The 258,223-nt window shown below is 50.5% G+C and overlaps 12 protein-coding genes across 22 annotated transcripts; 7 read left to right on the top strand and 5 right to left on the bottom strand.

The window, feature by feature from the left end:
* Positions 1-5,096: 5,096 nt before the first annotated feature.
* On the bottom strand, positions 5,097-20,791 carry GMEB2 (glucocorticoid modulatory element binding protein 2). Its single transcript, XM_034067166.1, has 10 exons — positions 20,726-20,791; positions 17,225-17,369; positions 13,699-13,796; positions 12,856-12,983; positions 11,303-11,406; positions 9,875-10,032; positions 8,285-8,356; positions 7,647-7,784; positions 7,003-7,125; positions 5,097-6,895 (listed from the first exon to the last, which is right to left on the bottom strand). Exons 2-10 carry the CDS (start codon positions 17,353-17,355, stop codon positions 6,246-6,248), a joined length of 1,602 nt encoding a protein of 533 aa, XP_033923057.1. The 5' UTR covers positions 17,356-17,369; positions 20,726-20,791; the 3' UTR covers positions 5,097-6,245.
* A 3,400-nt stretch (positions 20,792-24,191) lies between these two features.
* STMN3 (stathmin 3) lies at positions 24,192-40,113 on the bottom strand. The gene is made up of 5 exons (XM_034066972.1): positions 39,866-40,113; positions 31,076-31,171; positions 30,501-30,676; positions 29,687-29,878; positions 24,192-29,228 (listed from the first exon to the last, which is right to left on the bottom strand). The coding sequence occupies exons 1-5, from the start codon at positions 39,882-39,884 to the stop codon at positions 29,169-29,171; spliced, it is 543 nt and encodes a 180-aa protein (XP_033922863.1). The 5' UTR covers positions 39,885-40,113; the 3' UTR covers positions 24,192-29,168.
* Positions 40,114-44,123: 4,010 nt separating this feature from the next.
* On the top strand, positions 44,124-84,269 carry RTEL1 (regulator of telomere elongation helicase 1). Its single transcript, XM_034066921.1, has 36 exons — positions 44,124-44,163; positions 44,354-44,471; positions 45,301-45,490; positions 45,884-45,977; positions 47,125-47,206; positions 47,420-47,480; positions 47,700-47,775; positions 48,442-48,526; positions 49,197-49,262; positions 49,748-49,901; positions 50,445-50,483; positions 51,119-51,197; positions 51,828-51,925; positions 52,605-52,660; positions 54,928-55,002; positions 55,751-55,829; positions 58,919-59,051; positions 59,127-59,240; positions 60,976-61,016; positions 61,771-61,856; positions 62,126-62,203; positions 62,805-62,882; positions 64,037-64,180; positions 64,991-65,106; positions 65,917-66,040; positions 67,007-67,154; positions 68,723-68,877; positions 71,841-71,936; positions 73,289-73,499; positions 73,755-73,892; positions 74,441-74,557; positions 76,246-76,488; positions 78,058-78,225; positions 79,159-79,308; positions 79,795-79,898; positions 83,486-84,269. The coding sequence occupies exons 2-36, from the start codon at positions 44,370-44,372 to the stop codon at positions 83,546-83,548; spliced, it is 3,843 nt and encodes a 1,280-aa protein (XP_033922812.1). The 5' UTR covers positions 44,124-44,163; positions 44,354-44,369; the 3' UTR covers positions 83,549-84,269.
* Positions 84,270-91,217: 6,948 nt separating this feature from the next.
* Positions 91,218-98,056, top strand: TNFRSF6B (TNF receptor superfamily member 6b). Of its 2 annotated transcripts, none has more exons than XM_034067262.1 (5): positions 91,218-91,361; positions 91,453-91,606; positions 92,126-92,504; positions 94,359-94,556; positions 97,223-98,056. In XM_034067262.1, the coding sequence occupies exons 2-5, from the start codon at positions 91,562-91,564 to the stop codon at positions 97,498-97,500; spliced, it is 900 nt and encodes a 299-aa protein (XP_033923153.1). In that variant the 5' UTR covers positions 91,218-91,361; positions 91,453-91,561; the 3' UTR covers positions 97,501-98,056. The 2 variants fall into 2 exon arrangements, with proteins under 2 accessions (XP_033923153.1, XP_033923152.1); XM_034067261.1 differs by having other exon boundaries at positions 91,450-91,606.
* Positions 98,057-107,736: 9,680 nt separating this feature from the next.
* ARFRP1 (ARF related protein 1) lies at positions 107,737-116,953 on the bottom strand. Its single transcript, XM_034067190.1, has 8 exons — positions 116,882-116,953; positions 115,581-115,680; positions 115,163-115,250; positions 114,648-114,730; positions 114,270-114,351; positions 113,908-113,978; positions 109,904-110,004; positions 107,737-108,627 (listed from the first exon to the last, which is right to left on the bottom strand). The coding sequence occupies exons 2-8, from the start codon at positions 115,671-115,673 to the stop codon at positions 108,540-108,542; spliced, it is 606 nt and encodes a 201-aa protein (XP_033923081.1). The 5' UTR covers positions 115,674-115,680; positions 116,882-116,953; the 3' UTR covers positions 107,737-108,539.
* Positions 116,954-117,088: 135 nt separating this feature from the next.
* ZGPAT (zinc finger CCCH-type and G-patch domain containing) lies at positions 117,089-123,831 on the top strand. The gene is made up of 6 exons (XM_005140842.3): positions 117,089-117,971; positions 118,933-119,066; positions 119,793-119,942; positions 120,953-121,084; positions 121,845-122,238; positions 122,650-123,831. Exons 1-6 carry the CDS (start codon positions 117,316-117,318, stop codon positions 122,786-122,788), a joined length of 1,605 nt encoding a protein of 534 aa, XP_005140899.2. The 5' UTR covers positions 117,089-117,315; the 3' UTR covers positions 122,789-123,831.
* A 393-nt stretch (positions 123,832-124,224) lies between these two features.
* On the top strand, positions 124,225-131,193 carry LIME1 (Lck interacting transmembrane adaptor 1). The gene is made up of 6 exons (XM_034066861.1): positions 124,225-124,996; positions 128,335-128,478; positions 128,930-128,981; positions 129,067-129,154; positions 129,251-129,624; positions 130,270-131,193. The coding sequence occupies exons 2-6, from the start codon at positions 128,363-128,365 to the stop codon at positions 130,615-130,617; spliced, it is 978 nt and encodes a 325-aa protein (XP_033922752.1). The 5' UTR covers positions 124,225-124,996; positions 128,335-128,362; the 3' UTR covers positions 130,618-131,193.
* Positions 131,194-138,496: 7,303 nt separating this feature from the next.
* On the top strand, positions 138,497-142,386 carry SLC2A4RG (SLC2A4 regulator). Its single transcript, XM_034066578.1, has 8 exons — positions 138,497-138,595; positions 139,528-139,646; positions 140,419-140,528; positions 140,614-140,858; positions 141,483-141,583; positions 141,663-141,969; positions 142,051-142,136; positions 142,214-142,386. Exons 1-8 carry the CDS (start codon positions 138,497-138,499, stop codon positions 142,323-142,325), a joined length of 1,179 nt encoding a protein of 392 aa, XP_033922469.1. The 3' UTR covers positions 142,326-142,386.
* A 3,719-nt stretch (positions 142,387-146,105) lies between these two features.
* ZBTB46 (zinc finger and BTB domain containing 46) lies at positions 146,106-189,742 on the bottom strand. Of its 4 annotated transcripts, none has more exons than XM_034066770.1 (11): positions 189,658-189,742; positions 189,019-189,211; positions 183,189-183,316; positions 181,429-181,568; positions 174,160-175,129; positions 162,091-162,366; positions 156,288-156,460; positions 155,108-155,159; positions 154,707-155,018; positions 152,065-152,240; positions 146,106-148,567 (listed from the first exon to the last, which is right to left on the bottom strand). In XM_034066770.1, exons 4-11 carry the CDS (start codon positions 181,480-181,482, stop codon positions 148,181-148,183), a joined length of 2,400 nt encoding a protein of 799 aa, XP_033922661.1. In that variant the 5' UTR covers positions 181,483-181,568; positions 183,189-183,316; positions 189,019-189,211; positions 189,658-189,742; the 3' UTR covers positions 146,106-148,180. The 4 variants fall into 4 exon arrangements, with proteins under 4 accessions (XP_033922661.1, XP_033922662.1, XP_033922663.1 ...); XM_034066771.1 differs by having other exon boundaries at positions 189,019-189,240; positions 189,658-189,723; XM_034066772.1 differs by lacking the exon at positions 189,019-189,211 and having other exon boundaries at positions 189,658-189,735.
* Positions 189,743-212,150: 22,408 nt separating this feature from the next.
* Positions 212,151-227,510, top strand: TPD52L2 (TPD52 like 2). 5 transcript variants are annotated; one of them, XM_031042419.2, is made up of 8 exons: positions 212,151-212,209; positions 213,034-213,149; positions 214,076-214,224; positions 215,033-215,092; positions 216,492-216,551; positions 220,245-220,346; positions 225,609-225,657; positions 225,852-227,510. In XM_031042419.2, exons 1-8 carry the CDS (start codon positions 212,191-212,193, stop codon positions 225,945-225,947), a joined length of 651 nt encoding a protein of 216 aa, XP_030898279.1. In that variant the 5' UTR covers positions 212,151-212,190; the 3' UTR covers positions 225,948-227,510. The 5 variants fall into 5 exon arrangements, with proteins under 5 accessions (XP_030898279.1, XP_030898278.1, XP_030898280.1 ...); XM_031042418.2 differs by having other exon boundaries at positions 212,154-212,209; positions 213,007-213,149; XM_031042420.2 differs by lacking the exon at positions 215,033-215,092 and having other exon boundaries at positions 212,154-212,209; positions 213,007-213,149.
* Positions 227,511-229,784: 2,274 nt separating this feature from the next.
* Positions 229,785-249,663, top strand: DNAJC5 (DnaJ heat shock protein family (Hsp40) member C5). 3 transcript variants are annotated; one of them, XM_034066865.1, is made up of 6 exons: positions 229,785-229,942; positions 240,918-240,985; positions 244,251-244,387; positions 246,592-246,805; positions 247,720-247,891; positions 248,919-249,663. In XM_034066865.1, the coding sequence occupies exons 3-6, from the start codon at positions 244,281-244,283 to the stop codon at positions 249,020-249,022; spliced, it is 597 nt and encodes a 198-aa protein (XP_033922756.1). In that variant the 5' UTR covers positions 229,785-229,942; positions 240,918-240,985; positions 244,251-244,280; the 3' UTR covers positions 249,023-249,663. The 3 variants fall into 3 exon arrangements, with proteins under 3 accessions (XP_033922756.1, XP_030898281.1, XP_005141705.1); XM_031042421.2 differs by lacking the exon at positions 229,785-229,942 and adding an exon at positions 236,663-236,681; XM_005141648.3 differs by lacking the exon at positions 229,785-229,942 and adding an exon at positions 240,040-240,061.
* Positions 249,664-257,321: 7,658 nt separating this feature from the next.
* LOC117436720 (corticoliberin-like) lies at positions 257,322-257,681 on the bottom strand. Its single transcript, XM_034066587.1, has one exon. The coding sequence runs from the start codon at positions 257,679-257,681 to the stop codon at positions 257,322-257,324; it is 360 nt and encodes a 119-aa protein (XP_033922478.1).
* Between the last annotated feature and the right edge of the window lie 542 nt (positions 257,682-258,223).

Here is a 258,223-nt window from a genome sequence, read left to right as displayed (position 1 = left end):
CTTCCGGGAGGGGCCCCGCCCTGGTTTCCTTTCTGTTCATCAGCATCACTTTCGTTTTCCGTTTGCTTCCCAGCCAAGGTTCTCCCGGTTGACAAAGTCCAACCTCAAGCCAAAAACCATCAACACCAACCCCAGAGGAGCCTGGTGGTGATGAGGGTGCCCCGAGGTGAGCTGGGTCCCTGCTCTGTGCAGGGCTGCAGCACCCGCACCTCCGATGGCAAGACCCACATCCCCATGTGCAGGACACTGCACCAGCAGCATCACCCGAAGCTGGGTACCCTGGATGCAGGGGGCTCCTCATCCCTCCAGCATCACCCATCACAGCCCCCAGAGCCAATCCTGCAGCAGCTCAGCACAGCTCTAGCATGGCACAAGTGGTGGTGGTGTCAATTTGAGGGTGACACACACGGATGGATGGGAAGTGCAGCAGCCCAAGAACCCCCCCCAGAACACGCACATCCAAGCAAAAGGCTCAGGAGGTTCCTCTGACTCCCCTCCAGCCCCAGGACCACATCACAGCACTGGAGTTATGGCAGAGCCTGGGCATGAGGCCTCGGAAATCACAGATCCATAGAGCAGAGGCTGTTCCCAGCAATGCAGCCAGGTCCCAGCCTTCCCTAATAGAGTTATCCTCATTCCAACAGGCAGCTGCACACCCTGGAAAGCAGCGGCACAAAACTAACACCCCTCATACCACAACTGTCTGTAGAAGGTTGCAGGCACCCAAGGTGAAGTTTTCCCACTGGCAGCAATGCTGTTAAATCCCTCATTGAGGGATGAGCACATCAGGCTTGGTGACACCATCCCCGAACCAAAGGCAGTGTCAGCAGGGGTAAAGAAAGGTCCTTGGAGCAGGAAGCACTGAGGAGCCAGGAGTGGAGAGGGAAGGAAGGCAGGGACCGTTTCCTGGCATGTCTGTCAGCACTGAAGGAAGGAGGAAGACAAATGATGCTTTTCCCTTCCAGCTCCATGTGGTTGCACCCATTGGGTGCCTTGGAGGCAGCCCCTACCCTGCTCCCATCCAGCATCACCCCAGGGTGCTCTAACAGAGAGGGGCTTCTCATCAGGGATGCCCAGGCCTGGGGGCACTGGATGGGCACCACCAGAAAGCAGCAAACCCGCCTGGTCTGGGCATCAAAGCTGCTGTCTCTGCTGGAGCTGAGGCTGTGCCAGCTCCCAGCAGCAGGACCATGATCTGCTCCGTGTTTTGTCAGCCAGGAGCAAGCGGGTGGCTCAGCCCCACAGCAGGAGGTGACCCCATGGAGCCCCCACATCAGCTTTCCTGCTCGGGATGGAGCTTCCCAGCTTCCCCTCACTGCTGCCATGGGAGCTGCTCAGTTGGGGCAGTGCAGGAGCCCTGTCCCTGCCCAGGAAAGGAGCGGTCCCTGGGAAGGTGCAGCTCCACAGCCAAGTGAGGCCAAAGGGAAGGCATCAGCTCAGGAAGTGAGCACAGGCACCGGGATACGCATCAGCAACGGAGCCTGGCCCGTTTTAGTGCGGGCAGAAATCTCCCTCTCCACAGCAAACGCCTCAGTTACAGCCCAGGCACCATCGGACAGCAGCAAGAACCAGAAACAAATCACCCCTAACCCACCCCCCGATGTCAGAGCCGGGCACGGGACTTTGCTCGTGTTTTCCAGGTGGGATGGATGGAGCTTTACAGGTGGGATATTGTCCCTGCAGCTGCAGCAGCAAACACCTCCCAGTGCCTCACACACAGCCCCCAGCACCCGTACAAAGGCGATAGGAGCAGGGAAGCAGCCCATGGAGAAGCAGGGCTCCGCTGCCCCGTATCCCGTGCCCGGAGCAGGGAGGAGGCAGCCACTGCGTCACCGCAGCCACCGCGTCAGGGCTGGGAATAGCCCAGACCTGGGATTTGCCCATTTTCGATCCACAGCGAAGGAAAGTCCCGAGTTTCGGTTTCCATTCCCGCAGCGATGCCGTCAACAGCCACGGGGAGGGGGGATCTACCCCATGAAACCCTCGTTGCTGCCCCGGCTCGGCTGCAGCCCCCCCATCCCTGGGTCGGGAGGATGCTGGAGCATCTCCTGCCCTGGTAACCCCTAAAGCAGCCCAGAGGAACCGGTCCTCGGCAGCGGCACAGGCAGGACCACGGCGCGGCTCTGCCGGAGGGATGCAGCCGGAGCCTCCCCGGCTCATTCCCAAATGCTGCCGGATGATCCCGAGGGTGCCTGGAGGAGAAAACACATCCGGTCGTGCTCCCATCGCCACAGAATCCAGGGAAAACAGGGACCTGGCAAGAGGCATCCGCAGCCTTTATGTAATCTGTGGATGTGAGTCCTGCAAACGGAGCAGCCCTGGCTCCCCCCCCCCGGCCCCATGATGGGGAGGGAAAGGGGAGCACGGCTGAGAACCCCTTGGAAGGCAGCTCCCGACAGCACCAGGCTCACAGTGTAGGCACCAAGGGCCCCCGGCTCACACACCAGGTTGACCCACTGCGATTTACCCCAGTGCTCCAGTTGTGGGGTGCACCACATCCCACTGCAGCTCTGGGAGCCCACCCCAGGCCCGTGGCAGTGCAGCCCCATTGCAGATAACAGGGCTTGGGGGTTCCCCAACACACAGCCCCAGATCTCAGTGCCATGGGGTGACCTGCGCTCACCATGCTTCAGTAGTGATGCTTCACTCCTACTGCTGAACCATGGGCTGGAGAACAAGGAGACAGAGCAGCCGTGCACACCATGGGACACATACCCTGGGCAGAGCATCTTGCAGTGGTCCCATCCCTGCTGCATCAGCCCAACACCAGTGACCCACACAGTAACTGATAATCCCCACTGAGAGCCTGCTGCAGGTGACTTCCCCTTGCTCTTCCCTCTCAAGCCTCCACCCTACAAGTTACCAATAACCCTACAAGCACCCAGATGCCTTCCCCAGAGCAGGGAAGCACCACAGCTTGCTCAGGAGTGGCACAGCCACTGCCAGGGCATCCCAACCCTTCTCTCCAGGGATATGGGGCTTCCCCGAAAGCTGCTGCAAAGGGAGGGGAGGATTGCACCAGCCCTAATCTGCCTGCAGAGCTTTTATTGCTTGCAGAACTGTTGACATCCCTATGGAGCCTTGCCTTGAAGGGCAAAGGACATCCACACTGGGAATGCTCCACTGGGGAAGTGACCCATAGGCTCCAGAACAGGGACATGGAGCTAGGGAAGAGCTGCCACAGCCCCAGCACTGCGCACACCAACATGGGGATGCCACAAACCTGAATTCACCCCCCTCCCAGATGCCCCCTATCTGATATCCATAAAGAGGAGCCAGGAGATCCTTCCAGCCGCATTCCCATTCAAACCAGTCCGTCTCCTCCCAACCCACAGCCCCTGGATAACCGGGATGGGTTTGTCCCTGGTGCAGGATGCTCAGCCCACAGCTCCCAAGGGCTGGGCAGATGAACCAATGCATTCTAGTGCCCAGCACTGCTGGGGACAGCAGCCCTGTGACCAGAGGGACCTTCACAGTGCAGGAATAGGGGGTTTTGGGGTAGAAATGCACCCCCAGATCCAGCTCAGCACTGCTGCTCACACTGGAGGCTCACAGTGACCACAACCCTCTATAGTTCCTTGGTCTAAGGCTGTCCCAAGTACAAAGATAAGAGGGAGAAAAGACACTGATACCTTAACAGCAGGAGGCAGGGAGGGAAAAGCCTCTGGTTAGGCAGGGCTGCAAGTCCTGGGTTGAGGCTCAGCCGAAACGAAACAGAATCTAACACCTTAGAGGAACAAACCTCTTCCTGCTGACTGCATCAGAACTGTTCCAAGCACAGCTTGAGGAGGTGTTATCAGCACTGGCTGCAGCCGTGCCATGGAAAACCAGACTTCAGAGCCATGTTTGGGGCTCCCCAGCCCCATGCACACCCTGCCTGTGCTGGGGGCATGCCAGGGACAGCCTGGTCCCCCTGAAACGCTCATCTCAGCTCAATGTCCAAGTTAAAACTGGTACTTTACAACAGGACCTTATGGGCAGCATGGCAGAGGGTGCCTGTGGCCCAGTTTGCTGCTTGGGGTGGGGATGGAGGCACTATAGGGTGCTACAAGCACCCGGTGAGGACCCCACTGCTCCTGCACCGTTTCAGGATGGGGGTGTCGTTGCAGGCACTGCTGCAGGGAGGGTTCTTCCCAGGATGCTGCTGCATCCACCCACATCCACATCCCAGGCAAAGGGTGGAAAAGGAATCCTAAAGCGATCCGAGCATCCCTGAACCAGAGGAGATGGAGAGTCCCTAAAACCTGGTTTTAATAGAGACTCCTGAATGACCTCCAGAAAGACCCCGTGGCTGACAGCATCCACCATGGCCTGGGGATGCATGGGCTGGACCAGCAGTGGGCATGAAGGCAGGATGGACAGAGACACCTCCTGCTTCACCCACCTCACCCCAGCATCCTTTCCAACTCCAGGCACCGCTCCCTTCACAGCATTCCTGTTCCTGATGGCCACGTCCATCTCATCAGGGTTAAACTCATTCCATGCACACTCCTGAAAGCCCTGAGGATGGTGGGACACTGGCACAGGCTGCCCCATCCCTCAGCCATGATGATCTCCATGGGGCTGCTGTTCTGCCTCACTTCCGACCTTCCCAAATTAAAAGCATCATCTGCAAAGGAAACCAAAAGAAAACCCTTATTCCATGAACATGTTTGGGAGGAAACTGCTCCCACTCAGAGATGGCACCAAAATCACCTAAAATCATGTTTGTCAGGGTCTGTATTGGTGCCAAGGGGTTTTTCTTCCACCAGAATGGTCCTCACCCAATGCAAACCCTGCTCTTGTCTCCCTTTAACAAACCCAGGCTTTTCCCCCTAAATTCCCTTCCTCCCAGTGCATCACCAGGCCAGCTTCAGCCCCAAACCCCATCCCTTATGCTTAACAACCCCCATACACAGCAATGCATCCCAACCCCGACACTCCTTAAACACCCCAGGTGCAGCAAGAGCATCACAATGTGCCCTCAAAGGATCCAGGGCATCATCCAAAGGATGCAGAGCATCCTTGCGGACAGTACCATGCGCATCCTCAGGGTGCTGTGCCCCATCCGGTGCCCCCATTGCAGCCCTGGAACACATGAAACCAGCATCAATCTCTTCAGAAAAATATTTATTAGCTCACTGAAGCGACCTCATGGCTGCTGCTGCCAGAGCCAGCGGGCAGAGACCCCAGCACAGCCAGCACCGAGTGCTGCCCACTGGAGACAGCGTGAGCATCACTGCATGTGGGCCCGTGAATGGGGCCATGAGACACGCAGCCAGTTAATAGGGTCGAAGGAGTCCCTGGGATTGACCACCCTGCTCCAGAACAGCTGCTTGAATCCAGCAGGGAGGGAACAGCAGCATCCGGCCCCCATGGGATGAGGCGCCCCAGTAAGATGCTGGACACCAGCCTGGTCCTGCACCCTGAGGTGCAAGGTCCTTGGAGCGCTGTTGAGCTCAGCTCTGCACATCCAACGTTTCCATCTCCCAGCGCATCCTTCACAAAGGGCTTTGCTTAAAAACTGCTGTTTGCAGAAAATAACCCCCAAGAATGGAGTTTTAGAGAACACAGAGACCCCAAATCCTCACAAGTTACAGCTCCTCCGGCTCTCTGGGGTTCTCCTCCTCCCTCCTTCCCCCAGCAGAGCCGGGCAATGCATCGTGACCACCATCACAAGCTCCCACTTGTTCCTGCCACCCCAAGCCAGCGTCACACGCAGAAGCCAAGCTCCCAGGGCTTGTGCCCATGCTGCCATGCACAGCCTCTTCCTGCTCCCGATGGACAACCCGCTCCCCTCCCTGCAGCCCTTAGGGATGGGGAGCAGCATTCCCCTGACTCCCATCAGTCCACAGCAGCCAGATCGGTGCCTGCTCAGTGCTTCGCCTGCTCCTCCTTCCTCCTTCTCCCTGCCCTGCATCCCTGCTCCTCAATGGACACTGCTCCAGGGCCGCCTGCAGATGAGGCAGGGCTGATGAGCCAGAGCAGAATAACTACCGCAAGAGAACAGGGGAGGAAAGCTTTATACAAATGTAAGCTTTTGGTTCTTTTTCTCTCCTCCAAACAGGCACTTCCACCTTCCCCTTCTCCAGGCATCCTTCCTCCCCCTCCTTCCCTCTGACCTGCCCCTGGTTACCGACATTGAGCCGCTCTGAGTCTCCTTAACCCCTGCCCCTCATCACACCACTCCTCGTCCCACAGCGCAGCCAGAGAGGAGGTGAGTTCCACCCAGAGCACGGCCAGCGTCCCTCCAGGCACGTCCCCCTTCACTTCTGCTCCGCCTCATCAGCCACTGCGGTCACCTCGATGGTGGTGGTGGTGGTGTGCTCATCCCCGGCGGCATCACCGGCACCGGAGGGGACAGTCACCACCGTGCTCCCACTGGGAGCCACCTGAGTCACGTTCTGGATGGCTGTGCCGAGTCCTGGCAGCGTGAGCAGCTGGAAGGGGCTCACCACCTTCACCACGGTGCTGCCGTCCTGCACTGCGGCCGTGCTCAGCACCGTCAGGTTGGAAGCGTCCGGATGGATCTCCACTGTCCCCGGGAAGGTGGAGCCGGCAGAGGCCAGCACCGTGTACCCCCCCAGCAGTGGGGAGGCCGGGGAGCTGGTGGCAGGAGGTTGGGATGAGCTCTTCCCCAGCACTGGGGCTTGCAGGGTTGAGACCACTTTGCCGAGAGGGAGGTTGGTGAGCTGGGAGACGGGCACGCCGGGGGTGACGGCGAGCTGTGCCGGCTGTGACAGCACCTGGGAGGTGATGGCAGCGGGGCCGGAGGTGGCCCTGGTCAGCCTGGGACGTTTCAAAGGTGTGGGGACAGAGACGGGTGTGAGGGTCATCAGGACGTTGTTGAGATGCTGTGCTTTGTGCTTCAGCTCCTTCGCTCGCTTGCGGTGCTCGTCACACTGCTGCTCCAGAGCTGCGGAGGGAAGAGGGATGAGCAGCAGGGATATGGCAGTGCCAGTCCCACCACGGCTGGTTTACCATGCACCAGCTTTAACATGACCCCCACTTCCTTGCACTTACCTGCTAAATCCCGTGTGTACTGCTCCCTCGAGCGATCCATCTGACACTTGTGGCTGGCCAGGACCTTCTTGACCAGATCCAGCATCCCAAAGTTCTGGACTACATTGTTGAGTAAAACAGCATCTTAAAAACAAGACAGAGACCTTTGAGTGAAGCAAAGTTCCCTGTGCAAATGAGTTCCAGCTTGGTAAAAAGCCACAGGACAGTGAAGGCATTCAGCAGAGACAGCCAAATGCTGATGGAGGGTAACCCAAGGAGAGGACAGGAGAAGTCATGAGAAAGTGCAAGAGGTCACTAGAGTATAAGCAGTCCTCTCCTGCTTAGCAGGGGTGATAAGGAATCTGCTGGCACAGTAGCTGGTTGCTGCATCGTTATTCTAAAGGCTTAAATTCCACCTCAGTTCCAAGCCAAGGTCTTGTCCAGACCCAGAGCCAGCAGACTGGAATCCCCAGGCACAGGGAACTGGGGAATGGGAGCCACCTGAAGCATCCCCAACCGCAGCCAAGAGTCTGTCTGGGGAGCAGCCAGAAGTGGGATCTGCTTACGATGGAACTATGTCCCTGCAGTGCCAGCAGATATCCCAGAGGAGAAAACCCCACAGGCCCCTAGCCTGAAATGACCCCTGGTCGTGCCCAGGCCCTTACCACCGAGCTGCAGTGGTGGATCCTGTGCTCGCTGCTGCAAGCCCTTCATGGTCTCCACCAGCTCCTGGTGGAACTCCTGGATCACTTCCTCCAGCAGCCCCGTGTCCTTCAGGCCTCGCCAGAAAGCAAAGGTGTCATCTGCAGAAAGAGAAAGCAAGAGAGAACCTCAGAATCCTCAGAGGGGTTTTAACAGTGATCTGCTCTGGGTTCCCATTCTGGCCCCACTAAGGGTCAAGCCCAAGGAGGGGCAGCTGGAAAAGGACCTGCTTTCCCCATCCTCTGGCACACACAAAGAGGACACCAATGCTACAAGAAGAGCCCAGAGAGCAGCAGAGCAGCAAGAAGGATTTAAGGACTCCTCTGATTTGATTTTCTTTTTCCCCTAGAGCCACACCAAGTATTTGACCTTTGCTTTGACATCTTAGTGCTGAGGAACAACTCCATCCCAAGACAAGGCTGCAGTCACACCTCACACAGGCAGGATGTAACACAGCAGTATGTGCCCGTAAGCAGCAATCGGATAATCCCAGTGGATCCTCAAGCAAAAGGAATCCTGTGCCTCATCCCTGCTGCTTCCCTCTTTCCCTACATCTCTTCCATCCTCTGCAGTGCTGAGCCCAGCAGATCCCAAGCAGTACCTCCAATGCTGGTGCTCCAGTCGCTGGCATCCTCACATGTTTCTATGGTAATCGTAGCTGGGGATCCGTTCACTGCAACCAATAGCAAAAGAAGAGAAGAAAAAAACCCAAATCCTGATTTTCCTGTGTGTTTCATGGGCTCTTCCCGAGGGAAGCATTCCCTCCCTCACTCCTGTGACTTCTCCTTTTCACTTCTATTTGACCACAGCTCTCAGAGCTGAATGAGACATGCATGCTTGCTGTGCCAGCACTATTTTTCCACACTGGAGTGCAGCATCCCAGGGGTTACTTCTGCAACCCTTGCACAAGAACACATGCCCACAAGCAGCACTTCCCCCCGTTCCCTGCACACACACAAGAACCACTTAGGGCAAAAGTCAAACAGATTTAGACTCTTCATTCCTTCTGGCTATCCTTTTCTTCCCCACTCAGTTTGTAGGGCTGGGATGCCTGGAGGGTTTCTAAAGCCTGGAAGGGGAGAGCATCCCCCCATGGTGTGCAGGGGGGCTCCCTCCCTCCAGCTCTGCCAAATCTCAGGGATTTTGTTACCATAGAGCCAAGGGAACCGGCGTCATTTGAGCCGTGGCAGAAGTGGGATGAGTGGGAATGTGGCCAGAGACCCACAGTGCTGCAGAGTTTAATGCTCAGCCACTGCCATTAGACCCAATTACTCTGCTCCTTTACCCTGACAGTCTTCAGGGTTGTGGTTATTCCAGCACAGCCCAGCAGCCTGGGCAGCATCTCCCCTTTAGCAAGTAGATGTCCATGGCTTGGACAGGCTGCATCATGCATTGGCACCAGCATCCCCACCACAGCCCCAGGCCATGATCCCAAGGGGCTCAGTCTGTCCTTGCTCTCCTCCCAGACACCATCAGGAGCTCCTTGGGGGCTCAGAAGCAACAGGAGTTAAGAAACATAGAAGCACTTAGAAAGCTTTCCAATAATAAAGCTGCCTGTAATTATAGGTAAAATTAAATATAGGTCTACAGCTGCACAGCCACAACAGCATTTAAATCCAGCTTTATGAACTGCATAGATGAGTGTAGATTGAAATGAGACACTATTGTATCCCCTAGTTCTCTTTAATCTCTCATCAGACAAAGCAGCCAGGGAGCCTTAAATGAAAACCTCTAAACTGTTCCAGAAGGCAAGTTATTGCTGGGAGGAGGAGGGACTCCTGCTCTGGCACCCTGCATGGCAAGAGAAGCCAAGCTGATCCCTGCTTCCAGGGATGATCCCTATGGACACAGTTCCAAGGAAAGAAGGGAACTTCATCGAGCAACCACTATTGTTCTCTTACAGACTAACTGCAGTCTTCTGCTTCAGTTATGCAGTTAGGGGTAAGGCAGGACAGCTCTTCACATCATGCAGTGTTACAGAGCAGCTGGGTGAGTTACTGCATCTCTGCTGAGATGCTCTAACAACGGCTCTGCTATGGGGCATCCTGCAACAGAGCAGGGAAAGGAAGCAGAGGATGAACCAACCCACAGAGCCAGAAGAGGCAACAGTAGGGGCAGTTGGTTAGGCAGCATTTTTGTGCTTTAGTGCTTCCATGTCCCCATTTTGGGGGTGAGGAATGGCTGGACGTACCATCCGCAGAGGCAGGAGTGAGAGGGATGTACTCAGTCGATGTCTGGCTGGTCAAGGACACCCTGGCTCCAGTCAGGTCGATTTTGGTGCTCCGACACGTGTTGGAACAGACCTTTGTGTGCTGGTAGAAATCCAGCTCTCCTGAGTCCATGATCTTCCTGAAAGACAGGGAGCAAGCACAGGGACAGGCACATGAGCAGGAGCAGAGAGCTCCGAGATGCAGCTCCCAGCAGCCTTCACCCCCAAACCTCTCCAAGCTCCAGATGAAAAGCAAAAGCCAGGAGAGCAGGGAGAGGCAACAGAGTGAATTTCCCTTGCTTGGGACTGATGAGCTCCTGGCTTGTTGAGGGATGAAGAACAGAAGGTCCCAGACTGGTCCCACCAGCACCTTCCCCCTGTGCACACCTGCAGCTTCCAGAAGGGGGGCTGAAGTCTCAGCTCAGGGTGAGACAGCACAAAGTCCCCTCCTTCCCTTTTTGACTCTACACCTCTAAAACAGATGGGGCATAACCCTCATTATAAGCTCAAATAAGGCCTCTCAGCTTAAGCAAAGGAGGTTGCGACATCAGTGTATGACATCTTCCCAGTAAGCATGGTGTTTCCAAAGCATCCCCAGCCAACAACAACCTGAGCTTCCCAATATTGGCTCTCATGGGTTTGCCTCCACACATTCCTCATCACGTTTTTCCCCTGAAAGACCTGCCTTGCCAAAGCATGTATAAGCCTATTATGCAAAATCTATGTGGAGCAAAAGCTGCTTAGAAGGAATATGGGAGATGCCTGCATTGAAGCAGAAGAATGAAGGCAAAGGCAATGTCACCCTGTGAGATGAGTGCAAACCCACCAGCAACTCCCAGGGAAAGAGGTGGTGCTTTTGTACCCTGCCTGCAGGCAGAGCCAGGCTTTAATTAAGCCACAGTCTCAGGCTGGTGCTCATGAAGCCCATAGAAGAATTAAATTACTGTAGTTAAGACTAGAGAAGAGAAATGCTTGCAGAAATAAGCTTTAACTAATTCCTTGGTGCAGAGAAAAAGGGAAGCAACATGAAGCAGACATGCTACAATGGGAGTGTTAGTGGATGACCAACGGACTTCCTTTTGATGGATGACATGGAGAACCTGTAGACAGCACAGCCTAACCACCAAGGCCATTAAAATCTTCCATGGTTTTATGCCAGCTGGAACTTGATGTGGTTCAAGTCCTAAAAGGACTGGGGGGATGTTTCTTACCCCAAACTATTCCCTAGGCACAAGGATAAAGCAAAGCCATTGGACAGACCACACTTGGGGCCAGGCTGTTATTAAGATAAACATCCAGTGGTGCATTTGCTCCCTCAGCAGCGAAACAACTGTGCCAAAGGCTCTGTTCTATCCCACCATTATCCCCCCAGGAAGAAGAAGCTTCCACTGCTCCTCTGTGGATACAAACCGGAGCATGATCCCATTCATCCGAATCGCCCGCTTCCAATCCTTCAGGGTAGACTTGCCCGCCAAGTGGACAAACTCCTTGGGACTAATGAGGTGATCGTCAAACTGCAAAGGGCAGAAGTGCAACATCAGTGTCACAAGCCATAAACCAGCCCAAGTGCTGCCCTGCAAGCATGAGTCCACAAGCCCGTGATGCCCCGATGGCATTTCCTGGTACCCAGTGGTGGGTGCAGCCACATCCCAGCCTCCACGTGCTGTTTAATACCACCAAACCAGATGGCTGACGCATACTTCCCCACCTTAGAGAACATTATTAAAGCCAAATATTGCTTTCACGGATGGCTGGTGAGCAGCTGCTCAAAGCCAAGGCTTAGGGAGGGTGTGGAGACAAGGAATTTGCTGTGTGACCAAGCCCAGGCAGGAAAAACACCCCACAGCTTGTGCAAACTGCCATGAACAGCAGTGACCTGCCCGTGCTCCACTCCTGAGCAGGCTCACAATGAAACCCAGGCTGTGGCCGGTGACGTTTCAGTCCAGGAGCACCCTACACCCCTCACGGGTTAAGGAAGGAGGAGCTCGAGTGGTCTTTGGCCTCCTGCTACCGTGCACAACCATCGCTATCAGGGAAACCTCTGGCCTCTCTCTGAGCTCACACCCACTTCCACCGAGAACCAGCTGCAGGGAGCTGGCACACACTGTACCAGCAGCCAGCTCTTCCCCCTGCTTTTACTGCCCTACACACCCAGCTGTGCCTGAACCCATGCAGGCAGCCTGCAGAACCATACAACACCGCGTTGGAAGGGACCTCAAGGATCGCCTGGTCCAAGCTCATTGACAAAGCATGATCTTAATGAGATGGTCCAGCTGCATCTTAAAAGGGTTTGACATTGGGAAGAATCAGGCAGTCCTCTAAAGAGCTGCTTTAAAGCCCAGCTCAAAGGATTTCCCAAGTCCAGGCCTCCTCTTTCCAGTGCTTGCTTTGACCAGCATGGAGCTTACTCATCAGTAGTAAATGAGAACCTGCTTCTCTGAGCACATTGTCCTCTGCCTCAGGGATGGAAAAGACCATCTCTCTTATGAATGGCAAGGACCTCTGGAAAGCCCTTTTGCAACAGAGCCCAGAAGAGATGCTCCCTCAGCAGGGTATTGTTTAGCTCATGTACAAATGCCAGCAATGCCTCACTCATGGTATGGTCCTGAATTCATGCAGATTTTAACCATGAGTTATCCAGGGCACAGCAGAAGCTGTTCACTTGACCCCCTTCCTATAAACTCCTCCACTTTCAAACTGAGCAGACACTGAAGTGCCCAGTTTTCCCAGTCTTTCCAATAATGCAGTTAAATTGAAGCCGCATCTCTCCAACCAGGACTGCTCAACTTGGCTGAAGAGACCAATATCAGGACGCACAGTACCAAAACTTCCTCCTTTCTCACTGTGACATGGCTGTGATGTGAAGCAGCTCACCAAAGCTCATCAAACCCAGGACAAACCAGGTGAGCTGGCAACACAGGCAAGGGAAGGCACCAGTCCAGCACCAGGGGTTTCATTCTCACCTGCACACACTTCACATTGATCCCTGGGCACACAAACTTTCTCCAGATGAGGTTGGCTTTGCTGTCCCCGCAGGTGATGGGGTAGACAATCTCTGCCTCCAAACTGTCCTCATCTTCAGCCATCTTCACTTCTCACAGGGAACAGTGGATGGGACAGATCAAAAGGAAACATGAGTCCCAGCCCCAGATTCACCACCCAACACATGCAGTGATAAAGCAGTTTTAAAGCTCAGCATTAACAACCACACATGTAGTCAGTGCATGGTGGGGGGCGATGGGGTTTGTGGCCACCACTCGCTTGCACTTGGCTACCAAAGCACCCAACCACCCCCATTTCTCAGGCAAAACAGCCCAGGTGGATGTGGCTGCAGCTCAGTGCGTGAAATGTGAGAAATCAGCAGCCAGGGCTGGAAAAAACACCAGTTCCTGAGAAAAGGAAACGGCTGTTTGGGTAATTACAAAGTCACCCTTGTTTTAAACTGTTGCAAGTCAACTCCAGCCCAGTTGGTCCCAATCTTTGCTCACTAAATTCACTGGGAAGCAAAGCCAGTGAGTTTGCTGCAAAGCTGAGATCCCCACCACGAACTAGATGTGCAGGAGCCAGCAACAGCAGGCTCAGGGACTCATCCTGCACCAGGAGAGGGCAGCAGCAGCCCAGCCAGCAGCTGCCAGCTCCTGCACCTCCTGGTCTCCCCTGGGTGCTGGGGAGAGGATCACTGGTACCCCAAGAGAGCATCCCCAGCAGCTGGACCCTACCAGCAGCATCAGCACAGGGTTGTGCCATGTTGGGGTGGTGGAGCTGGCACAGCTCAACCAAGGGGCTACATCAGGGGCTGCACCTACCTAGGACGGCTTCCTTCAGATGCGTGGAGGCTGTGAAGGCAGCAGCAGCTGCTGCAGCTGCATTTTCAGTCTCCAATGTGTCTTCATTCATGTCACCACTGGTAAGAGAGTCAGAGAAGCAGAGTTAAGCCACATGGAAATGTCCCCCCCACATCGGTGCCCCATGGAGACACTGCTCCAAGCCATTGACACTGCATTTTCCCACGAGCTTGAAGTCAGCTCTGGTTTTGAGGCTCAGCTCCAGTTTTCCATATGGAGATGAAGAGCCCCACAGCAGGACCACCACCAGCAGCCTGGCCAGCTCTGCCAGCCCCAGTGAGCTGCCTCCAGTGCACTGGGAGCTGCTGGGCAGGGATGCTGTCAGCACAGCCCCTTGCTCAGAAGTTGTTGCCAGCCCCTGGCTGCTTTGCTTGAGAAGATGTCCCCAGGACAAACACGTGTCAAACATGCTGCTGCTGCCAGGGCAAGGGACTGCCTGAATCCCCTGGTACATGGGATGCTCCCAGAGCTGCAAACACACTACAGAGGAGTCTGACAAACCCTAAAACAGCAGATCCAAGAGCAGAGATAATGTGAGCTGGAGAATCTCATGATCCAGCCTCTGAGCTTCTTTCAACCCAATACACCCAGTATACTCGATGCATTGGTAACTAGGAAGTGCCTATTAGAGCTGGGCTTGCTCAGCCTGGAGAAGGCTCCTTAAGGGGAGACCTTTGAGCTGCTCCAGTGCCTAAAGGGGCTCCAGGAAACCTGGAGAGGGGCTTGGGACAAGGGATGTAGGGACAGGACAAGGGGAATGGCTTGAACCTGCCCAAGAGAGGGGAGACTGAGCTGAGCTCTGAGGCAGAAGCTGTTCCCTGTGAGGGTGCTGAGGCGCTGGCACAGGGTGCCCAGAGAAGCTGTGGCTGCCCCATCCCTGGCAGTGCTCAAGGCCAGGTTGGACAGGGTTTGGTGCAACCTGCTCTAGTGGAAGGTATCCCATGCTGATACCATATGATCCAACCTGTGCATCAGGGCCAGCTCTCAGCAGGGACCATTCCTGATCTGTTCTAAGATTTGGTTTTGCTATGGAAGATGTCCAATTACTGCAGCTAGCTTGTCCTGCAAGGGTGGGGAGGAAACAACAGTTAACTCTTCACATACTTCAGCACATAAACTTCCTAAGGATGACTGTAAGGAGAAAACAAACCTGAAACCTACCCTGGTTTGGTATCACGTGAATTGAAAGACTGGCCCTAGTGACTCATTGGCAACCACACTCCCCACCCGTGGTACCATGGGGACAAGCAAATTCAGGAGCAACTGGTTTTTCCATCCTGACCTCCTAACACACAGCTAGGGTGGAACTGCAGCTTCAAAGCACCCTTCCCTTGCCAGTTGCAGAGCAGGTACCTGGTGAGGAACAGCACCCAGATAAAGGCATTGGTGTGGGCAGAGCCCAGCCTCCCTGGGTAACTCAGGAGATGCTGCCTCAAAGGCCTGGTGGGACATCACACTGCCCCTGCCCAAACACACAGCCCTCGAGGAGGGAAAGGTGATGGGCATTTGCACATGGGTGAGTGTCAGAGGTAGCAATTTGACATGAGGAAAAGGGAAGAATCATAACCTGGGGTTTCTTCATCAGTTTGCTGCATGGTTCTTGCATTTCTCCACAGGCATTTGGAGTGAGTTCCACTTCAGCAGGGTGCCAGCAGCAGCCACAGCTGATGTGCAAAGCCCTGCACTCCCTGACTCTGATCTCCCACCAGAGCAGAAACCTCCATGGACTTATCCAGAAGAGAAACCCCAGCAGAAAGCACCTAAAATGCAGCTTCCTCCAGGACCCCACCACATTCACACCACTCCAAAAAGTAACCAAAAGGCATGACTGGATTGGGATAAATAACCCAGCCCACATGTGCCACCCCATCCTCCAGAGAGGAACAAGCTTCTACAGCCTGTATGAAAAGCAGCCTGTGTCTGCTATGGAGATGTAATTGGGTGGGGAAGAGAAAACCACAAAAGAAGGGTGAGTTTCTCCACCCTGCTTCCCCCATCCCATTCCAGAGGGACAGACTGAGGCAGATGGGAGAGCAGGAGAAGACTCAAACACCTCCCAGGCCCCAGCAGTGCATCCCACCAAGCGGGTCCTGCCTTCACCGGTTGCCATGACGAAGCCAGGGGAGGATGGCTCTCATCTTCCTCCCTGGGAGGATCCATCAGCCAGATGGAAGAGGAGAGTGTGTGCTGATAAAGCAGTGGGCTTGTCCCCTGTCTCCTCCACTCCTGCCTTGCCTGGAACCTTGAGAGAGAAAACAAAGCCTCCACCAGAAACCTGCACTGGGAACACTGGTCAGGAACACAAGCACCTCAGAAGAGCCTCAGGGACAGATCCCTCCCAGTCGCAGATGGGAGAGAAAAGCTTCTTGTTGGTTGTTACTGTTTTCCCACTCCCCTCTGCCTTTTCCAGTCAATCTTAGGAACACATGAACTAATTAAGCTCTTCACCATTGCTTGCATAATCCCTTTTTAAATAGCAAAACCATCCCCAAAGGAGCACTAGAAAGGAGGAGGCAGCCCCCAAGCTGAGCTTGGTTTCTAAGTACCACATAAGACAAGTTGAAAGCCCTCTGCCCATGTGAGCAGTGACTGAGCCAAAGCTGAGGAATCCCAGCCTGTGCTTGCAGCCACTTCCCTTATACCAGCTGGGGCTGCAAAGAGGAAACAGAGGGAGAGGGAAGCAGAGTTGTTGTCTAAGGCTATGGAGAGTCCATTGGTGGCTCCTGCTGCCCCCCACCTGCCCCATAGCCCTGCTTCGTGAGGGGAGTCCCAGCAGCTGGCACAACAGGAGTTGGGCAGGTTTTGCTTCATGAACCCAAGATCCATGTCATTCCCATCAACCTGCTACTGTCCTGGAGCATGGAGGAGCAAGGAGCCTGCCCACCAGCCCTTCTGCAGAGAGGTACATGGAAAAACCCCAGGGAATCTCTTAGAGCCTGCGAAGATATGCTCCACTGTCCTGCTACTACATAAAACTCATCCTCTCTCCACTGTGTGGGGCTGAATGGCTCCCAACCATCCAGGGGACATCCAGGAGAGGATGAGAAAAGGTTTCCAAAGGAAAACAGGAAGGGAAATAAGAGAAAGGAAACAAAACTGTTTGAGCCAGCCTCTGTGTTCCTGGCCAGCACCCCACTGCTGCACACGGGTCTGCAAAGGCTCAGAGCCACATTAAAGCCAGAAACCATTCTGCATCCAAAGCCACATCCCAAGTTTCACATCTGGCTGCCTCTCCACTGAGGGAGCTAAGGAAGTTACCATGGGGCAGGCAGCAAGGAGTGGAGTCTTTCATCCCCACCATCCAAGGAGCATCAATGAGAACCTAACAAGGAACCGGAGACTGCCCAGGCATCACTGAGGTCCCCGCTGTGAGAATTGATGCAGGAGTAAGGAGCAGGGGATTAAACACATCCAGCCCTGCTCAGTACAAGCAGACTGGGAAGGCTCCCAGCCCATCACCTCGGTGAGCACCAGCCCTGTCTCTTACCCATGCTGGGACAGGTTGGTGGTGACCAGCACAGTCTTCACCTCCTCCACGCCGCCTCCATCCACTGCACCGTCCGGTGTCGTCACCACCACCACCTCCTCCATGTGCACACTGACATCCGGAGTTGCCATCACGAGGTCTCTGCCTGTGGAAACAGGAAGGGAAGCCCCATGTCAAGAGGTCTCCCTGCTGAAATCAGTCATGGGTGGCCCATCAGTGTGGTGGGAGCAAGGAGAGAGGAGGCTGCAGGGAATCTGTGCTCTGAAAGAGAAGGGATTAGCAAATCCCCAATTGCTGCATCCCAAGGAGGGATGATGGGAGGCTTGTAATCCAGCACCCACTGCAGGCTGGGTGAGGGTGATGGGCACAGTAAAGGGACCACAGGTGGTGAGGGACAAAGTGTGGGAGCAGATGCGAAGCAGAAAACTGGTCCTGGCCTTCACCAGAAGCTCTCTGAAGATACTCGGTTTGAAGGTGTGCTTCCAAATGTATTCCAAACTGCCTTGGAAGGGTTTCAGGAGCTCATCACTGCCTCCTCCATGGCAGAAATTGGGACTGTCCCCTCCTCCAAAGTCACACATACAAAAAGACTCAAACTCAAACAGCACTTCAAGCCTGCACCAGAACATGACACCTGAAAACTAACCCAAGGTGTGATAACCCAGCGCTGGACTTCAGTGCTTGAAGCCCTGCACATCCTGCACTTCATATGCAAGGAGAACCTGGGGGGAAACCCCAAATACTGGTGAGCTGCAGGCAGGAGGAGCCATGCACCTTCCTGCACCCATGGTTGTGCTGCATCCCCCTTCCTGCACTCATGGTTTGCTGCATCCCCCCTCCTGCACTCATGGTTGTGCTGCATCCCCCTCCTGCACTTATGGTTGTGCTGCATCCCCTCTCCTGCACCCATGGCTGTACTGCATCCCCCCTACTGCACTCATGGCTGTGCTGCATCCCCCCTCCTGCACCCATGGTTGTGCTGCATCCCCCCTGCTGCACCCATGGTTATGCTGCATCCCCCCTACTGCACTCCTGGTTGTGCTGCATCCCCCCTCCTGCACCCATGGTTGTGCTGCATCCCCCTGCTGCACTCCTGGTTGTGCTGCATCCCCCCTCCTGCACCCATGGCTGTGCTGCATCCCCCTTCCTGCACCCATGGTTGTGCTGCATCCCCCCTCCTGCACCCATGGTTGTGCTGCATCCCCCCTCCTGCACTCATGGTTGTGCTGCATCCCCCATCCTGCACCCATGGTTGTGCTGCATCCCCCCTGCTGCACTCATGGCTGTGCTGCATCCCCCCTCCTGCACCCATGGCTGTGCTGCATCCCCCCTCCTGCACCCATGGCTGTGCTGCATCCCCCCTGCTGCAGCCTCTGCACCGGAGCACACTGACACATGGGGAAGCCCTGGTGCTCGGGGATGCCATCACCTGCCTCTGCTGCCAGCTCAGCCCCAGGCCTGCTTCCCCAAGGGATTCCAGGTGACTCTGGAAGGGAAAGCAGGTTTTAAGCCATTTAAGCAATAGGAGAGGGCAGAAAGGGATAACTATCCTTTAGGAATACATGCATGTGTAAGCAGCCTCCAAACACCCCTGCTGTCGTTAACGTCATGAGGATAGCACAATCAAATCAGCATAAAATTCAGTACTTAGAGGCATAAAACTTTGCAGATCAGCTTCTGATGGGATCTTCAGCCCTGTTCCATGAGTGAACTCTGCCTGCATTACCTCCTCACACCGGAGAGCTCAGCATGCTCAGGTATGGAGAGGAAGGTGACCCCAACGCATCTCCCATCGCACCAACACATCACCCACAGCACCAGTGCAGCCCAGAGCCTTCAGCTCACCAAGTGCTCCCCATGGCCAGGTCTGGCCATCAAAACAGAGTCCTCTGGCTCCCACCACCCTCCCCAGCCACCATCAGAGCCATGCAGGGACCTGATGTGCCTGATGTGACTTTGCAATGCAATTCCTGCCTGCCTGACCTCCAAGATGCTCTTTTACTCCATGGATGCCACAGGGTTTATCCCAACCAAGCTGAAGGAGAAGCAGCCAACAAGAGCTTCAGTGTTTGCAGGAGCAAGGAACAAGCTGGACTGAAGGCAAGGGGAGAGAAACGAAAGGGTTTGCTACAAACCAGCAGCTGAAGCACTGCAGGACTGGGCAGGATGTGGGGCACAAGCTGCTCCCAGTTCCCTCACTCCTTGTACTGGGATAAAAGCCTGTGCTGGGTGCTGCAGTTGGTGGGCGATGCAATACATGGCATGGTTCAAGCACTGTGGTTTTCCTTCCTGCTCCATCCCTACACACCTTTCCTTTTGGGATAAACCGCTTCCTGCAGCCATAGCATCACCCGCAATGGCCTCTATCCTAGTGCCTGGCTTTGGGATGCTCCAGGCATCCCACCAGCACCATGGGAAGGCTTCAACTGCCCAAGCACGCACATGCCTCCAGGCAGGAACCAGTGTGGGATGGCCTGAAACCAGGCTGGGAACACCAGCAATGACCAGCAATGGGGTGCAGGGATGGGGAACAGGGCAGGGAGCACCCGGCTCACCCAGGGCTCTGCACCCCTCCTGGTGCACATCTGGGGGTGCTGAGTGAGGCTCAGCGGCTGCAGGAGACTTTGGGGTGTGGTGGGGGGAAGAGAAGCGGGATTTTGGGGTGCGCTGTCAGTGGAGAAGGGCACAGAGCAGGGGGGCCATGGCTGTATGGGGGTCACAAGAAGGGGATAGATGGGGAGAAGGGATGCAGGCTGCCTGCAGAAGGGGGTGCATGGGGAGGGAGCTACATGGTGAGGGGGCTCCATTGGGGTGCACAGGGCGGTAGGGGAGGGGGTATGAGGGTGCATAGAAGACATAAGGGGTCGCAAGAGAGTGCACGGGGGTGCGGAGGGGGATGCACGGGGGGGATGCACAGACCGGGGGGGTCCGGATGCCCAGACCAAGGATACACGGGGGGGAAATGCACGGACACGGTGGGGATGGAGGGGATGCACAGACCGGGGGTGCACGGGGGGCTCCGGATGCACAGACCGGGGGTGCACGGGGGGTAAATGCACACACACGGTGAGAGGGGGGGGGGGGATGCACAGACCGGGGATACACGGGTTGGGGGGGGGATGTTAATCTCGGGGCGCCTGTAAGGGCCGCACACGGTGTGTCCCGTCCCCCCCCCCCGCCCGCAGCGGGTCGGCGCGCGCGCTCCCGGTGGCAGCGCCGGTCACGGGGGGGGGGGGAAAGAACAGGGGTGGGGGGGGTAAGGGGGGGGGTGCGCGTGGGCGCGTTCACGCTGGCAGCGCCGGGAGCGCGGGAGGGAGGAGGAGGAGGAGGAGGAGGAGGAGGAGGAGGGGAGGAGAGCGGAGGGGGGGGGGGGGGGGGGGGGGCGGCCGGGCGCTGCCGCCGTCGCCTCCTGCCGCTGCCGTAACGTCCTGACGCTCCGCAGGGACCGGACGGCGCGTACGGAGGCCCCGCGGCGGGCGGCGCCGAGGCCTCCGCGCTTACCTGGAGGCCGACGGGCCCCGGTGTCGGCTCCGGCGGCGGCCGCTCCGGTGCGGGCGGGGGACGGGAGGGGAGGGCGGCGGGGCCGGGGTGTGAGGGGAACGGGGGGTGGGGGGGGGGGGCAGGGAAACGGGGCTCCGCCGCGCGCGGCTCCCGGCCCCCCTGCGCATGCGCACGGCCCGGCCCGGCTCCCGGGACTTATTTGGCGGAGGCGCCGCGGCCCGCGCTGGATGGGAAATAGCGACCGGGCCGGCGCCGTGCGCATGCGCGCGGACGGGGCTACCGTGTTCGCTGCCGGGGGGGGTGTGCCTGTGGATGGGGCTGTGGGGGCTCGGTGGGGGGTCCTCGGGGGCTCCTCCGTGTCCCGGTCACCCCCCCCAACCCGTGCGCATCCTCTGGTCCGTGCGTGCCTGAGGCTCGGGGGGACCGGTGCCGTTCCTGCCCCGGGTCCCGTGTGTGCCCCTCAGCCCGGGGGGCTGCGGTCGGTGTGGGTGCATCCCCGGAACCAGTGTGGGGTGGGCACTGCACGGACTGGGCTGTGTTGGGGGCACCTTAAAGCCCATCCAGCTCCAACCATGGGCACGGACAGGGGCACGGACACGAACACGGACAGGGGCACGGGTACGGACATGGGCACGGGTACGGACATGGACACGGGCACGAACACGGGCACGGACACCGACACCGACACCTTCCATGGAGCAGCTTGCTCCGAGCCCGGTCCGCCCCCACGGGTGCATGCGTGTGGATGGGGTGTGTGTGTGCGGTTTGGGGGTGCAGAGCTGTGCTCGTGCATGGCTTTGGGACAAGGACCAGCCTTAGGTCCTGTCTTTGCTGATGGGCACGGTGTGGTTTGGGGTGCCCGAGGGGGTTGGGGTCAGTGGTGGGCACACATCATGGAGCAGCCAGGCTGGAGCCTGCCAGGACCCCTTGCAGGCATCGAGGTCACCTCCCATCCCCGAAGGCAGAGCTTCAGGCATCCGGATTCACTGTTTGCAGCCCAGGATTGCAGCTTTCTCTTGATCGAAAAGGTGTAATAAAACCTGAAGGATGCTCTCTGAGGACTCCTTTGCTGTCCTTATCAGCAATAAAGTACAAAAGAGGAGATAAAGAGCGTGTTTTGCACTTGGGGGGACACCTCCCTCCTACCTGAGCTCTCCTTTTGTGTGAACTCTTAGACCGGTGTCACGTTCAAAGGCCTTTAGGGCACTGAGAAGTGCGGCTGTACCTAAAGGATGGGGCCTGCACCTGGTACCCAGGGGCCGTGATGTGTATGGGCCCTGTACAACACCCCAGTGCTGCCATTGGACCCCACATCGGTGACTTTACTGCTCATTGCAGAGCATCCCCAAGTTGCTGCACCCAAGATGTGCTGCATTTCAGCACTAAATACCATGCAGTGACTGCTCCCTGCCTTCCCTTATGGGGTTTGGTGTCATTTCTGCCCTGCGAGCTGTGCCCACGGGGTCCAGGCTTTGAGAGGCTGCAGTGATCTGTCAAGGGGATACACACACACACTCTTGTCACATCTCCCTTCTGCAAGTGGGTGGTTAACACGTTCTGAGACAGGAAGAGCCAGACCAGAGACCCGAAGAGTTGTGAATCCCTCTTTGAAACGCTCACGCTGTGCTTTGGATCCAGCAGCTTTTCACACCTCCTTGACAAGTGGCTTTTTCTGCCTCGCCTTCAGGTGCCTCTGATCTGCTCAGTGCCATTTCCCATAGCAGTTCCTAATGAAGCTGGTTGATTTGTAGTGGTTTATTTAATGCTTAACCCTCTTTATCTCTTCCCATCCACCCCATGCAATCCAACCATCTGCCAGCTCGATTTCCCTCCTGTTCCTTTTCCCTTTCCAGTTTACCCAAGTTAATACAAGTGATACCTCACAAGGAGCTGTGGCTCTTTTCCTCCTCCAAGACAACCAGTGGTAACCAGCAATGTCAATTCACCCACTGGAAATGGTGATGCTCTTTGCCATGGAAGCCAGCACCGTGGTCATCAGCTCCCTATGGACCTACACAGGCAGCTGCATCCTTGTGACCTACATAGGGCCAGATAAAAGGTCCCTGTCCCATGGTAACCAGAGCCTGATGGCAGAGGGGTTATAAAGAGGGTAAGAAGGCAGCAAACCCACAGTGATGCTGCCCTGCTCTGGTTTCCCAGCAGCCTATGGCCTCTTGCAAAGCAAACTCTTGCTTCTGCTGTCAGGTACCAGCAACAGGAACCTCCCCAGCACCCACAGTGGGAGGAATTCACCTCCTGGCTCCTTATCTGCTCGCAGCTCCTTTATCAGCTGATGGGCTCGCTAGCAGCCTTAGTGCCAGGTGGGTTGCTGAGGAAGAGCAGCCTCAGCATAGTTAAACCCATAGTAAATTACCCTGCAAAAACCTCTGTTGGTTTTGGCCTGCCCAGATGTGCTTCTGCATTTACCTTCCCCTCGCTCAGACATGGGACAATGATGCGTTGTAGGGATCTGATGCATTGTAAGGATCTGGTGTGTTATAGGGATCTGAGGCTTTTTAGGTGTCTGATGCGTTGTAGGGATGTGATGCTTTGTAGGGATCTGATGTGTTGCAGGGATCTGATGTGTTGTAGGGATCTGATGCGTTGCAGGGATCTGATGCATTGTAGGGATCTGATGCATTGTAGGGATCTGATGCTTTGTAGGGATCATTCCCAGAGTTCCTGAGATATTTTGCTTCCTTGGCCCGGTTTTGATGCTTGAAGAAGCATTTTGATGGGTGCTATAATCTGCTCCATGCTTCAGCATCGAGTCTAAACCCTCTCGGTGCTGCCTGTGGGAGCTGGGCCCTGCAGGGCTGCACATGTGGGCAGAGGCTGAGGGTGGTGGGAGCATCACTGCAACACCCGTGCTCCTCTTCCCAACAGATCCCATTCCTCTGCCTCCTCCAGCTCACAAGGGGATGAAGGCTCTGACTTGAATGAACTGCTTAGAGGGTGACCATGTTTGGTGTCTCTAATACACCTTGAATTTCATAGCCCCAAGGGTTGTGACTGTTTCCTAAGCCAGATGCAGAGGCTTTGCTTTACCCAATCCAGTTTTAAGAGCCCAGCTCAGTGTCTATAGGAAACCCCAGAGGAAAAGTGAGCGATGCTGTGTTTGCAGTTAGGGTTTATCTCTAACATCAGGAAGGACACGCTGCAAAAATAGAATTCCTGTTTGTGCTGGAAGTTGTTTCTTGGGAAAAGCTCCTGAGGCAAAAGCTTCTTTTAAACCAGGAGCTCACGTTTGCCAGGTCTGGATTTATTGTGTCTGCAATTGCCTCATAGCTTTTCAGTCCTCCTCTGTAAAGGGTTTGCATTCCCTCCCCTTTCCTTAAGGGATGTCAGCACCCTCCTTGAGGCAGCTGGTGATGTTTTTCCTCTGAATGCAGTGATGAACTGTGTGTCTCTGTGCCTTTATGCTGTGTGCAAAGAACTCATTTAGCAGAGAGGTGCTCACAGTCTGTTTTGTGCAACCTTTAGGTCAGTTTTCCATTTAATGCAGTTTATTGGTATTCTCACAATACAAAGAGAAGCCTCAGAACTAAACCAAGCGATGGAGAGAGATGGAGGCAGGTTTCATACCAACTTTATTTCCTGTTTTTCTTTGTTTCATCATCACTTCTTTTGCACAACAACAACCTCAGGCTGACAATGAAATGCACGTGGTTGACCAAAGGGAACCGGACAAGGCTCTGTGAGGGATGCAAAGCCCTTCCATGACCCCGCTCCAGCTTCCACCCCACCACGAGCAAAGGTGTGAATCCTGCCCAGGGTGCTGAGCCCTGGGGTTACAGCTCAGCCTCCCAAACCTCTGCTGTGGCCATGGGCCGGTTGGTTCCTCCTGGGGTGGCCAATTGTGAACCATGACTCCATCCTTTGGGACTTCCCATTCTCAGAGCTGTTTGGATGTGGTGGCTCTCCCGTGGTCCAGCATCAGCATCCCCTTGTCATAGGATGGGGAAACTGAGGCTCGGGGGTGTTGGGATGCCACAGTGGGTCCTGCTGCTTCCCTGGAGACCCCGGAGCACCCAACCACTGCCCAGTGCCCCTCTTCTGCTTTACTTAAAGACAGCTGACTCCAAAGGTGGGGTTTATTGGTCTTGCTTTGTCCTCTCATCCCTAGCATGGATGGTAAGAAATCCCTAGCACCGTAAACAGTCATTCCCTGACCATTTCAAGTGGTGTGAAGGGTGTATGTGCACATCTCGTTTCCATGTCTGTGTGTGCAGCCACAGCAAGGGAGGGAGGGAAGACTGGGAACCCCAGGAGACAGGCTCTGCAGAGCCAAGGCCAGAGTCACACCGGGTGAAGCAAAAGCAAGAAGGCTGAAGGCTACAGTGGAAGGGGAGCAGTGATACCAAGTGACCCCCAGGGTAGGATGCATGCAGTGAAGTGCTTCCATCCCTGGGAGCTCAGCTCAAAGGTCTGGGTTACAGCAAGGGGTTGTAATGACTCAGAAAGGAGACAAGGAATAGGCTCAGTCTAGAAGCAGCATCCTTGAAAGCACCCATTTACAGAGAGAGCTGAGCTCTTTGCTCAACTGGGAGCTCATTCAGCTTCAGCTTCTCTGCCCAAACCAGGGGCCCTTCCCCAGGAGTGCTCTTTGGAAGGTATATGCATGCATGGAATAAACTGTCACCATCTCTTTGCTCCCTCACCTTCGTGGTCCAGGCAGGGATGCTGCCACCCACCTCAAGGATGCTGCCACCCACCTCAAGGATGCTCTCCCTACCGAGCACAAGGTCTTGTGTCCATGTGCTGCTGCAGAAAGGGGGCTGCCAAGTTACAAAGCTTGGTTATAAACACCTATGGGAATCAAGGAAGAACTTCAAGCCTTATCATAAGGAAGGTGGTCCTGGGAATGGTGGGGTTCATGGGAATGGGCTGGGAATGAGGGAGGCTGGGGCAGTAAGGATGTTAATGAGGATACTTGATTAGTCTCAGCTGAGGTGTGAAGTATGCTGCTGCACACAACCATTAACAACCCTGGGATATGGAAAGGACATGGAACAACCTGATCCCTGCCCATGCCACGTGCTGCCAGTCGGGCACAGAGCCACGGGCACTGGTGCAGCCAAAGCAATCACACATTTCCCTGATAGCGTCCAGTGGCACTGGACAAACACCGAGCTCCCTAAATCCCTGTCACATGCATCTGCACCGGGCACACATCCTCTCCTATGGATGAGGTGGTTTCCTTGGCACAACGCATCTCGGCAGCAGGTACCTGACGTTACCGGTGCAAACCTCTCCCTGTGCATCCCTGCAGGAACGCGTTTTCCAGCCGCATCCACTGTCCCTCACAGCACCGACCCAATGGAGGGGAGACAAAGGAGTTTCCCAGTGCTCACACCGTGTGCCAGGCCACTCCTGAGCGTTTCACATGGCATTACTTGTTGCCAGGCAAAGCTATTGCAAGAATCAGTCCCTGCCTGAGATCCAGGCTGGCCTGCAGGAAGCAGGGGAAGCACAAAGGGCTGAGGTGGGAGATCCAGGCAGGAACTGAGCCCAGAGAGTCAATGGAGGCTCATGGGGTGGCTCTAACCAGCACAAGCCACCATCAACCACTTCTCCTCCAGCTCACATCAAACCTCATCAGCTCCTCCTGCTTCCCCCGGGCACAACCGGGACCCCTCACACTGGGAGCTTTGGGTTTACACTAACTTATATGCACTAGAACTGAAGCATCACCTCTGTTCCACCGCTCAGCCCTTCCTGAGGAGCAGCCTGTCCCTGCTCCCACCGCCCTGCCCGCAGGACTCAGCTGCCTCCGGCTCCATGGTCCAGCATCCTGCCCATGCCATCAGCCAGCCCTCATCCGGCTCCATCCGAGCCCCCAGGAGAGAGTGGGAACAGTCGTTCCCTCGTTTTAAACCCCTGCTCATGAGCACAACATTTCTGGGAATAATAATCATCATAATCATCATAATCATAGTACTAAAAACAGTATTTACAACAAGCCTCAGGTCAGAAGTACACACCAAGCAAACACTCAGCACCACAGAGAGTAGGACAGGGTTAATATCTCGCAGATACCTTCTGAGATCCCAGCGGGGACACAGACACTGGACAGCTTCAACCATTTCTGACACACAAACAGGTTTGTTTAAGTTACTTTTAAGTTATTAGCATTTGTGTTTCAACACTTTGAGAGTTCTTGCCACTACGCATGAGGTGATGCTGGAGGTGATGCCGCTCTACAATGATGCTCATCTAAGACAGCTGCTACTAGAAACTGATCTTTAGCTACTGTTAAGAAATTCAACCCTCAGTTTCCTTCCCTTCCCTTTGCCCTCTTTGCTCTAAATCCTGTTGCTTTTAGTCACTGACAGCACTGGGGCTTTCTAACAGTCCTGTCGTGTTCCCCCCCCCCCCCCAAACCCAAGCGGAGGGTGTGGGAATAAGGTAGCCCTTCCTTTTAGGAGCAGAATTCCCTGCCATCACACTCTGGCCATTGAGGGATCCCTCCCAAATCCAGCTGGGAATCCTGGGGAGATTAGCAAAGAGCCCTGGGGTTTGTTCTCTTTGGCTTTCCATGGGGTTTCTGTGCCTGCCTGGTGCTCACCCCAAGCTGAAATCCAACCTTTACCTACTGAAAGCACAGGGGAGACAGAAACTTCAGCTTCTGACCAGAACCAGCAATAATTCCCTTCTCAGAGGGCCAATGGGATCGTTATTCCCTGGGCAAACCCTTCATCTGCTCTAGCTCTTCATTGCTTCCAGCAGAGCACAGCCCCAGGCTGCACCCCTTGCTTGCTTACATCCTTCCCCAAGGATCCTGCATCCCATGCCCGGTAAGGCTCTTTGGAGGCACAGCAGAGGGCATCGGTTATGGACAATTACACATCTCAGTGCCTTGATGCCCCTTTGGTTTATCCCAGGGCAGCCAGGATGGAGGGACCCATAACTGCCCTGTTATTCCCTTTAGCAACTAACAACCCAGTGACCTGGAGCACTGCTCAGAGTGGGAATTCCTTTACCTTATGCCTCAGAGGGAACCAGCTTCCATTGAATCCTGTGCAACAGCTGCTGCAGGGCCGTGCACCAGCAGGGCTGCATCCCAAGCACTGTGTCCTTGTGGAAGGGCCATTCCCTGCTTTCCAGATGCAGCATCTCCATTGAGTTTCTCCAGGCTGGGGGAGGGTGAGCAGGTCTCTGGGTCTCAGCACAGGGTCCCTTGCAGTGCATGGTGGCTGCTGGGGCCTTGGCTACCTCCATAAGCTGTGATAAACTGGAAGATGAGGAAGTCCATGGACAGTCACCTATTTACATCAGACATCACTGCCAATGCTCACATGTTCTCTGCTCATCCCTACCTCCATCAAGAGACGTTTTTGTCTTATAGATAGGTCTGGAAAAGCTAAAGTTAGACAAGGAATGAGTGTGGGGACATCTCTTTACCCTTACTGTGGAACTGCTCCCCCTTAGCTCCATCTCTTCTGAAGCCACAGGTCTGGAGGTACCGAGCAGCTGGTGTGTCCTGCCTCCTAACGGCACTAAAGAGCCCTACATCTTTGGAAAGAGGGAGGCTCTGTTCACTAAAAGGCTATTTCACAACCATGCACCCTCCCTGTTGGATTTGCTTTCCTACTGGACTGATATCACATGCTGTGGGAGTACTGGAGACCAGCAGACCGAGCACCCTCTCCCAGGGCTCCTATGGACTTGGGGATGCAGTCATCATCTGTGGGTCTCCCAGTCCCTGCTCTATGGGGAGAGGGTGGCTCAGTCCACTGGCTCCTTCTGCTGCCAACCAGCTCTGGGCAGAGACCCTCACATCCTTCCTCATGGGCTACCAAAGAACCATGCACAGATGAGGACATTGGGTCACTGCCTGCCTGGGCTGGCTCCAGATGCAGCCACGAGCTGGGGGGTTCTGCATACCACGGCTCCTGCACCATCCATCCCTCTCGGTCCCTCTCTCCTACCACTGGCAAACACGGGGCTCTTCCCTATTCCACCTCACACACAGCAATTCCCACTTAGTTTAAACTGCTGTTTGCCTCAGAGCAAACACCAAGAGGAGTAAAAGCCCCGGGTAAGAAATCCGGATCTGTGACACTGCTGGTTGAATTTATTAATATCTTATGAATTCTTCTTTTTTACATCAGTTTAAGAAATATTGGTTTTTAAAAAAGGACAAAACCCTCCAAAGAAGCTGTTTGATTGACTGATCGATCGATTGGTTCTCTATTTCATGTGAACTAGTTGCTATTCTGCTTAGAGGTCCCTATGATCTGTGAATCCTCACAAGTACTGACATTAAGGATGCAGAGATAGAGAAGCGTGTAGCTGGGGGACGAACACCAGGGGAGTGGGGGGGGGGGGGAAGGATGGAGGATCGAAGGTTGCATCTAGACAAACAAAATCAAATGTGGTGGTCGGTCGATTGGTTGGTTTGTTCATCAGGAATCAGGTGCTAGATGTGTAGAAAAGCCCTTTATCCAGAGATCTCCTCCCGCTGTTCCTTGTTCCTGCGGACCTCAGCTGCGTGCAGCTCCTGCAGAGATGGGAGAGATGACACCAGGATGATGCTGTCTGCTTGGGAGACCTTGGTTCCCTTCTCTCCTGCACACTGGGGTTGCATCAGACAAAAGAGACCCGTTTCCCCTCTGTCACACTGTGAGGGTTATGCCTGCAAGGAGCAAAGCATCACATCCGCAGGAGCCTGAAGGTGATGGGAACCAACACTGAATGTGTTCACATCCCCTCTTCTGCAAGGCACTCCCTCCATGCAGCCCATGGGCATGGGATGGGCCTGATCCTGGACCTCTGAGTTTGTGCTTATCAGCAAGATAGCATTTCCTCCATTGACACTGAAGGTCACACCCCCCTATTTGTGCTCCACCAGCAGCGAAACGCTCATTCCCCTTTGCCCATCACACTGAGACAACCCCACAGGGACCAGCCCCAGATTCCAGCCCTCGGGAATCCCCCTCTCCCAGGCTCTGCACTCGCCTTCTCACGCAGCCGCTCCCTCAAGGCAGCCAGATGTGCCTCACGGATCTCCCTGCTCAGCTCCATCTTGTAGTTGAGCTTCTCCTCGGCCAGGCGGCTGAAGTTGTTGTTCTCCTCCAGTGCCTTGTGCAGCACTTCCCTCTCGTGCTCCCTCTTCTCCGCCAGCTGCTTCAGCACCTGAGCCTCCTGGGTCTGCCAGGGGAAGGCATTGGGAGAACCATCAACAACCCAAGGGGCTCTTCCAGCCTCTGACTCCCCATAGGGGCTCCCTGACCATGTCCTGCACCCAAAACCACTCCATCACCCTGCTCCATCCCATAATGCTCCTGCTTGGAAGATGCTTTGGCACCTTTTTCCTGCCATGGGGCAATGTCTGTAGTGCTCGATGCTCTGGGTGGGCACCAGATGCAAAACTGAGGTGAAATGCAGTGGGCACCTCATTTGTCATTCAGCCTGGAGAAGGCTCCTTAAGGGGAGACCTGAGAGCAGCTCCAGTGCCTAAAGGGGCTGCAGAAAAGCTGGAGAGGGGCTTGGGACAAGGGATGTAGGGACAGGACAAGGGGAATGGCTTGAACCTGCCCAAGAGAGGGGAGACTGAGCTGAGCTCTCAGGCAGAAGCTCTGAGGATGGAGAGGCCCCACAATGTGTGGTTCTAAGAACAGCAGGAGGATGGTGATGGGGTCTGATTCCCTGCCTCACCCAGGCTGCAGAACCTCACTCCATGACTCCATGTCTCACTCTCCCCACCCCTCTTAGATCAGTCCTGCTGAGCCAGGACCCATCACACTGCTGCTGCTGCAGGATGTCTCATTACCTTCCTCCTCTCCTCTGCAGCCTCCAGCCTCCTCTGCAGCTCCTCCAGGGACAGGTCCTTCTTCTTGGGGGGGGAGGAGAGGATGGGGCTCTCAGGAGATAAATCTGAAGGGGACTTCAGGATCACCTCGAAGCTCTGGCCTGATGCCCTCTTATCCAGCTGCTTCACCTCCATATCTGTTGGGGGGGGAAACAGGGACTGTGTGGATCTGTGACACTCAGGACAGCATCGACCTGAGGGCACCGAACTGGGGGGTCCCCATCTCCTGACCTGGGTGATTTTGTTCTATCCCCAAAGTTCCCTATTAGTGATCAGCTTCATCCCCCCATGTCAGTGCAATAATCAAGATTCACAGCATAACTATAGGAAGGCCCTATTGCTGTTAACCCCTTGGATACCACCCCAGTTCGAAGCAGACAGACCCTGAAAGCTGGCAACTGGGAAAACACATGTAAGGTTAATAGAATACACTATGAAAGGAGACTGAACAGCAGGATCCAGGCTGAGACATGGATTGCTCCTCCGGGATGAGCTCTCCCGTTGCCTGCAGGAACATCACACCAGTGTGTACGTACCTCCATACTGGTAGATGGTGTTAGGATGGGGCTGGGTGTGGAAACAGGAGCAGATGAGGGAGAGCAGAGACAGCTCCTTCATTTTCTCCTTGTAGGCTGAAAAACACAAAGCAGCAATGAGAACAGCTCCTTTTCATGGAGAAGTGAAGCAGCAGACACAAGGAAACCCATTTGTAGCTACCAGACTCTATGGGGGATTTTCCAGGCTGCCATAGCTTGCAAGAAGGTGCTCAAGGAGCATCTGTTCTAGAGCGGATAAAACTAGCTGCCAGGGTAGTGAATGCCATGGGAAGACACACAGCAGGGATTTAGATTCTCCTTCCAATGGAGCTGCAGTGCTGCATCCTGTGCACTGACCATGTCAGGACAACCTTCCCTTTATCCCACGTGCAGACACAGAGGTGAAGGGATGCCCATTGGTGCCTGGAAACGTTGCTTAACCCCTGGCAAGTCAGGAATATTCCACAGTCCAGCAGTTCTGCCAGCAGGAAGAAGAGGCAGCAACGTGGACAACAAGTGGGTATTGAGTGCAGGAATGGTTCATGGTGCTGCTGATGGGGATGGGCTGGAACCAGCTTCCAAGGTTCCTCCTTCCCTGCAGGAGCAGAGCAGTGGGTTCTGTCCCCACCTTGGTCCCCGCAGGCAGAGCTCCACACTGGTCTGCAATCACAGGAGATGCCATTCCCCCACCCTTCTGCAAAGGAGGGGGGGATTCAGGATGTCTCCGGGCTGGGAGCCCTCCAGTTTGCATCTCATTTCTGGGGCTCAGTGACCAGCAGCACCCCCAGCTCACAGTGGGTCTGTTTCTGGGGCAAACCTCACCTGTACATTTGGGGTTTAGCACATTAAGACAGCGATAGAACCGACAGCACACACCTGAGATCCTCAGAATAGGACCTGAAAACAGACTGCTCTGTCAAGGCTGTCATGGTCTTTATCACGAGTGTAGCCCTCACAGCATCACTGCTATGTTGCAGTACCTGAGGCTCGGCAGTGGGATCTGCTGCCTCTGCCCTGGTCTGAGTCTTTGGGAACACCCAAGCACATGAGCACAGCCTCCCACTAAACCTGTCCTAAGCATCCTTGTGCTGCCCTTCCTCCTGCTGGCACCACAGGGCACAGCATTCCCTGCTCTGCCTTGGCCCCTGAGTTTCCCACAGGTCCTTGTGCTTCTGGCCTTGGTTTGCCCCTTCCTTACCCAGCTTACCAGCCAGAGGGACCCTGCAGCCTGGCTGCCCAAGCCACTTGCATAGCAAAACCCTCCACAGGCCAGGGAAGGGAAATCCTCAGAACTAAGTGCTAGGAAGAGGCATTAAACAGAATGAAGCATCATCCTCTGTACACTCAGGAACAGCTCTCAGATCATCTCCTCTGCCTTCCTGCAGCTACAAGGCTGGGTGCACATTCCCACTTCATACTTGTTTCTCCTCCTAGGCACTCATCCCAGTTAACACCTTCCCTTTGCTAACGACAGTCCCAGAAGCTCAGATCTTTACTCATCACTTTTTGAGCTTGCTCCACACTGATTTTAACAGCCTGCCCAGTCCTGCTGTTAAACACAACCCAAACAGGAACATTGACATCAGCAGTGCCAGGCACGGAGCAGGACATCTGTGATGCTGTGCTTCATGATAGAAAGTCTTTAGAGAGCCTCAGAGAGTGCTGCATCGTGCTACACATTGCAGTGTGCAGCAGTAAGCTAATGCATCTCACAAGGTGCTGCCAGGAGCCCTGAGGAGGATCCCCTGCACTAAATGAGAGACATTATCATTTAATATAAAGCCGAGGTCCTTGATCCAGCATTATGTCTGGTCCTGGGTGAAACCAAGATGCTAAGAGATGTGTCAAACTCCTGATTCACTCATTTAATCATCTCCTAGCATTGGGTACTGAGCTCAGTGCTGTGTATTTCATTACCTGGATGCCAGTAGGTGAGCCCAATGCCGATGTCATGGTCCTAGGTGCAGATGAGTGGATGCTGCAGTGGTCCCTGCCTTTCAGGAGGGCTGCTGGAGAGATTTCACAGCTGCCTCCAGTCCATTGGGATCTTCCCTGTCCTGCTTTCCCTTCTGCAGAGCAAACTGACCATCCCTCACTGCCAATTAGAATGAACAGGAGCGAGAGGACAACAGGAGACCGCTCCATTGAGCTGCAGCAGTGCTTTAATGCAAGCACTGCTCATCCTTCCAACACTGGAGCCAGCCATCAGATGCAATTAACTGCATGTGGGCATAGGGGTGGGGAGAGGGCTGGGAGCTGCCAGAGCCCGGACATGAGTGGGGGAAGATCCCAAAGAGCCATTGGGTTTGCATGGCAAGGTCCTGGTAGCAGGGGGCCAAAGGGGTGGCTTTGTGAGAAGCTGCTAGAAGCTTCCCTGCATCTGACAGATCTAATGCAGCCAGGTCCAAGAGAGACCCATTGCTGACCAAGGCTGAGCCCATCAGTGGTGATGGTAGCACCTCAGGGATAACAGATTTAAGTAAAGGGCAAAGTTGCTGCACAGGACCAAGTGCAGCCAGAGAGAGCATTGAGAATATGGAAGAGAAACAGCCCTGCAGATCCCAAGGTACGGGATGAAGGAGCAGGAGATGCTCCAGGCACCGGAGCAGAGATTCCCCTACAGCATGTGGTGCAGATCATAGCGAGACAGCCTATGGAGATCCACAGTGGAGCAGATCCCCACCTGCAGCCCATGGAGAACCCCACAGTGGAGCAGATCCCCACCTGCAGCCCATGGAGAACCCCACACTGGAGCAGGGGATGCCCAGAGGAGGCTGTAACCCCAATGAGAAGCCTGGCAGGACCTGTGGCTCGGTGGAGAGAGAAACCCGTGTTGGAGCAAGGGAGGAGTGTGAGGAGCCCTCCCCTGAGGAGGAAGAAGCAGCAGAGACAACGTGCGATGAACGGGAATGGTGGCAGAGGGCAGGGACCTGTTCAGCACCACCCCCGAGCTGGGGTTTGGCATGAGGATAAAGGACCGACCCCAGCAGAAATCACCCCTGATCCATGCCCACAGGAACAGATGGGCCCCTGATCCCCCCCCCAGTCCAGAGGTGACACCCGTAGGACACAGCAGCATCCACAGTGATGCCCTTGTCCTACACGCTTCTGATGTGACTCTCTCCATGACAATGGGTGGTACCTGTGTCCTGCACTCTGTTAGAAGGCTAAAAGAAGGAAAAGCATCATGTAAGGAGAAGCAGATCCTCTGATTCAGGAAGGAAGAGTCAGAAACGTAACCCCCAGCTCGCTATTTAGGAGCCTGTGTCAGTGAAGATCAAACCCAAGATCTCCTGAAGCCAAGACCACAGCTGCATCAGAAGGAGATGCTCAATACTCTCAGGGGTACAAGATCAGCACTGCAAACCTCAGCACTAAAACTGCCTTCAGAAGTGTCTGCACTCAATTGCAATAGATAGAAGGTTTTGAGAACATCTTTATGCCAGTGGACAAAACCCTGGAACCAGGAGAAGAGAGAGCTGACTGGGCAGAACATGATATGGCCAACAAGTCCTTCCAGGAAACACTGTGTGTCTTCCAGTGCTCAAAGGTACATATTTTAGGAACAATCAGACAGGAAATGCTGAACTTCTTCTGTAAGCATCTATTTGCATTCTTACTTTTGCTAATTCAGCAAAAATTCAGCTTACATGGAGCAAATATTGTGTATGTGTATAGATTAGAAAGGCTGACTCAGTTCATGAGGGACCTCATAGCAATGCATCACTTGGGTCTCAGAGGTGCAACGAGAGCTTTGTCTTGCTGATGGGGAGAGTACTGGGCCAGGCTGCTCACCCCAGTATGAATTACTGATACTTCTTGTTTCTGTTCAGGCAAACACTGCAACAGAAGGATCAGCAGGAGGTTCATTCACTCTGGTATGGTCTCCATCACTAAGCCATAACACTTCACTGCTTTTGTATTAGAATTGGGGTGGAACATCACAGATACTGGAACTGCATAAATTAAGAAGTTAATAAACTGTAGGTGTTACAGAAAATTAGGTACCTTCCTATAACAACAGGGGTTGGCAAGAAACCTGGAGAGGGGCTTGGGACAAGGGCCTGCAGGGACAGGCCAAGGGGAATGGCTTGAACCTGCCCAAGAGAGGGGAGACAGAGCTGAGCTCTGAGGCAGAAGCTGTTCCCTGTGCGGGTGCTGAGGCGCTGGCACAGGGTGCCCAGAGAAGCTGTGGCTGCCCCATCCCTGGCAGTGCTCAAGGCCAGGTTGGACACAGGGGCTTGGAGCAGCTGCTCCAGTGGAAGGGGTTGGGATTGGAGCTGGAGGAGCTTTAAGGTCCCTTCAACCCAAACCAGGCTGGGATTCTGGGGTTCTATGATTAAGCTACAATCCTACCTAAATGATGCACTCAGATCCTCAGCATCTCCCAATACTTGTGCCCTGTGACCTGCACACTCATGTCCTGCTCTGCTCATATTCCACTGCACAGCCCAGGCAACAATTCATCTGTAGGAAGGTTTTTCATCAGCCTTTCTCTGTGCTATATCCGTTGTGTGGCCAATACTACCTTCTCCTTGTTGCAAGGGGAGGAAGGCTATTACCGTTCCCCAGGAGGGCAGGGGTTGCTCCCAGCTTCCTTCCCCTCCAGTGACTCCTTCCCTATGCTCCCTCTAGTGCTGCACAGTACACACTGCACATCCCCATCCCTGCTGCTCCGCAGGAGCTCCAGATACAGCCTTTATCCATGTCAAGGGTTTATCTCCACGTTAACCCCCCAAGGACCCTACCCAGCGGCTCCCAGAGCAGCTCCAGTGCAGGAGATGCACCGGGGATGGGCACAGAACCAACAGGAACCATTTCCCACTCGTGATGTGCCTGGAGAATGGGATCAGCACCTATTGATGATGAAGACTCTTGTTCTCTGCTTCCTCACGAGGTAAAATGAAGCCACAGACTGCTTGACATCCAGCAAAACAGAGCGAAGCCACTGAAGCACAACACTGATACTGAGTCATTCCTAATGAACCAGAGGCACAGCAGGACTCATTTAAGGGAATTCAGGCCATTTCAATGGAGGAGGCTGGATGTGCTGTGGCTGATAGCAAGGTCAAAGGAAGGTTGTTACAAGAAGATAATTTGGTTTGCCAAGATAACTTTGGAGAAGGAATAATTGCTTCCATAAAGATTAATATATCCTGAAATAATGAGAATAGTCCAATTATAAATGTCGCTAAAGCACAAACAGAAGGTGGAGAAGCTGCAGAGACAGGGAACCGGGTCCATCAGCACAGACTGCAGTGCCACAACATAACCAAAGGCTTCATAAGCCCTGTGAGAGCAGCAGACTCCAAATGTTCTCCCCTAATCCTAATAGCAACGGCCAGACCTTCACTTCAGTCTAATTCACCTCCATCTTCTTGCTCCAAAACCCACATCAGCAGAGCTCACACCACAGAAAACACTTGTGGGCTCTTTTCAGCACAGCAGCTGTGCCCCCCACTGATGCCATTCACCATCTCAGCATGAGATCCCAGGCCCAGGAGTTACATGGGCTCATGTGGAATCATCCATGGGAGCAGGCAGATGTGTGGCTTTACTCTGCCTTCTGTCAGGCATCTGCTAAACCATCACCCAGGAACAGTTTCCAGCCACTGGTTCCCTCCCCTCTGGGTTTCATTGGCAGCTTGTGAACACATTAACCACGCTAGGCACAGCCAATGGATCAGCACATCACTCAAGGTGGAGCTCGGGAACATGTGGGATGCTCTGTGGAAAATAACCTGGGAATCTCCTCTTCCATGGGCTCAGAGACCCTGGGCTGGGAGGGGATGGGCAAGGAGGAGGGAAGCATGGGCTAGGGTGCTGGAGAAGGCAGATGAAGGAGCCAAATGGAGGCAGATGCCCCAGAGTGGTTGTGCAAACAGGGGTTCAGACAGGATGGTTTGGATGAGACAAAGAGGAGCTGGGGACCGGGTAAGGCCACAGTGCGTGAGACAAAGACAGGAGCCTTGTCCTGATCAGAGTCTATGGTGCCATTAAGGAAGATATGATTTATGTTTTACAAAGAACGAGTATTTCCTAAGGATTAGATCCCTCATTTGGATACAGTGGTAATGTGCTTTATATAATAAAACATATAAAAATGAGATATTTTTATATATATAAAGTGCCTACAATAGATTCTTTTTGGCTTGTAAAACTGAAACCCCAATAAAAGCACCATACATTTCTGAGGCCATATAGACTCCATCAACACCTGAAGAGAAAGAAAACAGTGATTTTCTTGAGACTAGAGTGATGGAGACCTTGACAGAAGGACTGAATCTTCAGCAGTGTCAGGACAGGCCAATGCCATTGGGTGCACACCAGTACCATCCAGAAGAGGGATTGCAGGGATAACCCAGACCTGCACAAAGTCACACAACTGTTGGGTGCAGGAAGGGAAACCCTCAGGCTCTGTCACAGCACATTTACCATGGGCATTTGCAAGGCCAGAAATGACAAACCAGTGTTTCCTCTTGGCTCCACCTTCTCAGACATGCCACTGTCAGAGAATAGCCCTCGAGGCTCTTACCTTACTGCATCATTTCATAACCTCCTGTCTCTGTCCAACCCAGATGCCTACAAACGATGGGGAAGGTTACACAGCCCAACTGGATCCAGTCAGACACTGGTGGGGCACAAAGGATGCTCGGGGAGGAGGTGTGAGGGCTCTGCCCTACAAGGGCTGCCCCGCAGCAGGGCCAGCACCGCAGCTGAGCCTGCACTGAGCATGTGCTGCAGACCCACTCCTCCTGCACCCATAGCAGACACCAACACCCCCATGGTGATGGGGAGACAAGACAGGGGCTGCTCCCCATTTCTTTTCATCCCAGAGATGTGTGTATTTGAACAAGCCCCATAACATCCTCCCCAGGGGATGAGCCCCTGGGCATCAGCTGCAGACACTGCAGCTGCTCTGCCCTCCGCATGGATTTGCTTTTGGTGTGAATAAAGAAGGAAATAAGAAAGCAAACAAGACTCCATCCTCAATGTAAGGATTTGGTCGCCTTTTTCTCCTCTGTTCCATGTCTCTCTCTGAAGTGCTGTAGGTGATGGGGAGCTGCCCCCCCTCAGGCAGCTGGGCGAGGCTCAGCCCTGCTCCCCCCTTGGCAAACACTGCCCTATTCTCCTGCCACACCACTGGTTTCTCATGACTTCCTACCCCTTGGAACTGTTTCCCTACTCGATCTGAGCCATGAGGAGTCTGGTCTCCCTAAAACACACCCTTCTTCCCGATCCTAAGCCTCCTTTGACAGCAAAACTGCATCTTTGGGAAGGTGAAACATGCAGTGGGTTGGGAGGGTGAGAAGGCACCAGCTGGATAATGCCCATTCCACCTCCATGTGTCTCACCCTCATCCATCTCAAGTTCGATGCAACCTTGGGTTAGATGGCTGGTGAGGCTGAGCCGTTCCCTCCCACCCCACCCTGCAAACAAGGTCCAATCCTGCTCCATAGGGAAGGCAGGAGGATGGGTGGGACCATTCACCAAGCCACAGATCCTCACATGAATGTGTTCAATAACCAGTGATTTTCTATCAGAGACACACGTTTTTACAGCGCTGCTTTATCATCTTTCATTGCATGCAAAGCCCACTCGGGGTCGGGATCAGCTGCATCCTCACACATCCCCCACACCCCTCCATCTCTCTGTGCTTCTCTCCCCTGTGTCTATCAGTCTGCTAAAAGGAGAAAGGGGTAGGAAATGCACAGCAGGAATCATGGCAAAGGCGAGGGAAGGAAGCAAGAAGTGTTGCCTGGTCGGGGCACAAAGCACTGCTTGCTGTTCCTTGTTGTCTGCAGCCCTGTTCAAGCCCTCCAGGATTTACCTTTCCCCACCCAAGCTCCTCTTTATACACTGCAGAATTCAGAATTCCAAGAGGAAACTCGGGTATTTTCACCTCTAACCCCACCAAACACACCCACCGCTCATTGTACCACTGCAGGCTTTTCTTCTTCTTCACCCCATTCCCAATTCCAGCCATTTGAATCCCTCTTTTCCAGTTAAAAGGGACAAGACAGGTCTTTAGGGACCGGCTGGACCGAAGCAGCGCAGCATCCCGAGGGCAGACTGCCATCCTGCAGCCCAGCCCCAGGCTGCCATTCCCATCACTGCTGCAGGAGGGAGGAAGGGCTTCCCTTGCAGCATTTCATTTCTCCCAACGCCATCAGAGGACCGCTCCCCTATAGCACCTTCTAAGGCAGCAATGGGAGCTGCGGAAGAAACCCGGGGATGGGAAGCCCTGGGAATGCACAGAAACCCCTTTGGGATGCCCTGGGAATGCACAGAAACCCATCCGGGATTTGGGTTTGGGGGATTTTCCAGGGCATTGATGTCAGTCTCTTGTCCGTGTCTTTCTTTTCCATTTCCCCTTTAGGCAACACAAGCTCTTCACAAAACAAAATGTGATTTCTCATTTCTCTGCATCCAGCTACACAGCACATAAACGGTTCTGAGGCAAAAAACCCGCTGTATCACGATACAGAGATAACCATCAGGCAGCAGCATCCTCATGCAGCACAATGGAACGGCAGCAACGTTTTACAGTGGCAAGTTTAGCACATGTGTATTCATATTAAAATAAAAAGCCCACCTGCTATCTTGCATCAGAGGGGTGTGTGTATGGGGGAGGAAGGGGAACAATGCTGCCATACCCATTGCCTCCTCCTCAGAGAACTCCCTGAAACACACAGGGGAAAAACCCAACCCAAACCCATAGAATAACACTAAAACCCTCTCAAAACCCTGCTGGTTTGAGCAGAGCATCGATGCTGATGCCTGTCCTACCTGAGACGGTGCTGGCCATGCTGGTGCTGCGGAGCGGAGCGGGTGCTGCAGGGAGCTGCGGAGCTGCTGCAATGCTGCGGGGAGGGAGGATCGGCTCAGCTGGAGGGGGCTGCAGCCATCCGCGGCAGGCAGAGCGCACAGAAAGGGAAGGGCTGGGAAGCAGAAGCAGGGTCACTACATGGGAATATTAATGAGTGGATCGAGCCTCCTTTCCTGGGTGGCTCTGACGGCAGATCCCTCCCAGGCAAAGATGCCTGCCAGAAACCAGACCCAGCAAGGGGGGGGCAGAGACACACCCAGCCCAGCGCTGATGGAAGATGCTTCTTCCTCCTCTTCCTCCCTTTCTTCTCTGCTCTCAATGAGGTTTTCCTTTGCTGAAAGCAGAAATAAGGGTTGTTTTGTTGTTGTTGTTTTAAACCATCCACTCCAAGGTGGTGCTCACCTGCAGGGCCAGGGCTTAGGCTTAGGCTTAGGCTGAGGTGAACCCCCCCCCCCCACCAAACCTTGCAGCAGCTTTAGGCAGACAGCAAAGGGAGGGAGGAAGGATCCCACACAAGCACAACATCTTTAGGTATCTATTTTTTTGCACCGGGGCACAAAAAGGGCTTTAGTTTTGGGGTGGAAACTGCCGTAAAAGTAGAGGAAGAAGAGCAGAATGGAGCCTTCTGATGTCAGTGGGGCTGCTCTGGGTTTCTTCTCCCCATCCACATGCATCAGGACCTCTTTTCTTTTCCATCTTTATTCTGTTTTCTATCATTTCTACCATTTCCATTAGTGGCTGTTGCTAGGGGCCAGTGCATCTGTGCCTGCAGAGCATCACACACACCCTTGGCACCAAGGGACCCTTTGCAGTCCCTATACCACGCAGCTGCCCTGAGCCCATCTCAGGGTCTGTAATCCCCCATAGGCCCTGGTGTTATCCCATTGCTGCATGTCCCCTCTGCTCAGGAACATCCTGGAGCTCCCAGCACGCTGCAATGCAGACACTCCCAAACAATCCCAGTGCTGCAGGGAACTAGAGGCTATGTGAGTATCTGCTGGTGCTCTGGTTCAGCCCTGGCACCAACTACTAAGTTCAGTCAAAAAGACAGAGATTTTCTCTTTTTCCTTATGTTTTCCCCAATCTCCATGTGGCCTATTCCTACAATGGTGGACATAAATGAGGAAAATAAGTATTATGGAAAATAGGTCTAATTCGAACTAATATTAACACTATCCACAAGTCTTCAGTGCATGTTTGGAACTGGAGCTTTCTTATTACCCCTGATTGCTCCCCGGTTATGTCCAAGGCTTGTTTTGTAGTTGCAACACCCTCTACTTTCTCCTTGGGTTGGATCTTTCAGGCTTGAAAGATTATCTTAAAGCCAGCAAGATGAAGTACATATGGCTCAAGACCACCCTCCTCATTAGAGCAGCTTTACTATACCTGAAAGGGCTATGAGAAACCTGGAGAGGGGCTTGGGACAAGGGATGTAGGGACAGGCCAAGGGGAATGGCTTGAACCTGCCCAAGGGGAGACTGAGCTGAGCTCTGAGGCAGAAGCTGTTCCCTGTGAGGGTGCTGAGGCGCTGGCACAGGGTGCCCAGAGAAGCTGTGGCTGCCCCATCCCTGGCAGTGCTCAAGGCCAGGTTGGACACAGGGGCTTGGAGCAGCTGCTCCAGTGGAAGGGGTCCCTGCCCGTGGTAGGGGTTGGAGCTGGATGTGGTTGCAGCCCCAAAAGTTGCTTCTTGTGCTCTAATCCTCTGTGCTCTTTCTCCTCCTCCCTCTCCAAACTCTATCCTTAACATAACTCAAGGTTCATCCTAAGGACCCAAATACCACAAAGACAATCCAGGTCTGAGGGCAACATCTTTATCAGGTCTGTATGCTGACCTAAACAGAGGCTGTTATCTCCAGTAAACCTCCCCAGTTCTTTTGCAACCTTAATAAGAGATGGATATTTCCCTTTAAAGCCACAAACTCAGTTTCCCTGTTCTCAGAAGGAACCAGCACATGGTGCTGACCAAGCCTCACCGATGCTGCAGCCCCGGTCACCTAAGGTAAGTGGTGCAGAGAAGAACCCTCCCGGAGGGTAAGGAGCACTCAGCTGGTGCTGAGTCATGTTTGCTGCTGGACACCAGTGCGGTGCTGACTCACACTGGCTCTTTGGGTCTGGTAACCTTCCAGCTGGCCTCTCACTGGGTAACACTGCTTCAATCCTCACTTAAACACATGACAGTCATCTGGTTGGACACACTGGGATGTTAGCCTTCAATGAAGGGGCATCCATAGGAAATAATGACAGTGTTCCATGTGTTTAGGAGCTTTAAACCTTTATCCTCCACTATAAATACATAATCCTACGCTGTCCCTTTACAACCTTTACTAAGCTGTTTCTTTTGCAGCTTCTCTCGCACAACTGGTGTCAAGTTAGAGTCCACAGGTAGAAACAGCAGCAAAATCAGTTGTTATGTTCTGCATGGAGCACCAGGAAGAGCCAGAGGGATAACTCGGTGCTCTCAAGCCCAGCTGCTACAGGTAAAGGCAGTTTGCAATCCAGACAAGTTCAGCTCCAGGAGCTTAAAGGCTGGTGACCCAAGAGCAACATCCATAAGCTCTCCTATCCCAACACATGGAATGTTCCAGAAGTTTGAGGACAGATTCCATATATTCAATAGTTATTTTTCTGTAAATATCAGAACATTCCTACATAGAAACAAGCTGTGCAGCTCACTGGGAATAAATGCATCTTCAAGTTAGCATAAACCAACCCACATCCTGGTCTACATCTATGCAGTCACCATTGAGTGGCGTGAGATGCAGTAATAGAAAGTGCATAGAGATGCATGTAAAGTGTTTTGTCTTAGTGTCTTCCCCATCTAACTGCACAAGATGGGGTATGGGGGATCCAATGGCTACCCATTTATTAACATCCTTGTGTATTTTCCCCAGTCCAGAGCAGCTCAGGGCTCAGCACAACACATCAGGAACCAGCAAGTGCAATAGTGATGTGGCTGCTCATGGGATATCGCATGGGAGCTGGAACTGGAGGAAACACATGGAGGGAAAGCAGGGAACAAAGGGGCAGCACATTCACCCTAACAAGAGACATTGTTCTGAATGCAGATGCTGCAATGACACAGAACCCTTGTGTCTTGCAAGCTGAGCCTCAACAAGGAACACTGCAGTGCTCTGCCCTCTCCTCAGGCAGTGATGCACAGCACAAAGCACAGCAGTGACCTGGAGACAAACCCTGGTCAGGGTCACTCATCCACCTGAGTTGTTATGAACAGGGCAGAGGCTTTAGGAGCCATGGACTGGTTTGTGTTGGAGGTGTTATCAATGAATGACCCAATCTCATTTCATTAATACATGTATTAAAGTGAGCAGGCAATAGCAGACACAAACCCAGCCCTGGATGCCCCAGACAGCCCCTGCTCCGCCCCAGACCCACACCCCGGGTCTGGGGGGGCTGTCCTGTATCCCTGTCGGTTCAAGGCTTCAGCCGATCCCGCCCGGCTGTTGACGTGGTGCTTTCCCATTGCTCCCCTCTGTTGCTGGGGTCTCATCGTCGAGAGATTTCGAGAAGCTCCCAGAAGCTTCTAGAAGTGTCTGTTACCGGACCCTCTATTCCTTATATGGTGCATGTAACAAGGTATCACTTCAAACCACCGAGCTCCCCTCCCTCCAGCAGCAGGGATGCCTCTGGACACCAGGCTGGATCTTGCTGGCTCCAAGCTCAGCACTGGGCTCGGGGCTTTCTCTCCCCCCCCATCCCATGCAACAACACAACTGATTTCCCCTTTATTACCCATAAATAATTACAAACAGAGGAATATGGTTCCACACAGTGACAGTTACAGAGAGTGTCCCAGAGTGTCCCAAGCAGTATTTCCCTTTAAACCTCTTAATGAACAAACCCCACACATTACAACCCCATCACCCCTTGTCCTATCCCTCCAGCCCCTGATGCAGAGCCCCTCTCAGCATCCTCGCAGCCTCTTGCTGCTTTTAGCAACCAAAACACCAACCTCCTGCCTGTGGGGACCCCCTGGTGCCCCCCTGCCTATGGGGACCCCCAGTACCCTCCTGCCTATGGGGACTCCCGATACCCTCCTGCCCTGTGCCGCTCGGGTCCCCCATCAGCATCACCCCCAACATCCCCAGTCCCCCTCCGCCATGCCTGCCCCTCCGCCCCCCCCCGTCCCCATGGCAACGCGCAACTCTCGCGAGATCTGCCGACGGAAGATAAGCTCTCGCCTAATCGGGAGGCAGCGGCGTCATCTCGGCGGGAGGAGCGGAACGGAACGGAGCGGGCGGTGAGCGGTAACGGGTAACGGGCCCCGGGTCCCCGTGAGCCTCCGTCCCGGAGCCCGAGATGGGAACGGGGTCCTTGGGCGCTCCGTCGTGCCCGTGAACCCCCCCCCCCCCCCCCCCCCCCCCCCCCCCCCCCCCCCCTCCGGTTTCTCGCTCGGTGCGGGGTGACCCCCGTGTCCCACTGCCTTGCAGGTGCGGACAGGACAACATGCCCAAGGTACAGCTGAACGGCATCACCGTGGACTTCCCCTTCCAGCCCTATGCCTGCCAGGAAGCCTACATGGCCAAGGTGCTGGAGTGCCTGCAGAAGGTGAGCACACCCGTGGCTCGTAGTGTTCGTTTCTAACTGTAACAAATGGGTTCTCTAAAACGCCGTTATCACCATTTGGTTTAACTATGTCCCTATGCTGCTGCTTCCAAATCCTCTCTTTTACCTCCGTTTTACTCTGGTTACTGAAACCCAGATGCACACAGGTGGCAGCCGGTGGAAGGGGAGCTGGGATGCTTCAGCCTAGCTTAGGAAAGGGAAGAGAAGCAAAGCAAGTAGCCCCTGTGCTCACACAGCTTGTGCTTTGCTGCCTGGGGTTTCATAGCATCACAGAAGAGTCCCGGGTTGGGGTTGACCCTCAGGGGTGATGTGGTCCAAGCTTTCTGACCTAGGCTGGATGTCCCAGCACCGTGTCCGGTTGAATCCTAAGTGTCTAACATTGGGGAATGTGCTGCTTCCCGAGGGAGGTTGTTGTTGTTCCAGTTGTCTCAGTGTGAGAAGGTCCTATAGTATCCAACCAGGATCTCCCCAGGAGTAACCTGTGCCCATGATCCCTCCTCCATTGACTCCTTATAAAAAGGGAGTCTGTGTTTTTGTAGCCACCCTTTAAACACTGGAACACGGAGGAAGGTCTCCCCTGAGCCTTAACTCTAGCCTGAAGAAGCTCTCTCAGCCTTTCCTCACATGGCTTGGATCAGGTCATCTGCATGGTTGCTCTCCATGTGTTCAAAGTGTCCTTTCCCCACTCAGTTTGGTATCATAGCAGACATCAGCAGGGTACCCTCAATCCCAGCATCCACATCACTGTATGTTGTGGTTTAAACCCGCTGTGAGTCTCCAAGTTACTTATTCCCTTTTCCCTTCAACACAGAAGGTAAATGGTGTCCTGGAGAGCCCTACAGGCACCGGGAAGACCCTCTGCCTGCTGTGCTCCAGCCTGGCTTGGCAGGAGCACTATAAAGATGCCATCTCAGCCCGCAAGATTGCCCAACGACTGAATGGGGAGGAGCTCTTCCCAGGGCCATCCTGGGGCAATGTTGCCCCTAATGATGATATCCCAAGTAAGTGCTGTTGTTCCCATCCTCAGCAGGGGCCATGCAGAAATGTTAATGACCCTTTGCTTTTATCTGCCTTCTCTCATAACTGTGATTGTTAAAGTCCTGGAGCTGTTGTGTATCAGCTGAAACACAGCTTCATTGGTTTATAGATTGTAAGTGTTCTTATGTGTTGGGTTTGGGTGTTTTTGATTGTTTCTTAGAACATTAGAAGCTCATTCAGCTCATTTTCTATGTGTGAATAATTAGATGGCCCAATTTCTTGCTGTCTCTACAAGCCAAGCTGTTACCATAGTACCAGCTGGGAAAGGAAGCTACTAATACCTAATAATGTCTCCAGTTCTTCCTCCTGTGTTAATAATGGTTTTCTGCCCTTTTTTTCTCTCCACTTTTTGGCAGCTTATTACACTGATGTCCCTAAAATCATTTATGCCTCCAGAACTCACTCCCAGCTTACCCAGGTCATTAATGAGTTAAAGAACACAGTCTACAGGTAAATATGATTTAGGATAATGTTCCTATTCAAAGACAAGGTGGAGAAACCCATCTGATGTAGTTACTGTTTGTTTATGTGGATGCATGTATGGAAAATGATCCCCAGGGAAATGCAGTTCTCTTCATGTGCATATGTAGAACCTGGATTTCTTTGTTGGGTTTGGGCTTTTCCACAGCTTCTCTTCCTTTAAGCATAGAATTGCCTGAATTCGGTCTGGTTTTTGGTTCTTTACACGTTTAGTTCTAAATTACCTTTTTTTCTTTCCCTGGGGTATTTCTTTAAGGCAGTGGGAGCCTTTGCAAAACCAGATTCCTTAGGCTGATGTCCATCTGTGGAGAACCCCATGGGTTTGCTGTACTGATGCCTCAGTTTCCAGCTGTTGATGTACCAGTGCTTGTCTGAGCCCTTGGAGCAGGCAGGAGGAATTAGTTTACATGTGTCTGCATACAGAAATGTGGTGGTCTCTGAGGGGCCTTTACTTCTTCCAACAATCTTCATCACTCCTGGCAGCCTTTGAAGCACACACAGTAGATGCTCATACCAGTTTAATTGGTTTGTTAGCACCAGAGACATAATAACCCACCTATCCTCCTACTTACCAGTTAGTTTAACTGTAGCCCAGCCTGGACCACTGCCATTCCCAGGTACTCCTTATCCCTGTGTCCTGTTCTTCTAGACTGTTTTCCTTAAGACTACATCAACTGTAATGATTTCTCTTGTACCAGTATGTTCTCTAGCTGTACTCTGTTGTTTTTCCTATGTACCATGCACCTCAGTATTTTTCCACTGTTACAAAGTCATCGAACTTAACATTGCTTAAAACTAATTCTAAAGGTTTATCTATTCCATTTTGTGTTCCCCTTGTTTCAAGTGGGTGATGTAAGCTTGATGCTCCCTGCCTCCTGCTCTACACTGCTGCTTGTTGCCACCCACTGCTACCAGGAGAAACACAGTGCCATGAAGTCAGATAACACCCATAGCTGTTCCAGACTAACTGTTTCTGCTTCTGCCCCTTAGTTTGGGCTCACTTATTTCTCCTGAGCCTCTCACTTGTGATATATCCCACCCAATGTAGACATGTACAGTTCTGGTTTTCTTTCTTGTCTGGCTTTTAACTTCAGTTTTGTGTGTTCTGTTTGAACAGGCCCAAGGTGTGTGTTTTGGGTTCCAGAGACCAGCTTTGCATCCATCCTGAAGTGAGGCGCATGGAGAGCAACTACATGCAGGTGAGGTCAGAGCTGAGCATGAACAGTGAGGATGTGGAGGTACTATTGCAGAAAGCCTTACTCCTAGGGTGGACAGAGGAACACATCATTTTAAAACGGAATAACCATGATTAGCATTTATTCATTAACTGGTGTTACAGAAAACCAACAGCTCTTCACTCCTTAACATGCTTCAGGCTGTGCTAATCTTGGCTAAAATACATTGTTTTACAGATCTACACGTGCAGGAAGAAAGTGATGGCTCGTGCTTGTCATTTCTATAACAATGTGGAAGGTGAGTTTGGTGTGGAAGTGAAGCCCTGCTTTGGAGAGGGAGAGGTTTGCCTGGTGGGTATAGAAGTTTAGGTGTGTTTCCTGTGCATGTGTGTGGTTTTTGCTCTGTGTTGATGCCTTTCAATAGTGAAATGGTGGGAAGTGGATGAGGGTGATGATCAGGGAAACAAATCTCGTGGCCCCTTTACCTAAGCTTGTGGTTGTACTTCATTTATCACAGAGAAGAGTACAGAGAAAGAGCTGATGAGCTCAATCATGGATATCGAAGACCTGGTTAAAAAGGGCAATGAGCTCAGGTAAATGATCCCCTCTGACCTTCCCCCACTTCTGAAAACAGTGGAGACTATTTCTCCACTCATTTTCATTAACACCATGGTATGAACTTGGCAAACACTAAAGCAGGAGAACAGTGATGAGAGCAAAGTGAAGCAGCTGAGTATGGTGCAGAGATGGCTTCCCACAAAGTCATGCGTGCACCAAACTTCTGTTACTGCAGTTCTTGTCATACAGCCATTTATTTCAATCAGTGTAAAGACTGAATCAGGTCAGAGTCAGGCTCACCAGTGTTTTATTCCTCACCTGAGCAGAGGCTCCCAACATCATCTGCCATGATAAATGATCCTGCAGCTCTGTTTCTGATCCGGGAGGCTGAGGGGACTGATTTGCTGGGATGAAGTAGTTTAGTGCAGCATCTGCATGTAGCCTAAAGGGGTGAAATGAATGTGCAGTAATGAAATGCCACTTTCCTCCATTTATTCTTCCTTTGTTTTGTTGAGCTGCACAGATATTCTATAGTTTCCCTTCTGTGAATAGAGATCACCACCTGCCCTAAAATGACACGTGCCAGCTTCAGCTCATTAAGTTGATGGGAAACCCTAGAGCATAAGAAACACTGTGAATGTTGAATGCCCTCTTGGTACTACTGCAAGTCTTAGTTGATAGTTTGTTCTTTCTTTAAACAGAGCTTGTCCTTATTACCTTTCTCGAAGCCTAAAGCAACAAGCAGATATTATTTTCATGCCTTACAACTATTTGCTTGACTCAAAGGTAATGCATGTGTTTGCTTTTAAATGCAGTTGTTCTATTTTACCTTTATGTTGGCTTTTAGTAGGTGAGCTGTGAACTGATGCACAGTGAACACATTATGGGCCATGCTTCAGAACTAGTCAAACCCCAGGTCAAATTCAGAACCATAGAAGATGCCATTTGTGGGCTTCTCTGTGAAGTTCTTTCCCACAGTTAAGAAATACTCCAGTTTTTCCTTGAGGTCGTGCTGGTTTTACAGACTTAGCCTTGCAGAATGGGCGATCCCTTGTTGTCTGGCAGTATTCACATCCTGGTGCAGATCTTCACTCATACCACACAGTATCTCTGCATCCATTCCGAGACATTTGTGTTCCTGCAGCTGCATGATTCCTAGAATAAGGAAACCTTTCAGTAGAGTTTGGATATCTCTCTTGGCAATAATTGCTGGCTATGTGGGGAAAGGCAAGCTACTTCAATTAGGTGTCCATATGTAATGGGTAGGAAATGAAGCCTTTGAAAACTGTTGAGGAAACAAATCTGCTGCCAGCTTCATGCAACTTGGAGTAATGAATGAATTATAGCAAAAGCCACATTCCAGAAAAGGCAGAAAGACCAAACCTTTAATGAGTTAAACAATCAAATCAGGTGAAGTGGCCTTTGCCCATCCCCTCATTCTCTCTTTCATCTTCAGAGCCGCAAAGCTCACAGCTTGGACCTGAGGGGGACTGTGGTGATACTTGATGAAGCTCACAATGTGGTAAGTTGTTTGTGATCTGTTGCCATTTCTCAGGCTTCATCCGGAGAGAAAAAGGGACCTGTGCCTGTAAAATCTGTACTCAGCTCTTATTGTCTGTGTTCTTTATCATGAATGTTTCTTGGTTCTGTGACAGTTAAAGCTTTGTAGCTTCATTAACATTCATTTGGCCCTATCATGACTCTGTACAAGGTGATTGTTTCCCCCTGAAGGTGGATCTCCACCCATAGCACCTCCTGAGGGTGCTGCTTGTCTTGTTGGGAGAGCTCTAGGTGAAAGAAATCCTGAAAGATCCATCCTTGAAGCTCAGCTGCATCAGCTCTTAAGTGCTGTGCATGGTGCTGCACTTCAGGTGTTCATAAGATGCCCTCTGGCCTGGGATGGAGGTCAGGAATGAAACCAAGTTTGGTCTTTGGGTCTTCATCACCTGTGATGAGCACTGAGCACCCTGAGCAGTCCAATGAATGCTTCTGTTCCTTGTATTTCAGGAGAGGTTGTGTGAGGAGTCATCTTCTTTTGACTTGACACCCTATGATTTGGCCTCGGCAATAGATACTGTAGATGTTGTACTGGAAGAACAAGCCAAAGTGGTTCAGCAGAATGAAGTAAATGCTGAGTTCAATATGGAGTTGGCCTCTTCAGGTGTGTTGACAACCCCAAACCCATTGTTGCACTGGGATTATTGGTGCCACTGCCAAGAACTGGAAAAGAACTTTTCCTAATGGCTTTGAGCTGAAAGAGGGAGATTAAATTGGGTATTAGGACAAAAGCCTTCACTATGAGGGTGCTGAGGCACTGGGTGCCCGGAGAAGCTGTGGCTGCCCCATCCCTGGCAGTGCTCAAGGCCAGGTTGGACACAGGGGCTTGGAGCAGCTGCTCCAGTGGAAGGGTCCCTGCCATGGCAGGGGTTGGAAGTGAATGAACTTTAAGGTCCCTTCCAGCCCAAACCATTGATTCTATGGCATTTGTTATTGTTACTTAGTTGTCACTGCCAAACATGAAAATATTTGGCTAAACAAATGTGACATGAAGGTTATGAAAGGGAATGATAAGAGGAACACAGAACATGTTTTTCCATGTACACAGTTCTAGCTTTCCTATCCATACTCTTTGCAAAGGCATAAAGAAACTGGGGATGAAACAGATGTGAAACATCCTCTTTGAAATCTTTCCTTTCTTCAACAGGCCTGAACATGGAACTCGAAGATATAGCAAAGATAAAGAGTAAGATTGTTTCCTGTGTCCTTGAAAGTTGTTGTTGAAACAGTCTCAGAAGGCAAACACCTGTAAATTGGGTTCCTGTAGCCTTTCTGCAGACATTGCTCATAACTCAGTAATCCATGGAAGTTGAAGTTGTCTCTTTTTTCCTGAGCACGCTGTGGAATGTTTGATTATAGTATTTTCCCAAGATGAGTGATGTAGCAGATGAGTGATGTAGCAAATGAATGCATTGCTTCCTTTTTTCCTAGAAGTTCCCTTGGTTTCTAATGTTGTTGGTGTGCTGCAATTGCATTAATTGCATCACTGCTGTAAGACTGTGATGCTATGTAAGTTAATAGCAAGAGCTTGAGCTGTCTCATGCTTACAGAGACCAACTTTCTCCATCTATAGGGAAGAGTTTAACATCTAGCTGATGACTTAAGCTTATCTAAGAATTGAGGTCATGGAAGTTCTTAAATATGAATATTTAGAGGTGAGACCAAGGGAAGTGGTTTTGGTTTGTTTGCAGAATCAAGCAGCAGGGCTGCTGCCTTTGGTAACAGCCTTAGTGATAAAGTACATTTGAAAAAGCAGCTTGGATTTGTCCCAGAAATGAGTTTTGTGAATTCCAACTTTTTTCCCTTTTGGTTCTCTTAAAGAGATTCTTCTTCAGCTTGAAAGTGCCATAGATGAAGTGGAGCTGCCACCGGATGATAGTGGAGTCACTAAAGAGGGAAGGTATATTTCTTCTTGTTAACATATCTATATATACTAGACCCCATGAAACTGAGGCAGCTGTTGGGATAGGCAGCACTATTCCAGTTTCTGGGAATAGTATTTCTTCAAGGATCTGGGTTTCCTGAAATCCCCTTATTGTTATAATCCATATTTCTGGTGGAACTTCTGTTTTGAGAGTGGAGAATCCAATGCTCTGTGTATAGCTGTCATGTATCCTGAGCTGGAAGGAGCTCCTCACTGGCTGCTTTCAGGTTTGCATCATGATTTAGAGAGTGCTGCAGTGATTTGGTTTGAGATACCTCAGAGCTCTGTAAATCTATTTCTAGCCTAAAGCATATTGGATGTTGTAAAACAAATAATGAAATAGCATGGAATCTGTTTTGAAATCCATGTGTGTTGAGGAGAAGTGATGGAAGATGTGCAGGATGTGGTCAGGGTGCTTCTGTCACATCAATAATGTCTGCTATTCACAACCAAATACTTGTTTCCTGTAAATTCTTCTTTCTCATGGAGACAAGAACACGTTTTGCTATTAGATGGTGAAATTGTTGTCATGAAAGAGTAGCAGTAATTGTGCCCACTGTTATTCACAGTGTTTTCCCATTTGTGCTTTCTCTGTGTGCATTGCAGCTACATCTTTGATCTGTTTGCCAAGGCCCAAATAACATTCCAGACCAAATCCTCACTCCTGGAATCACTGGAGCAGATCTTACAGTATCTTTCAGGCCGTAAGTGTGAATTTGATAGTTGTTTCACTCAGACTTTCCTCTGTAATGCAGGGAAGTGGGATTCTGCCTTGTCTGGGGAGAGGAGGAGAAAGGCTCCTTTAAGATTTAAATGATAAAGCTTTTAAAAGCTAAAATCTGACCCTTAGGACCTGTATCTTTTCCTTAAGACTCACTTTAAGGTCATATTCTCATCATCAGTGTATTTTGTGTGTTCTTTTAAGTGCTCTTCTGTAGTCGCTGGTTTACTTGTGCTAGAAGCTTGGAAGGGGTTGTAAAGGGCTTCTTATAGTGATGGCAAAGGTTGGTTTTGGCTCTCTGTATAAGTAATTTCCTATTTCAATGAGACTAATGGTAGTTGTGTGAGCTTTTGGAGAAGTAACTAAGCAGTTTAAGTGTGCTTATCTCTCTTTAGCTGCTTTCCAGTTTTAATGTAGAAGAGTTAAGTTCATGTAACTGTCTTGGTGACAGCTTCCCAATGCATCAGAGGCACGAAGCTGCCTTTGGAATGCCAGTGTTAACATTTCTCATTGAATAATGATGGAAAACTTGAAAGAATTTACTTGTTTCAGATGATATTTTCAAGTCATTGTATTCAGTGTTGTGCTGCTCAGATAAGAGGTGGATATCTACAAATGGATGTAGGTGTGTGTTGTAAATGCAGTTGTGTTATTCTCTCTAGGCCCTGGGATATTTGTCAATACATCTGGATTGCATAAACTCTCAGGTATTATCCAGGTAAATCATTAATGTTGCTTCTATGTGCACCTGAAGGGTGGAAGAATTGGTTTAAAAAGTATGGAAAGACATTGGATCCATTTTATTTCTGACTGTATGTACATTTGTGCAGTGATGGAAGACAGTGGGGTTGTGGGGAGAAAGCTGCTGCTTAATGGGATGTTCTGCTTTGGTTTCACCCAGGTTGTGTTACAGTTCTGATGTCCCTTTGGGAGATGCTGGATTTAAACGTGTCTGGTTATAACCTCCACAAGGTGGAGCTGGGTTATGGAGCTGTTCACTTCCTAGCAGCAATGTTTGGGAATGGGAGAGCTGTGAAATAACAGGACTGGCCAAAGGGAATAAAAACCAAACAAAATAGCATTTAAATGTATGTTATATTTAGTTATTAAATAAGGCATCTGTAAAACAACAATCTTTGGTGCCATAGGAACTAATGTCTGCTTGTGGGTATCCTCATTGTGTCCTTTCCCTGGTATGCATTTGCCAAGCATTGATTATGGAGATACTCGGGCCCCATAAAATCAGAAGGTACAATGGCCCAGTGGCCTGAAATGCCCTCTGAAGCTGACTAAAGCTCTAAGATTCTTGAGTAAGCCTCAGAAAGGCAGTGAGGTTTGGACAGCTTAAAGTTCAAGCAGAAGAGCCTCTTGCCTGTAGTGTCACATACTGGCCCTTGGGATTCAACTCACTATTCCCAGAATCTGCTGATTACAGAGCATCATCTTGGCCTCACTTGGTGGCAGATTGAATTAAACCTTTGCCTAATGTTGAATAAGACCTTCCCAAATACTTGTGGGTGTTTTTTGGATGATAAAGATCTCTTCTCCCCCGCCATCCTTAGGAAGTGGGTGACAATAAGGATGACATTTAATAAGTGTTAATCATTGCTTTTCTGTCTTTGATTATTTCTTTGTTTTAATTAAAAGTTATCATTTAGCAAGAAATTCCATGGCATCAAAGTCTGGGATTTCTATAAAATAAAGCCTAGGCTGGCAATGTTCAGGCTCTTGTAGAGCGCTCTGATTTCATTCTCACTGGTAGCCTGCCGAGTAGATCAGCTGCCAGCCTCTGTTAGAGCTCCTTGATGATGTATTCTGGAATAGGTACTGCTTGCAAATGTAATCTGTGCTTCTAGGAAGCACTGGAATGTCAAAAGGTGGAAAACAATGGGCACACAGGCAGGAGAATGAAATCTATGCGAGAGTTAAAATGAGGAAGAACATAGCAATTCACTTCATCTGAAGAGTGTCCAGCTCTGCATTTGGCAGCAGCAATTGAACTCTTTCTTCCCCTCCTCAATAGTCTTGCTTGTTTCAGTTGTTCAGTGTGGTTCTTTTTCATGTAAGGATTTACTTGCTGTCTTAGCTTGGCTGTGAATCTTTGTCTAGGATTGGAATTGAATCGGAAAGGATAATCTTTCTAATTTAAAACTGGTTAAATGCCAAGACTTAATAATGGAAACAAGCTGGTTATAAATGAATAGTTTTTTCTTCCTTTAGAAGAACCTTTATTAAGATATCCTCATACACTCTCTCTCTGGCTATTTTTCAGACATTAATATTATAATGGGAATATACTTGTGTTCTGACTGGGGGGGAGCATCTTGTTGCTCCCAGCTGATACTCTTCTGAGCTTAGCTAATTCCCTTTGAAAGTCTGAAGAACTCTTGTTTAGAAACATTACCAGCAGTTATAAATACTTGGGAACCCCAGCTGTTGTCATTGACGTGGCTCTGGAAGGCCACGCATGTAGAAGAGCATCACCCTTAATCATAAGGCATCACATACAGGAAAGGGCAAGAAGCAGAACTGTGTTGATAGAAGCTTTTAGTTTGATAGCTGGGCAGCTAGGTGTGGTTATAACTTCATCTGTTTGTTTTCTAAGGAAAGCATTGTTATTAGTGTGTCATGCCTGAAACTTTAAGGATGTTGGGAAAGTTCTTTTACAACCGAGTTGTGACTGAGATCTTCCAAATGTGGAGTTTGTGTTTAACCACAGCCGGGAGGCAGAAAGAGCATGAGTAATGTCATCTGTGTAGTTTGAATGTATTTAGATACTGGCTTGTTTGTTGCAACAATGAGAAAGCCATGTGGTTAGCAGGGATTGTGTGTAAAGATGGATTCATGCTAGATTCTCAGTCTTTACAAGAGGAGCAAGGAGATTTGAGGCTGTTCCAGTAGTAACTTTTATGGAGATGTTTCTATGTTAGTGGTTGTGCTGGAAACAGTTACTAAATCTTTCCATTTGCTTCCATCCATTTCCAGACTGTATTCAGCATGGATCCTCCAGAAAGTGCAACGGATCGCCAGCTACATCAGTCAATATCGAAATACTATAAGGTATGGGATGCTTTGTGTTCTACATCCTTCCTTTCTGGCATTTAATGCCTGTGTTTAGTGCATCCAAGGCTATCCATGCTGTTGGTTGAGATTCCAAGGAAAAAGGGGACCTTCTTTTTAAAGGAACTCTAAAATGAAATTAGCAAACAGCAGCAAATGTGAATCACTAAGAACTGATACTGTGAATTATGCAAGAGTTGGCGTGTTCTTCCAACAACCTCTTCCCTTGACTATAGGCTATTACCAGGCACGTGCAGCAGAGCCACTGAACCTCCCCCAACCAGTCCTTTAAATTAGAGTTTGAGACCTATAGGCTGTGATATAATGAACTTTAGGAAAAGGTCTATTTTAGGTAAATGGCAACTTTCATGGTAAGTCTAAGACACTTTCTGTTGCCAATTGAAGTGAGTCTTTCTAACACAACACAGTGTATCTTTTTTCCTAGTCTGGGTGTTTTATTCTGGTGTACAATACTCAAAGCATTGGATTCTTTGCTTAGGGCAGCCCATGAAAAGCTGCTTCCATAAACTGACTCGGAATGGCTGCTTGTGAATTGCTTTGTGTTAGGTATGTGATGAAAGACTGGAAACAAAATAGGAAAGACAGGTAGGAAATAGCACAGCTTTGGCAACGCTATGAAAATGACACTGATAATGTTATCATTAACATGGGCAAGCTTTTTTGAAGGATGAAGTGCTGGTTCATTTCTGTTGCCACCTCTAGCAATGCTTCTATTCCTTTTGCTCAGGTACATATTCACCTGGATGACAGTAACCAGAAGAAGAAACAAAAGACAGATGTGTGGAGTTCATCATCTACAAAAAAAGGTATGGGACTTGCTCTTGGGGAGGCTGGATTGCAGACTACTCAGCTGCTCCTTTCTGACTCAGATAAGAGAGAACAACTGAAGACATCTGCATCTTCATTACTTCACATCCGTGAACAGGGAGGTCCTCATTGTAGGATTCTGAGTGAGACACCACTTGTGTTATCTTAAATGTTAAAAATGACTGAGAAATAAAGGGCTGAACAGTAACTCAGTGCAGGCATGCTCCAGATCTGTCTATATGTAAGAGAAGTATCTAAACCCCAAATAGCACAGTTGTGTTCCTACTCGTAGAGCTGGAAAGTCTTAACGGCGTGATTAGTATGCCTTGTTGCCATGGTCCAAGTTAGAACCATCTGTAGATGTGGGACTGGGAGAGATTTTGGGTTTTCCTCCACTTTGGTAGCAGAGAACCAGGGGGTGGTTTGGTTGTAGGGTTTTTTTGGGTCATAGTCTGTAAGATGCAGAGACTTGGAGCATTAGTGTCACCCCAGAGCTCTCCTTCTCCAGAGCAGGAGAGGTTTTTAAGGCTTTGGGACTTCACGTTTGAAGAGTTCTAGGGTTGTTTGGGGTGTTCCTCTGCAGTTTTATGTTTCCAAGCACAGTTATTCCAGTGAAAGAGCATCATCTCCATTATGGAATGGTTGCTTGGATTGGAGTAGACAAAATACTCAAGCCAGCCCCAGAATGGTAAATCCCCCTTCAGGATTGATGCTGAGGTTCATGGAATGTTCTGTTATTGTCATACCAGCTAAGTTTGTGCAACTGTGATGTGTTCAGCACAAACTCAGTGTTGCTAAGGCTGCAATTACCTTTTGTCTCCTAAATAGCGGAGGAGTTATATTTGGCTCATTGTGAAGCTCCATAATGAGGACTTGTGATGAGCTAGAGTAATAACACTTCAGACCATGAATTCTTAGCCAAAAAAGTGCCATCCCGGGTAATACCCTGAGGGCACTGTTAACCTCCTCAGAGATACGATCTCTTCTTGTGCAACCCCCTAAGTTCTTCAGAGCGTGTTGTCACGTCTTGATAGTTTCAGTCTCAATTATACTCCTAGTCCTACTTGTTCAACTGAGATGGGGCCCTCATCTCTGTCCTCCCATCTGGTTTGTTCCTTATGCTCTGCAGAACTTAGTATGTGGGACTACCTCAACATCACTGTGTTTCAAGACAGCATGTTTAGAAGAAAAACTTGGCTTCTAAATCTAAGTCTTATCCTAAGGCTCCTGGAAGGTGGCACTGAGCTTGGCTTTGTTTGGCTTCAAGATTCCTTCTTTCTGATACCTTAGGTGGAAAACAAACCACTTTCTGATTGGAGAAGACAGATGCAGATCACTTTCCTTAAGCCTTCTTAGGGGAATACTCTCCAAGGATCTTTGTAATTACCTTGCCTTATAACTCTGTACTTAATGACTCAGTTAAATGCTCTTGAGAATGTAAATATGTGGTCCACAGAAGTCCTTAAGGACAAAAATAACACTTGTTTGGAGAAGGGATTTCCATGAATTCAATGGGTTGGCACCTAATGTCCCCTGAAGTGCTCCCACAAAGACCTGTGCTGCGTGGTCCTCTGCCAGTATTGTTTTCCTGAGATACTGCTCAATTGGAGTTTGAAGTCACAGCAGTCATTCCAAGTAGGTTTTGTTAACCATGTGCAGGAGGAGGCCGATAGAAACACTTCAGGTTTATGGTATGATTTGGAGGATGTAGACACAAACCCAATACAGGATTCTTTGGGGATTTAGTTAGACACAAACCAATATATTCCCTTTTCAAACAAACCCAGTATGTGGAAGTACACGTGCAACAGACATGTTGAGGCTTGCGCTATTCACAAGCCTAACCGAGGCCAGACCAGACTGAGCAAGTCTCTGGTTCCCCATAGAGGTATAGCAGATTGTATGGAAATAATGCAGACCTTTCAGGAATGACTGTTTCCAAAGGGCTGCATGGAATTTATCCCTCAAGCATCATTCCCTACAGATGCTGAAATCTCTTAGGCTCTTGACATAAGTGACTTTGCTCCTGTGTGTAGACATTGGCCTGTTCATCCACAGCTCCAAATGTAACTTGCACCAATTCCCAGTGTGAATTCTCAGGTTCTGCCAGAGTTTTGGAATGTGATCTTTATTCTAGAACCCAGACACCATCTGCATGGATTTGCCCACATGAGATGAAAGATAAAACTGTAGCTAAAGATAAGTGTTCTCTTGTAACTGAAGCAGTGACTCACTGGGCACATGTTAGTGGGGATTTCCTGAAACTGCCAGCTCCTTTTGGAGAGCCAACCTTGTAATGAAAGGTGGGCATGTAAAAGACGTGTACATGATGCATATATATATAACCAAAAGCTATTGTTTGTCTGATGTTGTTGTCAACATAGGTGATGGTTTCACTGTCTCAGTTTTCAGCATGACCAGCAGTGATACGACTATAAGCTGAACAAAGAAAGAAGGGCTGGTGTGATATATCCATTTTGTTTGTCCTCTGTTGATAATTTATAGCATTCCAGACTGTTGCACACCTATATCCATACCACATAAAAGATTTGAGCAGAAATTGAAAGGTTTGGAAGTTTTCTATGGAGAAAACGGAATGCTTAGGTTAAAGGCTTATAGCTGTTGGAAATCCCTAATGGAGAAGGGGTTCTTCTCTTTTCAAGCAAGAGCAGGAGTGGAGAGATATTTTACCAGCTTCAGTCATTTGTCCTTTATCCCAGTATCCTACAGTTCTTCTACCATGCTTCCCCTTCTAGTCATCCTTGACAGCAGATGAAGGACCGAGTCGTTTTATCTGCTCATCCTGCCTATAGCAATGAGATGTGATGCTCTGTCTTAACCACCCTCTGATTAAAAGTATAATCTATTTAAGGTGTGATGCAGCAATGACCTTTAAAACTGTATTTTGAATGGGCATAGCAATAAAACTTGGGATGGACCACAGCAGAACATACCATGTGTCTGGATCTTCTCCTTCAGCTGCTGGCCAGGTTACTTTCAGGACTTCAGATGGAATGTGCTATTTGAGTGTCAGATTCTATTTTTACCACTAACAGACTTGCTTCTTAATGTTTTCTCTTTGATACAGAAAAGACCTTAAGCTATTGGTGCTTCAGCCCTGGATACAGCATGCATGAGCTTGTTCGTCAAGGAGTCAGAACAATCATCCTTACTAGTGGGACACTCTCCCCCCTCTCATCATTTACAATGGAAATGCAGATGTGAGTACCTAGATGTCAAGCAGGAGGGAATCCTATCATGAGTATGTCTGGGATCTTACATTCCTGTTTCTTTAGCCCTTTTCCTGTTCGCTTGGAGAATCCACATGTTATCGATAAACACCAGCTCTGGGTTGGGATCATTTCTAAGGGACCTGATGGAACTGTGCTGACTTCTACCTATGAAAGAAGGTAATGAACTTCCCTGTGGAATTCGGGTTTGAAGTCTTGTGTTCTGACACTTTGGGTTCTGCTTACAGGAGGGGATGCTCTCTGTAGTTCTTTATCTGTATAAACACTGTGCTAACACCACCCTTTAACTATTAGTGTTAAAACCAAGAGCTTGAGGGCTGGAAGAGATCAAATGCCAGAGCACTGACTTGCACTCAAGTCCTTATTGACTAGCCTCTCTTTTACCTCTGCATTGCCTTCTTAAGGAAAATGTATCCATGTGTTTGTTAAGCTTTTCATCATCATTTTTCTTGCTTTTCTCTAGTATTTCATCATTTTTCCTGTGTCTTTCTGGTCTTTGGTACTTCTGGTGCCAGCAGAGAAGGCCAAAACTTGACTTCATTGTGTATTGACTTCCATGTGCGATATGATGATCTCACTGGCATCTCTGCATACCGTTTTAGAAGGCAGTTTTGTGCTTTGATGCACTTGTCAGAAGGCTCTGTGCTTGCCAGTTCTCTGCAGTTACTAAAGAGAGGCATCACACAGATGCTAGAACCATGTTTAGGGGTGCGATCCTTCTGTAGTGTTTTGAAATGAGGATCAGTTCTTTGTGTTGGATACGCACGTTCTCCCATTTAGCTTTCCTCCCATCATTCCTCAATCTGTCTCCATTTCAACATCAGAGAGAAAGCCGTGGCTGAGAATGCCATGACTTAGCCTGCTGCAGATCTGCCTTACTCACTTTTAACCATACAGAAGAATAGATCTCAAAGAGCTTTTACTGGCAAAAAAGCCACCAAATCAGAGTGAAGGAATGAAAGATGTTCCAGAGAACTGGAAAAGGACTCACAGTCGTCATTGATTTTTACAGAGAATAAGCAGTCTGGAAAGCCCTTTTTCACTTACAGAAGCTCCATGTGCTATTTCAGTGTATTTCATTGAAGATGCTATCTATGGAAGGAAGAAGGTTGGGGATCCCCCTTCCTGAGGCCTGGAGCACTTGCTTTCTGCAGGAAGGGAATTCACAGCGGTTGCTGTGTTTTGACAGTGTCTATGTGGTGATACTGATATTTTTAGGGCTTAGGAAAATAAATACCTTTGGTTTTATCCTTGCATATATAAGTTTCCAGGGAAAACAGTACCCAGAACTACAAGACACAGGAAAGAAAGAACCATAAAGGCACAAGAGCCTTTAAGGTGAGTTGTCAGTCAGGGCTGGAAGGCACAGACGTACTCCTCATTGCAGGACAGTACTATTTCAGTCAACCCAAAAGTGATGGGCATCATGCCACAGGTAAGTAATAACCATAGTAACCAGATAGTAACCTGGTGGCTTCACCACACCTGATTCATCAGTAGTTCATTTAAACAGATGTAATGTTAGTCAGGCTTGGCAGCATCTCCAGACTTTGTTGGCAGGCAGAGCCTTTCATTGTGTTAATCATAGAGCTCTGATGCTGCCCATTTCCATTTGTTATGCTTTGATACTCCCCAAATGTAGGTATCTGCATCGCTAATAATGCTAATAATAATCATCTGCAGTGCTAATAAAAAGGATATTTAATAGTTATGTGTAGTCAAGGTTTTACAGATTTGGTGTCCTTATTGGGGGTGCCACAGGAAGGAGAGCAGTTCTAAGCATGGATATGCTGCGTGAGATGAATATCCCAGTGTGAAGCACACAAGATGTGTCAATATGTGTGAAATACCTAAAAAAGAAAGTACATTTATGCTACTTGATTTTTCCTCCTAGGTTTTCAGAGGATTATTTGTCTTCTCTGGGGAAAACACTTGGTAAGTGAAATGTGTGGATCAAATGGGTGTTGCATGGCATGTCCCATGCTAAAGTACACTTGGTAAGGCAGAGAGAGGTAAAGGATTGCATTGTGTTATCCAACTGCTCTCTGGTTCTGTGTGCTGCTGCCATTGTAGATGTGTCTGAGTCCTAGGTTTAATGTTTCCAAATTAGGAGTTGTTTTATTGTCAGGTGTTTCCGTTTGGGTCCAAAATGTGGTCCCTAAACACGGTCAGAAGGTGGCGCAGATGCATGGCGATGATGCAGCCGGGCATCCTTTGCCAGGGCAAGAAGTCAATGCATCACAAGAAGTCAATGCAGTTTCTTGTGGTGCGTTTAAAGGTGCTGTGTCAAGCCTGCCCTATGTGTGTCTGACTAGGAAAGCCTCAAAAGCAGTCTTGTGGTACCTCATCCATTGCTTTGAATGTTCAGACAGTGGAGAAAATGATCTAAAACTAGGCCCTGCTGTCACAAGGGGCACTGTGGCAGATGATGTAGTGTTTGCTGCAGCTCACATCTTTTACCCTGTTAACAGTACACTTCAGAAAGCTAGTTAGGAATCTGTATTAAGGTTTATACCTTCATGACAAAGTAATTGAACTGACTTTATAAATGTAAAGCAACTTCTAATACATGAATATTGGTGTCAAGAAAGTAGGAGAGATTTTGGGAGGAGCTATGCTGTTACTTTGCCTCTGCAGTCTTCCCAGTATGGAAATGCCTTCAGCTACTCATTCATCTATCCCACTGCAGGTAACCTGGTGCGAGTTGTGCCAGATGGACTGTTGGTGTTCTTCTCGTCGTATCCTGTCATGGATAAGAGCCTGGAATATTGGAGAGTATGCTCATTGCTCTGCCTTTATTGGGTGTTCGGTTACATAGGTCTGACTGTTTGTCCTTGTGCTGTCCAAGCATGCTTATTAAAAGTTCTTTGTTAATAAGTTAATTATGAAATCTGGTAATTAAAAGCTCAGGCTTCTTGTATTTTGATCATGCTACATTGAAATGCAGCCTTGAAGCAACCAAACCCAAAAGGATCTTAATACACTGTCCCCTCTGGTGTGTGCTTACATGGCTGTTTCTGATGTGTTCATCATCTGTTCATCAGGAGCATGATTTTACTAGCAGAATAGAAGAGGTGAAGACAATGTTTGTGGAGCCCAGGAACAAAGGAAGCTTTTCAGAGGTGGGTTATTTGTATTACATACCTGTAATGCTTTCAGGAATGTTAAATACCTTCTCCAAGATGCGTTTGGGTTTGAAACCCAGATTTTATCCTGAGTTAAAACTGATTTTAGGACAAATTATTATCCTAGGATAACAATAACTAAAATACTAGGATCCTGGAATCACTTCACCAGTCAGCATCTCTTCATGTCCTGAGGATGTTTCCTCCCATTGAGTGCTAAGGAGCTGGGCAGTGTCTTGTTTATTTATAGCCATTCTGTTTGCTCCTTGGAGTAAGTGATATCCTTGGATTGCTTCCCTGGTTTGCTGGTTTCCTCAAGGATCTGCAGAACCACACAACAGTCCATGTTTCACTTTCCTATCGGAAGTATCTGACAGAGATCTTCTGTGCTTACCCAGATGTGTTCTAGGTTTTTCAGTGATGGTTTTGCTGAGCAAGTGGCTTCTCACACTTGCAGTTAATAAAAGACAATGATACTAAGCCAAATTCATCATGTTTTACATCTCGGTGTACAAGTCAAATTTAGCTAATAACAGCTTTCTACTTACGCAAAGGGTAATAACATTCCTGCTCTTGCTTAAACTTGTTTACCTTTTAGGTAATAGATGCCTACTATAATAGAGTTGTCTGTCCCAAGTCCAGTGGGGCTGCTTTTTTGGCAGTGTGTCGGGGGAAGGTAACGTAACTGAGAACTTGTTTCATTCAAGTTCACATTGCATAGATGATGGGGGGAAAATTGTATGGATTTCAGTACATTTCTATTACTTGACTGCAATTATATGTGGGGAAGGAAAACTAAAAGGAGTAAAATGCCCTAAAGCCTTTTCAAAATGGTATCAAGTTTATATATGCCTCATTGCCATCTTTCTTAAAGAAATATGTCTTTGGGTTCCTTAAATGGGATGAGCATCATCATACTTGCATTTTCTCTTGGTTGCTCACTGAAAACTCAGCCCATTAAATGAGAACAACTGCCTGGGAGGAGAACTAAAGGGAACATGTGTAATTAAACATGTTAGAACAATGCTGCTGAAAACCAGAGATATTGCTTGGCTTTAAAACATTTACATTAACTTCAAGTCCGTTTAGCTTTTCAAATGGAGTGCTGATTATCAGTGGGTATATTTGCATTATATACATTACTCTTAAAGCCTTTTTGCTGCTGCTTACCCAGAGATGATTCAGTTTCCTTTGAACCTTCAGTCCCAGCCTCCAAAGTGGCTGTGAGATCAGTGAAGGACAGACAGAGCTCTTTGTGGTGGGACTCCCAGCTGGATATTGCCATCCTTCCAACAGCAGTGTATTACCCTGAGAGGAAGTGGGTCTATGGAGAGATCATGCTTTGCAAGGACAGACTGTTTAGCTCAAAGAGTTAATTGTATGACTACTAAATTGGAACCATTTGAGAAGATAAACCAAAAGGCCCATGTTGTCAGAAGCTCTAAAACTCACTTCTTAGCCAGATTTCTGGTACCTTTCCACTATTGCTTTGAAATGATTGTTTTTAATGTCAGAAAAGGTTTTATCATGTTCTTATGTCAGCAATTCAGGCTGTGGAAGGTTTAAATAGAGGTATTGACTGATATTTCAGACATCTGAATGCAGCTGTTCATTGAGTGTGTTGGCTGAGGTGATGCTTTGTCAGGGCATCCTAGAGGAAAAGAAGTTTAAAGTCCTGATATTAGAAGGAAAAGCATCTAGTTGAAACCATGCATATCATATTCCTATGCTACATTTGGCTAGGGATTAAATTTAATAGAGGGAAAAGCCTGAATTGCTCTGAAACATCACTTCAAATCCCATTGGTAGCAGCAAGCACTGTCTCCTTAGGCCAGCGAGGGCTTGGACTTCGCAGACAGAAATGGCCGGGGAGTCATCATTACTGGGCTCCCATTTCCTCCCCGTATGGACCCCAGGGTTGTTCTGAAGATGCAGTTCCTGGATGAGATGAGAAGATGTGGGGCAGGTTCACAGGTGATACTGGGCAGTGTTTCACTGCTGGCTGTTTGCAGCTTTGTGTTGTCGGTTCTCCCTCTTGTCTATGGGGGTTTTGGCTTTTGTTATCCTCCCAGCCTTGTGGGACCTTCAATGTCAAGAAGTCAACCTGGGGAGGTTGACCCAAATGCAGTCACTTTTAGTTAGGTAATGTTAAGGGTTCTGAGTTCTTTCTCCAGTGGTATGGGGTCAATCAAAGAGAGACTCAAAACCTGGTATGATTAAGGTTTCAATCAAGCTCTTTGTATTATCCATCCCTCTTTCTATGGGAATTGTTTCCTCCAGAGAGTGGGCAGGAGGAGCTGCCTGTGCTGGCTGCTTTGGCTTTTTACAAGAGTATGTATGTTACAGGACAGGGGGGAATGGCTTTAACCTGCCAGAAGGGAGACTGAGCTGAGCTCTTAGGCAGAAGCTGTTCCCTGGGAGGGTGCTGAGGCGCTGGCACAGGGTGCCCAGAGAAGCTGTGGCTGCCCCATCCCTGGCAGTGCTCAAGGCCAGGTTGGACACAGGGGCTTGGAGCAGCTGCTCCAGTGGAAGGGGTTGGAACTGGATGAGCTTTAAGGTCCCTTCAACACAAACCACTCTGGGATTCTCTATTTGAGTCTTCTGTGCACCCTGAGTCGGGTGATGCTCAAGGCAACCTTGCTTTGGTTTTCCTGGGCTTCCAGAGGTTTGTCAGTACATCTTGTTGGCTGTGACTTATTATTTCTTTAGAAATAGTGACTGTACAGCTCATAGGATACATTTTACCTGGCAATTAATGTTAACTTTTCCTCCCACCTATTGCAGTATCTGTCTGGGAGGGAGTGGTACTACCAGCAAGCTTCCCGTGCTGTTAACCAGGCTATTGGCAGGGTCATCAGGCATCGCCAGGACTACGGTGCTATCTTCCTTTGTGATGAAAGGTGAATCCTGGGCTCTAGGGCATAAACATACATCAACATCTTTATATCCCTGTATTTATCCTTTATCCTGTATGTAAATTGCTGATGTTCCTGTTTGGAGCAGGCTGTGGTTCATAAGTAACTCAGTCACTTTATATAACTGACTATATAAATACTGCACTACTATAGGAAATTAATGGAGATTCTAATCTGCTCCCAAATTATACTGGGTTTAGAGCTGCAGGAAGAGATTAATGGTATTACTGCAGAATAAGCCAGTTTATTGAATTCCTGTTTGTAATGCTACTGGAAATGATGGATAATAACTTATGGTTTTGTGTTTTCTCCATCTCTCACTTGAGAAGGCAGTTGCCAGCACTGCAGTATTGTGAGGAGAAAAGACTCTATTCCTGAAACTATATAATAGATATTATAGTAATATTATATAGCATTTATATCCATTAATATAGTACATATATAATAGGCAACAGGAGTTTATTTGGTTGCCTTCAGTGCCAAACCTCAACTGGGGACAGTGGGCCCATAGTTGGACAGGGCCTTGGGCAATCTGGTCTAGTGGAACGTGTGGCAGGGGGTTGGAACTGGATGATCTTGAGGTCCTTTCCAGCCTTCACCATTCTATGATTCTATGGTCTCAGCACATCCATTTTCTCCTGAGTGAACTCATCACCCCATTGTATTTACTGCACTGTTTCAACCTGTTGTTGTCTTGCTGCTCCTCCTCTGTCCTTTCAGACCCTGATCAAGCATTTGTTGAATTCATTTAAGCCAACGTGGCAAATAATTCTCCTCTTTCCCAATCTCACCCAGGTTCACAGCTGGTAACGTGAGATGCAAGCTGCCTTCGTGGGTCCGTCCCTATGTGAATGTCTATGACAACTTTGGGCATGCAGTCAGAAGTGTCTCCATCTTCTACCGTGCTGCTCAAGAAGCTGTAAGTGTCTTTACAAGAAAACCTCCATAAATCTTCTTGATATCATTGGAAATTGGGAATACTGAGCCAGGTGAGAGATGTGATGGAGTAACTTGTCACTTCCAAACACTGGAACAGTTATGGGAGAGATGCCTCATTTTCCTCCAGGAGTGAGCTGGGACAGGATGTGCTGTCATGCTGGGGAACCCAATAGGCTAGATCACAAACATAACTTCCTTTCCCACTTCCTTCCAAATAGAGCTTTTATGGGATGATGTGCAAATACTGGCACTGATGTTAGCATCAAAAAGCTTTCTGTGTCATACACAGGGAGAGGGTGTATGTGTAGAAGGACCATCAAACCCTTAAATTTAAATCAAAGCTGACTGGCATGGGGTGTGAGATAACCCATCGGTACTCAGTCCATCACTGCGTCATCCTTACCAATATGGCTTTTCTCTTTGCATTAAGAAACTCTTTTTCTCTGCATTAGTAATGTTGTAAAAAGACTTTCTAAGTGACTGGAGAAAGTCATAGCAAGAAGTGGGCTGGAAGATGGAATAGGGAATTCTCTGTCCCTAAACTAGAGACGAAGATGAAACCAAACTCAGTTTCACATGCAGACCTGGATGCCTTCCTGGAAGATGCTTTGGCCAAATACAAGTAGTTTGAAATAACTAAGTTACAGATGGATGGTAGTGGGTGACTTGATCTTTTCTGGTCATAAATGGGAGTTTCATGGTACAATAAGAACCACAACCCAAAAAGCTTTGCCAGGAATCATGTTAGGAAGAATTGGTTTTTAGCAGGATCATGGCCCTTTCTCTGTTACATGGGTCACACCACACTTCATCCCTCAGTCTTGCTGTCCAGGATTACTGGGGACAAAGGAGATGTCTTTGGTTGTTGCTGAGGTTTCTGGCTGCAAAGGAAGGGGTGTGGAAGAGCAGCTTTTGCCTGCTGTAACACTTCATAAACTGTTTGCAGCTACCCCTGCCTCAAGCCCCTTCTACCTCTGCTGGTTCCCCAAGTGGAAGCGATGCGGTACCATCTACTTCATCTGAACAGATCCTCTGCCTGCAGAAAGCCAAATGCTTGGATGACCATGTTCCCAGTTTGCAGTGCAAAAGAAAAGGTAAGTGTAGGTCCTCACAGATGTACTTTCTGTTTTAAACTGAGCCAAAAAAGGAGGAGCAAGAGCCTAGAAACTGGAGTGGGAGACAAAGCAAGGAGGGCTCAAAGAGCGATATAAGAAGTCTGTCAGAGGGGACATAGCTCGGTATGAGTAAAAGGGGGAACCAGTTGCAGCTATAGAGCAAAGAGGCAGATGGGGCCTGAAGAACCATCCTGCAGCACAGGAGGAGATTGGTGGGATGTCATTGTTTAGAAAACAACAACTGAAGTCTGTGTGTGACTAATGCTGACTTTCATCTGTCTCTCTTCCATCCTGTTGGACAGTAATCTGTCCTCTTGCACAGTAATCTGACTTAAGAAAACAGAAAGTTGGCATTTACCTTGGAACAAAGGAGCTTATCAAGATTTGTGGTTAGCTCATGCCAAAGTATGAAGTGTTTCTCATGCCAGTTATTCGTTGGGAATGTTCTGCTCTAGACTGGGTGCTGGTTTGGAACAGAGCAATGAAGTTGTGTTTAAAACTGTAGTTCCAAGGCCATTATGAGTGACCACGAGGGTGATTTGACAGTACATGGAAGCCAGTGTGACTGCAGGCTGTCCAAAGCCATTGCTTTTTCTCCCCATTTCCACCCCTGTGCTTATGCTCCTTCCCTTGACTTGAATCCATCTGTTGTGCAACTGAGAGCAAGCAGGTGAGCTTGCTGAACCGATTCACCTTTCATCCATGTGACTGCTACATCCATCTCAAGAGATGGGCTGCAGCATGTGGCTGGAGATCAAGGGAAGAAGCTGCATTGCCTCTTGACACATGTTTTCCAGTTACATTGCATTTGCTGTAACATCAAATCAGCCATGTAATCAGTTTTGGCTGAAGAGTCTCTTGTACTGATTATAGTGTAATACACTTTCTTCTCCAAATGACTTTTCTCAGTAGCTGACTGGTGAAGTCATTTCACAAAGAGGTGGAAACATATTAGGAGGGGAATGTGTTTTAGAAGCAGCAAATTGATACTAACTTGACCTACAGCTCAAAACTCTTATATTTGAAGCCAAATACACCTGGATCCTGCTTAGTGAGAATGTGTATTCTTGGGACCTGAGGGTGACTGTTCCTTAAAGGGACTGATACTGTGAGAATTGTAGCCTTAACACAACCTTGTTCTGCTTGAAAATCATAAACCATATTTCATGCCAGAACCTCTTAAACTCAGGAACTGAGGTTTTGGGGAATCTGTGAAGCTAAAGTGGTTAAACACAGATTACTGTTGCACTAAGAATTTTTCCATTGATCATAAGCTATTCTGAGGTTCAGTGTGACCACCACTGAAGGAACAGTTTGATGAGGAGTCCACCACATTTTGGTGACAAATGCTTGAGCAATGTGAGTGGTAATGAACCAAAACAGTCGTCTTACCAAGTGATGTAAGTTTTGCAAGATGGGGGAGATGAACTAAACCAAGACATCTGTGTAGATTGCTCCATGAGATTCTGAGCTATTAGTAAGGCAAAGAAAACAAAAGGAATGATGTGGAATGTTAATCTGTCATCTCTCTCATGTGGTGATGCCAGCAACTGAAGATGGAGTATCCAGCCTGTGCATGGAATACGAACCAAAGGCCATCTTGCCTAAAAGACCACGGATTGGGCTCTTGGATGCTTTGGAGCACAGTGAGAAGAGCAGTGAAGATGCAGGGGAGGAGAGTGACTTGTCAGGAGAGGAAGAGGTAATGGCAAAGCAGAACGCTTGCTTCTAAGTGAAAATTGTAGGTTCTAAAATGAAATAGAGTTTGGCATTGGTTGAAGAGTATCAGTTCTACCCTCTTTTAAGAGAAACTCACTGTAGTCAGCACTGGTAATGGCACGTTCTCATAATTAAGCGTAATCAAAGGGTTTCCTGGCCACGTTCAACTGGATGTGACCAGGTTGGATGAAGCCTTGGGTGCCATGGTTTAGCGTGAGGTGTTCCTGCCCATGGCAAGGGGGTTGGAACTGGATGGTCTTAAGGTCCTTTCCAACCCCAACTATTCTATGATTCTATAATACGTACTTGTGCTCTGCTGTGTGGCTGCTGACCACATAGATTCCTGGAGTTAACAGTGCTTTCTGGAGAGCAGAGAGCTCTCAGAGGAGAGATTGGTAGATACCAGCTCCTCCTGGGTGGAATCTGTACTTGGGGAGTGACCGGATACTGGAGCTCAGAAAGGGTGAGGGATTAGAAATGGCACTTTCAGGTTAAACTCAGGATGAATAGTGTGGGCTTACAGAATATGTTATCTGAACCACAAGACCTCTGCTCCATTAGGATCAGCAAAGTTGCTTCTGTGCTGTTTGTTTCCTTTCCTCTTGGATTGGTGTTTTCAGTACGTCGGTGGTTAGGCTGCGGTGTTCTCACTTCCCCAACATCCCTGTCTGCAGCTCTCTGATGTGCTGCCATGAGCAGGGCTGGCTTGCAGGCTCAGTTTGGCTGATGACCAGTGTATGGCCTCCAGGAATGCCTACTGCAACATATACCTAAGAGGTTTGCTATGGGGAAGAAGGTATCTGGGGAGTATCTGAGGAGGTCTAAGGGAGATGGCTGGAGCTGTGGACCAGACAGAGGGGAGGTACAGGCTTGGGGAAGCAAACCAGGATAAAGAGCATTTAACTTGTCTGCAACCGAGTGAGAATTGGCTCCATCACCCGTGGGCCTTCACAATGTAAGCACAATGTAAGGTTGTTCTTTGGAAAGCCTGGCACATCCTCAGGGCTTTGGTAACTCGGCTGCAATATGTGGTTAACTCACAGCTGTTGGCATAGCACAACATTTCCTTAAGTCAGAGAAGCTGATGGGCCAAAGGGCTTGGCAGGGATGCAGCTCATCTCCATTCTGTATTCAGTGTTACTACTCCTCTGTGGCTGCACAGAACTGTGGGGTCACCCCGTGCTGCACTGGAGATGTGGGGAGCATTGAGCTGGGTTTAATCAGCGCTGGGTTTGGACTGATAATGGGGTTGTGGTGCTGTATATCTCCCTTCACCACCCACGGTAGTGTCTTGTGTTACCGTCTGTTATTCCATCAAGGTTATGCTGTGCCCTTGTTCCCCCTTTAATGGAAACTCAGCTGCTGTCATTCTGAAACACTGCTGGGGTGTAAAACAGGAAAAGAAGCATAATCTCAAATCAAACTACAAGAACTAGTTCCTCAATCCCTTTAGAGAATGATGTGACAGTTCCTTTTGATCCCTTTTCCCTCAAGAAACGCCTTGTGGAAACTTGTCTTTTGGAATTCTTTCTTTGGGATCATGCTATTACGTAGGCCAGGATTAAGAAGATGGTTTTGATGGTTTTTCTGACTTATTGATGTGTCATAAATATCTAATTTCTTGCTTCTATTCCAAATCTTCCTTCTGTTACATGATGCTTAAATATATGTGCACTTAAATCATGGCCAGGCTTGTCTGGAATTCCACATCCTTACAGTATTATGAGTGCACTGAAGGTTGTATTTGGGTATCGGCAGCTGGCTGTACAAATGGCAAATCTGAGGGTATTTCCTATGGGGTCTGCTCACTTTTAGTATTGCTGGTTTAGTTGTAGCTAATTCGAAGCTTTGGGATCTGAATAGACAGAAGTCAGAGTGGAACATGAGGCTTCTGTTACATTTCACTGGCTCCTCTCACAAATGAACACCCCCTTCTGTAAATGCACTTATAGTCACATACTTGCTATGAAATCCCTTTCTCAGGCAGGAGCAAAGAGGTAAATCACTTCACATACCTGCTTTCTCAACAGGTGTGTAGAAATCAGCTGTCATTATGAGGTGATACCACAGTTTCTTTTGTTAGTTGAGTTGGTTTTGATGTGGTTGATTCTGGCTTGATTTGGTATTGGAGAGATGGCTCTGAAGCAATTCCACTCCTGGTTTATGACTGCTCACTTATCTCTTAGAGGGATACACCACTATTCCCAGTGCCTGCAGTACAGATGCAATGTGGTGTTACTGGGGATGGGAGGTGCTAAAGGAGCTAGTCAAGCCACGAGTGTTTCTGCTACTGTCTCATCTGCCCTGATACCTTCTGCAAGGCTGCTCAGGTTTCCCTTCTGAGCACCCCAAGAGAAGCTTGAGAGAGGTTTTCTTTAGCAGGTGAGTACTTGCAGGAAGGGGCACGTGAGGCATCAGTCCCACACAGATGTGTGCACACTCCAGGGCTACCCTGAGATGGGTAACTGTACATCCAGCTATGCTGGATCCTACACCTTCAAGACAAACTTTGCCTTTAATGTGCTCAGTTTTGGTTTCTCTTTCTCACTTGTCCAGTAAGTGATCACCTTCCAGGAACACGTGCATCTTGTAGGCTGTGTTGCAATAAGGTGGACTTGTTTCACTTTCTGGAACGGTGTCACAACCTTTCCCACTGGAAATGGCTGAATTCAATGGAGAATTCAAAGGAAGAAATTCTTTCCTGTGAGGGTGCTGAGGCACTGGAATGGGTTGCTTAGGGGTGTTGTGAATGCTCCATCCCTGGCCGTGTTCAAGGCCAGGTTGGATGAAGCCTTGGGTGATACGGTTTAGTGTGAGGTGTCCCTGCCTGTGGCAGGGGGTTGGAACTGGATGATCTTAAGGTCCTTTTCAACCTGAACTATTCTATGATCCTATGATAATAATATAAAGCTTTTCTTTTGACCTTTCTTCTTTCTATCTTCACAGGCTCGGCGTCTGTCAACACTTTCCCTTCAGCATGAGAAGAGGCTGGCAGATGAGCAGAAAGGAGGAAGGAAGAGAATCAAGCTCATCAGCAATGAAGTACGTGTTTCCATGTGTCTGTGTCATCCCTTTTGTTCTGTAGTCTGCTTTAATTTGAATTGGAAATCTCCAGGCGGACAGATGACTGCTGCCACAACAGCTGTGTCTGTCTTCCAAACCATGAATATTCATCAGTGCACAGCTAAAATCTTCCTGTCATGCTCTTTGTCAGATCTAGACATCACAGAGCAATGAAGCACTGGTCCAGGTAGGGCTGGTGGGTGGAAGCAGTTCTCTTCTGGCATTGGCTACCTTGTGAGCAGCATCTCCTCCCATTGACTGGGTGTGATGGGTGAGTTTAGGCTTTTGGGATTAGCATAGAACAGAACAGTTCAGTTGGAAGGGACCCACAGTGCTCATTGAATCCAGCTGCAGGTACACTCATGAGCATCCCTGTAGTGGTTGTGGTGCCAGCAGTTGTCCAAGGTGCTGCCCTGATGCTGGCAGCCTCCCAGACCCCCAAGCAGGGGAAACTGATAGAAGTCATCCCAGCCCCTGGAGCTGATAAACCCCAAGGTGCAAGGAAGGAAGCAGGTTCATTGCAGAAGGTTGTTTGCAGTGTTGCTGTCTGGTGTCATGATGAGTCAGTCTAGCCCTCAAGCTTTGGTTTAAATGCATTTTCTCTTATTAAGCCTTCTCAGTTGTGCAATGAGACTTGGCTGCCTTCTCTAGGAATATTCCTCTGAAGCAGTCAGTTCTGTCAGTAGGGATGGTGAATAGCATCCCTTTTCTGTGAGGGAATGAAGGCTTGCAAATGTTAGAAGGGGTTAGAACCATAATAATCAGCTGGAGAAACAACAATATGCATGTGCTGCAAGGGATTGCCTCATTGATGCTGGGTTTTGTCATAAAGACTGGTGCCAAGGATCTCATGGCTTTTATGTGTGTCTGAGCCCATTGTAATGCACAGGTACTTCCATAAAAGAGAGGTTGTTCTGTTTCAAGTCCCTGCTGCTTATGACTGCAGAAGATGCTTCCCAGTACAAGAGAGTAGTCTGGCTTGCTGATGTGTAGAGTGTCATCAAGAAGTGTCTTAGAGGAACTGTATTCTGGTCTTTGTGTCTCCTGCTTCAGAGATGTATGTTTGTCAGTTAGTTGGGCATTTGCAGGAGGTAGGCCAGTTAGATTGGTGTTTATTCTGTGGCACTGAAACTGATGTGTGGGTTTCATGGGGGGGCAGTAACACATGGATACGTGGGTGACTACCAGAATTGCTGGACACGGTAACGTGGTTGTTGAAGGTATTCACTGTTCTGTGTGCTGGCAGAGTTGTTCGTGTGTTGCTTCCATCTGAATTCCTGTGCAGTAACTCAGGTCATGCTGTTTCCTGAGGTGTTTTCCTGTCTTCACAGCAAGCTGAAAACAAACCCAACCCAACAGAGAATAAGAGGGCCCGAGCGGCATTGTACTTAGCAACAGTGAAGAGCATCCTAAGCAAAGAGAGATACAAGCTCTTCACTATGGCTCTTCAGGACTACAAGCTAAGAGATGACTTCATTGCTGTGTTAAGTCAACTGAGTGCTCTCTTCATAGATGATAAAAATAACCATGTCTTGTTACGAGGTACGATGGCATCCCCGGTGTCCTTATGTGACCTTTGTCTTTATTAAATAGACTTGGGTACTTTGGAGGGGGTTTAGATTTAAAGTACAGATCAAGCAGGATGATAATCATGAGCATCCATTGCTTTATATCCCCATTTATCTCCATGCTACCTGACCTAAAAGTCCTTCAATTGTAAGTTTCTATGACATTTACTACCAGTTGTGAGCTAATTTTTCTCCTCTTTCCCCATCTCTTCCTTCTCTCCAATGGAAGATTTCTACCAGTTTATTCGACCTTATCATAAGAAGCAGTTTCATGAAGCGTGTTCCAGTCTGACTGGAGAGGGCTGTGGCTACAAACCTGAGCACGGCCTCCCATGGGAAGAGCAAGACCTCACAACCCCGAGCATAGGTGAGAAGCCTGTTTCAGCACCAGGCAGCTGCATCATTTGATGGCCTTTACCCAACTGTAAGAGCAAGATGTGCCTAATATGTAGCAATGTGAGGATGGAAGCCAATTTAGTTTCATCAATATTCAGCTCTTTGCTCTGATTCTCTTGCCTGCCTTCCCCTGAGCGTACAGAGAGCCTGAGCATTGGTTACTGTATAGCTATTCTACTGTATGATGCCCATTTCATTTCAAAAAGGAATTAAAGATCTATTTTAATAATGATTCTAGTCTGTGGATGTAAGATCTTTGTGTGCGTCATCTTTGCTACCCACATAGTGCCACCAGAACTGTGAACAGGAGGGTGATGATGGCCTCACAGAGCCTGTGAGGCTTCTTTGAAACCCTGGAACAATAAAGCCCTGGATGAAGGAGGTGTGAGCTCAGCCTCTTGTATCAGAGGAATGCACCTACATCTTCAGGTGTCCTCTGTATAATGTGGCACTCTGAAATGCACTGTTCTGTGTTATTGTTCCAATGTTCACTGCTAATGCACTGGGTTGATTTAACAGAAGAAGAAGAGAGTCAGCAGGAAATGGACTTCTGGGAGGAGTCAAGTGCTGAGCTAGATACTGAGCTCGACCTGAAGCAGGGAGGTTTCTGCTTGCTAACATGGCTGTGTAGTGCAGGTAACTTCATGTTAAATAAAGCTACAGTCGCAAGGTAACATGTTATGTTTGATGTTGTCACTAAGTCCTCCTGGTTGGTATCAATGTCTTTTGTGCTCACCTGGCAGAGAGCTCTATTGTAGGTAGAAGTGATGGTAATTTAGCATTTTCAGCAAGGATTGTACAAAATGAACCACAAAAGCCATTAAATTAAAGCCAGGTCGATAGGAAAGAAAGCAGCTGAAGGCAGAATTTGCACTGAGGACTGAGCTGGCATATGTCAGGGAGGGAAGGGTGAGTTAAGCACAAGCTTCCTGCTTGTCCATGGGTTGTGAGGGAGCCATTTAAGGAATGTAATTTCAGATGAGGTCAGTGTGAGTCCAGGTATGAAAACAGTTTTGGTTTGGTATTGGGCGCGCTGGTTTTCTGTAGAAACAGAGACCAGCAAGTGTATCCTCCCAGTTGCACGTATCCCTCTGACCTCCAGTCCTGTGTTTATGTAGGAAGTCAAAGGCTCGGTTGTGATTTGGTCACACATCTTCCTAAGAACAGCTGGGAATTTCTTGTGTTTCTAAGGCAATGAGTAGTAGGGCAGTTGGGCAGCTCAGACCTCTCTTTAGAAGGCAAAGAACAGGCAAAGGCTGATCCTTTCTTTACAGACAACAACTAAAAAGCTGCTGTTTAGTGGAAGGCTTGAAAGGTTTTCGTGCCTGAAGCCATGCTGCTTAATTTGCTTTGATTTCCTGTTTTCTGTGGTAAGAACATTTGAACAAAGCCACCTTGTTTTGAGATTGGTTTTTGCAGAAGCTGCTTTCCCCTCGAAGTAAATAAGAAGGTACTAGCAATAAATGTGTGTGCAACCCTCTGTTGCTCACAGGAGTGTGCTCCTGTGCTGGTGTCAGCTGTTAGATATGCAGGAGGAGATGCTGATGGTCAAATTCACACCCAGGGTTTTCCCCTTTCAGGAAATGGAACTAAGCCCGTCTTAAAACTGCCTTAACTTCTCTGAAAGTGCCTTTAGTGAAGAATAAAGATCTAAATGCCAAAAGATGAGGCTGGTTCATTTCAATCGGTTTCTTAGCATATAAGTCATCTGTATTTGCATGCCTGTACTATGCAAACCAGAGCTTTTCCCTCTAAAATGTGTCAGAAATCAAAGACTGTTTTGAATAGAAGTCTGCTTGGCGTTCAGCATAAGGCTCACAGCTGCCCCTAACCTCTGTTGTCCTCCTACGTTGCCCTTGTGCTGTCTTGTGTGTGTAATTTCAGGGGTTTTGAGGCTGTTTTCCTGTTGGGAAACAGCACAGACACAGGCAGATGCAGACTTGCCTTGTCTCCTGTTAATAAGAGGTGACAAATCTAGTCTTCAATTGCTCTTAGCAGGTTACTTACCCTGATTTATTGCTGACTTCCATGTGCAGTCTCTTTGTGTCACCTCCTCATTCTCCAGTGACCATCTGACACATTTCTCCATCTAAAGAGCTGAAAAAAGCCCCTCCAGACAATGCTAAAATCCATCCCTGAACTCGATTACTCAGTTCCCAGGCACAGACATTGACTCTGTGCCAGAGGGAGGTGTGTGGCTATGCAGGCAGTGTTGGAGTTACCACTTCATAGTGGTCCAGGAACCCCCTTCTGAATGAGAAGCTGACACAAAGGAGTGGCTCAGGTCCTCCCTAAGCCTTGCTTATGTGTGCTTTCTCTCTCAGAGTACCCTGCTGCTGAAGCTCCAAGGCGAGGCACTGAAGAGCCTTCAACCTCTACAGCACATCAGCAGGAGGTGCTCGAGACCCGCTACCTCAAGGATATGAAGATGGCTCTGGATAAATACAGTTACCGCCGTGTGTATGATGCTCTGCGAGTTTACAAGCAGACAGATGAATACCAGGCTCTGGAATGGGTGTTAACAGTCCTCGCCGTTGAAAAGCCAAGATACATGCGTGTCCTGCAAAGTAAGAGGTGTTTTAAGCATCACTTGTATTCAGTTGGAAATAGGATGGAGGTGCTGCGGCCTCGTGCCAGCAATGACCTTTTGCTGGTCATTAGTTTGCAAGGTCTCTACTCTTAGGTAAAGCTTCCCTTCAGCACAGCAGGTAAATGGAGCAGCAGGAAAGGTCATAGAATGAGCTAGGTTGGAAAAGATCTGATGTTCAAAGAGAAAGAAATGGCAAGGTTATGAAATCTTAATCTCTGTTTGTTCACTTAGAAATTGGCCATTAAAAACCTGAGATAAGACCTCAGTAATTCCCATCCCAACCCTTGCTTAAGCTAACTTCAGTCAGATGATTTCATTACCTTTTGTTCTCCTTAGTTACTACAAGTGGTTGCTGTTTCGACGGTACTGGCTATTGAACTGACTCAGTTGTATTGTCATGACCATTGATTGCTCTACTGGTGCTAAGGTCTTGGATCACTTCCCAGTTTTGGAATAAGCAATCACTCTTTCAATTCACTATTCTTCTAAAGAGCTTTATCTGGGAGTAGTTACGGAACTGTGTCATAATTTAGGACCTTTATTGATCATAGTAATCTTTAAGACTGATACTTACTTTCTCAGAAGTGGTTTGGGTTGGGTTTTTTCCTTTCATGGGTTTAATGATGAAAGCATTTAGGAAGCTGGAAGTGTTCAGAAGTTAATACTGGGCTTTATTGTTGAAGAAGGGTCGTGTGCTGGCCTTGGTGGCCTCTGTGTGCTGGCCTTGGTGGCCTCTGTGTGCTGGCCTTGGTGGCCTCTGTGTGCTGGCCTTGATGGCCATAATGAACATGTCTTGTGCTATGTAACACCCCAGTTCTACCTGCTCCCGTGTCTCTGGTGTGAACTCCTCTGCAGGAGATGCTACAAGCCATATGCTGGGAACTACTGATGCTGTTTCATTCTGTGTCTTCAGGGAATAACCAATAAGTTTTCCACTGCCCTCGAATAGATGTCAGAGTCTCCATGGGTTTAGGAAAGAGGTTTTCTGCTGCATTAACTACTTGGATTAGTCCTGCCACAGCAAAGAGTGGGAGGGGAATGAACTGGGTGGCACCGTGAGTCACAATCTCCCCCTGGAGCATTCCTGCAGGGAATTGATGTCTTTACCAGGCAAATTCCTTGACCTCTGAAGACTGTGGCAGACATTGCCTGTGCTTGGCAGCAAGTCACAGTCGGGGCTTTTTAGAGTTTCTGTATTCTGTGTTGTGAATCTCACTGTTGTCAACAGTAAGAAACCACCTTTCTGAGAAAGGCTTTTCGGGTGTTGTGTGTACACCTGATTTCACGAGGCCAGTTTTCAGGTGAAGGGCTGGGTCAGGTGTTTGTGCTTGGCTGTAGACAACTGCAAAACTTCAGGGGAAGTTGGGATTATTGGTTCTAGTAAGGAAAACCCCATAGTTATAAAAGCCACGAAACCAGGAATGTTGGACCAGCCTGAGGATGCTGAGCAGTATGGCTGATGCTGTTCTGCTGCCAAAGTATTCCTCCCTTCCAAAGCACGGTGTCTTCTATGGCTGATGCATTGACTGTGTTTTCTCCTGGACAGGAGCTCATATGCTTGTACGTCCTCATCACAAAGATGCTTTTACGGAGATATGTATGAGCTTGCCTCATGTGGGCCATGACGAAAAGGAGCGCCAGAAGATACGTTGGACATGGGACAGATGGCAGACCGAGAACTATCTCGCTGCAAGAAGAAACAAGCACATCCAAGGTTGGGAATGAACATTGTCAATTCATAAACAGAATCTAGGTTTTGATGGTGATGGGTAAGGTCCTTGCATGAGGTGTGGAGAGGAAGATCAGGGCAATGGGCTGTGTCTGAATTGCCTTACACTGTACACCTCTTGGGTGTTTAAACACAATGTGAGATGGGAAGGGCAAGGAAAGGAGAAAAATCAGGTCTAGTGACAGCTTCTTTCAAATGGGAAGTGTGTTATGGGTGAAGGCAGAATCTGCACACCGAGGTGGGTTGGGAGCAGGTGTGGATGGAGATCCATGCTCTCTAGGAAGCATTTCCACAGAGCTGTTCATATGTGTTTCCTTCCTGAGAAAGTTGGGGCTGTTCAGCCTGGAGAAGAGAAGGTTGCATGGAGACCTCATAGCAGCCTTCCAGTATCTGATGGGGGCCTATAGGGATGCTGGGGAGGGAGTCTTCGATAGGGACTGTAGTGACAGGACAAGGGGTAACAGGTTCAAACCTAAACAGGGGAAGTTTAGATTGGATATAAGGAAGGAATCCTTTACTGTTAGGGTGCTGAGGCACTGGAATGGGTTGCCCAGGGAGGGTGTGAATGCTCCATCCCTGGCAGTGTTCAAGACCAGGTTGGACAGAGGCTTGGGTGCCCTGGTTTAGTGTGAGGTGTCCCTGCCCATGGTAGGGGGTTGGAATTGGATCATCTTAAGGTCCTTTCCAGCCTGAACTATTCTGTGAGTCTATGAAGGGTCCCTCTCAGTCATAAAGGCTGTGTTAGCATCAGAAACTTCTGTTACCAAGCAGTACAGCATTAAAAACAGTTATTCAAAGGGTGATTTTCTTCTGTGCAGTGAGAACTTCCCTCTAATTGTGCTTTGTGGAGTCTCTGTTTGGTGTCCTGTGCATACATTGCTTTGTATGCTCATTGTCTCGTTTAAAACCCACATCCAGGCACTTCTGGGGGGACTTGGAGGAACACTTCCTCATCCTATAACTGGAAAAGACATCGTAAATCGCACAAAGGAGATGCCTCTGGAACAAGATCACCTGCAAACTATCCAGACCCGTTTTACGATCCTGAATACTGGGAGCTAGATGATGGTAGGTATAGGTGAGATTTGTTTGGATGTAATTCCTTAACAGGCAGAAATAAAGAGATGAGAACCCTGCTAATGCTCTATTCAATGGGGCCTGTATCTGTTCAGGCGCAGTGATAATGGGTTTGCTAAGTAGAAGTTGTGCTTTAGAGCCCTAGCATATGTCCTCTCAGAGCACATCATTGTTCCTATCACAATGGTGTCAGTGTTTCCTGAGAACTTAGGGATCCTTCTCCAACTTCCTTGTAAGGTGAGCATGTCACCTCAGCTTCTAAATGGGGATCTGAAGCACCAAAGGCTGTGTGAGGTTATGTGAAAGGCATAATGTAGCAGGGCAGGTGCTGCACTGGTGAGGTCATTCGTGTCATTGTTTTCTGGGCTACACTGGAAATGGGGATGAATGGGTTTACAGTGAAATGAGAGGAATTAAGTCATTTTCTGCCTTTCTTTCTCTGTCCCCTTCTCCCTGCTCACCCTCTGTGTGTTCTAGAGGGATACTTCTGCAGCAACTGCCTACGTACGAGTAATTCACCTTTGGAATGTCCAACCTGTTCCTTCAACTGCTGCGAAAACTGCTGGGATCGTTTCTTCCAGGTGATCTCCTTTATTGGCTTCATTCAGTCCTGAAACCACAGGTGAAGTTTGTGCTTTCCAGAGCCACATGGACAGCCCTGGGAACGGAATTCCTCCTTATGGGGGTAACATCCGAATCCCAATGGGAGTTTTCCCACTTGTTTCATGATTTTCCATGTGTTCTGCAGTGTGATTGGAGGCAGAGCTCTGCCTTAAGCTCTGGGTTAGGGTTTCATTCTGAGCTGCCTCCACTTGTTTTCCTGCCTAGAGCTATGCAGGCAACAAGCTGTGGAGTCAACCTGGGTGGTTTTCCTGCATCTGAGCCTTGGTTTTAGGGTTTGGGGTTTTTCTTGCTTAGTTTCATGATCTTTCCCACCTAAAAACCTACTGTAAAACACTGCCATGAAATGAGGCAAATCAGGTACAGGCTGCCCAGGGAAGTGGTAGAGTCACCATCCTTAGGGGCATGGTTTAGCAGTGCTGGATTAACCATTGGACTCTATGATCTTAAGAGTGTTTTCCAACCCAAATGATTCTATGAATGTACATTCTAAATTCATGCTCAAGCATCTCCTGTGTTATGCTCTCCTTTGGTTTCCCTGGCTGAGTAAATGGGTGGATTTAGGCAAGAGGATGTAACTGATCCCACTGATAACAAGAGGGTTGGTAGAACACTGGAACAGGCTTTCTGGAGAGGTGGTTGATGCCCATTGGAACATGCTTTAAGGTTTGTTCAGCCTTGAAGTGGTCCGGCGGTTGCAATGGATGATTAATGTGGGTCCCTTCCAACTGTTCTATTCAGATTTGAATCCAAAATGGTATTTGGGGAAATGAGTCATTCCCAGTGGGTCATTAGATGTTAATGACTTCCATACTTGCCGCTTACCCGAATAATCTTGCTAAGTACAACGTGGGATGAAGTTTCACTGTACGAGGTGATGGCAGAGGAAAGTATCTGTGTTTTCCTTAGCAAGGTGAGTCAGAGCTGTGCTTTGTGATAGCACCCCCAGCCCTGCGAGCTGCATTCACCCTTATAAACTGAGAAGACAGATGTATTTTGAGGTGAATAATCACAACATAATATCAGGCTTACTGAGTCAGAGGAAAGGTTGGGCTAGCCCAAGCCTTCTGTCTCTGACAGTGGCCAGAAGAGGATCACTAGGAAGGGATGAGAGAACATTGGCAAGCACAAACCATGGTTCTGGCAGGTGAACTCTCAGCCCTGAAGCTATTCGCAGCACAACAACTCTGATGCATTTTGAATACAAAGGGATGTGTCATCCCTGCCCTACAGGAAGTACTTGTACAGCGTAGTCAAGTGTTATAGAATCGTTGGATAGTTTAGATTGGAAGAGACCTTTAAAGGTCATTTAGTTCAACCCCACTATGAAGAACCACGTCATTTTCTATTGTTACATTGAACCTGCTTCTTGCTAGTTCAGTTAATGCCCCACCTGCTTAAGATGGACAAGCAAAACACTCTTCCAGTTCTTAAATGCCCTGTGGATACCCTGCCCTTTTGTAAGTGCACCTTTGGAGTCTCACCAATGCTGTCACCCATTTGCCTCCTTCATAGACAACAGATCCCAAAGCCCTTATTTCTAAGACTGGGGTTTTATCCTTATGCTTTGAACAGCAACCTGTTGGGCATGGGGGATGTAAGAAGCATCTTCTCACCAGCTGAGACTTCTTGCTCTGCTGTCCAAGGAGTCCTCAAGGCTCAATATGATGTTCTATAGCCTTTGTTATGGAGAACATGAAGCAATGTGGTCTTTGTCACCTACACCTATGACAGACCATTCTAGTGGTGAATGGTTCTTTGCATACACTAATGTTAGTGTACTTGTGATATGGTTTAAGTGTAATGCAGTTAATGGAAGGTCAGATGTCTTCTAGTTTGGGCTATTTCTTGATGACTGCTGCAGAGACATCTCCCAATGATGAGGCACAACTTTCCTCTGCTTGCCATGCAGATGGGAAGGAAGAACAGCCTGGTTGACAGCACAGGATTGCAAACAGGAAGGAGGTTGTTCCCTGTTTCCCTGAAACCATTCCCAGAGGAGCCATCCCCTTCACTTCCATCCCCATCCCTACCTGTGTGTTGGTTGAGTGTACAGCTCCGTGGTGGCCAAGGGCTGTGTTTGTTGACTGGGGTGCCTTTATCAGGAAATGAGCCACCCTGTTCTTTATGTCTGAGCTCGGAACTCATCAGACACCCTCAGGCTTTTGGGCTGGCTTGGAAAACTCATCTCTTGTTTGCTAACATGTTACTCACTGTGTTTCTTCAGCTCCAAAGCCCTTTGGTGCATGTTGGCCTATGAGGAAGTGACTAACAGGCTGTCACTCACACTGCAGCCACTTGGGCCTTGCAGATTGTGGTTCTTTGCCTATTTCTTTTATTGACATACCTTAGTGGTGAATGCATTTGGAGGAGCAGACAGAATTCCCTGCCGCTGGAAGGCCGTTAGAGGGATCAGTGCTGGTGCCTGTTGGCTCAGTGTCTATGGAGAAGCCTTGCAGAGGTTGTACCAGCATATGCTGCTTTTGGCTTGAGTTTTCTGTGCAGGGTCTACTGCTGTTTTCCAGTGCTGAAGGGCATTATTTACTCATGCTCTTTTTTGAGACATGAGTTACTCTCATTTGGACCATCTTAATATGGGTAAATAGTGTGAGATTTCACAATCACATCTTACATTTAGACTATTCAGAGCTCTTGGACAAATCACTGCCTCCTGGGAGGTGAAGTGAGTTTTCCTCTCCATCCATTAGTTTCTAGAGTCAAAATACAAGTGCCTGAGCCCATCTTCTGTTGCATAGATGTAATTCCCTCCCCTTGGGAAGCCTGCACGGTGCCCTGATGTGGGTAACCATTGCTTCAGCCTACAGAGGCAGTTTTCTCACAGAGATTTAAATACACTTTCACCATCTCACTTTTAAAAAGAGCATTTTGGTTTTACCAGTGATGGACAAGGTATAAAAAGAATGGTTGAGTTTTACCTGCAGATCAAATGGCCAAAGAGCAGCCTTTAAACTTGAAGCTGAGTGAAGAAGCAAACTGAAACCTGACTGGAGGAACAGTTGCTTCATGTCCCCAGGTCTTCTGCTGGTAACTGAGGAAAGGTGTGGGGTTGGTGTGAAGAAATCAATGTCCTTGGTTCCCTTACAACACTCCTGGTCATGATCACAAGTTGGGTATACCCAGGAGGCCGTTTCCTTCTCATCTGTGCAAGAGGAAGCAGGAGTTCAAGGAACTCCTCATTCATCTTACGGGATTGTCCTAGCAAGAAGAGCATTTATGCTCCACAGCAGCTCCTGCAGGCTCTGTATTTCCTCATTCCAGTGTTCCAGCCTTCCAGCTATGTCATAGCTCTATTTAATGAAGGCAGCCGCTGTGAAGTGTGTTGCTACTTCACTGGGAGGTGTCCTTCTTCCTTTCATTCCTAGTAATTAAACACCTGCGGGTTGACACTGCACTCAATAATAGCAGGTAGGGTATGTTGGGGACTGCAAAGTGACTGGTGCGGCTCCTGCTTCACATCAGAGCCTTGCAAACGTGATGGAGAAGTGTAACCTATTTACCTGTGTGTTTTGTTCTTCTCTTTATTTAGCTGGCAAGGAGGTGCCCATGGTGCTGCTTTTTTCTGAGGAAGAGGAAATTGGTCCTTCCCTGAAATTGGGCCCTCATTTCCCTGAATGGGCAAGTACTTGGTATCAGCAAGGAGAGATCAGTGCACTCAGGCTGAGCAGAAGCCAGAGGGAGCTTCATTTAAATCTCTTCGATCCTTGCTGTGCACCAACATGTACCATTTCCTCCTGCAAAGGTGATGGAGTCTGAAAGGTCTCTCCACAACCACTGGCAGGAGATGGAAGCCAAAGGTTGTTCCCTGTTGGAACGAAGAAGGTTCAGTTCTTTATTTCAGGTTGTAAGTGTTCCTGTGGCCATGTTAAGTTGAAGTTTTATGCCCCAGAGGTGGCTGTTATTCATGGGCCCTGCAGATAATCCCAGCTCCTGGAAAATCCCTGAGCAGCAGCACTGGGATGGAATAGAGATGGCACATGGGGAGGCCAAACCATCCCATCACCACAGTGGTGTTCCTGGAAGAAGTGAGTCACGTTCACCATTTGGTGTTTGGCAGCAGCTGCTGTCTCCATAGCAGAGTATAGCGAAGGGGTGATTGTTTTACACACAATCCAGTGCTGGATAATGACCAGAACCACCCCCCTTGCCTCTGCTGTGCTCACCAAAGCCCAAACTCCTTCCACCATGCTGGGAGTTCTGAAACGTGCTTCCAAAGAGGCTTTATTTCCTGCTGGGGGCTGGTATTTCCATTGTGTTGTGTGAGCTGATGTTTAATTCCCAAGGAGGGAAAGGAGCAAACCAGTTTAGGACTTTCAAGTTAGATGGGTTGCAAGAAAGGTCCTTAAATAGCTCCTCTCTGAGTTGTTGAGTACAAGGGGTCAACCCAAGCTTTTGTATGACCTCAACGTTCAGTTGCTGCTGTAAATCGAACTCTAAATAAACCATTTTTGTTGGTTTTTGTTCTATTTAAAGAAGAAATAGTCATTTTTTATTAGGTATAAACCCATTGGGGCTGGAGCCAATGGCCCCTCAGGGAGGAAGTGGAAAGGTTTTATACCGGGGGGGTTTGGATTCTCACTTGGGGGTGAGTTCTGTCATGACCAAGGCACTTCACACAGCTTAAATATGTCCTTTCCTAGGTCTAGGGGTGGGTTTGCTCAGCTGTGGGGGGATTCCAGGCCATGGGAAGCTGGGAAAACTCTGTTAATAACTGATCACACAAGCTGCATGTCAACAGGTTCTTCTTTCCCCTGGTTATAGAATTCAAACCTGGAGTCTCTTCACATCTCATAGTTGCTGGATATTAGTCCTCATTAAGATGTTTCTTTTTCCAGTTTGGAATCCATTGAATAATGAAACAATGAGAGACACTGTGCCTCTTAAGCACTGAAGTACTGGATAAACGTGTGTATCCAGGTCTGGCCTTGCTATCTGCAGAACAGGAAAAGTGATGGTTTTATGTGAAATGGGAGTTTTCTGTACTAGATAAGCTAATAATTAGAAATAATGACTATTTATACAGGAATTAGGGTCATTTGGGACTAATGTATATCCTGACATTTAAACCTGCGAGTGACTTTTACCTTCTATCCACATATCCACTACTCATAGTAGTTTAGGGCCTGAAGACAAGATTGAATGATGCAGAGGAAGCACTAGAGAATTGAAATGTAGCTAGGACAAATTACAGTGCAGTCTATGTAGGTATAGATGTGTAGAACTGGAGATGGTTGGGGTCAATGGTCTCAAGCAGGCAATAGTATTAACCTCTTCAAAAGGCCATTGAGTGTTGTAGCGTGCAGGCTGCATTGGGGTTAATGATGGGGATGCCACAGTTTGGAGTGAAGTCATGCCAGGATCACAGAAGGCAACTTTGTTCCCCACAACCAAAGCACCTCCTGAAAGGTGCCTGATTTGATTTGTCAGTAGGGGGGTTCCTGTTGAGGCTGCATTTCTGCAGGTTGTGTCCTGAGTGTTCATCATCATTAGTTCCCATTTTGAACCAGCATCGCAGCTAATAGAGCATTACAGAAGCTCCTATAGACCAAAGGATGCTCGCAGGGGGAGCAGCTTTGGCTGATGCTGATGGTTTGCAGTTGGTGGCTTTGGAGGGATTTGGATTCTCTGTGTGGGATGAAGCCTCACAACTACTTCCAAGCAAATCCTATCTGCTGGATGCTGGGGTTCAGTTCTCAGCCTGGCAGTCAATGGAAGGGCAAGGCTGGGTGTTGGGAGCAGTAAAACGCTGTTAGTGATAAAGACAGTTCGGTGCCTTATCTATTGTGTGAGGATCTCTCCTTGGGGCGAGCTGCAGCTTCTGCTTGTGCCACTGGAGGGAAACCCCAGCACGGGACGTGAGCTCTGAGCACATCCAAAGGCAGCAGAACGATGGCGTTGTTCAGGTTTGCCTATTGGAATCAGCTGCCATGGACTGCAGGGATGCTGTTGGATCCAGCCAGACTAACTGAAACGCTTACAGAGGTACGTGTGATCTGATGGGACAAACGTTATTCCATCCTTCTCAGCTGGAATAGTTTCCTACCTGTGCTTTTCCTTTGCTACTGGAGCTGGTTTAGTTCTGGAGACTGTTCCTACCTGGGACTGTGCCTTCCCTAACTGACCCCAAGCTCTGAAATGCTTCAATATCCCCATCAGTGAATCTCCCATGGAATTCATTTGGCATTGGTCTGGAGTTGGTGCTGTTCCCTGGTGCAGTGGGGACTGCACCACAGCAGCTCCAAAGCCTGCATCCCTGCTGCCAGTGTCTCTCAGGTGGATGCAGATGTGTACAGGTCTGGATGGGAGAGCATCCAGCCTGCAGGGGGTTGTCTTTTGGCTTATGTGCTCATCACTTAGCTCTAGTTTTATAGCAGGGTTTAACAGCTCTGCCATTGCTGACCTGTCCTGGTGAGGTTTGATGGAAGTTGTACCCATCAATTCAAAACAGAAGGCAAGATGCTGCAACCCTGGCCAGTGACGAGCAGCCAGGCTGCTATATGGGATTGTCCTGGCCAGTGATGAGCAGTCAGGCTGCTATATGGGATTGTCCTGGCCAGTGATGAGCAGCCAGGCTGCTATATGGGATTGTCCTGGCAGTGATGAGCAGCCAGGCTGCTATATGGGATTGTCCTGGCCAGTGATGAGCAGCCAGGCTGCTATATGGGATTGTCCTTAGCCAGGCTTTGCTGTAAACCCAAAGGAATTCTGATCCCGAGGGCAGGTCTTAAGTCCTTTCAGATCTGCCCTTGCAGGTCATTTGGTGTCACTAAACAGCAACCCCATTGCCTGTTAGGAGAGTGGTTGTGCTGAGGCATCCTCCCCTGGTTTATGGCCAACCCCCAGCAGCAGCATTGCCCAGCCTGGGGTCACCCTTCCCATTCCTGGCATTCCATCCTCTGCCTGGTATTTGAGCTCTGTGCTCCCAATGGACCACATTTCCTCTCCCCATCTTCCAAGAAAACATTGACATCCTTGTAATGGAAAACATCACCACGTCTTTCCTGACCTCGGGATGCTCCTGAATGTGTTTAGAGTGCTGCTTCCTCCCCTCCTCCCGGCAATAAAGCTGCTTCCATGGAAGCCTTGAAGCAAAGGGGTCCGGGAATGGGTCATCGGGATGTGTTGCAGATGGCAATCCTCTTTCCTCCTGAACCCAGTTGAGTTTACAAGCGGGAGAGGCAGATGATGCAGTAGGAACGCAATGAGGACCAGGGTGGTTTCATTAGAGCCTATGTTGCTCCAAGTGGTCAGAGGAACTGCTCCAAAGAACCCAATACTCGGGAACAGGGAAACCAATCAGGGACACTCCTTGCTGATTTTGGGAAGCAAGTGACGCATGAGTTCCAGGTCATGGAAGGGAGTAGGTCTTAATCTCTCTCTATTGCCTCTGCCTTGCAATGCTATGACTCTACCTGGAACACTGCTTCCAGTTTCAGTGGTGTGTCATTTGAAAAGCTTTCCCCACTGTTTTCCCCCCACGTAGACTTGGGAAAGAGACCAAGAATAACAAAGGGATAGTTTTATTGGGAAGGGGACGATCCCTGTCTTTGATCCCTGAGCAATTCCCTGCTTTTCAGTGTTTTTCCATGGCTATTAGTGAGAAACCCCATTTTGTGGAGTGGTTTGGAAGCTCTTGGGAGGGTGAAGCTCTGCCCCAAGTGGGGCAGTGAAGTCAGAGCCATGGGGATGGGATGCTGAGCTCCTTTCCTCAGCTACCTCTGCAGGTCGGAGTCAGCAATGGGTTGAGTTGTTGCTTTCTGGTTTGAACCCATTGTAAGGAGTTGGTTGGGGAAGTAAAAGGACAGAAGGAGGTGAATCAAAGGTGGTTGTGCCAGATTCTGGGAGGCAGAGGCTGCCTGGGGAAGCCCTTTAGTCCCATTAATGGGATATGTCAGTCTCTAAGTATACAAACCTGACAAATCTTTGTCATTATTAAACTTGGGACAAAATCGATGGTTTTGGTGATGGTTTCATGGCAAGTTGGTGCTTACTTCAAGTTTCCCAGTGTATTGCATCCATTCCAGTGGTTACCCTGACTAGGATACTGCTTTGGATGCTAGGCCAGGTTGAATGGGGCTTGGAGCAGCTGCTCCAGTGGAAGGTGTCCCTGCCCATGGCAGGGGCTGGAACTGGGTGAGCTTTAAGGTCCCTTCCAACCCAAACCAGTCTATTTGATTCTATATGATACAGGAGTGCCTCATCCTACAGAAGGGCCCCATTGCATGGGAAGGTGCCACCCAGGATGTGCCTCCTGCATTTGGTTTGGGGATCTTGTGGGTTCCTCTATAAGGGGAACACAAAGGGAGGTGTCCTTTGGTAGTTTGCCTTTGGCCTAAGCAGGATGCTGAGGGCAACAGAGGAGATATGAAGCCATTCAGATCAGCTCTTTCAGTAACCCTTCTATGAGCATCCCAGTGCAACTGCTCATCACTGCAGCCCACTTACACATTTGCAAAAGGCCTGGATGACCTGATTCCTGTTGCAGCTGCTTGGAAAAGTCCGGATGTGTCAGCAGCCGGGCTGACAAACAGGCAGAAGAACCACACGAAACCCATGCTAACAACACCGAGATGAGCTCTCTGCCTGCCAGGAAAGGGAATATGCTGCTGTGATACCCTGGGGTGCTCTGAACCATTGGTCTCTGCCTAGGGGGGGCTGTGGTGCAGAGCTTTGGGTGTGAATCAGGCTAATGGCAAGTTTCACCCTAAAGAGATGCCCTCAAGAGCACCTGCTCAGTCCCAGGGAGATGAACTGGATCATTTAGTTACTGGGATGATGCATAGGGACGATGCGAAGCCCCAGTGGTCCTTACCTTGGGGATGATGTCAAAGAGTGTTACACATCTGGAGAGCTATGAGTGATGGGGATAAGCCATTAGGAAAGCTAAAACCCACTGGAGAGATGCAAATCAGCCCTTCACCTGAGCACAACTGAGCACAGCCCCTTTGACTCCTGATAGAGGTTTCTCTTTAGCGGTGATGGGTGGAACCTGAGGCTTGGTAGGGGAAGAAGCTTTGGATTCCTTCTGACCATCAGGGTTTATTTCTGCTTGTGGGTAACAGAAAACAGGGTTTGGTTTTCATTCTTTGTAACTTTGGTTTGCCCTTTCACAGGGTTAATAACAAAGGCCAAAGGATTCACTGGCTGCAGATCCAGTGACAGAGCTGGAGGTGAGAGGCTGGTTCTGGTGTTCACATGCCCAGATGTTAACTCATTGTAATGTAACCCTCCTCATCCTCTCACCTCCTCAGAGTTATTCCTTTGCCTTCCCAGAGACCCTGCATTTTGTTTTTGAGTGTGTGATCTGGATTTGAGCATTCCCAAATGCCCATTCAGAGCCCCTCAGACAGGGAGATGCTGCCGCATCCTTGGGGTTGCTGGTGGGAGCTCTCTGTTTCCCCATGCCCATCTCGAGGTACATCACATCTTGCTCTTCAGGATACCTGCAATGGAGCTTCTGGGTATAATCAAGGTGTTTGTGCCTGGGCTGTGTATATGGGGTAGTATTAATGTGAGGGATGTGACTGCAGCTGGAGGGGACAAGTGTGAAAAGAGTATTTGGGACCACTGAATGCTGAGAGATGAGAGAGGAGCTCAGGTCTCGGAAAGGAGACACATCCTGCTCTATGGGATTGCAGTCCAGGCCACAGCTTGGGCACATCTGTAACAGCTCTGACAGATGCAAAGGTGGCCACTTGTGGGGTTGGGCCTCCCAACACACAGCAGGGTCCAGACTTTCACAAACCCAATGTTTCTGTAGTTCTCCAGGTGGGGAATGGGGAGAGGAGACTGAGCTGAGCTCTTAGGCAGAAGCTGTTCCCTGGGAGGGTGCTGAGGCGCTGGCACAGGGTGCCCAGAGAAGCTGTGGCTGCCCCATCCCTGGCAGTGCTCAAGGCCAGGTTGGACACAGGGGCTTGGAGCAGCTGCTCCAGTGGAAGGGGTCCCTGCCCTTTAGAGCTGGAGGAGCTTTAAGGTCCCTTCCATCCCAAGCCATTCAATAACTGTGAGTCTATGATCACATCTCCCTCTCCTGCCCTTTTCACAGGTGAAGGTGGCAAACCATGGCATTAAGGGGGTGCAGCACAAACCCCATCCCATTCCCCAGCTGGGTGCCCTATGTCAGGGTGTGATTTCTCTGTAGGTGCTTTTCCTTCTCTTCTACTGACTGCAAAGGTTAAAACCAAGGAAAAAGCTGAACTATTTTAGCTCTTTGGAGCTGGCTGCAGCTTTCCCCTTCTTTGCACCATTCCTGAGGGGCAGAGATGGTGCCTGGCTGGTTTCAGGCTCAGTGAGGAGCTCTCCTGCTGTTACACTAAAGAGCAGATGAATTCTGTGCTTCTTCCTCCTTGCCCTTGTCCTTGTGGTACAGAGGGATTGGAGCTGCGGAGGCTGGACTCGAGTGCTGCCTTCCCAGCACATGGAGCACTTCCCAGAGGAGCCCTTGGATTATTTCCTTGTCTTCAGAGGGAATCCGATGAGCCAGGGCAGGAGACAAGGTACGTGCAGCAGATGTACTTGAGCAGATGCATAGCTGAATGCCTTCCTGCTGCGATAAGCACGTGCCTGTAAGGCTGAATTCAGCTTCCACCGAAATGTGGGGTCCCGGATTATGTCAAACTATTACCTGTGAGATACTGATACCAGCTCCTGGATGGTGCTGTCCCGCAAGAGGGACCTCGGTTGATGTCCTCGGTGCTCCCGAAGGGAGGAAGTTGAGGCTCCGATGCCTGAAGGAATCCTGCAGCAATCCCGATGCCAACCCCCGTGTGCGGCTCGCAGGGGTTCGTGCTGCTCCCAGAGCCGGCACCTCTGGGCTGCGGTTGAGGGGCCGAAGGTGCCCCCATGGGGCAGGCGCCGTTACTGGGAAGTTGTTGAACGCTTACAGGGAACCGAACGTGCTCGGGGGGATTTCCCCTCCGCTCCCCAGCCAAAGCCGCATCCAAACCTCACCGCGGGGCTGCGGAGCGGATCCGGCCGCTGCTGCCTGCGGGTGGAGGCAGGAAGGGAGCGCAGGCAGCGTGCGGGCAGCTGCAGGGCCGCAGGGAGCGGTGCGGGGGGGTGGGAGCCGCTTGCGCAAGTGGGGTCTTCCCCATGGGCTGCGGCAATAAAGGTGCCGCCGGGCGCAGGGGAGCGGCGCAGCGCGCAGGGTGAGGGATGGGTGCGATGGGATACGGGGGTGTGGGATGGGATGGGATGGGATGGGATGGGATGGGATGGGATGCGGTGGGACGGGCCCATTTCTGCTCCCTCCTTGGCCGCAGTATGAGTCCCGCCTGCTCCGGTGCTGATTCGCCTCCTCCGAGCGCGATGCCTGGGGCAGGAGCTCGGTCGCAGCCTCCCACCGACGAGCCCGTTCACGGCCGGGCTGCAAGCGGCTGCTGCGGTGCCCTGGCTGGGGAGAGCCGGTATCGTCTGCTAAGGGAGGGTCTCTGGGATGTAGACGGGGAAATGCAGCGTTTCCTGACAGCCCTTCTCGCTCTTTGTGTTCCGAAGCAGGAGGGATCGACACTGCTGCCCAGCCGCTGTCCTCGGAGCCAGCACCAGCCGCTGAAGAACCCCCTGTGCCTCCATAGGCAGCTCCCGGTATTCGGAAGCCCTCGGTGCTATGCAGTTACCCTGCTGCGTGCCGGATTTAAGGCATCCATCCAAGGTAAGGCACCGTCTGCTCCAAAGTCTGGGTACATGTGCTCTGAGAAGGGGGCTAAACATGGCTTTGGGTTTGTGTGGTCTTATACTGAGCATCTGGATGTCAAAAGCATTGAGAGTCCCTCTGGAGCATGCAGTGTATCTGCTGTTTGGGAAACTTCTGCTGAGGTTTTGCTTACTCCAAATGGTGGGGAATTGACTGGGATGGAAAGAGGGGAATGTGATGGAGCTGCTGTTAGTACTGAGAGAGGGCAATTGGGTTGTGAAGGCATCACAAAACGGGCTTGGGAAGCATCGTTTGGGAAGGATGCTTTGTCACCTGGAGTGGCAAGAGGAGGGTGATGAGGATGGCAGCATCTGGTCCCTGGTACTGCTGTTGCTTTACCCCTTGGGCTGGGAGAGCTTGGGATGGGACAATAATTCCTTGTACCTACACCAGTGACCACCTCTGTGATGCAGCCTTTGCTGCATCTCCCTCTACGAAAGGATGCACTAAGGGCTCTCTGTGCTGTCTTTGCTGCAGTGGATGTTCGCCCCTCTCCTCCTCCTCCTGGCCAGGCCCAGCTATGGCACCCAACACGTTTACCAATGGAGAGATGCTGTAACCAACAAGCAGCTCACATGCCAGCGGTGCCCACCAGGGACCTTCGTGCTACAACACTGCACTGAGAACAACCAAACGTGGTGTGAGCACTGCCCGGATTTGCACTACACACAGTACTGGAACTACCTGGAGAAGTGCCGCTACTGCAACGTTATCTGTGGGGAGAAGCAGGTGGAGGTGCAGCAGTGTAATGCTACCCACAACCGCGTCTGCCAGTGCCAGGATGGATACTACTCCGAGATGGAATTCTGCAACCGGCATTCCAAGTGTCCGCCGGGCTTTGGTGTGGAGAAGCTGGGTGAGTACCTGTGTGTGTGTGTGCTTCTGGAGCTGAACATCAGAGAGGAATAGAGCAGCTCTTCTTATAGTCCATAGCCTGAGTTATTCTCTTCTTGCTCCCTGGTGCGCTGCTGTCCTTGCTGCTGCATGGAACTGCTCCTGGTTTCTTCCCAAAGGAGGATGCTTTGCTTTTCCCCCCTGTTTTTGCTTTGAAAGCCTATGAAATCCCTCAGCACCACACTCGGATGGGATGTGATGATCCTGGTTACCTGCAGAGCTGGGATCCCCCATCCCACAGCAGCACATCACCCTGCCAGGGCTCAGCAGGGTTGGGAAGGTCTGAGCAGCTCCTGCTCCTCCATCAGCCCCTTGCTCCTGATAATCCAGACTGGAAAAGGTTCTGATGAGGCCAGGGCAGGGCTGGTGGACTTGGGTACCTCTGGGGCTGGGGTTTGTGGGGTTTACTGAGCAGTTTGGAGAGGCCCCATTCAAAACATGAAATGAACACGTTCAGGTTCCAAGGGCATCAAATCAGCCTTGCTTTGATTCAGGGCTTGGGGAGATCCTAAGTCACATCCCCCATGGGAGGATGTAAAGCACAGGGGGGTTTAGGGGGTTATTTCTCCATTGATTCCCCAGCACAATTCACCTGGTCCCTTGGTTGTCCCCATTCAAGCTCTCTAAACCTACAAGCTGCCTGTGAGTGGTTTCTGTCTTACCCAGGACCAGGCTCTGCCTCGAAGCCACAACCTGGTGTACCAATAATACACCAGCCTGGGCAGCAGTGGCACAACCAGCATTGCCTTGCTTCATGCTTTAATGTGGAAGCTTTTGAAGTCCTTCCATGCATGATGAAGCGCTCCAGGCTCACAGGCCAGAGGAGAAATACCTGTGGTCTTCAGCTGAGGCTTGTAATTATGCTGTGGGATGTGACTGTATGAAATGCAGTAGTGCAGGAGAGGTGAAGTAGGTCTGCAAGTGATGCAGGGAAGCCCCTTGAAATGAGCCATCAAATTTGGCTGTAGGACTGAGGAGCAAAATGGGATCTGTGGGGAGAAGATGGATTTTCAGTGGGTTTTATTCATTGTTCACAAATGGCTTTGCCTTGGGAATGATGCCCCAGCCCAGACATCTGAACACCCAGCAAGGACCATGTATACAGCGTGAACAGGCAGAGCTGTGAGTGCCGGTGTCTGCATGGGGATGATGGGGTTCCAGCAGCATGGGTTGGATGTGTGCTTTGATCCACGTGCGGTTCCTTTGGGAACACAGGTTCTATTTTGGCTCTCCTATTTGCCAATGCAGACCTGACTCTGGTAAAGCCAAAGCTGTGGCTTGTGAGGAGGTAGAACCCTCGTTCCTAACTGGGTGTGTGAAGTGATGCCAGGGGTGTGAACCCTGCCGCTGTCAGCGCCATTCCCATCTCCCAAGGAACGTGCCCTGCTGCAATAGGGCTCGCGTGGCCCTGTCCCTGTGACACAGAAGTGGGTCTGGCCCCAAGCCTGAGTGGGAAGCAGCAGCTTTCACCTCCTGCCTTTTACTTTCACTTGGCCGGGAGGCTCCTGACTCTGCTGTGAATCAAAGGCTGCTTTGGCACCCGGCTCAGCTGCGGCTCCCTCGGTGGCACATGAGTTCTCCTCCTATCTCTGGGCACTGGGGCCCATTTACCAGCATGTGCCAAGTGCTTTGGGGTGGGAGATTCAACCGCTGCTGTTTGCACATGTTTCCTAAGGGAGCTGCAGGCAGTGGTGGTTCTGGGGAAGAACTGACTGCTCTGGCATCCCCCTGTGTGCTCAGTGGTGCCTGGCACCCTGCTGGCACCATCCCCTGCTCCTCACCCCACATTGACATCCCCTTCCCTCTCCCTTCACAGGTACCCCCTTTGAGAACACCCAATGCGGTGCCTGCCCCAGGGGCTTCTTCTCCTCCTCCAGCTCCAGCACGGAGCCGTGCCAGCCCCACCAGGACTGCGAGCAGCAGGGCAAGGTGGTCAACGTGGAGGGCAACCGGTACCATGACACCCTCTGCACCTCCTGCGGGCAGGATAGGGCCAATGGCACACGGGGACCAGGTGAGCTGGGGCTTGGGGGGATGTGGGGCCCGTGATGCTGCCGGGGGCAGAGGGAGCTCTCTGGTGGCTTTTAGTCCTGCTTAGATGCAATATGAGGTGAAGCAGCTTGTAAAGGTATGGGGTGTCCCATAATTAATCATTATAATGGGTAAGATCCAGTCTGTCTGCCTTCTTCCACCTCCAGGGTTGGTCCTTTAGGGCAAGGCAGGGTGCAGGGCTCACCCAGAGCCCATGCAGGCTCTTTGTTCAGAGACAACAAAGAACCACAGGGAAATCCCATCAGTTCTTACCAGAAACTGGGATAATCGGGATTCCTGGATGCAAGGACAGTTTTGGCAGCCATTCAGCTCTAATGGGTAGCTCACAGCAGCACACAGTGGTGTGGGTCATGGAAACAGGCTCAGTGCAAAGGACTGAGGTGCCCAGCTCTGCTCTTCTCCTTTGGCATTCCCACTTCTCCCAGGCTTTCAGCCTGTTTTCTGGGAGCATTTGCTATGGCCACAGCATTGTCTTGTGCATGTTGAATGGAGCAGCATCCCAGGGTCATTGGAGCTGAGCATGGGGTGGGTTTTGCTCTGTTAGGTGATAGAGACATGGTGTCCATTGTGTCACTGTGATTACACTGGAGGCTGAAGGCCAATGGGCACAGATCATAGAATCCCAGGTTGGAAGAGACCTCAAGGAGCATCTGGTCCAACCTTCCTTAGCTAAAGCATAGAGCAAAGGAGCAGGGGAAGAGTGATGGGCTGGCTCTGGGGGTGCTTTGTGATGTGGACCCCAATGAGTGAGGGGATGAGGAAGGGGCTGGAAACCATCCCAAGGGTGAGGGATGCAGGCAGCTGCTCCAACCCCCCTGCCCTGGCATCAACCAGGATACATGGGACACAAGCTCCATGTGGCTGACCTGGGTGGCAGTGAACCTGCCCCTTGAACTTCCCAAACAAACCAGTCCTGGGGTGATGGGATGGAACAGGCTGGAAGGGACTTTGGAAGTTCACCGGGTCCAACCTGCCATGGGAATGGGAGCCTGGATGAGGTTATCCAGCACCACATCCAGCCATGTCCCCAAATCCTGCAGGGATCCACTGCATCCTTAGGGAGGTTGTTCCAGGATAAAGAGCTTCCTTCCATCAAGAAGAGCTTCAATGAAAGCTTTCTTTGCCAAGAAAGGTTGGACCAGATGATCCATGAGGTCACTTCCAACCTGGCATTCCATCATTCTATGGAAAGCTATTGATGGTGCATGAAGGCTGATGCTTTCAGAGCATGCAAGAGCATCTCTTCCCTTTCCATCCTGGCACTGCCAACACAGACATTCCTCCTTACGGAGCCTGACTCACACCATGAGCTCCGTGCCAGGATCGTGATCCCACTGGAGACAGGAGCTGGGAAGCTCTGGGAGCAGCAGCACGTGTGATGCTGATCAGGCAGCATCACCCATGGCCAGCCTGCCCTCCAGCTATTTCCAGAGCAGAGCAGCATCAGCCCTGGAGCTGGGGTGTATTTTTAGCCTGGGTTCCACCTGGGAGCAGTGTGGGCACATCCCTGCTCCAACAGGGAGCATTGGAATGCTCCACTTCCACACAGACCTGAGTGCGGAGGGCAGAATCTGGGTGAAGGAGCCCAACCAACCCCTCCTGTGACCCATCAAACCATTCCCAGTTCCCAATGGCATGAAACTGGGCTTGTCTCTACCTGACTGAGGAATGGTTTGGCTGTGCCAAACACCCTTGAACACTGATTACATCCCTCACTGGATGCACTCCAATGGTGTTCCAGCCAACGGGGACCCTGCTTCTCCTCCAAAAGCCCCATATGGGGCTGGGTCCTGCCTCGAGGTGTAAGAACCTGCATGGGAAACGCTGTCAGGACAAACAGGTTTGAACAATGAGCTCTGGTTTGCTGGAGTTCCCCTTTTCCCTGCTCCAGGGGAAAGCTGCACGTGATGGTTTCAGGTTTACAGGCACTTCAGAACAAGCTGTTATCTAAGTGCTGTGTATAGGATGGGCTGCTGCTGGGACAGGCAGGCTGCAGTGAGGGCTGGACCCGGCCTCATGGCAGTGAGCAGCAGAGATCGGCCTTGACCATTTAATGCTGTTGTATTCCATGTTTTCCTTGTTCTTTTCCTTCCAACCCCACCTTTTCCACTTGCACAATGCCCATTCTGACCCACTGGTTCCACCGCAAGCCTGGGTTTTGGTACAGGATGCAGGCGCTGTGAGCCGGATGCTGCTGCATCCTTAGGCATGGGCAGAGTAGGTGGTCCCAGCTTGTGGTCACATCATGTCTGTGGTCCTGGGAGCTAAGATACCCTCTGAATCTGGAAGATGGGTTGGGAGAGATGGGTTGGGAGAGATGGGTTGGGAGAGATGGGTTTCCTGGCTGGCCTCATCATGGGACTCCCAGTCCAGGCTGTGGCTGGAGAGCAATGCCCAGGTGAGGACCTCATCATTGACTGCTTTGGGTTGGAAGGGACCTTGGAAGTCCATCCCATCCCCATTTGAGGACACCCTCAAATAGACCAGGCTGCTCAGAGACGCATCCAACCTGACGTTCAATGCTTCCAGGGATGGGGAATCTCCCACATCCCAGAGGCCAGGACTGGGACCTGCTCCCCTTCTGTCCCACCTCACCTTCCCCCTAACCCCTGCCTGCTTTCCCTGCAGCATCTCCAGGTGATGACGACTGTGAACAAGCCATGATAGACTTCGTGGCATACCAGAACATCCCCATCCGGAAGCTGAAGCGCCTGCAGCAGATCCTGGAGCACACACCACGGATGCAGGCGGAGGGCACCAGGGCAGCCATGCAGGAGAAGTTCCATGCTCTCCTCACCCGTCTCAAAGACGGGTCCCCGGTCACCAAGGAGCTGCTGCGGGCACTGAGGACTGCCAGGCTGTACTCCATTGAGGAGCAGGCTCGTGAGCGCTTCCTGCTGCGCTGATGACACCAACTGGACCTTTCCTGGGTGGTTTTGGCTTTGATTTTTGGGTCTGTGGCTTCCTTAACTTATTGATGGTTCCAAACCCCCAGGGCAGTGCTGGGGATGAGAGATGGGTCCTGCTCTGCAGCACTGCCTCTGGGTTGGGATGGTGGGAGCAGCAGCATCCCTGTGCCAGCTGGGTGCTGCCATGACATCCCCAGCCTGGGTCAGTGCTGTAGCAGAAGGGGAGCTATGCAGTAGTCTGGGGCAGAACGCGGTCAGAAACCTGCCTGGCTTTGGTTTAGGGTCTGGTTTTGTTGGGGTTTCTTTGGTTATTTAACAGGGTTTCCCATGGAGGAGTCACTTGTCATGGGTTTTGAGAAGGGAGTTTGCTGCTGAGGATGCTGTAGGATGCTCCTGAAGTCACTGCCGGCCTTAAAGTTGTTCCTAAATGACCTAGTTTTATACCATGTTTTCAAAAGAAATGGGTGTTTAGAATGTAAAGAAATCAATGCTCAGAAGCTTGCCAAAGAAACAAGCCAAAGAAGTTATTTTATTACACTATTCTCTGTTACCAGAGTCTTTCCTGGTCTCCTTTGGAGGAGAAAGATGCTGCTGCATGTCCCAAACCCATCATCTTCCCCCTCTCTTTGTACATGCTTCACCCCATGACCATGCACCGTCACCATCACATCAGCTCCATCAGCCCCAGTATGACTGTGTATGAAGAGCAGGATGTAACCCAACTGCCTTGGGGTTTGCTTGGCAACCCAAATGCATCACCCTGAGCACCATCCTGTCCCTAGACCCTGCAGCAAGCAAAAGAGCTGCTTGGTCAGCCAAGAGCTGTGCCTTGGGGCACCGATGCTGCCTGCATGCAGGGCTTTTAATGCCTTGTAGATGGTGCTTAGGGATGTCCCCAAGGGTGATGCTCCCATGTGTTTCCCAGCCAGCAGCAGTGATTGAGCCAGTGCTTCCATCCGTACCTGGAATGGGCTTGGCTGGGGTTTTATAGCTCTGGTTTATGTGAGGAGCTGCCAGGAACAGTGTGTGCTCTGAGAGAGGAGTTTCCCTGTTAGGAGCTGTTTCAAGCACTCAAACATGTGCTGTGTGGATGTGCCCCACACTTCCCCCCCCACAACAGGAAGATGGACATAACCCAGCACAGGAGGGGATTTTACCTCCCCTTGCTGCCCATAGACACAGCACCAGCTCTTCCTGCTCCAGTGAGTCCTCCATCCATGGCAGGCTGGATGAATGGGGCTGATCCTGGGGGCAGCATCCTCCCTGCTCCATCTGGAGCCCTGGGTTTGCACTGGTGCTGCAGGCAGGACTGGGGATCCCAGGCTGGCAATGGTCTCACCCCAGCTTTGGGCTCTGGGGATGGAGCGATGCAGGGATCCTGACACTGACCTGGGTTGGTTCACCCAAGGGATAGAGAAGCAAAAGGCCTAAAAGCAGCAGAAGGGACCCCTTGTTCCCACCTCTGCCTTGAGCCAGGACCCATCCTGACCATCCCCCTGTGGCTTTCCCAAGCCTTGACATCCCACAGGAGGGTCCATAGCTCTGCTTTCCAGTGCTCAGCTTCCCTGCCTCTAATCCCTGCCCTTGAGCTGCTTTATCCATGAGCTGCAGCCCTTATCTCACTCCACCAGGGTCACTTTGACCTGGCAATGGGTCAGTGTGAGCTGGATGCTGGTGCTGTACAACCAACAGGCGGTTGGAGCATCCCTGCTGGGGCTTTCCAGGCCGGTGCTGCTCCAGGCACTGGTCCTGTCTGCAGGCTCCTTATCAGCAGTGCCAGACCCTGCTCCAGGTCTTCCTGCTCCCATTATCCCGGTCTCCTCCCAAACCAGCTCCCATCATGTGGAGTCAGTTGGAATCTCTGCACAATGAGGTTTCTCCTTGCCAGGCCTCGCAGACAATGGAACAGCAGGAATCCTCCTTGTAAATGTTGAACTTTATGAGAGCATCCAATGGGCCCAGCAGGAGCATCCTGCTCTGCTTCCAGGAACCGGGCTCTGCTGGAACAGCCTGCAGGGCACCCAGGAGGGCAGCAGTTCCCCACCGGACCACAGCATCAGCCACAGCCCGGCCTGGAAGGGGATCATAAGGGTGGAAAAGGTGAAGAGGATAAAACCCCCTTTGGTTTACAGGGAAGATTCCAAAGGCAGGAGGGAGAAGAGGAACAGTTGGCACCTTCCTCATCACCGCAGTGGCTGAGGGGCAAGTCTCTGACAGTGTTCATATAGGGCACAGAGGGTGATGCTCCCCAGTGCCACCAGCACCAAGCCCATGGTGCTGTCTGAGCCGTGCTTCCCTCTGCTGTTCAATATAGACCCAGGGCAAGAACCAACCCTAACCAAAGCAAAGTGATGTCTGTGCCAGGGGCTGACTCGGTGCCTGCGACTGCAGCCAGGTGTGGGGATGAGTCAGGACTTCCCCATCACACCAAACCACCTGGGGAGCCGCTGGGACACGCTCTGGTGCAGTGAGAAGGTGCCGTGCATGGAGCCAGCGCCGGGGGCTGGAATGATGAACGTGGTGTTCGTCATAGGTACACGATGAACACGGGATTGAGGAACCAGTGTGAGTTTTGCTGGTGAGGTCATAGGGAGCTGGCTCATGCCTTGACCCAGCACAGAGCCGGGATCCTGGAGGAAACCAAAGAGGGAATTTTCCAGGGATGCAGAGGGGATGTGAGTGGTGTGGGATCAATCCTGCTCACCGGCCACCATGGTCCTGGGTTACAGGACAGGTAAACCCTCTCTGCCTGCACTTTTACCTATGGCTTTGCATTGGAGCTGGGGGTCCCTCACCCCCTGCCCTCCCGCATCCCTTGGGGAGTGTAACACACACTGAACGTGGCTGCATCCACCCATCACCACTGCAGCAAGGCACCAATTCTACCTCCTTTAGAGCAGGTATCTCCTTGTCCTCTGGGGTCTGGGACTCATCCTGTGCTTGTTCTGCACAGGCCCAAGGAAGGGGCTGAGCTCCTCCAGTGCTGGTGCTGCAGACAGGGAAGGGAAGCAGAGGGGATGCTGAGGAAGCCCAAATGCCCAAGAGCAGGAGCTGAAGCACCCAGGGCAAACCATGCTGTGCTCAGCTGGATGGGGGTGACAGTGACCTGAGATAGGACCCATGGCTCAGGACAAACCCATTGCCACAACCACCACTTCCTATGGTGGCACTGGTGCTGCTGCTGGGATGGAGCTGGATCTGCTGTGATTTCCCAGCCCTCCTTTGCTGCAGGAGGTCTCAGTTTCTGTCTGAGCCTCCTATGGGTTTTCAGGCTCAAAATGAGCAGAAGCAGAGGTTGAATCCCTGTTGTTACAGAGCACAGGGACCCTGATGCCCTGACCTGCTCCCTGCCACCAGTGAGCCCATGGCTGCAATGGGCTCAGCCATTCTGCTCATGGTGGGTCCCCTCTCAGTGCCCTAAGGCCGAGCTCTGGTGCCACCACCCTTGCTTCTCCTGCCATGGGATCTCCCCTCATCCCTGCCCTTGTTTCCCCCCCCCCCTCAGTTTGTGATCTCTGTTCCCTCTTTCTGCAAGGAGCTTCCTGAGGGCTTTGGGATGTCCCAGTGGATGCAGGGAACTGGGAGCCAAGGACCCAGCAGCAGGATGGTGTCAGCTCCATGCGCCAGGTAAGGGGATGGACTCTTGGGCTCCTAACCATTAACCTGCATCCAGGCAGAGCTGGATGAAGCTCTGCCCCCTCCTCACTCCTGTTTCTTGTCACAAAACAAGACCTTTTTTGCCTCATTTTGGCCAAACCCAGAACTCGACCGATAGATTCGGTGCCTGCAGATGTGCAAACCCCGGTGACCAACGTCCATGGCAAGGGAATGGTTTAGTTTGCCAATAGCATTCAGGGGGCAGTGAGCACATTTCCCTCACTCCCTGTTTGATGTGTCCCTTCTTTCCCCATTGATTGATGGGATGAGCTTGCAAGGTCCCACTTCCCAAGGCAGGGAGAGGAGGGAGGAGGAGCTCCCATCCCACACCTCCCAAAGCAGACCCAGTGACCTCAGGCACTGCTGCAGCCCTTAGAAGGGAGCTAAGGAAACAGGAGCCTGAAGCTGTGCTGTGTAACAGAGCCTGGCACTGGCTCCTGTGGCACTTACTGAGCTCAGCATGGTCATTACCGCTTACTTCCAGCCAAAGCAGAGCTTGGGTTTGCCCTCAGAGGCTTAGGAAGTCCCTTATGGGAACTCACAGAGCAGTAGGGTCATGTCTGAAGCATCCTTCTGTTTGTTCAGCCTTTGTTTGCCTCCCCTGAGTCTGCTCCCGAGGTACTTGGCCTGTAATGCTCCATCTGGGCACTGCCTCCTTTAGCTTGGATCCAAGGAGAGTGCATTCCTAAAGCCTCGGATGCCCTTTATCTTGCATCAGTGTCCTGGGAAACAAGGTCAGGGAGCTTGCAGTGCCTACACCACAACATCCTTACCAGCCCCTGGCCCCTTAGAGCCACAGGTGTGTTAGGTATTGTTATCAGGGCCAATATCTAATAGGTTTCCCAACTGTTTGCTTCCCCTTTAAAAGCAATGGCCTTTTCCATCTTACACACCCTTTAGGGAGAGAGGAGGAACAGCTTGGTGTGCCTAAGGAGGATTGGGAATCAGGGACCTCATAGTGTCACTGGATATGGGGGACAATCTGTTGTGTGCTGTGTCCTTATCCCTGCTCAAGAAGAGCATCCAGCAGCTGACACATTGGGTGTCAGCAGTATCCAGTGCTCAGTGTGGGGCTTTCCCAGCTGCTGGAGCTCCAGCTATGCCATGGTTTAGCTGCAACAGATGGGAATGGAGGAGGGAGACTGGGTCATTTCCCTATGGAAGTGCAGGGAATGATGACTTTCACGGAACAAGATGGTTTTGAGGTCCTTGCCAACCCTGTCTGTTCTATGACTCTATGAGTTACCAGCCAGGGCTGTGAGCTCAGTGAGGATGCACTGGGTGGGCTGGGTGCTGCTGCTGAGTCTCAGACCTGTGGACTTCAGGATGCTTTCACCCATGCAGTGTTATGGGACCAGATAAGGGTTTGGAGAGCTCAGTTTGGCCCCAGGGCCACGCTCCCATGAGCTGGTTCAGCCCCAGTCAGGTTGTACAGACAGCCCCATGCTGGTTTCTGTTTCTGTCTCCATGCTCCTCCTGTGATACTGGAGCTCAGGAAGGGATTTATTGGCCTTGGGTCTTCCCATAAGTTAATGCACGGGGTATTTATTGGGAAACATGGCAGATAAGGAGTGTACATTCCCCCCTTGGTGCCTATGAACCTGACAGAACTCAGCTCTCAAGACCAGACCCAAGTTCTTTCACCCAGTTCCTTGTGCCTGACATGGCCCCACCAGCATCACCCTCGGCTGTGACTCAGCACCTCTTGCTTGCAGACATCCCCTGCCCTCTGACACAGCACTGTACACCCAGTGCAGTTATGGGGTGCTGGGGAAGCCTGTCCCATGATCCTGCCTCTCCTTGGGGCCGGGGCATGAGCTGTCACAGTTTCCACCACGCTGAGGATGTGGGTGCAAACACAAGAGAGCTTAATCCCTGCGGAGGACGGGGCTGTGTGGGATCCCTTGCTCTTGATTCAGTGCTTGTCCTTCCCCCAAAGCAAAGCCCTTTGGTTAGAAGGGTGGTGTTCCTTTCACGTGGGCATCGCACGGAACTGCAACCACCTCCTCTTAGAACCAGCTTTGTATGTGTCAGAGGAGCAGTGTTTCAATAGGGCAGGAATAACCCTTGGTCATAGGAATAACCCTTGGTCATAGGAATAACCCTTGGTCATAGGAATAACCCTTGGTCTCTCACAGGTCATTGTGGTCCCCTGATGGAAAAGCAATTCCAAGTGGGCTTTGGTCACAAAACCTGGCCCAATCTGGGAGTGAAGCCCGGTGGGTGCCTGTGTGCTCATCTGCTGCTGTTTAACAGGGTGGGCAGTGAGGAGGTGCCATTTGTACCACCGGTTTCTGGGAACAGCAGATTCCTTATTCCTCTCTATGACCGCCCTATGGAACCCCCTTTTCTGTGTGTGCCATCTGTAGTACAGATGCTATCAGGTTGTTTGACTTCTGAGAACCAGCATTGCTCCTGGCTGTGAACTGTGCTTTGATCACAGATAGGAACACAACAGAAACAACTCGGTTGGTTTCTGTTTCAGGAGAGCCTTTAAGGATACACTTCTATGGTGAATTTGGTTTCTCCTCAGAGCAGCACTTATGGTGTATTCCGAACGTCTTGGGTCTGCACTGGAACCACAAGTGCAGTGGTTTGAATTCCTTCATCCACATATCCAGCTGAAGGATGCGCTTCAGATGATGCTTTGGTGTGCACAGCAGAGCAGTGAGTACAGCCCCTGTGTGTAGATGCTCACTTGTGCTTCACATCCCACAGGTGGTTCGGTCCATGAGGACCAAGGGTTTAAGCCCTGGAGTCCTCTGACATGAGCCTCCTTCCCTAATGGCCACAGTGGCTGAAACAGCTAAGGGAGGAATGGGTAGGGAAAGCCTATTTGTGGCTGCTAGGAAGAACATACCATCTATGGACTTGCACATAAAGAGGTCATGAGTTACTAATGTTAGTGAAGGTTACATACCCATCCAGTGAGGGTTTTGCTTCAAGGAAAGGATGCTTCATCCTGTGAGTTCTTAAGCAAGCCTATCTCCTGCCTCATCTTCCCAGCTACTCCTGATAGCGTGTGGCAACACGGCTGTGGGGAAGGCTGCAAGGATAGCCTCCAAAGAGGAGGTGGGACCATGGCATTTGATGGAGGAGGATGACATTTGGACACTCGTGTGGCATCAGCCGGTTTAGGAAACACAGTGCAACCGAGATGGAATGAGGAGCTTCCACCTCCATAAAGGGATGTAGTTGGTGCTCAGAAACAAATGGCAGGCAGAGTTCCACAACCACTTCCCTGCAAGTGTTCCTCCTGTTTCCACTTGAGGAGCATCTCATTTATGGAAGGAATTCAGGCCATTCTCCCCCCACTGATGGTGCATGTGCTGCCCGAGCTCTCTGTGGTCCTACATGAGGTTCTGATGGCTTTTAACACAGGTTTGTTTCTTTCTTCCATTACAAGATGTATCACCAGCCCTTCCTTCCGAGGTAATGGGTGCCATGGGTGAAGGCTTGGGCCCGGATTCAAGCTATGGGAGAGCTGGGGCTGTACCCCTGTGGTTTGGGATACCAGAAAGCCAAAGCATGCATAGAGAACCTACTGGAAAGCCCCAGCAGTGGTCATGGCAGCTGCGTTCACCAGAGAGGCAGAAGAACAACTCCTAAAGGGTTTCCAGGAGCACAAAGGGGAATGCTGCAGGAAATGCCTGAGGTCCAGCCAATGGAACACCATGGGATACACAGCAGGAATGTTTCACATGTGATAAAGCACCTGCTTGGCTTTCTAATATCCTTTGTCCTAATGCGAGCTTGGCAGGAGGCAGGGGCTCATCCCACCTCTCCTCTGGCTCCCATCCAGGCCTGGAGATGGATTTGAGCCAGATTTCAATAGAAAACTCTGTCCAAAGGGATTGTGGAGAAAACATTTGGCCTCCAACCTGTCCCGTGGCAGGGTCAAATCCACCTCCTCTTGTCCAAACTGCTTCTGGAAACCCACACACAACCATGGGAGTGATCCCTATGGAACCAAAGACAAACTCAGTCAATGGTGCTTGTCTCTCTGGAGCCTGAGCAGGCCTGCAAGAGGCAGAACCCACTCTCCTTGCTGTGTGGACACTGCTGTGGTGGCTGCCAGTTGTGATCACCCACATTAATGAGGCTGCTGCAATAAGGTGAACACATCACCCAGTGTGGGGATGGATGGGTTTAGGTAGTATCAGCAGTGAGTTACTCTGTGTCTTTCCACAGATCCAAATAAAGGTGAAACCACCACCACGTAAATAGCACTGCGATCAACAGAGTACCCGAAAGCATGAGAAGTGTTAAGGAATGCTCTCGCCTCCCACTGCTAACACCTAATAGATGTTTGCACAGCAGGAACATTCCAGACAGGTGAGAGAAAGTTAATTTTCTGCCAATGCTCAAATACAGTAAGTAGGGTAACTACCAGCACTATCAGACACTTCCCTTTACCTCAGTGTAAAGCATGCTAAAGGAAAAAGTGATTACTACATGCAGGTGATGAATGTGCTTCCCCTTGGGAAAGTGTCTCTTCAGAGAAAGAAAGGGCTGTAACCAGGCGTGGGCAGAATGGCTCTGCATCAAAGGTATCAGATACCTGAAAACCTGATGACATTTGAGCTACTCACAAACATCCTTGCTTTGGTTGGAGGCCTTGCAGGGGGTTCACCTGCAACACAAAAGCATCTTTCATAGACGTCTGTGCTTCTTGTAAGGACTTGAATAAGCACAAGTCTAAAAGATGATAGATTATTGTGTAAATTACTGATCAAAACATAACACAGTTACCAGGTACCAGCATATCACCTTGGACTGTCCCAGTGGGGTTCATTTTCAGTAGAGCTTATGCATTACCATCCCTTTTGAGACAGCTTTCCCATGTCAGCTGCATCCATTGAGGTATCATGAAGAGACAGAGTGAAGCTGCAGTAAACCCAGCTGAGGGAGGAAGCCCTGACCTTGTGTAGCTGTTTATAACCGCACAGAGCAGATGCAACCTAAACCCCTGCTGACTGAGCAGCACTCCACTGTCTTCATGCTCCATGAAGTAAGTGCTCATGGTACCTGCTCAGAGATCAGAGCCCAGGCTGTGCTTGTGCAGCACAATCCTTATCTCACACCTGATACAGCAGTTGATCCAGCTGGATTCCTCCAGAACAGTCACGCTGCAGCACAGAGGACACACCAAAGCAATTCAGCAATGTCCTGTTTGGCTTCTCCAGCACTAGGGAAAGCTTTCGACAGCATCAGGTATCTGTGGTAGTGGAAAATCCTGACTGTGAAGCTGTTTCCTAACGCAGGTGTTGGGAGCCAAGCAGCTGCCTGCGTGTGCCCCATTACGTAACCAGTTACTGCTCTAGGAGCTGCACTGATACCATGCCTTTCACTGCTGGTTTCAGAGAAATCCTCCCTGGTTTTCTGTGCGCATCAGAGCAGGCTCATATTTATGTATCACAGCTGATGAATCGTTCTGAGAGCTTGGAATGCTGCAGACTTCCTGCTGAGATGTGCCATAAAGCAGTCTTTGTGTCTAGATACTCGTGAGAACAGCTAGAGCCTCAGACTCAAAACTGTTTTCTTTCCTCCTTGGTCTCCTAGGGAATAATAGGAGAAAAGTATGTGGAAAGCTTGGAAAAACCCTGCTGTCCCATTAATCAGGCATTTCAAATTACTTGACTAAAGTGTTTTGTCTTTCAGCAAAGCCACTGTTTTCCATCTTCAGTTTAAGCATCAACCCTGCCAACCAAGAGCCAGGACCACAAGGACACTCAGGCTTTCCGAGACGGCCAAGTATGAAGTCACTGGTGTGCACTTCAAGCTCTCAGCCCATCACATGCAGCACCTGGAGAAGGTAAGTGCCACCTCTTACAGCAGGTGAGTGGTCTTCAGGGGATCCTCTGCCTTCAGAGAGTGTGTAAGATTTCTCCACTATGTCTAATGGAGCCCAATAACATCTCTGGGGTCTCGGTTAGATCTACCACACTTTAGCTCTTCTGGGATATGGCCCTGACATTGGCACCATTCATATTTAACCTTGGGTACTGTGTTACACAAGCAATGGAAAGGGATTTGATCACCCACCTGCGTGGCCTTCTCCTCTCCTAGCACTACTGAGGAGTAAGGTTCTGCCTTCCAGTATTCCATTATTCCCACTGATGTGATGTGCTCAATGACAGAGTCCAGCTGCCCTCACTCCTTGACCCAAAATGGAAGGGTCAAAGGGAATAAATTATGTTCCCCCATTAAAACATCCTGCAATGAACTCTATGCAGACCATTCAGCAGAAAGTTCAGCAGAAAAGTTCTCTGACAGAAGCCATGTCCCTAACCAAACACTACTAATCTCAAATAGAGCTTGAATAATGTCCTCTTTGCAATGGGAGTAAACCAGCGCCAGGAATAACTCACCCACTGCCAAACCACTGTAAAAAACACGTCAGAAGAGGTATTTGGTGAGATGTGATACATCAGCACAACGACTGGCTGGGTAGGCTACATAAGAAGTCAGCACTATTGGACTTTGAGAGCTGCCTTTCTGCTCTTTCTTGCCTGTCAAAGAACTAGAGGGTTATGTACCACTATTTCCAAACATCAGCTGTTCCAGCAAGAGAAGTTCAAAGAAGTAGGAAGCTTTATTGCATACTGATTTCTCCCTGCCTAGAGGTTCAGCTTTCAGCCTGGATCACAGAGTGGGCTTCAATTCATTCCAGTTACAGAAGATACCAATTATTCTTTATCATTAAAGAGAATGCACAAGAGATTGGCAGTCAAAGCAAGGCAGTGCTTCCGGAGCTCGTGTCCTGTTCACAATACCCATTTTAAGCAGTGTACCCTTGTGCAGTTGCTGGCTTCCACATCTGGATTTACCACAGGTAAAAGTTACAAATCAACATGTCAACTGAAAATGGAGTTATAATCAACACTGTCCCTCCCCATTATACAAACAGCAGCATAACAGGGCCAGTAACACCCCCTACAGCAACCCTGGGGCTGGAGCAGTGTGGTATCTTCTCAGTCTGAAGGGACAGCCGTTGCCTGGGCTCTCTCTCCCCTCTCAAATTCACCTACACAGTTCCTTCAGGAGTTCCTTCATCTCATGGCCTCCAGCCTGTTAGACTAACAACTCAAGAATCACAGAGTAATACAGTAGAAAATTAAGTCCTTTGCATCTGCAGCAATGTGTAAGTTGCCCCTTGGTCTATGTCCTCTGGCCAACGACTTAATACTTATTGTAAGAGATTCCCACCCCCCACCCAGCTGGAATCCTCTGCTCAAGTGTTTTAGACACAGAAAGAGAATGTCTCCAAATTTAGGAAAGAATCAGGTGTAATAGAAATCCAGTGGACCACCTTCTTTAAAGGGAGCACAAAACTGTGTGGAAAAGGACTGTCCATTCCTTGGCTGGCCTGGCACTTCCTACGTGATGTCCTTCTTCCTTGGGGGCCGGTGAATGTTCCTCACCACACACTTCACCATCCACTCGATTCCTTCGTTCACTCCTTTGCTGAGGAAATAAACAGACAAGATTTCAAACCAAGAACTAAACCATGGCTCATGCAGGCCCTGAGCCCCCACAAGAGCAAGGGAAGGGTTATTTTTGGCGTTACTATGTTAGCTTCTCACCCATGCAAACAGTGGGAGTCTGATTGCTTTTAACCAGTATATAAACTCCATCCCTTTTCTGGTGCCTGTACAAGTTTATATCCCATTTAATCAGTCATTAACTCTATGGAAACCTTGGGATGAGCAGGCATCAAACCACCTGAGAGCACCTTTCTGCTCTGCAGAGCTTCCCAGCCAGCAATTCCACACAGATGTGTTTGTGCAAACCCCACACAACTGAAGAAGTTGCACTGCAGACGATTATTATCTATTACTTCTTTTCTAGTCAGTGCTTACCATTGTTCTTGGGTTGTTATTCATCTGCTTAATGACATTTGAGTCTTAGCAATGCAGACAGCAGAGATTTTTCTCATGGTTTAAGCAGCTTTTCTTATCCCCTGCAATAACTTGTATAATAATACACATAAAGCCCAAAGCAGTCTGGAAGCTCTGGATTCAGTACAGACAACAATCAGACAGCAGTATTTCTGGCCATCTGGAACAGTCCTTTAGACTGATGCCAAATAGCACTTTTCACTCAAAGAATGAAAGTGCAACCAAAATATTACAAGACTCAATAGACAACAGTGATGACAAGGTATCAGGAATCTAGTGGGTTGGTTAAGGTCATGGCAGCAGCTGTGTGTTGTGCAGCTGAGGAAGAATCAGCTTCCCAAATGCTGGTCTGCTCTAGTCACTGTATCTTAAACCACAAGCATCCCCAGTGTAGGAGCACTACTGGAGATTGTAGTATTATCTACATTACAAAGCTCATCTGCACATCCAAGAAATGCAAACGCAAGAGCATAATTACACCACCACCAATGGAACATCACTCATCTCTCAGGCAGTGTCAGAAATGTTGTATTTCCAGCTGATTTCTTACACAAAGCCAGGAGCTGCAGCAAGGCAACAACTGCAAAGATTATTGTGTACAGGGAGGGGATGATAAAGTACGAGAATCAGCAGCTCCACATCCCACTGCTCTCAGCCAGGAGCATATTTCCATTGTGTTTCATATGTGGGATTTATAGATGAAGTTACTGACCCTGTGCAAGTCCAAGAGCCACAAACAGGGATCTGTGCTGGGAAAGAAGTACAGCTCCCCCTCAGCGCCTGCTTGTGTGACTCCCTGCAGATGCTCAGTTAACCAGCACCCCATCTGTTCTCATACTCACCCAGTAAGAGCAGAGCAGGCTTGGGTCAGGCAGTCTCTCTTCCCAATTTTGCTAATGCAGTCACTAAAAGCTGTCTTGATGTCAGGGATGGACAGGCAAGTCTGCAAGGGAAACCAGAAGACCTTGTTTTCAACACTACAAGAGATGATGACCTCCTTCCAAATGAATCCTATCACATCCCCACAGTTGTGCTTCTGTCAGGGGTGGCACAATGCTGTAAGGTCAAACCACCCCAAGGCAACACCTATTTACTCACCTCTTTCACCTTGTCCATCTTTGAGGCCTTTGACAAGTCCACTTTCCCCATAGCCAAGTGGTGCTGTAGCCATTTTCCCCCCAGGATAATCACCCCCTTTTTCACCCTCTGAAACAAGCATGGCTTGCCCTAACTCCCCCAAAGCTGTCCAGCCATTGCTCTCCATAAAGATCTGCATCAGGAAGACCTTTGCCTCTGAGGATGCATCATTCACACAGTTACAGCAGAATGTTGCTGAATCACAATCCTACCCCTGCTTTGGGGGAATGTCCCTTTCCCCTTGGATGAAGCACAGTAACACCACTGAAGCATCAGTTCAGAGAAGCCTTGGTTTTGTGCTTACGGGGAAGCCATGCCCTTGAACCTTGTCTAACAGGAGAGGATGAGGCACATTACCCATCACTTCACCAAAGAGCATCTGAGCTTCTCGTGTTTGGGAGAAAATGTCAGCTGTGGCTTCCAAGTTCCCCTCTTTTCCATCTCCATATCCACATTACAAACCACTTGTTTAGAGACGTGTTTTGCTTCTCAACTGAAACCACACAAACCAAGAGCAAACTAGGGAAGCTGGCTCTGTGATCACATAAACAGTGTACCATTACAACAGTAAAACCCACAGCTGACCTTTCGGGAGTGACGGTATCTACCATGCATTCCAGAGGAAACTTGCACCACTGCACAAGTCTAACTTCCCCAAAGGAATGCACCATAAACCATCTCTTCATGAAGGCTCTTCAAGACAAAGTGCAGCCAGGACTGACCTGCCTGCACGACCAAATTCCTTTTGTGAAGGGTTCACAACCCCAAACTAAGACTCAGGAACAACGTGCCTAAGAAAGGTATCAAGCAGCAAGGTTCCATTTCTGGAGTCACCTGCACAAAAGTGTGAGCCACTGTTTGAGGCAAAAAAGGTTGAACTGTAGAGTCTGAATCCATTTGCTGAATCATAGAATCATAGAACAGTTAGGATTGGAAAAGACCTTAAGATCATCCAGTTCCAACCCCCCTGCCATGGGCAGGGACACCTCACACTAAACCATGGCACCCAAGGCTCTGTCCCACTGCCAGGGATGGAGCATTCACAACCTCCCTGGGCAACCCATTCCAGTGCTTCACCACCCTCACAGTAAAGAACTTCTTCCTTATAGCCAATGTAAACTTCCCCTGTTTCAGTTTGAACCCATCACCCCTTGACCTATCTCTACAGTCCCTAATGAAGAGTCCACTGCAGCAAAGACAATGCTGCTGCTTGGTCTCTCATCAGGATAAAACCTGAAGTTTAGGCTCTTTGGCCATCTCAAGAGTAATCAGCAGAACAGAACTAAGACAGAAACAACAGAGAGGTGGACAGCCTCAGGAAAGCTATTTGATATAGATTTTAACCAGCCTGACCTATGTTCTCTGCTCATTTTAAATGCAAACCTCAGCTTGTTTGAATTAAAGCAAGCTAATCTAAACCAAAACCAACTGACAGGGAAGCTGTGGTACTGAAGCTGGAAATTTGGCAGTCATGAGGAAGGGCTATTTCCTAACAACTGTGCGGAAACTCATCAGTGCTATGAGTCTTCAAACACATGCTGCTACTCACCATGACTCCAAAGACATGAGGAGGCTCTCCAGCATTCTGGAGATTCCAAACTACATTCCTAAGATGTATTTTCAGATTAGGAAGGCAAAACTTCCTCCCATAGACATCACACAACTTCCAGTTATCTTCGTATCCTATTTTTTCCACTCAGCTTTTCCAGTGTTAACAGTTCTCCAAAATGAAGCCATTCTTTCCTCACATTTTAACAGTTCACTGTGCTCAAATATACAGCTTTTCTAAACCATTAAACAGCTGCATTCACATTAAAATGGCAAATATCCATCCTTATTCTGCAGTAGGTAAACCAAACTAGCTGATAGTGTCTGACTTGAAAGGGACTCCACATGAATTATTATATATTAGGCATTTAATTCCCCTACAAAGCTTTCCTTTAAACACCAAACCAAACTCCCTCCCACAACACATGGGACTCAGCCTTTTAATTCATTACAGAATGATCCAGTTTTGAAGCTGCTGCTAAACAGAGCATTCCCTGGTACACACCCTCCCCCCCATACAGCATGGTTATGACACTGGAATTGGTGTTCTATGCACTCTATGACTGTATTTTGCCTGCAAATACAGCTCAAGACCACTCCTCCCTGGCAGTGATGAGCAGATGCGATTTGTGCTGGGGTAGTGGTGCCTGTTAACAGCAGAATTCTTTCCTACAAGCAATATCCAAGATCATACCCTAGGAGCAGACCTCTAAACACACAATTTAAGTATCTGTTAAATACATAGAACAAAACTATACCAACTGATACAGTTTATAACCTATTGTCACAATTCTACAACAGTAAAAATGCACTAAATCCGTGGGCTGGTCCCTAAAAGGGCAAGGATTCAGTTGGAGCTTTTACCTTGAGAACCTGTTCCAAATACCTCTTCCCAGTCATCTACAAAGTCCCCGTTTTCCTTTAGTCTGAACAGGGTGCCAGAAGTGTTGGTCTTTGCAGTACACCCCTACCAAAATATCCATACACAGCCATAGGGAAAGCTGGAGCAGCTTTCCAGGTCACTGCATATAGTGTATTTCCCAACAGCTAAAGGCAAGAGTGCAGACTGCTCCCTGCTGTGAAGCTGTACTGCTGCATGGGAATATGAGAGTATCACATAGAACACACATAGCAGTGACAACAGCCAAGTCAGGAGCATAAATCAGCAGTTCTGTCTCAATCTCACACTCTCTTTTAAGTGGAATCACACTTCTTCTAAGACTAGATAATCTTACAATCATGTAAAACATCTGTTGTGCTGCACACACGAAGCATAACCAAATCCTCATTTAAAGCCAAAGTGGTTTCTATGGAATTCTCCAGTATTCCCACAAGAACACTCACTGAGAGAGGTGTAAATCCAGGGGAAGAATCTGGGATATATTTGCTTACTGAAAGAGACACTGATCCCTGCGGCCAGGGCTGGGACTTCCAACCGTACTGGAAGTCTCTGGCTCCATCTAGAGATTAATCCCTCGAACTGCAGTACTGGAATTCCAGGTACAAAGGAGGAAAACATGGAAAATACCACGGAGACTTTAGGCACCCTCCTCCCTGTTTTCCGTGTTGGATGTGCCACCTAAGCAGCTACACTGTAGTATCCACTAACTTAAACAGAACACAAGAGGTTTGCAGCTCTGGATATGCTACAAAGAATCCAAATTTCACTACAATAAAAAGCATTCCTTGGAACTCACTGCTGGTTTTGATGGAATGCTCTGGGACAAACAGAAGGTTCCATTGAACAGATCTTATCTAGTTATGGGAAAGGGATGATATTGCTTCGCATGCATTTGCTGGGCTGTTCCCAGGTAGCAGCAGAGCAGCATAAACAAAGTGCACTAAACATCTTTTTGCTGAATAAACAGGAAAAAACAGTATCAAGATACCAAGTCCTGATGCAAGAAAGACCAACCATAACTACATAGTCTGTTATCTTCACGTAAGGAGCTCAAAAAGGCTGAGACGGACGTGCCTGTAGTAAGCTCATTTATACCACTGGAAAAGGGTTGGAGGAGCTGAATTCAAAGCAATTCTTTCCAGCAGTGGGAAAGTGCCACAGGATCATCCCAGGAACATGAAACATATTTAACATGAACACAGAGCTCACCTTTCCAAGGCTTATTTGCTCACTTAAGAAGTAAATCTGTAATAATCTTACCTCTACATCTTGCTTGTTGGCCAATACCAGAATGGGAACCCCCTCTAAAGCCTCACTGGTAATCATCTTCTCTGTAAGGCACAGAAACAAAAGCAAAGCTTTAGTCACTTCTGGAAAACAAAGTTGTACAAATGCTTGACATTGACTATGTCAACCTAGGAAGGAAGAAAGAGGCTCCTTCAAGGTCATGATAGGCCACAGAGGTGAGTCCTGTGCTACAGACAAGACAGACTTAGTGCAAAAGCACTGCAGACGTATCATTAACTGGCTTCAAGGACACAGGAATGGATGGGACAGCAATGAGTGAACTGTGCCCCAACACTCTGTGAAATCACAGTGCAGGTAAAACACAATGTACTCACCAAAAGCTCTTTTAGACTCTGAGAGCCTCTCCTCATCCGTGGAGTCAATAACGTAGATCACTCCATGAGATTCAGCATAATACTGGAAGGAGAACATAGACATCAGTGCATTTATCCACTCATTTGTTCCCCTTCCTGGGTTTTTGGAGTGCAATTTTGATACAGCTCTCAGGTATGGGTTGGTAAGTGCTGTCTGTAAACACTAATGCAAATATTAAGCATGATCTTTGTCAATCTTGCACAGATACAGGTGACTCTCTGGAAAAGTGTTGATGCTAAATACCAGGGTTACCAAGAAGGCTGCATCATTACTAAATGATCAGAATGCTTCTAAAAGAGATAAATCATTTCTAAAGGAAAAACAAAAGCATCTCCCACCTTGTCCCAAAGAGATTGCAGCTCCTCCTGTCCCCCCAGATCCCAGAACATGAGCCGAGTTTTGCCAACATCAATAGTACCAACTACAAGGAAAAAAGAGAGAATCCAGTAAGTGTTCTTTAGAGCACAAACACCCACAAATCCCCTTAAGAAGTGTGGGGTAGAACAGACTTCCAGAGGAACAAACACTCAGTGGCTGCTTTCAACAACAGCAAAATACCCTCACAAAGAGCAACACTAATATCAGTCATACCAATGCAAATGATATCAGAATCAAGGCAATTGATCAACTCCAGGGAAGCTTAGCTTGATCTTGGAGTGTTGCACTCAAGGGGAGTACTTGGGGGTTTAAGACTTCAGGGTTTTTAGCTCATAAGCTAAGAGAGCTGATGTTATTCTCTTACAAAAGACACAGGGAGTTGGGGGATTCAGTTTCTACTTCTAACCATCCCAAACAAGAACCAGCTCTTGTCTAACTGCAGCAAAGCTGAAGAATTCCAGAGAGATTTACTTACTGTTTAAGCCCACAGTGGTTGTGATTTTGGACAGACTCATCCCTTTGTAGTTCTTGTTAAATCGAGTTTTGGTTTGCTCAAGGAAGGTCTGAAAAGGAGTAAGAAGCTGTATTTAGTCTCAGACTAGGGTAACCCTAACGCAAACCTGCCTCTGTGTTTCTGAGGAATCCAGCTGCAATAGACACTGCTCTACCTATCCTTGGAAGAAACCACTCTTCTTGCTCCCTATTTTAGCAAGGAAAGAAAGGCTCACGGGTGATTATGGGATTAGCAAACCCCAGCTACAACCTTCAAGGCTTATGCTAAGTTAGAGGGAAAGGTTGCTTCTTTCGTGTGGCAACACAATACAATCCATCCTGTCTGGTGGATGTTTACAATGTGTCCCCCCCGCCAACAACTGGTCATAAACAGCACTTACAGTTTTCCCAGCATTGTCCAAACCAAGGATCAGGACGCAGTACTCATCCCTCTGGAACATGTATTTATAGAGCCCGGACAGCAGAGTATACATCCTGCTCCTGCAACAAGTACCAGGAACCATGAGCAAACAGATCATTCCCAAAAGTCTCTCATTCCACAACATTTCCCAACAGCAGATAAATTATGTTCTTCTTTTATCAGTAACTGTCGTATTTCAGCAATGCCAGGATAAATCACAGATCCAAGGGAGACTGTGGGAGTAACTCAAGACTGAGTCTTTAAATGCAAGGGAGGGATTATCTTCCAAAGAGCTTGATCTCTTTCTGCACATAGTGCCCAGTGTGCAAACACAACCCGCATTTAAAACTACACTGTCTGCTTGTGGGCTTAAACAAGAGCTACATGTAACAGTATCACAGGATCTTTAATGGTTGAACTGAAGGAAGGGAATCTTAGAAGTGCATAAAACCTCCTGCTTGTCTTCATTTAAGCCTTAGCCAGCAACACACTGTGTCACGTTATCCACTCTACAGGTGTTTTGTCATCTTGCACCATGCAGACAAGGCAGGTAACTGCCAAAAGCACAACACTAACAATCAAAGTGACACAAGCACTGGGTGCCCAGAGGAGCTGTGGCTGCCCCATCCCTGGCAGTGCTCAAGGCCAGGTTGGACACAGGGGCTTGGAGCAGCTGCTCCAGTGGAAGGGGTCCCTGTCATGGCAGGGGTTGGAGCTGGATGCGTTGGGTTTCCAGCCCATCTTCTATGATAACACTTGAAAGATGCAGGAAGAAGCACGGGTACCAAGGGCTGCATCTGACTCACACAACATTGCAACAACCCTTCTGCTTAAATACTAACGGAACCTCGAGGCAAAGACGGTGCAAGGCAACTGTCTGCGAGCAGGTGTGCAGATAAATACTCACTCTGGAGTCAAACGCCGGTCCCTAAGGGGGAAATACAGCGGTTCCAGCCCACAGGTGAGGGATTCTGGGGCTGGGCACTGGGGATGAGGCCGGGGCACCTCAGGGATGCCCTTTGGTAGGCACCAAGATCACAGACCGGGGACACCCCCGTCCGCTCCCCTTTGGGGCCGCTCAGTTACCCCCGACGGGCCCATCTACCGCCCAGCTCCAGCCCGATCCGGAGACACCCCCAGGCCCGACGGGGGGAACGGGCCCTCAGCGCCATTGCCCCGTCACGGCCCAGGGCAGCGCCTCAGAGCCCAGCCCCGAGCCCATCCGCGGCCCTGAGGCCCCCGAGGACCGAAGAACGGAGCCCGAACCCCGCAGGTCCTCACCAGAGACCGGAGACTCCGTCCGCCACCCCGCTCCTCAGTGCTCGCCATCAGCACCGGCCGCCGCCGCCATGCCCCGCGGGGAACTCTGGGAAATGTAGTTCTGGTGCCGGCCGGGAGCGTTGGTGGCTATGGGAAGAGGACTACAACTCCCAGAATGCCTCGGGAGGCCCCGGGGCGGAAGCACCGAGGCAGAGAGAAGCCGGAAGAGGAGGTGATCGGGGTGTCATGGCGGCGGTGCGGTAGGGAAGGGGAGCTGAGGGGGGAGGCCCCGGTCTCATCGCCTTTCATTGCCTCTTTGCTTCAGGAGCATCTTCGGATGGTGGCTTCTGCGGACACGGGTTTGGTACCCGGAAAGGAGCTGGGTTTAAGTCACTTCGGGTACGTGCTAAGTTCCCCTAAAGGACACAGTTAAACACGCCTTTGTTTTGCTGATCATGGATGAAGAGAGCCTGGAAGCAGCGATTCAAACCTACAATGCCCAACTGCAGCAGGTGGAGCTGGCGCTGGGCGCAGGCCTGGACCCGGCCCAGCAGTCGGACTTGGTTCAGTTACAGGAGGATTTAAAGCAGCTGATAGAGCTGACCGAGGCCAGCCTGGTGTCTGTCAGAAAGAGCAAGCTCCTGGCTACACTGGATACAAACACTGCCTCCTCCAGCCCAGGAGGGCTCCTGGAGCAGGGCACCAGCCCGGACACGTCTGCACAGGATGAGGAGTATGCTGCCTTTAAAGAAGCCATTGCTGAGATCGGGAGGGATGAGAAGGCTTCGGGTGATAACAGTGAGAGGTCATCAAAGAGGGGGGAGGAAACTGATGACAGAGATGAATCAAAACACAGTGAAGAGGAGAAGGAGTCGGACAGAGAGGAAGAGGAGGACGAGGAGGAGGAGGGATTGAGTGGGATGAAGGTTAAAGCACCCTACTACAGCTCCTGGGGGACGCTGGAGTACCACAACGCCATGATTGTGGGGACAGAGGAGTTGGAGGATGGCAGCGCAGGGGTGCGAGTGCTTTACCTGTACCCAACCCACAAGTCCCTGAAGCCCTGTCCCTTCTTCCTGGATGACAAATGCAGATTCAAAGAGAACTGTCGGTAAAGAAGGGAAAAGGGGGGTGGGAGGGGGTTTCTGTCCTGATGATGATGATGTTCTGAGGGATAAACCTGCTCTGGAAGTGCCACATTTGGCTGTTTTTACCTAAGGAAATGTGGCCTTTTTATGGTTTTAAAGTGTGTTTTGGTGCAGGGGCATCAGCTTGGCTGTTTGCTTCAGCTGAGGTGGGAAATCCCATGGGAAAGCTGTGGAGAATCAACTGCACCCAATCAAGTGGCTACGTTAATAGCTGAGCATTGTAAACTAACCCAGCAAAGCCTGACTGTCAGTAGTTCAAGTGTTCATGGAGGGTCTCCAGATGTGGAGATCTTCAGGTCTTCTTTGGGTAAGGCCTTGGGCAGCTTGATGAGCTGGACTGAAGACCTGTGTATCCATGAGATCCTGCTCATCCCAAAGGACCTGTGAGCTTTTCTGCTGGATGCAGCAGTAGCAAAGAGAGGCTGATGCTCTGGGTGGGATGTTTGCTTCGTTATATGGCATAACTAATATGTTCAAGGTGAAAAATTAATAACTGTCTGACCTTAGAGCAGCTCCCAGTGCCTGAAGGGGCCAACAGGAAACCTGGAGAGGGGTTTTAGACAAGGGGGAATGGCTTTAACCTGACAAAGGAGGGATGTAGATGAGACATTAGGCAGAAGCTGTTCCCTGTGAGGGTGCTGAGGCGCTGGCACAGGGTGCCCAGAGAAGCTGTGGCTGCCCCATCCCTGGCAGTGCTCAAGGCCAGGTTGGACACAGGGGCTTGGAGCAGCTGCTCTAGTGGAAGGGGTCCCTGCCTGTGGCAGGGGTTGGAGCTGGAGGAGCTTTAAGGTCCCTTCCATCCCAAACCATTCCAGGATACCCTAATGGCCACTGAAGATGCATCACCCCTGACACCTTGTTTGCACTTTTGTTTCAAGCCTGCTCCAATGAGGTCCATGATTCCTCTTCTCCCTTCCCTTGCAGGTTTTCCCATGGGCAGGTGGTCTCTGTGGAGGAGCTTCAGCCGTTCCAGGAGCCCAACCTGAGCACACTGCAAGTGGGCTCATCCTGCCTGGCAAAGCACAGTGATGGGATATGGTATGCAGCAAAGATAACTGGTGAGTCTGAGTGGGCTTGCAGGATTCCATGTGGAAGACAGAGGCTGGTGCTTACATGAATGTAGAACTTGGCTGTTTTGGTTAATGGCAGAAAACTGCAGGATTACACTGGAAATCTTGACATAGCTGAGAAAATACTTCAGAGTTTGTTAAATTTGGGAAGGGAATAGGCCAGGAAACAGGAGAATGTTAGACAAAAAGAAGACATAAAGATCAGAATGTGGAAAGGAAATGACTGTGTCCCTGTTAAGTGCCCAGGAAGGGAGCAGGCAGGTGGTGCAGGGCTTTGCATGCATATTGGGTTAGAATTGCAATCATCTCCTGTTGTTTAACCAGAAGTCAGGGACTGGCCCTCCCCATCAGCTGCTGATACAGCTTCTCCTGGCCTGGGAATTCTCCCTTTCCATCTTTCTTTGCCTGTTGTTAGGTCAGAGGGGAGCAAGTCTAACTTCTCTCTCATTCAGTTTCCAACAGCCCATCATAACTATTAGAACTGAACCTTTAAGTCTCAACACTTAAGGCATTGTGGAAGTAGCTTTTCATTGCAGGGGATGCTTCTTCCTCCCAGACAAAAGCACAGAGGAAAACAGATTTTCTTTAAAACACATGTTCTTTGGCCCTCCCTCTCTCCCATATCATTCCCTGGAGCTAACTTGGATTTAAAGCCCTCTGCCAGCTGTGTTGTGGATACTGACTGGATTCTTGTCCCTGCTTTACCTCCTATAGACATCGACAGTGGTTACTACACGGTGAAGTTTGATTCTCTGCTGCTCAAGGAAGCTGTGGTGGAAGGAGACAGTGTCATTCCCCCGCTGCGAAGTGAAGAGGCTGCTGAGTCTGATGAAGACAGTGTTGATGATTCTGGTTATGCTAAAGGTGCGAGCAAAACAGCTTGAGATCTGGGTCTGCCTTTCTCTGGGACCTATGGAATTACTCTCCTAGAGCTGCCCTTACAAGTGTCTCACGTCTTGATGAAAGAGCAAAGCATCTCTTTGTATGTTGCTGAGCAGTAATTAGCTGTCATGTTACAACTGCAAACTAAAACCTTTGGTTTATGCAAACTATTGGACTGTGGGTAATGAAGGTTGGAGGTTTCCATGGGAACTGCCAATACGTGAAAGAAGAGGGTTTTAAGCAGAGTTCCAGGCTCAGAATCTGCTTCTTATGTGCCTGGCTGAGTTGAGCTAATGAGTGAGGAGACTTCCTCATCTCTGGGAGCTTTGTGTAGCTACATGAGAGTAGAGACCCCAATAACTGTGAGTGTTTGGTCCTTCCACTGCCCCCATGAGGTTGCAGGAGCAGCCATGCCCTGGTTCACAACTGAAAGCTGACACAGAGAGAGCCCAAGTGACTTCTTTGAGATTAAACAGGCAGCACCATCCCTGTACCAGTGCCACAGTTGCATCACAGGGACAAAGGTGTGTCCTGGAGCTATTTACATGTCACCTCATAGAGATTATTGCATCCTAATGACACAGAATTAGCGCTGTGGCCTAGAGGAGCCTCATACCAGAGGCATGAGCTGGAGGCACAGAATAAGTGTGATGTGCCACTGTGCCAAAGTTTACTCTGATGGTGTATGTCACTCTATCAGCATCCTGGAAGGAAGGAAAAGAAGCATAAGGGCTCCTGGAGGGTTCTGCCTGGAACTGTGGGGTGGTGCATGCATTAAATCAAGTGAGATCTCATTTAAGTGACTTGCTGTGCTATGTTCATTAAAGTGATAGCTCAGCAGGAACTAAATAGGGCTGGAGGAGCATCCGAATGGCTCTGGGGTAGGAGAAGAGCAGTGTACTGAGGGGTTTTCATGCCATGAGGATGCCCAAATGAAGGTTTTGCATAGCAGCTTCATTTCCATGTTTCACCACTTCTCTCCTGTGCCACAGTGATAGACTCAAGAGTTCCAGAGAATGGGGAATGGTCTCCTGCATGCAGCTCCTCCTTCGGTGGCTGGGAAGCTCATACTCGTGGTATCGGCTCCAAACTGCTTGTTCAGATGGGATATGAGTTTGGGAAAGGTAAGGGAGAAAGAAAGGGGTCCTGGTGCTGCAAGAGCCTGACTGCCTCCATGGGTCCTAAAGCCAGATAAGAAAACCAAGGTTCTGGATGAAGCTAAAACCTTCCTGTGCTTAAGATATGAGATAAGGCTGGAGCTGTGTGCGGAATCACAGCTGTGTTGGGAGGCAAGAAGGGATAATTCAGGTAATGGAAATAGAGGCACATTTGTGCACCAGCCCCTCTATGGTAATAAGAGAAATTGGAGGCATTTGGAACCATGGTCAAGTTGATGATTAAGACCATGAGAACTGTTGTGGGAGATGTTCAAAGGCTTTAGGTGGAAGGGAACTGATCTATGAAGCTTCTGATGTCTGTGTTAAAGCATCTCCTGGCTCTAGACCCAGACTCCAGAGCCTGCTCAACCAGCTTCTCACTGCACAAATTGCATTGAGCCTTGGGGGCTTTGGGAGGGCAGTCTGCTGCTTGCTGCTGTCTCTGCTCCTCCCAGAGGAACCAAACCAGTTTGAAGAAGCTGACTTGAGAGGCTGAGAACATGGGGCTGAATCTGGTTTGACAGAAACCAGCCTGACTGATAGCCTCGGGTGCCTTATCACATCTTCTGCCATCAAAGGCTCCTCTCACAGCATCTGCATCCACTGTGCTGTGGCCTTTGCAGCTCCCCTTGACTTGGGTTGGTTGTGACTGTCAATGTGAGCTTGTGATGGGAGGTGGCTCAAAGGGGGATGTCCTCACTGCCTGTAATCACTGGTGTCTCCTCAGGGTTAGGGAAGAACGCTCAGGGCCGAGTGGAGCCTGTGCAGGCTGTGGTGCTGCCTCGAGGGAAGTCCCTCGACCAATGTGCGGAGGTGCTGCAGAGGAGGAAGCAGGGGAAGCTGGACCCAGGCAAAGCCAGGAAGTGCCAAGCAAAGGGAAGCAGCCGGAAGCCTTCCCACAATGTGTTTGACTTCCTGAATGAGAAGCTGCGAGGGAAGGGCTCTGGGGAGAAGGCTGCAGGGATGGCAGTGCCCAGGAGGACCAGCAAAGAGATCTACCATGCCAGCAAGAGCACCAGGAAGGAGCTGAGTGTCCGTCTCCTCCAGACAGTGGAGAAGATCGAGCAAACACAGAGGGATATCATAGGAATCCAGCAGGCCCTGGAACGCAACATTGGGCGGTAGGAGAACGGCCTCTTTGGGATTGCAGGGGGGACTGGGAGAAGGTATAGGAGGAATAAGTGATGTGTGTGGATGAGACATAAGGGAAAGAGGAGGAGAGACTTCAGCGTGTGCTTCAGACCAGCTTGGACAGTGGTAGATGTGTCTGGGGTCCTTTGGCTGGCATTGAGGCTGTGGTGATGAGAGGAAAGGTGCTGGAGTCTTTCCTTCTCATGCCCACCTCTGCCATGCTGTTGAGCATCCCAGGAGGGTGTTTTCTAGCCCAGGTTGTGCTGAGCATCAGGTTCTTCCTGGCTTCCAGCCGGTCACTTGTGCACATCCCAGAGGAAAGGGCAAACCCTCCTGGGATGATGACAAGCCTTTGATCTTACCATGCAGGATGACTTTGCCATTATGTTTCTTGCTTCTAGGCACAGCGTTGCTACAGCTCAGCTGAAGGAGAAGCTGGCTAATGCCCACAGACAGCTGGGGCAGCTGCAGGCCCAGGAAGCCAGTCTGCAGCAGGAGCAGAAGAAAGCAGACACACACAAGAAGATGACTCAGTTCTAGTCTCTCAGAGAGGTGTTTGACTGCAGGGATTGTCCTTCCAGCCAGCCCTGGTGCTCACAGCCTCAGAGCCTGGGGGAGCCTTCCTGCTCCTCTGGGCCTCTGGCTGCCCAGCCTGGAAAATGGGCTGGAAAGCAGTCATTCCTAAACCCAGATGGCTCTGAGCATTGCTGGGAAGGGGAGGAGCACACATCCTGGAAGCAGTCAATGGGTCTGAGCCTTCCATGAGGGCTGGCCACAAGAAACAGGATTCTCTGCTCTCTTTGCACACTTCTTCCCTTTGCTATCACTGCAGAGCCTGTAGCTCCTCGGATGGTAACGTTGCTGACTGCACACCAGCTGAGAAGGGGCTTTGAAAGCCCCACATCCTGCCATCAACTGTGGCTTGTGTTGGCAGCCAACTGACAAACACAGAGCAGAGGCAGGGTCCCAGAGCAGAGCAAGGTGAAAACAACAAAGGCCAATGGCTTCAGCTGCTCTCTGCCTTGTAGGTTTTGCCATGGGATTGAGCTGAGAGCACAGTTTTAGGGGGAGCAGCTCCTTATAGCTTCAGTGTAATGAACACACAGAAAACTGGCAGCTTGGAGGGGGGCACTCATTGCCTCAAGCTTCAGGTTTCATGTTTGGGTGTAAGAGTATCCCAGGACATGCTGTAGCCTCATTGACTTGGCATGGGAGCCGCGTGGTTCCATACGTGGAGTGCCAAAGCTGGGGGGGTAAGAGCAGAGTGACAGAGCTTCAAACCTCCCAGTTCTGTCCCAGGTGGCTCACTGGACACAGGACCTTAACCCCCCTCAGGACCCAGATCCAGGCCCTGGCTGAGCACTGACATGGGTCTGTGCAGTGCAGCCCTGTCTGTGGCAGAGCTTCAGGCTGGGCTGGGGGCAGGTGGAGCAAGTGCCCTTCCCTGCAGTGTGGACAGGAGGGATGTGTTCCCATTGTGCATTGGTGGCAGCCCCAGAGGAGATGGTGGCTTCATCAGGCTCTTTCTGGTGGGCCTGGTGCAGTGGGATTGCTTTTAGAAGAAATAAATGTTTCCAATTTCATGCCTGTATCTTAAGGATCATTTTATTCGTTAATTTAAGGAATCAATTCCCTTTTATTCCATGAGTCATTTTTCTGATGGGAATTTTTGCTCCTTTGGTACCACCTTCTCTGTCTGTTGTGAAGGTGTCAGCTTGGCCAGGGCTGCCCCAACCGGCTGCCTAACCAGGAAGCCTGAGGCTGAAGGAGAAGGGATGGGAATTGTGGGATTCAGCATTAATACATCCCTAAGGAAACAGCAACAGCAGAAGTGAACAAGAGGGAACCTTTGAGTGACTTTTTCCTCCTGGAGAGCTCTTGGATCCTGCTGTGATGGACTCTGCTGATGGGAAAGGTGCTGTGGGCTGCTCTGAGTCATCAGCATCAGTCTGTTTCTTGCTGTATTGGCTGTGTTATCTTCATTGTGCTGAACTTGGGTTCTCTGCACTGGGCCTAACTCAAGGGCTTGACAAGGGTTGCTCAGTGCCCTTCACTTACAAGTATTCATGTGCCTGGCTTAGCATGAGTGCGCACTGAGGCAGCACTGCTGAGCTGAGCTGGGCACAGAAACTCCTTGGGCTTGTTTTGTGCTCTGACACTAACACCATCACCTCTTTCAGAGCTATCAGCCCTGAGTCTTATCTGAGTCGTGCTTTGACCCTTCCTTGGGATTCCCACAGCCTTCCTTACCAGAGCCCTGCTGGAACAGCTGCTGCCTCCATCCCAAGGCACTTCACATCCCTGCTGAATAAAGCTGGGGTTTATTTAATCCCTCTCATAAGACATTGCTCATTTGCAAGGTAATGCTCATCTGTGGTGACCCATCACATTGCCTGGGGACAGAGGGCTGGGACTCAAACCAGCCCGGTGGGAAGCAGAGGATGCTCTTGCAGAGCCCGTCTGTGGGTGCTGCTGGCAGCCAGGGTGGGGAGCAAGCAGCCTCCCATTGGGTGCAGCAGCCACCTCGGCAGCCCAGGAAGCTGTGGTGTGTGCTGCATGGTATCTGCTCGGAGCCATCTGCTCTGGAAGGAGCTCAAGAAGAGCTCACATCGAGATGCTCGAGCTGCTCCGGAGCCCCTCATAAGGAACAACTGGGATAAAAGAAGCCAAATCCTGCAGGACGGGTGGCAAAGGGAGCATGGTTGGATCCCTGCCCTTCACAGTCAGCAGCCTTTGAGTCTCTGCTAGGTAAGTGATGCTTTTCTTGCCTTGTGAACTTGGGTCCCTGCGACTAAACCAGGGGCTGAAAAGTACTTTAGACCCCCCCCTTGTAATGGGAATTGCGGCGCTGTTGGAGATGCTGTTGGGGCAAACTGGATGGGACAGGCAGGATCCCTGCTCTGCAGCCAGGGCAGCGTGAGCTGGGGTGAACTCAGGCTGGAAGCTTTGTGCTGCTCCCTGCTTTGGGCTCGGGAAGCAGTTGGGCTTGGAAAGGAAGAGAAGGAGCTAGAGCTCAGCACTGCTGGGTCCGGGGGCTGGGACCTTCCATGGTGAACTGGTGAGTGCAGAGTGTGGGGAGTCGGGTTCTCCACTGGAACATTCCCAGTTGTCTTGTGGGGACGGGTTTGCTCCCATATGGAATGGCTCCTGTAACTGCTGAGTGCAGGGGAGGAGGACACCCGGAATGGTGTGGAACTGTTGAGTCCATGGCAAGAAACCCACTGTGGTCACTGTGATTCCCGATCAACCCCATTCCCATCCCCATCACCCCTGCTTTGGGTCTGGCTTCCCCTGCTGCTGCCCCGAGGTCCCTGCAGGTGCCTGCTGCAGCTCAGCTCTGCAGGAAGCCTCTCGAGCAGGTTCTCAGCTTCTCTCTGCCCCAGTGAGCACGGAAGGGAGGAGGGAGGAAGGTGCTGAGCTGGTGTCAGCTCGAGCAGAGCAGGGCACCCACCCTCAGGCTTTGAACCTGTGCTTCACAGCATCCCATATGGGCTGGGTTGAAGGGACCTTAAATCCCATCCAGCTCCAACCCCTGCCATGGGCAGGGATCCTTCCATTGGCGCAGCTGCTCCAAGCCCCATCCAGGGCAGGTTCAGTGGTGCCTGATATGGGGCTTTCCTTTGTCATACTCAGCTATAGAAGCTCTACTTCTGCTTCCTGGGGCCCTGGGTGCAGTCCCCAGGGTCTCTGAGCTGGGTTTGCTGCAGGCACTGCTGGGGATCAGCTTCTGATGCTTGCCCTGCTTTCTTGCAACCGCTTTAGGAGCTTCAGAGCCGTTCCTGTCGTCACCATGCACTGAGCACGCTGTGGTTTATGGGGTGGGTGAATCAGAGGCAGAAGCAGCAGCACACGGGTTCCATCATCAATGCAGTCCTGGGGTCAGGAAGAGACCCAGGGCCTCTTGTAGGAATCACGTCCTGGAGTAAGGACCCAGCTGCATTGGTGGTGCAGGGAGCCCCTCCTGCTTGGGGCTCCGGGTGCACATAGCACATACACGGGCTGCGATGGCTCTCATCTCCAAAGCCTTGTAGATCCATGTGGATCCATGTGAAACCCTGTCTGTGGGCCTGGAGCACAGCCCTGGGATGGGGAGATCCATAACTCCATGGGCAGGAGTTCAGGTGTGCATTTGGCTGTTGGAGGCATCGCATTGGAGCTGCTCCAATGTGTTCCCTTCCCAGATTCCTCCCTTTGGGAGAACCCCATCAGCAGCATCCCCATTGACTCAATGCACCAAGGGGCAGGCCCTGAGGGTTCCTGCAGCTCAGAAACACACCAGGGCAGGAGCAGCCTCTGTTAATGTCAACATCAGAAGCTTCTCCATCCTTCAGACCTTAAACACACAGCGATGGGAAGTGCATCCACTTGAGCTGAGCTGCACTCCCTGTGCCTGTTAAAGCCCCACTTCCATTCTGGCACAGCCCCAGCCCCATGGTCCCTGCTGCCCCAGCTCAGCCCCCCAAGGAGCCCAACAGGTTGGGTCAGGGCTGTGCAAAGCGATGCCCGTGTGTCCGGTAATCCCTGTCCTGTGTGTCCGGTAATCCCTGTCCTGTGTGTCCGGTAATCCCTGTCCTGTGTGCCCAGACTGGAAAGCTCTGTTGTGTGATGGGAACCGCACCAGGGAGGGATCTGTCCCTTCCCAGCTCTGATCCCAGCCGGTCCATCCAGCCCCGTCACTGCCTCTCCATGGGTTAAAGCTTCAGCCAGGGAAGTGCCCCAAGGGCTGGGAAGTGCTGGGATAAAAGGGTGTTTGAGTGAGCAGGGCCTTGCTGGTGTTGGGGATGAGGATGCTATGGGGTGATGCAGGGGAGAGGGGAGCCATTGGAGCAGCCATGGGGCTGCTGCAGCACCACAGAGGCACCCGGGGCAGGGGGCTCCTCACCAGGGCTCATCCGGGGTCAGACATGGAAGGGGGTGAGTAAGAGGTGCTCAGGGTGCCCCATGGGTGCCCCATAGCATTCCCATGTCCCCAGCTCTGCTGGGGGAAGCTGCTCGGATCTCCCAGCCCCATCTTACCTGGGGACTTGGGATCGGGTTAGGGTTAGGGCTTCTTCAAGCCGTGCTTTATCCCATGCTGGGAGCTGCTTCATTTCCCTCTGGATCAGGCAATTTCCAGCCACTGCCATCCCCATCTCCAGTACCAGGCCAGCCCGTTTTGGGGCACAGGATGTGCATGGGGCTGCGCTTGCGCAGGGCTGGGAGCAGCAGCCCTTGGCTTGACACGGTGCAGGTGAAGTGGTGGCAGCTTTTGCTTTGGGGCTGCTGATGGCTCAGCAGGGACAGGGATGATGGGATGGGATGGGATGGGATGGGATGGGATGGGTGGGATGGGATGGGATGGGGATGGGATCTCACCATGAGTCCCTTAGGGAAGCTGTGGGATGCTGATGGGCTGGGAAGCTTCTGCTCCTTGTATCGGGTTCCCCAGCACCTCTGTGCCTCTGAACTGCTTGCTCTGGCCTTGCTGCTGCTTTGGTTTGCAGGGGGGAACCTATTCCCTTGGATAAGGAGCAGGGAAAAGGGTTGGGATCGGACAGGGCACAGCTTTTCCTTCAGGAAGAGGCAGCAGCATCCTCTGTGTGATGCTGCTGGAGGAGGCTCAGGTCTGTGTGTGCCCATGGCTGGGTTGGTGCTCGGTGGTGACCCCACCGGTCTCATGGCAGGGATCAATGGGGCTGAATCCCACCGGGCTTGGAGGGGGGACGTGGGGCTGGGGAGGGTGAAGCTCAGCTCACTTCCGGGAAGCTGACTCATCTGTTTGCTGCTCCCGTCGGGGCCACCCCTATCCCGGTGTCCCCGGATGGCCCCTGGGCAATTTGGGGTGTCCCAGAGGGGTTTGGGGGCCCCATTCCCACGTCTCAGCAGCCTCTTGGGGTCTTGAATCCCGTTGGGTTGGTTTGTAGGCAATGAACCCAAACTGATGCTTCCTGGGGTGAAGCAGTGGAGGTGACGTGGGGAGGGCAGCGCCTGGGCAGAAAATGGGGGTCCCTGGGCACGTCCCCCCCTCTGGAGCATCCCCTTCCATGGGGACCATCCCCGGCCCTGCTGAGCCCCCTTCCACCCCATCTCCTGTGTTCTCTCTGCAGAGCTCAGCCCCACGGAAGCGGCTGCCCCATGGCTGCAGTGGGGGGTGAAGGACATGGGGGGACCCCACTGGTGCCAGCGGGCGCTGCCCTGGCCCTGCTCGGTGGCCTGGTCTACCTGGGTGCCCTGTGCGCTGCCTGCAGACGGTAGGTGCTGCCCGCGGCCTCTCTGCCCTCCCTCTGTGGCCTTTGGGGTGCACAGAGACCCCATTGGTGCCCGGCCTCAGCTGGGACCATTGGGATCTGCTGCTCTGTTTGCCCTGAACCTAAACCACAGCCTGGTCTGAGCCTGCAGCCCTGGGCCTTGTTACCCCCGATACCCCCCCTGCATCCAAAGGGCTCACAGGGGCAGCCCGGAGAGGGCTGAGGTGTGAATGGGATGGGCAGGGGGGTGATGCTGGGCTTGGTGGGATGCAGGATGCAATCAGCACCTCCCCAGGCAACAGGGACCCTGCTGAGGGGCTGGTGATGGAGCAGGGGATGGGTTTGGGGATGCTGCTGCCCTAATGAGGGGCACACGGGGATGCCCCTCATGGCCAGGCCGGGCTCTTTGAGCACCCACTCCTCACCCCACTCTCAGCCCCACATCTCCCCACAGCAAGGGCAGGAAGAAGCAGCTCCCTCCGGACGGGGTGAAGCTGGTGGATGAGGTAAGCACGGGCTGGGGCATCCGGACGAGCCCTGGGGGTGCTGCGGACCCCCCCGCGGTGCTGAGGGTCCGTGTCCCCGCTGCAGTCCCTGCTCAGACCGACTCCGCTGCGGTCGCTCAGCAAGTCCGACACGAAGCTGCACGAACTGCACCGGGTGAAGGCAGCGGATGAGGGTGAGTACCCGGGGGGGGGGCGGCAGGGACCGGGTTAGGGTTAGGGTACGGCAGCATCCCCCTGTCCCCGCTCCATCCCCATCTCCCTGCCCGCAGCCCAGCGCCCGGCCAGCCTGGACTTCAGCTGCCCCACACCCAGTGCCCCCCAGCACGGCACCAGTGTCCTCCTGCACCGGGAGCTGCCGCAGATCCCGGTCCCCGAGCCCCCGGCCCCCGAACAGACATACTCCAACCTCCGCTTCCCCCCTCGCCGGCGCCCGGCCCCAGACACCGTCTATGAGTGCGTGGCTATGGGGGGAGAAGAGGCCTCGGGGTCCCCCCCTCGGGCCGGGCATGGGGGGGCCGATTACGCCTGCGTGCGCAAGGTGAAGAAGGGGATGCCCGTGGAGGTGCAGGATGCGGCCGCAGCCATGGGGACCCCACCGGTGCTGCAGTGCTGGGGTGGCAAAGGAGGTGCCCCCCAAGTGAAGGTATGGCTGTGGGGTGGAAGGGATGGGGTATGTGGGGGTTAATGTCCCACTGTGCATCCCTTGGTGTCTGTGTTGGGCAGAGCATCCCAGCCTAGTGCAAATGGGGCTGTTACACTTGAGCAGTGGTACCAGTGGGGGGTTTTGGGGTCGGGATGAAGCCAAGACCCCAAACACAGGCGATGCTGTTCTCTGTGTCCTGCAAAACACTCCCTGTGTTGTGCACAAAGGGGATCCCGAATGGTTGTTCTGCTGTCAGCATCCTCCTGGGATATGGAAGCTGGGAGGGGGACATGGACATGGGGATACCCCAATGGGCTGGGATTGCCTCCAACCTTCCAGTATCTGAAGGGGGCTACAAGGATGCTGGAGAGGGGCTCTTCATCAGGGACTGTAGGGACAGGACAAGGGGTGATGGGTTCAGACTGCAACAGGGGAAGTTCAGGTTGGGTGTAAGGACTGTGAGGGTGCTGAGGCACAGGGTGCCCAGAGAAGCTGTGGCTGCCCCATCCCTGGCAGTGCTCAAGGCCAGGTTGGACACAGGGGCTTGGAGCAGCTGCTCCAGTGGAAGGGGTCCCTGCCCATTGGAGCTGGAGGAGCTTTCAGGTCCCTTCAACCCAACCCATGGAGCTGTGGTTCCTTCCGCAGCTGGAAGAGATGTACTCCACGGTGTGCAAGGCCACCAAGAGGAAACCCCAGGTCCCTGCATCGCCCCCGAGGGAGGAGGGAGCCCAGGCTCAGCCCTGGTCCCCAGCAGCCCATGGCCCCCTGGACCCCTGCTATGAGTCCATCAATGACAGAGCCTGGACCATCCAGGGCCGCGGCCCTGACCCGGACTATGAGGCCGTGGATGTCAACTGGAAGAGGGCAGCGAAGAGGGATAAGGCCCCTGAGAACCTATATGAGAGCGTTGGGGACATCTGGGCCGGGGGGTCCCAAAGAGCAGCGGCTAGGATGGCAGCCAATGGCCTGGAGGTTTACATCACCAACCTATAGCACCCTATGGCTGGGCTCCCATGGGATCGGCTTTCCAGGGGGTTGACCCCCCCCTGGGATGGGCACACTTGAACCCATCCCCACTGCATCCCCATAAGGGCTTTCTGTATGTATCTTGTATCCCTTTGAGCATCCTTGTCCCATCCCAACCCATGGTGATGTTGGGTGCCCTGGGATGGGTGGTTTGGGGGTGCTGGGTGCCACATGGAGCCTGATGGGACAGTGACGGTGCTGCCACCACAATGGGAATAGGGTTGGGACCAGTTGTGGTGGTGGGGTCAGCCCCGTGGCTCTGTGCTGCAGGATCAGGCCCTTCCTTCATCACCTGGGTTATGCCATGAGTGAGGGTCTCCATCATCCTCCCTTTGTCTTGGGGGGAGCAGAGCCCCATCCAGCCCCCAGGAAGCCCTGAGCACCTTCATCCCCATCCCTGGTTATGGGGACCTTGGGGCAGAGCAGGCTGCGGACTCTGCTTTGTCCCTCTCACCCATTCCCACCTTATGGGTCCGTACAAGAGTGAGGTGCTTCTGTAAGCTGCCATCTCCCAAACACCATTAAAAGGCTGTGATGGGGTTATCTGTGTGAGGAGAAAACACTTGTACTGGATCTAACCCCCCTGTTCTGGTGGGTGCTGGTGCTGGGGGCACAGTCTTGGGCACAGCATTGGCCAGCCTGGATGGGGATGTGTGGCACCAAGAGCTGCCAAAACCAGCTCTGGGCTCTGCCCAGTGTTGGAGCTGGGGACCATTAACACAGTGCTTGGTGCTGCTCACCTCCCATGGGTGCTGCAGCCTCAGCCCATGCCAGATGTGTTCTCTACAGCTGGATGTGCACCCGGAGCTCTTTGACCCCCCCCCAACGCTCACCCTTTCCTCCTCTCCTCCCCACGATGGGTTTAGCATCCTTTCCCCAAGGGTTGCCCTGCATCCCCAAGGTGATGCTCTGACGATGGTCCCATGGTGCTGTAGCCCAGCTGCTTTACAACCATCTGACCTCATCGCACTGGTACTCACTGGGAATGGCTGGGATCTGTGGCAGCAGATCCATTGTGCCATACTGTGCCATCCATGCCATACTGTGCCATACTGTGCCATCCGAGCCATCCACGCCATACTGTGCTGTGCTGTGCTGTGCCATACTGTGCCGTACTGTGCCATCCATGCCATACTGTGCCATCCTGTGCCATCCATGCCATACTGTGCCATACTGTGCCATACTGTGCCATGCTGTGCCGTGCTGTGCCGTGCTGTGCCGTGCCCTGCAGCAGGCAGGAAGCTGCTTTGCCCTCACATCGCACAGATTACGCACAAGCCGGAGCCTCTCGGCAGCCCCTGCTGCAGACGTTGGTGCCGGCGGCGGTGCCAAACCACAGGCTCAGGGTGCAGGGCCCGGCCCCGGTGCTGCTCGCAGCCGCTGCCAGATCATGGCACTGATAGAGCGATGCTCTTCCTGCCCTCAGTCCTGCGTGGGCTCCACGGCAGCATCCGTCCCTGCTCCCGTCCCCATGGTCCCATCCCACAGCATCCTGCAGCAGATGAATCCCATTGGAGTCGTGTTTGGGCTGCATCAGCATCCCGGGTTGGGATGGGCCCTGTGGTGGTGAGGGGTTGGATGTGGGTACCACTGTGCTGATGCACCAGGGGAAGGCAGGCTTGGCACTGCATCAGGCTGCGGAAAGCTGCTGCTCTCACTGGACAAAGCATCTCCCATACCTGCCCCACCAGAGGAGGTAAAGGCCCATGTGTGGGGCTGTCTGCTTGTCTGTAATTCATGGGATTTGGGAGAGCCAGACTCACATTCACATCAGAGCCCAACTGCCCCATCCTTGGGTGATGGAAAACGTGTCCAGAGCCAAAAACCTGCAGGGGGAGCGAAGGATCCATCCCAAAACCTCACTTGTGTGGGTTGGAAGCATCCCTCTGTGTCCTGACCCTGATCCTGCAGGATCCCAGCCATGGGGATGGTGCTGCACGGTGCCATTCCCGCAAGGGGGAGCGAGCAGGAGCCCAGCGCACACTGCTCTGTGGCACACGGCATCCGATGCTGCGCTCTGCAGGGTGCTGAGCGGTGCTGCATGGTGCTGTGTCCTATAAGCACCTCCATCCCGTACGGCTCCGCACATGGCAGCACCCAGAGCTCGGCTGTGCACCCAAACCAGGTCCACATCCACACAGCTCCACGTACGAACGGCTTCAGACCCCACAGTCCCCTGCCCCATGTGTCTTCACACCCCATATATCCCTATCCCTCCTCCAGCTCCATTCCCCATAGCAGGCAAGCGGCAGCTCAGGGGATACCCACAGCGTGGGCAAGGCCCTGTCCCCATGGGCAGCATCACTCGGGATGCAGCCAGGGCATGCGGGTACCACGGGCGCATCCCTGAGGATGCCAGGCCGGGATGCAGGAGCCTTCCTGCCCATGGATAGGGTCTGGTTGGTGGCACCGGAGCCCTTGTGCAATGGGCGATGCTCGCAGGGGTTGCACAAGACCGGAGCCAGCTCAGCGCTCTGGTGTTAACCATTAAACCAGAGCCGAGGAGCCACCACCACGTCCCACCATGGCTACTTGCCACAACCGAGGGGGGGACACACCAGAGCCTTGTGCCTGCCCCTCGGTACCTCCGTTGGGGTCCATTAATCAGGGCCAAAGGATGGGGGATGAAGGCTCCGGGGGTGGGTTTAGACCCCTATGGGTACCCCGCTTGCTGCAGATGCTTATCCGGACATCCCTGGGCCGGGAGCTTTGGGGTTTTCCCTGCTTGTGGCTCTTATTCCCGGTAGGAAAGCACCGGGAGCAGGCGGAGGGGCAGGGACAAGGGGTGGGCAGTAGGACCGAGGCTCCTGCCCCACTGCCACACCGGGGTCCTGCCCCCCCCGCCCCGTGTCACCGGCCCCGGCTGATGGGACGGGATGGGACTGATACACGGGTAACCAATGTACAGGGGGTAATACAGAGAAGTTGTACAAGGGGTTAAAGGAATTCCTTTGCTTAAACAGAAGTATTGTCTGTCCTAAGTACCTGCCATTGCCACCTTGCCAAGGCATTGATTACTGCTGGAGGGGGAGAAGCAGATGCAGTTCTACTGATGAAAGGCCCTGCTGATAAGCCTGGGATAGGCAAACTGGGTGACCAAGCCTTAAGACCATGACAAAAGCACAGGTGTTGGGTCCTACTGATAAGCAGGAGAAGCAGACTGGGCCCGACCAGACCCTAAGGCCAGGTCTGAAGGTTAAAAGGTGTAAAGTTTAAGAAGAGGAAGACTCATTTACTTCATCTTGAAGACCCCTACCCACAGGAGGAAGACTCATTTACTCCATCCTGAGACCCATGACCAGAAGGGGCACTGCGCAGGTGCAAAGGACCTTCTGGCTCATTATAATACGAAGCAGGGATAGATACTACATATGTATAGGCGGATTGAGCAACCTCATGTCTATGTATACCTTAAGAGAATGAATGTAAAGGGAGAACACCCCTGAGGTGTGCATGCTTTGCAGGAGCTATCCCCATGCACCTCAGCGCTGAATAAAACCATACCTACTTTACACCTTTAACTAGTTGTGGGGTCTATCCGCGCATCAGGACAGGCTGGGGGCAGCCCCATGGACTCTGTCCTGGCCTGCAGGCTGCGGGGGGGTCAGAGAGCAGCGGGGCCACAGGCACGGCTCCCCCTGCACCCCTATGTACCCCTATGTACCCCAATGTACTCCATGCACCCCAAGATCCCCCAGCTACCCACGGCACCCAGTGCACCCCGGTACCCCATGCACCCTGTTATAAATTGAGACCACAACGGATCATAACCCAATTAGAATTGTATTAATTATAGTAAGTAGAATATGAGCAAAGCCAGAGACAGGGGAGTCTGTGCTCCACCAACTGCCCTGCTGAGCAGTTCAAACAGCCCCTTTATATACACCTTTACTTCCGTGTTCATGCTTCAGTTGTTGCTAGGGGGTCGATTTCTGCCTCCTGGTGGTCGTTGAGGCTGAAGTAAGAAGTCTTCCTCCTTTGTTGACCCCTCATTCATATGTCCTTACATGGAGTGGTTTGTCTTATTTCCACCAGTTCCTGGAGTGTCTTGCAGTTATGTTAGCATAAAGGGTCTCTAGTTTAGTTGGTATAAGCGATTGGGGTTATCCTGCCTTGCGTAAGCTGTGTCCATTCGCTGTGTGCATAAGCGATTTCATACCTTCTGTTGCCTAACCCTTACATTGGGCTTAACATATATACTTAACATATATCTTAATAAACAATACCCTATAGTTTTTCACAATCCCCCTTTTTCTTTTTATCCTATTATTATTAGACGCTGCTTTTATTCTCAGCACTGCAAATAAACCTTTTTCCACAATCCCAACATTTATCATAACACTCACAGGGTGATACCTCACAATTACAATCAGTGTAGCCCCTACGTGGTGTAACACATTCACAACAACCTTCATCCTCATCAATAGATACACGTTCATATTCTGCCTCAGACCTCGTAGTTAAAATAAGCAGTTTATCTATGTCAAATCGTTCTCTAATAAAGCGTAAAATACAGCGTAATATACAAGGCTACACATAACCCTCCTTCCTTTAGGAATAATAGATCTAATCCTCTTCTATTTTGCAGTACTACTGATAAAGACTTGACTGAAGTGGCTAAATATTGGATAGATTGCTCTATTTGTGCTAAATCCTCATCTACAGCCATCTATAAACGTTGTAATTCCTGACCTTTTACTAGTGAGGCTATGCCTGTACCTGCTCCACCTCCGCCTGCTATCAGCAGTGTAGCTAAGGTTATCACTGTAATTGGCTCTGGTTTTTGTCTATTCAGGTCTCCTTCAAAGTGGCCTAACACCTCCTCAGAGGTGTGATAGATCAGACCAGGAACAATCATCACCTGTACCCAAAACTGAGATGGATCAAACACGTTTAGGGATAGGCAAGGCCTTACTCCGATGTCTGAACAAACCCATTTAGTTCCTGGTGTCGGGATAGCCCATTTGTCACTTCTATTCTTGTGTCTATAGTTTCTGTAGTGATTGTTACTGTTTGGTTGCACAAAGGCTGATAATTTTTGGGCACTGTACCTATACATTGACCTGTTACTAATGGAATAGTAATTCCTTGCGTATGGTTTCCCTGGTCATTCCATGGGCATTGTCGTGGGTTTGAACCACTAGACCATTGAATCTTACCTACTTTTCCAATTGCCTCAAGATATGGTGGTCTAACATTGTCACATAACCAGCATCCCTTAGTTACATTTGGTTTGGTTTCATTAAGGGCACGATAAGAAGCTTGCATTAGATTCCATAAGGGTCTTTGGATTCTGACACTCCCGAATCCCTAACTAAGGAGGACTCAGTCACCGTGTCATTAGATGTTCTATCTGTTACTGATAGGGAGTTTGGACGAGTGGTTGTAAAACTTGTGGGAACAATGTTTTTCTTAGGGAAAGTGGGTGAATTCAGGACCAGATTTGGTCCTATTGGCAAAGGATCATGAGGAAGCTTTTCTTTAGCTATTCTAAAGTAACTTCCCCTATCCGCTCCTGATTCCCAATATCTAATTCTCTAAGATATATGCCAGGGGGTATTCCTAGGTACAGTGGGTCCCCTTCCCATAGGAGTCCAAGGCTTGCTGCCCTTCGCTCCCATCTTCTGGAATACCCACAAACACACACTCACTCACTCCTCTTGTTCCTGCCCCAGTCCCTTGCGGGAGATGGGAAACACAGACTTAAGGGTCCACACTGGCTTGGTTCAGTATATGGAACCTCTCATTCGTTATATACCAGGAAACCCAATCCCATCCGAACGCAAACCCACAAACAACTTCCCCATATACTTACATGTCCTGTGTCTTCATCCGGACTCCCGTGCACAGAATTCTATGGGGTTTTACCGGCTTTCCCTTTGCTCACTAGTCTAGACTTTAGGTTCGTCGGTAAGGTTGGGGTAGGCTCCCGGTGGGAGGGGCTACCCGGAGGGGAGGACCAAAGCTCATCCTTCCTAATCCGAGTCATGGCACCAGAAACTGTTATAAACTGAGACCACAACGGATCCTAATCCAATTAGAATTGTGTTAATTATAGCAAGTAGAGTATGAGCAAAGCCAGAGACAGGGGAGTCTGCGCTCCGGTAACTGCCGTGCTGAGCAGTTCAAACAGCCCCTTTATATACATCCTTACTTCCTGTTTCTGTCGGTTCCTGAGCCTCTGGCCGTTATCTTATCAGTGTCTGTTGGCTGCTCTTTAAGTTGGGCTTAACATAAATCTTAATAAACAATACCCTAGTCTATAGTTTCTTATAGGGATGAAGGCTCCGGGGGTGGGTTTAGACCCCTATGGGTACCCTGCTTGCTGCAGATGCTGCCCCTTATCCGGACATCCCTGGGCCGGGAACTTTGGGGTTTTCCCTGCTTGTGGCTCTTATTCCCGGTAGGAAAGCACCGGGAGCAGGCGGAGGGGCAGGGACAAGGGGTGGGCAGTAGGACCGAGGCTCCTGCCCCACTGCCACACCGGGGTCCTGCCCCCCCCGCCCCGTGTCACCGGCCCTGGCTGATGGGACGGGATGGGACAGGCTGGGGGCAGCCCCATGGACTCTGTCCTGGCCTGGAGGCTGCAGGGGGGTCAGAAAGCAGCGGGGCCACAGGCACGGCTCCCCCTGCACCTCTATGTACCGCTATATACCCCTATGTACCCCTATGTACCCCAATATCCCCCTGCACCCCTATGTACCCCTATGTACCCCTATATACTCAATGCACCCCAAGATCCCCCAGCTACCCACAGCACCCAGTGCACCCCGGTACCCCATGCACTCCTATGTACCCTCTGCACCCCAATATCCCCCTGCACCCCTATGTACCCTCTGCACCCCAATCTCCTCCTGGTACCCACGGCACCCAGTGCACCCCGGTACCCCATGCACCCCATGCACTCCTATGTACCCTCTGCACCCCAATATCCCCCAGGTACCCACGGCACCCCGTGCACCCCAGGAGCTCCATGCACCCCGGTACCCGTGCACCCCACACCCCCAGGGCACCCCAAACCCAGCCCTGCCGTTTTGGGGGGGTTGGGGGGGGTGTTGGCATCTTCCTTTCCTGTTGGACAGAACTGACCCATCCCTGCAGGGCCGGGGACCCCTTTCCCTCTGGGAACCCCTCTTGCACCCCAAAATAGAGACTATTCCCCCCTAGCAGACACTATAAGTGTTGGGGGATCCCACAGCTGATGGGGGAGCCCTACAGCCAATTCCAATGGGTATAAACCTTAGGGGGGGTCCCCTATAACGTTCGGGGGGGGGTAACTTTGTGGGAGCCCCAGAATTGACCAGAACCCCTATAATTTGGGGGAGCACAACCACCCCCCCCATAACTCGTTAAGTTTCAACCCCATAACTTGGACAGAGCCTCAGGAGTTTTACGGTGTCCTCCAGGCCGACGGAAACCCCGAATTTCGGGGGGGGGGGTTAATTTGGGTTAAAATCAGGACTTTTTGGGGTCATCCTGCAACTTTTGGGGACTTTTGGGGGGGGGGGGATGGAGTTCATGGGGTCGGGTCCCAGTATTAAAGGGGGGGTGGAAAGGGGGGTGGGGGTTGGGGGGAGGGGGGGTCCGGTTTTAGGGTGCCCCCCCCCCCCGTTGAGCGCGCGCGCCGGCAGGAGGGCGGGGCTGGCGAAGATGGCCGCTGCGCCGGGGGGCGTGGCCGGGGCGTGGCCGTGGGGGCGTGTCCCGGCGCGCTAATTGACGTCCCGAACCACCCAATCAGAAGCGTCCGAGCGGCGGCCGCGGGGCCGAGCCGACCAATAGCGGCGAGCCAGGTGGGCGTGGCCCGAGCCGGCGCCGACACCGGGGGCAGCGCTCGCCGGGGCCGCGCATGGAGCCCCCGCGCGCGGTCCCTGCGCCCGGTGCGCGCCGCCGCCGACGGGACCCCCCCGCCCCCCCCGAGCCCCGAGGGGGCGGGGCCAACACGAAGGTACCGGAGGGGGGGGGGGGAACGGGGGGGGGGGGGGCGGTGACAGCTGACAGCGACCGAAACTGTCCCTCCGGTAAAATGGCGTCGTGGGGGGATAACGGAGGGGGGGGAACGGGGGGGGGGGGGGACGGGGCACGGGGGGGGCGGTGCCCACCGGTTGGGGGGGGTTTGGTGCCGGTAAGTCCCGGTTGGATCTGTCCTCAGGGATCCGCTCGGTGCTGGTGGTGCCGGTGGCTCCGTTCTTGGGGGGGCTCCGTCCTTCGGGGGCTCCGTTCTTGGGGGGCTCCATTCTTGGGGGGCTCCTGCGGGATCCGAGCCCAGGCACACGTTGTACGAGGGATGCACTGGATCCCTGGGTCAGGCCCGTTGAGTGCTTCCCGAGGGATTGATGTGGGATGGGGATCAGCTGGGATCTACTGGAGGGGTCCCACTTGGTGGGCAGGCAATGGGTGCTGCTGTCCATGCTAAAGGCAGGGCCAAGACAGCTCCATTGCTCTGCGGAGCTCTGGGGGGATTCCCATTGGATCTTCCATTGGATCCCCCCTGGATCTGCTCAGGGAAGGATCCCCTTGGTGCTGCCGATGGGCACCTGATGCTGCCACCTTAGAGCTGGATGCTGGAGGGTGTCAGGTCTTTGGGCTCTGTGGTTATCCCACTGGATCCCCACTGTGTCCATAGGGATCTATGGACATAGGGATCTATCCCGCAGGATCCCCGCTGTGTCCATAGGGATCTATGGAGAATCCACTGGCCGGATCCCTCCTGCTCTCACCTCTGTGGCACCCCAACCTGGTGGGATCCACTTGGGATCTACCCCACAGGGACTCACTGAGTCACCAGCAGGGTCCTGGCTCCCTCCCCATCCGGTTGTTGGGATTCCCATAGGATCAATCCCATGGGATCCACACTGACCCCCCCATCTGTCCCCCCAGGCTGCTCATCCCTGCGGCGCTCGGTGGCTGCCGCGCCTGGAGCCCGGGAGCCAGGAGGCAATGCTGCGGGTGCTGGACGTGGCACTGCATTCCGCATACATCCCAGTGCCGCGGCACAGGTATGAGCATGGCACCGACCGGATGGGTACCGGTAACCGGTAACACCCTCCCGGAGCCGCCTGTACTCCCGGAGGCTTCACACCGGCTGTAGGAGGACTTTGGTCGCTGTCTGCAGCACAGGGGCTCTGGTTGTGACCGGCTGTGGGGAGAAGGATCCGGTGCCATACACGAGGGATCCGGTGCCATACATGAGCAGTTCTGGCTCTGGCACCAGCACTTGGGGCTCATTGGGCATCATTGCCCTCCAGTGCTGTATTTACCCATCCCCATGGCACCAAAGGAGCTCCCAATCTGTTGCTTTTCCTCTTTAATTCCATTTTTCATAGTTATTTCCCACCTCAGGAAGCTGTTTGGCCCCAGCTCAGCAGCAGGATGCAGGTGCTGGTGCCCTCTGGTGCAGTGGTACCCATGGGCATGGAGGGTTCCTCCACTCTGGTGCTGTGAACAGCAGTGATTTGGCTGCCTGTACCACTGCCTGTACCACTGCCCAATGGGGTTCCCAGTCAGGATGCTGGGATGATTCCTGGCACCATCAGCCCCAGCATCCCAGGGTGCTGCAGGGCACCCATGGGTGCCTTTGCTCATAGTGATGCTCCCGTCATGGTGCAGCCCAGTGCCACCCATGTCCCCCTGCACTGGGCACTGGTGAGGCCCCTCACTGCAGCAGAGGCATTGAGTCAGGGTAGGGGGTCCCAGCACCTCAGTGGGTTATGGGGGGGGATGAAGGCTCCCAGGGCTCGTCCATCCTCACCTCTTTGCTGTCTCCGGTAGGAAGCTCTCGGGCAAGGCTGGCATCGACGAGGTGATGGCAGCCGCGGTGCTCACCAGCCTCTCCACCAGCCCCCTGGTGCTCGGGCACCCTCCGGCCACCCCTGCACCAGGTAAGAGCCTTCCCCTATGCCCTATCTCTGCACATGCATCCCCATTGCAGGTCCTGACCTTCCTCCTCCTCCTCCTCCTCCCCAGAGCCCGGCGGTGAGGTCTGGAAGGAGGCACCGGCCATGTCCTCCAGCTGCAGCAGCAGCAGCAACACCAGTGGGGACTGGAGCTGGGACCCGGCCAGTGACCGTTCAACCCCATCCACACCATCCCCTCCGCTCTCCAGCCACGTCCCCAGCACCTTCCTGCCTGCACCGCTGCCCGATGAGGGCCCCGACGAGCCCGATGGAACCCACTTTGTGTTTGGGGAGCCTGTCCCGAGGAAGAGGAAGGTGGGGATGATGGAGGGATGGGGATGGGGAGGAAGAGGATGGGGAGGATGTGGATGGGGATGATGGAGGGATGAGGATGGGAAGCAAGAGGAGGATGCGGTTGGGGATGGGGATGATGGAGGGATAAGGATGGGGAGGAAGAGGAGGGGGAGGAAGAGGAGGATGCAGCTGGGGATGGGGATGATGGAGGGAAGAGGATGGGGAGCAAGAGGTTCGGGAGGAAGAGGAAGAAGAGGATGCAACTGGGGATGGGGATGATGGAGGGATGAGGATGGGGAAGAAGAGGATGCGGATGGGGATGGGGATGATGGAGGGATGGGGATGATGGAGGGATGGGGATGATGGAGGGATGAGGATGGGGAGCAAGAAGATGGGGAGGAAGAGGAGGATGTGGTTGCGATGAGGCCGGGGATAACAGGATGTTCTTGGGGATAGGAATAACACTGGGGATGGTGGTGGAATTGGGGATGGGGATAATGATGGGGAGATGAATTTGGAGATGATGAGGATGGGGAGGAAGAAGAGGATGTGGTTGGGGATGGGGATGACAGTGGGGTTGGGATGAGGTTGGGGTTGAGGATATCACTGGGGCTGCTGCTGCCATCCTGACCCTCTCCCCTGCAGAACTCCACCAAGGTGATGTTCAAGTGCTTGTGGAAGAGCTGCGGCAAAGTCCTCAGCAGCTCCTCAGGGATGCAGAAGCACATCCGAACCGCACACCTTGGGTGAGCACATGGGGTCCCCCCCGGGTACCCCAAACCCTTCCCTAAGACCCCCCCCGACCATCCCCTGCTCTCCCTGCAGCCGTAAACCCGACCTGGAGCAGAGTGATGGGGAGGAGGATTTCTACTACACGGAGCTGGATGTGGATGTGGAGTCACTGACAGACGGGCTCTCCAGCCTCACCCCCGTGTCCCCCACCTCCTCTGTACCCCCTGCCTTCCCCGGCCCCGAGGCGCAGGCACCGGTGCCACCAGTGCCACCAGTACCACCAGTACCACCAGTGCCACCGGTGCCACCAGTGCCGAGCCCGGACCTGGCGCTGGGCTCCCCACGCAGCCCCCCCCAGCCCCATGGGCTGTGCCACGTCCACACTGACCACGCGTACCAGGTGAGGAGGGGGCACACGGGGATGCTGTGACCCCATTGCCATCCCTCAATGCTGACCCCACATTGGTTCCTCTCCCTATAGGGCTGCCCCATGTCCCCACGGCCACCAGTGCCCCCGGCAGCACCCGCACCACCACCACCACCACCCAAGCCTCCCACTGTCCCCAGGTGAGCACCGGCACCGGTTCCCCATCCCCTTGGTACCCATTGATGCCATCCCATAACACAGCCCCCATACCCCACAGGAGGCCACGGGGGGAGGCCAAGAAGTGCCGCAAGGTGTATGGCATGGAGAACCGGGAGCTGTGGTGCACGGCGTGCCGCTGGAAGAAGGCTTGCCAGCGCTTCCTGGACTGAACTGGTGCCACTGGTGCCACTGGGGCTGCCGCATCCCTTCCTTCTTGCACATTTTGCACTCGAGGTGCCTTTTGCGCCCCCCCCCCCCCCCCCCCCAAAATGCCACCCCGGGGTCCCCCCGGACTCAGGGAATGGTCCCGTCCCCCCCCCCCCCAAAGCTTTATGCACACGGAGCTTGTCCCCTTGTCCCTTTGGAAGATAAGCTAAATGTGCCCCCCCCTCTATACCAGCACTGCGGTGGGGGGGGGGGGGCTGCTCTTGGGGACCCCCCATCATAGGGGCTGCCCATGGCTCGGATAAGCTGTGCCTGCACCCATAGGGGGGGGCTCGGTAAAGGGGGGGGTGCCTATTCCTGCCCCCCAACCTGTACCCCAAGGCAGAGGTGGGCGCCTGCCCCCCCCCTTTTAACCCCCCCCAAAGGGGTTTTTACTCTTTGTATCCCTGTTTCCCTGTCTCTGGTCGGGGGGATGCGCCGGGAAGTGCCTGCAGGAACGCACCCATTTGCACTAAGCCAAACTGCACAAAGAGGTGGCTTTTTATTGGGTTTCCCCCCCCAAAACCCCCGTTTTTATTTTGTTTTCCTCTCATTTTTATTAATTTTTGGGGTTTTCTTTCGTGTGTTTTTATTTTTTAAATAAAATATATGAAAATTCGTATTTTTAAAGAACTCCCTCCCAGGGCAGTGCCTGCAGAGGCCTCCAGACCTGGCTGGGTTTTAAGGGGCTTTATCCCCCCCTAACCCCTTTTTATCCCCCCCAAACCCCATTTCTCCCCTCTCATCCCATCACGGTTCAGGGCTGGGTTTGCCTGACCCCCTTCCCTGTACAAGGATAGGAGGGATGAGGATGGGAATGGGGATGCGGCCGGCCCAGGGCAGGTCCCCATTGCATTGGGACCCCCCTATTGCAGGGGGGGGTCAGACCACATCAGCCCTATGGGCTGGTGCTGTGCCAGGCTGGGCCCCCCCAGGGCTGGGATGTCAGATCCCAAGAAAACCAACAAAATAAATCTTTGGATTCTTTTTTAAGGATGATTTGTGTGTTTTAGTGGCTCCCAATGGGGGCTCTGCATGGGGGGGGGGGTCATAGAATGATCACAGCATCAGAGGGGTTTGGGTTGGGAAGGGACCTTAAAACACATCCACTTCCAAGCACATCCAACCCTTCCATTAGGGCAGGTTGCTCCCAAGTCCTATCCCCTCAGGCAGGTTAAACCCATTCCCTTGGCCTATCCCTACATCCCTTGTCCCAAACCCCTCTCCAGGTCTCCTGGAGCCTCTTTAGGCACTGGAGCATCTCCATGGCTTCCTATGGGGTCACTCCAACAGCTCTGGGCACAGGAAAGGGCCAGGCCAAGGAGCATCACCCCCAGGGTGCTCATCCCTATATGTGGGTGCTGCTCCCGCATGCACCAACATCACCCCAACCACACACACAAGGGGGACGACAAGTACTACCCTAGCCAGCAATGAACCCCAAACCCAAGCAGTGTAGCAGCAATATCCCAATTTATTGATTGATTTCTGCAAGGATGCCTAAGCTAAACCCCATCACAAAGGAATTCCTGCCGAGAGGAATCTCCGGCTTGCCCAGGGGGCTGGAAACCCGGAGAGCAACTAGGAAAGGTTGGGATGACCAGAACTACATTTACAGAGCATCAGAACAACACAGCCATGGCCTCCCAAAGCTCCTGGGTACCCAAAGCCTCCTCCTGCACCTCCTCAGGGTATTAAACACATCTTCAATACAAACACAGGTTGATAATAATTAATATAAAGTCAGTATAATATAGAATATTCCCAGCCAAAAATAATAATAATAATAATAATAATTAATAAGAATCATCCTCAATCTTCAAACTCTGTCCTGGGTTTTGTTTTCTCTCTTTTCTAGACAGGTTTAAAGCAAAATAAATACCTCTATCTGAGAGCATACACACAGCACTCGACTATGCGGGACTACAGTGGGAACCCAAGGCAGAGATCCCGAACGAGAGGGAACATAGGGAATAGAGACCCATGAAGTATGGCTTCTGTAGGAGCTGATGTGTCCCAAGAGGAGCTCAAATGAGGATTCCCTCTCTCGTATGGCAAAGAATTCCAGTTTTTGCATGGAGTTTTAGGGAGTTTCTTTGCTCAAATGGGAAGGGTGGAAGTGGGGGGACGTGAACCCCAAATGTGGTTTTAGCAGTGGGAAAGAGGAGTATTGAACTAAAGCAGGACCCAAGTGGGTTTCCTTGTGCATGGAAACCTCGGAACCAAAGATGTTTGATCACAAGTGAAGGGAGAAGGGCAATAGAAGGGATGGGGATGGTCACTGGGTGACCCTGCACGGAGCCATCCCACCACAGATGAGAGGCTTTGGGGTGACCTTAAAATATATCCAAAAATGGGTTTTTTATGACTTTTAAATAAAACATTTGGAAATGGAATCTACAAAGCTTTACAAAGGAGGGACAGGACCAGAGGAATGGCTTTAAGGTCCCTCAACACAAACCATTCCATGATAACAGGAGGAGTCCAAGCAAGCTCCTCACTTGTTCTCCTTGCAGGACCACCACCAAACCCAATGGCCTCAGCACCTTCCCCAATGGGTTTGGTGGGGTCGTTCACACCCTATTGTGTGTTAAAGGGCTGTGAAGAGCGGCTGGAACATACATTGTGCTCTCAGGAAACCAAAGGAGGCTCATGGAGGAGATCCAGGGAGGAACATTGAGGCTATGTACAAACATCTCTAAACCCTCCTCTGTTGGGAGTTATCAAGACCCAAAGGTTTCAACTGCTTTACCTGGAATGGGAATTCTCCTTTGGAAACCCCATATGTAAAGTGGATACACATTGATAAAGAGTTAGAAAAACCTGAAAAAGGGGAACCTGGGGAAGTATACAAAGCCCTGAAGGGAAATACAAAGAGCCAGAGGTTACTGGAGTGAGTGGCTACAAGAGGCAGAGCTGCTTTTCTCCAAGAGCAGAAGCCGTTTGCATAGGCAGTAGATCCCGAGAGGAGCCACATGGGACAAGGGGGATGTATAAAGTTCCAGCATCTTAAAAAGAAGGGAAAAGCCCAAATTCCCTGGGTTTGAGCCCACTGGAATGGGGCAGGTTCAAGACTTGATTCCTATGCTTCCATAGCGGCCACCTCCATCCAACCAGAGCACTTCAGATGTGGGGTGGTGGATCTGAGCTGGTTTGGTGCCTGCAGACTGTGTTAGTCACACAGAGCATCATGGTGACATGGTCAAGGTCAGCTTTTAAGTGGGTTTTCTGGTTTTCTCTCCTTTTTGATACATCTTTTGCATTGCCAGCTTAAAGAAGAAGCCACTTCCCAAGGGGCATCACTGGGAAACACTTCCCAAGCCCCTTGGTTTACTGCCCACCCTGCAAATAAGACAAAGGAAAGAAACCAAAGTGTTTCCAAAGGAATCCCATAGTGAAGAGCTCCAGAATCCTGATGACAGGACCCAAAGATGAGGAAGAGGAAGACTCACACCAACACCTCCTGCTCCTCCTTGCAGGGATGCCAGCAGATCCACACACCAGCATGGGAGGAGATGGCTGGGATGGAATGGCACAGAAACCAAAGGGAACCTGAATGGGTTTGGGGTTAAAAGGGATGTTTAAACAGATTTGTACCCAGGAAGAGCAAAGCTACAGCTATCTGTGAAACACTGTATGTACTTGTCTATGTGTTACAGGTAAGGCTGCAAGTTCAGGACCTCAGAGACCCCCATATTTACAGGATAAATGACAATAAATACACATAATGAGAGGTCAAAGTCAGGGTAAGGAACCAACAACCTTGCTCCAGGACCCCCCAACCACTGGAAAAGCAGCATCCAGGGGTCCAGTTGTCCTGTTCTGGGGTGTTTATGTCCCTTTAGCTATGGGAGGAGGGATTTACAAGAAGCTAACATGGAAAATGAGGGGTTTAAGATGCTTCAGTGTGACCCTTCCGCTCTGTGAGTGCTTAAAGAGGAGGGTGACCCCTTCTCCCTGCCCCAAAGCAACAAGTCCCACTTAACTGCTTCAATCCTAAGGAGCAGCAGCCCATGGTGCTCACGTGGCCTCATGGAGCCCAACAGAGGACTTTAGGGAAGACCTGTGTCTCCAAACCCCAGTGTGCACCCAAAGCAACAGATCAGGAGCTGCTGGAGACTCCCAGTAAAGGGAATTCTGCAAGGAACTGAGGAGCAGAGAGAGGAATAAAGCCACAAACCCAGGATGTGACTGAAATCAGGGAGTCAATGAAGCTACTGCAGGTGCCAGGATTGAGGCTCCCACCACACTCCATCAAACCCTGGCACTGAGTGGCTCCAGTCCTTCAAGACCATTTGCTTTACTGGGGTTTACTGTACAAGACACTGGGTACTTCCATCACCGGATGGAACCAGGCTTTCCACTAAGGGCCACCAGACCTGCAGGAACATCCTCCATCCCACTGGGCTCACCTATCCCACCACAGGGGGAAAATAGCACCGTGAGTCATTTGGCTTTCTGGTAACAGGTTGTCTCCTGTGGCAGAGCCACAGTCACAGGCAGGGCATAGAACTGCTCTGTGGCAAGGGAAGGGTGAGGTCGTCAGCTTTGTCATGTCAAAGAGCACCAGAAGCAAAGAGGGGAAGGGTAAAAACCAGCTCAGGAGCGAGATGCTTCCAATGGTGCTTTGCTGCTGTCATTCAGGTGTAAGTGGGAGAAGGCAAGAGGCCGGTAGGAACAAGGAGAATGCAACCACCTGGAGCAGTCCCAGTCTCTCTGGAGATGCTGGGAGAGAAACCTGGCTCTTAGTTACAGTAAATTAGGTTTATTTGAAACTATACACAGACCCAGTGCAGCTAAAGCTGAAGGGGTTGGCATGGATTCAACAGGAGTCCTGCCTACTCGTGATGCATGTAACTGTGGGAGGAAGAGCAATGGACCCAGGTGGAATCCTGCCCCCATGAACACCTACAGGATGTGAGGAGCAGGATTTCCACCCACCTAGGATCTCCTCCCCTCAGCCTTTCCCAGCTCCTCCTGCACTTTGCCAATGTTTTTGCTATGGTTTGCATATATCTGTGAAAAGGCAGCTGAGCAAAGGGGAAGAACAACAGGTAGAGAATTACCTGTGTCCTCTACAGCAGATGGTGCTTCTGGAAGCACCAATACGCATCGCAGCGCCCGTGGATAACCAAGGCTGGAAGACAGGATGTGAGTATGACACCTGCAGGCCCAAGAAATGTCATCATCTTCCTCTGTTTGATGGTGATTCTTTTGGAAGCTGAGAGTCCAAGAGAAGAATCCATAAGGCTCTGACTTGCCTTTTGATCTATTTGGCTCCATAAACAACAATTAGAACTCAATTCCAGTAGCTTTGCCAAAGGCCTGTATCACCAAGGGCAGCCCTCCAACACATCCATCAACCTGCTTCCACAACACCAGCTGTAATCCCACCGCTGCTGGGATCTCAGCAACAGACAAGGTGTTAAACAGAACAAAGGAAAGGAACAAAGACCCAACCACCATGAGAACAACCTGCTTTGGACACAGCTCTCCCCACGCAGGGTGGCAAGGGAGGGAGGACTCGTGCTTCACCCAGGCTCCACCATGCAGTGCTCACACCCTCACCTCATCACCCCGATGGCTGCAGCCGGGGCTGGTGCTGGAGGGAGAAGGGGGAAGGTGAAGCCAGTGGTGCCACTGGGAATGACCCTGCTAAGAGCATCCGAGCGGGACAAGGACTGGTTTAGAAAACACAAGAGTTATTTTGCACACATGGACGACAACAAGGCTACGTAAGTTTCTTTTCTCCTTCCTTCCCACCCTCCCTCCCCCTACAAACAAGAGAGCGGAACAAAAAACCCAACAAACAAAGGAATCCCTAAGAAATCCAGGTAAAATCCTTGTCGTTCTCCCCAGAGTTGTCCTGCTCCTGCGGAGAGTCGACGTCTTTGTCGTCATCTAAGATCACATCATCCTGTGACATTCCCACGTCATCCTTCCACTTGATGTCATCGTCGTCTCCCATCTCCTCGTCTCCTTCCACTTTGATGTCATCCGGGTCTTCCATGTACTGCCCTTCCCCTGGGTAGCACTCATCTGGAGAGCCTTCTCCCCCGTTGTGGTCCAGGTGAGCGGCTATGCCTCGGCCAGAGCAGTCGGCACACACACCGTGGCGCCGGGAGCCATGCTTTATCCCCACGCTGGCTGCTGACATGAACACCCGGTTGCACACTTTGCACACGTACTTCTTGTCTTTGCTGTGGACCTGGGGAAGCAGGATCATCAGAGAGGTTGGAAAACACCTTTAACATCATCCAGGCCATCCCTAACCCATGGCACTGAGGCCTCGTCTCCATGGGGTGTGAACCCTTGCAGGGATGGTGACTGCAGCCCTATTCCAATGCCTGAGCACCCTGTGGGGCAGGAATTGTTCCTCAGCTCCATCTAAACCTGCCCTGGTGCAGCTTGAGGCCGGTTCCTCTTGTCCCATCCCTCGTTCCTTGGGAGCAGAGCCCAGCCCCTCCTGGCTCCATCCTCCTGCAGGCACTTGGAGGGAGGCATCAGGTCCCCCCTGAGCCTTCCCTTCTCCATCTGACCCCCCCCCCCAGGTCCCTCAGCCCCCCCAGTATCCCCCCCCAAGCACTGGTTCTCTGCAGACCAGAGCAAAGCAACCCACAATCAAACATGTCAATGTGACATTAACTCCACAGTCTCCCTCCTGATCCCACTGCTACCGATAACCAAAGAGCAGGAGCACTGGGAACGCATCCTGTATCTCACAAGAACTGCATCAAGATGCACTTCTAACCTCACTTCTGACTACTGTGGTGAATGGAAAATGGTTTGTCACACATGTTTCTGATCCATAAATCACACTGCATTCCATGTCACACAGGCACACGGAGCTATCACAGGGAACCAGCTAAGTGGGAAAACCTCTGCAGGATACCAGAGATCCCTTCAAGAGTCAAACTCCACTACACAATGACCAAAACTGCATACTTTGAGAAGCACAAAACCACTGAAGCAAAGGTGGAATCTGCTGCTGCCTTCCTTATGTGGAAGGCCAAGAGCCTGCTTAAAATGTTCACGTGCTCCCCTCCCTGAGGAAACAGCCAAGCAGGGCAGTGAGAATACCTGAATTCCATCACAAGGAGTCTCATTGGGTACTTTCATGTATCTATTTTATATATATATAATAAACCACATATAAAATACATATAAAGATTCATTTTACTTCAGTATAGTTCATTTGGAAGGGACCTACAACAATCATCTAATCCAACTGACTACTTCGGGCTGGCCAATATACCTTACATTAGAGACATGTATATTTTCTCTTTACATATATATTCTTTCTATATGAACAGCACACTGGGGCAGCCCAGGAGCTCGCCTCAGTAACTGCCCTATCCCTAATCCACAGGAGACCCTTTGGGAAGTGGTGTAGAAACAAAGAGGGATCCGCTCTGTATCACACTGCCCAGTGCTTTGGGGTTGTCCTGAGCATCACCATCAGTCCCAGAGCCTCTGGGCATGTATCCCCAGTACCTAACCCTTTCCTTAACTCATTTCTTCTTTTCATGCTCACAGCAGCCCATAGGAAAGGTGATCCTGGTTCTATGCATCTGGTGTGGAAAAGTCCTTCCTTTCATCCTAAGCCTGGTGAGGCCAGTTCCCTTCTCCTGCCTCCACATGGGATCACCTGCTCTCACAATTGGATTCTGCATAACCCCGTGCTCATCCACAGCACCCAGCTGAGCTAAAGCTATTTAGAAGAGGACAAACTGACCCATCTTGCCCCCTCAGCCCTCACAACCACAGGCCACTGGCTCAGGCTTTGCACGACACTGGTCCCAACCGTGTTCAAAGCCTGGAAGCTCCTGTGATGTGCTCTGGCCTCAGGCTCTCTGTGCCCTGAGCTAGTCCCCATGATGTGTTCTTCAACAGCATCAAGCACAGTCATTGTATTTCATTTCCTTTTAAAGCCCTACATCTGAGGTTTCTAAAGGCAGTTGGACAGGGCTGGGGTGAGGCATCCAACAGCATCTATAGGTATCCCTCGTTTGAACTGCCAGAAGAATGACTTTCAGGCATCAAACACTGAACAGGGCTACAGAAAGTGGCCACAGGTACAAAAAGGAAATGATAAAAGAGGTACTAAAATGACATGTAACTGAAATACCTGTTAAAAACCTGAGCACCTCTCTCCTCTCTTCCAACCCTGACAGTTTAGTTGGCATATTCGAAGTGAACACATTCCTGGATGCTGCTGAGCACAGAGTAATCTTATTTCCCTTATCACCAACTTAGTGTTAAACACAGGAATGGTGTTTGTCCTTCAGTGTCTGACAATGGCATTAGAAAGACCACATTTGGACTAAACACTGATATTCCAAGGGAGAGAGGGGAACACATTGTGCTGACAACACATGTTGAAGGTCTGGAAAGGAATAAAGGGGAAGTTCTCAGAAGTAACACCACAGCAGCTCTGCACATCAGCCCCTTGTCCACCCCTGTGCAAGGAAGGGGATAACTGCAGTGGGCAGTGCTGCTGCTTGGCAAGCTCTGCATGGAGAGGGGCTTGGGACAAGGGATGTAGGGACAGGCCAAGGGGAATGGCTTGAACCTGCCCAAGAGAGGGGAGACTGAGCTGAGCTCTGAGGCAGAAGCTGTTCCCTGTGAGGGTGCTGAGGCGCTGGCACAGGGTGCCCAGAGAAGCTGTGGCTGCCCCATCCCTGGCAGTGCTCAAGGCCAGGTTGGACACAGGGGCTTGGAGCAGCTGCTCCAGTGGAAGGGGTCCTTGTCCATTGGAGCTGGATGAGCTTTAAGGTCCCTTCCCACCCAAAGCCCTCTGTGGCTCTGTAAGCTGTGTTACTGCTGTTAAACTGCCTTTGCAGGAAGGTACACAAGGGGACGCACACGTCTGCAGGACTGGGATGAGGGAACTACAAGTTCATTGTGGCTTCTTGAGAATTACAGCCAGGGAAACAGGAATTACTCCAAGCACCTCCTCCAGTGTGTTATTCTTTACACTCAACATTTACCAGATACTAGAAATATGATATATATAGTAGAAATATGGGAAAACTGACTTCAATGACCTCAACAAATCAATTCCTAGTCACTGCCTGTCAACACTGATTTATTTTAATACCTCACTGTGTTAGAACCTCACAGCCACCATCCTCAGTATAAAATAGCCCAGATTTTCTCTACAACCTTAATCAGAGGGGCAACAGAACTCACTGGGGTGCATTACTGACATAACTGTATAGAAACTATTTGCTCTTCTACAGTATCTCCTCTATACCAAGCTCTGAGAAAGCACTTTAGGATGGCAAATTAATTCTTACCTAAAAACCCTTAAAGTTTGGCTTAAAATGTTGCTCCTGAAGGAGCTGTGATGTGCAGCCAGCAGCACTACCTGGCTTGGAGCAGCTCTCTTTAGTAAGGTGACAATTCAGCCCTGCCAGACCAGTGTAGCTTTACCTGTAACTCTTCTTGCTGAGTGCTTTAAAGCTTCCTAGACTGTGCTAGGAGAGGATGGGGAAGGTCCCTCTGGATGAAATGACAGCAAAAGACAGCCTTTGAATGGTGGGGAAAGGATGATGGAGAAGCCTTTAGAGGAGCCCCGGAGGGGAAAACACAATACAGACCTCACACGAAGCTCCTTTATCTCATCTTTCATCTTTATCTTATCCTTTATCTTATCTCTAAGTGATAACTGATGCTCCAGCCGAGGCTGTGCTGGGCTCTTACCAACGTGTGTCGCTTCATGTGCTCCCGGCGCGTGAACTTCTTCCCACAGATCTCACAGGGATAGGGCCTCTCTCCCGTGTGGGATCGCATGTGTCTCTTCAGGATGCACTGGTGCATGGCTGAAAAGCTGCAGTAGGGGCACTTGAACTTCTTCCTGATGACCGTGAACTCGTTGACTGCAAGAGAGCAAAGCAGAAGATGCTGATTACAAAAGGACAGTCTTCTCATGTGGTACTTCACTGTTGATGTGGTTCACTGTGAAATCACAATCTTACCCCTCAACCATCTACAGTGGTTTTAATCCTTGTATTATTGCACTTCTGGTACTAAAGAACTTCAAGTACTTTCATCAGAGGAGCTTTGGAACAAACCACCACACAAACATTCACCAACGGTCTGTAACACACTTGCTAAATGGTATCAATGCCAAGTAACTGTGCTTCTGATTGTAGTGAATTATCTGAAGTATAACACTGTTATTTGTGGAGGTAGCAGATAGCTGTGAGCAGCAGACCACAGACAGAACACCCCATAAAGCTCATCCAGTTCCAACCCCTGCCACGGGCAAGGACACCTTCCACTAGAGCAGCTTGCTCCGAGCCCCATCCAACTTCCATCGTGCTTGATGGACCTTGTTCTGCCCCCTTCAATTGAGCTAGGAAAGGGGTAGACCTCAAAGTCTTTCTGACACAGTTGACTCTTTTCTTCATTCCATCTCCATAGGAGCTGCTGAAAGTGGCCCCATGGGATGCCCATGGTACAGACAGCCCAAGGGTCTCATTTGCCAGGGATAACACTGATACTACTAAAAACCAATGCAAGCATTTGGGCCATGGCTGCAACACTGACACCAAGGAGAGCACTAAGCAATAGCTTATTCCCTATCAGTAAAGATCACTCATTGGGATCAAGCAGACTCCTGAAGGGCTGGTTTCAAGGGGCTCCACACTTGCACTGCCTTAGGAACCTCCCAAAGGAGGCACTTTCATGGGGCCTGATGCCCAGAGGAAGCTCTGGCAGACACCTCACCAGCCCTGCTCACACCTATAGCCTTAGGTACAAGACTTACTTACTGGTTTACTCCTCTTTTATATTACAGGAAAAGAATCTGTTGCTTTATCTTCTCCTTTGGATTTGACACCCCCTTGTCTATACAACCAGAGGCAAGGAGCCCACTTTCTTCAGTTCTACAACACAAAGCTATACATGAGAAACACGTTTCCAGTCTCGTCTATCACACTCAGTTATTAGTGACAAGCCACACAAACACAGTCCCCAGGATCCCTACAAACCTCTTACTACAGAGTCTAGACAAGGTAAGGAAACTGGCATGGAGATGCCAACAGCAACCAGATCCTGAGGCTGTGAAGGGAAAGTGCTTTAGAGAAGGGAATAAGAACTAAGCCAAGTGCGGAAACTCCTCCAAAGATCACATGGAGAAGCTGCTTTCATCCTCTCAGCCCTCTCCCATGTTAAGGAATCAGTCCTACAATGCTGAAGCTCAAGCTGCTGATAGCCAGGGTTGTACTGGGAGCACCTGGGAAGCACCACACTTCATTACACCACTTGCACAGTTACTGTAATCCTGGTTTGCATGTAAATATATAGCAAGAGATATAGAAAGAGCTAATCTTTTATAAAAATATCTGATTTTCATGTAATAAAAAGGCATTACAGTAAGAGGACCCTCCAGTGACTGATTCTGTATGCACACCCTAAGTTACATCACATCTGCTGTGTAAAGCCTCTTCTCAGTTTCAGCATCACAGTCTGGCTAAGTTACATGATAGAAACCACAGCCACACTCCAGTGTATCTCTCAGAGAAGGTAATATCAATAAATACACAAGCCTTGAGCCAATTCTCAAGCCCAAATCATTCTGCCTGTTCCCATGTGCAACAGGGGACATGGTTTTATCTGTTCAATGCACAGAAACCCAGACTTTCTATAAAGCTTACAGGGCTGAGCACCCCAGCACTGCCACAGCTCCCCATCTCCAGATGAAACATCTGGCTTGCCTAATGGACACAGCACTTAGACCAGAACTCAGCAGATTGAATTCTATTGTTAAGTCTATGGCTAACAAGCTGAGGTATGTTATTGTTGCAGGGAATACAAGGAAAACACCATTTCTTTTATAAAGCACTTTGAGATCTACTCATAAGAAGTTTGAGGTCGTACACGCAAGCACACAGTATGATCACACCAGTAAAACAGCCAAAGTGCCCATTGCATGGGCTGACCCAAGTCATCTTTGCACACAAATCACACCGTGCCTGCAGTTACACAGTGCCTGGACCCAGCATGTTATCCCCTGCTCAGCTTTGGGGAGTTACTCTCCCATATGACACCTGTGGTAGGTTTATTATGGGAACAATGATCAAGTTGTTTTTCCTGAGTGTCTCATACACACAATAGAAGCTACAGGTCCTCAGGATCCTGTTTGTCCTACACTGTCCCAAAGCCTGAGCCCATGCAGCAGGGCAGAGCCTGGGTAACACTTCCATGTAGCTACTGAGGCTCTTCCGTGTACCCACAGGACAGACAGACACAAGCACCCCAGTGCACAGACATAAGGTGCCTGTTTAAGTCTGTCTTGTCTCGAAACAGCTCGGCACAGTTAGGACACTGCATCTTCTTACAGTGGAAGTGGATGGTCTTCTCGTGCCGATCCATGTTGGATTTCAGAGTGAAGGTGGCAGGGCACTGGGAGCACTGGAAGCGGGAGAGCGGATTGGGAAGCACTCTGTCAGTGAGGCCCGGCCGGGGGCAGTCAACCAAGTCCAATGGGAAAAGCATGGAGAAGGCATGCTCATGGATGTGCTCCTTCAGCTCTTCAGCATGCTGGAAAACCCTCCTGCAGAAACCACAGGTCAGCCTCTTGGCCAGGCTGGGATCCTGGGAGAGGCCATCAGTGGTTCCATCCATGTCTTCGGATCTGGAGAAACTCGTATCTAGAACAGGAACAGAGGGACATGAACAGATGAGCATCCTCTGGGGTGAAACAACCACAGGTTTAAAACTCATTTCTCTCTCTGCTCACCTGAATCAGAGTTATCAAACTGCCAAAGGGCTAAAAGTCCATCATAAGCGGCCTGCAAATGGAAAGCATCCTGGAGTTAAGGCAAGCATTTACAAGGACTCATCTCTGTGTCAGGGCTCAGAGCCCCATCTTACCTCGGCCTTCACCCCTTCTTCAAGGGAGGCTCATCTCTTCTGGCCACCAATCTGCCTTTACAGGCTCTCACTCTCAAAGCAGCCGAGTTAATGGGTTGTATTTGGCAAGATTTGGTGTTTTGAAGAGAGTAATCGACATGCCCTTTTGGGGCCTGGGTAAGTACTCACTTCCCAGCCTCACCAAGCACCCTTAGCTCTCACTGTAGCCAATGGACAGAAAATCTCTAGCAGATACAACAGAAAGGGCAAGTTTTCCCTTAGCCCTACACAGCTACTTCTTCTTCCCCCATAGAAAACAAACACCTTCTGCATAACTCCCTTTATGCAGTGCTTTCTGATCCAAATGCTCAATAAAAGGTGATGTTTAGGTTTCCTGCAGCATTTGCAGTGTGCCAGCGTGTGGCAGATGGCAGCTCTCTATGGGGCAGAGGTGTGATGCAGCCTGGGTGGATGGGCAAGTGGCCGTTCTGAGCAGAGATGACTGCAAAGGGAAATCTGTGTTTCCATCCGTTTCTTTACTGGAATTAAAGCATCATTCCAATATACAAAGACTAAGAAACACCATAGGAAGCTATGAGTTTGATGTCGGAGTGTAATACAGAAGCCAAGCTGCTTCTATCCCAATTTAGGTAGTTAGAAGAAATCTAAGTGCAAAACACAAGGTGGGCAGTGGATAGCTGTGGTCTCAGCTATCTTTATGCCATTACTATGTTCTTGCATGCTATGCTTCACAACCAGAAGGACTGACAATAAAAAGGCCATGTATCCTTCAAACCATCCAGGTTTGTGAATGCAAGTTCTGCTGAGGAAAGGCACAAAGGCTAAAATTAGGACAGCACCAGCCTTGACCTCCACAGACTTCCTAGGTTTAAAATACCCTGTCTTCAAAACCAGAACACAGCTAACAGACCAAAGTATGAGACAGGTTTTCCCAAGCATTCCTATATCCCTAAACCAGGACACCCAAACCCACCAGAATGTGATGAAACAGATACCTTTACACTTCAATGTGTTGGCATTCCCCCCCCCCCCAGCACCCATCTCACCTGTGTGGAGGAAGGCACCTCTCCTTTTGCCCCGGTCTCTGGTGACATGCCACCAGAGGAGCAGGCCTCGGGGGGGCTCTGAGTGGCAAGGTGTGATGAAGGCAGCGGGGGAGATGGGGCTTCCACTTTGCCATCACTTTCGCCCCTTGGACGATTCAAGTTGGTGCCAGGCCCTGGGGAACACAGGAAACGAATCTCACCCACGTGCACCAGCACCAGGCTTTACACCAGGCCTCCAAAGGGTGGCTTCCATCAGTGGCAGGAAGGGATGCAGCAGGACACTGATGCCAGAGGCTTTGCTGTGTTCAAACCAGCCTCCCTACCCTAATACCTGGTGTGTGTGGTGCTGTCACACCATGTGGCACTGTCACTAAGAGGGTCCATAGGGAGAAAGCAGCACCAACAGCCAGAGCAGTCACACTGCTGAAAGACACCTCTGGGAGAAGCATCATTTCACACCCATTTCAACATACACAGAGACTGGATTCTACTATTGACTTGCTTGAAACTTGATGGCAAAGCTCCAGATCTGACCGCAGTGTATTTATGATATAGTGTCAATCCTTGATCTCAAAGTGCTTTACAAAAGATGGGGGAAGTATTGCTTTCATTCTCTGGTGACCAAGCATGGAAGTGCAGATACCTGTACAAAACCATTCAATGATACCTGATGGTCAATCAGATTCCAACAAACCTATTATAGATTAAAAAGGAAAACATCATTTGTGTGCCTGAAACAGAAGCTGTTGCAACAGTCAATCTGTAGCACCGGTCAAATGGTAAATGCCACTCCACAAACTGCCCTGCTAATGCACAACACATCTAAGCACAAGTAAGGAGCATGTAATCGAGAGCAGCAGACGTTCCAGACTGTTAAACATACTTTAACAACCCCCTTGACTGAACACTGCAACAACATATTGAGCAGGTCATTACTTCTGAAAGGCAAGCAGGCAGAATGAGGAGCAGATATGGCATCAAAGGAAATAAATGCCTATTTAAAGCATTCGATGCCCTAAAGGCTGTTTTATTTCTCACACAAAGGAGCCTGATTGAGACCTTTACGGATATAAACCCCACACTTTAATGCAGCTACAAATAACATGTCCAAGTTTATTCTAGGGCCAAGTACAATACACTGTGATCTGGGGCACAACAAAGGTTTCTGAACACCAGTGATCCCAAACCCAACTTTGTATTGGGTCCCAGAGGAAACTGTGCTCTCGTGCCACAGGCTGGATGTTTGATGTACCTTCCTCTGCTTTGATCACAGATGGGGATCTCACACAACGTGGTTCACTCTGTCCAAGGGAACAATACTGCACTGGTCCGTGCTGGTGCTGCTCATCTGGGGCTCTTGCAGTTTAAAGCCAGGACAACAAAACCCTAAACCCCCATAAATTCCAGGCAGGAAAACCATGAATTCATCAGTAATTCCCATTACAAACTGTGACCCCAGGTCCACAGCAGAATTCCTGCCTAGACATCCACATATCCCTGGTTTTCCCCCTGAACATCCCAAACTGATTCCAACCTCCCTGTTTACATTGAAGCTACACACTTGAGAGTACAGAGAACTTCAGAGGCATCTCTGTGTTGCACTTCATCCTACCAAGGGTGCTTTTATACAGGTCCCTAGGAAACTACACACATGTGAAAGCTAAAGGAGGAACAACAAACTCCATCACCCACCATGAGCCACAAAGATGTACAACACAACAAAGCACAAAGCTGAGTTTTAAACCAACAGTTAAGGTTTATTTGGTTTCAACAACTGCAGGTAACACAAGAGGAAAAACCCACATAAATGACCCCCACGTTGTACATGAGAAGGCAAACAGCACCTGGATTCATGTTCTGTCCCATTCTAATACTGGGAGAAACCTTCTTCCCCTCCTACATTTGGATTGAAATGGATTTTAGTGACAAGTGTTTTAACTTCTCAATCAGGAATCAGCTCTGCATACAGATGATGCCTTGGTTTAACAATATTCCTATGAACATGGAGAGGAAACTGAGGGAAAGAGAACAACACAGGTTATCATAGTGCTTAAAATCACATCCATTCTCCCATAAAGCTTCATGTACCATGTACAAAACTTCCATGCCAAACTGAACCCCTTCAACTCCCTCGTGGGGCTGTTGACCACTGGGTAAAACGCATTCCTCCAACAGGCAGTGCCAGTGGAAGTGGTTGCTTTCAATGAACCACTGCCTAAAAATACCCTATTAGCCGGTTTGCCCAAAGAAAAGGGCTCTGTGTGCCATGGAATCACTTGGCCAGAGAGCTTCATAGGAATTGCTTCTATAAACAGTTGCAGTTGCAAGAGGGTAAACAGGAAAAGCCAAACTTAGACACATAGAAAAGTAGGCAATGTGCTATTCTGGAAACATGGGAGAGTCGCCCTTCAGGGGAGCCCAGCACCCCCAAAGGAGAACAAGGACATGGACTGAGCAGCTTGGTTGCTAATGAATATTAAAAGTCTCATTCTCTTGATTATACTTGGCAATAGCAGCTAAAAAGAGTCAATTAAAGCCTTTGAGACTTTAGTAGCTGTGGTGTAACCATCCGGAACAATGCTACCAAAGTTCAGCACCGCAAGTGAAGTAAGACACGTGTTATGAAGCCAAGGAAACCAGCATGGGATAACCTGCTTTTATAGACAGAGCATGACAACTGAACCTCTTAGACTGGCTTATCTGAAAGATCCCCACAGTAAGGAATGGTTCCCAAGACAACCTCAGTGTTACCCATGAGTAACTTCCATGGTCTTTTATGCTGCAAACCCCACATGTTCTTTAGGTTTCCAGCAAGCACATGAACAACATCAGTCTTGACCATACACCGTGAACACCACAATTCTCAGAGCTGCAGGTTGTCTATGACTGTGTTACCCAAATAACAAGCTACTTAAATCTTCCCTCCATGTTTTACATGAGTTTGAACTGCTTTCCTTTAGAAATGCTGCACTTAGGTTTGACCCCATCACAGTCATACACCAGCCCTCACACACCCCAGGCTTTGTTTTCCATCAGGAGCATGTTAAGTAACTTCACACCTCAAACGATCATTACAGCATACAATGAATTAGGAAAGAAGCACACAGGGCAAAGGGAAAACTTTGGGGTTTCCCCTTTTAACTCCTCCAACAGTGTGAATTATGCAGAAGGAAAACTGGAAACTCCCAACACATGCAGTGACCTGGAGAGTGAGATCCCCTTTGGACACAGCTCATCCCACTTTAACCATGTATAATAAACACACTCTTCAGCTTTGTCCACTTCCAGTAAGTGTTTCCTCCAGAGAAGACAAAGAAACCCAAGCACTGCTCCTCGAGTCAGTCACTGCAGTGCTTCACGAGCACACACAAGGACACTCCAGTGACAGCAGTTCAGGTTAAAACCAGGTTTAAACTCAAAAGAGATTGATCGCTTCGAATTCCTGAAACGAGTGTTTGCTTTTCCATGTGAAAACTGGATTGAAAAAGCAATAAAACCTTTTCCTTGCCCTGTGCTCCTGCCTACTCCCCCCACCTTTTTTCTTCTTAAATAGAACCCAGGACTTACAATGACTCAACATCCTCAAATTGTGTTTGAAGTAGGATGTGAAAAACACCTACAAAGCCAGCACCAACCCAGACTGTGCTTTTAGATCTCCAGAACCTTCTTACCCCTCACTTTATACACTGAGGATTCTCATTAGACTTGATGTCCTATTGTATTCATACCAACCACTTAAAAAAGAGTCTTAGAGCAGAATGTCTTTTATAAGTGGTTAAAATGTATTAATAACTGGGTTTGAACAAGATGAATGCAAAGTATGTCCCTTAACTCCATCCTTCTGTAAAAATCCTTGTACCAGCCCCATCCATAGAATCCTAGAATCATAGAATAGTTAGGGTTGGAAAGGACCTTAAGATCACCCAGTTCCAACCCCCCTGCCATGGGCAGGGAGCTACAGAGCAAGTGACCTGTCTTGTGTTTGCCTCATGCAATTCACTTTGCTCCCATAGAGATGAGATCACTGGAGCTGAGCTGATGAAGCTGAAGTCATAGTAAGAGGATGGGAACACAGGCACCTCAGACACAGGCCGGAAGGACCTCCTGAGTCACTGCACCCATCAATGATCTATCATTCACCTCCTCTTCTGAAGGTGCCAAGCTTTATCTTAAGCCCTGTTGGTCTCCTGCCATCACCACTCCTGTTCCCAAACTCCACTTCTCTGGATGGGCAATCTCTAATTTCCAGCCCAAATGTGACTGTCTTCTACTCATTTGTCTTTATGCCAAGTGGTGCTTCAGCTTCTAAGTAAGTGAAAGAAGGATGATGGATAGAGACAGTCCTGTTATCAACGTTTATCATGACAGATGACAGCACTGATCTCACCTGTCACAAGACAGAGCTGAACCCACAGTGTATAAATCACCCTCCTGAGCTCCCCCTGTCCCACTGCACACAAGCCAGAGGCTGAACTGCTCCACAGGGTCTTTGCTGCTGCACTGCAACAAAGGGATTTTCATCCCAGGAGCCTTGTTTGAACCATCTAAATCTGACTTAATTGGAGATCATCCACTAAGAAAATGACAGTGGAAGGAAGACGAACACTGCAGCACTTGGGCTGCACAATAAGGTACAATAACTTCATCTTTTCTCTCTAAACTTAGAATTAGTTTTACTGTTCAGACTGAGAAGTGTCAAGAGATACTAAGACTGACATTACCTGCTGCAGTTATTTCCCTTTATCACGCAGCTCAAGCCACCAGTTGACCACTTGGATGGGGCTTGGAGCAGCTGCTCCAGTGGAAGGGGTCCCAGGGGTCGGAGCTGGAGGAGCTTTAAGGCCCCTTCCAACCAAACCAGTCTGGGATTCATTCTGTGAATCTATAACCATTAAAAACTACCTATCTTTTGCCACAGTGGACAGTAAAAGCAAAATAAGTGAACTTTTCATTCTATTTAATGGGTTAATTTTGTCAGTATAGATTAAAATAGACCCTTTCTGTTGGAACCTCAGATGCAGTACTTGGAGAGCCACTGCCTGCTCTATTTTATGCCCTATCTTCTGTGAGCATGATTAAAATACAGCATTAATAGTTTTCCTTTCTTTGTGCACTAGAGAATCCAACTACTTTGATTGCAATGAACACAAAAGCATGCTGAAAAATCAGCTGCCCACCCCTAACATACACATCAGCTGTCTCCAACACATCACCAGGAGAAAACCCATTCATTTCCATGTGCAAGTGTAACAACACAATCAATACCTGCTCCTTGGAGAGAGGTCTAAAACTAACCAGGAAGAAGTAAAGATCCTTTGATGTACAAACCCACAACTACAGACCCAGGAGCAACAGGCAAGATTTCAGCATCAGTCAGTTTGGATTCAAACCCTCTGAAGCTCCTTCTACCATAAGGACTCAAACACTTTGTGTTCTCTTTGTAAGTACCATTGTGCAAATGAGTAAACCAGAGGTCTGAGGACACTACACACACACTAACTACTTTCTTCCACGGCGTCAGCAGTTACCATCGAAGCTGGATCAACACCAGACACAGTTTTCACCTTATGGAAAGCGGGATTAAGCAGGACATAAAACTGGATCTAAACACACGATCTGGTGCCCTGTGCAGTTACCATCGAAGCTGGATCAACACCAGACACAGTCTTCACCTTATGGAAAGCAGGATTAAGCAGGACATAAACCTGGATCTAAACACACGATCCGGTGCCCTGTGTTTTCCTCTCACAAACCCCTTCACTTCAGGTGTCAATCAGCAAGAAGAAGAGAAACACAGACTTACGAGAGAGCGAGTGGGTGCCTTTGGGCAGGTACTCGAAGAGCAGGGAGCTGTCCTCGCCCAGCATGTCGGCTTTGAGGGACAGGAGGCTGTTCTTGCTCATGAGAGCCGCCCGCAGGTTGGCCACGGTGGCAGCCTGCAGCACATCCTCCTTGTCCGGGGTCAGTGGCTGTGGGATGTAGGTGCTCTCGCTGGGGAGGAGGGTGTCCTCCATGCTGCTGTAGGGCTCCGAGCGCTCTGCTCTGCTCTCTGAGCTGCTGGGCTCTGGCACCTCAGCACCTGTGTGGGGAGAGAGGATGTGAGACAGGGAGAAGGATTCCTGAGATGGGGAACAACGCAAGCTTCAGGGCTGGGAAGGGAAGGGAGAGGTGAGTGAGCTCCCCAGGAGTTGAAACTGCACAAAACCTTGGTTACTCACTTAAAATTATGATTTCAGGATATCTGCTAGTGCTGACATTACATTCATGTGTTAAATCACAGCATCCCAGGATGGTTTGGGATGGAAGGGACCTTAAAGCTCCTCCAGTTCCAACCCTTCCACTGGAGCAGCTGCTCCAAGCCCCTGTGTCCAACCTGGCCTTGAGCACTGCCAGGGATGGGGCAGCCACAGCTCCTCTGGGCACCCTGTGCCAGCGCCTCAGCACCCTCACAGGGAACAGCTTCTGCCTCAGAGCTCAGCTCAGTCTCCCCTCGGGCAGGTTCAAGCCATTCCCCTTGGCCTGTCCCTACATCCCTTGTCCCAAGCCCCTCTCCAGGTTAGTTAAAGACCCCCTCCATGAAGCTGTACTGCAGCACCAGCACCTCTCACTGTTCACTCTTCCCATGTCCTTTAAAAACCAAAACGCCTCAAAGCAAACAGTAAGGAAAAGCCAATCATTAGCTGGGTCCTCCTACACCCTGGAGATGGAATACCCCATACTGGGGGCTGCAAGCACAGCAGCAGCTATGTGAGCTATCAGAGATGGCTTCTCTTTAAAGCAAACCATTTCTCCTCCTCCATCTGTGTCTTGCTTCCTTAATCTCCCATCACCAGTCTTCATACATATCAGCTAAGCAGAGGGATTCAGTTGTTTTGACTTCTTACGTATTTTGCCATCCCTCTGAGTGAGCAGCTGACAGGTCTATAATACACCTTTTTCTAGATGATAATGAAGTTTGGTTTAAAAACTGCTGCTTCTGCATAAAGGGAAACGAGGAGACTTCAAAAACCATACAGAAGGTGGCAGAGAAAGCCAATTCTAACCCATTGGAGTGATAATGGAACAGCTTTACCCATCACAGGCATGATGATACCTCTGCTCCTCACAGCCTCCGTGGCAAACCCCTGCACTGAGCTGGGCCAGGAAGGGTGTCTGTCAACAGGCGGTGCTGCCAAAGGAGCAGGAGGCAGTAAATCACCTTGTGTTTCCTCCCTGCCAGCTCCAGATGCTGATTGACACTTGCCAGACCATAGCTGCCTGCTGCACATACACACTAATTGCTAAAACACATGCGGATTAATTGCAACCACAACGAGACAGTAAATGCTCCTCAACAGGCGAGAGCAGTGACAGGCAGTGAAATAGAGGCTGGAGCTTCCAGTATTTATAGCTGATGGAACCCAATCAAACTCACATTAAGGCCAAATAAATACTCAGTCACGTAAGGACTGAAATCCTCACAGTGCATCAAAAACCCCAAACTCATGAGTTCCTCTTCTCGGTGCCTCCGAAACCACTTTGTGCTCTTCCCCAGCACACAGCTCCTTTCACCCGGATTTAGGGAAGAAGTCTATGAATCAACAGCTCCCATCACTTCCCACTAATCCAAACTGTTTACTACAGCGCTGCAGCCCGATGTAAACCCGTAGTAAATGAGCTTCTCTTTTGCCATTACTCACGTGGAGGCCTCCGAGCTCCATCTGAGCCATCCACAGCTCATTCCTCATCCCGCTGACACGGTCCCAGTGACTGCCCAGGCTCCAGCCCTGCTCACAGGGAATCCTGCTCGGAGCAGGGAGCTGAGCAGGGATTAAGGCTGCTCTGAACCACTGAGCTCATTAGTCTCTTTAGCAAAGAATTACTGTGCTCTATTACAGCAGCTGACTTTCCCAAACAGCAGCTTTAGGGAAGCTTTGTTGGCTTCTTGGCTTCAGTGTTTTACTGTTTTTCTTTAGTTTCTGATAAAACACAAGGCTGATTTTTCACAATGTTGGCAACAGTTTTTCCACACATCTCAAACTCCAAAAGTGATGATAAACCAGTAAAGTTCTTATCTACACATGAAAGCCTAATGTAAAAGGAACAGAGGAAATCTGATTGCAATCCCAGCCTGGTTTGGGTTGGAAGGGACCTTAAAGCTCATCCAGCTCCAATGCGCAGGGACCCTTCCACTGGAGCAGCTGCTCCAAGCCCCTGTGTCCAACCTGGCCTTGAGCACTGCCAGGGATGGGGCAGCCACAGCTTCTCTGGGCACCCTGTGCCAGCGCCTCAGCACCCTCACAGGGAACAGCTTCTGCCTAAGAGCTCAGCTCAATCTCCCCTCGGGCAGGCTCAAGCCATTCCTATGGCTTCCTATGGACTTGCTCCAACAGCTCCAGATCCCTTTGGTGTCAGAGGCTGCACCATTTAAGCCTTGAGGGGCTTCAGGAGAATGACCACCACCATCCCACGGCTCCACCAGCATCCTCTCACCCCAGCATCAGTATCACTGTCAACTAAACCAGCCATAGCCTCCATCTGCCTGCATTTGTGGACACTTGCCAAAGCTTGGGGTGACAGCAAGATCCTACAACTCTCTGGGGCTAATTAAAGAAACACTGGATAATCTTCTATCCTCCTCTTCTGTATAAAGCACACTTGACAGTCATAAATAGCAGAACCCCCAGCTAAGTCCACCAAATACTTCCCCTCCCACAGCCAAACATGAAGCAGGGCTGGCACATCATGCTGCTCGGTTTAACACATGGAGGAAGAAACCACATCAAACCCCACAGCACAAGTTGTTTCTTTACATAAATATCTATGTGAGGCTTTGGCCAAAGGCCTGTAGGGACAGGACAAGGGGTTTGGAGCAACCTCCTCCAGTGGAAGGTGTCCCTGACTGTGGCAGGGGTTGGAGGTGGAAGAGCTTTAAGGTCCCTTTCAACACAAACCATTCTGGGATTCTATGAGCATCACCACTACTCCCACCTCAAGTCTTCATTCCTGCATCCTCCTCTGCTCCTCGCTCAGCTGGACCATGACTATGTGTGTAGTTGTGAGGTGAACTCCAGACAGGAACTAATACGTTATAAATAAACTGGTTTATTAAGAGAAGGTTATATTTAAACCCCAAGCAGTTCCCACTCCGGATCACTCCATGGCTGCACAGACATTCACACCGGAACAAGTGGAGGAGAGTGTGGGGGGACAGTTCAGTCCCAAGGGAAGGTGGGAGCCACTTCAAACTCTGCTTTCCATCCAAGGACACTGGCAAACCATGACCTGAGCTGAACCCATCAGCAAAAACCTCAGGTGAAACCAAAGCCTTCATCTGCTGAGGTGGTTCTGCCTATGTGTGTCAAGTACCTATAGAGCTCTGCCTGAGTCGGCTTCAGCTGTCATCTCAAGGATGATGTTTCTGGTGGAAGATGAGGAAGATTTGGCTTCATCTCCTCCTGTGCAACAGACAGTGAAGTTTTAAACTTGCAGATAGAAAAGGACAAAAAACTTTCATTTCTTAGTGTTTATTTCTTGGGAATAAAAGAGAAAAAGGAGCACTCAGGCTGGTAGGAAATGACAAGCTCTGAGCAGCTGCTAAATATATCCTTGCTGCTTCTATTGCAGATCCCCCCTTCCCTTCTAATAGAAACCCTTCTAAAGTGTTTCCCTGTTAAGCAAAGGCAGTGCTCTCCCACGCTGTCATGTTTACACACAGAAGCGATGCCAGGAGCTGCATTGGGTTTGATCAGCACTGGTTTACAAACATCGCAGTCTACACGTGGATACAATAAACGTGCTCAGCATCAACAATCAGCTCCAGTTCCACAAGGCAGGAAAGCATCAGGCAAAGAGATGTATTTAACCACAACAGGTAATGATCATTAAATGCTGCCTGGAGGACTTCAGGCTGTTCCCTGTGAGGGTGCTGAGGCACAGGGTGCCCAGAGCAGCTGTGGCTGCCCCATCCCTGGCAGTGCTCAAGGCCAGGTTGGACACAGGGGCTTGGAGCAGCTGCTCCAGTGGAAGGGGTCCCTGCCCATTGGAACTGGATGAGCTTTAAGGTCCCTTCAACCCAATCCAGGCTGGGATTCCATTGTATATTCATCATACCCGTTTGACCAGCATGTTCCATTCTCCTCAACACCCCATCTTCAACCTCTCTCTTTCCTGTGCTATTTGTTTTTGTAGCCCTGAATCAAACTCTGCAGATGTTTTTCTGTGGTGTGTGTCAGCAAAAGGAGCTCCTGGCTCCAATCCCAGCGGCTCATTGCTGCTCTCCCATTGCCTGTTAGTGACCCCGACTCAACCCTCTGCAGGGCTACAGGGTAAATCTGGGCAGAGAACTGATCTTCCCCAGACCATGAACACCCCAAATTCAAAGGGAATTCAAACAAAGCACCCAAATCCAAAGAGAAATGGTTACATTTAATGAGTTGGTTTTGAAACTGTGCTGAAAAGGAGTAATAAAGTGGTCCTTGCAGGAGCAGGAATGTTTGGGCAGTGCAGAAATACCTTAAACCACAGTTTCCCCCCCAAAATATGTGGAGAACTATAAGTAACTCCATACTATCACTTCAACACCACTAAGATTGAGCCTGAGCTTAACCTCTTTATGTCAGATACCTCATGCACTAAAAGGACTGATCCTGTTCCCTGCTGCTGCTCAATACAGCCTCTTGCTGCACATGAACAGACACCAGCACCGAAGGGACAGAAATCGAACACCCAAATACCACATTGAACATGAACACAGGGACTCATTCTGTGACATGATGCTGAGCTAGAACCTTTGAAAAGCCCTCAGAACAAACAGTTACCTTCGAAAGCAGGTGCCTGCAAGAAACACAAAGTAAATTAAACAGGGACCAACAGAGGAAAAGCTGGTTTGGGTTTGATCCCTGCCTCTGCAGAATGAATTCCTACTGTATCTGAAGGCAAAAGCAGCCTTCAAATAGGAAAGTGAATGGTGCTGATCACAGAGAAGCCTTTTTACGCTACAGTTCCCAAACCTGTTTGGTTTCTCACTTGTAGTTTCGGTCAAGAACCAATAATGGGGCACAGTTTGCTTGTGCAAGGCTGAGATATCTGCAAAGAGGAGGTGAGGGCAGCCCTGGCACAGGGAACACATCAACCACGGAGAGAGGGGAAGTGCCTCTGATCTCTGGACTTAGAGCAGATGAACAGAATCAGGGCTGCTTCCACAGGGAGGAGGAAGAGGAGGGCTCTGGAGCCTGGGGAAAATGGAATGCAGGGTGGGGAAAGGAAACACACTGCGCTTTGAGCTAAAGCTGGGTTAGGGTGGAACCATTTTAAAGCCAGGGTGTATCCAGGGAGTAAGTGCCTGGGTTTAAAGCAATGGTTTTTGTTTCCAGGCTTCAAAATAAGCTGACCTAACCCTTTAATAACAGAAACTCAAAGAGTTATTCCTGCAAGGATCGCATCCTGATGGTTCCCTTACCCACAGCCGTGGCGATAGGGAGAAGCCGGTTGTTCACTCAGCACTCCTGCCACCTCCAGCAGTGATTCTTCACCCCAAAGGCCAGGAATGGGGCAGCTCCCGAAGCCAAAGGAATGCAGGACATGAGCTAAGCCGATTTCACCCAGCTCAGCACCAAGAAGGAATTCTGGGGGTGGCATCAGAGCCCAAATCTGTCACCCCTCCAGGTCTGGCTCCAACAGGAGCCTGGCACTGCCAACTACCCCTGCTTAAGGTGTCCAAGTGCCTCCTCAATAGAACCAACATCAAACTGCCTCTCAGTCCCAGCCAAGAGGGTTTTAATGCCTTGCACTGTAACTGCAAGGTCAGGAAGAGCAGGTGGAAAAATGCAGTAATCCATTTCCAAGAGGCAGGGAATTTGTGATCCGTTGCCTACCCTCAAAGCTGCTCCAGCACCTTCCCAATGAGCGGAAGGGTTCGATCCAAAACATCCCCCTTCAGAAGGGACCTTTCCAGACTCGAGCCTAAGAGTGATGTAAATAAGGAACTAGCAGTAGGAAACTATTAGAACTTGAGCCTGGCTTGCTTTAGGCCATCAGATATTACTGACAACTGACATTTTACTCAGTCCCGTTTTCATTTGTGGCTCTAACAGGTAATTCAACATCTGCCTTAAGCTGTGATGTTGCAACCAGAACTTGGACCGTGGCAGGCGTAACAGAGACTCCTGCTCTTCAAAGCAAAAGCCATTTAAAGGAAGACTAAATGACTGTGTTCTGTCCAGTGATGTTTCAGCTCCTACACTGTGTGAGCCACTTCAATCTATGTGCTGTTCCCTACTACTTCTGCACACTGTCCATTTACCTACTAAAACTCTCCTTAGCATCTCCTTCAATACATCTGGTTTCCTGCCACAAAAAGCTACAGTTTACCAATATACCTTTATTTTAGATAAGATGGAGAGTGAATATCAAGTATGGGATATCAGACCTTTAAAAGTACATTTCCATGCCCTTTTTGAGGAGCAGGGAAAGAGGTTTTGGAGAGGCTAGAGCAGATGGATTGATGGCTCACTGTGGGAAGCCAGGCAAGGCAGAGCAGCATGTGGGAGCACTGTTATTTACCATGTGGCTGCATTTCAAACTGAAGCAAAAGGGGTTTAATACTGGGCTGCAGAAGTTAAAAGGAAGAGTTAGAAACAGGAGAGTTCATCTGTCTCTAATGGGAATAGCTGGGTGCAACAGCCTAAGAATCGATTCCCTGGGCCTCAATGCTCACCAGGTATTCCCAATACAGACACGTTCTGGTTTAACCTTGTCCCTGCATCCCCTCAGTCTGTCTCAGTCCCACCTTTACTACACCAAATTCAGACTCTTCATTCTCAGCACTTGTCACTTTCTACTATCCCTCTTTCACTCCTTATCCTCTTCTATCCATCCTACCCCTCCTTCCCTTGCTCTACCTGCATCCCACGCTGGCCTAATCCTTTACACCAGCCTCCATCACTGACTGCAAACCCATCCTTATGCGCTCACTCTCTATTTCTTCATTAATATTAACCTCCAGTGCTAGCTACAGATCTTTTTCCTTCTCTTTTAAACAGAAGGTAAATAGATTATTTATAAAGCACCATGTAAAGGCAGAGGCTTTACACAGCTTTTGCAGAACAAAAATCCTCAAGTGTTCCTTGAACACCTGAAGCTTGAACACGAACCCCACGCTCATTTTTCTTCCTATTCTCGTTATACAAGAGCTCTATTTCACTCTTTGGACTAATCCTGATTGCCAAGTATCACAACAGAAACAATGGCATCGTAATAATAGTCAAGGAGAGACTGGATGATTTGCATTGAAAAGGTGAAAGAGTTCCAGGAAATCCCATAGTTTGCTGGAATAAAACCACCTACACATTCACCTACCTGCACTCAGACAGGTCCCAAGACCTCACCTGCATCAGACTAGCTGAGAGTTCATCCCGACCGAGCTCTAGATGGGATAAAGGGATAGGAAAAGGCTTTTCCAGCAGCTGCCTCCAGTCCTGCTGGAGAGGCAGCAGCACAACTCCCTGCAGCAGGCGCTGGAATCAGATGGTGCCATTGGAAAATGATGAACCTGAACGTGGCCACAGCACGAGGGAGGAAACTTGTGCATAATTAAAGAGGATGGTGATAAATATTAAAGGCCCTGGGAGCTCTGCAGAGCCGGGAGGATCCAGGCAAGTCCTGGCTGCCCTTCCCATGAAGGTCACTGCTTAGCTCCTGAAGCCTTTCCTGCAGACCAAACAAACATCACTACTTGCAGCCACAGCGAAGCAGGAAGCTCCCAGCCTGCAGCAGCTTTAAACCCCACTGTTCTGTATTGGCAATAATCACCTTCATTTCACAGTCAGCTGCCACACGAATCCACTCCCGACTTCAGGATGCAAACAGTCCGAGGATGTGTGGGAGGACTTCCAAAGACATAAACTCCTGAATCACAACTCCTGTGATTGAACCAATGCATTAAAAGCATCAATAAATCCTTCCAAACACTCCCTCCAAGTGAGTTTTGCAGGGTATGGAGAGGCAAAACCAGCAACACTCTGTCAGCTTAAAGGCTCTCCTAGTGAGAGGCTCTTAAGTACCACCCAGACCTGTAGTTCCATGTACTCACATAACCCTGTACAAACCTTATCCAGCAAAGGAGCAACAAGTAAGGAAAACAAAGATGCTCAGGGCATCTTCACTTCTGAATCTCATCAATATCTTTAGGACTAACAAAGGGCAAGATGGTTCTTTAGAAAAGCTACAAAATTCAAGAAGAACAGGTTAAAATAAAAGGCAAACGTGTTATTTTTCAAGGCTGGGGAGGAAATTCGTCTTGGCTCAGTTAGGAAGAAAGTTGTTATTTATACAGCCCATCCTTCAGTTTCCTTTGGAGAACTGCTGGTCCAGGTTACTGCAGCTTGGTGAGGAAAACATATATTGGGCTGCTTCATACAAGACTGACATCCTGAACAACCCAAACAGGATGAGAAATAAACCCCTCGTGTGTTCTATGCTAAACAGAGAATCCAGATTAATAGTGAAACTATGATGGAGAGATGGTCCCCATGGAGCTGTGGGCTTCACTGACACCACCCTGTAGGGACCGAGAGGTTCCCAATCCCACATCCCAACTTGGTTTGTGCTCTACTGCACATCCTGTTTGATCACTCCTTCTTGGATGAAGAGGACACGCTCTTCATGGCAGATATTAGGGATCTCTTGCTTGGTTTGCTATTTCCATGATGTTACATTGCCATTCATAAGATTACTCCAGGCATTCCATTTTAACCCCTAGTGTGATCAACTTCAAGGACTCTGCAGCATCAGGAAAAGAATCAACTGATTTAGAAAGAATCTCTTTATCCTTTCAATTGAAAGAACACTGTGTCTTTTTGAGGCCACATAGGCTCATGTGTCACTACAGCCTACCCTGTATTTGGGACACTTTAGTACATTCTATCTGTATTGATAAGGACGTATTTCCCACTGGAAGAAGCACTTCTGAGTGTACACGAGCTGTTAGCTGTTCCAACAGTAAAGTTCCAGTGACTGCAACATGCTGCTTTGCAACATAAATGAAGTAATCCTGTATAATACAGGAATAGGAGAGTATTTTTATCTGTGCCCCAAATAACCACTGAATTAAAGGGTGATGCAATGGTTACTTGTAAGTTCCTCCTTCCGAATCGCTGCCTGCGTGTTGCTGAAATGCAGTGGTGCTTGAAAGCAGGACCGAAGGAGTATCCTGCACAATTCAAGAAGGAAGACACTAACACTGAGCTTTGGACCCTCCTAAATCAGCTCCTGCATTGCCAGAAGGACTGTTAGTTCTCTAGAACAGAGGCTTTTGCAAATGGCACCCACATTATCCCACAATGGAGGCTTTCAGACTTAGCAAACAGCATCTTAAAATAACTGAATAGATCAGAAGAGTGAATGAGCCAAAGAACAGAGAGTTCCAGGTAACTTGCTTCCTCTTCCCACTTAAGAAAGACCTCTCAACGCCCATTTCCTCAGCAAACAAGTACCTTTTCATCCTAGCTCTGAATAATACTGCAGGGCCACTTCCAAATGGATAAGGCAAAAAGAGCCCTAGGAAGTCTGTTTTAAGGCATGAAACCTGACACTACTAAATCAAAGCCATCATCAAGCTGAGATTTAAACACATCCCAAACATGCATTATGCAGTGCAGACACTTGCCATCATCCATTTTCACACAAGAGAATCCAGTTTTCTCCATGCACAGGAGCTAAGCTGGTGGCACACCTACACTACTACTGAATTCCAGCAGGAAAGGGAAGAACCTGGGGTACCAACAACCAACCCTGGGGCTTTTCAATGTGGAGCAGTTCACAAGAGGGCTGCTTCCACCTGCTGGAGATGGGAAATGTTACTGTGAGACCCTACTGCTTGTAGGGACCAGGCCAGTGATGGTTTGGGGCAGTGATTTCACCCAAACCATACATCCACACACACACACAACACATGCAGCCTTGTGGCTGACAAGATGTCCATGTGTTAACCAAACCTGAATATGCAAAGATCTCAAATCCTTTGAAATACCAAAAACATCTACCAAAAGACAAGAAATTGTGACCTAAGGCACACGCAGGGCTCCTTAGGGGAAGCATGCAGAGATGCTCCTTGCTGTTACATCCATATGCACCCATCCCATGCTGTGTCACTGTTCAGTTTTCCCCTTTGCTTTACAGGCACTAGTGGAATATTGGAACTACTTTCCCAACCACCACCACTGAGCTTCCCCTCTCCCATCATTGGAAACACCTCTTTCATTGGAAAACACCTTTAAACCAGATTTGGCACAATTTGCTTGTGCCTGGCGATGGTCTGTGTCAGGGCTGTGCTGAGCCAGCACCCAAAGCCACCCTCTTCTCTTCTGCAAGTGGTTGTAAAGATAAAGGACACTTACATTTAATTCCTTAATGATTAGGAATTAAAGAACAGAAACTTCATTCAGCTTCCAGTAAAACAATCTCTTTATTTCACCCTGTTTTCAGTCCATGCCCAGCTGCCTAAACCAGGCAGTGCTGCAGTTGTGTTACTGCAGCCACCCCAATGCATGTGGTTTACTGCGCTGACCTGTCCAAGCCCCACACCACTCCTTGGACAGTACTAGTGACTGGGCTGCTTTTATGGGATGCTATGGAAGTGAAGAACAGTTGCATGCAAACAGCATAGCAGGCAATGAATGCTGAACCCTGCTTCAAAACAACCCTGAAATCCATGCTGAACCCTGCTTCAATACACACGTTATAAACCCAGGATTCATTATAAATCACTTTTCTTAAGTTATCTCCCATTTTTCTTCTAACTGCTGTTGTGTAGATTTTATCATCAGCAATTAGAATAATTACATGCAAGCTTGCAGCAGATAAGCATAAAACATAGTAAATCTATAGACATTTGAACAGAGTTACCCCTTCAATGAAAACCACATTTAAACCCCAGTATATAAGCATCTTAAACATCCTTTTCCAGCCCATAAAGACTCTTCAGACTTTCTGTACTATTTATATTGCTTTTTCATCTGAATTTGGCAACATAAGGGTATATAATCTCACACACCCTCCTCCTGGTTGACTTGGGCTCTGGTATGCGATGAAACACAGGCTAACTCACCAGACAGAGCTCTTTAAGTCAGCTTGAAGGAGTTTGATACCACACTCCCTGCAAGTCCTTAGGATAAACCACCCAGACTACTCCTGTATCAGCAGCATTCCTGGACCTGTTAATTGCTGGGGATTAATGACTCCAATAGAACAGCTATTTTGAGACAGAAAATAACTATTGAAGATTCAGAACAACTCAAAACCACAGTTTTCTCCCCGGCTATATGCTTTAAAAGCAACCACTCACCCCAGACTACAAGCAGTCACACATCAAAATGCACTTCAAGCCACACAGTACTTCAAAAGACACACATGATTCTTAAGAGGTACCAACATTTCTCTTGCCATGAGCAGCAATGAGCTGTGGTGGTTTTCCTGCACATGAGAAAGTGACACCTGAATACCAGGAAGCACTGGAGATGGTATCATTCAGACTAAATTACACCCATGTGTGGTGTAATTACATCATTAATACACTGTGCAAGGACCATTCGTCATCCTTGACATTGGTTTGCACAGCTGCTAGAATAAATTCCAACCTTTCCTATCGTGGTGGTTTTGGGGGTGATTGAGGCCATTGTATGCTCAAGACCACAACAAAACTCTCAACCTCTCTCAGAGGAACACTAGCCAAGTGCTGTGATACTGATGTTCCTGACTGGATTCTGCTAACACAGGTTTCTGCATTTTTCTGGCAAGCTCAGCTATCTTGGAGACTAATAAGATCATACCACAAACAGATCTAATTAACCCAGTGGTTTTCATTTCAGCCATGGAAATCAGAACAACAACTTACTGGGGTCTCGACTGCTGTAGGGCCATCCTGAAGCAGGTAAGAATGATGGCATTGGAGAGCTTGCCCTGCTGTCCTCCTCCACTTGCTGTGTGATATGCCTCACAGTGTCTTTGTTTTTCCTGTTCTTCCTGCGCCCTGTGGGCTGCCAGCCATCCCCTACTCCTTGCTCTGAGAACACAGTCTGTATTGCACTATCCTTGCCAGAATGCAGTTCACTCCCTCCGTAATGCGACGGTGAAACCTGTTCCTCCTTGATCCGTAAAGAGCCATAGCCCATGTCACTAGACCAAAGAGACTGGGATGAAATGTCTTCGTGGCTGTCTGGTTTTGGTTCTTGATCCTCTTTGCCATAGCTGCTCCCTCCTTCATGGCAGCTGGCAATGGCTGAGTCTCCAGAGGAGTTTGCAGGGCTCGTGCGCCGCGCTAACCAGGGAGATATGCTCCTGCCAGCCACCACTGCTGAGATCAGAGCATCCGTACTGCTGCTGGAGGGGGCTCCAAGCTCATAATCAACGAGATCATCCGAAGCATCAGACTTGATGCTTATGTCAAGAGCTGCTTTGATGAAGTTGTGACAGGCCTGGACAATGTCTGTCATCTGCAGGTAACTCGCAGCTGACATCACCTCAATGACATTGCGGCTGGTCAGCGCGAGGTGTGCCGAGTACATGAAGTCAATGATGGCTTTAAAGCCTTGTGCAGTCACGATGTCCAGGTGGGTGACAGTGGCCTGGTCAGAGGTCTTCTGGACCTGGCAGTAGAGCGTTTTGAAGTAACGACTACTCCCAAGCAGAACGTTTTTGTGAGCCTTGAATATCTTGCCCTCCACTATGATGCAGACATCGCAGAGGATGCCATGCTGCCTCTGCTCATTCAGCTCCCGCAGCAGGTGCCGGTAGTGGGACGTGATCTCCATATCTTCCTTGCGGTTATTCATCTGGAGATCTTTGTGTTTCCTCTTCCACAGGTCCTGTAAGGGGAAGGAAATGACAGGACTTCAAAAATCCACTACAAATTGACAGAGATTTGAGACAAACCCTGAGTTGGGTCAATTTAAGTAACAAGTTCAGCCCAAAAGGATGCCGCAAAACAGGAAACACCACACATTCATTACATGATGCAGCTTCTTTTTACCAGACTTCAAGTAATTTGTGTTAAAAAGGAGATTGGATTTGAAGCTCAGTCCTCCAGTGGCTCATAACATCCCAGAGAAATGCTTCTTTAAATGACTGCAGACTTGCAAGCAAACCTGTCTTAAGTTACTTGGGTAAAACAAGTGTCAGTTGTTACTGCTGGAGTTCAGTGAAGTTTGGGGTTGAAACTGTGCTGATGGAGACAGACTGCTGAGGAGAGCTCTGTAACACACATCCCTCAAGGGAAGGAGTATTATGTGTAACACACTGAACAGATGAAGCCCTCCAACAGCAAAAGTCAATTGAAACCAGGCCTTGCCCCTCGCTATATTGCTGTGGAGGGGCTATAAATACAATGCAAGGCAGAAGAGCAATAAGCAAATCCAAGACTACAGATCACAAAATGTGAAGTCCCCACTCAAACTAAACTGGCAATAGATGAGAACTGTGACATTAATGTTATTTGAGGCTGAACTGCTTATAAACACAAGATCTTTAACTTGGCAATAAAGCATGTTTATCTCCTTGGCTTTACATCGCCAAGTTGACCCTACAACCACACTACGATACTGCAGAGGACAGAGAAATGCTAATGATCACCTGAACATTCATGCTGAGAAAGGATGCTTGTGACCCAGGCAACAAAGCATCCACCAACCAAGATGAATTCTGATCACCTTTCATGAAGTTTGGCACCATTATCCAAACAAAGGCTAGTTAGTGCCAGCAGCATGGCAAGTATCACATGTAAGTTATGCTCCGAATTACCCTCCTCTTAACACCCCAAAACAGAGAGAAAGTGGATATGTTGATTCAGATTGAATTTTACCCCAGCAGCAAAGTACAAACACAAGAGAAGCAACACATCAGTGCTGATTTCTGCCGTTTCATCTAGCTTAGATCACTTACTTGGGACTTACCATTAAGGTTTCTGTACTGTTTAACAGTGATTTAATGGTGCAGCTAAGCAGGAGCACTGAGCTGCACACACAGTGTGAAGGATACCAACTCCTTCCTCTCAAGAACACCAACTTGTTCCAATAGAAGAAGTCCCAACTGTAAAATCAGCACATGTGCCCACATGTCATCATACAGCTGTATAATTGGTTTCTGCTGACAAGACCAAATCTGAATGCAATTATGGGCAAGCCCATGCACCAGAGCCTGGATTTGGGCTGCTGGTGGTTGCTGATAAAACCACAATCACCACACTTGTGTGGCTGCACCATCTCAAAGCACGCACAGTTAAATATAAGCACTGTCAATAAGAGGCTGATGTGTGCTTGCAGCAACTTTCTAACATACATGCGGTTCAAAGCACAGATTCAGGTCCATCTGTACATCACCTCACAGCAGTCATGACTGAGAAAATGTCTCAATGAGTGCAGGAGGGTTCTTGTGCTGGGGAATGCAATCTGTAAGACCTCATTCCTCCTTCCTCATAGTCTATGCTAGTGTCATCATCTACAGGAGCACAACAGCTCCAGTTCAGCCCGCACCACTGGCTGGAGAACCACCTCTCACCCACAGAACACTGATGACACCAGGACCTTTCTTCTAGAGCCACCTGATGAGTCAAGAGTTCAAGTTATGCAAGATGCCTGCACAAGCATCTCCAGTTCCACAAGAATGGAGCTCTTCAGCAGTGTCACAACTGCTCATTTACAAGAACGGCTGGTCCTTAGTCATTGAGAAGCATTTGCTTCTTCAAGAGAGGAAGGACCGTGTTCCTGCACCACAAACAGCCTGAACCAGTGTTCATTATTTCAAACCCATGCAGCTTTCCTATGGAATTAAGCACAGAGTGCACAAAGAAGCTCATCTTATTTCTATTTGAATTGGAAGAGGTCAATAACAGAGCAGCTCTACGTTATCTGAATGCTACTTACTCACTACTGAAATCTGCCCAGAGTCTTCAAGCTCTCACACAGAAGCCATCTCCACTTCAAACACATGAAATACATCAAAGAAAATCAATCCAAGGATTAAAAACCCTCAGCCTAAGGAATTGATTTTCCAGGTGTTTGGCCTGAGAAGGCTGCAATGGAACCAGCAGTGGCTGCCACCACTTCCCAACCTCCTCCTGTTGGAGAGAGCCACCTCTTAAGGCAGGACGACAGTTCACTCTTGTCTTCACTCCAGAAACCACTGCTGCAGCTACTTTTAGGAGTCAAGGAGTCAGCTCAGTCCCTTCAGGAAACATGAATTGCCACATTGGATAAAGCACGTTGTCCATCACCAATCCTGCCTTCAACAGCTGCCAGATCCACGTGGTTCAGAGGAAGAGGCAAGAAAACCTCAGAGCATACAATTATGGAGCCAGAAGGTTCAGATATGGCATTTCCTTTTGCTGTTCAGCAAAAGTCCATATTCACAGGCAGCAAAGTCCATATATTCCAAGACATCAACTCCCTAGAATTAGTTTGGGGCTGGGGGAAATCTCCCACAAGGATCATTTTCTCTTCCTCAGTTTAATACAGATTGACAACTACTCCTTTATCCCCACATCTTCACCCACTTTTGTGAGTTTATGCAACAACAGCTTTTCACCTGGAAACTACACCCATTCCTTCAGATTTTATACATGTATTATTTCATATGTTGGTTCAGTGTCTGGGTTCCCCCTCACTGTTGGTAACAGACTATTTCTGATACACCTTGTCCTTTGTTGAAGCTGCCTCTTTGCCTGTTTGTCTCTTGCTTCCTTTGGTTTAGACCAGACCAGTTTGAGGCTCAGGCAATGGCTAACCCAGTGTTTTAGGGATGGAGCACTTGCCGGCCTCTGTAGGAAACAGCTTTTCCCTGACTTTCGTTCCTACCCAAGGGATCTGTGCTAAAGACAAACACAAAACCAGAACCCATGCAAGGTTCCTGTCCCAGCCACCAGGCTCTTGACAGCAGAGCCCCTCCAGTTAAGCACTGGGGACAAGAGCAGAGGGTGGGTTGGTGCCTCTGGGGCAAGAAGCAAAAACACTTGACATTCTAAAACATGAACATAAAACCCCAAGCAAAACCAACACCAGTATGTGCTCCTCTATGCAAAAGGAAGACAACTTGTCCTTGTTCCAAGAAGAAACAGAGACATGAATGGGAAAGACACCCATGGAAGAGCATCCTCTCCATGGACAGGCACAGTATCACACAGCAATGGTGTGGATGTTCCTGTGTTCAGTTCAACCAGCAGAGTTTAATGCTTTCCAAACCAGCAACACTTATTGTAGATGTCTTGATCTTCCACTGTCTAAAGGTCTGTTACTTCATACCCATCGTTCCACATTCAGCATCTGTCACAGCACTGCACCTTTCCAATGCGAGGTCTTTGGGGGAGAGAATTAAATATGCCTCCAATTCAGAGGAATTAATTAGTTTTCTGTCTACCCATGTCAAACCAGAACATCCGTTTAATGTCAAGGATCACCAGGGAATTAATCCAAGTTAAATTTAAGGCAATTTGCTAGTAGTTAAGAATTCAGGAAGCTTCAAAAGCCTGAGCTCTCGTGTTCCAAATTCACATGCTGCTTTGTGGCTTGTTGTTGGACTTTTCTCCCCTTTTCCTGGTAATGATATTTATCTCCACTTAAAACATGTTATGGAAAGATCCCTTTGGCAAAGCAGCATCCTTCAAACTTCCCCTGGAAGCATTGTGGAAGATGGAATAATTGCAAACATCGCTTAGACACAGACCTCAAAGATCAACACCACATTTTGGGGTTTATCTCCGGTCTTTTTAGGACACTGAAGGATTTCGAAGTTCAGCACCTACTAAAAGCTTTCAGCCTGGGCCAGTGCTGACAGCACATGGCCACAATGCAGCTTTCCAAGAAGCCAATGAGCCGTGAAAGCTCATCTGTAGGTTTTCCACCAAGTCAATGGCAGCAGATCAACCTTTCTTCCTAAGTCAGTCCACAGACAGCATTGAGACTGCTACCTCTCCAAACCCAACTAAACTAACCCCCCTGTCCCTAAGCAAACAACACTTGCACGTAACAGCAAAAGGAACAAAGGAAAACAGATTTACTCATCTCTTTCATGCAAACTTCTGTCAAGGCAGAGGCCAGCGTTTTCTTTCTCAGGTCATCAAAGCCCTGCTCTTCAAGTAGGCATTAATAATTCAGACAATCTTGAAGCCTGGTTGGAATGAACCTCGTGCTACAAACACAACAGCCACGAAAACTGTTTATTTGGCACTATCAGTACAGTTATTTGAACATGAAAATATCACCTGGTGATGTAAGAGTCTAAATAAATAACAGTCTTCACCTCCCGTTGGAAAGGTTTGAAAGGAATAGCCAGGAATTACAAAGCCAACTGCTCAGAGTAAGTATCCACAATAAGTCTCCTGACCCAAAGGCAAACAGCAGTAAAGCTAAGGGGTATAAATGTGCTGTATCTAAAGCTCAGTGCGTTATTTGGCTTTGGACATAAAGCCACTTGCAAGAAATAGAGGACACGCATGAAAGTCCCTTCAGTGCAGTCCCCGGGGAAAGAGTGGGGACAAAAATAAACTCCTTTTACTCAGAAAGAAAACAGGGGAAGCAAAATAAGGAAAAACCCCAAAGGACTAGAGAGGTTTTGCTGTTTGGTTCCTATTTGCGCCCTCGGAATACAAAGGAAGCCAAAATTCAACCTCCAAGATGTTTGTTACAACTTTCTAAACATGCTTCTACACTTAATAGCAGGGACACAAGTTACAGAGGACCAAAACACTCCTAAGTGCTCTCCAGCAGCAGCCACCGTGTGCTCCCTAGGGAGAACAGGCCAACTGGAATTTGACCAAAAATGTGTTGTTTCCTCCCCCTTCTCCCTTTGGAGAACAGCAAAAACAGCCCAAGGAAGAACTCCAGTTCACTCCAATGGTTTCTGACACAAAAAGGCAACAAACACACCCCACTTCTCTGCTGCCCCTCCGTCCATGTCTCCACTCCCAAGACATTCCAGCATTTCTGGAATTCCTCTGCAAGGGAGCTCCAGACTCACCTCACACATGACACTGTGTGTAAGGAGTTTCACTTTCATGCAAGTAAAGACAACAGGGATGCAGAGGATTCCTTTTGTCCATGTGCCCTGTGCTGACAGGAACAGAGAGCAAAAACCCCAGTGTAACCTCAGCAACAGCAAAGAATGGTACCTGCACTCACCCGCCTAAGACTGGGGATGTTAATAGATAACTCCCTGCAAAGACACTGCTCATGAGCTTCACAGTGCAGATCCCCACAAGCACAGCGTTTTCTCCTCCCAAGTGTGTTTGAGGAAGAGCATTGGAACACCCCTGCTTAGCATTCTGTAGTAGTTACAATTCAGAAAGGCTATGAGTAAAGTTCAAATAGCAGGAGCAGGGCAGCATCACACCTTCAGCAGCCAGAACACAGCAGCAAAGAAATCAAACTCAGGGCAGGAAGAGATGTCAACTCCCCATCTGTCCCAGTTAGACTTAGGCAGAAAACACAAAGCGTTTTATACCATATGATCAGTTTACAGCTGCTTTTACCATGAAAATATACTGATCCAGATTCAATTTGGAATTAAAAGAAGGCAAATTTGAACAAGGACACTCTAAACACTACACACTTCTAGTCAAGCATCATAGTGTTACAGCTTTGTTTCCACAACCCAAACACAAGCCACAAGCACAATCCAATAAGCAGAACACAAAATAACCAGGAGCTACCATGAAACATTGCACTCTCTACTCCAAAACCAGCAACTTGGCTTTGGCCTTTGATACCACATCATCTACCTGAAGTCACAGGGCCAGCAGGGTGGAAAAGATGGACACTACACAAGTGCAGCCAAAAGACAGGATTCTGGAAAGGATCTTAGGAAAATCCATTTATCAACCTACAAGTAGCTCTGACAGCACATGAAGAGAAATCCAGGTCTGAAGTTGAAAGCTAAGGGAAGGTTGTTTGCCTCCCCAGTTTGGAAGGAGGGCAATTGGTAATTAGGACAAGAAATTTAGAAACTGAAGTTAAAAATAGGAGGAAAAAGGGCAAAACCATAGCAGAGATCCACATTTTCCTATCGTGCTCTTCACATCATAAGCAGTGGAGAGTTTTACTCATTTTGTTAGAGGAAACCATGCAAACTTCCATATTAAAGGAATTATCAATCAAAATCCAAGACAATTACTCCTTACCAGTAACAAACTGGGTTCCAGGTCTGGTGTTTCTCCTACAACAGCTGAGGACATCAACAGCCCTAGGGCAGCACAGGTAGTGCAGCAGTCCTTGACCTTCCGATAGCACTGCTGGGACCTCTTGTAGGAGAAGGGGAGAACTGCAGCAAAACCCAAACGAAGAGCATTAAACTACAAATTACTGAACTACAGTGATACATTTTGAAGGCTTTTCCCCCCAAACCCACAGTTATAACATCTCTTTTTATGACTTCACCCCAGAAAATGAAAGCATAGCAATACATTGCAGGTAAGGAAAGCCTGGTACCTTATTGCAATACTACAAACAAGAGTTATTTCTTGTAAGTATGAGAAAGAAGATACCTAATTTTAGATACTAAAACTTCAAACAGGTCCTTGAAACAACAGGGTTTCCTGTTTGGTAGCTTTTCCAAACATTCTCACTTTAACGACTTAGGAAAGAGACATTTGTGGCCCAAAGAGCATTAATTCACCTTATCTGACCTATAAAATAGGAGGCTAAAAAGCTACTTTGGCAAGTCCTGAGAGAAGGTTGCAATGGAGTAGTCAAAGGAATTGTCTTCTTGACATGTTCAGTTGCCAGTTCCTACCGGCTGGCACCATTCTGGGTGAAGAGACTAAATAATCCCAAGATTTTGAGGGAGAATTCTATGAAATACAGATCCTTAGGTATAATAAGGCACATTCCTGGATAAATATTGATGTTTAGGATCACAAGGATAAGAAAAAGCTCATCCAAAGGGATTTTGTCTGAGAGGACACATCAACTATAACTATCATCATGTCCATCTGTCTTTCCCATACAAACCAGGCTTTATTTCCTTCAGAAGAACAGTCACTGCACTGGAAACATTTAAACTCAACTAAAACTTCTGACTATGGATTAGTCAAAACTTTACACTGCTTATGCACTGCTGATCCCTCCAGCAAAGTGTTTGCCACATAGTTCTGATCTCTGCATTGAGATCTCTTCAATCTACAGATAAGCTCTTCATGAAAATCAGTTATAAATCAATGCTGTTGATCTCACCTTCTGCAGTAACAGAAAACCTCAGCAGAGAAACTAAGCAAGCTTTTCCAGTACAAACTGATGTTATTTCAAGTGGGGAAATGAGTATCTAACACACAAACAGAGCATTAAGGCAAATCCAGGCACTCTGATGGCACCAAGCACAACTGTTAAACCCTGACAACAAATATGACCCAACGGAAGCAAATACCACTGGGTTTGTTCTCAGTGTCTATTTCAGACTGCCAAGTCTTGCCTTTCTCTGATTGCTTCTCCATAGCAATTGTTTTGGCTCCTTTTAGTCCTGTTATTTAGACAGTTAAAAAAACAAAGTGGGGGAGTGAGGGAACACATGGGAAATGACTTTGTTAGCAAAGGGTAAAAATAAGTGGTATTTTTCACTCAAACTTAGGGCTGTGACCATAAAAACTCCCATCTACACCTCTGCCCCAGAGCCCAGAATAAACCAGAACAGTCCAGTAAGAACAGCAAAGCTCAGACCTGCACTGTTTTGCACTGATCTGCATTTTTCCTTCTTGCTTTGAGTTCTGAACCTGCTTTCCTCTTGTAGTCGAAGAGATGAGCATCAAGTGACCATGATTAATGGAGGCACCTCTGCTACAAGGTAGGAACACAACAGCCAGGGGTATTCCTCCAACTCCAATTGCTAAAGGAATCCTACTCTTTCTCTTACCACATCACAAAGTATCTTTAAATGCTGAGCACTTACCAACAGTTGAAAATGTTTCCTGTTAGCAACAATAAATGTCGTGATGTTTCACAGCTGGCAAGTGCATGTTTTAATGAAGAGAGGAGAATGGGCTCTGCTGACAACCTCCAAAGGGCTCATCAGATGTCCTGCATTTGGGAATGGGAAGAGGAAGAGGCACAGATTAAAATCTAAACTATAAGTTCATATAAAAGCCTTCAGTGGCACATAACTGCAAGCAGCACATTCACAACTCTGCCATTTCAAACAATGTTATATTTCTATCAATCAGCATAAAGGAGAAATAATTTTGCTTGTGTTAAGTTAAAGGAAGAATTTAACATCAAATGTTAACACCATTAACACTCCTGTGCTTCCAGACACAAGTGCTTCAAAGAACTCACTGTAAAATGATTCTGTGATTCTCCTTTATATGAGGATTTCAAACATTTTTAACAAGATACAGAAAAAGAGGCAAACACCCAACAGAAAGTAAGTTCTCATTTCCGTGCCTGTAAAAGTGATGCAGCCACAATACAACATTGCAGCCTGTAACAGTGCTTATACAACAGGATGCACCTTTCCAACAGGGCACTAGGTGCACGTTTCTAGTTCAAAACACTTCTTGCAATAAAGTTTCTGCTGCTCTTTCCATTTCCTCTGCATTTCCCTTCTTCATTTCCCCATAACTTCCGTCTCTGTCCATCTGCCTGTCCCACCATCTTCTCTCCATCATGGAGACCAACACAGTACAGAAACAGTTGCTGGGATTGAAGGAATATGGAAGAGCCAATGGGTATCTAAAGGGCAAGAATTTTATAGGGTACCAGGCACGAGGAGTCTGGTCATACCAAAACCAACATAAGCATTTAGCTACAGATACAGCTGCTACTCCAGCAGTGAGGATTAAAGAGCAACCTGAAAAACCCCAGGTGCCTGTAGCTGGTGTGACACTCACCACTCCAAATGCCATTAACTCCTACAAGATCCTAAGCTGCCACTTAGAAGAGCATCACAAAAGCAATCTGAGCAAAAGACTCTGCCCTTGTGCATCTATTACCAAAACCAAAACAACATAAAAAGCACCTAAAAAAGAAGGAGGATTAAAGAAGTGTGATCATATCACACTGGGAATTGCCCTGAAAAATGCTTCCCCCCAAACTTTCACATTGGTTTTTGGCTCTTTAACTTGGGGATCTTTGTGTTAAGTTCCCAAAGTCAGTATGTGAAAAGGAGGGAAGCAAAGAAAGAGGAAGAATCGTGAGGGAATTTTTAAAGGGAAGTATGGCCATGGGAGCAACCGAGGGGAAGAGCACCCAAGAGACAGAACACACGTAAGGAGTCAGGAATACCCTAGGAATAAACATGCCAGCAGAACTAAGGGGAACACAGGAGGTGCTGTGTGTAACTCAGGCTCAGAGCCTCGGGTAATATCCCACTTTTAGTCCAAATCTCATAATCCAGATTTGATCAACTCTTATAAAACACTAAATAAGAAGCACAGTGAAGCCAAGAAGGACAGAGCAGTAATAAGAAGGAAGTCAATAAGTGAGGGTTTTATCCTCATTCTCCAGCCCTACAGTGGTGGGACTGTTCAGAGCACTCCATCCTCACTGCTTCCCTCCTGGGTACTTCCATCAGCTGGTTTCAGGCTTGGGTATTTTAAGCACCTAATGGCTAATCCAGAGCATTGATGCTTCTGTTTTGAAGCATGATTCGAGCACTGGTCAGAAAGGTATTTCCTCCAATGGTATATTAGTGCAAAAGGTGCATGTTTTGGTTAACGCTTTCCTCACCCAGAGTGAGCCCAACTACCTCAAGTATCCACTTTGAGTTCTTCACAAGGTGAGAAACAGAGGAAACAAACTCCTTTGGATGTATTAAGTTCGTTCAACACAGGAGGAGGAAACAATTAGGCGGATAACCAACATCTACACAGCTATAAACACATTCCTTGCTATGCAAAACCCTACTTGCTTTTCTAAGCAGGGTTCTTAAGCAGCAAAGTTCCTGGCACACACTCCGACATCCTTGTTACAAGGCTTATTTTAATCCATACACAAGCTGTGTTTGTGGAATATTCCTGCCATCTCACTGCCTCCCTCCAATACAACAGACCCCAACTCAGCTTTACTGCAATGCAAATGCCAGGCAGCTTCCAGCCTTTGCAGAATGTTTTTCCTCCTTAATGCCAAGGAAGTGTCAGGGCAGGAGGGATCACTGCTGCCTGGGCTGGAAAAGCCATCTTCCCAAACAGCAAGGCAAAGAAAGGCAAGTTTGAGCCCTACCTCAGCATCTACAATAGGCAGGTACATCCTTACCTCACCTACACGCAACAGAGCCCCACAAAGTGGGACGCATTTCCATCTAATTGGAATTGCTGTCAAGGAGCCCATCCGGCACTCGGATGCTGTTCAAACTCAACGTTTCAAGGCTGTTGGGTCTTAAATATGTGGGTATGGAAGGATGTTAAAGCAAGTGTTCAGAACAGCTAAGTTGGTAAGGGACAGAAAAGCCCACCCAGGGTTTAACCTCTGACCCAGGAGCCTCTGAGCTCCACTATTGGGGAATTCAGTGAGGACTTCACACTAGTTTATGCGTATGAAGAATAAGCAGTTTTAACACAACTATGATTTTTTGCCAGTATATATAATATATAATAGAAACCATGTGGAAGAGCTGAGGAAGCTCCGCACCCGTTTCACATAAAGGAAGGCTGATAAAAAGCAGTGACAACACCAGCACATTCACTCACAGCTACAGGATGGCACCGAATCCCAAGCAGCTCTGGTTCCAAACTGGACATCCCTGTGCAGCCAAACGCACCACGGCAGCACAGACCCAAAAGCTACTGAAAGAGTCTCTCCTCTTCCATCCCCAGTGAAAGAAGCCCCACACCAAGCAATACATGCTCTTATTTCACATCCTGCCTAAAGGACTGAATACCTAGAGGGAACTGAGAAAACCAGGCACTGATGGTTGTGCTTAAGGGAGCTGTAACATGACCACAGCACCGAGTGAAACAGAAAACCCTCAAGAAGGGATAAAGTGAAGGTCTGAAGCAACAACCGGAGTCCTGACAGTCGCTGTGCTCGACCAAAACACCCTAAACCCCTCCCAGAGACCATGGGGTGAGGAGCAGACCACAGCACTTGGCACAGCCCCACTACCTCCCTCTATCTCACAGCAGTGGTAGGTCCGTGTCCTCTCGCCTAACGTGACCCCTGCTATCTGCAGGCAGCTCCACAACGTGCCTGCTTTCACTATTAATACACTTGGAGTTTCAGATATCACACATAAAACACAGGTAAGTCACTCACTTCACAATATTCAAGCCGGTCCTAAGCCAGAAGTGAAATACAAACATTAATCCTTCTGTGTCCGTATTTCCCAGGGTAACACTGGCAGCCACGAATGGACACGACCTGCTAACTCCTGGGAATGCTAAGGGACATGTGGGACAATCCTTACAGCTGCAGGTAGCTCTTCAAAGACTTAAACTAAGCCCAGCTTTGCCCTTTTGTTTGCCCATTAAACTGAGCAGACAGCAGGGAGGAAACCCCCTGTGAGTGGGGAGTTTGGAGACTGGGGCTGCCAGTAAAACCAGCAAGAACATGAAGGGGGAAATGCCCTGGGAAAGGTGGAGCTGCTTCTGAAGTCAATGTGCTCTGGGAGCAAGCAGCAGCAGTTTGGATGGGGCGTTATCCTGCTGGGAGGACAGGAAACTTCACTGGGAAACTTCAAAAACACATATCTAAACAGAAACAACATCCACCCAAGTGCCTAGCAAAGCCCAAAAGAACTCATCCGACCTCCCAGCAACACAACATGTTAGCAGGGGACAAGCAGGAGATTCGACAGCAAATCACAGCCCTTTCAAACAGGAGAGCTGCTGGGGAAGGGGGTGCTGCTAAACTGGTTTTCCTTTAAGCACTTCCACTTCTTAAGGAGGAAAAAACCCTCTTGCGAAGAACATCTCCACTGTTGTACAACTGTCCCAGAAAACAAAGACCACGGGGAGAAAGTGGCCCATTTTCCAAGAACCCCGTGTACGGGTCATGTTTTCAGCAGCTCAATCCTACATCTCGAGGATGAAGCAGCATTTAAAGCCTACAAATACACATCTCACGGGTGACTTATCTGAACCCCCAGTTTTTGGTGCCACACTCAAACTGACCCAGTTACATCAAAGAGTCACAATATAGATATGAAAACAACTGTGAGTGAAGTTTTGCTGTGAGTGAGTTTCCCCCTCCTGGACAGGCTGCATCAAAACCAAACCACCAGTTTTCTGTTTCAGTTACTGTTATCCCACCAGCATAGCAAAACATGGAATATTTGCCAGGCACATCCATTTGGGAGCTGCCCTAAACCCTGTTTTGTAGCTGAGCCCTGAGCCCATAGGGCAGGCTGCTGTTCCCAGTCCTCCTCAGCTCCCCAGAAGCACCTTATGGTGCTAATTCCTCCCCACATGTTGAAAATATTGTGACTAATAACACACACTCCACCCATTTCTTTTTTCCATCACTAAAGGCTTTCAAAACCTAAAACTTGACAACCAGAGAAGCTGAACGGACTTTAGAAAGGGAAAGGCAAATCTCACTTGCAATTACAAGATGCTATAAAAACATACGATGTTTAAGCTAGAAGAGCGATGCGTTCCCAGCAAGCTGCTTCCTGAATGTTACAGTTCTCTCACTCTTGGCTAATGCAGCTTTTCCCTTTAATCCCCCCCGAATAAATAGAAGGAAAGAAAGAAGGAAAACTCCCTTTCCTTCTGGAGACACCACATTTGATGCATTAGTCGCAGGGCTGCTCTTTACACACAGAGAACCCACACTTGTAATAAATACTTGATCGAGTGCAAGAACCGAGACCTAGATGTGTGCGACAGCCCCTAAATGCTCCCCAAGATGCGAGGGATGCCATTAAAATGCAGGCAGGAACTTTGGTACAGGTGTCTGCACCAGCACTGTTTGCTAAACACGGCTCTAATTAGCATGGCTTTAAACAATGCTGATAATAATCCAGTCCTGGCAGGCTCGCAAGTGAATCACTGGGATTGCAAAAGAAAAGCAGGAGGAATTCATTAAAGAGCAGTTCAAACTCTCCTTTGTTTATCTTCCCCCTGTCAGGTGTAAAGAATAAATAAATCCGGGATTCTCTCCCTGGATTGCATCCCAGTGCTCAGCTCCACAATACATCCCTGCTCCAGGGAGGTACCAACGTGCTCCATACCCCCCCTTCCCAAAGCTCCGCTTCCAAAGGAGCTTCCTCCCACTATTCCAGTCCTGCAAATCTGCTCCATTCTCTATTTGTCATCTGGGATTGAGTTATCAGACACTACTTGTATTACTTTGGGAACTGACATGTCTATTTCCAGAGACACAAAGGCAATCCCAGCAGCACAACCCCTGCTTCTGACCAGCACCTTGCCTTCCCAATTCAACCACCGCTTTCCTCCTGGGGGGGGAACGACACCTCCCTCATTGCCCAGCATGACAGCAAACATTCCCAGCCACTTTTGCACTTGTTACTGATGAAATCCCACCTTCATCCCCCCCCGAAGCACCAGCGCTGTTTGCCAACGGGGTTTTGTTGTTGTTGGTTAGTGGGATTTGATGGTCGGTTTTCCAACCCCCCCCTTTCTATAAGAGGGTCACTTCCCCCATTTCAGCCTGCAATTAAAATGGAGGCAAGGCCAGGCGATCTATGCCTGGCTTTAGGGGGAGACAATAACCCAAAACAGGCCTGGCTTAAAGAGAGAAAAGAAGGGGGGAAAAGAGAAGGAGAGAGGAGAAGAAGCAAGAGAAAGAGGCAGAAAAAGAGAGCAATAGAAGACGATTATTACCTCATCCCTTTTCTCCCAAGCAGTTTGGAACCACACTCCTGACAAACTCTTGGTCCAACTTGCACGGATGCTGGTTTTTAATGGGGTTGGGGGGGGGGAAAGGGTTTGAATGCTGGAGCCGGGATTGAGGCTTGGCTCTTGCAAGTGGAGCTGCTGTTAAAATGCCCCCTTGTCTCTTCTCCTCTCCCTTGAGCTGGGTGTTGACGCAGCAGAAATTACCAGCTGGAAAATTCCCCTTTTGGAGGTTACGGGGAGGGGAGGGTTATGGGGGGGGGCGGAGAAGGGGAGGGGAGGGCCGGGGGAGGGGGGTTAAACCCTGCCACTTACCAAGTTAAGCCATCCACCCCACACCAAATAAGACATCGCGTCCCAAAGAAGGCACCGTGCCCCCCTCCGTAGGCTGGGAGCGACCGGCCCCCGCTCCCCCCACACCCCCCCCGGGTTGTGGCCGCTGAGGGGGCGATGGGAGCGGTGAGCACGGCCGAGGCGGTGGGGAAGGCGATAAGGAGGTGGTGGAGGTGGTGAAGGGGGGGGTGGAAAGCGCTGCCCTCCTCGCCTCGCCTCAGGGATGGGATGGGGGCGGCCATGGCGACCCCCGCTCGCCTCAGGGAGTGGGGTGGGGGGGGGCATGGCGCTTACCTGAGCCCCATGGAGGAGAGCGCGGTGTGGGAGCGGCCGGAGCTCGGGGCTCCGTCGGTCACTCCGTGCGTCTCCTCGGGCTGGGGAGGGGAAGGGGAAAGGGGGAGGAGGGCGGAGGAGGTGAGGGGGGGGGGGTAGAAGGGGGGGGGGGAGGGGGGGGCCGGGCGCGCTCCCGTCGCTCCCTCGGGCGCGCGGGGCGCGAACCCGCGACAGGCGAGCGCGGAGGGGGGGGGGGACTGAGGGGAGGGGGGGGGGGAGGCGGGGCCGCGCGGCGCGTGCCGGCGCCTTCGCCCCGCCCCTTCTCCCACACTGGCGGGCGCTGATTGGTCCGAGGCTCGCACGGGCCTCCGTTAAGCCCCGCCCCTTGCCCCGCCCCCTTGCCCCGCCCCTTGCGCCGGGGGAGCGGGGGCGCCGCCGGCGGCGCTGCCACTGCCGGACACCGGAAGTGAGGGGAGGGAGGGGGGAGCGCGCACGGGCTCGGCCGCGCGGGGCATGATGGGAGCGCTCCGTGACAGCGCTGGGGCGGCGGAGCCGGAGCCGGTCCCGGACCCGATCCTGATCCCGATCCTGATCCCGATCCTGATCCCGATCCCGGTCCCGATCCTGATCCCGATCCCGGTCCCGGTCCTGATCCCGATCCTGATCCCGGTCCCGATCCCGATCCTGATCCCGGTCCTGATCCCGATCCCGGTCCCGATCCTGATCCCGGTCCCGGTCCTGATCCCGATCCTGATCCTGATCCCGGTCCCGATCCCGATCCCGGTCCCGATCTCCATCCCCATCCCCATCCCGGGACATGGCGGCTCCTGCCCGGCCCTGCCGTGTCCCGAGGACGGAGGGACATCGGTTGTGTCCCCTCAGCGGGTTCGTCCCCTCCCGGTGGAGCCGCAGCCGGGATTGCTCCCTCATGAGCCTGTGCCCGGTCCGAGCTGCTGCCTCCTGAGCAGTTTATGGGGGGAGGAAATCACTTTTCATGCTATTAAGGAATAAGAGATCGCATTTTCAGGCAAAAATTAATAGGAATTAAAGATCTGAAGGGTCTTTTAATAGGAATTAATAGGAATAAAAGACTTCAGGGCCCGTTAAACTGGGCCCTGGCCTGGCCTGATGGCTGCAGAGCGTGGCTGGAGCTGTGGAGAACAAGGGTCTGTGGGATGGAGGTCAGAGCCCCTTGCCCATCAGATCCAATGATGGAAACCCTCCCATTGCAGCAAAGGGCAGGATCCTGAGCCTAAGGATTGGACACAAACTTCCCTGTATTTCCAAGGATGGAGTTTAGCAGTGCAGGATAGGTCTGGAGCAGGGAGGAAGCTGATGGATGTGGAGAGCAATGGAACCGCTCCTTGGATCCCTGGATTGGGAAAGCAGGAGCTGATCCAGCAGTTGTAAGGTTTACAACCTGTGCATCAGCATCCACACACTGTGATTGAGCCCCAAAGTGGGGAAATCCACGTGGATTGAGCGTTTCTTTGCCTTGTTACCCAGCTTAGGTGTGTAATAGTGGGGAATTGTGTGCCTAAGGCTTGGAAATGCCCTCCGGGGATTCCTTTCCCATCCTATAGATTTGCTTCACCGCTGCCTTTTAAGCAGGGAAACCTACTGCTGAAACCTTAGGAGTTGATTTTATGCCTATTCTTTACTCAAATCCCCCTCTACAAAGTGCTTTTAATCTCCACGATGTCCATTCACAAAACCAAAAAGATGCTTTTCCACTTTCCAACCTGTGATTTAAACAAACAGATGTTGTGTGTGGTGTTTTCCACCCCTGGTTCCTCCCACACACCCTCAATACCTTCCCACTTTGCAAAGCCCATGAATGAACCTGATTAATGACAATGAAACGTCTTTTAACTCCAGCGTGGTTTTAATTACCTCTTTATTTTCTGTTGCAGGGAGCCCAGGCAGCACCTTCCTAGAAAGAGTTCCATTAAGATGCAAATGAAGACGGCAGAAATCATCTCTCCATGCAAGGAAGGACTCAGTTTCTTACACTGAAGCAACACGGTGCCAGGCGGGTGTCCCACTGCCTCCTGCACATGCATTCCTCTGCCTTCACCTCCCTATAGGTGTGTTTGCCAGTCCCAGGTGGAAAGCACTGGAGCTGAACAGCCAGAATCCCTTTTTCCCCCCCAATACTCAAGTGTTTCACATGAAGCTCTTCCCCCCACCACCTGCAGGTGTTAAATCCTTCTGTTGTGTAAGTTGGTTACGTTTAAGCTTTAAGTTGGTCTTAGTTTTTAGGCTCTGTGTTGAAATGTGAAGGTTTGAGGGGCGAATTGAAGATGGAGCTGTATCCCCATGCAACCATATACCTGTTTTGCATAAAATCTATACTATACGTGGTCACAGCTATGAGCACTCCTGCTTATAGCTCACTCACTCCTGCTTATAGCTCACTCACTCCTGCTTATAGCTCACTCACTCCTGCTTATAGCTCTCTCATTCCTGCTTATCCTCACTCCTCCCTGCTTGAGACCCAGCTTCCCGTTATCCCAAGGCTGCTCCGGTTCAGTGTGTCCGTTCCCTTCCTCCCCTCCCACCCAGGGTTTCTTCCTCAGGTCTTTGTTGGCAGCAAGTATTTATTTATGTAGTATTCCTTTGCGTGTGGGGCTGGGCTGAGGCCCCAGAGCAGCAGCAGCTGCAGCCTGGGCACTGCCCTGGGGAACACACTCCAAGAGGGGGAGGTTGGCTGAGGGCCGAGCTTCCCAAAGCTGCTCCACACAAAGGGCTTCAGGAGGCTTGGGAAGCTTTAATATTGAATATACCCACACCCCTTCCTCCTTTAATTAGAAGTTTGTGTCTTATTTTAGGTAAATATTGTGGGTGTTCTGCCTGTCCTCAGAAAAAAGGTGGTTTGTCCTCAGAATGTGCATGGGATAAAGAGAACAGGGGGAAAAAGAGCTGGAGGAGAAATCAGGCTTATTCATGCAATTCTTGGGGTGCAAAGTGTCACAAATGAGGTGAAAGAAGGAGAGTTCAAGAGCACAGATCCAGCTCTGAGAGTAAAGAGTGTTTCTGGCTCAAATCAATGTCCTCTGCACACCCATCATGTCACAGGTTTCATTGAGCAGGAGACCACTGGAGATCTGGGCTTTAATCATGTTTAGGCACTGGGAAAAGAGGTAAATTCCATAATCCTGTAGCACAGGAGTGCTTGGAATCAGCCCATGGTGGGCTGAGGTAGAAGCAGACTGGGGACAAGCAGTAGAGGAAAGCTGCCTCCATACCACATCCCATCTGCAAAGCCATTGGGATGCTGAAGCGTTCCCATCCCAGCTCCCCTCTTCAGCTCTGCTCCACCTTACATTCATCATGCTTGTAGGAGATGTGATAGCTGATAAAGTAAAAGGATTTCTTGTGTCGTTGCCATGTGGTCACTTTGGGATCATGCTAAGGAAATCCTCATGACCTGGTTACTATGGGGTTGGTTTTCTTCCCCTACAAGTTTTGTCCTCTCAAATAGAGACACACAGAAAATCCTGAGGGATCTCCCATGTGTGAGCTCTGCCCACAGCAGTCCCCAGTTTGGTCCCATGTTTCATACACGGTGGACATGTGTTTCCATCACCAAAGCCTGTTCCTCCCTAAGTGCAGCAGGAGGAAAGCTGTTCTGCTCCTGCACCTCACAGCAGCTCTTGGGATCAGCATCCCTGAATCCTTGGACCACCAGCTCTGTCAGCCCCACTGCAATCATCCTGCTGATGGCAGAGGAAAGGGTTAAAGGACCCACATTCCTATCCCTAAGGCTCTGATCCAAGGTCAGGGGTCTATAGGTGAAGGAAGGGAGGGAGGTGGTGGCAGCCCTGACCAGGTCACTCAGGGGAGGTAATGAAGCAGTGTTTGTCTCTCTCCCAGCACACACTCCGGGTAAGTCAGAATTCCTTCTCTAGTGGGAGTGAAGATGTCGATTGTGCTTTTTCCATGATGTGGATTGAGGCATTTGCTATGTTGTGGGAGTAAACACTTGGGGGAATTCTCCATCAGCTCAGCAAGGGCAAGTCACAAGCCTGCTAAATATGGTGAATGAAGATTACAAAGGAAGCCCTGGAGAATCAACCTCCCTCTTCCCACCCCAGCTCTGCACCACCGCTACCCCCGCACAGGCTTCCTCATTATCTTAGGCTGCTGGTTCACTGCTCCCAGTTAAATCCATGGCTGTTTGTGTGACTGAACACACTGTGCTGCTTGAGGTCTGTGTTCCAACCCAAGGGCAGCGCTGGGTGGTCCTTAACAGACACCCTGCATCATCCTGCTGCAGCAAGCAGAGACACCAGCTATTCACCGAGGGGGGAACAGCAGGAAATGCTCCCAGGTCTGTACATACTTGAGGGGGTGAGAGATGATGTTCATGGACAAAGTATTTGAGCAGCCGCATCCCGCTGACCTCCTTCGGTGCTGCTCTGGAAAGGGATTGGCCGGAGACAGGAGCAGTTGATCTTTAATGCTCCAAAAATACATCCCTTTCAAAGGCTCTCGAGTGGAGGAGCAGCCAAGCTGCCAAACTGCAGCCCCACTCCCATCAGCTCCGGGCTCTTGGTTGAGGTTCACCCAAGGGGGTAGATGAGGGTAAGGATGAGAGGTGCTGGGGCCATGGGATGAGGAGGGCAGGGGAGCAGCAAGCTCTGTCTCCATCCCCCTTGTGCTGCCCTGGCTCTGTCCCAGCTCTCTCCTGCTCCCCTCCCTGCCAAACTGGTCCCCATTGGGAGCCTAGAGCCAACCTGGGGCCCCTTTGCTTCCCACCCAGGAGCCAGGGATCAGTTCAGTGCTGGTTCAAGCTCAAGCACATCACTGCACTGCACAGCATCACCCTCCTCCTGTTGTTAGATGACCTCTGCTTTCCTTTCCCTGAGCGTGGGCTCATCTTGGGGTTGGTTTCTGCTGCATTTCACACTGTGCTGCTCTGGTTCTTCACCCCTTTAGCAGCTTTCCTCCATCACTGCACAGTTCTCTGTAACCAGATCTGCTTCCACAGCTCCTTGCTGGTGTTCACCACTGTGCATCTGGGAGGAACCAAGGCCTGGGCCGTGCTCTGTCCTGAGAACAGCAGCACAACACTGTGTGTTTAGAGCAGAGTTTGATCCTTCTCCTCTGCTGTCACCATCCTTCACACCTGCAACAGCCACAGCCCAGGGGCTCACACCAGCCCCTATGGAAAGCAGCAAACCCATTTCTCTTCCCAGTAGACACAGAGGGACGATCCCAAGGTGCCAGCATCCTTCACACTCTCATTTGGCTCTGTTAAGCTCAACCCTTTTTGCTACATCACTTCAGAGAGATTTATCTGCATCCAATCCCCCTGTTTGCAAGGAGTCTGTTTCCTTCGGAACCCAAAGAAGGTGCTGGGTTAGGGTTAGGGTTAAGGTTAGGGTTAGGGTCCTGGTCCATGCAGCTTGGATCCACAGTGTGCATGGAACTTGGAGAAGGCAGAAGCAACAGTTAAATATATCTGAGCACTGAAGGTTGGGAAGTGTGGTTTGGGGTTGAGTCAGGCAAGTGGTAGTTTCGAGGCTTAAATACAGTCAGGCAGGGTTTGCTGTCCCTTGTATGGAGCTGACACTGCAGAGAGCACAGTCCAGCCCTTCCTGGGTGAGTTAACCCCAGCTCCAAGCCCCTTGGCTGCAGAGGGATGAAGGCTCAGCTTCAGTTTGCTCCTGCTTGGATGGATGCTTCCTTTGGGTTTTACCTCCAGTGTTCTGGAGCTGCTCCCATACGGGAGTCCCTGGAGCTGAGCTGTAGTGGGGTAAGCAGCGGATCCAGCCCTTGCTTCCCATTCCAAACCAGTCACAAAATGCCCTGAAGTGAATCAGAGCTGATTTGCACCCTGTTTGAATTCACATGAAGGTGCTGGTCCTGAGGAGGGATGAGGCTGTCCATGAGCTGGTTCTCTTGGAAGCTGTTCCAAGGCAGTTAATAGCATCTAGCACCCCAAGACACCCCATAAGCATCAGTGCTGACATCTGCTTCCTATGGCCCTGGGAGCCGCTGGGATCACACATATCATGGGCAGCATCTTCCTGCTGCAGTGCCCACTGCCAACCTCTCCTCCCACCTTTCCCAATGGGAATATAGCCCCTTTAAGAGCCCCCAGCCCTTTCCCTGCTGCAGGAAGCACATTGGGAGCACGGGATGGGGTGGGGAAAGGTTGGAGGAGGAACACTGGGAGTCATGGCAGATAAGGCTGGGCTGGGAATGCCGGACGGATGCAGCAAGGACCTGCCCCCGGTCACTTCCCTTGTGCTGCTATGGGAGCCCAGGGATGAGATTCCAGCTCCAGCACCTGAGCAGGGGCTGTTGGCTCCGGCTGCACATGGCAAACAGCGGAAAATCCCACATGGAGCCAGCCATTGGGAAGGGCAGAGCTCAGCATCACCCCATGGCCAAGGCCAGTGGGATACAGTGGGATATGGGTTCAGGGTTGCAGTGTCCCTCTGCTCACATTCATCCCTTGTGTGTGCTGGTGCTGGAGCCCTCTCACCATCTGCGACCTGATTTCAGCCACCAGGAACCAGTCCTAAAGGCCATCCCGGCAGAGCTGTGCCTTTGGGAATGCTCCCAAGCAGAGGCAGGAATGTGGCTCTTCCCAAAGCCTGGAAAAGCCTCTGTCCTCTGGGGAGTGCAGGGATGCAGGCAAAGAAGACAAATGCCTTTATTTCCTTTCCCCCTGGATGCAGACATCCCAACCCCCTCCAGAAATGTCCCTGTTGTCTTCCCAGCTCTTTCCTAAACCAAACCCGCTGCTTTCATTATTCCTATGGGAATTTGTTCCCTGTAACACATCATCCGCTCCCTGCAGTGCTGCACTGACCCTGAGCTTCAGTTCCTGCCCTTGACTGCTGGACCCGGCACCGGTTCAGGCAGCCCCATGGCACCTCCCTCTGTGCTCCTCAGCCACATCCCGATCCAGCCTCGATATTCCATAAGGAAACAGAGCCAGAGCTGCTCATATAACCTCCCATGAGCCTTCATCTCCAGCCTCCGAGGGGGTTTTGGGGTGATGGAGTGAGGATACCCCAGGAGATGATGCTGTAGGTTATGCAGCCCCATGGATAAGACGGGAACACCCTGGCCCTGCATCCCCCTGAGCATCCCATGGGCACAGGCAGTGCTGGGACCCTTGGGGTACCCCATGGGGTACAAGCACACCCCAAACCCTGTTCCCCTGCCCAGGCTGGGCTTAGCGAGCAGCCAACACAGGGAGGTTTGGGTTTAATCTGCAGGGGAATCTTCACACCTCCCTTTGCTCTTCCCCTCTCAGTGCCCATCCGCTGGTGTGATTTCAAGCATCTTCCTCCCTCCCTCTTCCTCCTCCACCCAGATCCCTCCTCCTCCTCTTCCCACCCTCACCTCTGCTCTCCCCATGCATCCACTGCTGGTACCGCACGGATGCGGCTGTGGGATGCAGGAGGATGCAGGGATGCTGTGCTGGTGCCAGCTGGGATTTGACTCCCAACCTCCAGCAAGGGCAATGTGAGAGCAGCAGAGCAGCTCACACGCATGAGCAGACCCTGCTCGAGGTGTCTCATCCTAAGCACAGGGTTAAGGCTGCAGACACGTTGCCTCCTGTCTCAGTGCAGGGTTAGGGGGGTATGACCTGCATCCGTGCAGATGGGAGCGTGTTTGTTCTTACAGATAGTCTGATGGCTTTATCTGATCACAGGTTTTCCTGAGGAAGGAAGGGTGAGTCTGACTCACTGCAGAGCAGGGGCCCTGCAGCTCAGGGTATGAGCAGAGCCCCATGGCCAGCCCTGCTCCTGGCGCTGGCTGCTCTCCAGGTTCACTGCATTGCCACGGTCACTCATTGCCATGGTCACTCCTAGCTGCCCATGGTGATAAATGGGTGTAAGCACCGATGGGGAGGGAGGATGCTGTGGTTGGGGGGTGAAAGAAGCACCCCAGGACCTATACCATATATTGAGTCCATACTGTGTGAGGAGGGGAGCAGTGGCATCATGGCCCCAGTGCAGAAAACACCATTACAACAAGCTGAGATCCAGCAGTGATTGATAAACCCAAGAGAGGCAGATTCATGCTTCTAGAAGCAAACCCACATCATTAAACAGCCTTGTTCTAATGTCTTCTATGGGGGCTGCAGGAACCAGGCTCCTGGAGCACTGGGGTCAAAGGGATGCTCAGGGTACCAGTACCTGGCTCAATGGGACATGGGAAGAGCTCCATGAAGGCAGGGAGCTGGGCTGGGGCTGCTCCTGACCCACTGCACATCCCCATCCTTCCCGGCTGCCTCTGTGGGAGGAAACACACCAGTATCCCATAGGGTGCCCCCAGAGCCCTCTGTGTGAGGAAACACACCAGTATCCCATAGGGATCCCCCAGAGCCCTCTGTGTGAGGGAACACACCAGTATCCCATAGGGTGCCCCCAGAGCCCTCACATTCCTCATCCCATGGAGCTCTGGAAGCTGAGCCCATCCAGGCTGCAGAGAGGGGAGCAGAGCAGGCAACACACACAGAGCCCGGCCCCTGGGGCCCAGAATTAATAGGACAGATCAGGGGCTGTTCCCTGCGTGTGTTATTTATGGGAATGAGGACAGTGAAGTTCCCCTGCTCACAGAACCAATCCCAGAACCAATCCCATCACCTCCACTGTGCTGCCCATAGCCCTGACCTTGAGAAATGGGGCAGTGCCCCCTGCTCATGGTGAGGATGCTCACCCCATGGGGATGGCAGTGCCCCCTGCTCATGGGATGCTCACCCCATGGGGTTGGCAGTGACCCCTGCTCATGGGGAGGATGCTCACCCCATGGGGATGGCAGTGCCCCTGCTCATGGGATGCTCACCCCATGTGGATGGCAGTGCCCCTTGCTCATGGGAAGGATGCTCTCCCCATAGAGATGGCAGTGCCTCCTGCTCATGGGATGCTCACCCCATGGGGATGGCAGTGCCCCCTGCTCATGGGATGCTCACCCCATGGGGATGGCAGTGCCCCCTGCTCATGGTGAGGATGCTCACCCCATGGGGATGGCAGTGCCCCCCCCTCATGGGATGCTCACCCCATGGGGATGGCAGTGCCCCCCACTCCCAGCACCCCAAAACCCCAGCACCCCAAGAGCATCCCCACTGCTGCCTGCAGCTGTTGGCTCTGCCCACAGCCGTGGGAAGGGACCCACGGGAACCCCACTGAAAATCCCCCAACACGGAGTGGGCACTGGGCACCCCCTGCTCCCCCTTCCCAGAGCCGGAACCCAGCACCGGGGGGGGGGGTTCCCACACCGAACCCAAGCCGCAGGATGGGGACCCCAAAACAGGAAGCAGAAGTGGGGCTCTCTGTGGTTCCTCTGCTGTGTCTTCCCCTAACCTGGATTTCCAACCCATTCCCAAAGGGCAGATCCCAGGATGCGGCTCCGCTGAGCATCCCTATGGTGGTACCCAGAGGGGGGGATGCTGAGGTGAGGATCAGACCCCATTGGGGGTAACCCATGTGAGCTGCTCTGGTTTATCCACAGGGATTGCGGTTGGCATCCCGGGAATGGGGCAGGAGAGGCTCTGTGCTGGGTTATCAGGGCTGTGGATGGGGGTTATGGGGTGAGGTGACATTCCCAGGGCTGCCGGTGGGTGAGTCAATGGTGGAGCTGGTTCCTCTCCCCACCCTCCGCACAGCATCTCCCTCCCACTTCCTTCCCTTGCCCAGCATTAACTGGGTTTATCCTCCGGCTTTACTGGTTCCTGCTGGTTTCTCCCATGGGCATTCCCGGCTCCCACTGCGGGAAGTGACCCCGGAGCAGGGAACTGGGGAGGTGCTTCCCGAAGATCCCATAGCCGAGAGCAATCCCAGTGCCCTTTACTGGGGCAGGAAATCCTCCCTGGGTTCACTGGAGCATCGCAGGGCTCCAGGCTCTGCCCTGGTCCATCAGTGCAGGGCAGGGATGTGGGATGCAGGCAGTGGGTCCTATGGGAGCATCACCCAGGAGATGCTGCACGTCCGTCCAGCCTTTACTTGCTCTGCATCCAGGGCTTGGATGGTCCATGGGGATGGTCCATGGGGATGGTCCATGGGGATGGGGCTGTCCGGATCCCATCAAGCACCTTCATATGGCTGTTGCCAACAAAAGGCTCCAGCCACCAATCCTGCAGCTCCAGCTTCCAAACCCACCCTGATCCCACCTCATCCGCTCTGGATCCTTCATGGCTCAGGGTCCTGTGCAGCTCCAGGACTCCCAGGGATTGGCTTGTGGGGTGATGGATGCTGGGCAGGCAGTGGGTGCTATAGGGACATGGTGGGTGCTGGTGGGCTCTGCTGTTCCCTGTGCTCATCCACAGCCTGGATCCGCATCCGGATGCATCCCACAGAGCATCCTGTCCCACCCAGGACACACGGACATGACCTTGGCCTTGCCACTTCCCAAAGATCCCTCTCTGCACCCAGCACCTCAAACCGGTGCTGTTGGTGGGATGAGGATGCTGCTCTGCTCCATCCCCTCCAGGGCTCAGTCACCTCCATCCCCATATGGCACATCCAGGGCTGGGCACTGCTGGGCTGGGGACACTGGGGGGGTTGTTTCCAGCCCCATCAATCCCCCCCCTGCTTTACTGGTGCCAGATTCCATGAAACACCATCACAAAGTATAAGGTAGAGGCTGCTGGGGACAGAAAGTGGCTCTCAGGGAGGGATGAGCCATAGGATGGAGCTTTCATGGTCTCAATCCCTGTATCCGCAGGGTGGGATGAGCAGGGCAGGAGCCAGGGAATGTTTCCACCTCTTCATTCCCTGCAGTTCCCTTTGGGTCTGACTCCATCTCGGTTTCAGTGCAGGTGGAATATCCCCATTTGGCATCATTCAGGATGCTCAGTGTGCAGCACATGGCACCGGCTGCTTACCCTTTCCTAAGGACAAGAAGCATCTGAAGTCTGAAAGGCTAAGGGGAAATTAATGCCATTAATAACAGGAGCCCTGATAGAGGATGGAAATGGTTTATGGAAAGGGGGAATTCTCCAAGTGGAATAAACCTGGAGCAGTTTTCCCTCATCTTCCCATGCTGGTGGATGCTGTAATCAGCCATTCCTTATCTCCACACTGACATTTGTGTTTGTGAGAGCCAGGCAGGGCTCGGAGCCCTCCCCATGGCCCCTGGTGTGGGGGTTTGCCCCATAACAGCTTCTCCATCACAAGGACACCGTTGCTGTCCTGTAGGATGTAAGGGTACAGACCTGGAAGTGTTTTGTGCCTACACATAAGGGATGTCTCCTCCTCTGCTCCAAGCCTGGGCTGCATCCATCCCTGCTGCCTCCTCAGGGACTCAAGAGGCTTTACCCAGAGCTCCTTGTTCTCCAGCAGCATCTCAGGGGCTGGGCAGTGAAATCAATACCAGAAATGATGCTCAGCTCCTATATGGAGCTTTACACCCTCAAAGCCTTTACTGAGGCATTAGCAGCAGGGGATCGGTCCCCATCACTCAGGTCTTGTGGATGCAGATCCTGGGGGTGATGGAGTGGAACACATTGCAATAAGGAGGAGCTGCTGCCGTGTCCCTGCATGCAGGAGAGCCCTGAGGAGCCAGCAGGAGCAGATGGAGGAGGGAGGGATGAGATGGAAACGGTGCCCAGGGCAGGGTAACAGCATCCTGACCACTGCCCTCCTTACAGCAGGGGGAGCTGAGCCCCCTATGGGTCACCTTGTGCCCCATACCCCCGGGTAGGACCCACACTGCAGCCGGACAAGGGATGCTCGGGGCTGTTTTAAGCCACGGTCCCCCCCCGGGACTCGGGGTGTGCTCCCAGCCTGGCCCTGGCCCCATGCCCGTGGCTGGGTGGGGAACCACAGTCCTATTCCTGGTTGTGTACTGGGAGGTGCTCCAGGAGGGAGGACGGGAACACCCTGACCTGGTCCATGCGGTCCCGAGGTCCTGGCTCTGGGATGGGTCACACACACCCGTGCCCAGGGGATGGTGGTGATGGGAATGGGGAGGGATGTGCTGCACCTCTCCCCTTCCCCATCCCTCCTCCCGTGGTTGGTACCCTCCCTGTGCCTGTCCCTTTGGTGGCAATGAGGCCCCCGGAGGCTCCTTGGTGTGGGGGGCACAGAGGGATGCAGGGACACAGAGGGATGCAGGAGAGCACAGAGGGATGAGGGAGCACAGAGGGATGAGGGAGCACAGAGGGATGCAGGGACACAGAGGGATGCGAGGGCAGGGAGGGATGTGGGAGCACAGAGGGATGCGGGAGCACAGAGGGATGCAGGAGAGCACAGAGGGATGCAGGAGAGCACAGAGGGATGTGGGAGCACAGAGGGATGCAGGAGAGCACAGAGGGATGCAGGGACACAGGGATGCAGGGACACAGAGGGATGCAGGGAGCACAGAGGGATGAGGGAGCACAGAGGGATGCAAGGGCAGGAAGGGATGTGGGAGCATAGAGGGATGAGGGAGCACAGAGGGATGCAGGAGAGCACAGAGGGATGCAGGGACACAGAGGGATGCGGAGGCTCATCCAGGGTTACCTTGGCAACAGTGCTTGAGCCACACGTCCCTGTCACCACCGAGGGACCAAGCGCTGCTCTCCGGGTCGGGGTGACAGCAGCGGGTCGGGAATCGTGTCCCTCCCATCCTGCTCCATGGCCAGGGCCGGGAAGGGGAAGGGGAAGGGGGGGGGGGGGGGGGGGGGGTTCTGAGGGGGTCCTGCGGGGTCCTTGGCAGGGTCAGCATCTGCCAACCCCCTCCTCAAAGCCTCTCTTGGAGCATCACAACCTCACCTGAAAACGTGGTTCAAACACTGAAGGTTGGCCAGGGGAGAAGCCCTCAGTGCCTGCCCCGAGGCGCTGGGATGGATGTGGGGGTGCAGGCAGGGTGCAGGGATGCAGGTAGGATGTAAAGATGGGGGCAAGATGTATGAATGCAGGTAGGATTTAGGGATGCAAGCAGGGTGCAGGGATGCAGGTAGGATGTTAGGATGGGGGCAAGATGTAGGGATGCAGGTAGGATTTAGGGATGCAGGCAGGGTATACGGATGCAGGTAGGATGTAAGGATGGGGGTAAGATGTAAGGATGCGGGTAGGACTTAGGGATGCAGGCAGGGTGCAGGGATGCAGGTAGGATATAAGGATGGGGGCAATATGTAGGGATGCAGGTAGGATTTAGGGATGCAGGCAGGGTGCAGGGGTGCAGGTAGAATGTAAGGATGGGGGCAAGATGTAGGGATGCAGATAGGATTTAGGGATGCAGGCAGGGATGCTTGGGGGGATGCAGACAGGGGATGCAGGCAGAGCTCAGGCAGGGCAGTGGGATGTGACCCATCTATTTTTCCCTGGTGGAAGATGCTGCATTGACAACTGTTTTACACGGTGCAGTGCTCCAGAAGCTGGTGCTGGGGGGGGGGGGCAGGCAGGGGCACAGGCAGGGGCACAGGCAGGGGCACAGGCAGGGTTCAGGCAGAGGCCAGGCAAGCCATGAACAGCACAGGCAGGGAGGAAAGGGACCAAGGAGCCTGGCAGGGCAGCCACAGGCCTCAATTAGCCACGGAGCAATGGAAGGATCCTGCCTTAAATAGAGCCTCTGTAGGGGCAGGCAGGGAACTGTGCCCATGGGCAGCTCAGGCTGGCACCATTTGGCTGCCTGCACCCAGCACCAGCATCCTGCACCCCATAAGGGTGTCAAGGGGGATGCTGGAGCTGATGGGGCTGGGTTGGGGGAGCAGGGCAGGACTCAGCTCCAAAAGCAGCTGAGAGGAAGGAAGAAGCAGCTAAAATAAGCAGGTGGGTGGACAGGGAGGAAATAATAGTGCTGCTGATAACAACTGGGCTGGGGATGGGGGAAAGAACCGAAATGTCCCCAGGAAAGAGGAACTGGACCCTGGGAAGCAGAGGGAGGTCATGGGGGTACAGGGAGGGCATCCAAGGGAGGAGGGATTGGGGGGAACTGGGGTCCCAGGGATGGATGTGATGGGAGGGGAAGGCAGGATGGGAAACAGCAGCCAGGAGTAGGATCAGCTCCAGACCCCATCCTGCTTTAGGGAGGACAGCAGGAGATGGGGGGACACCATAAGCATCCTTGAAGGATGAGTGGGAGCCTGTGGTTGAGCCCCCCAGGAGTGAAACACTGGGAAGAGATGAGCACAGAGCTCATGATGGGAATGGTCCCATTCGGTCATGGCAGGGGGACAGGGACCAAAACCAACTTCCCAGAGCCCAAAGAGCAATTTGGGCTGGACCTGAAGGAGACAGGGCAGGGGGTGGTGGGATGCAAAATGCTTCATCATGAGGGCTCTTCCTGCCAGCATCCCAGGATCTCCTCCAGCATCCCAGGGTCTCCCTCAGCATCCCAGGGGCTCCCTCAGCATCCCATGGTCTCCCTCAGCATCCCAGGATCTCCCACAGCATCCCAGGGTCTCCCTCAGCATCCCAGGATCTCCCACAGCATCCCAGGGTCTCCCTCAGCATCCCAGGGTCTCCTCCAGCATCCCAGGATCTCCCTCAGCATTCCAGGGTCTCTTCCAGCATCCCAGGGTCTCCCTCAGCATCCATCCCACTTCCTCCTGCATCCCTAACATGGGCAGGATGCTGCCCCCTCCATCCGGGCTCATGCAGCCGGTGAGGATGAGCACCAGGGGCCGTGCGGCTGTGGCCAGGGCAAACCCCGGTGCGTGTGCAGGGGCTCGGGGGGCTCAATGGGGGGGTCCCTTCCATGGGGCCGCTACCGGGGGGTTCCCCCGTTACCCACGCACCGTTCGCCGCTGCCGGGGCTGTTTCCTGCCCTGGGCCCCCCCCCCCGGCCCCCGTTTCCTCCCGTCCGCCCCGGGGCTTTCCACAACGCGAACCTCGGGCAGTGTTAACCAGAGGGGACCGAGAGGGATGCGCAGGGAAGGGTTAGGGTTAGGGGGGGATGCTCAGGGACCCTTCACCCTCTCCCATTGCCCTTTGCAGCAGCCCAGTTGGCCCCAGTGCCCTTTACTGGTGTGGCCCATCACGGGTGGTGCGGATGGGTCTGCACCCGCTGCCCCAGCAGGGAGGGGGTGATGGGGATGACACCCATCACCCTGCTGGAATGGGGCGGCCCCATGGAGCTGGGGAGGGTCCTCTGCGGTCAGGGCTGGCCCAGTTGCTGTTTTTAACCCCTCTTAAGTGCCTTAGGGAGGCTGCGAGTGGGATCAGCCGGTTAATGCCCGGCGGGGGCAGAGCGGGGCTGGGGAGAGGATGGGGCTGATGATAACTGGGGTGCACGGAGAGTGCCCCCACCTTGAGGCACTGGCACCCAGCACCCATCCCCATGGGCATCGTTCTGGCTCTAACAGCCTGAGCCCACGGAGCTTCCCTGCGGGAGACAGGGATTTACTCCTTACAGAGCTCTTTCTGCCTGCCCCTGCAGCCCCCAACCCTCCCATCCCAGCCGCAGGAATCCCCCCCGCTGCCCTCATCCCAAAGGAACACTGCACAAAGCCCAGGGCAGCGGAAACGGGGGAAGAAGGGGGGGGAAGGAGCCGTTTCCAAGCGCTGGGTGGGAGGAGAGCAGAAAACAGGAGGTGGAGGTGAAATGTCAAAGCCGGCTCCCAGCTCCGGACTGGTGCTCACTGGTGGCTTCTGGTCCTTGCTCCTCAGCACCAGGACCACCTCTGTCTCCGGTCCCCAACGGGAGGTGATGGCAGCAGCCACATCCTGCTTGGTACCCACCATGGCACAGCCATCGCCGGGCACTGGGGCTCAGGTTGGGTTCCCGTTGTCCCGGGGGTCTCCCAAGCAGGGTAAGGGGGATCCCAGCTCAGCCCCGGCGTCAAAGAGCCCTGACCAAGACGCCAGGGAGGGGAGTTTATGGGGTACAACACGGGGCAGAACCCCCGGGGCTGTCCGGGATGGGGAGGTCCCAGCATCGCCACAGTTTGGGGTTTCCAGTGCTGGGAGTGGGGCAGCCCCAGTGCATCGCTCCTGGCTGGGCTGAGCCCGCAGGGGAAACCCCGATGGGCTCCGGGACAGCATCCATGGGGACATCCCAGAATCCCAGCCTGGTTTGGGATGGAAGGGACCTTAAAGCTCATCCAGTTCCATGGGCAGGGACCCCTTCCACTGGAGCAGCTGCTCCAAGCCCCTGTGTCCAACCTGTCCTTGAGCACTGCCAGGGATGATCCCACCCCTCCAGCCTCAGATCCCTGTGGATCCCATCCCTTCCCTCCCCTGTGCCGACTTCACTGCCCCACTTGCCCTATGAAAGGGGATAACGGAGCTTTGGGGTCCATCCCCCCCTGGGATCACCCGGAATGGGTCTGATCCTGCATCCAAGGGGCCAGATGGCTCCGAGGAGCCCTGAGCTCCCCTTAATGCCCCTAATTGCCCCATAGAGAGGGAGCGGGGCCCAGCTGGTGCCTGCATCCCCCCCCCGGCAGCCGCTCGGGTCCCGCTGGCTATTTTTAATCCCAGGAAGCTATTTTGGAGCTATTTTCCCTGCCCGAGGCTAATCCTGTCTTGCTTTTCAACCTTAGCCGGCTATTTGGGTGATGGGCAGCTCCCTGCCTGGGGCAGTCTGCGTCCATAAGGATTCCAGGCACTAGGAACTGGGTGGGAAGCGCTGGCTGGGATAGGGTCCTGGACCCCTGGCATTGGGTAATGTCAGCACGGTGGGGAATGGACACCGTGTGGGGACACAAAGATGATGGTCCCCACTATGGGAGGCAGGAAAGCTGTCAAAGGATGGGGATGACAGAGGTGAACAGGGACACATGTCCCCTGGGTGTTGTGGGGACTGTGGGGTCCTGGGAGCGCTGGTGAACTGGGATTGAACTGGGACTGAACTGGGAATGAACTGGGACTGAATTGGGACTGAACTGAGACTGAATTGGGACTGAATTCAGGCTGAACTGGGACTGAATTGGGACTGAACTGGGATTGAACTGGGACTGAATTGGGACTGAACTGGGATTGAACTGAGACTGAACTGGGACTGAACTGGGATTGAACTGAGACTGAACTGGGACTGAACTGGGACTGAACTGGGATTGAACTGGGCCTGAACTGGGACTGAACTGGGACTGAACTGGGACTGAACTGAGACTGAACTGGGACTGAACTGGGACTGAACTGGGAGCCGGCCCTGGGCACACCCCATCCTGCAGGCCGGGTTCAGCCCCGGGGGCAGCGGGCGCACATCTGGCCGCAGAGGGGCGGCAGGAAGCGCTGTTCTGGTCCCGGGGGGGGGGCCATGCCGCTGCCAGATGTTGTGCAGCTGTGTCCGGCTCTTCCTTCCCCCCCCCCCCCCCCATATCCTCCGGGAAGCTCCCCCCTTGTGCTTCCTCATTGGGATGAACGGGGGGAGCCCCCCCCCCCCCCCCCCCCCCCCCCGCTTCCTGAGCCGTCGGGTTCGGCTATTCCAGCCCAGCTCACCCCTTCCATCCCCCCCCATCCCGATCCCTTTCTTCCCCTGCCAGGTCCCGGCCCCCGGGGTCCTGATCCCGGGTCACATCCTGCGCTCCTGCCCTGGCTGCGGAGAGGAGGGGGGGAAGCATCGAGCATCATTCGGTGCTTCTCTCCCCTCTCCTCACCAAGCATTTGGCACCTTCCAAGTGGATCCACATGGATCCTGCCCAGCGCCCACCCGCTCCCATAGGAATGCCATAGGAAGGGTGGCCGGGGGAGCTGCTCCTCGCTGGCAGCTGATGGGATTCAGGGATTAGAGCAGCTTAGGGAACAGGGTTTTCCAAGCAGCAGATGGTGCTGGATGGAGCCCAGGGTGAGGTTAGCAGGGTGGGAAGCAGGTCCCCGAGCAGCCCTGGGCAGGGCAAGGGAAAATGAGGCAGGAGCAGGGAGGAGGAAGGTTCCTGCCCAGCCTGTTTCCGACAGGGATGGAGGCCGGATCCGGCCCCAGCTCCCAGGCAAGGACATCACACGCTGGGGTCCGGAGCCGGTCACAGCCGCAGGGATAGGAGCAGCTCTTACACCCTTTATCCCTCGGGCTAAAGGGTGCTCCTATCCCTGGGAGCTCACAGCTATGGGATGGGATGTGGCTCCATCCCAAATCCCACCATGGGATTTGGTCCTTCAGCTGCACACATCCCCTGGCCCCAGGCACACGCGTGTGTGCAGGGGGACCCTGCACGGGGGGATGTGCATGGGGGGGATGGATGGAGAGAGGGATGGAGGGATGGATGGAAGGAGGAAAGGAGGGATGGATGAAGGGAGGAAGGGAGGGATGGATGGAGGGATGGATGGAGGGAGGAAGGGAGGATGGATGGAGGGATGGATGGAGGGATGGATGGAGGGATGGATGGAGGGATGGATGGAGGGAGGGATGGAGGGATGGATGGAGGGATGGATGGAGGGAGGGATGGAGGGATGGATGGAGGGATGGATGGAGGGAGGGATGGAGGGATGGATGGAGGGATGAATGGAGGGAGGAAGGGAGGGATGGATGGAGGGAGGGATGGAGGGATGGATGGATGGAGGGATGGATGGATGCTCTAGTGGAAGGTGTCCCTATCCATGGCAGGCATTTGGAACTGGATGAGCTTTAAGGTCCCTTCCAACCCAAACCAGTCTGGAATTCTGTGCGTGCAGGGGAACCCCCAGGACCGCAGCCTTCCCCTCACATCCCCAAGGGATCCCTCTGCATCCCTTTGGGATGGGTTTGGCCATGGGGATGGAGCTCCTGGGCAGCAGGGAGCTGCTGTGGGGCTGGAGTGGGGCTCCCTGGGCTCTGCTGTGCTGAGGAGCAGCTTCATCCCAAACGGTGCAGGGGGAATTCCTGGTGCTGAGGGTGGAAATGAGCAGTGTAAGGGGTTTAAGAGGTGATGAGGAGGGGATGGAGGGAAGCCCCATGGATGCGGAGGCAGCTATGGTGTGTAATGGGAGTCCCAGGAGCTGCTTCCCAGCTGGGAGCATCCAAATGAGCCGGGATAATGAGGCAGAAAACAAGGGACCCATTTCCAGGGGGAGGGATGCAATGAAGGGCTCTGAAATTGGCCCCAAAGGAAGCAGGAGGAGGTTGGTTGGTTATGGAGAAGAGCTCGACCTGCCCCATCCCTGCCTGGGATCAATCCCATGGCTCCCAAAGGGATTTGGAGTGGGAGATGAGTGTGTATGTGGGGAAGCCCAGCTGCTGGCTGGGAATTCCCCAGGTATAAGCAGGATGGAGACGGGAACCCCATGGGGATCCCCAGGATGCAGAACCCCAGCCCACCCTGGCTGCTCCATCCCTATATCCACACCAAGCCACCCACATCCACAGGGATACAGGGATGTCGGGTTGGTCCAGGCATCGAGCCCGCATCCCACAGAGGATGCTCCGGATCCAGCCCCACAGCTGCACCCATGTCCCCTCAGCTCAGCCCCATTGAAGAGGCTCTGGACCTCCTCCAATGGCTCAGAAAGAGGAACCATATGTATCCCCCCCCTCGGTGCCCCCAGTGTGGGCTCGGGGCTGGTTTGGGCTGGGGGAAAAGCAGAAGCAGGCAGTGATGTCCTGCAGCACACAGAGGGTGGTGGGGGACAGGAAAGAGGAACAGCAACAACACCCCATGCACCACACTCCATAGGGGAAAGAGGATCCATCCCAGCTGAAACAGAACAGGGGGGTTGGGGCACATGGGGGGGGTCGGGCAGACTCTGGGGGGTGATGCTCATAGGGACCCCTCAATGATCCCAGTTCCTTGCTGCTGCCTTTGTGTCCTGAGAGCACAGGGGGGGCTGCACAGGCTGCACAGGCTGCTTCATGCTCTCTAGTGTGGGATTTGCCACCAGTGCCCGGGGTTGGGATTGGTAGCAAATGTGGTCTGGTTCTGCTGGGGAGTCATGGAGGGATGGAGGGATGGAGGGAGAGAGAGATGGAGGGAGGGATGGAAGGATGGATGGAGAGAGGGGTGGAGGGATGGAGGGATGGAAGGATGGATGGAGAGAGGGATGGAGGGATGGATGGAGGGATGGGGGGATGGATGCTCTAGTGGAAGGTGTCCTTACCCGTGGCAGGCATTTGGAACTGGATGAGCTTTAAGGTCCCTTCCAACCCAAACCAGTCTGGAATTCTACGGAGCCCACCCAGCCATGCTCCCCCCACTGCATCCCTGGGCAATGCTGTGCCCCCCATGTCACCCAGGCCATGGGATGGTTCACGCCTGGTGCTCTGGGCTGAAGCTGCCCAAAGGCTGCCCATGGACCATCACCACTGCATCTGGGCGCCCATCTGCAGAGCAGACAGAGCCCCACCGGCCACTCCTGCACTGGGGATGCTCCATCGGCCCCTTGGACCTGGGAATTGCCCTTGGCACAAGGTGAGAGGGCTCCATCAGCCTCCATCAGCCTCCATCAGCCACTGGTGTCATAGACTGGAGCCAGCACAGCTCCGCTGGGCCCTTTCCAGGCGCAGGGAGCACAGAGCCCAAGCGGCTTCATGGAGCAGGGAATCTAGGTCAGGGCTTGCAGTGAAAGGGGGCACAGAGCCCAGACTGTGACGGGTTCCAAGCGGAGCAGCAGCGCCTGCCTGAGCCTGGGGATTGGGAATCATCCCTGTTCATCCGCATCCCATTGAGGACACCCATGGGTGCTGCTTCCACTCAGGCACCTCCTTGTTTTGCTGGGAAGCAGTCGGGGTTTATGGCTCCGGCAGGGCTGGAAAACGACGTGTTCGGTGGGAATAGGCGCTTCCCAAAGCCATGGAGCGATGCCGGGCACAGGGAGATGCTGTTGCCTCCCACATGAGACATTCCCCACCCGGCAAAGCTGGACCCGTCCCTCCCCACCGCCTCCGCAGGGCTGGAGCAGGGTAGGGAAATGGGATGGGGATCAGGATCAGGGCTGGAGCAGGGAAGGGAACCGGGATGGGGATCAGGATCAGGGCTGGAGCAGGGAAGGGAACTGGGATGAAGATCAGGATCAGGGCTGGAGCAGGGAAGGGAACCGGGATGGGGATCAGGATCAGGGCTGGATCAGGGAAGGGAACCGGGATGGGGATCAGGATCAGGGCTGGAGCAGGAATGGAAACGAACCAAAGCCCCAGTGAAGCCAGAAGCCCGACGGCAGCAAAAGGGGAACCGGGGGAAGCTGCGGCTGCCAGGGTGAATTCTGCCCCCAAAGAAGTGCCCAAGGAGCAGCCTTGAACAGAAGCAACAGCAAAAAGGGTTTTCCTTCCCCCCCCCCCCCTCCCCAAAAGCAGGAATTCTGCTTCCCAACAGCCTTCCAGGCCTTGGGATGGTGAACGATGGAGTTGGCAGCACGATGCTTTCAATGCAGAGCCAGCGCTGGAGCCGTGCGTTGGGAGGGTGATGGAAGCACAGCCCCATCCCTGCCTGCCCGGCCAGGCTGGGCTTGGCAATGGGGCTTCCCACTGCAGCTCCCTGCCTGCCGCAGCATTCCCGGCTCCTCCTCCCAGGGTTTGCAGGGATCAGGCTCTGGTGAGCTTGGAAAACTGCCCCTGGGTTTCCATTGAGCTCCGCTGCCAAAGGAGCCGTGTTCTGGGGCTCCCGACACCCCCAAACCCCCCCACACCATTAAAGCCCTCCCCAGCATTGCCAGCAGCAATCCCCATGGATGCGCTGTTGGGAAGGGCTCTGGAAAACTCCTTCCCATTTCCCCATTCCCTTCCCTTTTCACACCTCACGCAGTGGGAAGGGCCCGAGGCAGGGGATGGAACCGGATGGGCTTTAAGGTCCCTTCAACACGAACCGTTCCATGATCCTATGGATGGTGCATGGAAAAGGGTTGGGAATCGATGGGAGCTGGTGGGAGCGCACCCGGCACGTACCGGGCAGTGCTTCAGGTGCTGTGGGGGCTACACGGGAGACAGACGGGATGCGGCCCAGCCTCATTACCGGGTTCATTACCGGGTTCATTACCGGGTTCATTACCGGGTTAATTACCGGGTTCATTACCGGGGTTAATTACCGGTGTTAATTACCGGGTTAATTACCGGGTTAATTATCGGTGTTAATTACCAGGTTAATTACCGGGTTCATTACTGGTGTTAATTACTGTTCATTACCGGGTTCATTACCGGGTTCACTACCGGTGTTAATTAACGGGTTAATTACCGGGTTCATTACCGGTGTTAATTACCGGGTTCATTACCGGGTTCATTACCGTTGTTAATTACCGTTGTTCATTACCGGGTTCATTACCGGGTTCATTACCGGGTTCATTACCGGGCTCATTACCAGGTTCACTACTGGTGTTAATTACTGGTGGTAATTACCGGTGTTAATTACCTGGATCATTTCCGGGTTCATTACCGGTATTAATTACCGGGTTCATTACCGTTGTTTATTACCGGGTTCATCACCGGGTTCATTACCGGGTTCATTACCGTTGTTAATTACCGGGTTCATTACCGGGTTCATTACCGGGTTCATTACCATTGTTAATTACCATTGTTAATTACCGGTGTTCATCACCGATCTCCCTCTCCCCATTCACACCCGTACCGGTGCTGCCCCCTCCGTCCGCCGGCGCTACGGCACCCCCGTGACGTCACCCGCGCTTCCGGTGACGTTGTGCCGGCAGGCGGCGGCGGCACGTGGCGCCGTTGCCAAGCAACGCGCCGGGTGACGTCATCTCCCTGCGCCGGAAGCGGCGCGACGCTGCCAGCGTCATAGGAGGGGAGGAGGAGGCGGAGGCCGCGATGGAGAGTGCGAGTCAGGGTACGGACGGGACCGGAGCGGGATAGGGATAGGGATCGGGATCGGGAACGGGAACGGGAACGGGATCGGGATCGGGATCGGGAACGGGAACGGGAACGGGATCGGGATCGGGAACGGGATCGGGATCGGGATTGGGATTGGGATCGGGATTGGGATTGGGAACGGGATCGGGAACGGGATTGGGATTGGGATAGGGATTGGGATCGGGATTGGGAACGGGAACGGGATCGGGATTGGGATCGGGATTGGGATAGGGACCGGGGTCGGGATTGGGATTGGGAACGGGATCGGGAACGGGATTGGGATAGGGATTGGGATCGGGATTGGGAACGGGAACGGGATCGGGATGGGGATCGGGATAGGGACCGGGTCGAGATTGGGTTTGGGAACGGGAACGGGATCGGGATTGGGATCGGGACGGGGATCGTGACCGGCACCGGCCTCCGTGTACCGGGGAGGGGATCCCGGCCCGGGCCGGCCCTGAAGGGGGGTAACAGCCCCGTTGGGTGCGATGGGCCTGGTGTGGGAGCCCGGGGCTGAGGCGAGCACCGGGACTGCCGTGAGGAGGCCGCACGGAGGGCGCTGGCGGCTCCTGTGCCCTGCCCGGGCCGGTCCCAACCCTCGGGCTGGTTCCATCCCGGTGCGGCCGGAGGAGGAAACCCCACCGGGGCTTCCCCTTCCTCTTCCCCTTCCCCTTCCTCTTCCTCTCCCCTTCCCCATGGCCTCCGGCCCCGCAGGTCTGCATGCCGCTGTCCGCTTGCAGGCTGCTCACTCCATGTGCTCCTTGTCTATGGCAGATATCAACCTTAACTCTCCCAACAAAGGTCTGGGGGTCAGCACCATGACCGACGTCCCCGTGGACAGCACCTCAGCCAGAGCCTCTGCACCCGAGGGGCTGAGCCCGGCCGAGGAGGAGGAGCTGAGGGCTGAGCTGGCCAAGGTAAGTGCTGGTTGTGAGCTGGGATGGAGCAGACCCCGGCCCCAGGAGCAGGGGTTTGGTGTTTGATGCTCCAGTGGTACCTTTGTTGATCATTCGAGTGCATAGAGCTGACAGAGGCTTCAAAGGGCTCCGTGTGTTATGTGCTCCTTCCCAGGATGGCTGAATTATGAGCTCTGATGCCATGAGCTTCATGTAGGCTTTTGGCTCTGTTTGAAGGGAGAAAACGCTTGGGGCAAGGGCTGTGCAAAAGAAACTTGGTTTTCCTTAGGTAGACAAAACACTGGAGCTCTTGATATGGTCTCTTTTGCCCTTAAATATCTCTTACTTTCATAGGTGGTGTCTGTGTGTGTTTGAAGAGCTGAGTTTGTAACCTAACAGCCTAAATTCCAGTCCCTTTGTGGGGCTTAAAGGGCAGTTTATAATCCCCATCGGAACGGTAGCTGCAGGAAGCTCCTGGTGGGGCTTGGACTTGCAAGTGTTGGCAAGGGGGAACTTGGCTGCTCTGAGGGCTCATACGCATCTGATAAAGCAGAAATGAACCCTCTCTACCTGGGAGCAGCTCTGGAATACTGAGAAAACATAAGGGAAATGCTCTTTGCTGTAATGACATGAGAGGAAACAAACCCTAAACCAGAAACCTTCATTAATAAGGTTTGGCAGCAGATTTTTATGTGCTGTTGAAATGACAATACCAGGAATGAGTTCTGTTAATCTGGGTACCAGTGCAGGGGCTTCCAGGGATGCTTGCCCAGTTGAAGGCTGGGCTGTCAGACCTCCTGCTCCACCCCCATTCGTGTTCAGTTGGATTGTGCTGTGTGTACAGGACATTCCTCCCAAAACTGGGCTTTGAGGGAGGTAGAAAGTTGGCTCAGTTTGGGGAGTTTTACTAAACTCTGGTTTAAAACTAACCTCTCCTTTTCCCTAAGGTTGAAGAGGAGATCGGCACTCTCAGGCAGGTCCTGGCTGCTAAGGAGAGGCACTGTGGGGAGCTAAAGAGGAAGCTGGGGTTGACTCCCCTGGATGGGCTGAAGCAAAACCTGTCTAAAAGCTGGCACGATGTCCAAGTCTCCAATGCGTAAGTGTTGCTGTGATGTCTGTGTATTTAAAAGTGATTGTCTCCTATTGATTTCCCAGCAGCACATTCCAGGGCTCTTCCAAGCAACTGGAGGCTTTTGTTCTGCAGTGAAAGGCACTTAAGAGCAATAAAGCTTTAGTCAGTGTCTTTATGTCAGTGTAAACAGAGCTCTGGTATCTGTGATTGGGATAAACTGCTGCTGGATGCCCTTTCCCATGATGTTAGAGATCCAGCCACCAATGGACAGTCCTGTTTGCCCATTTTCTGCCTGTTGTTTGAGGTGCTCTCCTGTGCTGAACCCAGGCTCAAAGAGGAGTGCAAGGAGTTTCAAAGCTCCAGCCCTGGCTCAGAAGCTCTTTCCTGAGTCATAGAGCTTGAATTCAAAAGCCTGTACTTCCTAGGGGAAAACCCCTGTAATATCAGTGTGTTACAGTCATCTCTGCCTAAAGAAGATGTGAATGACACTGACCCTGTGCAGGCAGTAAGGGCACAATTACTGCAGTGCTGAAAGAACCCTGCTGTGCCCCTGCAGTTGTGCCTCAGTGGCAGGGACTCAGTGCCCATGGAGATGCTGTTCAGTCTAAAAGGCCTTGTGTAACTTAACTGGAATCTGGAGTTACTGACAGTGTGGAACTTGTAGCTACTGACAGCAGACCACTGAGCTGTTCCTCTTGCTGTTCCTTCTCTCCCTTTCCCTCATTTCCCCTGCTATATCCCTCCATTTCTGTTACTCCTTTGTAACTGAGATCTGTGTCGTTATCTTGAAATGAATATTCAAGTTATATTCATTAACACTTTCTGTTTCTAGTTATGTGAAAACATCTGAGAAACTTGGAGAGTGGAATGACAAAGTGACACAGTCTGACTTGTGAGTGCCTCGGGCTCCTCAGCAACTCCCCATCACTGCTGCCCTTTGTCCCAGGCCTCAGGGGTTCAGTGGGAGCTGGGGCTTGTGAGGCAGGGCTGTTGCTAGCAGCATGCCTGGCTTCTGGCTGTGAGCATCCCTCCCTTGCGGGGGACATGGGTCCATGTTAATGCTCTCATCCCTCTCATGGGCTTGCTATTGCAGAAGGACAATTCCAATCAGTTACCAGACCACATCATATAAAAACAAAAGGGGGGGAGAGGACAGAAATCAACCCCAGTTTCCCTTTAGCTGCTTACTGAAGGTTCAGCTGCTGTTATGTGTCTTATTAGTGAACCTCATCCTTAGTGTGAAATGATTTCTCATCACTCTGATAGGAATCAGTGTGGTTATTGCCTTTCTCTACAGTCACCTGAGAGAGAGATGGTGCCTGAAGGCATTTACCTGTAGCTGGAATTAGGGGCTGTGCAACTGCAGATCTATCTGTTCACTTTGAAAGCCACCACACAATAGCTCTTCTGCACTGATGCAGGTGAACCTCTGCTGATGGCAACACCAGAAAGCCATGAGTTTTAGTCTGTGTATGTACAAGCAGGTGGCAAATGCAGGTGAAGAGCATCTGGCTACTTCTGTTTCACTATGTCAGACCTCTGCTCATGTTAGACATGAATCATTCCAATTCCTCCTGTAAGGGAGCCCTTCAGTGTTTCCTGCCCTAAGATTCTCTCTCTTCTATGTCTTGTGCCAAAGGAGATGATTATTTAACTCAGGAACACATGGATTGGGAGCATCCCATCATGAGGCAGGATGGCAGTGATGGGAGAGTTACACTTGTGGGTGATGTGAGCTGCCTGTGATAAGTCAAGTTGAGCTCTTCTGAGCTGATAGCAGACACTTTCTGTAGCAGTGGGGTTAGTTCTGTACCTCCAGTGATAACTCCCCCACCATATACTGGTCTGGCTGTAGGGAAACGTGATGTCTCATGATTATGAAAGGAACTTTAGCTGTTTGTCCAGGTCATTCTGTATCAGTAAACTGCAGCTTTGGGTGCAGCAGACAGATTTTGTTGGCCTTGTGCTCAGTTTGCTGCTCTGTGCTTGTAACCCATAACTGCCCACAGCAGGTAGGGAGGGAGCAGGAGATGCAGCATCTTTCAATTCCTGACACCTCTGAGCTGCAGGCTTCGTTTCTCTGCTGTGTTTGGATGTGCTTAAGTAAGAAAGAAGCTGGAGCTTTGGTGTGTCCCTGCCTCAAACAGCAGCTCTCTTCCTTCTGGGAAGCTATTGCAGGAGTAAAGCTGGTGCTAATGTGAGTGTAAGGACACAGTCACGATGTGGCAAGTGTCAGAAGCAGCATCTGCAGTGAACTTGGCTCTGTGTCTAACCCCCCCTTGTGTTTGTAGATACCTTTCAGCCAGCAGCACACTGGAGGACTGGAATGAGAAATTAACTCAATCAGAAGCGTGAGTGTCTTAACCTTGAGTGTTCACAACTGCTTTCCTGACAGTCTGCTGCCCCTAACAGCCCCGTGCCCCTGCTCGCAGGCCTCTGCTTTGACTGGAGCTGTGTATACATTTATCTCTTCTGCCTTTTGCTTTCTTTTAACCCAGTAAATGCCTCTTCAGGGAGAAGGAGCTTTTCCTCAGGTTGGCACTGGAATGGTTTCATTGTGGTCCATGTAGGCAGGGAAACCACTGGGGAGCTGAGACCTGCATGTCACACCTTGTATCTTCAGCTGATGAGCTATGGAATAGGCAGACTGACCTCTTGTTGTTAGACTCGGTGTGCTTGGCAGGGAACATGAGCTTTTCCTTTTGCTATGCTACCTGATGAGAACAAATAGAGCTGTGGTGTCCAAAGCAGCTGTTCTATCATGTTGGGGCCCCAAATGGACTGGAACAGCTTAAACTGCACAGCAGTTCCACTCCATTTGTTGGCTGTGAAGGTTTCTTGGCTGAGAAGGTCTCTTGGTTGTGCTTTTAGTGAATGCCTGGGATTAAATTCTCATCTGGACTAATTTAGGGAACTTGGCCTTCGTTCTCCTCCCTGCATCTTTCCCACAGCACATGGGGCAGCCTCTGCAGTGGGAGCAGGTAGATAGTGTTGTTTTCTGAGCTGATATAACCATGGAAGGTAGGTCAGAGGCAAGCCAGCTTTTCCTGTTCTCTGGAGTGGATGGAATTCAGTCCTTTGAGCTGCTCTGTGCTTGGCACTGTGTGAATAGGAGCTTTTCTTCCTAAGACAGCTGCAAGATGAGCAGAGATAAAAGGTAGGGGTATCAGAATAAAGCCTTCAATGATGCAGGTCTGCTTCCAGCATTCCCTGTATGCTTCCTAGATGAAGAAGGTGTAAATTGTCACTGTTTCACTTGCTAACTAGAATGACCTTGGGTTTCGTGCTTGCTGACAGTGAGACTGACTCCAGCAGTGTTTAATCAGTTCCTGTCTGGGTGTGCCTGTTAGAGTGGAAACCTTCTGGTTCTGTTTCCTTGTAGTTAATAGGTGCCAGAATGCAGAGGAAACGTGCTTTTGTTGAGCACTTTGAGGCCTCAATAGCTGTGGCACACCAGTTTCCTGCTTGCTTTGGCACTAGGCAGAGTGCAGACTAGCAAGGTAGGTGCTGGTTAAAATGGGGAGGTGAAGGGGATTGAAGGAAGGTGCCAGAAAACAGAGGTTCTACTTTACCTAAAGCTCAGTAAATGTGAAGAGTTGAAATGCAAGGATGAGGTTTTATTCTTATGTTTTAGAGGGGTTTTTTAATGCAAATACATCCTCGTTCCTGTTTTGGAGCTTCTCTGCATTAGAAGTGACTGAACTGGGACTGGGTCTGACTCGTGACCTGTCGCTGCTTTGATGCACTGCTGCATTTCCTGGTCCATTGCCATTCCTGGCCACAGGCTTGTCCTCTGACACACATCAGCCCAGGCTGCCCCTGGCTCCAGTTTCATCATAGCCAGGACACAAGTTAACTTAAGGGGTTTGTGTACCTGGCCAGAGAACACAGATGGTGTTGGCTGGAGAAGAGCAAGTGGGAGGAAACTGGTGCTAATGCATGAAGGAAGGTGCAGGTCTGGCTTCATCCCATCAGGGTTTATAGGCCTATGAAATGTGTCAATACCACCAGGGAGAGATCAGTTCTGAGGCTTCTGCTGAGCCAGTTGCCTGTTAGTAAGCAAGGTGTTAAGCAGAGCTTCCATTTATTACTCCCAGATCTGGATTATTGTGCTTTGTTCCAATGCTGGGGGAAAGAAAGGAGTGAGTGTGAATGTAAAGCCCTGGCAAACCCATCCCTGTCACTTGTTGTGACTTCTAGGTCAGGGCTGGGTGCACTTAAGTTGCATTAAAGTCTTGTATAATCAGCTCCCTGCTGTCGCAGGCACAGTTCCACACATGTGTCTGGTGGCAGTTCTGGGTTAAAGAGCTCCTCAGCTGCACTCCCCTGGCTCTGCCTCCAACTGCAGTGATGGAGATGTGGGTGTATGTGATGGGGAGCTCTGGATGCAGCTCTAGGCTGCTGGGCTGATCCTCCTCCTGCTCTCTTGTGCTCTTCCAAGTGTGTATTTCAGCTGGATCATTTCCTTGATGTAGTTTCCGTGTCAGCACAAGCAGAAAGGAGCAGCACTTGAGTGTGAGATCCTCAGTTATAAGAACACTGCTGTCAAGGGTGGAAAATACAGTTGGGAAATCTTTGCTCTTTATCTCCTACAGCCAGACATAATAGCTGGAAGTCTGCAGTGTATGCATGGCCTGATGGTGTCCTCTGAGGCTGTAAGGACTGCCCTCATTGCTGCTCTGCTGCTCAGTGCTCATCCCAGAGCTGAGTGCCAAGCAGTCAACACTTGAGTGAGGTCTTCAGTGTTTGTTGTGCAGCTGTAAATCAAACCCCATGGCAGGACTGAGCTGGGGAGGAGCCTGAGTGCTAAAGGCAGGGATTGAGACTGAGATCCTCCTCTTCCAAAGCAGCTTTAGTCCTCAGGTTCAGACGCAGTGCGATAGGAAGGACTGTGTAAGAGCAAGCAGCGTTGATGCTGACCAGTTCACTTCTAAGTTAACCCAAGGTAACTACTTGCACAAGGCTGTGCTGTGCAGAAGCAGTATTGGGGCACACTCAGGTAACTCTGGAGGCCCTGATTCAAGATGAATTGCTTTGAAAAACATGTAGGTTTCAGGAGCAGGAAGAGGGAAGGTGAAGCTGATGTGGTTTTGCCCTATTCTATGTCTTATGTATGTTCTTGATGCAGAATCACTTGGCTGTGGTCTCACACATAAAACCCCCACAGACCAGCACGTTGTGATTGGTATTGCTTGGACCCAGTTCAGCTGCTCTCACCTGTGTGTCTGTCTGGAGAGTATAAGGTGCAACTAAATCAGCTCTTATCACGGTGCTTTTAGCCTTGGGAGCATGAGAGGGAACATGGGGCTGTTTATGGTGCCCTCCTCCATAAACATCCCAGTCAGGCAAAGAAAATGATCTCAAGGTGAAAGATTGGGAATGAGAAAACTTGGCTTAAATTGTTGAGCTCATAGAAAACCAAGACTTGGGTTAGAAAATAACTTGAGGAATGCCATGAATGTGGATGTTGGTCACTCACGTGTCTGTCTCCTCCAGCTCTGCTACAAGCTCAGGTGTATTCAGCTGACAAATACAGGCTGTCAGACCTCTTATGTACTGTGGTTAATGGTAACTGATGGGAAACTTCTCTACCAGTTTCTTTCTAACCTGCAGTTGTAGAGATAATGCTGATACCTGCATCTCTTTACTATACAGCAATCCTGCCTCTTCCCTCTATAAGCTATTGCTATAACAAGCTCTGTACCTTCTTCAAGCCTGCAAGGGTATTATGGAATAGCTTCCTACACTTATTTTCTCAAGGTGACCAGAAGGTAGTAGTAAAGCACCTGGGATTTGATGCCATGGTCTTAGAATTTCCATATGGAAGATTGGGTTTGGGGTTTTCTTTGTGAGTGCTTATCAGATTTAAGAACATCAGGTCAAAATGATGATGTGAGTTAATCCTGCACTCTTTAAGTCAGTGCTGCTCACTAACCTGGCTTCTCCCCTTTAATATGGGCTCCTTTTTCAAATGGGGGGGATGCTTCTTGCTCCCACATCCTCCTCATTGCTTCAATGTATGATTTACTTCTGTTTCTATTTAGTTACAAGAAGACCCAGGAAACCCTTTCCCAGGCAGGCCAGAAGACCTCAGCAGCCCTGTCCAACGTAGGCTCTGTTATCAGCAGGAAGCTTGGCGACATGAGGTAAGATTTCTGTGCTGGCCTCTGGTGCTTTGATCTTGGTTTCAAGCAGTCAGGAGACTTTAGACAATAACCAGGCTTTTCACCCTGTTTTCTGCTTTGTTGGCAGCACATTGCTGCTGAGGGACTACCTGCTCCTGGATCCCATAGTTTAGAACACATTAGATGCTTATTAAAGACTCATTGACAGGATAAAACCTGTTTTAAGGCATTTAAGTTTGATTTTGCTTAGAACTGACAGGATGTTCTTAGCAGCCTTCCCCCTTTGACTGTCATATGGTTTCACTGCAGCTTTTGACATCATATGGAAGAAACTAATGTTAAAGCTGATCTTTAACACTACTCCTGGATTATGGAGTGTTACTGTTTAGGATTGGAAAAGGTTCATTTCTCCTGTGCTTTGTTTTTAAATGGGGCAAAGCCTTCATTGGATGCAGTTTCGAGCCCCCTGTGTTTCTGCAGAGAGGGGAGTGTGTCTTCCAGGCCCAGTTATGTCATGTTCATTGGAAGATGCAGATAAGAGCTTCTTTGCTGTGGTTGGTGGCTCTGGATTCCCTAAGCACATCACCACTGAGGTAACTGGGAGTTTAAACCTCTCCCAGTTGGAATGTGGAAGCTGGTTCCTGTGGCTGCTGCCTGAGGTTCTTAACCCTGAGTTTCTCAGCTGGACAAAGGTGAAGGTTAAATGAGTGATTTACATGATCTTCAGCCATTGAAGTGCTTGATGGCAACATCCAGAACACCTTTCTTGGGATTAAGAGCTAATTCTGAGTGCACAACCTGTCTAGGTTACAAAGGAAGTGTTCCTTAGAGCTTGTATGTAATGTGATGTACCAGCCCTTGCACTGAATGGGTAGCTGTTGTTCTTTGTAGGGAATTTCCCATTCCACTGTGGCTGGGAGTATCCAAGTGGTAAGAACTCATTGGCCTCTGCTCACACGGTGCTGATTTATTGTACTGCTGTCCTCAGTGAGTTATTTACTGTGTTCCTGCAGGGCCTTCTTGGTGTTTCCAGTAGCTCCCATCTCTGAAGGTGGCAGAGGCCAAACTGGCTTCCTGCCCTTCCCACTATGTGAGGCTGGACTTTTCTTTCCTGGAAACTACCTCATCTGCTGGAAGGGGGATTTACATGTAACCACAGTAGATTACAGATACTGGAGCAGGATGAGGTGGCAGCTCTACCAATAAGTGAAGTCATTTTGTGCCTGATCTCTGTTGTGGGATGAGAACTGTGCTTTCTGGAGCAGATGGGGAACTCCTGAACCAGCGTTGCCATCAGAAGAAGCTGTCACCAACAGGCTTGGTTCTGCCTGTTGTCTTCTGACTGGGACAACCCAGATCACCCACAGCTATGGGATTGTGCCATCCCAGAGGCAGGCAATGGAGGGAGGGGATGCACGGCTGGGTGAGGAGGGCTCCCATTGCCCCTGGTGACACAGCTGGGCTGACATGGGCACGGTGACAGCTGCCTGTGTCACCCCCAGCCCTACAGACAAGGCAGGTCTTTGCAGCAGTGGTGTCACTCAGCATTAACCACCAGTTTAAACATCTGCATTCCTTTGTATAGCTGATACCTTAGGTGATGTGTTGGGAAACAAAGGCAGCTTCTGCCTTATCTCCTGGGGATCCCTGCCAACGTTATCTCAGCTTTGTACACGTGTGGGAACACAGTAATGAGGCTTTGTTCCTTTCAGTTTCTCTGTGTGCCTATGAACAGACTTCTGTCCCCTGTGCTGCACTCATGCCTTGATAGTCCTGACTCTGAGTAAGGTTTAACACTGAGCACAAGTTGCTGCAGGCACTATCCCACTTCCTACCCTTACCAGGTGAAACTGGTGCTCTGAGGTGTGCTCAGAGCTGGTGAGTGAAGTGTGTTGTATGGTGATCACTTCTGACCGAGCAGAGATGATATCTGTACCCAGAGAACCTCTGTTCCAGTCCTCACAGCCTACACTGCAACCTCTGTTACTGTACCTTGTTTTCTTCTTGCACTACAAATCCACTTATAAAGCAGCTTTGTTTTCCATCACTGGAAGTGTGGAGATAACAGAAGGATTTCCTTGTTTAGTCAGCCTGCACCGGTTGATAAATGCAAGGAAGTCATAATTCCATTAAAAATCCTTGGAGCAAAATGCTGTTCAACACAAGTTATGTGTCCCTGGCTTAACAGGGTTGCTGTGTTCTGGTCAGGGTGATTCCAAGTGCTGTAGGTGTGGGTTGTAACAGACACTGTGAAGTTAATGTGGAACTGCATTAGTGCTGCAGCTCTATTAGATTGCCTGGAGGGGAGAAAAAGGAGCTTCATTAATGGGTGGGATATTATCAAATCTTGGCCAATTCAGCTCTTTTCTGTTATCACCACTTACAGTGAAGAAGTAAATTGGCTTCTGGACATCCTGTCCCTGCACTTTACTGAGCCCAGTAAACTGCACAATGGGAAGTGTTTTCTGTTTGTGGAGAACAGCTTGTTTGTGGGTTTGCTTCCACTGATACCCTTTGTGTGGCCTGGAGCCTGCTGCTGTGTGTTGTACTGCAAGCAAACCCATTAGGGAATGGTGGCCTCAGCCCCAGGTTCCCGGATTTATGTCCTCTTTAAATCCTTATGGAAGAAGAAGGGTTACGTTGAAGCCAAGATACTGAACAAACCAACTGGTGCTTGTGGTATTGCATACAGAGCAGCACAGTGCATGGATAAGTGTTATCTGTGTTCTCCTTTAAGCAAAGTAAGTGGAAAGTTGACTTATTTCACATACAAAGACAGCATTTCAAGGAGTCTGCCCTGCCAAAGAGCCAACCTGGGTGCTTGGGGACCACAAAGTGAACATGTTTGCTCTGCCTGTCAGGAAGAGCCCTTGTGCTCCTTGCCAAGCACTTCAGACCCATGACTGCTTCCTGCTGCAGAGACAAATGACATTGAAGTGAATCAAACCCTGCTCCTGGTAGGAAAAGCTCCTTTAGAGCATCCTGCTGATTGTATTAGAAGTAGGAAACCTTGGTCTGTTAGCTTGGACTACAGAGCTGCTGCTGCACTGCAAGATCACACATGGAAAGCTGGTAACCTGGTGGGTCATAGTTTGCCTTCATATCTAACAGTGGGCAACCAGGTTATGGAGTCAATGTGACACCTTCTATCTGGATACTCCTTATCTTTATTACACTGCAGTGTGTTTGTTCTCTGGGCTGTCACTTTGACACCTGCAGGCTCAGCAAGGTAACCTGCAGGTACCCAATGCAGATTCCAGTTACACAAGTACGGTCCCCAGCAATGCTGTCTTTGTGTGAGACCCCATGGGGGAAATGGGGGCAGGAGATGTGTGTATTCCTTGGTAAACCCTTCCATTGAGGCAACCATGCTCCGGAAAGCATAAAATCAATGAGAGCAATGCCATGGGGTAGGGGCAGTGTTGGTGTTTGTGCACTCAGCCCTTCCCCTCCCCAGCCCCACAGCTCTTCAGTTGCTGTAGGTGCTGGTGTTGTCCTCTGAAACCAACTTGGCTTGAGTTAATGAACAGCAGTTGGTGTTTTGCCTGTTCTGTGATGTACTTGGAGAGGTTTCCTCCTGGGCAGCTGACCTTGTCCTGTGCTCCTGTAACCGTGTTTAGCTCTGCACAAGTGTCTGACTGTTGCTTCCTCTTCCCCTCTGCTGCCGGTGGCTTCTCGCAGGGCTCATCCCTTCTCCAATTCCTTTAGGTAAGATTCTCTTCCAGGCTCAGGAAGGAGCATTTGATTCTGGGCCAGGCTTTAAAGGGGATGCTGATGATTTAAGCCTTGCCTGCACTTGTAACCTACCACAAACCAGTGCTCTGTAATTGACTTTTGCATCACTGGTGCAGTTGGCAGTTAAATACTGGTGCTTACTGCCTTGTGTCTGGAAAACTAAGCTCTGGGTTGCAAATAAGGGAAGAAAGGGCTGGATTTTACCCCTTGGGGTGTCCTCCACAGCCTGTGTGTGGACAGAAGGTGCTTCAGAACCTGCTTTTGCCCCGTATCAGTCTAAACCTGTCGTATTTAACCTTTTCCTCCTTCCTCTAATGCTTCCGAGTAGCAGTTACTCCATTCGCCACTCCATCAGTATGCCAGCCATGAGGTAACGTAGCAACTCCTGTGTTTCCAGAGTGGGATTGATGGGAGGGTGCACCCGAGACTGTTGTTATTGGGGTTTGGGTCTGATTTTTACAGCTGGTTCCCTTTTAAAGCAAACCCCACTTGATTATGGGGTAACCACGTCCTGCAGGTTGAGTATTACCCAATCTCTTCCCTATGGCTATTGGCACCTTGCACTAAGTGCAGTGGTGTCACTGGACCAAAGGCTGGTTGGAATTCCCAGCTTCCAGAGGTCCCTGAAGGGCAGGGATTAGGCCTCCCCTCCCAGCATGTGCCATGGTCATTGCTGATACCAAGGTGAATCCAACCTCAACCTCTGTCTCCAGTTGGAAGCTCAGCACCCTTCTCAGTGGCTTGTTTTAGGTGGTGGTCTCCTTGCAGGACAAACACAAGCCAGGGCTGGATGAGGCCCATAGAACCCCTCTGTTCATCCTCATTCCAGATGGATGGAGGTTATTTTATGGTGCAAATACAAAGTGGTTCTTTGGAACAGAAATAACAGAGATGAGGCTCCCACAGCCTGGCCTGGGGAGAGCAGCTCTGGATGAGTAATTGCCTGATCTCAATGCTCCCTGCTGAGCACTGCCCTGGGATCGGTCACAACCAAAGCAATCTGTTGGGTTGTCAAAGCACTGACCTGCTTTTCTGTGCATGAGATATGGAATCCTCTGATTAATTTATTACCTTGGGGTTTATGGGCTTTTCCTGATGCAAACCAACCCCTCCTGCAGTAATAACACTGCCCATAGGTACGGGCGCACGGCCCTTCCGCTTCCTGCCCATGGGATGGAATATGGGAAACTGCAGTCTGTGCTTCAACCCCTTTCCAGCTTCTCCTTTCCATTATTTAAGACTGTTTTTAGTTGGAAACATGGGATACCAAGAGCTAGTTCTCAACATACTGTGCATCCATTCTCTAGTGAGCCAGGACTTGTTCCCTTCATTTTAACTCGAGCAGTGGCATAAATGTTCTCCTTTGGAGTCTGTATGTGGTGTTCCTGTGTGGTGTGGAGCTGGGGAGGATGCTCTGGATAGAGCTGGGGATGCTCTGTGTGCTCTTGGCCCTGCATGGGAATGGCCAGAGCCATTCACACAGTGCGATTGGACAAAGAAGTGACTTGTTCTGATTTATTCTTTCTTTCCCCATCTCCTTTTTTCAAGGAATTCTGCAACCTTCAAGTCATTTGAAGACAGAGTTGGGACCATAAAGGTAATAATCTGCAAACACTGAGCCTGAAGCCTTATGCAGAAACCTTCATTTCTGCAACGTTTCCCTTCTGTTCAGGCAAATGGCCTCAGATAGGTGAAGTCTTGGCTCAAGAAGGTGACCTTGGCAGGGGGGACAGTGACTTGATGGTCTCAATGCTGCTTCCTCCTTGTCCTGACTCTCTCCTCTCCTTCCAGTCCAGAATGGTTGGCAGCAGGGAGAACAGCACCGATGGCCTCCACTCCCCATCAGGACCTGGGGACCAACCTCCCCAAGACAACGCTCCCTTCTAGACCCATGATGTGGCTTTGCTCCCAGCCAGCTCCTTCCCAACCCTTCCCAAGAGCCGCAACACACGCGAAGGAGCTGAGCACCAGCTTGGAGAGCTCCATCATTCATAGACACTGCTGGATCCGAGGCCAGTCAAGAGAACACCAAGTTTTGTACTCAAATAAGACTTTACACTAAGGTTTGTAGGTGAAATGTGCCCCTGATCTCCTTTTGGGAGAGCCTGGACGATGCAGTTTCCATAGAGTAGCTCAGAGATGCCGCTTGGCTTAGAGCAAACCAGTGTTCCCCATGTCTGATGCCACTTGCAGTGTGAGGAGGGCAGTTACTGGAGAAGCCAAGTGCATGGGTAGCTTAGCTTCAGCTCCTGGTTGTGTCCTATGTGCAGGGCACATCACACAGCTCCTCAGAGCTCCCAGGCTTCTCCTGTTACTGCTTGTTCTGCTCTCATTGGAGTAGTGTGATAAATGGGGTCACCAGTTGGGTTCTTTCTGGGCTCCCATAAGGGAAACTCCCCATAGCAGCTGCCTCATTGTTACACTAATGCTCGAGCTTTAGGGAAACTCAAACCCTTGATTTTTAAATGCAACAAGAAATAAAGCTTAAAAGGAATAAGAAAACCAAACCAGCTCCATCAGAAGCTTTGGCATCGTGTTAGGGACCCGCTCCCTTGGCCTCAGACTGCCTCGCAAGCCTTACATCACCACCTGCTTTACTCATTCACGGTTTTATTTCTATAGAGAAGACTGCAAGGGGAATAAAGCTGGATGTTGAGCCCTGGAGTTTCACATCCTACACTAGCAGCATCCTTAGCAGCCAGTTCTTGTGTTACACACGTGGTGCTGAGTGTGTGAAACTTGCTTCTCCCTTCTCAGCCGATGCCTTTGCTCTTGGAGGAGGAATTGCTGAAGGCTGCTGGTTCCAAAGGCTGTCTCCAGCACTATGGATGCTGTTGGAGGACTCTGCTCTCGGAGGCCTCCTCCTGGTACCTCCCAGCACGACGGGATGGGTTTCTCAGTGGAAAGCCCCAGCTCTCATCTCGGTTGACAGCACTGGCAGGGGGTGATGGAGCTCAAGCAGCGCTGGGATGTCTTGTGTTCACATCCAGCTTCCTTGCTCAGGAGCTGAAAAACACCTGAGTGTTCTTCTAGAGGCCTGATCTCATTGTAGGCAAGGTGCCTCCATGTAGAAATACCTAGAGTGAGCAATTCTGTGCCTTAGAGGCGAAGTGAGACTTACTCAGGTCTTTAGGCTTGTTGATGTACATATCTGCTTAGTGGTAGTGGTTTATCCCCCCGGAGGGACTGAGCCCCTCTGACCCCTTCGAGAAGCAAGTTTTGACACTTACCTACTGGTTTATCTGTTCCCCCCCATCCTCTGCAGCCCTGGGATGCAGGATGGAAGCCTGGGAGGTGGATGTGCTGGTGGGAGGTGGATTCAGTGCTGCTCCCATGCGAGGAGCGGAGCTGGTGGAACTGGGACTGCTGGATTTGGGTGTTGAACTGTTTCTCTTTCTAGATAAAGACTGAGGAAACTTGTCAATAAAGGATTCCTTTGGGAGAAAACAGGGTGAATGTGCCTGTCTTGTTCCGACTGACAGGACTCTGCTCCCGGCTGTGCGTGAGGAGTGCGACAGGCAGATAACTGCTGACAGCAGCTTGAGGTGAGAAGGACCTCAAATATCCCATCCTCCAGCTTGTCTCTTGGCTCTGGATGCTCTCTAGGGAAGGGATGCAGTAAATAACACAGTCTGATGTTGATGCTGGATGCCAGATGCTTCCCGATCCATACCTGTGCTCCGCCATGGGCTGGGCAGCTCCAAGCCCCTCTCACTACTGCTGCCTTTCCTGCTTCCCCACAGCACTTCCCTGTGCTTGGAATGTGGGATCGGGATCACAGCAGTAACCTAAGCAGCTGGGGCTTGGATTGATGCTGTGATGCCTCAGGGATCAGTTTCCTGGAAGTCACTGTGCAGGATGCAGGGGGGTGGTGAATGAATGGAGCTGTATGGGATTGGGAGCTGCTATTACATCCACATGGGCACAGAGAGAGGCCAGCAGAGCTCTGTGGCTGCTCCATGTGCTGTTCTCAGAGTAAGGATGATGCCTGGTTTGAGGGAGCTGCGTGGAGGCAAAGCCATCAACACTCCCTGCATCCTTATGGGTGCAAGCAGCCAGGGCTGGCCTATGGGTGCTGGGGTGGGCTGAGCACCTCTTCTTGGGTGCAGGCTCACCCAAGGTGCACCTATGGGTGCTGGGGTGGGCTCAGCATCTCTTCTTGGGTGCAGGCTCCCCCAAGGTGCACCTATGGGTGCTGGGGATCCGCAGATGGTGTTTTGGGGCAGAACAGGTACCGAGTGTCCTCCAGAGCTGGGGATAGGGACTCAGCAGCCACGGGAGCAGGGAGATGGATGATGGGTGATGAACAGTGATGCTGCTGTTGGTAAATGGGATTCATGTGTTTCTTGAGACCATGACTCAGAGGCAGGGATGGGAAAGGCCATTGGAGCCGTTTGGAAGGGTCCTGCTCCCGGGGTGAGCTGCGGTGCCTGGGCAGTGTTCCCACACCAGCACCAGGGTCAGTGGGTCCAGGACACGCTGGATAGGGGGAAATGGGGTTTTCAGCCATGGGGAAATGGCAGCGTTCCCAGGGAGCAGGCAGGAGAGGCAGGAAACATGAGCAGCTGGGAAAAGCAGACACATGAGCCTAAACCCCCGTTGGGCTCTAATTGTAGGTGCTTGTTCGTTACAAGGAGCTGTGTGTAAATGAACAAGGAGCATCGTGCCCTGGGGTACACAAGAGCCGTGAGCAGCACCCACAAGTGCAGTGATGTGGGTGCTGCTCACATCTGGTTCAACCCCCAGGAGCACTGGGTGCCAGACACCATTGGAAAGGTGCAGCCCAAAGGTGATGTGCTGGGTCCTGTGCCCCAACCTGCTGCAGGACCCCCCGACCCTCTGCAGACCCCCAAACCCTCTGCAGCTCCTCACATCCCTTCTGCAGCCCCTCTGCAGTCCTCCCATCACCTCTGCATCCTCTCAGCATCCCCCCCATTACCTCTGCAGCCCCAAGAGCCTCTTGTCACGACCCTCTTGTCACAGCCCCCCCTGCATCCCCATCCCTTCTGCAGTCCCTCCATAACCTCTGCATCCTCCCAGCATCACCCCCATCCCCACTGCAGCCCCAAGACCCTCTTGTCACAACCCCCTGCATCCCCATCCCTTCTGCAGTCCCCCTGTAACTTCTGTATCCTCTCAGCATCCCCCCCATCCCTTCTACAGCCCCTCTGCAGTTCCCCCATCACCTCTGCACCCTCCCAGCATCCCCCCCCAGCCCCACTGCAGCCCCCAAGACCCTCTTGCCACAGGCCCCCTGCATCCCCATCCCTTCTGCAGTCCCCCCATTACCTCTGCATCCTCCCAGCATCACCCCCATCCCCACTGCAGCCCCAAGACCCTCTTGTCATGACCCTCTTGTCACCCCCCGCATCCCCATCCCTGCATCCCCATCCCTTCTGCAGTCCCCCCATTACCTCTGCATCCTCCCTGCATTCCCCTCATCCCCACTGCAGCCCCAAGACCCCCATATCACCCCCCCTGCATCCCCATCCCTGCAGCGCCGGCATCGCCGCTCGCCGCCGCTCCCTGGTGGTCTAGTGGTCAGGGTTCTGCGCTCTCACCTCCGGTACCCGGGTTCGATTCCCGGTCAGGGAACCTCCTTTTGCCTCTCCCCCCTCCCTCCCCGCACGCTCACGCACCCCCCACCGGGAGGGGGGGGGGCACGGCGCCGCTACGTGCCGCGGTGCGCATGCGCGCTGCGCCGGCTCCGCCCCCTCCCTCCGCGCCGTGCGCGTCGCCGGGTCCGGCTCCGGTGTGAGGCGGCGGCACCGGCGGCTGGGGCTGAGGGAACCGGCACCGGCCCCAGGGAACCGGCACCGGCCCCGGGGCCCTGCCCGAGGAGCCGCCCGCACCCCGGGGCTCCCGGCCCCTGCGGGCCGCAGGTGAGTGCACCGGGGCTGCGGTGGGGCCCGGCCTGCGGGCGGAGGCCAAGATGGAGCTGGTGTGAGGGGAGCGGGGGGAGCCGCCGGGCCTGAAGCGGGTGAGGGGACACCGGTTCCCCCCCCGGTCCCAGCGGCCTCATCCTGCGGGGGATGAGGGGAGAGCCTCCGCTTGAGGCCTGGGAAGGTGAATGGTGCGGGGGAGCCGGTGCGGGCCGCGGAGCGACGAGACGGGGGTGGCACCCGAGGGAACAGCGGTGATTTTACCTTCCCTTCCCTTCCCTCACGTTGTTCTGCTTGGGTTTGTCGTTCACGAACATTGTGCCTGAGGAATGACGTGTCCGGGGGGTAAATCCTGCCTTTTCCATGGGTGTTTGTTCATACAGTGTCTCCTGGCGCTGGAATGAAGGATTCGGGTCAGGTAATTGTGGTGACACCGATAACACCTTTGCTTTGATGCTCTATCGATACCTCGAGGCACCGTTGTTGGCTTTATCACCCCACCGGAGCCGTTTTCCCTTGCAGAGAAGGCGAAAACCATCCCTGCTGTATAGCACAGGGGAAATGCAGATGGTTTCATCTCTTTTAGGCTTGATTTTATGGGGGTATTGATGTCCGTGCTCTGCGAGGCGTTGCTGTAGAGCTGCGATGCTGAATAGTCCCTGTCCTGCAGTAAAGCTTCAAGCAATAAAGGTATAAATAGGGTAAATCGTGTTACACGGATGGGGAATGATGTTCTCCTGCCTGCTGGCTTATCGTAGGGAAATGACCATGTTACTTGTGTGTTTTAATGCTGTATTAATGCGCTGCTATCGAAGCAGGAACTCGCAGGCCTCATTCACCCAGTGGCTGATTGGGGTGTTTCACCCGGTTCATGGGAAATGAGGCTATCAAGAGGATGCCCATCCAATAGGGTTTCCTTTGGGATGCATCAGGCTCGGGCCTGTTTTACTTCCCATAGAGCATCAGGCAGGAATTTAGTCGTTTGACCCGGATTTCTATAGGGGCATTGTCCAGTCCTGAGGCATCTGTTGGTTCTGGGCTGCTTGGGATCAGTGTGTGCAGTTTGTGATGGAGCAGGAGAGGATCCTGCTCTGCCTGAGACATCCTGATGAATGGATGCTGAAGTCATTTGCAGTAATGAATTACCTCTCATAATTCAAGTACTCTGTGCTCTGGGAGGGAGAATAGGGGGGAAGTGAAAGCTGGACTCAAACTGAGTTTAATAGCTAGAATGTAGGATGGAAACCAGTTTGGTTTCATTGGGGTTTTCTAATGGTGCTCTAAGGGCTTTGGAGAGACTTGGCCTGATGCTGGCTGTGCAGAGCCTGCTTTGAGGATATGAGATCCTCAGTCAAACAGCTTGATATAAGCATTAATAAATGCCTCTTCCCTCCTTTATATCATCTCAATGATTGTCCATGGCATTTAAATGAAGGGGAGATGCTGCAGTGTGGTCATTCTCCTCAATTCCTGATGCATTGTACTGCTAAACTGCAGGTTCACAGTGCTGGGGAAACCAGAGGTTCCCACCTTCCCAGGCCTGCTCTGTGCTATACTTAACCTGTTATCAGTCAGTGCCTGAAAACAAAGTCATGGCTTTGTAGTATGTTTTGTCTCCTTGTTCCTTGCATCCGTGTTGGTTATTCCCAAGAAGTACAAACACTCCTTCCCTAAATGCCAGCAACCCTGGTCAGCTGGTGCCTCCTTTTGCAGGTGAGTTGTGTGGGTTATGTGGGTTGTGGCACCATCACCAGCCTGACTTTAATGATGAGCCAACTCAGGATGCTTGGAGCCTTCCAGAGGCTGTTGTGCAGTGGATGAGCAGAGCAGGGGTTCAGATGCAGTGGTGATGTAGCATGAAGCACACGTACATCAGCATGGAAGCATCTGTTGAGTCAGTGGCAGAGTTTGGATCATCATATTCTGGATAAAATGGAACCAAGTGGTCTGAGTGCTGATTTTGAGCCTTCTGGCCTCATCTGCAGGGGATGCTGGAGATGTAGGGAGCTGGATGTAGGGATGTTGGATGTAGGGAGCTGGTGGTTGTCAGCAGTGGGGCTGTTCAACATCATATTTCTCTTTGTCAGCTTCAAGAAGGATGTTTGGCTGGGTTGAAGCATTCTGATGGTGAATACTAAGGGGAGCACATCTGCTTAAGGAATCATGGTTTAGGTTAAAGGTAAAAGTTGCTGCTATAACTCTGTGGGTTTTAGCTTCTTAATTCAGTTGCCAGAATATCCTCTCTGGGAGAATGGCACAATTGAAGACAGGGAGGTGGCCCTGCAAATGGGTCCATTGAATGACATGACATACAATAACAGTGCTGTAACTGGTCTGTGACAATCGTGTATTTCCCTCTTTTGATGGGTTTATCATAGAATCCCAGCCGGGTTTGGGTTGGAAGGGACCTTAAAGCTCATCCAGTTCCAACCCCTGCGATGGGCACAGCACAAACCAGAGATCCAGGCAGCACTTCCAGCTTCCATGCCTGCCTTTGGGGATTCCTCTTCCCTCTGAAGATTATATTATATTATATATTATATTATATTATATTATATTATATTATATTATATTATCCCTCTGAAGAATATATTATATATATTTCTATATCTGTCAAGGTTCTTACTGCTTGTCCTGGGAGCACTGACCTACACATTCTGCTTTGGTCGCATGTGAGTCCTTGGCTTCAGCAGTGTCTTGCTGAGGTTGTGTTAGGTGGCAGCAGGAGTCTGGAATGGTTGTGGCTTTGACAGAACAATCTGTAGGACAAGTGAGTGTATAATCCTTATAGGCTGATGATATTTGCAGTGTGGATGGCAGAAGCCCAAAGGTTACTGGTGCCAGTACAGAGCCAGTTAGGAAAAGCAGAACCTTGCATAGGTTCTCTGTTTGCTTTTCCCCTTTTATGTCCTTAAGTTTTTTGGCTATATTTCAGCTGAAAATAATCTTTTCCCTTCCATCTGTCATTACATATTTTATGTCTTAGCAGGAGTTTCTGTTACTCTGATGGGCAGATCTTGGCAATTTCCTTTTTGCTCAGAAATAGTTTGTAACTTTGAGTCATGCTTCCAGTGCGTGGTGGGTAATGGGAGTCTTGGCCTGGACTGGGTCACTCAGGAAGGAGTTTTCCTTATGAATCTGCTTCTTATGGCATCAGGATTTAGGAACACTTACTGATAAAAGCATAATTAGGTTTAAAGCTGCTTCTAGGCAGGAGGGGGACTTGGGAGCCAGAGTCTGGATGTTTCTGTGGGCAGTTACTAACCACAGTGTCTGCAGTAAGTCTGAGTATGCCAGTGCAGGAGCTTCATCTTACCAAGAGGAGGTTGCATCAAGCGAGAGGTTTATCTCCCTTGATACTCTTCAGCTCTGGGGGCAACAACACAAGAGGGATGTGAAGCTGTTGGAGCAAGTCCAGAGGAGGTCACAAAGATGCTCCAAGGGCTGGAGCACCTCTGTGGAGACAGAGAGAGCTGAGGAGGAGGGAAGGGGCCATGACATTGCTGGTGCCTCCTTTGTGATCTGTGACCTTTCTCAGAAGCTATAACCAGACATATTTTCTGTTCTAAATAGAGTTAAAGAATGGGATTCAGTTACTGTGCAGAGCAGAGCATTGGTTTAAGTTCCAGGTTCATTCTGAGCTGCTGTTCTCTGAACTTCAGGGGTATTTCCCACCCGATCACAAAGGAGCTGCTCCTTCTGTCTCCTGCTTCTCCACATGTGTTCAGTTCTGATGTGTGTCTTGAGGAGCTCTCGTGGGCTGAGTGAAGACAGAAAACAGGGTATGAACCATGTCTTCTGTTTAGAAGATTCCTTCTATCATTGTTGGGTTTGTTTGACAACTCACAAGTCCATCATTCTTCTGAAGGCCCCAAGTTAACCCTGGGAAAGAAGCTTCTTGCTTTGAGTAAACTGCTCTCATCATAGAGCAAAATAACTGCATGTAGCACAGAAACGTTTTGCCTCCATGGTAATGAGTGAAAATATTTGTCTTCCTTAATAACTTTCTCACTCTTTCTTTCCCTGCAGAGTTCCCAACTTCCACACTTACTCACTTCATTCTTGTTGCACTTGGCACAATGTTGGCTCTTCCCAGTTAAGTGAGGAAAACCAGTTAACCAAGGTGTTTGGAAGATGTGTGGTTACACTCTGCCAATGTACCTCACTGCTTCACTGAGTGGTGGATAGCAGGGGCAGCTGTCAATGTGACTTTACTTTGTATTACTGGTCCTGAAGTGGAGTATGTGTTGGATGAAGTATCTCTGGTGATGAAACCCAGCATCTTCCCTGGCTTTCCTCCCTCTTAGGCACAAGTCCTTACCTTGGTGTCCTGCATCTTGTCTGTCATGGTTTAAGTCCTGAAACCAGGATGTTGTCTTAAACCCACTTCTCTTCCAGTGACTTGTTCTGTTGACATCTTCCATGTAAACCCCAGTTAGTCCCCGTTGCATGTTAAAAATGATCCATGATGACTTTCACACTTCCTTCTGTGCTGTTTTGAGGCTGCTTAAATGTGTAGATGTTTAAAATGTTATTTAAAAATAACCCTAAATGGGGAAGGATGCTCTTTTGCAACTGATTATGTTCCTGTTAAGGATCTTGAGGAACACCTACTCTTGGTTTGGGGAATATGTGTAAGAGTAACAGCAGTCTTAACATTGCATTAACTGTCATACACAGGCAGACTGAAGAGACCTGTCATGCTCTGGTGTTAGTTTAGATCAGAGGGAGGAATAAAAGCATCATAATCACAAAACCTATAGGGTTTTCTGGCTTTGTTCTCAGTTATTTGGGTGGAAAAAAGACTAAAAGTGATAATTCTGTGCTTTACACTGGAACTGCCAGGCATGTGCATTGGGAATGGCAGTGCTTAAATTATGCATCAGTGTAATAGTGTCTTTTTGTTCCAAGTCCTCTGAAGTGTGAATCCAGTGTGAAAACTTACCTTATAAAATCTATATGCCTTTAATGTTCCATTTCTTAGCCCAAATACAATGTTAGAAAACTCAGTTCAGGTTGAACTGGAATTCAAGCTGTGTCTTTTCTATGTAATCACTCGTGAGTGAGTGGGAAATGCAGTAGAACAAACCCATGCTCACTTGCTTCATTATTTCTGAATTATGGGCTGGTTTTTGTTAAGCAGCCACAAATGGTGTTTCCAGGCTGAATGGTGGCACTTGGGACTCTTCATCACACAGTTTGCAGACTCAGTGCGTGCAGAGTAAGATGATAGTGGAAGTAAATAGCAGTAGGGGGTCTGTAGGAGTAATAGAAATAGGAAGTAAATCTTCTTCGTTGGTGAAACCACACAGTACAGGGAATCCCAAGGAGTTTATCTCCTGCATGAAAATGTCAGTTTAAGTTAAAACCGGTTTTAATGCAACCCTATGATTTGTTTGGATGTTCCCAGCTAAATGAGCTGGGTGGAGGCAACGTGCAAGGCCTGAGGTCCTGAGCACCTCCCAGTCCAGACTGACTCAAACCTGTGAGTTGTGTGCTGGGTAATGTGCTATAAGAACATAGTTATGTGAGCAGAGCATTCACAGGGACTTCCTTCAGGGCTGTGAAGGCTTTTGGATCAGGGAATCAATGTGTCACCTACCCCAAGGTGCTGTTTGCTGTGTATTTACCTCTGGGCATGGGTGCTGGTTTACTTGACCTAGGAAGAAACACAGACACCTGCAATGAAGCCATGTCCCTCCAGCCCAACCTTCAAAAGGAAAGGGATTTTGTTGTATTTTCCTGCCAAAGCAACAAGTAAAGGTTTGAGTGGCACAAACTGTGCTGCTCACTGCAGATTTTATTGTGGAAATCTTAAGTCTGAACTCTTTATGCTTCTAAATGTCCATGTGCTGGGGATTTGGATAGGGCAGGTATGTAAAGCATCTCCTCATGCTTCTTAAACCATTTTCTTTATGGTTTATGTATGTTCTTTATGGAGTTTAAGGAAGAAAGATGTTCCTTATGGAACATCTGACACTATCCAGTGAGGAGGAATCTGATATGATGATGACTGAAGAATGTCCACAATTACATATATGTGGTTTTTGTTTCTATCAGTTTTATCAAGGACAGGCCAAGGGAATGGCTTGAACCTGCCCGAGGGGAGACTGAGCTGAGCTCTTAGGCAGAAGCTGTTCCCTGTGAGGGTGCTGAGGCGCTGGCACAGGGTGCCCAGAGAAGCTGTGGCTGCCCCATCCCTGGCAGTGCTCAAGGCCAGGTTGGACACAGGGGCTTGGAGCAGCTGCTCCAGTGGAAGGGGTCCCTGCCCATTGGAACTGGATGAGCTTTAAGGTCCCTTCCAACACAAAGCAGTCTGTGATATGAATCTTTGCTATTCAGTCCTACCTGAAAAGACCTCTGGTTTTGCCTTGGTCTCTTTATGATCTAATAAAGAAACCTTTGAATGTTTTCTGTTTTTCACAGGAGGAAATTAAAACGTTCCCTGGCAGTTTCTGTGAGGAAGTGAAATGATGAAATAGTGAAGTCTCCTCCCCACGCTCCACAGAAACTGGGGAGATGCAGTTGAGCAATGAGGAGAGTACAGAGGAGAAACCAACAGAAAGGTTCCCCCCCCCCCCAGTTTAATGGGAAGGATTTGCAGATATGTTTAACTTTGCAAAAGGAGTAATCTTTGGCAGGAAAGTGTTCCCAGTGTAACTGAGAGGCTGCAGGTGCTGCTTGAGGAATTGTGCATCATCTTAGCCTGGCAGGACCTGATCAGATACATGAGGAAAAAGTAAGTCAAGGAAAAACTGCCTTTTCTTCCTGTGTTATTGGATAAATAAGGTGGATTTTTAGGGTAAAATCTTGCAGATGACAAAAAAACTGTGAAACAGAGAGAAAGGCTTTGGCATCACAGGGACACTTACGTAGGATTCCTGCTGGTGGCCTAAAGACACTTCAGCTTTTCTTTCCCTGGCTTTATGGGTGGTTGTGGTCAGAAACTTGGCTTTATAAACTCTGATTTAGAAGTTCTGCTTATTTTGCTCTTTTTATTCACAACTTCTAAGAGGAACATTTGTGTGCTTGGTGGGGGAAGAGGCTTCTATTACAGACCTGAATGGCTGAGATGAATAACCTGAAAGCAGTGAAGTTTCTCCCAGGGAAACACCAGACTGGATCAGTTTGGATCATCCCATCTGCTGAACCTTTGGTCCTATAACACAATCATCCTTTTTCCTCTCTTTGCTGCTTAAAAGCCTTTATTTGTCTTATTTACAGGTGGGACATAATGGTGTAGGTCCCAGTTTGATGTGAATAAACTCATCTGTTTGTCCCAGGACTACTTCTGTGTTTTAAAGACTTACTACATTGGTACAGTCATTAGCAATAGGATTCTTGGATGGATGCAGTTAATTCAACCCACCCCACACAGATGGAGCTGTACCTCTGCATGATGCTTGTGGAGCAGTTTAAGATGTTTCTTCTCTAGAAGAAATAAATGGCATCAGTATCACTCCACCCACTGTAGTGGGGTAATGATTTGTTCTGTCGGACTTGGGTGCTATGAGTAGTTACAGTGACTCAAGCACTGCACAGGTTTATATATAGAGAGAATGAAGTGTAAGGATAAGGCAGGGAAACAGAGCTACTCTTTTCTCATGCATTTTAAGAGCTGAGTAAGCAAATGTCTGGTTTTTATAGTCGTGCAGTTGGTGACATTTGCCCTCTGCCATATAAACTGCTGTAATGCCATAAAGAATCATTTACTTTTGCTGAAGGATTAAACAGGAGCAATGAAATCCAGAGTAGGGAATGCACTAAAACCCTAGGGTTTTACACAGGAATTCCTTTCCTTGAGGGGAGAGGATAGAAAATAGGAATCTAATACTTTACATTTTAACCCCTAACATGGGAAACCTTCTTTGGTAGGTTAGAACCTTCCTCTTGTGTAGGGTACAAGGTCACAAGTCTTTATAACAGGTTGGTCAATCAGACTTAACTGGCTACATTTTAATCTGCTAAGCTTATCAGAGATACAACACTTGTATCACTGTAGTTAAGTTTGCCCCAACTTTCAGTTGTTAGTGATGACTATTCCAGCAGTTTAGGCTTGAATTAGGCAGAGAAGTTGTGTTGTCCCAGGTTCCAGTTCTTTAAAGCCCTGTTCTTCTCCTCCAAACCCTCCCATTGAAGAGGATTTGATGAAGGTTTTAGCAATCTGTCACTGTTGCAGGCCTAAAAGTAATTTGGCCATAGTAAGGTTTGTTTCTCTTGGGAAAAGGCTCTATGGATTTGAATGAATTCCATGGATATGAGCTTAGTTTTCCATCAGGGTTTGTATGTTACACCAGAATGTCATTGTGGATGTGAAATATCTCATGGGACCTTTAGCAAAAGGCTCCAAACTGAAGAGCAAAATTCAGCAGAAAGGCTTTTGTGCTGGGATGTAAAAATACAGGTAACACCAAACCACTCACTTTTGGATGCATTAATGAATATTAAGCATTAGTGCTTCCACGAATAGGTTAAAGATTACTATTCCAGGGCAACTGAGGGAGTGTTCACAAAGAGCACTTTAAGCAGTGGGGTTCTTGAGTGCATTTATAGCCAGTTTGTTTTACCTTCAGCCTCTTCACATAGTTTTCCCAATGCTGATGCGCTTTGCAAGTGATGTGTTCACATAAAGACTGGGGAGCTTCTATTTTAGCTGTTGATTTCTAGTACTGTGTTTAATTTACCTTAGTCACAGCATCGTTTCTTTAAGTGCTATAATAGAAGTGATGTAGCTCATGGTGGAGATGGGTTATAAATCCAGGTATCTTGGGGTATATTTAGAGATACCTCTCTCTGTTAGCAGCACAGGGAACAGGATGGTGACCATCCTGTTAATAGGACTGTTAAAGTGGTTCTGCATCTGTCAGAGGTTGGGGCAGGCAGAACAAACAGGCTGTCTATCAAAAGGAATAGATGTCAGAGTTGTGTAAGGAACAGATTGTCTTGCTGAGAGCAAGAAGAGGTGCTGAGCACATTTATGGGGCAGTATATGGGGGGAAAAGACAATATTGGATAAATCAGATTCAAAGCTGGGAGAGCTGGTTTGGAGATGAGCAAAAGAACAGGGACATTTCCTAAATGTGCTTTATTTGTGTTACAGTTTAATACGTTGCTGAATTCAGTTTGTGTTTGTGTAGCTTTGTTTTCCTTATCTTCACCATTCTTTAAACTTTTCTTACAATTTCTATACGTATATATGTAATTTCTGCCTCTTAAACAGTTATTCTCTTCTGTAGACTTCTTTCCTTTGAGTTTTTGTGTGTTTTGAAGTGGGTAATGCTCATTAATCTTGATGTTTAAATGCTTCCATTTCTTTTCTGGTATCAGCCCTTTCATTTGCTCTCCTTTTATTTACATTGTGAGTATCATGTAGTAAGGAGGGGGAGATACTTCCAAGTAACTCTGAGCAGGGTATTATGTGGAGCTCTGGGTCAGTGGATCTCACCTGCTGAATAATGAGATTGGATGGATAGATCAGAACATTCCCCAGTCACCAGCATGGAACCACTGGTTGCAACAGGAGGCCTGGAAAGGATGCGGTGAGGAAGGGATGGTGTCAAATACCTGGCATGGGTTTCTCTTGTACTTTGATTGTAGGAAGCACTTTCCTTTGGGGTTTATTTTGGGCTTGTTTGGGTATTTCCAGCTGTCCATCAGGGTTTCTGCTCTTAATGGAACATTGTATTGGCGTCGCTGGGAGACTGGAGGCAATACTGCTGCTCCATCCATAGTGAGTTAAACATACTTCAGTGCATACTCTGGGTTCTGTCCCTGGCTTGGCATTAAGTGTGTATGCTGTAAAAAACACCTTCTGATGGAGTGAGTGTGATGAGGCCTGGGCTGGAATCGTGCACTGGAGCTCCTTGAAGCCTCTACCCACACATGACTGTATTCTCATTTACTTCATTACGTGCCAAATGCTGCCTTTAGCTGGGGAGCTCATTTGGAGAGAGGCAAGCAGGTAAAATCCAATCTCCACAGTGCATTTGGACTTGGCTTTCTTCTGTTCTGCTCACAGATTTCAGCTGTGTGCATCCCTAAACTGCATGTGCTGTAGCTGCTTTTCAGCTTGACTGTCAGCATTTCAGAAGCTTAGGTTGCTGTCTGAAACAGTTAGTGGTAAGTTTAAAGATGGTCTTCACCCAGGTATGAAGGCAGAGCTTATTTAGGGGGGGGAAAGATAGATACTGACTGTCTATCTGCTAGGTAGTGATGGACAGAGAAGATCTGCAGCAACCACAGGCAGAACTGGTGGCCTCATCCCTCTGAATAAGCCTGTTTCAGTCCCAAGAGCCATGTTTCTGGTTGCTGACCCTATAAACCATCTGCAGCTTTCTAAGGATTGCTTTAAAATGATCCTGTGCTTCAGGATGAGGGGATGTGGGTAGGATGAACCTGTGGTTTTCAATGGAAACTTGTCCTGGCCAAATGACTTGGTGTTGCTCTACATTTCAAGCCCATGAACCAATACTGATGCAGATAGAGTGGCATTAGGAATGGCATAGTGGCCTTTAGCTGCTCCACAAGTCTCCCTCAGCTTGGTGGCAGTGCTGTTAATACCTTGTGCTGTGCAGACAATGCTGATTTCTATGGGCATCTTAAAAAATGAGGTTTATTTGTCATGAAGGGCACCACTGACCTGCTCTGTTACTGAGCTAAAGCAGTGTCTAACCATATTAGAGATGATCAGGACCTGAAACCCACACTGCTTGTGTGTTATACCAGGTATGTCACAAATGCATCCAACAGTTAAAGAGGTTCTGAGAGACTGGTGGCTTTATTTTAGTTAAGTAGGTGTCTATCACATGGCAAAAGGTTTGGGAAAGGGCTGAAGCTGCAGATATGGAGGCCTTGGATCTATACTTTAAGCTGTTTCTAACTGACTTTGACAGGTAATCAATGCTGAAGATAAGCGTTTATGCTGTGGAGGCTGAAGAGTTAGTTACCAAGGGATTTGCTTTTGTTTTGTCTGCAGGAGCTTCAGTTTTAGAGCTGTGTGGAGGCTGTTACCACCTACATTAAAGTATTCAAACCAGACACTAGGTAAGTCCTGGACTTTTTGATCTCTTGTAGCTGCTCATTGAAATGCAGAGTAACACTGAGGAGACAAAGTGCAGGGTTTCCCATAGAAATCTCAAATACCTCACAAAGCCATGCTTAAAACACCTCATTCTTGATAATCCAGTCGTGAATGTGTCTCTCTCCTCTCCCCTTTAAAAATGTTGGTGTTTCACCCTCCTAAACCAGCAGGTTGTGAGACTGACTCTGAATGGATCCAGGACAGATGGACAGGATGCTGAGGCCATTGGTGCTGTTCCATTGTGATAAATCAGTATTTCCTAAGGTGCTTTCTGGGTTGGTGTTTTCATATAGACTTTTACTAGTAAATACTGAGGAGATGTGGTAGGATTCTTTTGGGAAATCAGCCTTTCTAAGGTTCAGTTTACCACTGATGTACTTGAAAGGTTAATGCTGGTTCCCATAGATAACCTGAAGGGTTATCTATGGGTCTTATGGATCTATGGATCTAGAGTCTTTCCAGCAAGGTGGTCCTGATAATACTGACCTGGTCCTGCTGAAACAGTTGCTTTTTCTGGCCAAGCTGACTAAGGAGGATATTGTGGTACACAGAGGGTTAAAAACTGTGCTGTTTAATCCAGGGGATTACCTTTCTTCAGAGAGAAACCTCTTCAGGGCATCCTGCTTGGGGTGAATGCACAGCAGATGGCTCATTGCTGCTGAATACACCACTTTGTAAAGGCACAGAGTGGTTTTCAGTGCTGTCAATGAGAACCACTTGTAAAAGCAGTAGGATAGATAATACCCTGGTTTGTGAGGTCCTCTGAACTGAAGTAACTTGCACCTTTATGGTCTGGTTCCCATTTGGAAAGCCAGAGGTTGCATTCTGAGTTACAATACTGCCTTAACAAGCTTCCCAGATGAATTCCTGTTACCACCTTGTCCTCTGCTCTCCTAAGGCCAAGGTGTCCATTTCATACCAGTCTTGAAGGATAAATGCAAGCACCCTTTGCACTGCTCTCCAGACAGCCTGAGCTGTTCCCACTGAAGTGATTAAAGACTGCAGTGATGTGGCATTTTGTGCCTGTGCCTTTGTTGTTGACAGGCAGCCTGGGTGAGGATGAGCCTGCAGATGATAGACACCACCTGGCTCAAGCTGAATTCATTGCTGTTAAACAAATTGACCCTAATTTGACAGTTTAATTATTGAGCAGAATATGGTATATACGTGTGATCTGCAGCATCTGTTCGCGTTGGATTCATGCTCATGGAATCATAGAGTGGTTTCTAAAGCTAATCCAGTTCCAGCTCCCTGCCATGGGCAGGGACACCTTCCACTAGAGCAGCTTGCTCCAAGCCCCATTCAACCTGGCCTTGAGCACTGCCAGGGATGGAGCTACTACTACTTCCAAATGCTCTCGATGCTCCTGTTTGAAGCAATACCTTCTTTGGAAGGAGTAAATGAACATGTAGGATCTCAACGATGATGCTTTTCCCCCTCCCAACTTCAGCTTAATCCCACAGCTCCCTGGCAAAGAGCAGTGGCAATAGACACACTGTGGATGCCACCAGTGGGTTACTGGTGGAATGGAGCTGCAGGGGAATTCAGCAGTGTGGTGGGAGAGCAGGAGAGGCAGCAGTTGGAGCAGGCTGGTGGGATTAGCCAGATTACCAGAGAGACGTCAGGATCAGCAGCCTTTGACCTCACTTGGGCTGGAGGGGGCTGGGAACAGGAGGCTTGTTCCTGGTGTATTCCCAGATGTGGGATTGCTTTCCTGAAACACTTTATTGCCTTTCACTGGCTCAGATGGTGCCCAAATAACTGAGTTGGTTGTGTTGTGTCTTGCAGCACTTGGTGATTTCCTTCTTGCACAGAAAGCTGCTGGGAGCTGAACAGGATCCTTGACAAGAGTTTCTCTCCCTGCCCACACATTCACATTCCAGAATCAGGGTCTGTTGTGAATCCTTGGCCAAAGCATTAGAGTTTAGACCTTTTAATTAATAATATCTTATAGCTCCCTTGTTAGGTAGCTTTTAATTCATCTTACCTGGGCTGCCAGAGACTTCTGGAAGGAGATTAGATGGGAGTTTGCAGACCCAGTGTTGAACTAATGTAAAGCTGAAGAGACCAAATGTGGAGGAATAAGTAAGAGCAGGCTCCGAGATGTAAAGGAAGTTGCAATGTCTCTGTCCACATCCTTGCCATGTGGTGACCCTTGCACAGCCGCGATGGGACCAGGAGTTGGAGGATGCAGGACTGTGGCTTTGTGAAGCATATCCACACTGTGAGGTCACTCCAGGAACGTGGCAGGACAAGATGGGGTTTGCAGGAGTATTCCTTTCAGGTAGCTTTTAAAAGTTGACGTTCTAAACTTTGTTATATAAGGTAAAGGGTTAAATCAGAAAGGTCCAGGCCTTTAAATATCTTGTTCAAAGGCTACATAATCTGGTGTAGGCTTCACTATAATGACATAATCCCAAAATAGCCTCCTCTTGGATGCTCATCCTTGCAGCAGTTCTGCAGCTAAGGAACAGCAAATGCTAATCCCCTTAGGATGTTAGAGGACATAACCATGGCTTTCCCATGGTGTGGCATGGGGGGAGGCCTCTGGGGTCCTTTACAGTTGAATTTGGAGCAGGAGGTTAATCCATGCTCAGGCAGTGTGAGTTGAACTAGGATACATGTTAAACTTCAAGTTATGAGACAGGAGACCTCTTGAAGTGGGCAGGCATCCCTCTTTTGTAGTGGGATGCACAGGCCCAGTCTAACTAGCTCTGACTAAAGGATTCTGCTCAACCTGGTGTCAGGGAGGTTTGGTTTCATTTTCTTTTAATGCAAGAGAATAACCTGCAATTGAAAACGCATCACCCCATAGCAAACATGGTGCCAAAAGGCAGCCTCAACATAATAGCATCCTCTCTGTTGTTGTTTTTACCATCACAAATCATCTTAATAGTAAGACTAAGAAAGAAGGTGAAGTAGCTTTAGGGACGTGTTATGCTGTACCCATCTATGGCCATACTCAGCTGTGGATTCGGGGTTCTTGGAAAGAAGAGTTGAGTACATGCATCAGTGATTGCAGGGTGCCTGGTGTTGGGCTGAAGGTGTAATAGTTGTTTTCACTGCTAAGTAGCTTTTCAGCTTCCACATAACATGAAGAACCTTTTCCAAGCACATTTAAACCTTCTAAAAGATGATTTTTCACACCCAAACTCGTGTTTTTAAGGCTGATTTGATTCACAAGGGCAGTGATGTTCTTTATCTAAGCATCTCTTTTCTCTTTGGCAGGGACCAATTCTGTCTTCAGGGTAGCTGGAGATGGCAGACCAGCGGCAACGCTCGCTCTCTACCTCTGGAGAATCCCTGTACCATGTACTGGGCTTGGACAAGAATGCCACTTCAGATGATATCAAGAAGTCCTACAGGTAAAGCTGTGAGTTCTATAGCACCAATAGCTTGAAGTGTTTAACTGGTGGCCTGTTCATGTGTAGGCTGGAGGTGGTTTACTTACACCTTTTGCAAGAAGAACATGGGAGAAACCCAGGTGAAAACATGGTTTTCATCAGAGTGAAGCATAACTAGGGTTTGTATAAGTGGTTAACATTAAATTTTCATGTATCTCTGATAAGTTCTCAGGGAGGCAGTATCATTCTGAAAGGTGACAGATGAAGCTGAACAGTTTTAAGACAGTGTGATCAGAGTTAAAGGCTTCATGTTATGTGTCTGGCTTACAGGGACTAAAGATGGGCAGTGCTGCCCTTTAGTCCATCAGTTCCAACTCTGGCACAGTGAGGTATAGATTAAAGATGAGAATAAGGATGAAAACTATCAGCAATGGGTATCAGCAGTGGCTTTTCTTCTAAAAACCCATTCAAATTTCCTTATTCTATGGGGAGATACTATTGTAAAATAGGATTTTTTCTTTATTTCTTTTCTTAGACACATGAAATGGCTTCATCTTGACAGAATAAAACCAAAGCAAACCCAGAGTCCTGCACCATCTCCCTTTCCACATTCTCCCAAAACCTGCTTAAATGCAACTGCTTCCTCCCCTTAGGCAGAAGCTGTGGCCTTGTGGGCTGTTTGACAAGTGGCAATGTACTTAACATTACACTAGGGGTCAGCAGTAATCTGTACATGAGGATACTCCTTTTCAGAGTGGTTTCCTTCCAGTCTTTAACATTCACCAAAGCTTTTTCCCTTTCAAAGTTACATTTGAATCCTCATGGCAGCCACATGGTGAAGTCTATCAAGAAACTGGGTCTCAAAAAGGGGCTTTATCTTCCCAAATTGCAAGTTTGCATCAGTAATGGTCAAGCCTTAGCAACTGGAGACTTATTTCACCTTCTTGGGGGCAAAACTGCAAGTTTCCCTTTGGAGGAACAACCCAACTACATCTTATGGTGAAACAGAGCTGGTTTATACCCACCTGAACCTTCCTCCAGTCTTGTTTCCTGCACTGCTTCATGACAAAGGACTGACCACCCCTTGTTTTCACTCCACTTGAGCATCCTTTGCTGGGCTGTGGGGTTTGTGTTCACATAGGCAATGGGATATGGAAAATCCTCATCTGTTGCAGCCTGATAGTAGCAAATCCCTGTCCAAGTTTATCTAACTTCCCCCTGATGATAAAAACTGTGGTTAAATCCTCATTGAGGCCATTATTTACCCTGAACAGCATCATTTACAGCTTACTGTGGGATGCTGTGACACCTTTCACGCACATCCATGTGATGTGAATGAACATCCTTCCTTCATGTTTGTCTGAACATTCCCCCACTGTGAAGCTGTGTAAAACTCTGCATGTTCTACTGTGTTCCTCAGATACGGGTCTTTGGGGAGTGTTTCTTTCTTTGTGGAAAGCTGTTAGCATCCAATTCAGTGTCATTTTCTACTTGGGAGCTCACTTTTCTGTTGGTGGGGGGGGTTGATCAGTTATTTCTGCTGATTTCTATAAGTAGCCTGAACCATTTCAGAACGAGCAGATTTATCAGTGTTTAATCTGATTCTTTTGTGCTAAATCTGGGGACTGTAAAGGGCTGTCGGTTGTAAAGGATCTATCATGGTTAGGGAAGGGACCTTGTGATTTCCTGGTAGCTTTAAACTCAGGAGCCATTCCTATTCTAGCAAGCCTTGAACTGCAAAGTGCTTTGTTCCTGCACAGGAATTGGTAAATTAGCCACAAGCAATTGTCAGTTCTATTTCTGTGTTCAGGCACTGCAGATCACCTTGCTTTTATTTAGCCTTTTGTCCTATATCTTAGGCTGTCTTTTTGCTATTAGCTTGGTCTTTGCTTTAGCAAGAGCAAAACTTACCAGTGGAAATTGCTGGAGCTGAGGGGCAGAACCCCCCAAAAAAGGACTCATTTTCTTCAGTGTCTCTTTATTCCATTGCATTTCTGAATCCAACGGTCTGAAGTTGGTCCTGTGAACTAAGCTGGTCACTGCTGCAACCTTTTGTTGTTATCTAAGGAAGACTCATCAGGGAAGTTGACTCACAGATGAAGGAAACCAACTGGAACTTGAAAGTGCCTTGAGTGACAGGCTATGGAATGAAATAAATATCAAACCCCAGGGACCCAAAATCCCAGTTTTTAATCTATAAAAAAACCTCTTTCTATTTTCTGCAGGAAACTGGCATTGAAATATCATCCTGATAAAAACCCTGATAACCCTGAGGCAGCAGAGAAGTTTAAAGAGATCAATAACGCACACGCCATCCTGACGGATGCCACCAAGAGGAACATCTATGATAAGTATGGGTCTCTGGGTCTCTATGTAGCAGAGCAGTTTGGTGAAGAGAATGTGAACACATACTTCGTGCTGTCCAGCTGGTGGGCAAAGGTAAGTAAAAGTTGTTCTGGGTGGGCATTTAAACCTCTCACACAGGAGATGCTGTCAGAATGGTGCTTACAGAGCTATTCAGGGGGTTCTGTGAACCAGTTCCACTTGAGCTCCTCTCTCATTTGAGAGGCTCTAGGTTGTTTGCTCACTTGCCCATCCCTCAGCAGCAGCACCAATATACCAAAACTACACCTTAAGCTCAAGTTTCCTCATAAATGCACACAAAAATCTGTTTGAAAGCATTGTGTGCATGGAGTAGATGTTACAGTTGTTGTAGAGATGCCTTCTAGGAGCCAGCACTTGGCATCATCTGATGGCTTCATTTCCTACTTGCCAGCATTGTCTGCAGCTCGAGTCTGCTGCAGTGAGTTGCATCACTGTGCTGGTTTGCTATCTTTAAAGTGTTGTTTTGGTAGCATCTCACCTCCGTGTCCCACATTGAGTTACAGTGAGCTCTGCAGCTTTGCCTGCAGCCTTGGGCAGGTTGAAGACCCTATATAGGTACATCACGACCTGTGCATCAACTACCGAGTGTAAATCTTGCCCAGGGTCACTTATGCAAGCTACAGTCTGTGCTAAGCTATTGTACCTCTGGATTTTAATACAGATACACTTCTTAGCCCTGTATCTTCTTCCAAATGTAGCAGAATAGCCCATTTAAACCTAAATTATAGGAATTCAAGTAAACCAGATGAGCAGTATTCACCTTGGTGTAAAATGTTGCGAGCTGTAGCCAGTTTTGTACTTGCTTTAATATATATATATTGTTGATGGAGTATAAAACTCTAGCTATTAAGTTCTGTCTCTACATGACCAAATTTGGTCTCTGGTTTCCATATGAGTCTCACAAACTTGGTGGTTGCCATGTTCTAGGCACAGGTTATGGATATTTCTCTGTCTCCTGTCCTCTGCAGGCCTTGTTCGTGTTCTGCGGCCTCATCACAGGCTGCTATTGCTGTTGCTGTCTGTGCTGCTGCTGTAATTGTTGCTGTGGGAAGTGTAAACCTAAACCTCCTGAAGGGGAAGAGCAGGAATACTACGTCTCTCCAGAGGACTTGGAGGCACAGTTGCAGTCAGATGAAAGGGGTAGGTGAAACCACTGCGAGATGTCAAATGGTCATTGGTGCTTATTGCACCGGTTGAGGAGCAGTGATTGCTCAGTAGAGATCAGTACAGGCCCTGGATTGCAGGTGATTGTAGATGTAGGTTTTCTCCTCCTCTGCTCTGCTCTGATGAGTCTCCCCTCTCTAACAGAGGGAGACTGAGCTGAGCTCTTAGGCAGAAGCTGTTCCCTGTGAGGGTGCTGAGGCGCTGGCACAGGGTGCCCAGAGAAGCTGTGGCTGCCCCATCCCTGGCAGTGCTCAAGGCCAGGTTGGACACAGGGGCTTGGAGCAGCTGCTCCAGTGGAAGGGGTCCCTGCCCATGGCATTGGGACTGGATGAGCTTTAAGGTCCCTTCCAACCCAAACCATTTTATGATGCTCAGGGAGTACTCGTGGCACAAGAGTTCTGTGCATGACACTAACACCAGAGACAGAGATGCTGAAAACTCAAAGGTCCTCACTGATATGGTGGGGTCAGCTCCAGAGCAGGAGGTCACCATCATTCAGCTGCCTTCACACGTTGCAGGAGTCACATCCCAGCCAGATTCATGTGACTGTAAAAAGGGGCTTTTACCCCAAAGGATGAGGGTGATGTCAAGGCAGCATTAACTGCATCAGGAGTGAAGGAAGTGAGACTGCTACCCTGGTAATAGATCTAATGCAGCTTATGAAGAGATAATGCTATTTCTGTCAAATTAAACTGATCATTAAAACACTCGTGGAGTCTTGTGTATGCTCTGGTCATGTTTCTAAGGGGCATAGCTGAATGGTGGGTGAAGATCAGCTGCTCTTACATGAACAGGGACATATAATAAGTGGTTTCACATGTAGATTTGAGTTGTATGGTACTACGTGCAGGCTGGAAAACACTAAATTACCATCATGCTCCTAAAGGAATGTAAGACTGTGTTATCAGTGTGTTACAGGGAGATGTGTCTTTCACTTACCAAAGCATAATGATGCTGTTCTCATCCCCTCGGTGTGCTTAAACCTTTTGCCTTCACTTTGCAGAGGCCTCAGACGCACCTATTGTGATACAACCAGCATCAGCCACAGAGACAACCCAGCTCACAGCTGACTCTCACCCCAGCTACCACACCGATGGATTTAATTAAGTTAAGGAAACCCTGTAATTAGAATGGATTAAAAAGAGAATATATATATATATATACATGGCCAACTCAACACTAGAATCATGAACATTAGAAATAGAGAATGGGGAGGGGGAATCATTCTGCCACAGTAAGAAGGCAGCTTTCCAACCTGCCGACAAGGTTTTGTAATCCCTTCAGCCTTTTGTCACCTTTCAGTGTCGTATCTGGATGACACGTGGAGTGCTGTAGCATGCAGTATTTAAAGCAGTTTAGCTACGGTCTTACTGGTTTCCTTCCTTTCTTTTTCCTTTTTCCCTGTTTTCTTTTATAGCATGTATGGAGTTACGTTAAATGTCTGTGGTGTAATGTATTGAGTTGTCACGATATAAATGTGATGGAGACATTCTGCATTTTAAGCAGTGGTACTGGCCTAAAGGTGAGATGTAAGCAGAAGCCACCACTCTTCTGTACAGCTGCGCTGTTGAAGACCTCTCCAAGCTCATGGTTTTCATTTGAGTGCAACAAGCCAATTGTTTTATTCCTCCTTCCATTCCTGCTTTGTTCCCTAAGCACGTTTACAAAGCCAAGCACCAAAAATTGCCAGGCCTGCAGAGCTGGAGCTCACTCTAGTGCTGGTTCTCAGCTTAAATAAACCTACCTTGAACCATGAAAAGGGAGAGTTTCCAGTCTGTGACCCACACACTGATGAGCAGCTCTGTACGTGCGAGGCGGCCTCCAGTGACAGTGTACCCCCAGACTCCAGTTTGCCACCAACCCAACTGGGATCGGGCTCCTTTAGTGGTGGCGAAGGGACTTGCATCTCAAGCACAAGTCAGTTCTGCTTTGAGTTCAGTCTTGTATTGGAATGCTGAAGACCAAATAGTGCAGCTTCTTCTGGAGTGCATGAGAATCTTAAAGCCAACTGGTGAACTGGTTTGCACTGAATGCAATGCAGACAGTAGGTAACAGCTTAAATGTTTTAAAACATAGGGGGGTTTTAGTGATTTGTCCTAAGAATTGGAGATTTTAAGCCAAATGGGATGTTATGTGTCACTTCAAAGCTTTTATAACAACACCAGCCCTTTAATTTTCTCATGAGCACCTTGGTGGGTCGCTGAAATGGGGTTTTAAGAGCAAAACCACTTTGTGTTTGTATTGTATGATTTGCACATTGTCTCGTGTCTCCATTTGTTTACAGTGTTCCTCTGTTCCTCACAACAACTATGGGGAAACCACTGAAAAGTTCCCTGTACCAGATGATGCTTGAATACTGCTCTAGAAACTGGGGGTGTTGAGATTGAGCCACTAAGAGGGCGTTAGAGGCAGCTCCTGACTTACTGGTCTGTTTCTGTTGTTAATAACCCTGCTTTGGATGAGACAGAGGTGGGGTCTGGAACAGCTCCCAGACAACCTCCACTTGGCCCTTGGAGTGCTTGATCACAGCCTCTTCATTCCCATCTTTGTGGGTTTATATCAGTGTGTCTCCTGTCCTTTGTATCCTCCATCTCCCCTTCTCATTCTTCACCTCTCTCTGTTGAGAGTAGGAAACCCACCAGATAAGGAAGGTATTTCCACACCTCTTTGCATGTTCTGAAGATGATGGACATGTAAAACCTGCCATGAGACCATGTTAAACATGGCTGGGGAGAAGAAAACGTCCCTTGCAAGATGCTGAGTGAGGGATGCTGCAGAATCAGGCTTTGCTGTAGCTGTTGGTACAAGCACACGTTTGTTGCCTGCACGTGAGCTTGTTGCATGCTTTTGATACCACATCAGGTCCCAGTGTTCAGAAAGAAATGTTACTTGCAAGATGCTTTCTCTGTCTGGAAAACTCCTTTAGGACAGATGTGGTTTGAGGTCCTTATTTAGTTCAAGGCTTTATTTGACCCCTTGGGATGGAAAGTGATGTTTAGGCTTCAAAAACCTGCTGTCCCTTTGGCTGTTGTTGATTCTGCCTGAGCCTGTTCTTGCTGTTGACTTGCAGGCTGGAATATGCTTGAACATCTGCAGGCTTTGTCCCCTGAACACACAGGTTAAAATTGCCTTTATCTGTGCAAACTGTGTTCTTGGTTAAAAGAGATGAAGTGTTTGGGGGGGGTTGCCCTTGTACATGAGTGTGGTTGCTCAGAGTGATTCGGTAGAGGCTGTTTCCCTGCGTGCTGCAGTTTGTTACACTCCATGGCCCCATGTTCCTCTGCATGGGCAACACAAAGCCTGTTGGTCCCATTGCTTTGCTGTGGTGCAGCCCCTGATGCTGGGGGCTGGTTGTTGGTGTTCATTTGGAATAATCCTGTTGTTTCTTAACCCCTCTGAGCCACTTGCACTGTCCTGGAGAGGCTGGTGGGAGGTGCAATGGGACATCAGAACCGAAACATGGGCAGCAGATGAGGGTTAGAGGCAACATGTGTTTCCTACCACTCTGGGAAGGATGAATCCAGCATAAATGCACTGGTTTACTTCTTGGCTCTAGCACAGCATGAGTCTGAGAGGCAGCTTTGCTGTCAGTTGTGTCTGTGGGTGAATGGTAAATGAGTCTGAGTGCTGAAACATGCCAGAGTGATGGGAGATGCTCCAAGAGAAACTACTCCAAGATCCCAGTTACAGGGAATGACGGTTCTAGATGAATATTCATGGGGTTGAAACTGTTTTAAGTTTGCCCATGTTCATCTGTAATCTCTGAATTTAAGATTATTGTGTATTAATGTAGTTCTTGAGTGATGCTAGGAAGCTCTTTAAACAAAACCAGTGTGTGAATAGGGTGATACCCATTCTCCTGCTCTTGTAGGTGAGGTACAAGAGCATCCCAGGCTCTAACCTGAGTTGCACTTCAGAATGGCCAAGCTGAACCCTGGTAAATGCAAAGTTGTGATGGGGATGACAGTCAAAAGCTGGTTCAGGAGCTCACCTCAGGTCTGAGCTGGAGGGGATGGAGCATCCCCAGAGCTGCAGCATCCCATTACCTACCTTACCTGCAGGATGTGTCCTTCCACCTGAACCTGAGCTCTGCTGCTCTCTGCTCAGTGTGGCCACAACTCAAACCTGGGCTTTGACATCTGGGTTGAGGTCTTTTGAGTTGGATCATGTGTTTTATGTTGTGTTGTACAAGTCACCTGAGACCTGCACTGCTGTAGCTCAGCCTCCATCCAGCTCATGGAACCTCTTCAGCACCAGTTTCCCAGTGCTGGTAGGAGTGAGCCTGAGCTGGTGAGCTGCTGCTGGCTGCTGTTAAGGACCACTCATGTTATTCCCCAGCTGTGTTGTGTGAAGAGCCATTCATTGCTTAGGGTGAGCAGGGAAAGGGGCTGCCTCACTGCAGGGTGCTCAGGTGCTGCCCCTCCTGGTTCAGGAGGTGGTGCTGGACCTGCTGTGCCATCCTCATCCTCACGTGTCTGCTTCACTTGAAGTGAATGAAGGGGCATTGCAGCCCTTAAATGCCAGTTTAGTTTAGTGATGTCTGTAGGAGATTCAGGTGTATTTATCTGTATATAAATCCATGCCAACCTCAGTGGCGTCCATAGGGTGTAGATTCCATGCAGAGATGTGTTAGAGCCACGTCACCTTTTGAGTCTTCTTTTTAGAGGTCCTATTTCTTTAAACTGCTTTAGATAGTGCTCATAGTGCTTCAAACGTGATGCTCTGAGGCTGGGGGAGCAGAGCCTGAGGATGAAGCCTCAAGGACCCCCAAGTCCTGCAGCAATAGAGTCCTCGACCCCCTTTGTGTCATCTAAATGCTATAGGAGCCAAATGGAGCATCCATAAAGGATGTGTTGGAGGGACACCAGTGAGCTTGGGGGGGTTGTATCAGAGCATTTCAATGCAGAGGCTTTTCCCAGCTACTCTGTGCCCTGTGTTTGTCCTTTGGATATCCCTGGATAATGCCTTGGAGATGGATTTGTGCTGCAGGTTTATTTGTAACCAGTGCGGGAAGATGTTGGTGTCACATTTACCCAGGAGACTCCTGCTAGGTTCTTGTAGCCCCAACCTCATGTTCTTAACCCTGGATGCTCTTTAAACATGTGTTCATCTTAGAGCACTGAACCATAACCCCCCAGAGCAAGTGTTCAGTGTGAGATCAGCTTGAACTTAACATGCTTCATCTTCTCTGGCTTATAGTGGACATCATCTAGTTTCTAACATATCACACCAACAGCAGCTTCAACTAGCTTGAAAGGGACATTAACAGAGCTAACCCAGCACCAGGATACTGGTTCAGGTGCTGCCCATGAGGATGAAGTGTTACCTGGGGCTCAGCAAGGGTGGAATTGCTCTTTCATTCCAAGAAGATGCTTCCTTTGGGACCTGTGCACAAGCCAGACCTGAAAACAAAACCTCCATTGGGAAATCAAATGCCAATGTTCCATGCACTTTGTTAAAGGGGTAGATGCTGGGAATTTCTGGTAGTTATATATATATATATACCTATATATATGTATATGTGTAGAGGAAGCTCTTCTATGAAATGGCCATTTGTCCTCAAGTGCTGTTGTGTTCTCTGCTCCCTTCCAGTCAGTAGCGTTTGCTTCTCATCCCCTTCCAAACCACAATGATCTACTTGAACTCCATGAGCTGCTCCTCTGCTCCAGCTTCCCTTGGGATGGGAACCCAGCAGGGACCAGCTCTGGAATGACTTGGACTCATGTTGAGGATGTGCTTGATGTGCTGGAGGTAGGATAGAACATGGTGACTTGGGGGTTTTGCCTCCTGGTTTGCACTATGTTGTACTCTCCAACAAGGTACCAAGCTCCAGGGCAGGGTCTGAGCCTGTGCTGGAGGCTTCGTGTTGAGCATCATGTGTGTATGTATGTATATATGCCCAGATGTATATAGTACCATAGTGGGTGCACCTGGTGCTTGCTGCTGGTTTCCTTTGGTGGTAAATCCATGGATTCTGGCTCTGAGCTGTGCTCTGAGCTCCTGGTGGGACAAGGGGAAGCTTTGTCTGTCCAGAATGGTGCAGGATAAAACCAAGTGAGATCTATTGGGTTAAACCAGTGAAGGACACAGATCCTGTTGTGTAGAGAGTTAGTGCAGGGGCAGAGCTGTGGTTTGGAAAGGGGATGCGATTGTCTATTCCCTCCTTACTGCAGTGAGCTGGTGCTGAGCATCATGGTGTGTTTGCACTGTCTGGTGCAGCCGCTCAGCCTGCAGCTCTTGCAGGATGGGATTACGAGTTACTACAAGGTGTAAAGCTGAAGTTAGGCTGAGATCTGTGTAAAGGTCACTCCTTGCAGCCGGTTGAGCTGCATCCTTGGGCAGATGAAGCACGGGGGGGTCCTGTATCCTATCAGCAATGGGGTGATCCCTTGATCGCTGCCACCTTTGAAGCTGTGTGTCCATCCCGGATGGAACCTCCCATCACCATCATCCCCATCCCTCACCCTTCCCACCATCACCCTTGTCTGGGGGTGGATGTCTGGTCCATGGCATCACAGGACCTTTGTGTTCATCCTGCATGTGATGAGGCCCTTACTCCTCATGGTATGGTTGGGTTGGCCTCTGGAGGATGCTGAGGACATGCTCTGTGTTGCTGTTCACCTCTGGGATGGGGGGAGCCTGTCTCTAACCGAGAGAAAAGCCTGTAGAAATAACCCCCCCACCCCACAACCGAAGTTATAAATGCATCTGACAAAGCAATTATAATATAGACATATATATATTTTGTTATGTTACTAAAGGACCATACTTTGACTTGTATGTAAGTAGCTGTGGCTGTCTGAACTCTGTGGGTTGTAACACTCGATACTACTGAGCTCCTGTACATACCTGTGGGGAGGAGAGGAGGAGGAGGAGGTGTTTCTGTTTCTAGCATGGTAATTTGTGTCTCGTATGTCCGAATAGAACTCAAATAAAGACTGATAAGTTATCTGAAACCACTGTTGTAAAATAAATGTTTTCAAGGCAGAAATGAGCAGAGGCCTATTTGTTTCCTAGGGGAAGGAGGATGGATCCTGCTATGGGATGGGAGGGGATGCAGAGGGATCCTCTGCTTCCTGTGGTCCAGGGATGCTCCTTGGCTCTGTGGGTACCAAGGATGTGAGGTCCCCCTGGTTGGGTCTGCATCTCCTTCCTTCTGCCCCTGCTTGCAGCCATCATGGGCTCCATGGCAGGTCTGGAGCATCAGTGGCCAAAGGTCTGTACAGGACACTGGGCAATGGAAGGATTGGGGTGTCCATATGAGTTGTAGGGGCAGGGGATGGCTGGAGGGTGCTGGGGACAGGGTTGGTTGCTCCAGCCCCACTGGAGGCTATGGGCTGTGGAACACCTCTTGGGAAGCAGCTCCTGCTGTTGGAAGCACTGATGGAGAGATGGGAGCAATGATGAGCAGAGGATGCTGAGAGGTCTGTATCCAACTGAGGCAGCACAAATCAGACTCCATTGGGATGAACCACACGGGACCATCAGTGGCTTCTATCACCCTCCATGGCTGCCCTGGAACCATCTGCAGAGGTTCACCCACATGGGATGGAGATTCCATAGGAAGGAGGTGAGCACAGAGCTCCCCTCATCCCATGCCCTGCTCTGGGTAACCCAGCGCTTCCCCCTTCCCACAATGGTCTGGGCCTTGGAGCCTTTCATGGAATCCCAGTCTGGTTTGGGATGAAGGGACCTTAAAGCTCCTCCAGCTCCAGCCCCTGCCATGGACAGGGACCCCTTCCACTGGAGCAGCTGCTCCAAGCTGGTTCCATTGCTCCTTGCCCCACACTGTAGCACTTGGAGGCCCAGACTCACTGTGGGGCAGCTCTTGGGGTCACCCCCAGCAGCACTGGAGGAGAAGCCCCAATGGGTCTCAGGGTGCAGGTCCCAGCCTGGGGCTTGGGTTGAGCCCATTTGTAGAAGCTGGGGCTGCCCCAGAGAGAAACGTCCCCTTTGGCCCCTATGGATGGACCCCAACACCTGCATGTCCCACACCCCTGTCCCTGAGTCCCCTTCTCCTCCTTCATCCTCCTCCTCCTCCTTCATTCTCCTCCTCCTCCTTCATCCTCCTCCTCCTTCATCCTCCTCCTTCATCCTCCTCCTTCATCCTCCTCCTCTTCCTTCATCCTCCTCCTCCTCCTGACCCAGTCCAGGGGTCTCAGCTGAGCCGGTTCCAGACCCCCCATCCTGCCCCATATTCCCAGTGAGGACTAAAGCTGCTCCCGACCTGCTCAGGCTGCCCCATTGCCTCTGCTCTAACCCTTGGTCCTCTGTGTGCAGCTCCACAGCTCCCACACTGACCTCATCTTCCTCAGGGAGGACGCAGCTTCCACCAACAACCAGCCCATGGGTGCTCCCAGCATCCCAAGGAGCAGCTTGGTCCTGTGCATCCAGGAGGATGAGGGACCCTCTGGTCCTTGTGGGATACTGCTGTGTGGCTGCATGGGTGATGGTGTCTGGGTGATGGGCTCATGGGTGATGGGGTCAGGGTGATGGTGTCCTGGTGATGGGGTCTGGGTGTTGGTGATGGGCTCATGGGTGATGGCGTCTGGGTGATGGTGATGGGGTCAGGGTGATGGTGATGGGGTCAGGGTGATGGTGTTGGTGTCCAGGTGATGGGGTCTGGGTGATGGTGATGGTCTCATGGTGATGGGGTCTGGGTGATGGTGATGGGCTCATGGTGATGCTGCTCCCTCACGGGCTGTGCTGGGACACAACCACCAGTGCCGCATCCCAACCAGATCCAGACCTGTCCCAAGCCCCTTTTACTGCACGTGCTGCCCCATCCTGATGCCGGGAGCTGTTTGTGCTGCCTCACTTCTCACTGTGCGGCTGATGGTGGCTTCCCATGTGCATGTACACGTGTGTGTGTGTGTCCCGTGTCCCTATGGCTGCAGCACCCAGAGCACTTTGTGTTGTCACTCCTCACCCAGGGATGGAACTGGGACCGCTCCAGTTTGTGCCATGAGCGACGGGAGGGACAGATCCGCTCCGGTGGTGACCGGATGCTCTGTACCCGATCTGTGTCAGAGCGATCCCATGGATGCAGCGCATCGGGGACCTCTATGGGGCAAGGGGGGAAGCACCAAGCACAGGGGCGGGTGCGAGGGTGACTTTAATGCACAACAGCGAGGACAACGCTCGGGGAGCAGAGACGGGACCGGATTGAACGGTACCAGCGGCATCAATGGCATCAGCGGCATCAGCACCACCGGTACCACCGGTACCATCGGCATCAATGGCATCAATAGCATCAGCACCACCGGTACCACCGGTACCATCGGCATCAATGGCATCAATAGCATCAGGGGCATCAGCACCACCGGTACCATCGGCACCATCGGCATCAGCATCATCAGCAGCATCAGCCCCAGCCCCTGTCCCCCTGCCCCGGCTCCGCTCCCCATCACTTCCCGATGCTCTGCAGCAGGAGTTTGTTGCTCAGCACCTTCTGCTCCAGCCGCTCCCGTCGGGACATGGCCAGGAACTGGCGCAGGAGGTGGAAGGTGAGGTCCAACGAGCTGGGTTTGCTGTCCCTCTGCTGCGGGGTCCGAGGGGCTCTGGGCTCGGCGCTGGGCTCGGCCCCCCCCCGCCGATGGTACAGTCTATGGGGCAGCGGGGCCGCGGTGGGGCGCGGGGGGCCGGACCAAGGCTCCCAGGGGGGGTGTGGGGCAGGACCCCACGGCCGCTGCAGGGGGGAGCAGGTCTCCGAGGGCAGGAAGAGCAGGACGAGGACGGAGGCAGCCGAGAGCATCCTGACCCGCATGGCTGCCGCTCCGGGGCCGGACCCCTGTAAGAGCCCTCCCCTAAGCCGGACCCCCACATCCCCCCCACTGCTGCCGTCAGGGGGCAGCCGGGGGGGGAACACTGTGGTGGGGGGGGGGACACCTCTGGGTTGGGGTCTCCAGCCCTATAGAGGGACCCCCCTCCCCTTCCCCTTTGGGCAGGACCCTCACGGGGACAGGACCCCCCCTCCCCACGGATGGGACCCTCCCTCCCCACGGATGGACCGTGGGGTCGTTTCCCCCCCCCTCCCAGGTACGGGACCCCCATAGAACTCGGGACCACCCGGGATTTGGGACCCAAACCCCTGTGAATGGGATCATTCCCCCCCCCCCCCCCCCCCCCAAGGACATGGGACCCTGCTCATCTCCCCAGGACCGGACCCCCAGTGCTGTGCTCCCCGCTCGGCCCATGGGGGGCAATGAGTTGTAATGGGGGCAATGGGGGGTAATGGGGCAATGGGGGGTAATGGGGGGCAATGTGGGGCAATGTGGGGCAATGTGGGGTAATGGGAGGCAATGGGGG

The sequence above is a fragment of the Melopsittacus undulatus genome, chromosome 10 (genome assembly GCF_012275295.1).
Source record: "Melopsittacus undulatus isolate bMelUnd1 chromosome 10, bMelUnd1.mat.Z, whole genome shotgun sequence".
Taxonomy (NCBI): Eukaryota; Metazoa; Chordata; class Aves; order Psittaciformes; family Psittaculidae; genus Melopsittacus; species Melopsittacus undulatus.
Note: the sequence above shows the minus strand (reverse complement) of the source record. Positions and strands in the feature narration are given on the sequence as shown.

Coding starts and splice junctions, on each gene's coding strand:
- GMEB2 (XM_034067166.1), bottom strand. CDS start 17,355: ATGGCAACTCCGGATGTCAGTGTGCACATGGAGGAGGTGGTGGTGGTG. Junction 10,033..11,302: donor ATGAATGGGATCATGCTCCG/GTTTGTATCCAC, acceptor CCTGTCTTTCAG/GAAGATCATGGACTCAGGAG. Junction 7,126..7,646: donor TCCACCACTGCAGCTCGGTG/GTAAGGGCCTGG, acceptor CTTGTTTTTAAG/ATGCTGTTTTACTCAACAAT.
- STMN3 (XM_034066972.1), bottom strand. Junction 30,677..31,075: donor CACCATCTACCAGTATGGAG/GTACGTACACAC, acceptor CCCCCCCAACAG/ATATGGAGGTGAAGCAGCTG. Junction 29,879..30,500: donor CTGCAGAGGAGAGGAGGAAG/GTAATGAGACAT, acceptor TTCCCCTGGCAG/ACCCAGGAGGCTCAGGTGCT.
- RTEL1 (XM_034066921.1), top strand. CDS start 44,370: ATGCCCAAGGTACAGCTGAACGGCATCACCGTGGACTTCCCCTTCCAG. Junction 59,052..59,126: donor TTTACAATGGAAATGCAGAT/GTGAGTACCTAG, acceptor CTGTTTCTTTAG/CCCTTTTCCTGTTCGCTTGG. Junction 74,558..76,245: donor AACATGGCTGTGTAGTGCAG/GTAACTTCATGT, acceptor TTTCTCTCTCAG/AGTACCCTGCTGCTGAAGCT.
- TNFRSF6B (XM_034067262.1), top strand. CDS start 91,562: ATGCAGTTACCCTGCTGCGTGCCGGATTTAAGGCATCCATCCAAG. Junction 91,607..92,125: donor ATTTAAGGCATCCATCCAAG/GTAAGGCACCGT, acceptor TCTTTGCTGCAG/TGGATGTTCGCCCCTCTCCT. Junction 92,505..94,358: donor CTTTGGTGTGGAGAAGCTGG/GTGAGTACCTGT, acceptor CTCCCTTCACAG/GTACCCCCTTTGAGAACACC.
- ARFRP1 (XM_034067190.1), bottom strand. CDS start 115,673: ATGTATACTCTGCTGTCCGGGCTCTATAAATACATGTTCCAGAGGGAT. Junction 114,352..114,647: donor TGCAATCTCTTTGGGACAAG/GTGGGAGATGCT, acceptor TTCTCCTTCCAG/TATTATGCTGAATCTCATGG. Junction 113,979..114,269: donor AGAGTCTAAAAGAGCTTTTG/GTGAGTACATTG, acceptor TGTGCCTTACAG/AGAAGATGATTACCAGTGAG.
- ZGPAT (XM_005140842.3), top strand. CDS start 117,316: ATGGATGAAGAGAGCCTGGAAGCAGCGATTCAAACCTACAATGCCCAA. Junction 119,067..119,792: donor GTATGCAGCAAAGATAACTG/GTGAGTCTGAGT, acceptor TACCTCCTATAG/ACATCGACAGTGGTTACTAC. Junction 121,085..121,844: donor GGGATATGAGTTTGGGAAAG/GTAAGGGAGAAA, acceptor GTGTCTCCTCAG/GGTTAGGGAAGAACGCTCAG.
- LIME1 (XM_034066861.1), top strand. CDS start 128,363: ATGGCTGCAGTGGGGGGTGAAGGACATGGGGGGACCCCACTGGTGCCA. Junction 129,155..129,250: donor GGTGAAGGCAGCGGATGAGG/GTGAGTACCCGG, acceptor CCCTGCCCGCAG/CCCAGCGCCCGGCCAGCCTG. Junction 129,625..130,269: donor GAGGTGCCCCCCAAGTGAAG/GTATGGCTGTGG, acceptor TTCCTTCCGCAG/CTGGAAGAGATGTACTCCAC.
- SLC2A4RG (XM_034066578.1), top strand. CDS start 138,497: ATGGAGCCCCCGCGCGCGGTCCCTGCGCCCGGTGCGCGCCGCCGCCGA. Junction 138,596..139,527: donor GGGGCGGGGCCAACACGAAG/GTACCGGAGGGG, acceptor CTGTCCCCCCAG/GCTGCTCATCCCTGCGGCGC. Junction 141,970..142,050: donor ACACTGACCACGCGTACCAG/GTGAGGAGGGGG, acceptor CTCTCCCTATAG/GGCTGCCCCATGTCCCCACG.
- ZBTB46 (XM_034066770.1), bottom strand. CDS start 181,482: ATGTCCTCAGCTGTTGTAGGAGAAACACCAGACCTGGAACCCAGTTTG. Junction 162,367..174,159: donor CTACAGCAGTCGAGACCCCA/GTAAGTTGTTGT, acceptor CTCCCCACACAG/GTGCTGAGGTGCCAGAGCCC. Junction 155,019..155,107: donor GTTTGATAACTCTGATTCAG/GTGAGCAGAGAG, acceptor TTCCTGTTCTAG/ATACGAGTTTCTCCAGATCC.
- TPD52L2 (XM_031042418.2), top strand. Junction 213,150..214,075: donor TGAGGGCTGAGCTGGCCAAG/GTAAGTGCTGGT, acceptor CTTTTCCCTAAG/GTTGAAGAGGAGATCGGCAC. Junction 216,552..220,244: donor AAATTAACTCAATCAGAAGC/GTGAGTGTCTTA, acceptor GTTTCTATTTAG/TTACAAGAAGACCCAGGAAA.
- DNAJC5 (XM_034066865.1), top strand. CDS start 244,281: ATGGCAGACCAGCGGCAACGCTCGCTCTCTACCTCTGGAGAATCCCTG. Junction 244,388..246,591: donor GATATCAAGAAGTCCTACAG/GTAAAGCTGTGA, acceptor TATTTTCTGCAG/GAAACTGGCATTGAAATATC. Junction 246,806..247,719: donor TGTCCAGCTGGTGGGCAAAG/GTAAGTAAAAGT, acceptor TGTCCTCTGCAG/GCCTTGTTCGTGTTCTGCGG.
- LOC117436720 (XM_034066587.1), bottom strand. CDS start 257,681: ATGCGGGTCAGGATGCTCTCGGCTGCCTCCGTCCTCGTCCTGCTCTTC.